At 40.0% G+C, this 288,358-nt stretch overlaps 1 protein-coding gene across 1 annotated transcript; it reads left to right on the forward strand.

Annotated features, from left to right (window-relative positions):
- Window positions 1-48,348: 48,348 nt before the first annotated feature.
- On the forward strand, window positions 48,349-204,762 carry HMGA2 (high mobility group AT-hook 2). Its single transcript, XM_049883787.1, has 5 exons — window positions 48,349-48,467; window positions 51,119-51,205; window positions 66,801-66,851; window positions 190,451-190,483; window positions 204,608-204,762. The coding sequence occupies exons 1-5, from the start codon at window positions 48,357-48,359 to the stop codon at window positions 204,653-204,655; spliced, it is 330 nt and encodes a 109-aa protein (XP_049739744.1). The 5' UTR covers window positions 48,349-48,356; the 3' UTR covers window positions 204,656-204,762.
- Window positions 204,763-288,358: the final 83,596 nt, after the last annotated feature.

Here is a 288,358-nt window from a genome sequence, read left to right on the forward strand (position 1 = left end):
CCACAACAGCTCTATGAGGAGTATTTCCCTAATTCTAAGACTGTGAGGTTCAAAGAAGTTAAGTCACAGAGCTATTAAGTGTGGAGTTGTGAGTTGGCCTTCTTTTTGTGTGTCAGAGGTTCATACCTATAATAGGTGGAGTTCTAAGATGGCCCCCACATACCTACCCCCTCGGTGTGTGTCCTCTATAATCCCCTCCCCCTGAGTCTGGATGGCACTGTGAATATGACGGGCCAGTTGCTCTGGTGATTACAGTATTTAAGGCTCTATCTTGGCAGAAGTCATGGAGATTTTCCCACTGCCATTGAAGAAGTAAGCTGCTATGTTGTGTGAGGGTCAGATGGCTAGGACCTACGGGCAGTCCGTAGGAGATGAGAACAACCCTGGCCAATCACTGGCAAGAAACAGGTACCTCAGTCTTACAACTACAAGTCACTGAATTCTGCCAACAATTTGAATGAGCTTGGAAGAGGACCCCAAGCTCCAGATAAGAACTGCAGCATGGCTGACATCTTCAATTCACCCTTGTGAGCCCCTGAGCATTGAACCCACCAGCTGCTCCTTGGAAATTTGTATTTCTGTCCCAAATTCCTCCCCCTTTCCATCAGGACTCTTCTATATAATCTTTGATCAAAACGTTCATAATGGTAGCTGGGCACCATCCAGTTCTTCTGATCTCGTGGCAAAGGAAGCAGTTGTTCATAGAGGCAATTAACCACGCATTCCATTTCTTCCCCCTATTCCTGATTCTTCTTTCTTTCTCTGCTGGAGCAATTTATTTCTAAAGAGGGGCCATTCATACTGTACTACCTGGCAGAGTGGCTGGGGAGCTTATCTGAAAATATAGGCATGACGTTCCTGTGTGGAATACAAAGTATTATTTAAGGGAGATGTTCAAAATGTCTAGTAACACCAGTTCAGCATAGGTGGCAACAAATCAGAAAAGACACTGGCCATAAGCTTTATGGTCACACAGGTGCAAATCCATTGCCGTCGAGTCGACTCCGACTCACATCGACCCTATAGGACAGAGTAGAACTGCCCCATAGGGTTTCTTAGGAGCAGCTGGTGGATTTGAACTGGAGACATTTTGGTTAGCAGCCAAACACTTAACCACTGTGCCACCAGGGATCCACACCAGTGCATACTTTGGGATATTTCTTGTAAGCCTGATGGAAGAAGTACTGCTAGGTTCAGTGTGTGGTAGCCTGAGGCCAAGTGAGGCAGGAGGGGGTCGAACTCTTAAAGGCGGCACCTTCATTCACCAACTCTCCTTCCCCGGAGGACTCATAGTTTTGCTTCCACATTATTTCCATTGCAGTCTTTCTTATAGTTTCAACAGCCGTCATGTCAACATAGACCTTCTAAAAATTATTGAAAAGAATGTGTTTTCCTTCCCCACACCCCACTTCTGAGAAACAATCAAGACCATTAGCTCTTCGCTGAGTCAGCTCAAGCAAAACAAAATAGATAGATTAGAGATTATTTAATGCTCAAATGTGTACTATTGAATCAGAAATGAGAGGTTGTTTCTTTACAGTGCCATTCACAGTTATTCATTTTGACTGTGTAGTTGCAAATTTTGACCTCCAAGTTCTACCTTTTTCCTGCAGGTACTTTTGAGTTGTTTTATTTAGTTATTATTTTTCCTGTAGGTATTTCATATTGTTTTTCTAGGCTCCAGCTTCCCAAAGTGTTTCAGTCACTTTCATGGCCTAATTGTGCAGTGGCATATTTAAAAGTCATTATATTCATCATCTATTAAATGTAGCCCAGAACAGTTTGAAAAATTGGGTGAGGCATTTTTGCAAAAGCATTTATGATGTAGGCTGCCAAGGAATGTGCAGCTGCAGTAGCTTCTTTCTCTAATCTCAGACTTTTACTTGAAAATATATTAAGGGTGGATACCTGTAAAGAGGAACCAATTTGATCTTTCAAGAATTGCAAGCCTTGGAGAGTGGGGCACACTTTGAATATTCTGAATCTGTTCATCTGGAGAACTGTTGGCACTTGCAAGGCAGCAGCCCTCTTGTACTAACATGAACTGCCTTACCTTGGACTGCACCTGCTACTTTGCTAGTTCTTTACATCTTTGAAGGGCGGATCCTGAGCAGCAGTGATGTATTGGTAAATGTTTAACAATCAGCTGGGGAAGGAGAGGGGTATTAGTTTGTATGATTGCCAATTTCCATGGTGCAAATAATCCCACCGTGACTAATTCAAGTTACCAACGTAAGACCACTGAATGCAGAGTTGGAAATAGATGCCCAGTGGCACACCATTATATAATATTGTCACTGTACAGACACAGTAAGCCAGTTGCTGTCAAGTCAATTCCGATTCATGGTGACAGACACAATATATTCTCTAGAGCAGAGATAATAGTAAAACGAAGCGAAATATTTAGGAAGTGATGATCTCTGAGTATTGATTACTGTTCTTTTTAACATAATTTATTTAATTGTAAGTTTATGTAACTGAACTTTTAATAATGGCTGTGGTCAACAACTGGCTTTGGCATACCACTAAACCAAAGTCAAGAAGATGGTTTGTAACCAAATGGTAAGTTGGGGTTCATTCTGCTTCAGTTTTTGCAGAGACACCAAAGTCCAAGAAAAAGGCAATAGTTTCTAAGTATTCCATACTGAAATATGAGATGCTAGACCACGTATCTAGGAACTGCAAATGGAGTGACCCAAGTTAGCCCTGCCAGCCTTCACTACTCCTCCTCCAGTTGAGCTGGAAGAGATGGGGAGAGACTTTCTTTGAGAAATGATGCTGGATTGCACCTCAAAACAAGTAACAGAGATTTCAAGGGGACCGTTCAGAGAACTTGAAGTGCTTCCCCTGGAGATTGGAAACATAAGAACTGGTGACTGATACCCACTAAGAATGCTAAGTGTAAAGGTTGTGGCTGTGAGCACGTCACTGTGTCTGATGGCAGAGTAAGGAGAGATGCAATGAGAGCAAACAGCACTTGCATTGATGGTGGGGAAAATGAATGTTTTCTGGAGCCCAGATGTGGCTCAGGTAAAAAGGAGCCAGCCTGGGGTTGTCTTAAAATGAGTCCTACTCAAGAGACTAATGACTATATGGGGAGATGATGTGATCCAAACAGAAGAGCAGGCGCCCGTAAGCCTTACAGAGGGGGCGTATTAACCAGACAGCAGACTACATCAATGTGGTGGTAGCTAGAGGTCCCCAGCCAAGAATTGCTGAGGAACTAACAATAGTCCTACCTGGTAGAAAGAATCAGCTCTGTGCATCTACCTTCCCATGGGCTTCCAATGCAAGGTTGCAGCTTTTCCTTTAATCTTCTACGTCCCTTGATTGAACCCTAGAAAGGCCAGGAACAAGAGCTAAAGGGAAGAAAAGGGAAAAAGTAGGTTGAAGTGAAGAACAGGGAGAAAAAGAAAAAGAGTAATGCCCATGGCCCATTAAAAACTGTATGGAAAGCTTGAAATTGAATACAAATTTCCAGTTTTGATTATTACTGTGGATGGACTGGATATAGTAATGAAATCATTAGACCACATAGTTTTTAATGCCAAAATGAAGAGACTACTTGTTATTATCCAAGAGCAATGGAAAAAACTAGAGAAACTGCCTAAAACATTTCATCTGAAGAAGGGGAGGGAAGGGATCCAGAAGTCAAATTTGAAGAGCAATGGGAGAACAAACAAAGCTGGAAGTTTGGTTTCTCCTTATACCCTGTTGATACCATATCATTCCATCAACCAATTACAACTGTGTTTTCCGAGGATTTTCTAAATGCATTAAGTCCTTCAAAACCCTAACCAATTTCTATCTAAAAGAACGATGAAGATAAATCACATTAGTCAGTATGGGGCTGTTTTGAGGGAAAATGACAGTAGAAATATTTGGAGTTAGATATTGAAGTATTCCACAAAGAATCCCATCATTGAGTGCCAAAATTGTCTTTCTCAATTCTAATCCATAAATGTTGATCCTCAAAAGATAACGGGAAAAGATCCGCTGACTTATAAAAGAGTGAATATAATTTCCCACAGGCTGTCTAAACATTAACACAATAAGTAATTAAAAAATGAAAATAAGACTACATCATTATTTTGAATTACAGAGCACTGAACAACTGGTTTCTTCTGGATTGCCTAAGTTACTTTCTCTCTGGAACCGTACAGAGTACGTGGCCATAGAATTCTAGTTAAACACCTTTCGTGCCAAGGGGTACATATAGCCACCATGAACTTTTTCAGTCTCTGGAGTTTATTGGGAAGCTGCTGTACTACTGACAGTGTATGCAGCTGCAAGGCGGGGCCTTTATGACTCTTTGAAACCAAAGAAACTGGTATGCTCCGTAAATTACTGTTTTTACAAGGTATTGTATGAGGTGTCTGAATTTTGGGTAGGAAAAAACACAAATTTTGAGAATTTTTATTTGTTACACATATGTACCAATAGACCCCAGCAGGGACTCTGGTACTTCATATGTACCACTAAACATTTAGGGTAGGCTTGTGGGAGAGGGTAAGAAAAAAATCCATACTACTTACCAAAAATTCAGACACACTCAGTGATTCAGCATGCTTTTATTAATGAAAACACATGGTACCAACAAAAAATTCAAAGCACAGAATAATTGCATCACCAAAGGGTTAAAAGGAATTCCCACTTTACCTACTCAATTTCAGGAATATAAAAGTATCTGTTAAGTAGAGGAGGGTTTTGAGAGGATGGGTTGGGAGCCAGCGTAAAAGCTCCCCAGGTTCCAGGGAACGGCCTTAGATGTGTTCTGCTCATAACTAGGTATTTCATTTGCAATAATGACTAAACCAGGAGACGGTGAGGCTACTGGGCACGCAGGTCACACACTCTCTTCCCAGGAGAAGTATTTTACAAGGCCAAAGTGTTCGCTCAGACCCTGTCATCTAATAAAGGAAGCAGGTTGGTAGCAACAGTCATGCAGTGACAGAAGCAAAAGAGGAAGGAGGAAACCATGATATAACAAGGCTGTGAGGTTTGTGCCAGTTCTCAAATACTGTGCTCTGTGATGGGTATGTAAACTAAAACACCCATGGGGACTAAGAAAATTTAAAACATGAAAGGAAGAAGAGCGGACAGTTATAAGAAAAGACTACAGCACAAAGGTTCTAAGAAATAGCTACTGGCCCTCATGTCGGTATGAGGGGGCAATCAGGAGTGGAAAGGAGCATGGTGAAATGGGGAGGATGCTGTAGTCAGGGCTTGCTGACTGTGCCACTTGAAAAAGTAGATCCAGCCAGCTAAAACATTCATGTTTCACAACATCCTAATTTTTAAGATGTTGCCAATTCATTTCAAAAATTGAAAACACTTTGTTGACCAAATAAAACATGGTTGTTCTTTGATCCATGGTATGTGACCAATTTATTGTTAAGATATATTAATAATAATAATTTATTATTGTTCAGATTCTCTGATAGTGCTTCCTAGTGCCTGGTATGAAGTGCTCTACATGTATTAACTCTTTTAATTTAAACTATTATATAAAAAACAAAAAAAAAACAAACCCATTGCCATCAAGTCAATTCTGACTCATAGTGATCCAACAGGACAGAGTAGAACTGCCCCATAGGATTTCCAAGGAGCACCTGGTGGATTCGAACTGCCAACCTTTTGGTTAGCAGCCATAGCACTTTACCACTACGCCACCGGGATTGCCAAAATTACCAGAACAACGGTCCAATGCAAATTTTATGGTTTTCTGTTTCAAAAGCAAAAATGGTTCACATATAGGTAATTCTAAATAACTGTCTTTGATTATTCTTGATGATATCTTTAACCATTTAAGAAGGCACCTGGAATGCAGACTCAGTCAGCTAGGACTCTGTCTATCCTATAAGATGAGTGCTTAGAAGGTATGAGCACTTAGGGAAATCCGTAACTTGGGAAATCAGACCCGTTTATTAGCTGCCAGAGTATTTTGCCTTTCACTGCCACCTACCACGCACTGTGTTACCTGTAGGCAGCATATAGGGGCCTGAGAAACATACAGTCTGTAATTTCTGAGAATGCTTTCAAAGTACTATTGCTATCATGTTGTCTGAAGCAAAAACTTTAAGGAACCGAATTCAGCCTTTTACATAAAGTCTAGGAAGGCTACTCCACTGAAATAACACAAATTTTCCTCCAGTGGTGACTGCTAGGTTGCCTCAAATTTGTCTGTTTTAAACTCTCTTTTTAAACAACAACAAGTAAATTATCTTTGAAGAGGGTAACGTATCCAATGCCGAATACCATAATATGACCTCATTCTTCTGGACTCTCTGAGATAGTATTGAGAACAATCATATAAAGTTTCTGGAGGCAAGTTAAGTAGAGAAAAGAAAATTTGAAGGGGAGAAAAGGGCAGACAAAAATGAGTTTATCTATTTTACTACTTCAGCTAAGGGCAGCCTTAGCTTTCAGATTTCAAGAATAGAGGTCAATATGGATCACAAAGAAGAAATCCATAGGACCATTATAGTACACGTACATACACACACATGCACACACACAACATAGCTCTGATTTTACAACCCAAGTGACCAACGCAAGGGTGCAGCCAGCTACCCAGTATGTCTATTTCAATTACACATTTGGGCTCTACTGGGTGAGTCCACAGACCCAGTGGTCACCTTGGGAGCCAGACCTGGGCCAGGACTCCATTTGTTATCTAGCCCCGTGTGATCACATGCTAACAGGGGGCTAAGGTGATTCTTCAGATCTCTGGATATCAATGTCCCCTTTCCCTAATAAATGGTCATACGTTTCTTTAGGAAAGAACACGGGGAATCATACAGTGCTCACTTGCTGCAATAATGCAGGGTCCCTCTTGCTGGAGACGTGGTCTTTTCTTCCATCAATGGGCTTCAGGTTCAAAAACTGGCTCAGGTCCAGAAACATTTTATTGGAGTGACTTCTATCAGCTTCCTGATCATCCGTCCTTGATTTCATTTGATTTTATGGAGTCAGTAACACCCTTGCTTGCTGCCCATCTATTTTGCCCTTAGGGACACTGTGTTCTACTACTTTTGGTTAGTAATCCAGCACTTAATCATTTGTGCCACCCAAGGATTCCTCCTAAATAGATAAACTACTTTTTCCAGCCTTATATTCCTTATCAAGCATTTGCAGAATCTAGCTCCTGCTAGATTCCCATCTGGCTCCTGCTTATTCATCCTGACTGAGTCTTGCAGCTCTTTGAGGTCTAGTCTCTTCCCTCCCTTATCAGGCCCAGCATGTCCTCAGCCTGGTTATACTGTGACTTAATCCAAACTATTAGCCTGTCCTACCACCTGTCTGTCCGTTTGTCAAGCTGTGGTGGCTTACACGTTGCTGTGATGCTGGAAGCTATGCTACTAGTGTTTCAAATACCAGCAGAGTCAACCATGGTAGATAAGTTTCAGTGAAGCTTCCAGGCTAAAACAGACTAGGAAGAAAAGTCTGGCAATCTACTTCTAAAAATTAACCATTGAAAACCCTGTGAATCACAACAGAATATTGTTAGATATAGGGCTGAAAGATGAGCTCTCTAGGTTGGAAAAACAAACAAACAAACAAAAAAACCAAACCTGTTCCTGTTGAGTCGATGAGACAGAGTAGAAAGCCCCATAGAGTTTCTAACGAGCCCCTGGCGGATTTGAACTGCTGACTTTTGGTTAGCAGCCATAGCTCTTCACCACTACATCACCAGGGTTTCCAAATACATATTGGTAGCAACAATGGACTTGAGTATTCCAATGATCATGAAGATGGTGCAAGACTTGAAAAAGTTTTGTTCTGTTGTACATGGGATTGCTATGAATTGGAGCCAACTCAACAGCAACAAAAAAACACTAGCCTAGTGGCAAGCAAAGGGAAGTGCTAGCCCTTAATTGGGAGGAGTGGGCCCTTTGTGCAGGTTCAGTGTGTTCAGGGACATCTGGGAATTCATGATTCTTACGTACATTACTCCAGGTGTCCCCATCCATGTACCAGGGTCACAGTTGGGAGCTTAACCTTCTTTTGATCTCTGCTATTGTTATGATTATATTATAATAGCTTCTTATTATTATGATTAAATCCTGGACCTGACCCTCAGCTTTCTCTGCCTTCTCTGCAGGAGATGAGAGCCTTTTATATGCTACCAGGGAGGCTTTCTCTGGCTTTCACACTCAGCTTTTAATTGTCAATTAATTATTCTGAATATTTTGTCATAATTATTTTTCCAGAGTGTCAACTGAGCTTAGCAATAGCCACCCAATTCCATCATCCTAGTTATTCCCACGTATTTTTCAAACTCATACTGTACTGTACCAGTTAGTGCTTTCTCTTCCACCAGCACGTCATCCCAGTTCACCATTGGTGAGTGTTAACAATTGCACTGCCACCTTGTACCACAGGCTACCTGGAAGCCACCTGTCCCGTGGAGGAGCTTCTAACTGCCAGCGAGAGGCAGGTGTTTCAGCTCCAAAATTTCATCCCAGATCTGCTCCCACAGGTCACTCCTGGTACCAATTGTCGCTGGCTGGTTTCTTCAGAAAGCAGACACTGGGGTGGAAATTAAAGTTTGAGAGGTTTATTATGGAGTTTCCTGAAATCACCAGCTACAGAAGAGAAGGGCCAAAGTAGGATCGGGGCAGAGGGACAAGTCTCAACTAATGCTGAAGTGAATTCTACAGGTGTCTCTGAAGCTGGGAGGACCCTTGTGTGTTGCCTTGAGTTGAAGTGAGGGGCTGGCCTTTATCCCCCAATATTGATCAGTCATTGGATACAGGCATTCTGGGAAAGGGGCACGACTTCGGTGAGGTTCCTTTATTCAGTGGATGCAATCCCTGTAGGGGGCTGAGAGCTGAGGGCTTTCTGCTGGCAGCACTCCCAGCACCTGGGAGAGGAAGTCACTGAAGGGGGTTCTGGGTGGCACAGCGCCACATCCATCATGCCCCAGGGGTATCTTAGCCAGATATCCCTGGTTCAGTGAATCATTCTTTGAAAGGTGACTATTAATATTAAACATCTGCAGATACAAGTTAAATAACACTGGTTCTGGATTTTACTTCCCAGGTGTATTAGCTTCATAGGCTGCCATAACAAATACTACAAATTTAGTGGCTTAAAACAACAGAAATTTGTTCTTTCACAGATGTGGAGGCCGGAGGCCTGAAGCAAGGTGTCACAGGGCAGCACTCCCTCTGAAGATTCTCAGGAAGAATCCTTCCTTGCCTCTCCTAGTTTCTGGTGCCTTCCAGTGGAAACCCTGGTGGTGTAGTGGTTAAATGCTACGGCTGCTAACCAAAAGGTCAGCAGCTCATATCCACCAGGCACTCCTTGGAAACTCTACAGGGCAGTTCTACTCTGTCCTACAGGGTCACTATGAGTTGGAATTGACTTGACAGCAGTGGGTTTTGGCCCAGTGTTCCTTGGCTTGTGGCAGCACAACTCCAGTCTCTGATTCTGTCTTCACATGGCCCTCTTCCCTGTATCTCTGTGTCTCAAACCTCCCTCTCCTTTCTCTTAGAGGGAAACCTGTCCTTGGGTTTAAAGCCTACCCTAAATCCAGAATATCTCATTCTGAGATCTTTAACTTAATTACATCTGCAAAGATACTATTTCCAAATAAGTTCACATTCACAGGTACTGGAGGTTAGAACTTGGAATATTAACTATACATATTATTGACTGCCAGAAGAACAAACAAGCCTGTTTTGGAAGAGGCACAGCCAAAATGCTCCTTAGAAGTGAGGATGACGAGACTTCTTCACACATACTTTGGACATATTATCAGGAGGGACAAGTCCCTGGAGAGGGACATAACGCTTGGTAAAGTGGAGGGTCAGCAAAAAAGAGGAAGACCCTCAACGAGATGGATTGACACAGTGGCTGCAACCATGGGCTCAAGCATAACAATGATCATGAGGATGGTGCAGGACTGGGCAATGTTTTGTTCTGTTGTACAACCAGCTCCAGGGCACCTAACAACAACATTCAGGCCACCACACTAGGTAATTAAAATAAGCTTTTCATATTCACCTCCCAGCACTCTCTACCATGTATGGTGCTCGCTATTCACACCAAAACAAACAAACCCATTGTCATTGAGTTGATTCCGATGCATAGCGACCCTATACAACAGAGTAGAACTGTCCCATAGAGTCTCCAAGGCTGTAATCTTTATGGAAGCAGACTGTCACATCTTTCTCCCCCAAGGGCTGATTGGTTCGAACCATCAACATTTCAGTCAATACCTGAGCTCTTAACCACTGCACTACCAGGGCTCCTTTCTATGCACACCAGCATTCTAAACCCACAATTCGAGGACAGGGCTCTGCCTGTGGAAACACTGAGATTGAAATTGCCTTCCCTCTTTCTCCATTTGGCTAACCCCTGGTTATCCTTTAAGACTTGGCTTGAATGTCATCTCCACTCTGACACTTTCTCCACCCCCCTCCAGACCAGAGCTATTTTCAAACTTCTTCGTGTAACTTGAAGCATCTGGTATTATGAAATTACCTGGTCATGGGCATAGTGGTTAAGAGCTAAACTTGGGAGCCAGACTCCCTTGATTTGAATCCTAGCTCTGACATTTACTAGCTGTATAACCTTTAGTAAGTTATTGAACATTTCTCTGCCTCAGTTTAAATCTTTTAGAAATAGTCTTTCTTTTCTTTTTAAATTATTTTACAACTGATTCTTTAAAAAAATACAAAAGCATAGTTATACTATAATCCCTGTTGTTAGGTGCTGGCAAGTGGGTTCTGACTCATAGTGACCCTATGTACAACAGAACAAAATACTGCCCGGTCATGAGCCAACTTCACAATTGTTAAGCCCGAGCTGGTTGTTGCATCCACTGTGTCAATCAGTTTCATTGAGGGTCTTCTTTTTTGCTGACCATCTGCTTTATCAAGCATGATGTCCTTCTCCAGTGACTGATCCCTCCTGATAACATGTACAAAGTATATGAGATGTAGTCTTGCCATCTTTGCTGCTAAGGAGCATTCTGGTTGTACTTCCAAGACAGATTTTTCATTCTTTTGGAATTCCACAGTGTATTCAATATTCTTTGCCAACACCACAATTCAAATGCATGAATTCTTCTTAGGTCTCCCTTATTCATCGTCCAGCTTTCACATGCATATGAGGCAATTGAAAATACCATGGCTTCAGGCACACCTTAGTCTTCAAGGTGACGGTTTTGCTTTTCAACAATTTAAAGAGATCTTTTGCAGCAGATTTGCCCAATGCAATGCGTCATTTATTTCTTGACTGCTGCTGCCAGTGGTGTTGATTGTGAATCCAAGTAAAATGAAATGCTTGACAACTTCAATCTTTTCTCCGTTTGTCTTGATGTTGCTTATTGGTTCAGTTGTAAGGATTTTTGTTTTCTTTATGTTGAGGTGTAATTCATCCTGAAGGCTGTAGTCTTTGATCTTCATCAGTAAGTGCTTCAAGTCCTAGGCTTTCTAAAGATTAGTTTCAACAACTTTGTGCGGCAAAGATGCCTCCTTCTCCTTATAAGAAAAAATTATTTTACTTTCGTTAACCAGAGATTTAGTTAAAATACATCGCAGGTTTTGTTATTTAAGTGCATTTTAATGTTAAAATCAATTTCTATCAGATTCAAATCATGCATTTAACGTTTGAAAAAGAAAAGAATCTCACAATTTCCTAGAACTGATTCTTTCTTCTCCAAAAAATCTTTCCAGCTTAATGGAAAAATTACTATATTAGCTCTTTAGACGATCACTTAAAAACAACAACATTGACACAAAAAACCTAGCACCATACCATTAAATAAATAATAAAACCAATGGTGCAGGATTTGTTTTAGCATATTCAGATCTATGCCTCATCAATATTCAAACACATTAATTGGTATTGTCCTTGGGTAGTTTATCAGAATTTTGGGTTATCCTTAACAAGCTGGCTTTAGAGTTCAATGCAGTTAGTATATTGCATCTGCTTAATTATAGCTTTTTAGACTTTTCAATTTCCTCTACTTAGTTTGCATGGAGAGAAGCCCTTTGAAGCTCAAATGCTTAGCCACCTCCCTACTCTAAGGAAGTTTTGAGAGTGCACAGATTTTCCACTAGTTAAGGGAAAGCAGACATTTTCTACCACTGCAGTGGTTTAAGGAAAGAGCTGGATAGAGAAATGGAGGGGGGACTGAGTATCTTTCTAGACAGTTGAGTCGTGTCTCCTCAATATGTCTTCATCGTTTTCTTTGAAGTGAATATCTAGACCATCAGACACATCGATTTTCAAATGTAAGAACCAAACGCATCCCAAAGCCAAACGTAAAGAATTTTTAGTTTCACGGCTGTTTTACATTAACCTAATCTCTGATCTTCCCAAATAGTTAGAATAATTGAGAAGACTTAAGTGACAGTTAAAGAATACAATTTTCTTATAGTTGGTTAGCTGTATTGAGTTCTTTTTCTTCAGTTTCCTAACCAAAATGTATTTTGATTACTTACGGCTCTGGTCTTCAAAATTGTACTGATTCTAAAATAATACTAATAATAGATAGCAATGAGTTAAATACTGTTTAAGGTCCTTTATAAATATCACCCTTCTTTATCCTGAAAATAGTCTATGAAACAGAAGGTATTTCTAGCTCTATTTTGCAGAAAGGAAACCAAGGCTCAGAGAAGTAACTCGCATCAGAGCTCATAACTAAAAATAGATTTGTCTTGACGTCAAAATCACAAATAACTAGAGGGATCATTATTTTCACCTTGTTATAATATTTTTTGTCTTTTTACATGAAAAAACTGTTTATGGGATGTTATTTAATTGATAGCTTGTTATGTATAACAACAGACTTCATATGAAGACAAAAGGTGCAGTTTATTTAAAAGATCGTATCTACTTTCCTGTTATACCTTTAAGCACGTCAGGTATATCAGCTCTACAATCAACTATGATAATTTGAAAAAAAACAAATGCCCCAGGGGGAGCATTTTCTAGTGATTATATCATAGATACATAATAATGTCTTTATAAGCTAAGCAGGAAAACATTCTCAGAAGCATATTGTTCAGGTCAGTGATTTTAAAAAGAATTCCATAGGATGAATAGCCCCTCTGTCAGAATAAAAGTTGTGGTGCAAATTCCATTATACTTCTCTTTTCTCAGTCACTTGGAACTTTCTCAAAAAGTCTCTTTCCAAGTGAAACTGTCCCTGGTGGCTGCCTCCCAAATGTGATTCTTTTTTTTTTTTAAGTTAAAGGAAAATTTGTTTCTCCATCCAAGAAGGAAATAGTTATTCAACCACTTTTTTTTCAAAGACTTTTAGATAAATACCTCAAAGCTCTAACTTTCAAATACTTAAAATTTTATGTAAAATTAGGTAGCACTCAATTATTGTTCTTTTTGTACCATATGAGACTTAGAAATTAGATTTGTATCGAATTTTACAAAGTTCAATAAACTGTTTCCAAAAACCAAAAAACCAAACCCACTGCCGTCGAGTCTATTCCAACTCATAGCGAGCCTACAGGACAGAGTAGAACTGCCCCATAGAGTTTCTAAGGAGCGCCTGGTGGATTTGAACTGCCAACCTCTTGGTTAGCAACTGTAGTACTTAACCCTAGGCCACCAGGGTTTCCAGTAAACTGTTTACCATATTAAAATTTGGATTGGATTTACAGGTCTACAGTTAGATTGAATTTGCAGTTTGATTCACAGTAGTTCACCTACAAAACCAGTCATGTAATCAAGAGGTCCTTGAGAGTTCAGTGGTAGAATTCTTGCCTTTCATGTGGGACACCCCAGTTCAATTTCCTGCCAATGTACCTCAAAAGCAGCCACCACCAGTCTGTCTGGATGCTTGGAAGTTGCTATGTGGCTGATTCCAAAAATCAGCCAATGAGAACCCTATGAATCACAACGCTCCAATCCACAACCCATCACAGGGATGGCGCAGGACCAGATGCATTCTCTTGTACATGGGGTTGCCATGAGTTGGGGGCTGACTCGATGGCCGCTGTCTTAGTTATCTAGTACTGCTATAGCAGAAATGCCACAAGTAGATGGCTTTAACAAAGAAAAATTTATTCTCTCACGTTCTAGTAGGTTACAAATCCAAATTCAGGGTGTCACCTCCAGGGGAAGGCTTTCTCTCTGTGTTGGCTCTGGAAGAAGGTCCTTGTCCTCAATCTTTCCATGGTTAAGGAGCTTCTCAGTTGTGAGGTCTCCATGTCCAAAGGACAAGCTTTGCTCCTGGTGCTGCTTCCTTGGTGGTACAAGGTCCCCAACTCTCTGCTTGCTTTCCTTTCCTTTTATCTCTTGAGAGATATAAGGTGGTACAAGCCACACCCCAGGAAAACTCCCTTTACCTTGGATCAGGGAGGTGACCTGAGTAAGAGTGGTGTTACGGCCCCACCCTAATCCTTTCAACATAAAATTAAAATCACAAAATGTAGGACAACCACACATGGCCTAATCAAACTGATACACACATTTTTGGGGGATCATAATTCAATCCATGACAGCAGTCAGCAACAACAACAATCAAGATAGAACATCCCAGGCCTCTCTTTTCAAATGCCATTAAGACGGCCAGTAGAAAACTAGGCAGAGCCATCCTTTTAGGTCTAGTGTGATTTGCCTCTGTTGTGGGAGATCTTCCTTAAGGTGAGCTCAGCAGCTGCCTAGGAGCAACAGATGCCCAGCTCTTCTTCCACTTTAAGGTTAACCAACAAAACACTGCTCCATCCCGCCCACCTAACCTGAGAGTGCAGAACACTTGACCTTTTTTCACTGAATTAGTTCCCATGTTGTTCAGAAAGTACAGTTTCAGAAAACTTTATAAGATAGGCACACACATGTATGAACTATGTCAAAGAGCATTTCACCAGCAAGTTCTGTTGAATTAGGCACTGTCAGATATTATTCGGAGCCCTGGTGGCATAGTGGTTAAGAGCTTGGCTGCTAACCAAAAAGGTCGGCAGTTTGAATCCACCAGGCACTCCTCAGAAACCCTATGGGGCAGTTCCACTCTGTCCTATAGGGTTGCTATGAGTCGGAACCAACTTGATGGCACTGGGTTTGGTTTTTTTGGTTTAGATATTATTCAGGCCAAAGAAAAATCATTTTGTACCATATGAAATCTAAAAATTGTAAACCAACAAACAAATTCATAAGCAATCAAAACTCAGCAATGTTCTGATCATCAACCTATTTATACCTCCTAGCCAAACCCTGGTTGTGGAGTGGTTAAGAGCTATGCTGCTAATGAAAAGTTTGGCAGTTCAAATCCATCAGGCGTTTCTTGGAAACCCTAGGGGGCAGTTATCCTCTGTCCCATAAAGTTGCTGTAGTTGGAATCCACAGCAATGGGTTCGTTTGTTTGTTTTAGCCAAGCTCTGAAACTACACTGTGCTAGTCATTGTTGCGGCACTTTATATAAAATAAAGACCAAATGTGATAGTAAATTGTACTGTTTTAGGTAAATGGGTTTGGCTGCAAGGTTTAAAAAAAAAAAGGGGGGGATTAAATAGGCTGGAAATTTTTCTCTCATGTTTAAGAAGTCTGAAGATAGCTACTCCTGATTGAAATAGTATTCCCTAGTGGTGGGGACTTATTTTCTCCCATCTGGTTGCCTTGCTGTGTGAAACCTCCATTTCAAGATCACTTCATGCTCGAATAGTTGCTGAAGCTCCAGCCATCATATCTCCATTTCAGTTTATAAGAGAAAGATGAAATGAAGGGGCATGCGTTAGTTCCTTACTTCCATTTCCATCCCATTGGCCAGAACTTACTCAAATGGCTTACCTTACTCCAAGGAAAGTGAAAAGACGTCATCTTTACTTTGGAAAGCCATGTGTCCAGCTAAAATTTAGAAGTTCTCTTTTTAAGGAATAGTAGATAATTTGAGGAAACTCTAACAATCTCAGCCTTATGAATGAATAAAATAACAAAGTTACAGCAATTATAAAAAATGAGGAAGAATAGGAGAAAACCTGAAAAAACAGAAATAGTTGAATTGGATTAAGCAAAAATATAAAAATCATATAATGTGGAAATACTTCCTTTTATGCCTTACTTCCACAAGATCCTCTCCACTTCTTGAAGGTTACACATCTTGAAAGTTAAGATCTAGTTTAAAGGCTATATCAGCATGTTCCAAAGCAGAATGGATAATTGGCAGTCAATGAGTAAACTCAGATTGTGTAGATAGCAACGTATAGTTTAAAAAAAGATTCCTTGTTGGAAAAAGAATTAGTCTGGTTACCACACTATGGTATGTTTATGCTTAAATATTTATGATCTCTGAGAAAGATCTTATTCCTAAGAAAATATATGTAATGTCATCCTTGCTATTTAGTACTTGGCTCTGGTATACTTAGCTCAAATATTTCAACAATCTAAAGTTCTCATTTTTTCCTACATTTTTACATTTAAACAAGAGAGACAATGATTTCATTTAATTAACTAGAAAAAATAGAATATATAATGTTTAAGAATGCAAGTGATACTAAGACAATACGTATTGAGTGATCTGAGTCATCTTTACAGAGACAATACAATGCTATGGTTAAGCATGTAAATTCCATCATTTACTAGAAATGTGATTTGAGGTAAGTTTAACTTCTCTGAGCTTCAAAGTTGTTTTTTTTTGTTATTGTTGGTCTTAAACTTCAAGATGGGAATAGCATCACACCTACTTCATAGGAGCATTAATGAGTTTATGTAGGTACAATGTTTGCTATGCAGTGAGAAATTAATAAAATGTAAGGATATATTTATATTATAGACCAGTGTTGTCTGTTTCAATCTACTACTCATAATTATATGCTCATTCCTCAGCCTTTTCTACCAAAACTTCCAAAGAAATTGGTTGTTTTGTAGTTTTCAACTGGGCTTGACAAAGTTTCAGTGACAAAGTGGGGCCCTAGTTTATTTAATTTTTAGAATTACATGTTTATAATTTTCTCTTTACTGTCTAGGATGTTTTCTTCAAAGATATTTTAATAGTACATTGAAATTTATCTGGGCCTATATCTGTATCTACATCTACATATTTAATAGGTTTTGCTACTTGATTAGAAATTGTCTCTTAATAACTTATCAGTGATAAAGTAACCTTATTTAGGACAATGAACTACACACAAAGCTTGCTTTAGCTTTCACATTCTAAGCCCAACTCATACCGCCTTTGCTATAAAAGAGTAATATACTACCTTAAAGAGAACTTGGGAAGCACTTTTTTTGGTTGAACTAACAAAATTTTAAAAAATGAATATATTTATATCACAGTGAAAACCTAGAAAATGTGAAACATTGCATCATTTGTTTACATGTCATGTAAATATCAATATTGCTATTTCCAAAGGAAATATGGTACAGTATTAATTCTGATTAAAAAAATAAGTATTGTTAATGAGCCAAGCACCTTAGATATTTGTCTTAAAGCTTTGTTAAATAAAAATCCCCCACTAATAGAAGAATATTATCTTTGCACTATTCTGCCTTTTTTTTTTTAACATGGTAGAACCTCCTCTATTTTCCTAGCGGTATACTTCAATTAGACATCATGAGCATATTTCAATTAAGGTTTATATTTTATATGTATTTTTACATGTGTTAGTGCCTACGTTCATAAATATACCCAAGAGCCACATGGCTGTATAAGAAGGTCCCCTTTTATATTTCTGATAGTGCATATGCCTGTTGCTGTCGAGTTGATTTCAACTCATAGAACTGCTCTATGGTTTTCCAAGGAGCAGCTAGTGGATTTGAACTGACAACCTTTTGGTTAGCAGCCATAGCTCTTAACCACTGCGCCACCGGGGCTTGGATAGTGCATACATGCAACTTCAAATATCTATGTAGCCAGGAGATACAACTGAAAAAATTTTATTGTTGAGCTCTTGTCAATGTAATGCCAAACTACTATATGTACTTGGAAAATTTTTGTCAGTTATTCCAGTCTGAACACTGGGCCACTGCCTCATCTTAAAAGTCACCTTTACATGACCATTACAGTATCAGTCTTAACCATTTCCTGGCTGGTGATTGCGGATTGAAATATCCCTACAGAAAAGTGCTAAGATAAAGTCAACTCTTGATTATCCAGACTGGCTGAAGGACACAGAGGTAAAACCCACTGCCATCAAGTCAATTCCGACTTGTAACAACACTATAGGACAGAGTAGAACTGTCCCCCATAGAGTTTGCAAGGAGTGCCTGGTGGATTTTAACTGCTGACCTTTTGGTTTAGCAGTCAAACTCTTAACCCCTACACCACCAGGGTTTCCTACACCACTGTCATCCAAAGTGCCGATAGTATCAAAAATCACTTCAGTAGCCTGCATTGTTATAGTCATATCTGAATATGGGCTCTAAGAATTAAATTTCAAGTTAAGAGCTATTAATACTACTTGCCCCAGTAACTTGAGGTAGTTATCCAATATCTCCCTCCTTTTTTTTTTTTTTCCATCTCTTCCCCAGAAACTCCTTCCATTTTAAGAGCTAATAGCATCATCTTTCAGGCTGATGACAAATGCGCTCGCTGCACCTTCTTCCCTGAGTATTTACTTTTCAAAGGACTTCTCTGTATACAAAATAAAAAGTTGAGATGTCAAAAAATGTATAGGTAAGCAGATGCAGGTCTTCACCCCAGGAAACTTCAGATGTGTATAGAAATGCCAACAAAATGGGGGAGTATGTGAAGAAAGAATTGTCAGCAATCATAAAGGCGTGCTGGTCTGCTCACAGAAAACTCCAATCTATCAGAACCACTAGCTTATATGTTTTCCCTATCTGAGGCAGGAGTACGGAATAATTATAATTTTAGAAACACGAAAAAGCCACAGTCCATCAGAGGCTTCCCAATGATTAAGTTAAACATACCATTTGATTTTAGTTAAAGGTTCAAACAGTGAAGTTGACAGATCTCTCTTTTCTTTTTCTTCAAACTGACCATTTGCCTTCGGCGTATTAAAATTGCTAAATTGATTTAATCAATACTACCCTCAACTTTCCCCTGGATTGCGTCTCCTGAGAGATCAAGCCTCAGCTAATAGAAGTGCGGTTCTTAACTTCAAGATAATTTTTAGTGAAGCCATCCACATGTTTTTTTCTTTGCAGTCATTTGTAATTTCTTAGTAAAAGCACTTTGGAAGCAACTTAGCAGCATTGTTTTCCTTTGTTGGGTTTCTGAAATGATTGTAAACATGACATGGCTGTTTAAAGAGATCAGTCTTACCAAACTCAGTAAATTATTCGAGAAAAAGAGCTTGTGGGCAAAAAGTGTATGCTATCTCTTTTGTTTAGTGACAAGTCTCAGAATAATCCTAGGGCTCAAGGTTCATTCCCCACTGACTTAAAGACTGATTTGGGTTTATAGTAGCTTCACAGATTTTAATCTTTTTTGTTTTGTTTTGTTTTAAGGTAACAATGCTAAGTTGCCCTTTGTGGCTCTAAGAGCAGTTCTTTTGGCCCAGATGCTGTCAGAATATGTTACTATTGCAACCATATAAGGTAATCAGTGCTTCCAGGGCAGCTACTTTTATCATGGAGATGGACACACACACACACAACATTTGTTTACATCAGTTGGTAGAAGCAGGAGGCTAATATAGAAACCTATGGTTTGTTTGCAAATATCTGTGCAACAGCCTGAATTCTTCTTTGCCTTTCAAAGTACAGATTTCCTTGGCTTCCTATCCAGGAATGCCAACACCACTATCTATAGCTACAAACCTAGCTTCAGGTAAACCCATATGTTTTCTGTGACAGTCTAAATCAGATGTCAACACTTCCCATTTCTTGAAGGCAGCACGTTGTTTCCTGGGCATAATACAATCCTGCTTTTTAATTTCTCTTCATTTACATAATATGAAATGATCTACTGCCCCTCTAACAAAAGAAAGGCAAAAGGGAGAGGGGAGGGAGGGAGAAGGGAAAGAGGGAGGGAAGGAATGGAAAGAAGGAAGGACAGAAGGAAGGGAGGGAAGGGAGGGAGAGAGGGAAGGAGGGAGTGATGATGGAAAGAGAAGGAAAATAGGAAAAAAAGAAGAGCCCCACTGATAATCTAGAACGTGGAATATGTAGCATTAAACATTAAAATAAGAGTGCTCTCTGGACTATGCTCAGATAGGTAAATATTTGAATGTGTTGCTCAATCAAACCTTTCCTTCCTATCTTCTTAGTTGACTACAGAAATACAAACGAATAGGCACAATTGGCCAAAGCAAGACAGCAGAAGCCCTGACGAGGAGATCAGTGGTGAGAATGACCAAACAGCCCAGGCTTTTAAAAGCAGTAAAAGGAACTCTGGAAGGGCAAAGATTAAGAGCTCAACTGCTAATCAAAATGTTGGTGGTTCCAACCCACTCAGATGCTCAGTGGGATAAGGGCCTGGCAATCTGCTCCCATAAAGATTACAGCCTAGAAATCCACTATGAGGGCAGTTCTACTCTGTCACTTGGGGTCACTATGAATAGGAATCCACTCGAGGGTGGCTAACTACAACAACAATAAGTCATACACACTCCAACTCAGATCTGGCCCCGGGTACCAAGGCAGACCAGCCACCCCCATCTGCACTTTAGGCTGGGATTTAGTGCCATCATAAAGCACTTGACTGTTCTGTTCAAATTCATGCTGTCTTTATATGTCATTGTATAGAATAAGTGAACCACCACCAGGAACAACACTAAAAGCTTTTGGTTAATCAGAACTTTTCTTTGTAGTGGCATTTACACTAACATATTTTTCTTTTGTAAAATAGGAGAATTTTCTCTGCCTATTTTCCTCTTCTTCCTCTACACTCCCCTTTTCCTGGTAATCTCATGGGGGACAAGGCAGGGGCCCCCAGGACAGGATATCTGGCTTTATGCCACTGTGTCCTGCAACTGAACAGCCAGCAGATGAGTAGAATGATGGGGTTTAAGAACAAAAAAGGAAAATGCAAATTCTTTAGGCAGTAGATATTTGTAATTTACTCTAGTTTTCTGTTTCAACTTTTAAAAGTATGCAAGCTCTTAGACAATACAGAGTCAAAAATAGGCCAGTTGAAGCATTAAATCTCTTTCAATTAGGTTCATAACAAAAACACTATTTATAAACATATGGTGCAACTTGATGGGATTAAAAGATGGTGGATCCAATTTTCTGTATCCATCCATCATGCCCCAGGAGTGGTGAAAACTCTGCTCATTATACAGCCATCTTAAACATTCTCAGCAGATCTTTCAGGCTCCCTGAATTCCACAGAATTATTATATTTGCATTTGGGATTCAAGCCTCATCTCTTCATTCCTCCTCAGCCTCAATATTTATGCAAAATGTCATTTAGTGACACAGCAATGTTAGTGAAAAGTATATATATTCAAGGAACATCAAATATTTGGCACAACATCATCAACTATAATACCTCTAGTTTGTATCCCCTTCATTTCATTCTACATAATTCTGACAGATTAAAATCCCTAAAATCCAGATTTGGTTCTTCATGTCCCTATAAATAACCTTTGATTGTGTCTTTTTGTCTAACACAAAATACTTAGATTGGCCTTCAAAGCCCTCCGTGGTCTAGCCCTAATCCTGTCTTTAACTTCACTGTTCCCTTTCACACACCTTCACAAATGGAATAATTTCTTAAGTCATTCATAAGCACCATACTTTCCCTCTCTTGCCCTGGAATTAACTATTCCTTTGCTTGACCTGTACTTCCCCTTTTTTCTCCTTCCCCATGCTCCATATCTTTTTATACTTAAATCTTTCAGAGCTTTCATAACACTTTATTTATTCCTTCCTTAGGTTACTTGGAAACCCTGGTGGTGTAGTGGTTAAGAGCTACAGCTGCTAACCAAAAGGTCGGGAGTTCAAATCCACCAGGTGCTCCTTGGAAACTCTATGGGGGCGGTTCTACCCTGTCCTACAGGGTTGCTATGAGTTGGAATCGAATCGATGGCAATGGGTTTGGTGTTTTTGGTTTTAGGTTACTTATTAATTTTTACATTATTTTCTAGCATTACTTGTATATAGGGTCTTGCTCCTAAAAAAAAAAAACTACTCAACTATAAATTCTTTAAGGGAAAGAATTAACTCATTTTTTGTTTGTTTGATGTTTTTTCCTTTTTTTTAATTGTGCTTTAAGTGAAAGTTTGCAAATCAAATCGGTCTCTCGTACAAAAAATTATATACACCTTGTTATGTACTCCTAGTTGCTCTTCCCCTTATAGACAGCACACTCTTCCTCTCCACCCTGTATTCCCTGTGTCCATTCAGCCAGCTCCTGTCCCCCTCTCCCTTCTCATCTTGCCTCCAGACAGGAGCTGCCCACATAGTCTCAAGTGTCTACTTGAGCCAAGAAGCTCACTCCTCACCAGTATTATTTTCTGTCTATAGTTCAGTCCAATCCCTGTCTGAAGAATTGGCTTTGGGAATGGTTCCAGTCTTGAACTAACAGAAGGCCCTGTGACCATTACCTTTGGGGTCCTTCTAGTCTCAGTAAGACCATTAAGTCTGGTCTTTTTATGTTCTCCTGCTCCATCAGGGGTTCTTTGTTGTGTTCCCTGTCAGGGCAGTCATCAGTTGTAGCCGGGCACTGGAACTAACTCATTTTTATCTACCCCCCTTCAACAACAGCACAGTGCTTTATAATAGTAAACACAGTTATTTGTTGACCATATATATGAACAAATAAATGAAAAGTAGTTTAAAAGCCAGAAGAAGAAATATTAAGCAATGAAAACACTGACTTGGGAAGACATAAATAGGAAAAAATTAATTTGAATTGAATGTAGTTAGTGCTTCATGAGAAAAATACTGTCCTTTAAATCATTCTATATTATAAAATATACAATTTTTAATTTTAATTTGCCACTGCACCTTATCCTGGCAGCACAGTGATTAAGAACTCAGCTGCTAACCAAAAGGCCGGCCATTCAAATCTACCAGACGCTCCTTGGAAACCCTATGGGGCAGTTCTACTCTGTCCAATATGGTCGCTATGAGTCAGAATTGACTCGAAGGCAATGGATCTTTTTTTTTTTTAGTATTATAAAATATACCCTGCCTTAAAATTTAAACTGGAATGTTCTCACTTAAAATGTCTGTGCATATTATATGTTCCAAGGGAAATCAGATGAGTAGTAGAGACTTATTTATAAAATAATGTCATATCAATGTTAATGTAATTTTTATGCTGTCTCCTGGTAATGATAAAAAAAAAAAAATGATAGTTTGGAGAAATAGACATTTTAAGGCTAAGCAAGACTGTACTGCAAAACAAATTCTATCCTGAAGTTCTGATGCCAAGCCACTTAAAAATTGCCTATAATATGAAGTCATTCAAACTCCTTGATGGATATTTTATCTTATACTACATGATTGCTCATCTGAATACAAGAGGAATGACTTATACATCATAAATCTTTGATGGAAAGATTATCTGAAATATAAAACACCAAAAGAAGTGTAAAATATTATAAAACATTTGGTCAATGTTAACTCAAAAGGAAGATACATTTTATAATGCCTTTACTTCCTACTAGATGTGTATTATAATGTTAAGTGAGTATGAGAGCTGTGGTATAATTTCACAAACATTGCGATTGCTAAGGAATGATTTTAACTTTTCATTAATTATTTATTAACAACAAAGGTTTTGGATGTCATGACTTTAAGTACCAAGAAGGAAGAGAAATAATTTAGATTGAATACAAGACAAAAAGAGATCTCACTTAAAAAGACTCGGAGTTATTATCATCACCTTTTGAACTTTATCGCATTCCCAACGCTGCATGCTTACATCACTGTAAACTTTGGGAGCGGAGAGAAGATGAAAATAATGAAATTATGGGCAAGAGAACAAGAATATAAGAAAAAAGTGGGATGAGGAAATAGTGGGTGTACACAGGAGTGCTTGGAGTCACAAAGCAGGGGGGAATGGAACAAGAGCTGCTATGAGCATCAGGGATAAACAAGAAAAATGGAAGATATTTGTATCACATAGGATGGACTACACCTACTACTTCTGCCAACAATCTATTGAATACCATGTACCAGGCATGGCTCTAAGCATTTTGCTGTTATTGTCGGGTGCTGCCAAGTCAGTTCCAACTCATACAGACCTTATTTACAACAGAACAAAATACTGCCCAGTCCTGTGCCATCCTCACAATTGCTGTGTTTGAGCCCACTGTTGCAGCCATTATGTCAATCTGTCTCATCAAGGGTCTTCCTCTTTTTTGCTGACCCTCTACTTTACCAAGCATGATGTCCTTCTCCAGAGGCTGGTCCTTCCTGATAACACGTCCTAAGAACATGAAACAAAGTCTCACCATCCTCACTTTTAAGGAGCACTCTGGCTGTATTTCTTCCAAGACAGATTTATTCGTTCTTCTGGCAGTCCATTGTATATTCAGTATTATTCACCTACGCAGTAATTCAAAGGCATCAATTCTTCTTCAGCCTCCCTTATTCATTGTCCAGCTTTCACATGCACATGAGGCAACTGAAAATATCACGGCTTGGGTTAGGTGCACCTTAATCCTCAAAGTGACGTCTTTGCTTTTTATAAGCATTTTGCATATTTTAAATCATTTAACCTCATGAGAAACCTACAGGGTGCAGATAAAAAAGGACATACACAGGGTTATGTAACTGAACAGCCTTTCAGGAAAGTCTTTATCCAGGGTTCAAAAAACGTGTCCTCTGCATTTCTTTGTTCTACTTCTACTATATTGGTTTCAGGCCCCAGCATTCTGTCTCCCCTAGTTCCAAAATAGCTTCCAGTAAATTTAAGGTCAGTTCCGACCCATAGCGAACCTATAGAACAGAGTAGAACTGCCTCATAGAGTTTCCAAGAAGCAGCCTGTGGATTCAAACTGCTGACCTTTTGGTTAGCAATTGTAGGTGGCTTTAATCACTTTTTTAATAACTGTGCCACCAGGGCTCCAAATTTAAGGTAGGTACAGTCAGTCCTCATTATTTGGGGATTTTGTATTTGTGAATTTGTCTACTTTCTAAAATTTATTTCTAACCTCAAAATCAGCACTCATGGCATGTTCACAGATGTGTTAGTTATCTACTGCTGCTATAACAGAAATAACGCAAGTGGATGGCTTTAACAAAGAGAAATTTATTTCTTCACAGTAAAGTAGGCTCAAAGTCCAAATTCAGGGTGTCAACTCCAGGGAAAGCCTTTCTCTCTGTTGGCCTTACCCTGGCCAAGGAGCTTCTCAGACTCAGGGAGCCTGGGCCCAAAGGACACACTCTTCTCCTGGTGCTGCTTTCTTGGTGTTATGAGGTCCCCCTGTCTCTCTGCTTGCTTCTGTCTTTTATATCTCAAGAGATTGCCTCAAGACACAATCCAATCTTGTAGGGTGTGTCCTGTCTCACTAACACAACTACTGCCCATCCTCCCTCATTAACATCTCAGAGGCAGGATTTAGCACATATAGGAAAATCACACAATACCAGGAATCATGGCCCACCCCAACTGATACACACATTTTTAGGGGGACATAATTCAATCCATGACAACAGATATTGACGGACATGGACAGAGTGCTGGCAAATTTGAGTCACCTAATGTGCACAATCCCAGTTGAGGTGGAACAAGGGAACACTCTGCCTTCTTGTTTCAGCACTCGTACTATAAACAAGGGTCCTTTTTCACTGTATATTTAGTGACACTTTTTTTGGTGTGTGTTTGCTTTTGTGGAAAACTTATGGGGCAGTTCTACTCTGTCCTATAGGGTCGCTATGAGTCAGAATTGACTTGATGGCAGTTGGTTTTGTATGCTTTTTGCTGGTGAATTTCCTGCTTAGAATGGCCCCCAAGTGTACCATTAATGAGCTGTCTAGTGTTCCTAAGCACAAGAAGGCTGTGATGTGCCTTACAGAAGAAACAAGTGTGTTAAATAAATTTTTTTCAGGAATGAGATGTAGTGCTGTTGGCCACGAGTGTGATGTTAATAGATCAAAAATGTGTGTCAAGTAAGGTGTCTTTAAACAAAAACACACATAAAACAAGGTTATATATTGATCAGTTGACAAAAATGTTGTGACCAGATGCTCACAGGAATCTAATCCTCTATTGCTGCTAGGCCAAGTAAGGTGAGGACTGAAAATTGACCACTGGATGTAACAACAAGGAGGTCATTGGTGATCAATTATAGCAATTATTATCTCTTTTTTCTCCAAATTATTGTCACCCTAAGATATTATAAGCTCCTTCAGGGTTTAAAATACCAACTCTTATTAATTTTATATCTCCATCACGTAGCACAGTACTGAGTACATAAAAATTGGCCGTAAATATTCAAAGAGTTGAGTAGATCTGAATTAAAACAAACATATAAAATAAATATTGATACATATTGACGTTTAAACCAAAGGAAACTACTATTAATACTATACTTCTATTAATCAAATAGTAACAATACTATTATTAATCAAAAAGTTCCTTAAGTAATATTTAGAAAACCATCACTACGTAAATGTATAAACCCTTTAATACAAACACTTGTTTCTAGATACTCATCTTCCTTCCAGATTATACTCCTAAAAACAAAAACAAAACCATTGCAGCCAAGTTGACTCCAACTCATAGTGACCCTATAGAACAGAGTAGAACTGACCCATAGGGTTTCCAAGGCTGTAATCTTTATGGAAGCTGACTGCCACATCATTCTCCCATGGACTGGTTGGTGATTCAAACTGTGGACCTTTTGGTTAGCAGCCGAGTTTAAGATTATACTCCTACAAATATGCAAAATGCACGTGCAAGAATGCTCATTACAATATTGTTTGAATGGCAAAAGACAAAACAAAAGCTGGAAACAACTCAAATATTCATTAATAATGGAGTGACTGACAAAACTATAGAACATGCTTTCAATGAAATACTATGCACCCATTAAAAAGAATAAGGATTATTTGTCAGTGCCAATATGGAAAGATCTCTAAGGTACGTTCAGTGAAAAAAAAACACAGGGATCAATGTAGAGTATGATACAATTTTTGTTAAAATTATATCTATATTTTCATGTATGTGTGTATATACTGAGTCTATACTGACTTCCAAGTAAGAGAAACCAATCTAGCCTAATTTAAGCAGAAAAGGGATTTATTAAAAGGATTTTGGATGGTGCCAGAATCTTCAGGAAGTTGAGTGTCTTAGGTCAGATCGCCAAGAAGCAAACTCTAGAGGATTTGTGTGCTAGTGACTAACTGAATGATTTCAGGACCAATTGGCAAGGGGTTGGGGAAAGCAGGGAAGGGAAGAAAAAAAAGCCCAGCAAGGGAGTAATCTCAAGCAAAGGTTCAGAGGGCAGTTTCAGCCTGATCCCACAAGGGAAATCTGTAGGGAAAGTTGTTCCACTTGAGAGGCACAGGAGCTGGGCTTTCCTACCCCAACACCTGTAAGTCACTAGTTAAAGGCTACTTCAGGAATGCAAGTTCCCAGGTCTTCTGGCTCTCTATGCATTCTGACAAAAGCTAGTTCCAGGAGCCTGAAACAGCCCTTGGAAAACGATACATGTGCTGGCTTTCGGAAGTGAAAGCACCTCGAGATGGTGGAAAGGGGAACACACGAAGCAGTAAAGAGATATCTAATGGGATCTCTGCAAAGCACAAACACAGTGCACTACATCGGGAGAACAAGCTTCGAACTACACAGCAAATGCCCCAAACCACCCAGCAGAGCTGCTCCAGGAAATCACTGCTGCTACTGGTGCCCTGAGGAGCCCTAGTGGCACAGTGGTTAAGAGCTACCCAAGCTATGGCTGCTAACCAAAAATGTTGTCAGTTCAAATCCACCAGTCGCTCCTTGGAAACCCTGTGGAACAGTTCTACTCTGTCCTACAGAGTTGCTATGAGTTAGAACCAACTCAACAGAACCTAACAACAACTCCAACAACTGGTGCCCTGGCAGTACCACTAGCCCACCACTGCGTCCAACTGCTGACTGCAGCCATTGCCCTTATCCTCACCAGCATGGATTCCCCTTGTTTCCTAGTCTTATAGATTCTAACTTCTAATATCTAGGAGCTAAGAGATGTAGGCTAGGGTGTATTCTTATAATTCCACTGCAAGACAAGCCAGAAAAAGAAATATCTGGCATTTTTAGTTTCTATATTGGGAGGCAAGATCTACCTCTTTAAATTGGAATTCTCAGAACACAGGTTGAGGTAGAGGATGCTGATCTTAGGTGGCCAAAGATATTTTCTATTCATACACTTACAAATGCATAAAACACTTAGAATTAATAAGAAATTGTTAAAGAAATTTAATCCGGAAAGTGAAACTAGGGCTAGAGTTTGGAGAGTAAGTAAGTAGGGGGAGAGTATTACTCATAATTTCATATCTTTCTGTAGTATTTGGTGTCATTTTTTTTTTATTTTGAAGAATCTGTTTACTTTTTTCAAAACCTATCACTTTATTAGAAACTGCTTTTAAGCAGTGAGAATGAACCTTCTCCTTTCAGGGAAGGAGGCCTCTCAAATATCGTGGCTACCATTCATTTTTTCATTCATGTATCAAAGATTTGATTCATATGCAGGTCTTTAGGGATAAATAGATACACTGAATCTGTTCTTAGGGAGGGAATTAATGGTTATGACAAGAAATGGGAAAGAGGTGTGTTTGAAAGTTTAAGGGTTTTGTTTTATTAAATATTAGCCAGGTTTTAGCTTCAGATAATAAGTGCCCTTAACTATAGACGATGCCCCACCCAGCTTATTATTTTTCTCTAAAATGAAATTGAAAACTATGAATTATTTATCTTCACGATGGTTTCCAAGCTAAATGATGTTGGTGTCTTTGAAATGAGTTGCTGTAGACATATCTTAAGCCCCTGAACTTCAGTTTTTAAAAATTTCATTAGAATCAGGTAAGTTCACCTTATGCTTTGTGTTGGATTGCAAAAGAAATTGCTAACTAGATGTAGTCCTTTAGTTTTGATAATATAAGCTTTCTAAAAGCTCATATATCTAAGCCTGTGATTTAACAGAGAACCATAAGTAATAAAGAGGTGTAAAATCTAACATCTGAATTATTCTGTCCTCATGACATCTACTTTTGAATTTAAGAAATATTTGTTGTGGTCAAGCCAAGTGGTAGCTTGAAAGGGGATGCTTTATCCAGCTCCCTGTAAACACTCTTAGCTCCCCAATCACATTAGACATTAGGCTTGTTATGAAATTATAGCAGCAGGATGAATCCAGCCCCTTCTTGCAATCAACCTACTTCCCCTAGAAAATCTAGAGTCACTACTGCTTTAAGAAGTCATCTTTGTTGACAATGGTCCAATTGGTTGACATAAAATAACATACTACCCTGTTAAGTAGCTGAAGCTCTTGATTTGGAATTAATTTGTTATATAAACCATGCTTGAAATCCATCCTTGTGTTCTGAAAAAGTAGCAGTTTCCAATCTGTGCTGTGTGGAACACTAGGCCTCCATGAACATGTTGTTTTGGTCTTTTTCATATGTATTCATTGTTGAACAAGGACATGCTCTTCTCACAGGGCCAGGCAGAATCTCCAGCAGCAAGCAGAAATACTCCATGGCTTGGAACTGGCACATGTCACTCACGCTCTCAAGCCATTGTCCAAAGAAATTCATGTCACCAAGCTCAACTTCAATGGGGCAGGTAAGTGAGTTTTCTCCCAACGGCAAAGAGCATGAGTGTATACTTTTATTAAGGAAGGGAATGAAGATTTGGGAACAATAATCCAATCTTCCTCTCCCGCCACTTCTCTAACTCTAGTTCTATTCTCCCCTATGTGTTTGTCAGTTTCTTGTACTGTGGGGGCTTGAGTGTTGCTGTGATGCTGGAAGCTGTGTCACCAGTATTCAGACACCAGCAGGGTCACCCATAGAGGACAGGTTTCAGCTGAGCTTCCAAACTAAGACAGACTAGGAAGAAGGATCCAGCTGTCTACTTCTGAAAAGAATTAGCCAGTAGAAACCTTATGAAGAGAAGCAGAACATTGTCTGATATAATGCCGGAAGATGAGCCCCCCAGGTTGGAAGGCACTCAAAAGACGACTGGGGAAGAGCTGCCTCCTCAAAGTAGAGTCGACCTTAATGACCTGGATGGAGCCAAGCTTTCAGGACCTTCATTTGCTGATGTGGCACGACTCAAAATGAGATGAAACACCTGCAAACATCTATTAGTAATCAGAACTTGGAATGTATGAAGTATGAATCTAGGAAAATTGGAAAACATCATAAATGAAATGGAACACATAATCATCGATATCCTAGGCATTAGTGAGCTGAAATGGACTGGTATTGACCATGTAGAAATATAGTCTACTATTCCAGGAATGACAACCTGAAGAAAAATAGTGTTGCATTCATCATCAAAGAGACCATTTCAAGATCTATCCTGAAGTACAATGCTGTCAGTGATAGGATAACATCTACATGCCTAAAAGGAAGACCAGGTAATATGACTATTATTCGAATTTATGCACCAACCGCTAAGGGCAAAGACGAAAAAATTGAAGATTTTCATCAGCTTCTGCAGTCTGAAACTGATCAAACGTGCAATCAAGATGCATTGATAATTACTGGAGACTGGAATGTGAAATTGGAAACAAAGAGGAAGGATCGGTAGTTGGAAAATATGGCCTTGGTGATAGAAGCAATGCCAGAGACCGAATGACAGAATTTTGGAAGACCAACAACTTCTTCATTGCAAATACCTTTTTTCACCAACATAAACGGTGACTATACACACGGACCTCACCAGATGGGACACGCAGGAATCAAATAGACCACATCTATGGAAAGAGATGATGGAAAAGCTCAACACCATCAGTCAGAACAAGGCCAGTGGCCAACTGTGGAACAGACCATCAATTGCTCATATGCAAGTTCAAGCTGAAACTGAAGAAGATCAGAGCAAGTCCACGAGAGTCAAAATACAACCTTGAGTATATTCGGACTGAATTTAGAGACCATCTGAAGAATAGATTTGACGAGTTGAACACTAATAACCAAAGACCAGATGAGTGGTGGAATGACATCAAGGACATCATACGTGAAGAAAGCAAGAAGTCACTGAAAAGAAAGACAAGACCAAGATAGATGTCAGAGGAGACTCTGAAATTTGCTCTCGAACATCGAGCAGCTAAAGCAAAAGGAAGAAATGATGAAGTAAAAGAACTGAACAGAAGATTTCAAAGCACGGCTAGAGAAGACAATGTAAAGTATTATAATAATGACATGTGCAAAGAGCTGGATATAGAAAACCAAAAGGGAAGAACATGCTCAGCGTTTCTAAAGCTGAAAGAACTGAAGAAAAAATTCAAGTCTCGAGTTGCAATAGTGAAGAATTCTGTGTGGAAAATATTAAACGACGCAGGAAACATCTAAAGAAGATGGAAGGAATACACAGAGTCATTATCCCAAAAAGAATTAGCCAATATTCAACCATTTCAAGAGTGGCATATGATCAGGAACCGATGATACTGAAGGAAGAAGTCCAAGCTGCTCTGAAGGCATTGACGAAAAACAAGGCTCCAGGAATTGGTGAAAAATATCAATTGAGATGTTTCAACAAACAGGTGCAGCACTGGAAGTGCTCACTCATCTATGCCAAGAAAGATGGAAGACAGCTTCCTGGCCAACTGACTGGAAGAGATCCATAGTTATGCCTATTCCCAAGAAAGGTGATCCAACCAAATGTGGAAATTATAGAACTATATCATTGTTATCGCATGCAAGCAAAATTCTGCTGAAGATCATTCAAAAGTGGCTGCACCAGTATGTCAACAGGGAACTGCCAGAAATTCAGGCTGAATTCAGAAGAGGACATGGAGCCAGGGATATCATTGCTGATGTCAGATGGATCCTGGCTGAAAGCAGAGAATAAATACCGGAAGGATGTTTACCTGTGTTTTATTGACTGTGCAAAGGCATTCGGCTGTGTGGATCATAACAAACTATGGATAACACTGCAAAGAATGGGAATTCCAGAACACTTAATTGTGCTCATGAGGAACCTGTACGTAGATCAAGAGGCAGCCGTTCGGACAGAACAAGGGGATAATGAGTGGTTTAAAGTCAGGAAATGTATGTGTCAGGGTTATATCCTTGCACCATACCTATTCAATCTGTATGCTAAGCAAATAATCCGAGAAGCTAGACTGTACGAAGAAGAAGAGGGCATCAGGATTGGAGGAAGGCTCAGTAATAATCTGCATTATGCAGATGACACAACATTGCTTGCTGCAGCTGAAGAGGACTTGAAGCACTTACTGGTGAATATCCAGCCTTCAGTATGGATTGCACCTCAACATAAAGAAAACAAAAATCCTCACAACTGGACCAATAAGCAACATCATGATAAATGGAGAAAAGTTTGAAGTTGTCAAGGATTTCATTTTGCTCGGATCCACAATCAACAGCCATGGAAGCAGCAGTCAAGAAATCAAAAGACGCATTACATTGGGCAAATCTGTTGCAAAGGAACTCTTTAAAGTGTTCAAAAGCAAAGAAGTCACCTTGAAGACTAAGGTGAGCCTGACCCAAGCCATGGTATTTTCAATCGCATCATATGCATGTGAAAGCTGGACAATGAATAAGGAAGACCGAAGAAGAGTTGACGCCTTTGAATTGTGGTGTTGGCGAAGAATACTGAATAAACCATGGACTGCCAAAAGAAGGAACAAATATGTCTTGAAAGAAGTACAGCAGAATTCTCCTTAGAAGCAAGGATGGCGAGACTGTGTCTTATATACTTTGGACATGTTGTTAGGAGGGATCAGTCCCTGGAGAAAGACATCATGCTCAGTAAAGTACAGAGTCAGTGGGAAAGAGGAAGATCCTCAACAAGATGGATTGACACAGTGGCTGCAACAACGGGCTCAAGCATAACAAGGATTGAAAGGATGGCACAGGATCGGGCAGTGTTTTGTTCTGTTGTGCATAGGGTCGCTATAAGTTGGAACTGACTCGACTGCACCTAACAACAAGAACAACAGTTCTATTCTGTTTTCCACCACACCTTAGCCATTCCTAGGTATGTGTTGTTGTCACTCAAAATTCAGTGCATCTCAAATCTGACACATACAGCCCTCTTCATTCTCTCAAATAATTCTTCTTACTGGGGCATCGTGGCCTCAAATAACTTCTTCATTTGGGCGAACAGCACCCTAATTTTTTTTTTTTTTGTTATTAGGAGCCTGAGTGATTAAGAACTAAGGTGATCTTCTCCCATCAAGCTTTCTGCTCTTTTGTATCAAACACTGATAGTAAAAAAAACTACCCAATATTTATTTTTCCTTCCCTTTCTTTAAAAAAACAAAACAAAACTGATTTTATTCAAGGTAGTAATGCGCTTAAGTTGAAAAAACAAAACAAAACCACATTTCCCAGCCTTGTTCCTCTGCATTGTGGGTGACCCTGAGGGTGAAAATTTGCTGGGGATTTCTGGAAAAGATTGGTTTCCTTGTCATTTTCTTCATACTGTTGTTGCCGACTAGAGCATGGATGTGAGACGAGAGATAGAGTGGCTGTGTTTTAACCACGAGGTGACCTTGCAGACGAACCACACATGCTAAGGATTGGGGCGCAGAACGGCAGGAGCATGGAACACTGATAGTATCATGGAGTCCTGCCCAGCCTGGCCTGCCACTTTCTTGCGAAGTCACCTTTTGCTGGCAAAGCATCAGCACCTGCACATTAACTGTCAAGTAATTTACAAATTTACTGTGGTAATTAAGATGTTCCAAAATCTTCCCTAAACTAGTCTCTTCTGGTAATTCTCAAGTTGGTTATTCTTTGTGCCCTCACCCAATATCTATTCTTTGTCCTTGTCTGCCCTGCTCTGTTTCCTGCTGGAGGCTGATCTTGGTGATCTAAATCACCCAGGATCCCTTGCTTGTTGGCTTCTTGTTGAGTTTGGCTGATAAGATGCACTGGCAGAAGGAAGGGCAAGCAGGAAAAGAGGTCAAGGAAAAGAGATCAAGGTATTTCTTCTCGCCTCCTCCCTGCTTTGGTTCCTCCTCTCTGAAAGTGGTTGCACCCCTCTCTGACCTCAATTTCTACCAGATAGCCCCTCCTCCTGGCCCCAGCTCTCACTGATGTCCTTAACTCTATTTCCACTCCTTGTCCCTTCAGCACCATTTGTTAAAGAGACTATCTTTTCCCCATTTAACGGACACATAGGAGGTTGAACTTACATCTACATTCTCAATTCTGTTCCATTAGTCCATGTATCTGTTGTTGTACCAGTATCAGGCTGTTTTGACTACCGTGGCGGTATAATATGTTCTAACATCAGGTAGTATGAGACCTCCCACTTGATTCTTCCTCTTCAGTAATGCTTAACTTACCTGGGGCCTCTTTCCTTTCCAGATGACGTTGGTGATTTGTTTCTCCATCTCATTGGAATTTGGATCGGGATTGCATTGTATCTGTAGATGGCTTTAGGTAGAATTGACTGTCTTGGTCATCTAGTGCTGCTATAACAGAAATTCCACAAGTGGATGGCTTTAAGAAAGAGAAATTTATTTCTTCACAGTAAAGTAGGCTAAAAGACCAAATTCAGGGCCTCAGCTCCAGAAGCCTTTCTCTCTCTGTCAGTCTTCTCATCATTCTTCCCTTGGACTAGGAGCGTCTCTGTGCAGGGACCCCAGGTCCAAAGGACACACTGCTCCTGGCACTGCTTTCTGGGTGGTGTTAAGTCCCCCCGTCTCTCCACTCCATTCTTTTATATCTCAAAAGATTGCCTCAAGACACAATCCAATCTTGCAGATTGAGTCCTGCCTCACTAACACAACTGCCGCCCATCCTCCCTCATTAACATCATAGAGGCAGGACTTACAACATATAGGAAAATCATACAATACTGGCAACCATGCCCAGCCCAATTAATACACACATTTTTGGGGGGACATCATTAAATCCATGACATTGACATTTTCACAATGTTGAGTCTTCCTATCCATGAGCACCCATGAGTTCCTATTCTATTTTATGCTCTGAAATACTTTTAGCAATAGTGATGTTAACTCTTCTCTGAGAGTCTGGTAGAATTCTCCAGTGAAGCCATCAGAGCCAGGGCTTTTTTGTTGGGAGTTTTAAAATTACCTTTTCAATCTCTTCTTTTGTTATAGGTTTATTTAGTTGTTCTACCTCTTTTTGTTAGTTTAGGTAGGTAGTGTGTTTCTAGAAGTTTGTCCATTTCCTTTAGGTTTTCAAATTTCTTGGAGTACAATTTTTCATAGTATTCTGTTATGATTCTATTAATTTCACTTGGGTCTGTTGTGATATCACCCATTTCATTTCTTGTTTGGGTTATTTGCTTCCTTTCCATTTTTCTATTGTTAGTTTGGCCAATGGTTTATTTTGTTGATCCTTTCAAAGAACCAGATTTTGACCTTGTAAACGCAATTGTTTTTATATTCTCTATTTCATTTAATTCTGCTCTAGTTTTTATTATTTCCTTTCTTCTGGCACCTGAGGGCTCCTTTTGGTGCTCTCTATTTACTTGTTGGAGTTGTAGGGTTAATGTTTTTATTTTGGCCCTTTTTCGTTTTTGGATGTGTGCATTTACTGCTATAAAATGACCTCTGAGCATTACTTTCGCTGTGTTCCAAAGGTTCTGGTAGGGTGTGTTTTCATTCTCATTTGATTCTGTGAACTTTTTAATTCTATCATTAATTTCTTCTATAATCCAGTAGTTTTTGAGCAAGACGGTGTTCAGTTTCCATGTATTTGATTTTTTTTTCCTTGCTTTTCCTATTATTGACTTCTACATTTAGGGCTTTATGGTCAGAAAAGATACTTTGTAATATTTCAATGTTTTGGATTCTGTTAAGGCTTGCTTTGTGGCCTAATATGTGATCTATTCTGGAGAATGTTCCACGTGCATTGGAAAGGAAAGTATATTTGACTACAGTTGGGTTGGAGTGTTCTGTATATGTCTGTGAGATCAAGTTGGTTGATTGTGGAATTTAGATCATCTGTGTCTTTATTGAGCTTCTTTCTGGGTGTTCTGTCCTCCACCAAAGGTGGTGTGTTGAAGTCTCCTACTATTACTGTGGAGCTGTCTATTTCTCTTTTCAGTGCTGTTAGAGCTTGTTTTATGTATTTTGGAGCCCTGCCATTGGGTGCATAAATATTTATTATGGTTGTGTCCTTCTGGTGTATTGACCCTTTAATTATCATATACTGTCCTTCCTTATCCTTTGTGGTGTGATTTTACTTTAAAACCAATTTTGTCAGAGATTAATGTTGCCACTCTTGCTCTTTTTTGATTATTATTTGCTTGGTGGATTTTTTCCCATCCTTTGAGTTTTAGTTTGTGTCTTTAAGTCTAAGGTGTGTCTCTTGTAGGCAGCATATAAAGGGATCATATTTTTTTTATCCATTCCATCTCTTTATTGGTGCATTTAATCCATTTACATTCAGTGTAATTATTGATAAATATGAGTTTAGTGCTGTCATTTTGATGTTTTTTTTGTGTGTTGCTGACAGTGTCTTTGTTCCACTTAATTTTCTCTGCTGAGTTGTTACGTATTTTCTTTTTGTCTTTTTCCTTGTTGTTGATTTTGTATTTGGTGAGTCTTTAAGTTTTTCTTGTTTTTTATTTTGATATGTAGAACTGTTAGTTTGCTTTGTGGTTACCTTAATATTTACAGTATTTTTCTAAGTTTAAACCAATCTTTTATTTCTTTATACTGCCTTGACTTCCTCTCTTTATAAAAGATCTATGACTACATTTTTTAGTCCCTCTTTTTTGTTTTAATGTTGTCACCTTTTACATATTGACATCTTTGTTTCCCTATTTTCAGTGTTTTAGCTTTGACTTGCTTTTGTAACTTCCCTAACTGAGTTGATACCTGTTTGCTCTGTCCAGTGTTCTAGTCTTAGGTCGTTACCTGATATTACTGATTCTCTAACCAGAGGACTCCTTTAGTATAACTGTAATTTTGGTTTGATTTTTACAAATTCCCTAAACTTCTGTTTGTCTGGAAATGCCCTAATTTCACCATCGTATTTGAGAGACAGTTTTGCTGAATATATAATTCTTGGCTGGCAATTTTTTTCCTTTGACACTTTATATATGTCATCCCATTGCCTTCTTGCCTGCATGGTTTCTGCTGAGTAGTCCACTTTTAATCTTATTGACACTCCTTTGTAGGTGGCTTTTCGTTTATCCCTAGCTCCTCTTAAAATTCTCTCTTTATCTTTGGTTTTGGCAAGTTTGATTATGTCTTGGTGACTTTCTTTTGGGATATAACTTGTGTGGGGTTTGATAAGCTTCTTGGATAGATATCTTCCGATCTTTCACAATATCAGGGAAGTTTTCTGCTAACAAATCTTCAGCAATTCTCTCTGTATTTTCTGTTCTTGCTTCCTGTTCTGGTAGTCCAATCATTCATAGGTTATTCCTCCTGATAAAAAAAAAAACTTATAAAGCCCCACATAATTCTTAGGGTTTCTTCATTTTTTTTAATTCTTTTATCTGAGTTTTCCTCAAATAAGTTGGTGTCAAGCACTTTATCTTCAATCTCACTAATTCTGACTTCCATTGCCTCAATTCTGCTCCTATGACTTTCTATTGAGTTGTCTAATTCCAAAATTTTTTGCTAATTTTTTTTGGATTTCTGTTTGCTATCTCTCTGTGGATTCTTGCAGCCTGTTAAATTTGTCATTATGCTCTTGAATAACCTTCTCAAGTTCCTCTATTGCTTTGTTTGTGTGTTCCTTGGCTTGTTCTGCACTTTGCCTGGTCTCCTTCCTGATTTCTGTGTATTAGTCTTTTGAATTCTACCTCTGGTAATTCCAGGAATTTCTCTTCCTCCAGGAGAGGTTTTTTGATTCTTTGTTTTGGTGACTTGCTGAAGCCATCATGGTCTGCCTCTTTATGTGATTTGATATTGACTGCTCTCTCTGAGCTATCAATAAGTTATTATATATATATATAATAATATATATAAGTTATTATATATATGTAATATTTGCTTACTGTGTCCTAGCTTCTTGTTTTTTTTTTTTTTGTTTGTTTGTTTTGGTTTGAAATGCTCAAATAGGTTGGTCGTGTGAGTTAGTTTGATTATTAGCATTTTTGAGGCTCTAATATCCTGTCTCCAGGTGGCTAGAGCTATTATTAGGTATGTGAGCCCAGGAGTCCATTTACTTTTCTTGTGTGGATTCAGCTCAGGTGTCCAGGTCTTCAGTCACCACGTGTATGGTGCAGGCTCTCACCTACAGTCCTAGATGGGCAGGGGTGATTGGAATAGGCACAGGTATCTGGCTGCAGTAGGGGGTCATGCACTGATCAAGGCAGGCAGCTGACCATTGCCCCTGAGTGTCTGGGTGGAAGGCATGTCCCTGTTCCCTATAGAGCATAGGTAAGTGGGTTTTGCAGCCAGACTACAGGCATCCAATGCTGTTGGCTGTAAGGGGTGGGAGTCATCACTTATTCTTGGACCCCTGTTGCAGGTGGCTTGGTGGAACAGGTAGAGCCACCAGTCTTCAGGCCTCTGATGTGGGTAAGTGGGTACCCTGCTTAATGGGCAGGTTGGTGCCAAATGACATGATTCTGCCACTCCCCGTTATAGCAGATACAGATGAATTTAGGCTTCAGGTATATACCCTGGTATACTGTGCCAATTAGGGCCTACGCTGTTGAAATGGGCCCACACAGGTCTACGCAGGGGTGAAAGGCATTCAAAGTCTATGGACCTCTTATGCCTGTGCCTAGGCAAAAGGGCCGTGCCTGCCCTGAGCTCCTGGCTTAGGGGAGCTGGCAGATTATTTTTTTCCTGTTTGTTAATTTGATCTCTCTCCAAAGCCAGGAGAATGGCTCAGGGCACAAGATGGATCCTACTTCCTGCCCAGGGAGCACAGCCATATCTGAAGCCAGACTGGCACTGGAGCAGTGCAGGGAGGGACAGGTAAGTGGGAGAGAGGTATTTCCCAAAAGAAGGGTTTTTTTTTATCCAAACGTTAGGTTAGATGCTTGTACATATCTTTCAGTGATCGAGCGCCATTTCTCATTGCTTCTGGAGGTTTGAGCCAACTGACCGCTGCTTGGTCTCTCCTGATGTGGAAAACACATTCCGAGTATCACTGCTTGCTTCACTGATCCAGCCTGCAGGGTGCCGGTACCGGCCAGTTCAGGTCTGTCAACTCCTCGCTGCTTCTGAACCATCTCTCTCTCCCCTTGCCACTCAGTCCGATTCCTCAACTTTGTCTTTGATGTTCAGGGCTCCTAGATTGTCATATATAATCAATTCACTTGTTTTTCCAGGTCTTTACTGTAAGAGTGACCACAGGAAGCATCTGACTACTCCACCATCTTGGCCCCCCCTCTTAATACAGCTTTTTATTCTATAATAAAGCCAAAAAAACCCCAAACTGTTGCCATTGTGTTGATTCTGACTCATAATGACCCTGTAGCACAGAGTGGAACTGCCCCATAGGGTTTCTAAGGAGCAACTGGTGGATTCAAACCGCCAGCCTTTTGGTTAGCAGCTGTAGCTCTTAACCACTGTGCCACCAGGGCTCCGCTATAATAGACACTACTTGCTAATTTATTACTACACACATTTCACAAAAATTATGAAAATTACAGAACAGGCTTCAAAAATTTTCTTGATGATCCTGTGTTAGTTACATTTAATATATGTAACATTTGCCTATGATACATATATGATAAGGGACTTTATTTTTATTTTTGAAATTTTCAGGTCATAAATCTGTTTTTCTCCCAATATTTTTCTTGGAATCAATGAAAACACAAGAATATATGAGCAAACATTCATCTGTAACTGAGGCTATCTACCATTATGATTTTGGAATTGGAGTTACAGTATTAGTTATCTTCTAATCTGGTACTTTAAAAAGATGCTCTGTGGAATTCAAATCTACCTGATGGCAACTAAAAACAACAGCAACTAGGGAGTTCTAGAGAATCTTTCCAGGAGCGGGAATAGGGTAAGAAGTCTTCAGAAGGATTTTACTTGAACAAAGGGATTTGGTTTTCAAAAACAATGAAAATGACTGATCTAATCTTACCTCTCATGCCAAATATCAACACAATGTCCCTCTGTTCGGTTGCTAAGTCTTTGCCTAGACACTTCCATTGATAGCAAATTCACTCACTATTTGGTAAGATCATACAGTATGTTTTCAAACAACTCTAATTTTTGGAAAGTTCTACCTTATATTTAGCTGAAATATGACTACCTGTCAATCTTTTGTTTGAAGCAACCAAGAATAAGTCTAAATTTGAGTCCTCAAAATGGCAGTTGTTTAAGATGGTGATCACAATGCCACAAGTCTCTCTTTGGGCTGAAACCAGTTACCATCAAGTTGATTCTGACTCATGGCATCCCTACGCGTGTCAGAGTAAAACTGTGCTTCATAGGGTTTTCAAGGACTGATTTTTCAGAAGCAGACCATCAGGCCATTTTTTTGAGGCACCTCTGAGTAGACTCAAATCTCTAACCCCAATAGGTTAACAGTTTGTACCACCCAAGTACTCCCCCTTCGAGCTATGCATCCTGATTTTCTTTAAATGTTTTTCACATGACATGTTTGGAAAACCCACTCTGGTCACATCCCTTTTAAAACATAATGCCTAGAACTGAAAATAATTTTTCTGATGGACTTTGACCAGAGAAATGTATAGTGATATTATAACCTTCTCTATTCTGTGTCTTTAATAGCCTATCACATTAAAACTAATAGCCTATCACATTAAAACTTACACTAAATATGAACTGACTGAATCTTTTATCAATTAAGAATTCCATTAGGTTGAATTTCTTTCTCGTAAATGAAGTATAGAGGTGGGCAGCTCAGGGCTGACATGGTAGCCCAGGGAAGTCATCAGCGACCTAGTCTCCTTCAATCTTTTAGCTCTACCAGCCTTAGAGTGTGACTTCCATTTTCAGGTTTACCTCATGATCCAAGATGGCTCCTGCAGCTTCGGTTTTCGTGTCCATATTGCTGGGGGGGGCGGGGAGGGGAAGGAAGAAGGGTGTAAGCGCAAATTGAAACATCCCCCAGCTGTGTCACTTTTCTTTAAAGAACTTTCCCAAAAGTGTTTCCCAAAGATTTCTGCTTATATTTCATTGACTACCTCAATCTACAGGTAAGGGTGGGAAATGTAGTTTGGGGGCTGGCACATTGCTGTATTCAACACTACAGGTTTCCTTTTATTAAAAGGACAAGATGAATATTGAGTAGAAACCATGTAGTATCTGCTTCTTAAGTTGCAAATGTAATCACGGGTATTGTTTTTAAGTCATCTCTTCCACCCTATATTTATTTAGCTGATTTTTTTCCTTTGAAACTGATCAATACCTTATATTCATCTTTTTGCATTGTTTTATGGTCTTTTGAGATCTTTTTGGATATTGATTCAGGCATTGGTAGAATTAGCTATCCCTTCTACATTCGGGATATTTGAAATTTTGAAAATTATGCCAGGATGCTGATACAAGAGACCACCTTTGAAGCTGACATCAGGACAAAGGAATGCATAACATCCAAACCATATTTCTTCATCTTTCACAAGAATGTCATAAAAATTTCTATCAAATGCTTACTTAATTCCAGGTGTGTGTAATTATGTATATACATATACATATATACACATGCTGGAGAATACAATGGAGACATTAGAAAAACATTGATGTGAAAAAACATTAGCAAAAAATTATTTAGATTAAAAATAGGTTATGAAACAGGATCGCAATATGAACCTATATTTGTTAAAGTCTAGAAGTATTAAAATGGTGCAGGGTTATTTCTGGGTGATAGAATAACTGGTGGCTTTTTTTTCTTTATTGTTCCTATCACCTACATTTTCTACAATGCATTTTGTATTACACGTGTTAAGTCTGGGTGTTAAGAAAAAAGGCCAATAAAAATAATTAATCAAAAAGAAGAAGAAGTAATAGGTTCTTTTAGAAGCAGTGTGGAGAATGGATTTTAAAAACGTAAAGCTGAAGGCTAGGAGCCTGGGGAGGAATGAGAGATAGAGAGACCCCTAACCAAACCAGTGACCGTGGAGGTAGAAAGTAGATTCAAGAAATATTTAGAAGGCAGGACTGGCAGGGCTTGGTAATCATTTGATGTAGAGAGAGAGAGTGGATCTAAGCAATCCCTAGGTTTCTAGCTAAGCTAATTGTTTTTTGAGGTTATTCATTGGGACGAGGTGAGTAGAAAGAGAAACTAGTTTTTTGGGGGGGAAATGATGGGTCAGTTTCTATGGCTGTGCAATAGAAAAAACAATACAGCCTGGCTGAGTTCTGGCTCTCACAGGCATCTCTGTATCTTGATTCACAGATCCCAAGGTGTACTGAGAGAGAGACAGACAGACAGAAAGGACAAGGTGACAGTCGTATTGCCTTTCCTTATCTAGCCCCCGAAGTCAGGCAGCATTACGTCCACTGCATTTTACTTACAAGTTACTAAGGTTGACACATATTCAAGGAAGGAAATTAGACTCCACCTTTTGTGGGAGGGACGCGGAAGAGTCTGTGAACATTTTTTAACACCACAGTAGAGGACAAAAGTAGTTTGGGTAGGTTGAGTTTGAATTTCTGGGTGCCTAGGCCTGGGTCCCTACAAAACAGAGTCTGAGGAAAGGATTAATCCTCATGCTTTGTCTGAGAGGGTCGAAGCCAGAGAATTAAGTGTAAGGAAAAATGGAAGTTAGGCAGGGAGGGATGAAAAGCAATAGAGCACCCATTCATTTGATCACAGTTTCGTCAGTCAGAAGTCAGGTATAGCATGGTTGGGTTCTCTTCCTGGGGTATCAAAAGGCTGAAATCAAGGCGATAGGTTGACTGAGTTCTCACTGGGGGCTCGGGAGAAGAATCCATTTCAAAGCTCATTCTTGTCATTGACTGAATTCAGTTCCTGTAGTTGTGGAACAGAGGTCCCTGTTTCTTTGCTGGCTGCCAGTCTGGTGTGCCCACAGCTCCTAGAGGCCACCCATATTCCTTGCCACATATCCCCCTCCATTTTCAAACCAGTAATGGGAGGTCAAATCTTTCCTGTGCTTCAAATCTCTACCTTCTTCTGTGACCAGCCAGAGGAAACTCTCTGCTTTAAAAAAATACTCATGTGATTAAGGCAGGCCTGCTTGAATTATTTTATGACCAAACATGCCACGTAACATACCCTAATTATGGGAGTAAATTCCATCATATTGTAGTCCTGGGGATTAGCCAGGGTGTATACACCTGTGTGGGCAGGAAATCTTGGTACCCATCTTAGAATTCTGTCTACCACACCTTCCAACTCTAAATTGGTTTTAAAAGCCTACAATCCTTCTGCTATACAAAACTGCTTGAAAGTATATGTAGAACAAGATCATTTGGGGCTGACAGTATGTCAATAGATGAGAGATAGAAATGGAATTATTCCATGTCTGTTCTGCTTTTATGGCTTTTGTCAAAAAGAATGTTCTGTGAGTCTTAGCACATATTAGGTGATCAATAAACATTCATTGAATGAAATATGGACTGGAGAATATAGAATGAACATTTCTAAAGGTAAATTGAAGACTTAACATTATGTCTACAGGTTTTAGAGTGCCTAGTCATTTTAAAACAGATTGTCTCCAGTGTGGGATGAATTATATTCCTGAGTCCTGTGAGAATGGTAGGTGAGATTGCTGCAAACTCAATATGTATTTGTTGAATAAATGTAAATTGGTGAACAAATGCACTGTGTGTGGTGATCCTCTGACTATGAGTCTAGGAAGGCTATCTAAAAAGAAATGAAATAAAATAAAAGAAAGAAAAGAAAAAACGTTAATTTAGCAGCATATATTCTTCTTTGTGACACTGTAGGGAAAATCTTAGCAATCATCTATCCTACATTTCATTAAATACTAAGCATATTTTAATAAAAGACCCAATTTCTAAAATGGTGAGTTTGAGCAGTGCACAATGAACTCCCATTAAAACAAATGAAATATTTTCAACCAAGTTAGACTGCAAGCTCCTAAAGGCAAGGATATGTGCTTACTTTGTATTACACTGAGTTTCTATATGCATAATTATACACACACACACATTGTGGGTTCAATAAAATCACAGTTTTTTGTGACCCATTACAGATTCACTGTTAAAATATCTTGTTATAATTAATCTCTGTTTAATTCCATATGAAATGCACTCATGATTAATTCAGTCAGTTATATTTTGTGAAAATTCTTAGATTATTTTTAAATTTATTGTGTATTTAAGTGTAAACATAATGTGATAAAAGTATAAATATGAGCATCTCAATCTCTTCATTACAGATGCATTTTCTTTTAGTCAAAAGAATTTCAAAGATGTTTCAATGTGTAATGCTTTTCTCATTCTATGGGGTATATTTCGTAAAAGAGCAAATTTATAAAAAGTACCTACCTCTGTCATAGCAATACATTAACAAGTAAGTACCAAAAATTTATTCTGAACTGTGCACTACCTAGACACAACTGGTGCAAAAAAGAAATGTTAGAAATACTGTCTCTAGGGAATATACACAAAATTTATGTATAAACATGACACAATTGGACAACAAGGTATTACATATGTTTTACGCTCTGTTAGAATGGGAAGAACCTTCAGTGATTTACCGATCTTTTATTTTAGAGACAAGAAAACTGAGATACAGGGAGGGGAAATAGTTTACTAAAGGTCACAGAGCTGGTTTAGTAGAATTGCAAAGGAACTCAGGTCTCCTGGCTGTCTAAGTTAGAGGCATTTAAACATGTTTTATCGTAACCTATAGTAAAAAAAAAAAAATTAGAAATCTACCTATCTACTACACTTCACTGATCCAAGGTGTGCCATTATTTTATGTACACTAAAGTAAAAAGTTTCTGCCTAGTAATGCTAAGACACATCTCAAGACACACTCTAAGACACGTCTCGATTTCCAAGATGTTAAAAGGTGAAAAAAATGCATCTTAATATAATTTTCACACTCATATACTACACAATTGAAACAAAACTTTTACATATGATATTTTCTAGTCTTTCCTATTTTTTTTTAAGGCGATGTTCTGGATCCACTAAATTAATTTTACTAATGATCTGATTTGATCTAAACACTCATCTAAATCACGTGTCACAGACAACCAAGGTACTAATTGTTCAATTTGATAATAGGTGCAGAAGAAGAGAAGAAGCAGTTTAATACAGACTGAAACCATCTGGAAAGTTTTCAAACTAGAAATAAGAGCTTAGCCTGGAAAGGTTGGTAAAATATGGTGAGACACAGAAGAGGAAGTTGGGAAACTTAAACTGGGGGGAGGGGGGAGGGAACAAACCCTCAAATGAAAGGTAAAAATTTCCATTTCTTTAAAAATAAAACCTTACCATTTATTCTTTATGAAAAGAATGTCTAAGGGCATCATTTTGGAATGTGGAAGTATGAAGTAATTTCAAAGATGAAAACAAGTTTTAATATCTCCCCTACTGAAAATACACAGAAACTTGAAAAAAAGCAGATATAGCTTTCAAACTACGAAAATATATAAAACTGATGTAGACAAAGCTTAATGATGTTTCGTATTCTTGTTATAAATTCAAATTGTCCGATAAGAAAGTGGCTGTGGCCTGAAAAAATAAATAAAAAAGAAAAGGTTAAACATCTTCTGCCCCCCAATTTTTCTATGCTTCTCTTAGATTCAAGGATTTAATACAAAATAAAATTTTGGAATCAACTTCTTGCGGTCTCTGTGTACATGAAAAAAGAAAAAAAAAAAGATATAACGAAGTACCAAGTATAAACCTGGCTGGCTGAAATTCTCGCCTACATTCACCCTCAGAATTACAATCTCGACTTCTCACAAAAACAGCGAACAAAAACAAAACCAGAAGCCTATTTTGTATATGTATGTAAAATGTGCACATCACAGTGCGAATATGTTGATCACATAAAAAGTGTGTAAACTTGGCAGTTAGGAATGTTACTGCAATCGTTAGTACATGAAATTCCAATCCCTTTGACGAAGACACCATCTTTCAGCCAAACCTTGGCAGAAAACCTTTGGTTCTTATAAGACCTTTCCCTCCCCAGTCAGCTGCTGGGCTCCATCCAGTGGGATGGGGGCTTTTCCTCTCCATCATAGTTAAGAGTTCCCAGACCCAGGAGAAACCCCGGGTTCTTGCACGGTACTCAACGTGCAGGGAAGTGTCCCAGCTCTGCAAAGGGCAGCTGGAAATGGATTTAAAATGGCAACGCGGACCAATCAGCTCTGCCGCGCAGAAGCCGACATTTACACGCGCCTCCTTCAATGCACAGCGGAACCTGGCGGTGCCTAAACCCTCTGCTTAGGGCTGCAAAGTAGGAGTTTTTATTCCACGGTGGTCTGTAACTTTGGGGGGTGAGGGGGAAACTTCCTCGGGTGAAAGCTTTTATTTTGGAATTAATCCAAAATAATTTTGGGTGTGATGTGTGAAAATCTGAACCTAATTTTTTCAGGGTTTTGTGTTATTCAAGGATGAAAAGAAATACATTTTAAATATACTCCACCTTTTTAAACGGACTGTGGCCATTATGGTGTTCACATAACTCAGAAACTGCCCAAGCTATAAAACTAGGACTTGGCAGAAACGGAGTTTTTAGAGAGAAGGTTAAATCGAGGTAAATTGAGGGGGGAATTGGGCAGTGGGCGCAATTGTGTTAGGAAGTTTGGAGGTCCCGGCGTGTGGCTATGCATTTATCCTGGGAGCGTCGGAATCTGGGCGCTTAGAGCCAGCCTGGGGGTAGATTTCGTGTCGCCTCTGGTCTGTCCCGGGGGAAAAAAACTTAATGAAGAAGCTGGCGCGTTCCGCGTACTGTGTGCCCATTGCTCGCACGTATGCATGTGTGAATATAAGTGCGCGTGTGTTTGCCTGTCTGTATGCATTCATGCATCTGTGCGCGCGAATCTGCATGTGTATCTGTGTGCATATAAATGTACATGTGTTTGCACGTGTGCATCAGCGTGCATGTGTGTGTGTGTGCGTGCGCGCGCGCACTCGCCCGCGCACTCTGTGATAAGGGCATTCCGAGGTGGGGGAGGGCTGCTAGGGTCCCGCTTCCATGCCTCTACACTCCCTTCCCATTCACTGAGAAAGTAGAACACTGCCGCCCATGCAACTAGACGTTTCCTGTAAAGTGTTGGATCCGCATCGTCTACGCGCAGGTAAAGGCCGAGTCACGAAACGCAGCTCCGGGACAGTCATGTTCTTGCGTCTTCCTAGCGCAACCGCCCAGGAGCAACCTCCGGCGGCGGGCGGGGCGAGACCGGCGGCGAGCGGGCCCGGGATCCCCGGCCTGTCCCTTTAACCCCGCAGCGGGGCGGGAGCACGTGAGCGGGGCTTCGGGTGGCACAGGGGCGCCGCCGCCGCCGAGGCAGTTGTATTTCGAACACTGCCTCTGGCCGGCGGCCAGGCGCCTTGGCTCGGCGGTTCGCCCGGCCTCCCTCCTCCTCATACTTTTCCTCCTGCGCAGCCCCCTCCCCTTTATCCGCCCACGATTAGAAGTGGGCACTCCCCTCCGCCCCCTCCCCAAACACACACACACACGCGCGCGCGCGCGCGCACACACACACACACACTCATCCCACTTGAATCCTAGGGCAGGAACTTAGAAAACTTCCAGCCCGGGCAGCGCGCGCTTAGTGCAGGACGCAGGAGCTAACAGCCCGTCCCCCTCCGACTCTCCGGTGCCGCCGCCGCCTGCTCCCGCCACCCGAGGAGGCGCAGTGCCACCCACTGCTCCGTCCCCTGCCTGCGCTCAGCCCCCGACCCGATCCTGACGGAATCTCTCCATCCTCCCTTTGCTTTCCGACTGCCTACGGCGCTATTTTCTCTCTCTCTCTCTCTTTCTTGCTTTGGGAGCGTGAAGCGGGGCGGGGGGGTGGGGGGGCGGAAAGGAGGAGGAATTCTTTCCCCGCCTAACGTTTCTAGGGACACTATTCACTCCAAGTCTCTTCCCTTTCCAATCCGCTTCCGAAGTGCTCCCGGTGCCCGCGACTTCTGATCCCAAAAGCAGAGAGGAGTCTCTCCCAACTCCTAACCCTGTTTTCATTTTCCTTCGCTTTCCTCCTCGTTCGCAACCTCCACCTCCTCCACCACCTCTACCTCCGGCACCCACCCACCGCTGCCGCCGCCACCGCCACCGCCACCAGCAGCGCCTTCTTCTCTCCTCCTCCTCCCCTCTTCTCTCTTTTTGGCAGCCGCTGGACGTCCGGTGTTGATGGTGGCAGCAGCGGCAGCATAAGCAGCAGCAGCCCTCGCCGCACGCCAGCTCTTGCCTCACCCTGCCTCATCCTCCAGCCTCTATCACCCAATCTTCCGAAAGGTGCTGGGCAGATTTGGGGCCGCTGAGGCGAAGCGGTTGCAGCGGCGGTAGCGGCGGCGGCGGCGGCGGGAGGCAGGATGAGCGCACGAGGTGAAGGCGCCGGGCAGCCGTCCACTTCAGCCCAGGGACAACCTGCCGCCCCGGCGCCTCAGAAGAGAGGACGCGGCCGACCCAGGAAGCAGCAGCAAGTCAGTACGCGGGCGGGGTGGGGGCACCTGCACACCTCCGCTCCCCCTGTGAGGGACTGGCGCCGGCCTGTAGACGCGCGGCTACCCGAGCGCGGGAGCCTAGCCGCCGCCACACGCTGCCGGCCGGCCTGGGCGGGGGGAGGGGACGGCGGAGTCCCGGGCGCGAATGTGCAGCGGAGCCGCGGGCGCCCGCGCCTCTGCGGGCCGGGAGGTGGGAGTCCCGGCCGGCGGCTTGGCGGGGAGGTGGGATTCAGCGAAGCGCTTCCTCTGACTTTCGCTATTGTGCCCGGCCCTGAGTGGCGCGGTGTCTCCAGGGAACTGGAAGCGGCTAGGATCCAGCAAACCAGGGCTTGCCCGCGCTTTCCGAGCCGCTTTTGAAATTGCAAAGGAGGAAGGAGGTGCCGGGTAGAGGGGCACGCAGGCGGATCTGGACTCGAGGGGCTTGAGTCCTGGGGCCGGAGGCTCTTTCTCCAGCCTCTCTGCGCTTCTTGCGGGCCGGGGCCAGGCGCGCCGCAGCCGCCCCCTTGGCGGCCTCCCCAAACTCCCGGGTGGCCCAAGACTCGCGCCTTCCCGACAAAGAACGCGTGGGGACCGGGCCGCCAGGTCCTCTGAGGGCTCTTTAAATGTGGCGCGGTGGCCGATCCACAGAACAGCCGCTGCCGAGGTGGCCCCGGGAAGGGACTGCAGGGGACCCGGTCCCCGAGCGGTGGGGTTAATTCACTCGGCCAAGAGCGCGTTAGAAGGGGTGTCCAATAGGGTGCACAGTAGCTAGGGTCATTTCCTAGCCAGGCGCTCTGTCCCCTATTCGCCCCTGGATTCCGCGCCTCGGAGCTACAGACATTAAATGTGCTTCTCCAGTGCGAGTGGCTGGGATTGGGAGGGGACGATCGAGGTGCGCCCGAGACCCCGCGGGGTGGAGGGTTTTGTCTGCGGATGCAACCAATTAAGCGTGCAGCCGGCGTTCGCGGAGCTGCGGGCAGCGCCCAGGGCGGGGGTTTTGTTTGCTTCAATTTCCAAGCATCAGCGGACAAGGGTTGGAGCGGGAGGTGTCTACTGAGAACATTTAAACTCCGCTTCCGCGGGCTTTAAAACTTCTCCTTCGTTCCTTCGCCTTAAATTGCTTCCCTCACGGCAAATAGACCGATTAGAAAATAATCCTGAAGAGCCTGAAAGCAGCCCGAGAGCTAAGTGGGGAAATTGAACAATGTTTGTTTGCCAGTGCGTTTTAGAAAAACTGAGAGGGTTGTACCTTTTTGAAATCATCAAAGGAAACAAGCCAATGTAGAGGCCCCTGAGTTTTCCCGCTCTGCCAAGCGACACTTAATATCGCGTTAGGATTCTGTTTTACACCTCCCAGGAAGTTTCTGCCCTCCCCCTCTTGTTTCCCACCCGCCACCCAGCTCTCTCAAACTCTACTAATTGCTCCCCCCCCAAAAAAAAAATTAAAAAGAAAATGCAGTGGGGTCTGGAGGTGATTGGAGGTTTTACCTTTGAGTTAAGGCACAGTTAACAAAGAAAGAAAAATGTGTCTCCGTTGTGTTTGCTCCGGATGTGCCCACTGGCGCTAGTGGTCCCACAGAAGCTCTCAGGGAACCTTTCCCAGATTCTCTAAATGGGATGTGAATTTTCATTGAAGACTTTCAGACGTTTCAAGTTAATTAGTCTCATTTAGTCACCGAATCTGAATGAAATGTGAATTGACAATTCGCTGGATAAATATTTAGAACCTGGTATATTAATCATCACATTCTCTTAACCACTTGAGTATTTACTGCCTGGCATAGGAGCCATTTAAAGGTTTGCTAAGCCTATTGATTTAGTCTCTCCTTCCCATACACTTCATTCCTCCTCACCATTTTCCCCTTTAGTTTTCTCCCGTCCACCCCCATAAGAGATTTGCAAAGGAAAGTTTTGGAGAAAATGTTTATTTTTATCAAAAGATATTTAAATTTAAACTGGAGACCATGCTTGTATCTCCAAAAGGAAGTGGTTGAAGCAATTATCTAGATAATTCAAGCAAAACCTCCCACCACAGATTTACCATAATTATTTGGAGATTTTAGGTGAAATGGAGTTATTTTGAGCTGAAGAACTTGGATAATTGCTCCAATATTTCTCTGAATGTGTCGACTGAGTTGTAATCAACCTAGAATGCAGGTACACAGAGATATTTAAAAATCAGTTTTTCAGTATGGAAGATTGTTGAAATATTTATGATGTTAGCGTCATATTTCTGTTGTTTAAAATGTTAGTACAATGGATAGTGGTATTTGTGTAAAATGCTTATTATTTCTGAGTTTTCAAGTGCATAATCATGCAAACTTTACACCTTAAAAATGCATGACTTTCTTGGTAGAACATGCAAACGGATAGGCCTTTGTTACCTTTTTGGGGTTGAAACAGAATTTGGTTTTCATATGCAAAGTCGAATTTCTTCTGTGAACTCTTGGATTAATAGTATAGCTTTTTCCCCATTTCTGTAAGCCCTGTATCGTCATCATCATCATCATCAACCATTTATGCTTGAACTGAATGTGGTCCAACAGCTCTATGGAGCAGTACATGCAGAAAATATAGCTGGAAAGTCAGGGTCAATTTCTTTCGTACGTTTTGCCACAACAGCGTTTTCTTTTCTTTCCTCTTACAATTAGGAGCCAACTGGTGAGCCCTCTCCTAAGAGACCCAGGGGAAGACCTAAAGGCAGCAAAAACAAGAGTCCTTCTAAAGCAGCTCAAAAGGTGAGATTTTTCAAATTATGCTCTGCTAACATTATCAACTACCATAGGAGCCTCCTATCATTTCCCTATTATAGATCCACGATTAAGAATTTGTCCCGGTTTCTGAACCCGACTCATTACCTACATTAAACAGGAGTTAACCATTTTTCTAAACAGATGCTTAGCATTAAAAGCCCAGGAAGATACTCAGTGTTGTTTTTAAACAAAGGAGGAAAGAAACCATTACCAAATAATAGGAAACTTAAAATGGGGGAGGGGGTGGGAGTGGAAGAAGGGGTAGAAAAGGATGACACAATTAAGATTTATACCAGTTGTGAAATAGTTAAAAAGGATTCAAAATGAAAGATTTTGCCTGGTGGCGGAAGTTTTTGCATTTGCCTCTGAAAAATAATAAAGATTAATTTACGTTGTGCTTATTTACATGACTACTGCAAACCAAATTTCCCTATTACAGTTAAGTTATTTGCCAAATAGATGATAGTTAGATGTAAATACAATTCTGGGATGCTGGAAAAAATTTCATGAATATTTCAGCTTTAAATGTGATGATAAAGCATACTGTTTGTTTTATAATAAACCTGTAATCTGATATTTAAAAATCTCTCAAAAAGCCTTTCACCAAAAGATAGAGAAGTGCTCTAAATTGGACAATGAGAAGTTTTTAACAAATAATTGACTTGTTTAATGTGTAGTGTTGGGCAGGATAGAACCCAGTTAAGTGTAACATTCAATGTCTTTCTCAATAAAATTTAAGTTGCCGCCATTCGATGTCTTTCTTAATAAAATTTAAGTTGCCGCTTAAAATAATTCATACTGGTGTTATTTGAACTAACATAGAGGAAGTATCTTAGGGCCAATGCACGTATAGAGAAGAGAAGATGAATATAAAAGTTAGCCATTTTTTTAGCTGTAAAAATAAATCAGGAATCAAGATTCTGTATTCTACTTGTAGATTTGACTAGTAGTTGAAAACAAAGGTTCAAAAATTAGAAGGAATTTTGGTATATCTTTCAATAGATTTAAGTACAGTATATACAGTATTCATTGAAAAGGACTATCTCCTGATCTAATTGGAATTAATGTTTTGTGTGGCTTTCTATGGAACTGTGGGCACTAACCATCTTACATTAATACTTTTCAGTGTTATAAATTGCCATAGCAACTAGGATGCAGATAAACTTATTTGGGGGGTAACTGCAAGTTCTTGTCTCTTTTATTTTAATAGTTTGAACAGAGTTCAAGAAGAGTTTCAGTTTATTTAAATTTTAATGATTCTTAGAATGTAGATTTATTGCGAATCACATTTAGTCAAGAAACTTTAAAGTACCTCTAAGTTACCTTGTGTTTAAAAGTGACAGTATATAACTTGGTATTCCTAATATGAATGCCTTCTATTTCTTACATTTTACCTGCTCTATTAAATTAACTATAAGGGACTAACTTTACAAAGGAGTTTGTCTGTGTTACATAAGTGTGGGATTTACCTAACTTAATTTTACTCTAATGAGATGGCAAAGGAATATCTTGGTAGGTAGCTAACAAACATTTAAGCTATGATGTAATTACTCTGAAAAGTGCCTTGTTATAGTATCTCCCAGGGGACATCTTTAGATCTCATCATAAATAAATAATTTAACATGTAATATAAAAAAATGGAAAACAAATTATCTTCCAGATTTCATTGGGTTACGTTTTTGAATGAGTGGGAAAAAAGGAGCTCCTATCACCTTCTCATCTTGGAAAGTTCACCATTTACTAACAAAATCTTTATTGACGAAAGAAAAGCTGGGACCCGTGCCTAATTTACCACCTTAAGCACAATGGCAAAAACTTTGATCTATTCCTCAGGAAGGTTTGATTTGTTTTTAGTTACTTCGGTGACAGGCATTTACAAATGGCCCTACACCCTACTAGGTTACTCATCTCCCTGATAATGTTTCATGTGTGTGAGTACATTGTTACAATTTCCAAAATGGAAATAGATTTTCTTTTACCTATAGAAGACCTTCCCTCAAATCTTTTAATTTTACAATGCTTCCAGGCATGATTATTTCATACAATTCTGTTAGAAAGGTCCATCTCTAAATAAAAGTGAACAAACAAATTTGTCCATCATATGGCCATTATTTTCCTTCAGTTTCATAAATTACTTTTCATTTGGAAAAGATAATACTTTGCAAAATAATGAATGATATTGATGAATTGTTCACGACATGTGTAAACTTAAGGTATTTTTCCCTCAAATCTGTATTTACTGAGTTTGCTACTACCCAACGTGAGCATAGTTCTCAAACATATATTTGTTTACCAAACATGTATTTGTATTCTAACAAAACGTGTATTTGTTAAGATTTTTAAATGCAACTATTTTAGAAAAAGTGATATAGCTCATAATGCGTAGGATGAACAGAACTTTGCTAGACTGACCATGGTAGGTAGGAGAAGTCTTATGTGATTAATCAGTTGGATGTTCTCCTGCAAACTGAGCCTCATCACAGTGAAAAATTTATTATAAAAACTGGTAAGTATAAGAGAAAAGAAACCATAAAATTCAAGCACATACAATGTACACTGGGATCTTGATGATGATGTGTGTTTGAAATTTCTTCCTGCTTGGAGTTTTTCACTTGCAAAGTTTGTGTTTGGACTCAGTAACTGGCCTTGGGGCATTTGAAAACAAAACTGCTGGTTAGAAAATTAGCAATCTGAAACTTAACAGTGCATGCAGAAGGCTGCAAGACTGACTGGACTACTACCAAATTAGCAGTCACTTTAATTTAAGGCCACTTTCAATAGAAAATTGATTTGTGTGATATATCAAACAAATAAATTTATGAAAACACAATTTGTTAGGCTTGCGACTTTTGGAAGAGAAGATACTTATTCTTTAATCTACTTATATTCTATTAAAATATATTCCCATGGGTGACCATTATTTGCTAATTCTAGTCATTACCAAGAACACTAATCTGAGCGCTCAAAATTTGTCCCTGCACCAGTTTCATATTATTACCTTAGTAAAAAAAAAAAGGTAATCAGAAGTTCATGTTTTCTTGAATAAACAACGTGTGTGTGTGTGTGTGTGTGTGTGTGTGTGTCCTTACCCTTTTATTTAGGTTTATGTTTTTCTTTATAGTTTGAGATATACCTCTGACCACTTCTCTCGTAATTTCCTTTTTTGGTTTCCTCTCACGTTTGTACTAGATGGGAATACTTTGTATTTTCACAACATTTCCTTTGTTTGGAGAGAAAAAAGATAGAATCTCCTTTATGTTTAATTTAGGGATTTTGTTGTTGCTTTTTAATCATGAGAGAATACTGGAGAGGTTGTCACTAATTCTCTAGTGTTTAAGGTCACAAGTCAAATTCACTTTAAGTCTCAAGCCAATTCTCACTGAAGTGCTTTAAGGAAAACATTTTTCCCCCCTGAAGTTGAATAAAGTTTTCATAGAATGGAATTACGTATTAAAAAAAAAAAAAAGATCTCTGGCATGATAACCTCTACTTCATAATGTCATGCATTTGCTTTAACTTTCTTTTCACTTTAAATATAATAGCCAGACCCAGGGAGCGAAGTGCTGAAAAAAAATTTCTCAAAAAAAAAAAGTATGTATACTTTAATGTGTCGCTGTTGTTAGTTGCCTTTGAGTTGGTTTCAACTCATAGCAACCCCATGTACAAGAGAAGGAAACTGCCCGGTCCTGTACGAACTTCACAATCCTTGTTTGAGCCCGTTGTTGCAGTCACTGTGTCAGTCCATCTCGTTGAGGGTCTTCCTCTTTTTACTGACCCTCTACTTTACCAGCATGATGCCCTTCTCTAGGGACTGGTCCTTCCTGATAACACGTCTGCAGTAAATGATACAAGGTCTTGCCGTCCTTGCTTCTAAGGAACATTCTGGCTGTACTTCTTTCAAGACAGATTGGTTCTTCTGGCAGTCCATGGATTCAATATTCACCATACCATAATTTAAATGTATCACTTCTTTGGTCTTCCTTATTCATTGCCCAGCTTTCCCATGCATATGAGGTGATTGATTAAAAAAAAAAATACCGTGGCTTGGATCAGGCAAACCTTAGTCCTCAAGGTCACATCGTTGCTTTTTAACACTTTAAAAAGGTCTTTTGCATCAGATTTGCCCAGTGCAACACATCGTTTGATATCTTGACTGGTGCTTCCATGGGCATTGATTATGAGTCCAAGTAAAATGAAATCCTTGACAACTTCAGTCTTTTCTCTGTTTATCATGATGTTGCTTATTGGTCCAGTTGTAAGGATTTTTGTTTTCTTTATGTTGAGGTGTAATCCATACTGAAGGCTGTAGTCTTTGATCTTCATCAGTAAGTGTTTCAAGTGCTCTTTACTTTGAGCAAGCAAGGTTGTGTTATCTGCATATTGCAGGTTATTAATGAATCTTCCTCCAGTCCTAATGCTGCATTCTTCATATAGTCCAGCTTAGATTATTTGCTCAGCATACAGGTTCAATAAGTATGGTGAAAGGATACAACCCTGACTTGCACATTTTCTTATTTTAAACCACGTAGTATCCCCTTGTTCTGTTCAATCTCCTGTCTCTTGGTCTATGTACAGGTTCCTCATGAACAAAATTAAATGTTCTGGAATTCCCATTCTCCTAAATGTTGTTCATAATTTGTTACGGTCTATACAGCCGAATGCCTTTGCATAGTCAATAAAACACAGGAAAACATCTTTCTTGTAATCTCTAGTTTCAGCCAAGATTCATCTGACATTAGCAGTGATATTCCTGGTTGCACGTCCTCTTCTGATTCTGGCTTGGATTTCTCACAGTTCCCTGCCAATGTGCTGCTGCAACCGTTTCTGAATTATCTTCAGCAAAATTTTACTAGTGTGTGATATTAATGATATTGTTCGATAATTTCCGCGTTCTGTTGGGTCACTTTTCTTTGGAATGGGCACAAATACGGATCTCTTTCAGTCAGGTGCCCAGGTAGCTGTCTTCCAAATTTCTTTTGAAAATACTTTCAGCGTTGCATCCCTTTGTTGAAATATCTCAATTGATATTCCAACACTTCCTGGAGCCTTGGTTTTTGGCAGTGCAGCTTAAGACTTCTTTCAATACCATCGATTCTTTATCACATGCCACCTCCTGGAATGGCCGAATGTTGACAAATTCTTTTTTGTATGGTGACTGTGTATTCCTTCCATCTTCTTTCAATATTTTACCTAGAGAATCCTTCAATATTGCATCTTGAGACTTGAATTTTCTCTTCAGTTCTATCAACTTGAGAAATGCCCAGCGTGTTCTTCCCTTTTGATTTTCTATCTCCAGCTCTTTGCACATTTCGTTATAATACTTTGTTTTCCTCGAGCCACCCTTTGAAATCTTCTGTCCAGCTCTTTTATTTCATCATTTCTTCCATTTGCTTTAGCTACTCTATGCTCAAGAGCAAGTTTCAGAGTCTCTTCTGACATCCGCTTTGGTCTTCTCTTTCTTTGCTATCTTTTTAATGACCTTTTGCTTTCCTCATTTATGATGTCCTTGATGTCATCCCACAACTCATCTGGTCTTCAGCCATTAATGTTCAATGCATCAAATCTATTCAGCTTCAACTCAGACTTGCATATGAGCAATTCATGGTCTTTTCTGCAGTTGGCCGAGGCTTGTTCTGACTGGTGATATTGAGCTTCTCCATTTTCTCTTTAGACAGATGCAGTCAATTTGAATCCCATCTGGCAAGTCCACATGTATACTCACCATTTATGTTGAAAAAAGATATTTCCAATGAATAATTCATCGGTGTTGCAAAATTCTATCATGCGAGCTCTGGCGTTTCTTTCACCGAGGCCATATTTTCCAACTACTGATCCTTCTTCTTTGTTTCCAGCATTCACATTTCTATCACCAGTAATTATCAGTGCATCTTTGTTGCATGTTTGATTGCAGATGTTGGTAAAAATCTTCAATTTCTTCATCTTTGGCCTTAGTGGTCGGTGCGTAAATTTGAATAATAGTTGTATTAACTGGTCTTTCTTGTAGGTATATGGATATTATTCTATCACTGATGGCATTGTACATCAGGATAGATCTTCATACATTCCACATTCCAATTATTAATGGATGTTTACAGCTGTTTCTTCTCATTTTGAGTCATGCCACATCAGCAAATGAAGGTCCTGAAAGCTCTACTCCATCCATGTCATTAAGGTTGACTCTACTTTGAGGGGGGCCCTGGTGGCGCAGTGGTTAAGTGTTTGGCGGCTAATCAAAAGATCAGTGATTCATAATCCATCAGCCTCTCCTTAGAAACCCTGTGAGGCAGTTCTCCTGTGTCCTGTAGGGTCGCTATGAGTCCGAATCAACTTGATGACCGTGGGTTTGTTCTACTTTGAGGAGGTGGCTCTTCCACAGTTGTGTTTTGAGTACCTTCCAACCTGAGGGGCTCATCTTCTGTTACTATATTAGAGTTCTACTGTTATTCATAAGTTCTCACTGGCCAATTTTTTAGAAGTAGATTCTTGTCTTAGTCTAGAAGCTCTGCTGAAACCTGTCTACCATGGTTGACCTTACTGGTATTTGAAATACTGGTGGCATAGCTTCCAGCAACTTGCGCCACCACAGTACGACAAACTGATAGACAAGTGGTGGATACTTTAATGTGTTGAGGATAAACATTTAATATTTCTCTTCAATTTGCTAGTATAGAGGAAGCCTAATATTAACTGAATACTAAAGGTGGGTTTGTGCTCCTTCTTATCATTTACATTCCCAGAAATGTGGTTGATTTTCATAAATTATTACTAATGCCAGGTACAGATATTTTAGAATGTGGATTTTACTCTCCATCTCAGATAAATTTTAGAGCATAGATGTTAAGTGAGGGATAGGATTTTCTTCAGAATATAGTGTGCCCAATTGGAGAGTTATGTAAGCAAAGGTCTCATAATAAGTCAGTCAGGGAAAGATGGCATTGGGAATTGTCATACAATTCTGGCCCATGGTTATTACAGTTACAAATATGATGTAGTTTGATTCCTGTATTTCTAGGGACAGGTTCCACTGTGGGATCCAGGGTACTATCTGAGTGTACACATGAATTCAGGTGGGTGGAATTAAGTAAAGCCCAACTGATTTCTCTGTTATCTTGACATTTTAGGCCGAATTACTTAGATATTGACTCGTTTTTGCTTCACTTTGCCAGGAAGGACAGAGTCTTAATGTATCAGTAAATTCTGTCTGGCAGTGCCTTTGAGTTACCAAAGATGGTCCAAATATGGGAGATTCAGATCCATTTGAATTTCTGTATTAAGTAACTTTATGTCAAGGGACTCATAGTTCTTATTCTCTGGAAATGATCATCTGAAATCTTTCATTAAAAGCTCCCCAATACTTTGGCTGACCTACATTCTGGGACATTATCTCACGGTCTCAACAGATCATTTTGCTAAGGAGGTAGAATATACCAGATTGGTGTTCTGTTGCATTTCAGTTCTTTCTTGAGGCTAGATGGGCGGTGAGGAGGATTATATGTCAGTTAAGTCATTTAAACCTGTCTTGTCTTGTTAGTTGACTTTCTGTAGTTTCCAGAGCTTACCTGGGAACCACATAGCTTGGCCCAGTGATGGAGCAATGAATATCACAGTCCTAGATTCTGAAGCTTTTTGTTTTAAATCTTTGTTCTGTCAAGCAGGAGAAAAAAGATGAATGGAGAACTGAACCTATTTTGGGCTTTTTATTTATATTGCTGCAATACACTTAATTATTAGTATGGCATCTTCTATTTGGTTTAACCAGGAGTAGTACAGTCATAAGGAGTCCTGGTGGCACAACAGTTAAGCACTTAGTTGATAACCAAAAGGTTGGCAGCAGTGTGAACCCACCAGCTGCTCCACAAGAAGAAAAGACCTGGCGATCTGTTCCCATAAAGATTGCAGCCTGGGAAACCCTATGTATGGAGCAGCTCTACGCTGTCCTATAGGGACACTGTGAGTTGAAATCAACTTGATAGCACACAACAACAGTGTGGTCATGAGACATTGGTGGCTCAGTGGTAGATTACTCGCTTTCCGCGTGCGAGACCTGGGTTTGATTTCCCAGCCAGCGCACTTCATGCACACCTACCACCTGTCAGTGGAGGCTTGCGTGTTGCTGTGATGCTGAGCAGGTTTTAGTAGAGCTTCCAGACTAAGAACAGACTAGGAGGAAAAGCCTAGCAATCTTCCGAAAATCAGCCAGTGAAAACCCTATGGATCACAATGGTCCAATCTGCAACCCATCACGAGGATGGGGCAGGATTGGGCAGTTGTGAGTGGGGCGGCCATGTGTTGGCGTCTGACTCCAGGGCAGCTAACGACAGCAGTGCAGTCGTGCTCTTTCTCCATTCTTTTCTCCAGAATGTTGTTGCTGGGTGCTGCTGAGCCAATCCCAACTCATAGCGACCCCGTTTGCTCAGAAAGTAACCCTGTGGACTCTTGTATCATTGCTATTGATTTTTCTGATTACTAAAGAGGTAAAGAGAAGCTTTAAAGGAGGATAATCTTAAACTTTGAAAATAATAACTGTCCCTGTTATTTTGGCCTTGTTTTTAACAAGTTTGTTTAGATGAAGACGTGTCTGTGCATAATAATGACATGAGAGGTGACAGTAAGGGCTTCCTTGGGTAAAGTGGGCATGAACTACAATGCGTGATGGAATTTTCTTATTTTACCTACTGGAAACTATATTGTGATAGCAAACTTGTGTTTTCAAGACTGAAAATAGTTGCCCTTAAATTTGGAAACCCGCAGAACTGGATTATCAACAAGGTAAAATGAGAATAAAATGAGAATTTACCCAATGCCTAGTCTGATTGATTAGTCCAGTTGATTTTGAGGCCAGTGCCCAGTATTTACACTGTTTGTATTTTAAAAAAGCAACTGGAAAAAAAAAAGCGGCTTTAGATGGACTTTGGATAGTCTGCTTCATACCCTCTTAACTTCGACAGGCCTTAGTCTTAAAAACGATCAAGAGACATGAAAACAAAACAGGGCACCACCACACCAAATTTTTTCTAGCGTTTTGTGTGTGTGTGTGTGTGTGTGTGTGTGTGTGTGCAGATCCACTGATTAGGTTTGGAGAAATTCTGGTTTTCATGCATCATTGAAATACATATAAAATCTGGTGAGATCATTAAGAATAGCAATAAATCAATAGCTATCTAAATTTGATCCGAAAGTCAGAAGTGAATTATTCTCTTGGTTCCCAATTTCAAGCCTTTTCTATGTCTTCATAGGAAACTTGGGAATGTTTTACTTTTAACTACTCATTTGATTTCCACCCCAGAAGCTCTTTTTTTTTTTTTTTTTTGCCCATTGTTATTTTATTTTATACGGGACTGTCTCCCAGAAGAACAGATCCTTTATTGCCTTGAAATCAGATTGGGTCTCATTTCCACCACTTACGAACATGGGCCGGTCGTTTAACCTGCATTTTTGAAACAGAGGAAGTTAATAGCTTGCCTTACTTAAGTAAGATAGAGCTCTGAAAATCCCTTTGGACACTTACAGAATTGTGAGGTATTCATTTTAAGGGTATCATTTTAGAATGTAGAGGGGAGGGAAGAAACTACATTTGAGTAACTACTAAATGTTGTCATTTTTGTCAGGCTCTTTACATGTGTATTTGCTCCTTTAATTCTTAGATCGTTATGGTCTTTGCTTCCCAAATGAGAAAACTCTTGATTAGAGATGTAAACGGACATTTCTCAAGTTAAACATCCACTGAAGGGGAGCACCTGAGTTTGAATCCAGCATTAATTCTAAAGCTTGTACTCTTTCCACTACTATGTGCTGTCAAATCTTTTGTAAAATATTTGCTAAAAGCTAGATTTCTGTTACCTCCAAAAACCTGAAAGGCAGGATAGAAGGTAAGTTTTGAGAAACCTTTGGGGGGCAGCTCTCTACAAGCTTATAAAGGGATTGGAAATACTAGCCCACTGCAACCAATATCCACAGACTGTGGCCCCCCAAATAATCCATAGGGCATGATAGCACATCTAGAAGTTTTCTGATTTGTTAAAGGAAAGACTTAGACTAAAGTCCTACCAAGCTCTAGAATTCTGATGACAAGAGAGAAATAAGACATACACACACGAAACACAAGCAACAGTGTTTCTTTTCTTTTTTTCCTTCCTTCATTCAACAAATACGTATTGAGCACCTGAGTGTCCCAGGCATGATGCTAGGCATTGTTTCCAATTTCAAGAAATGTATCTGCTGGATGAATTAATTTTATTTCTTCATTTTTTGTTATGTGGAGTACATTTAAGAACTGAACTATCAGAACTTCTTACAGAAATAATCACACTTCTGTTTCATACTCCTCCCAACTCTCATGACTTGCTTTGAAAGCATATTATAAAATATACAGTTGTGAATCTGCACTTTTTTTTAAAAAAAAAAGCAAAAGTGTGATTAAAAGAACCAAGGAAGAAATAACAGACTTTTAGACATTGATTTATGATAGTTGCAAACATTAGCATAGTAATGATGGTACTAGTCTGAAATTTCAGTTCTTATCAGGGCTTTGGATTGATTCCTTCCATGTCGAACCCCTGCTGAGAATTTGCATTTCCGCCCCAGATACACTGAATTGGAGTTGACATTTTTACAAGATTCCCAGGTAATTCTTACTTATAATACGTTTTGAGAACCACTGCTCTACTAGGGGTTCTCAGTTGTCAGAATTGTTCCCTAAATGGCAGTATTAACGTCGCCTGGGAACTATCAGAAATGTAAATTATCAGCAGGGGTTTGAACCAGAATGAACCGGTTTGAAGCCCTGGTTCTCACAAGTACAGAATTCTTAACCTCTGCGCCCCGCCCCCACCATAAGGAATAAATACTTAGAACTAGTTATGTCTCCTTTATACATGAGTTTGTAGTATAGAACCAAATTCCACTCTGGCAAAGGAAAACCAAATATACACTTCCACAGTATTGCATATGTTGACATTAAAAACAAAACAAGCCCCTCAAATGTTTTCTTTGTTTTCTATTGAAAAATAATATCCCGAAGAGCATTAAACACAGGAAAAAAACGTGAAAGCCAGTGTTTTCTGATATGTAAAAGTCTTGGATCTCTGCTGGTTTACAAACTAAAACCTTGGTTGTTTTGCAGCCTTTGTGGAGTTTGAATAGAATGATTAAATAATGTGAGTTTTAAAGAACAATGAAAACCTCCCAGATTGCCGCCACACAGCACAGCTAATGTGTTTCTTCTAGATGTCTCAGAAGAGGGTTTCAGTTTACATGAAACACTGGCCTGATCGACCAAGGAGCAAGTTTGCTTTTAACAAGTCCAAGTGATAATCGTGGTATTTTGTCCTTTAGTTAATGGTGCAAATTTTGTTTTCGAGAAGGTTCTCTGTAAATGAGCTGCTCATTTAAAAGGCGTCTTATTTGAAGGGCTTTTTTGAAGGATTTACTTTCTCTGACTTTGAAAGGCAATGAAACCCTTTTAGAAAACAACCCTGTCTCCAGCAGATTCAGATACACCCAGATCACATCATAGCCCCTGAAACCTAACAACGGTGTAGAAAAGGCCTGGTGTAGCACCTTAGCCTTTAGGGTCAATGGCCTCATCTCCTCAAGCTCCCCGCTTTCCACATTTCCATTAAGAAGGATTCTATCTTACATGTTTGTGTAATTTACTACTGGGTAAACTAAACTGCAGTCTTACAGTTGCTCCCAAAGATTAAATCAGGTGCTGCATGTGCACTAGAAAAGTTATGTACTCATATAACTCACCATATACTTTGACTTGACGGCACTTGGGGGTGGGGATACTAGCCAAAGAGTTTCTTAAAAGCTTCATTCTCAAGGTGACTGATGACCGTAATGGAATATTTCTTGGACCGAACCCTCTCTGAGATTGGGTTGATTTGTAGGAAAACATTCCCTTTGAAAATTCTACCTTGTTTAAGGAGGAAGAGAACAATTTATTGAGCACATAATTTACCTCAGCACTCTCACAGGAGTTATCTCCATGTTACAGATGAAGCCAAATTAGCGGACTTGCTCCATCAAGGACTTGCTCAAAGTCATAAAGCTAAGATGGCAGGGTAGGGATTTGAACCTAAGCTTTCCAAAGTAGCATCTGTTTCTTTGAGGACATTTGCCCTCTCTCGCTGAGACAGCACTCTTTCAGAAAGTATGATTCACTTTGGTGCCTGGCTTTTACTTAATTTAATTCATTCCCAATGACTGAAGGTAAGATGATACCACTCAACCCTGACAATAAAGGATTCCTTTGTGGAGTCACTCAAAACTAATAAAACGACTTTCAGCGTACCCAAATCTGACAAATCCATAAAGCTCAGTTGTATCACTGTGGGGTGCAGGAGGTGCAGACCACACCGGGCGACACTGTCAGTAGGGGTGACACCAGAGTAACTGTCTATAAGAATATTCCTGTAGTTATAATAACAAAAACGTTTTTCGTAAGCCCAACTTACACGTATCACTATACCTACAAGGCTAAAATTCTATGCTAATTTACTTTTTGAACCTTCTGATGTGTTGGTGGCGAAGGGGTTAAGAGCTCGGCTGCTAGCCAAAAGGTCAGCAGTTCAAATCCACCAGCCACTCCTTGGAAACGCTGTACTGGTTTTACCTCTCTAGAGAACACAGCCTAACACAGAAACCCTCTGGGGCAGTTTTACTCTCTCCTATAGAGTTGCTATGAGTCAGGATCTCCTGGATGCGCTCCAGTCAGAGCTGTCATTATTACCCAATTACATTGACATGCGTTGTTTTCATTATGGCCAGTGTTTTTATAGTTGCTGATTTTGTCAAATTTTCTGGTGTTTTAGCTGCAATATTGTGGTAATTAGTATTCGTGAACTTCTATCAATAACTTTTTGGAGAATTGAGTAGTAATTAAAGGAAAACCCATCGCCGTTGAGTTGATTCTGATTCATAGTGACCCTATAAGACAGAGTGGAACTGCCCCATAGGGTTTCCAAGAAGTGGCTGGTAGATTCGAACTGCTGACCTTTTGGTTAGCAGTCAGAGCTCTTAACCATTACACCACCAAGGCTCCAATTAAAGGAAAACCAAAAACCAAAACCAAACCTGTTGCTGTGAGTTGATTCTGACTCACAGTGGCTCTGTAAGGAAGGAGTGATATATGGGAATTAAAATTTTTGAGTAACATCAGTAAAAAAAAAAAAAAATTACTAAGGATTCTGTATGATATGGCACAGGAGGAGGCCCGTGGAGGGGAGAGGTGACACCGTGAGTTACCACATTGGGTGACATCAGCCCTAGTGACACCACACTGGTAGAGCTCCTAAAAAGGTTACCAGGTTTCCTTTTGTTCTGGGAAATTAGCAGAATCAGTAACAATTTTGGTTTCCCAGAATATTTTCTTAGGGCAGCAAATATTTATATAAGAGGAAGTGGCATTATTAGGAGGGTAGGGACACAGTCTTTACAGTCAAACAGAACTGTGTTCAAATTCTAGCTCTGCTGTTTACCAGCTTTGTTTATGACCTTGGTGAGTTATTTACCTACCTGAGACTCCATTGCTTATTTACAAGATAAGAGAAATAATAGTCCTTACATTATAGGGAAGGAGCCCTGGTGGTACAGTGGTTAAGTGCCCTGCTGCTAACCCAAAGGTCTGTGGTTCAAACCCACCAGCCGCTCCATGGGAAAAAGATGTGGTAGTCTGCTTCTGTAAAGAATAACCCAGTGCCGTCGGTAAAGAATACAGCCTTGGAAACCCTATGGGGCAGTTCTATTCAGTCCTATAGGGTAGCTATGAGTCAGAATCGACTGGATGACAATGGATTTTTTTTTTAACCTCGTAGGATGGTTGTAAGGATCAAATGTAACAAATGTAAGGTGATTGACTTAGCCCAGTGCCTGGGGCATTTTAAATGCTCAGTAAATGAGAGTTGATGGTTAATGAGCTCGGCTGCTAACTGAAAGGTTAGTGGTTTAAGTCTACCCAAAGGTACCTTGAAAGAAAGGCCTGGCAGTCTACTTCCAAAAAATCAGCCACTGAGAAGCCTGTGGATCACAGTTCTACTCTGACATGCATGGGGTTTCCATGAGTTGGAATCCAGTCAATGGCAACTGGTTACTGGTAATGTTACTATTATAGACAATTTGGGTTAATTCATGTGACTTGTTGAATAATGCCAGATCAGAGAGAGATTACTGGTAAGAAATCTTACAGCTTATTTTATTTATTTCTCTGTCTGTCTATCACCTATATCTATTTTTACCAGGCAGATTGCAGAGAGAAAGAGGAGAGTCTCATTTGGCAGTGTGTAGACTGCCAAATTATATCATGTAATTTTAGTATCAACTACCTACTGGTTGCTAACTCAGGTGACACAAGTAAAACACAAAACAAGTTATCCTATTTTTTTTGTGTGTTGATATAGCCTTTGAATGATTCTTACGCACAGAGCAATATGTACTAAACTTTCTTTATCCTAAAAAATATAAACACATTTTTTAAAATAATTTTTATCGTGCTTTAAGTGAAAGTTTACAAATCAAGTCAGTCTCTCACACAAAAACCCATATACACCTTGCTACACACTCCCAATTACTCTCCCGCTAATGAGACAGCCCGCTCTCTCCCTCCACTCTCTCGTCGTATAAACACATTTTTATAAGTGTATGTGATATGTGTGTGTGTGTTTGGGGTTGGGATAGGGGTCACAAAAACCGAGAAAAGATTAACTATAGACAATGTAAAAATTTGATACAAAAGGGGAAAAACAACTATGATATCAGAAGCATCTGTTCAAGTAAAGGAATGGAACAAACTCTCAAGATAGAAATATATTCATGTCAGGTCTGTGTTTCATGTGGAATTGTAATTCATAATGTACTTTTTAAAAAATTAATTATTATTTTTAGGCACCCATAACTTCCATTCCAGGGAATTGATTTCTGCCAGTTTTTTTTTTTTTTTTCTTTTCTTTTTCTCCCTGCTTTTTGGGTTTAGGTCATTAGGGTCGTCATTTGGTTGGTGAACTTATTGACAGGTGATTGTTTTTGACAAGGCACAGGAAATTAGCCCTGTAGAAGTGACCGAATGTTTGTTATTTTGAATCAGAATGCTTATGTATTTCTAACATTTAGACTTGCTTTGGACAGCAGTGTAGGTGGGAGTGCTTTGTAAATTGTAAAGCAATACATCATTATTAATTTTTGTAACTTTGGTTGAGACATGGAAAGAAAACCTTGATCTTTTAAGAAACTTTAACTTTCTAAAATGCTAATTTGTGTAATTATAGATATGTGGGAATAATGTTTTTTAATCATGGCCAAAAATTAGAGCAAAATAGCTTTCTAAAAGCATTTTCCTGCATTCCAGAAGAGCTCGCCATCTTTAGGGTGAGGGTTTGGGTTTATATCTCTACGTTAAGCAGTTGAAAAATGGGGAAGAACACTCAAAGATGAGCCTTAAGGGAGAAAAAAAAAAAAGGTTGTTAAAACAATCCCTATAGCTCATCTGCAGACCAGAACATTCTTGCTTGAAATGTGTCCCTTGGGGCAGCACATATAAATAATGTCAGGTAGGAGCCATATGACTTCCTTTTTCATTTTGCAGAAAGCAGAAGCCACTGGAGAAAAACGGCCAAGAGGCAGACCTAGGAAATGGGTGAGTAATAAAATATAGCTTCTGTTTTTTGTTCTTTATTTTGTAAAGAGAAATGTCTGGATTTTTGATTTTTGCTTTTTATTTAATGAAAAAAAGTTGCTCCTATTTCACCCATGACAGGAATTTCTAACTTCTTGTTTGATGAATCTTTGAAAGGGTTAAGGCAAGCGACAGATTATCACCACTTCTTACCATTAGACTCCAGGAGTTTACTCAACACTTTTCTTTCCTGGGAGTGACTCCCTTTTCTATCTCTTATCAACATGAAAAGAGTCTCCACTCTTCCTTCAAATAGGGTAACAATGAGATGACTTGTTTGGTGGGTTGAGTAACTAAGGTTAAAGGGTATTATGAAACCTTGGAAGTTGATTACAAATGGTGATAAAATTCAGATGAAATGTGTATGAGATAACTTTTTAACCTTTTTTTTTTTTTTTTTTTCATTTCCTCCGTGGCTTTGCTTTGGACACATCTCATTTTCTAGGTGGTTTGTGTTTTCTTTTTCACATTGGCTTTGTTAGAAAACAAGGATGTTTTTTTTCCCCCAGTTTGTCTTGCTTCCGGCCCTCTGATTTTAGAGACAACTCCATCCTTGCAAATGCACTTGATCCCACAGACACAGGGATCCGGGATCCTTGAGGCCAGAAACTCAGCAATGGATGAGGAGCGATGCTGATTTTACCCCTTGAACTTTGTTTCTTTTCCTGCTACACTCCCCGTGTTTTACTTCTTCTGGTCTGTCTTAACACTGACAGGAGAGAAGACAGTCTTAAAAATGAATGAAACCATTTCTCAGGAAAGGTGGGGATCCTCTATCCCCAGCATCGTCTGTGATGGGTGTTTTGGACTTCCTTTTCCCTCTCCCCAGGCTTAATCTACAGACCCCACCTTTTTGGTTTCTTTCCTGCTATGCTCCTCTGTATTTTCCCGTTTGTTTGCTATTCCTTTCTCCTCGAGGTCTGCATCACTTTCTATTTATACTTTGGTATTGACTTTCATTTAATTTATTCCTCTTGTTTTTTTTTTTTTTTCCTCCCCTCAACACGTGTTGGGATCAGATTTCCTAGCACGAGGAAATGGGGATGATCTTTAGATTAAAAACATCTTAGTGTTACAGAGAACCTTAGAGTAAGGTCATTTCATTGAATAAATTCTCCATTCAATGAATGAATCTCTCCAAACCCACCCTCCAGGTGGTGATCACCCAGCATATGTTTAATTACCTTTAATGTTGAGGAACCCCCTACCGCTTAAGGCTGCCTTTTTCTTCCTAGGAAGCTGTGAACATTAGAAAATTCTTTTGTCTGACTCCCTGTAGCTTCCATTCACTGTCCCTATGTGTGTTGTTGCTAAAACCAAAAAAACTTGTTGCCGTTGAGTCAGTTCTGACTCATAGTGACCCTATAGTGACACTATACCAGTGAAAACCCTGGTGGTGTAGTGAATGAGAGCTATGGCTGCTAACCAAAAGGCCGGCAGTTCAAATCCACCAGGCACTCCTTGGAAACCGTATGGGGCAGTTCTACTCTGTCCTATAGGGTGGCTATGAGTCGTGTTGTTGTTAAATAAGTTGTTGTTAGGTGTCATCAAGTCAATTTTTGACTCGTAGCAACCCCATGTGACAGAGTAGAACTGCCCCATAGGATACTCTCGGCAGTAATCTTTGTGGGAGTAGATCACCAGGTTTTTCTCCGGCTGAGTGGCTGGATGGATTCAAACCACCAACCTTGCGATTAATTGTAACTATTGCGACACCAGGGCTCCATGTCCCTATGCATACCTAATGGGAATATATAAAGGAATTGTTTTCATTTTCACTTGTGATAGCCTTTCAGATATTTGAGGACAATGAACACGTACCCTTTTCTTTGACTGTTCTCTTTTCTGGCTTGAATATCTCCAATCTTTTTAGTTATTTCCTATAAAGGAATATTCTGATTATTCTCTTCCGAGCATGTTTGTTTTTTAATCTTTTGAAATATGTCACCCAGAACTATGTATCATATTCCAGATGTGAGTTTATCACCTCCCTTGTTCCACGTGCAGTTCCAGTTATCTATTGCTGGCTCATAAACCAGAGATTCTTTGGGTCAGGGAGATGGACAGGGCACAGCAGAAAGGCTTGTCTTTCTGCTCCAGGATGTTTGCAGTTTCAGCCGGGAAACTCAGATGACTCTAATGCCAGGATTTTAGAATCTAGGGGCTTCTTTACTGATAGGTCTGGCTCTTTTGCAGGACTGGCTGGAAGCCTGGGCACATCAGGGAGTGTTGACTAGGGAGCCTACACGTTACCTCTCCAGCATGGCAGTCTCAGTGTAGCCTGCCTTCTTGCATGTGCTCAGAGCTTCCAGAGAGCATGTTCTGGCAAACGAGGAGGAAGCTGCATGGCTTTCTTTGACTTAGTCTCAGGAGTCAAAAAGTGCTACTTCCCGTTATACTCTAGTGAGCACATTGTTGACTAAGCTGATACTAGCATGCATGTCAAATATACATCTGCCACTTTCTAAGCATCAGAACTGTGTAAAGGACATTCTATGCCACTGAGTTAAGCAATAAGAGAGACTTATATAAGCTTTCTGCTGGGCAACATAATAGAAAATAGGCATGCTCTTTGAAGTCATGAGAATTGTGTTGCTAAGATGAAATAAAATGAATTATAAGCAAATGCAATGAAAGTCAGCACAAAAAGCTCCATCAAGTGTGGCCCCTTAACTGATCTTTCTACATTTCATCTCTTCTAGGTTTGGGCCACCCTATAATGTTCACCAGTTAATCTGTGTAGGTACCCTACAGTAATGTCACTGCTCTTCTCAGGGACTTTCTATGGCTCCTCAGCTAGCCACTGAATTAATTACAACTTGCCCCTTCTGGCACTTCAAAGTCCCCTCGGTTTATGCTTGCCTCTCTCTGTGGCTTTATAGCCTACCGCTCAGTCTCATACACATGATGTTTCAGCCAAGCTGAAATAAAACACAGTGCAATTAAAGGATATATATGTATGTATTTATTTATTTATTTTTTCTTAATGGATTCTTGCTCATTCTGGGCGATCCGGATTTCAAGCATCTGATGTTTATTTTGCGTAAGAATCCCAGAGGAAACTCTGGTGGCGTAGTGGTTAAGTGCTACGGCTGCTAACCAAGAGGTCGGTAGTTCGAATCCACCAGGCACTCCTTGGAAAATCTATGGTGCAGTTCTACTCTGTCCTGTAGGGTCGCTATGAGTCTATGAGTTGGAATCGACTTGACAGCAGTGGGTTTTTGGCTTAAGAATCCCAGATGAGGCTTCCACCACAGAAACCCTTGTCTATCTGGGAATAGCTGAGCCATCCTCATTGATTCTCATGGGTTCTAATTTTTACTGGCTGTGAGAATGGAAACTATTGTGTGGCGAATTGTTACAAGCCCCTGATTTGGTCCCCAAAGAAGAGTTGCTGTATTTTGAAGAGGAAATAAAAGGAAATTGTATATTTTTTCTAGACAGCGTGTTTCCTCTTTGCTTGTATATCTTCTGTTGGGTAGAGTATGCAGCCAGTCGTCACAAGGCATTCGGTTCAATGGCATTCTTTGCTGGAAAGCTCGTACTAAAGAAATAAATCATTGCATTTTCCATAGGAAATGGGCTTGCACTTTATAGTGAGTTCAGTTGTTTCCAACAGTGTCACTCACTGATTTCCTTGAATTAGAGGTATATTTTTTAACTCATTGGATTTACTAGGCACATAACTTGAAACCTAAGTTATTTCCCTTTTGTTCTTCTGTAATTTCTAAAAGTTCTTTTGTTTTTTAAAATATGTCCTGTGAATCTTATGGTTTCATGCAATAGGTCTGGAAAAAAATTATCTAAAGTATAGCCCTCTCTTCTCATGTGATTGGCATCGGTAGTTAGTAGGTTAATCAAAAGTTGCTTAATCAAAAATGTGTACATGTAGGGAAGTAATTTACATCATTCTTTGTTTCTAGAGGGAATGGAAGGTTGGCTGACCTGGTGATCCAGTGAATATGTTAACTAGATTTTGGTTAACAGAGCTTCTACTGTTTTCTTTATTCTTTACTTTTTTTTCCCCCTAATTCTAATTAGATTTCAGACCTATTATTTTGATGAGTGTCTTAGTCTTCTAGTACTGCTATAACAGAAATACCACAAGTGGATGGCTTTAACAAAGAGAAATTTATTCTCTCACAGTAAAGTAGGCAAGAAGTCTAGATTCAAGGCGTCAGCTCCAGGGGAAGGCTTTCTCCCCCAATTGGCTCTGGAGGAAGGTCCTTGCCCTCCATCTACCCCGGTCGAGGAGCTTCTCAAGCTCAGGGACCCTGGGTCCGAAGGATGCACTCTGCTCCTGGTGCTGCTTTTTTGGTGGTGTGAGGTCCCCAACTCTCTGCTTGCATCCCTTTCTTGAGAGATAAAAGGTGGTACAGGCCTTATCCCAGGGAAACTCCGTTTACCTTGGATCAGGGAGGTGACCTGAGTGAGGGTACTGTTAGAATCGCATCCCCTTTAACATAAAATTACAGTCACAAAATGGAGGATAACCGTACAATACTGGGAATCATGGCCTAACCAAGTTGACACATATTTATGGGGGACACAATTCAATCCATGACAGTGAGGTAATCTGGAATTTCATGTATTTTTTGTGTGGAAAGGGATGAGAGATAAAGGAAAGAGGTATAAGTGGGGACTCACTTTCCTTCTATAATTAGGAGTCCCTGGGTAGTGTAAATGGTTTACCGACTCTGCTGCTAACCAAAATTTGGTAGTTTGAATCCACCCAGATGTGCCTTGGAAGAAAGGCCTAGAGATCTACTTCCAAAATACCAGCCATGAAAAATGCTATGAAGCACGGTTCTGCTCTGGCACACACAGGTTTCCATGGGTGAGAATCAACTCAGCAACTACACTTGGGTTTTGGGTTTTTAATATAGCTAGGAGCTCAGAATCTGGATTCTGATGGCTTGGGTTCAGATCCTAGCCTTCATTTGGTTAACTGTGGAATCTTGAGCAAATTTTATAACCATTTAAAGGTTTGGTTTCCTCATCTGTAAAAAAAAAAAAAAAAAAAGGTGGTAAAGACAGTATATTTCTCAGAGGGTTGTTAGGAGAATTAAGTGAGATAATACATGCAAAGGGCTTAGTAGAGGGTGTGGTGCATGGTAAGTGCACAATAAATGATAGAAATTAAGATTAACATCATTGTACACTTTCATGTCAATATTAGTGGCAACCTAAACTAATGGCACAGTGGTTAAGAGCCTGGCTGCTGATCAAAATGTTGGCATTTGGAATCCACTACCTGCTCCTTGGAAACCCTATGGGGCAGTTCTCCTTGTATTATAGGGTTGCTATAAGTTGGAACGACTCATCAGCGATGGATTTAGTTTATTTATTTATTTATTTATTTAACTCTAATTGCTTAGAGCCACCGGTAGTTACATATGGAGTGAGGTGACTGAGTTGTGTGTCAGACTAACCAAGTGATCATTATGTCACCAGTATATCTATGCTGAATAACATTTAAGAATTACTTATAAATAATATTAAAAAAAAAATCACCTTTGGTTAAGAAGGGAATTTCAGCTTATAAGCCTTTCTTCTAATTGTACTCATTTGTTGTCATGTGTTGTTCATCAACTTGAAAAGTAGCCTTTCTGCTGTTCCCTTCATTGTGCAGGCACAGAGATGTGCGGGTTCTCAGAACTTCTGCAGAATTCTATAAGGAAATCCTCTGTCCAAGTTAGACTTCTACTTTCTGCATTTCTCAAAGTTGTCTAGGAAAAGAGCTCGTCACAATTGATTTAGTAATGGAGAGTGTCTGCAAAGAGCTGTAGAGAGTGGAGAGGCTCAAGAACACAGTAAATAATAAAAACGTCATCCTCATGCATGAAACGCTTCATCCAGATGTCACTTAGTGAAGCAGCTAGTACTTCTGGAGGACAAGAAGCAAGGACCAAATAAAAAAGAAGAAATCAGTGTGAACAAGGGTAGCTTTTAGGTGTTTTGTTTTCAGAATATTTTTATGAGAAAGGAAATTAACAGCAGAAGGAAAATACTCCCCAATATGAATTTATAGTTTTTAAAGAAAAAAAAAAATCATCCTGGAGATACTAACATTGACCTAGAAATTGACCCAAGAACCAGATGCTGAAGCTTAACTTCAGTTGGTCACTAGAAGGTTACTAACAAACCCCAGCTGTTTTCTCAGGCTGCTGATTCTCTTTATTTGATAATGGGGTGTGTGCAGTATGTTGATTTAAAAACATGCATTTCTACTCCATCATTTTGAGGGGACAGTTGCCTTTCTTTTGTTAAAGAGCTTGTGATACACAGGGAAGTGATACAATTTCATTTGTTAGTCAAACGTGAGGGTTCTTGATCGGCAACAAGGGCTTTTTTGTTTTTCCAAGTATGTAGAAATCTAGAAACTTAAGTGGTGATTCGAAGATCAAGTGGGGAAGAAGAAATCAGAATAAAACCTACAACTAGCTTGACAGAAATCCTGTGGACTTCATCTATTGATCTCAAGCTTTAAAGTATTGAGGAACCTGGAAACTTAATTTTGAAATTAAAGCCTTTCATTTCCATTACTTTTTCCCTCCAGATGTTTCTTTCCTTTTTTTTTTTTTTTTTTTTATTTTTAGCCATTTGTGATTAAACCCTCGCCTTGTTTACACTGAAGTATAGCTTCATTGTTTAGGAAAAAGATCCAATAATGCGTATTGCAGATAATTGTAGCTTTGTACTGAAGTCAGGAGGGCAGAAATTACTTTGATATAACATCAACTACTTCTACTGATGGAGTACGTGAAGGTGAAATCATTTTCCCTTAGAAACTTGTCATAGTAACATGTTTTCAAAAACAAGAGAGGCTCCATTTAAGGCATGTAAATTTTTGGTATACACTCCATAAGTAAAATACAAATTTCCTAATGCATATACTACATTCAAAATTGATAAGTAATATTTCTTGAGAGCATGCCCACCTTTGCAATATTTCGTGATAAAAGTAGTATACTTTCCAAACCCAAACAGAACCCTGTGGGGAAAAGTGGCTTACGTTTATTTATTTACTTTTAATAGCTTACTGCAAATGATCATTTAAAATTGGAGGATTAAACATGAAAACACTAATAAATTGTACTTGGAAGTCGAGGATTAGATTTGATCATTAATGAACGATTCAAGCTTAACCTCTTCCTTGTTTATTTGTTTTAATATTGAAGTGCTAGTCTTATTATTGTGTTAAGTGAGGTCTTTAACAAAGAGATTGATGATCTGGGCAGCACATTCATCCAGGTCAGTTTGGCATGGCCACACACTATCAGACATCAACCATTTAAGACTGTAAAGAAAGACCATGGCGTCCACTGCACCAGTGATGTGGCCACAGTGCCACAAAAATCATGTGATCTTTTAAGATTATAATTATGGAAGAACATGCTTTGATCCCACTCATGGTTGAGTGGCAAATTCTAGACAGGTGGTGGTCCCAACTAATGTCCTATTTCTCCACACAATACCCTCAGATCACTAGAACCCTGGCAAAGACGGTTGTCACAATTCTGCTATAATAAGATGACAAGTATCATGGAATTAAATGATCATTTTATATGACAGTAAATGCAAGACTTCCTCTTACACAATAAATTACCCATGCTGTCATGCACATACTTACCTATACTCACCCAAATCTGAGTATTTAAGGATGGTGGTAAATATATTTCTAAAGATTGGAAACCTTCATGTTTTATATAAATAAAATTCCTATGCTGCATAGTTTTGCCTTAGTAAGATAGGTAAAACTATTACTCTATTTTTAAATAGAGCCTTTTGTTGTGTTTTTAAAGGTGAATTTTAAGATTTTTTTTTTTAAATCAAGAAACTCTTGGTTTCAAAGTTTTTAGTATTTGACACAAATATTTAAACATATTCTACAAAATTTCAATCTGGTAGGATTTAATCAAGCCTGCTGCCTCTTTTTTACTGCCTCTATTCTAGACTGAAATTCTACATTTTGATGAGCTGATTACTTATGGGCAGGTCACTTAATTTACCCATGCTTTTTCTCCTTTAAGTACCTGACGTGAACATTTTGTCCATTACTAATGGCAATCAAGCATTTAAGGTTGTAAAACACAAAAACTTTTATGGCTACAACCAGCTCTATTATCCAGGGACTGATTATTGAGTTTGTAGATTATCCAGCCCCTAGCTCTCTTCTTTGCTTTGTTTTCCCAGCTCCCCCCCTGCTGCCTGCCCTTTGGCCATTTCACTGCTCATTAGGGCCTCCACCAGATGGTGGGCAGCGTTGGAACAGGGGGTCAGCACTAGTAAAAGGCCTGGTGGGAAGGAGGCTGGGAGCAATGGCAGACATAAGGTTTTCAGATTATCTGTCCATTTGATGTGTCCAGGCTACCCCGAAACCCTGTCCTCGGGAATAATTAATTGAATGCAGCCATGAAACTGAAGCTTGTTTTTCATTCATTATTTATTGATTTCTTATAATAAATGTGATTTTAGAAGTTAGTTAAAACGTCTCTTTCAGGACACTATACTAAACAAAAGTTTCTTTTTTATATTTCCTCTGTGTTGAGGGAGGAGTGGCTATAGACTGGGCTTGGTTTAGCACGTCTTTCCTCTTCTTCGAATTCAGAAGAATTGCACTAAATCTATTCCTGCTTTAGACTTGGTTTGGAATGATAGTTCTTTAAATTTAGACAAAAGGAGGTTGCTTTACCTTGTCGAAAGGGTCCTATGTGGATGGTAAAATGTCATGTATCTGACCCCAGCTGTATGACTAAGGAAAGCCCATGTTATCACTTTGTGCCTTGGTTTCAAAACATTAACCCAGAAAATGCATGTTGAGTTCCTTACTTAACATAGTGTCATGCAGAAGGCTTATTATGTAAGATAGACAATACTGATGTATACAAAGACTATTTAAACACGTTTTTGTTCATTTGTTTGCTTGTCTCTTGCTTGCGCTCTCCCTGTCAAGTTGATTTGGACTCACAGCGACCCTGTGTTACAGGGTGGAATGCCCCATAGGGTTTACTAGGCTGTAATCTTATGGAAGGAGCCCTGGTGGCACAGTGGTTGAGTGCTCAGCTGCTAACTGAAAGGTTGGCGTTTCAAACCCACCAGCCGCCCTGCACGAGAAAGATGTGGGAGTCTGCTTTTGTAAAGATTATAGCCTTGGAAACCCAATGGGGGCAGCTCTACTGTGTTCTATAGGGTTGTTGTGAGTCAAAACTGACTCAGCAATGGGGTTTTTTTTTTTCATATGATTTATAATTTAGTTGTACAGTGTGTTCCTGGGGTTACTTTCTCTCGTTATTACCACAGCAATATCCAGGCTAACATCAAATGTATACAGGTTTGATTTATGAAAATAATAAGACAAATTTTATCTAGTTCGGATACCAAACCAAAAAAACCCTTTGCCATAGAGTTGATTCCGATTCCTAGCAACCCTATAGGACAGAGTAGAGCAGCCCCATAGGGTTTCCAAGGCTGTAAAGCTTTATGGAAGCAGACTGCCACATCTTTCTCCCACGAAGCAGCTGGTGGGTTCAAACCGCTGACCTTTTGGTTAGCAGCCGAGCCATTAACCACTGTGCCACGAGGGCTCCCTAGTTAAGATAAAAAAAAAACCAAACCCAGCGCCGTCAAGTCAACTCCGACTCATGGCGACCCCATAAGACAGAGTAGAGCTGCCCCATAGAGTTTCCAAGGAGTGCCTGGCAGATTCGAACTGCTGACCTCTATGGTTAGCCGTCATAGTACTTAACCACTATGCCACCAGGGCTCCCCAGTTAAGATAGGCTTGCTATAATCTGTTAAATTGTCAGATGTAGGCTCCAAAAAGAGGGGAAAAAAAGGGATTCAAAAAGGCCATGATAATTCTATTGAGCCACCACCTCAACAAATGTAGACCTTATTTTTTCTCTTTGTTCATGCTGAATATAATTTCTGCTTATCAAATAATTTCAAAATCACTAGGTCTTAAAGCAACTTAATTATATGCTTTAATATTTCTGAATGAGCTCTTTGAGGGTAGAACACATATCATAGTTTTCTTTCTAGCCATGGCACCTAGGACACTGCAGAAGAGAAGTCTGCAGAGTGGTTCAGAGCCCACGCTGCCTAGGTTCAGATATCAGCTTATCAAGGCAAATCGCTCAATGTCAGCGGCCCCAGTTTTCCTGTGCGTAAAACAGGGTAATGATAGTTCTCATCTCGTAGGACTCTTTTGTAAGAATCAAATGAGAAGCCATCAGAGAACTTTATTCAACATGTAGCAAGCACTCAATAGATCATAGTCGTTGATGTTTGTACAGTTCCAGGCCCATCGAAGGGCTTAATAAAGGCTGGGTGAATAGAATGACAGTATTTCTTTATTGTGTATAAAGCATGGTCTTTGAACTTTTTTTTCCCTTAGTGAATGTGGATTGGCACTGCATACCTTGTTTTGTTTTTGTTATTGTTGTTCTCATGTTTTTAGCCGATGATTTGAATTTTCAGAGAGGCTACTCCAGGGTGAAAGGTACAACCTGTAGGCATCAAAACAGTGTTCGTAATAATTTTGAGTTCCAGTTTATGCCTTTCCACTCCAGAAGTAAGCTGCTAGCCACCATCACCCAGGACCAATCCAGACTTTGAACGCTTTGCCTCACAGTAGCATTTCCATTCTCTCACTCTTGGAAAGGGCATTCTGCTTTCCAAAGCACACTCTAGTGCTGTACCTTGAAGACTTTCGGTCACAGCTTTGGATCATCAGAAAAACAGAAGAGAGCTTTGTTGGGAAAAAGCCTCACAAAATCATTTTCGGAGTTAGTTTCTCGCTTTTTTCCACCGAACTTGTTTTAATCCCCTATTTGTGTACCATTTCCTTTACTCCTAAATTTTAGTACTAAAATGAAAATAAAAGAGGAAAATCAGTTAATAAATGTATTTGCTTCTTTGACTTCTTTCAAGGGCATTTTTATGCCCTTAGAGTGACACATTAAGGCAGTGGCCTGTGCAACTAGGGATTTTATTGGAAAAAAATCTTAGTACCCTAGGTTTACTTCCCTGAAGGAATATGTACTCCACAGTTCGAATAACATAGGGAGCAGTGTTGCAAAACTTAGAAACTTAAGTATTAACATCACCAATAAAGGAAGAGCAGAACTTCCAAGTTCCCAGACAATCCAAATATTTTCAGTCTTGAGGGAGCACCCTATTACAGGAAGCACCAGTGTCCAGGAAGGTGAGAGCATAACCCTATGTGGAGGAACATGGAATCATAAGATTATAGCTGATACTGTTCTATAAAATTTGGTTTGTTTCACAGTCTTTCATCAGCCTCTGTTCAAAATGATGCTCATTGCACAGAAGACATATCCCCCCAAGAGGTATCAGGAGCTGATCCTGGGGTATAATTTCCTTATTACAGGATCCCAGTCCCCACATTGTCTTTCCTGCCATTATTCTCTCAGCCCAACTTTAATGTTCCTTAAATTTCCTAGTGGAAAATTGATGCAGCATTTGCAGGCTTGAGCCCACTCTCAGTGGATAGATCTGGGGGTGGGGTGGGATGTATGAACATGTCTTAAGAGATTGACATTCAATAAGCCGTAGTGCTGATGACATTGGATATGCACCTTATGAGCTTAATGGAAAGAATGAAAAGGCATTTATGACAACACTGTCCTCCATCCTATAACATTTTCATTCTCCTGTGCCCTCACTGGAAACCGTGGTGGCGTAGTGGTTAAGAATGGTGGCTGCTAACCAAAAGGTCAGCAGTTCAGATCCGCCAGGCGCTGCTTGGAAACTGTATGGGGGAGTTCTACTCTGTCCTATAGGGTTTCTATGAGTTGGAGTTGAATTGATGGCAACAGATTTTGGGTTTGGTGCTCTCACCAAAGTTTTAATTTCTTTTTTAAAAGTAAGTAGAATGATTTAAAGCTTTCATTCCTCTTTCTTGCCTTTGGACCATATATTTGGACTGTGTTGGGTGAAAATCATCTCATTCCCAACCCTAATTCTCCACCCTTATAATTCCTTTCATAGCAATGGTATAGAGTTGGATGACATTCTGTTTGCAATTGCAATTTACAGAGTGCTCGTTTCCAGATTGTCAAACCAAGACAATGGTTCTAGTAATGGTCTAGTCTAGTAATGTTCTTCTTCTGGTAGTACCCTTTTTTGTGTGTGTGATCGTCAGGATTTTTCAGTGCCTCAGCCAGGCTTAGGATTTTGTGTTTTGCATCTTAAACAATTGATGAGCTGCACAAAACCATGTAAAATCCATAATCTTATAAACAAACTGGTGACTTGTTTACTCTGGTTCTAATCTGCTTTACTGATTATCAATTGCTGGAAATCAACTGGCACCTTTTTCAAAAGTTAACACCTTTGAGAACAAAACTGTTATAACTGTTATCTAACTTGCATTGTTGAAACTTCTTAGGAGTTCTTTAGTATTCACAGGAAACTAATTTGTACTCCACTTAATTGTACCACGCAGTCTCCTGCTAACGATCATAAAGCAGGTGGGTTTATGTACATCACTAGATTAATGGAATGTTCGATAGGTTGCATAACGTGCATGGGCTTGGCCATGTGTGGCCACAGTATGAAGAATTCCCTTGTGACTGGAAGTTTTTGCTAAAAAAGTATTTTTTTGCTTGGGATTATTATAATGTATGTATGCAGCATTACTGTTTGCTGTTCTTTTAGGTAAATACGTTACAATAAAAATTCTGACTCTCATTTGAGAATCTGACGTTTTATACCTATAAGGCAAACAAAAAAAACTCTAAATTTGCAGAAAATTCAGGTGTTTTGTTTTTTATGGAATTTTTGAGTCAGAAAAGATGTTTAGATGAATGCAGTTGCAGTCTTGAAACTATCTTTGGTGGAAGAATCTCCTCAGACATATGAAAATACCATCTAGAAGGGAGATGTCTTCAGCATCCTCGATGATGGGGTATAAGTTTAATCACCCTCCCTGCGACAGGAGGGTCTTAATACATTCAACCTAAATTTCTCCTTATATGGTTTTCAGTCCATTTCCTCTTGTCTTGGTCTTAACGGTGATGGAGAACATCTGGTATGTTCCTCTTCAAAATAAATCTTTCCTACTTGGCATAGTGAGAAGTGCACATACTTTGGGTCCTAACAGATTTGGGTTTGAGGCTGGAACTTATCATTTATTACCCTCTGGGCATTGTTCTCTCTGAGCCTAAATTTCTTTTTTGGTAGAATGAGGCTGGGAATACCTCCTGTAGAGTCCCCGGGTGACACAGCTTTAGCCAAAGTGTTCAGCTCTTACTGGATGCTGTGAATATATTACCTCTTATCATCATTATTAGAACCTGTGAGAATTTATTCAGTCAGCCTTCCCCATTCCATGATAAAATTCTGCTTATGCTCTCTTTTTCTAACCCCGTAATCATGGTTCTGAACGGGACTTTGGATGCTATAGTAGACAGAACACTAAGTTTGCAATGAAAGGCCTATGTGACATGCTTTCTGACTTAATGAATTTCTAGCTATGTGACCTGGGACAAGTCACTTGTCCTTAAGCCTACATTTTCCTTTAAGTAAAATGGGAATAATAATTATCATATCTCCGGTGCCTTCCTCTCTTGCTTGTAATAAGGATAACATAAGAAAGTAATTTGTAAGTCAGAAAGCACTATACAACCATAAGGCAATGTTGTTGTTAGGTGCCGTCGAGTCGGTTCCGACTCATGGAGACCCTATACACAACAGAACGAAACACTGCCTGATCCGGCGCCATCCTTACAATCGTTGTTATGCTTGAGCTCATTGTTGCAGCCACTGTGTCAATCCACCTCATTGAGGGTCTTCCTCTTTTCCGCTGACTCTGCCAAGCATGACGTCCTTCTCCAGGGACTGATCCCTCCTGACAACACGTCCAAAGTATGTAAGATGCAGTCTCGTCATCCTTGCCTCCAAGGAGCATTCTGGCCGCACTTCTTCCAAAACAGATTTGTTTGTTCTTTTGGCAGTCCATGGTATGTTCAATAATCTTCACCAATACCACAATCTGAAGGCGTCAACTCTTCTTCGGTCTTCCTTATTCGTTTTCCAGCTTTCACATGCATATGATGTGATTGAAAATACCATGCTTTGGTTCAGGTGCACCTTAGTCTTCAGGGTGACATCTTTGCTCTTCAACACTTTGAAGAAGTCCTTTGCAGCAGATTTGCCCAATGCAATGCATCCTTTGGTTTCTTGACTGCTGCTTCCGTGGCTGTTGATTGTGGATCCAAGTAAAATGAAATCCTTGACAACTTCAATCTTTTCTCCATTTATCATGATGTTGCTCATTGGTCCAGTTGTGAGGATTTTTGTTTTCTTTATGTTGAGATGTAATCCATACTGAAGGCTGTGGTCTTTGATCTTCATTAGTAAGTGCTTCAAGTCCTCTTGACTTTCAGCAAGCAAGGTTGTGTCATCTGCATAACGCCAGTTGTTAATGAGTCTTCCTCCAATCCTGATGCCCCATTCTTCTTCATATAGTCCAGCTTCTCATATTATCTGTTCAGCATACAGATTAAATAGGTATGGTGAAAGAATACAGCCCCGACACACACCTTTCCTGATTTTAAACCACACAGTAACCCCTTATCTGTCCGAACAACTGCCTCTTGATCTATGTAAAGGTTCCTCATGAGCACAATTAAGTGTTCTGGAATTCCCATTCTTCACGGCGTTATCCATAGTTTGCCATGATCCACACAGTCGAATGCCTTTGCATAGTCAATAAAACACAGGTAAACATCCTTCTGGTATTCTCTGCTTTCAGCCAGGATCCATCTGACATCAGCAATGATATCCTTGGTTCCTCGTCCTCTTCTGAAACCAGCCTGAATTTCTGGCAGTTCCCTGTCGATATACTGCTGCAGCTGTTTTTGAATGATCTTCAGCAAAATTTTGCTTGCATGTGATATTAATGATATTATTCTATAATTTCCACATTTGGTTGGATCACCTTTCTTGGGAATAGGCATAAATATGCATCTTTTCCAGTCAGTTGACCAGGACACTGTCTTCCATATTTCTTGGCTTAGACAAGTGAGCACCTCCAGCGCTGCATCTGTTTGTTGAAACATCTCAATTGATATTCCATCAATTCCTGGAGCCTTGTTTTTCACCAATGCTTTCAGAGCAGCTTGTACTTCTTCCTTCAGCACCATCGGTTCCTGATCATATGCCGCCTCTTGAAATGGTTGAATATCGACTAATTCTTTTTGGTATAATGGCTCTGTGTATTCCTTTCATCTTCTTTTGATGCTTCCTGCGTCGTTTAACATTTTCCCCTTGGAATCCTTCACTATTGCAACTCGAGCCTTGAATTTTTTCTTCAGTTCTCTCAGCTTGAGAAACGCCGAGTGTGTTCTTCCCTCTTGGTTTTCCATCTCCAGCCCTTTGCACATGTCATTATAATACTTTACTTTGTCTTCTCGAGAGGCCCTTTGAAATCTTCTGTTCAGTTCTTTTACTTCATCAATTCTTCCTTTTGCTTTAGCTGCTCGATGCTCAAGAGCAAGTTTCAGAGTCTCCTCTGACATCTGTCTTGGCCTTTTCTTTCTTGTCTTTTCAGTGACCTCTTGTTTTCTTCATGGATGATGTCCTTGGTGTCATTCCAGAACTCGTCTGGTCTTATATTTGACACACTGAACACTAGTGTTCAGTGTGTCAAATATATTCTTCAGATGGTCTCTAAATTCTGATGGGATATACTCAAGGTCATAGTTTGGCTCTCGTGGGCTTGCTCTGATTTTCTTCAGTTTCAGCTTGAACTTGAATATGAGCAATTGATGGTCTGTTCCACAGTCGGCCCCGGCCTTGTTCTGACTGATGATATCGAGCTTTTCCGTCATCTCTTTCCACAGATGTAGTCAATTTGATTTCTGTGTGTTCCATCTGGCGAGGTCCATGTGTATAGTCGCCGTTTATGTTGGTGAAAGAAGGTGTTTGCAATGAAGAAGTCGTTGGTCTTGCAAAATTCTATCATTCGATCTCTGGCATTGTTTCCATTGCCAAGGCCATAGTTTCCAACTACTGATCCTTCTTCTTTTTTCCAGCTTTCTTCTGGGGTGTCTCTGGGTGAACTTGAACCTCCAACCTTTTAGTTAGTAGCTGAGTGCATTTACACTACCCACGGACTTCATACTTTATAATAGGGTGAATGAAATTGGTCTAGTTATTTGTATGACTTTTTTTAAAACTTAGGTCACCATTATCAGCCTCACTCTTGTCTTTGATAGTAATTATTAGGTATTTACTCTTTTGACATTTGTTGTGAAAGTGTTCCAATATGGCCTCTGTCCCTATGGTTGGCAGGTGAAACTGACAACTTTCAGGTGTGTTAGAGACAAATATTTAAACAGTTCCAACATTAAAGGTATTGAGTTTGTGTGCACAAGAAGTTAGTGAATAAGCAAGGTTGAGTGAGGTTAAGAGAGGGCCAGGTGGTTGAAGTAGGAATAAAGAGATGAAGATGACCCAGGAGACATAGATGAAAATGACCCAGGAAGAGTAGATCTCTCTGGTGATGGATATTAAACAGGAAGATTGTAGACCCATGCCTCTTAAGATGAAATCACTGCCAAGTTCCAAATAGAAGAATGGCATGCTCAGGACATGACTGGGCAAGAAGGGAACTTTGAGGGGGCATTGAGGATTGATTAGGATGGAAGTGGCCCTGGAGGTTGCAGTGAGAGGCTGGAGAGGACAATGGCCATGTAGTAGAGGTACATTGAAACGTGTGAGAGCCGGAACTCAACAGGGCTGCCTTGTTTTTCCGGGTCTGTCAGGATTTCTGCCTTTGACAGGTTCTGGCTTTCACAGGTTTTACTCTACACTCTAAAGGGAAAGGTTGGGATGACAGACTAATGTGTGGGTGACTGAGAATGTGCTGTTGGAGAAGACCAGTGGGAAGGCTGTGCATCCAGATATGAGAACTTTGCCGAGAGGCCTGTCCAGAAGCACTGAAATGGGAAAAGATAGAGTAGACATAGTAAGCTTACATGAATATTTATATGTGCTATTGGTTTTATTTTTAAAATCTGTTAAATATAGTTAGAGTTTGTAGAAGCAAGAACATTTTCCCCATATTTTGTATTGTACTAATCTTGTGGTTAAGGAGTCTGATGGTGCAAAGATTAAGTGCTCAGCTGCTAACTGAAAGGTTGGCGGTTAGATCCCACCCATCCAGTAGCTCCGTGGGAGAAAGACCTGGCAATCTGCTCCTATAAAGATTATAGCGTAGGACACTCTATGTGACAGTCCTATCCCTGTCACTTTGGGTTGCTAAGAGTTGGAATCGACTCTACAGCATCTAACAGTCTTTTGGTTTTGTTGAATTGACTCAGTTTGGTTTGGTTTCATGTTTTATAATAGGGCTGAAAACATATCAATTTTTGTAATGGAGCATGGAGTTTGATTAAGTATACCTGCTGATTATGTTACGTGCATCAATATTCTAATTGAACTAGCCACAGTGATCCAGCTTTCCATTTGGGATTTTGCAGATGCTGCTATACAGAGGTTCTCTCCAGTTCTGAAAGTAGCTTTTCAAGAGTTGCTTGTCTCCCAGTGGCTGCTTGTGACCTTAGCCACTGAATCGCTGAATGGTTTTTGGCCTCCTGAGTCAGTGACTCTGAGCCACAGAGGAGTAGTGTGATGTCATGTCTGGGGCATGAGCCTGTATCCTCACTGCACTGGAGCCCCACCCTTCCTGGTCTGGGCAGCTTAATGCACAGTGCTGGCGCATAGTGAGCGCTCAATAAATTTAGTTTCTTTTTCCACCCTTCTCTGGGTCTCAATCTACAGGGAAAGCTGAGACAGATAGGTGGGAATGCAGTTCCAGACTCTTTGGTTAATTGAGGAGAAATGATTGCAGTGGTTTACAGAGAGGTTTTCTGTTCTTACGGATATTAATGTTTTAATGTAAACTTGATAAACTCTGTGTAATATTGTGACATCTGAGAATATTCGTCATGAAAAATAGCTAATGGGGTACATATTCTGAGCTATTTTGTGTTCCACTAACATTGTTTGGATTTTAATTGACCAACCCCAAGTCAAAAAAAAAAAAAAAAGTTCAGAAGGAAGGCCCTACACATTTTCTCCTAATTCTTAGATAAGGAAATATTCAAGCTAGAAATGAACCTTTTGATAGCCTGAAGCATTTCCCCTTGCTCTGCTACAGAGAAAAATTAGACTCCTTTTCTTTCCCCTTCACCTCAAATTTCAGCCAATATATTCTCACCTTTTTTTTTTAATTGAGATAATTGTAGATTCCCTGTACACTTTGCCTTGTTTTCCTCAACGGTAACATTTTGTAAAATTCTAGTACAACGTCTCAGCTAGGATATTGACATTGTTACCATGGACCTATTTTATTCAGATCGCCCCCTTTTTACTTGTATTCATTTGTGTGTGTGCATTAAGTTCTGTATAATCTTATCACCTGTTCAGGTTCATTTATCCATCGTCTAAGGTGTTATCTTTTAAGATTGTAAGTCACGTGAGAGTTTCAGGCACATCCGTGATGACAGACATTAACAAGTGTCTTGTCTTCTAAGTGCACAAGGACTTTGAGTAGCTGTAGGAAGGTGAAGAGAGGAATTCTGACCTGTTATTTCTGTCCGTGGCTATTCAGTTACTCCTTCATATTTTTAAAGGGCTGGTTGGCACAGACAGAATCATAGGTGGGGTTGGCACACAGCTAACTGCTTGCCTGGCATAACTTATGCTCTTTCACTATGTTAGGAGTTCTGCCAATTTCAGAGGCCAGGAAGCAAAGAGTTGGCCTGGGAGTGCAACCACCTGCTTTTCCTGAGGCCACATACAATAGGCCAATTTGAGTACCTGTTTGCCTTCCTGGGATATATTGGAACATGTCTCCAGAGTCCTGCAGTTGTGTATACATTTTTTTTTTTCTTCAGAAATCCTTTGTTTCACATAAATTTTAAATGCTTGTGGGGGCAGGTGTTCCTTTGGGAAATTGGCCTGTTAATTGTGCTTGGCTACCTGATCCGGAACTATATAGTAGAACGTTGTTATCTCTTATCTTGAGACCTTTAGGACATATCCATGTTTGAGAATGCCACCATAGCATTAGGTTTCCCAATTAAAAAAAGAAAAAATTGCAGCTGTTTGTGTGAGACATACACACACACACACACACACGCACACACACACACAGCTGTGCTGAGATGCAAACACTGGGCAGATGGCCAGCTAGTATCTCAGCATCTGAGAAAAACTGAATTTGCAAATAGCTCAAACTGTGAATATAAAAATATGAGAGTGACAAAGGTCTATTGCATTCCACCAATCACTCCTAGAATCTGAGTGTTTGATTAGATAACCCAAACACAGTTTATTATTATTGTTATTTTTATGTCTCAAGCAGTTAGGTTTGGTCATAACAAATGAGAAAAAAGCCATAAACGTGATCACTTACGGGGTCCTTTTAGAGAATAATTTCAGAATATTTGTTGCCAATGCACTGTTGAATCTTAAATCTCAACTATGCCTTGGCACACAAAGGACTCCCCTCTGCCCCCCTCCACTTTGGATAAATGCTTTTCATTTTGGATTTTAAAAATCTATGGGTTGCAAGTGATAATCTTTATTTTTGGCAGTAACTATTGCCTTATCTAAATAAAAGTTTACTTTCAAATCAGCTGGAGACATTTCGAGAATCTTGGAAGTGCAGAAAAACTGTGTTTTAATATCAGCATATGCTGCTACTACAGTGGACTGTTGTTTTTCACAGTAGTTGTGCTTTATAAAGTAGCTGTGAACACTGAATTAGTGAACGTGGAACCGCTGTTCCTAGAGGAAGTAAAGGGTTAGGTTCCTGCAAGCCTCTGGTCACAACATTTTCATCAGCCGAACGGTATATAAACTTGTGTTACATATGTTTCTGTTTAAAGACAACCTATTTAATATATATTGTTGATTCATTAGCATTGAACTCACAGCCAACAGCACCTAAACAAAGCTTATCTAAGCATATATTTTCTTCGTAACACACGTCACAGCCTTCTTGGGCTTGGAAACACTAGACGTTAATTCAGCACTAAGCTTGGGGGCCATTTTAAACAGAAATTATCAAACAAGCACAAAAATGTAGAAAAACATGGCGCTGAATGGACAGCAGAAAGGACGCTTGTGTACAGTAAAAACCCACCCACTGCCGTCAAGTCGATTCGACTCATAGCGACCCTACTACAGGACAGAGTAGAACTGCCTCATAGAGTTTCCAAGGAGTGCGTGGTGGATTCAAGCTGCTGACCTCTTAACCACTACACCACTAGGGTTTCCTTGTGTACAGTGTGAGTCCTGAAACAATAAGGCAGAGCTTCTCCTTGTTCAGCCTCAGCTGGGAACATGTGCGTGGGGCAAGTCGAATGTTTTACTGCTCTGCATATGTCCACGAATGATTGTGAAAGCTCCCAGAGTATTGATTTGGGGGTTACAAATAAGTTTTAGCGAGCAGGTGAATTTGCAAATATGGAATCTGCGAATAATGAGGATTGGCTGTACTTCCATAGCAGTCTGCTTTGGATCTTGCTTAATTCAAACAGATGTGGCCAAACCGCTGGTGTGGCCTTGGCCAGTGACAAATGATAGCCAACAATTCCATGTTCCGTGTCTGCCTGTCTGTCACTGAGGCCTTGTCTAAACAATGTCAGAATAATGTGTTTTGAAAGTATTAAAATGTTTGTCTATTTTGTGCTTGGTTTAGAGGCTTTATAGTCAAATCCTCGAGGAGCCCTGGCAGAGCAACAGTTAAGCGCTCAGCTATTAACCAAAAGGTCAGTGGTTTGAATTCACCCAGCTGCTCCACAGGGGAAAGACCTGGTGATCTGGTCCTGCAAAGATTACAGCCTAAAAAACCCTATGGGGCAGGTCTGCTCTGTCACATGAGGTCGCTAGAGTTGGAATTGACGGCGCTTAACAACAAGTCAAATCCTCTCAAATACAGCAGGTGACAAAATAAGAGCTGAGATTAACTGTCCAGCTCAAGGTCCACTCAACCTGGTTAGCCAGGATGAGAACCCAGGTTTCCAGACTTCTAGTCCATTGCTTCCTATTGTATTGAGCAGCTTCCTTTCACCTCACCAGTCATTCTTCACTTTTCTATTTGTAATGCTGACCACAGTTCTCTTGACGAATGTCTTCCTTCAGGTCTCATTAGCTCCAGACTCATTTATAGAACCAGGCAGGTATTTGTAACACACAATGAGGACCTGCAGTGAATTTTATTAAGTGCAGAAGCACCATATCCAACATTTGTAGTTTGTTACAGTAACACACTAAAAGGCTGTTTTGAGAAAGAAAAAAAAGAAAAGGCTGTTTTGGGTGCAATTCTTGGATTAATTCTCTCCATTGACATCATTTGTTGGGCCTAGCTTACTTAGAGGAGGGAATGAATAGACCCCAAAACTCATAATTTTTTATTTTAGCTTGGGAGTCAGTAGAAGTTTTTTAGAGAACTGAAAACTATGTCACAGAACACTAGAGCTGTAGTTACCATTTTGATCTTCAGTTTTATTAGATGCCTGTTTGCATGTGTTAAGCCTCTATATAACAAAAAAGACCAAATTTTTTTATAGTTACTTTTCTTTGAGGTAATGAAGTCTGGCACAAAAGATTTGTTCTGTAATATGTAATGGTATGTATACAATTTTTAAATAAAAATTAAACCCCATTGCTGTAGAGTTGGTTTCCACTCATAGTGACCCTATAGGACAGGGTAGAACTACCCTACAGGGTTTCTAAGTCTGTAATCTTTATGGAAGCAGACCACCACATTTTTCTCCCATGGAGTAGCTGGTAGGTTTGAACCGCCGACCTTTCAGTTAGCAGCTGAGCACTTAACCACTGTACCACCAGAGCTCCTTCAAATAAAAATTAAAAGGAAAGAAACCCTACTGTCACTACTCTCAGCCGTATGCATTTCCCCACACTTCACTAGTTGAAGATAATAATTTACATTTATAAACCACCTTCCTGACCTCATTCTGTTCATATTATTTGGTCAGTTTGAGAGGAAATGTTAATATTGCCTTCATTTGTACCTTTTAAAAAATGTTTTTAAATGTAGTAGAGGGAATGGGTGCTGTGCCTTTTATTAACTTTTAAATATGTGATTCCAAATCCTCCTTTAAATTAATGTCTTTTACCTTCAATTATACCTCTCCCCATAAGGCTAGTCCCCATTTCCTATAATCTTACAGACCTGGGAGAACAATATTTTGTCCCTTCTGCCGTTTTGATAATTACATTCTCTGTGCTCAGTGGTGGCCTATTAACTAACATGAATACCACGGGCTTGCAATATAGCCTTGAATTTCCATGTATTGGAACTGTGAGAATTTTCTATAATGGTGCTTTAGCAGTAATGATGGAGGTGCAGGCATTTCCTGAGGATTAATGACCAGCTGGGAGGAACCAGTGGCCCTTGGCTCTGCCTCCCAGCCAGCCATTAATTCCAAGGAAATGTCTTTTGCTGAGGTTGTTATTGCTATTACGAGCTTAAAATGGAAAAACATAATAGCCATATGAGTTATTTTTATGGGTTGATGCAGTTTCCAATGGTATGTACTATTTCTAGAAAATGAACGTGTATACATACACTAGTAAGTCAAATTGTTTGACTCATCCCTCAGTATTCCATATGCTCTATGACTGGTTTTGCAATTCACTACCTTTCACATTTAAAAAAAGAAAATTTGATCCAGAAATTCCAACATTGGTTGAAGACTTAAAAGTGTTGTATTCAGTGACATATTTGGAAACACCAGTTTATGTTACCAACTTCAGATAATATTCAGATTTCATGGATGGCCTGAAGTGAAAAAGAGATCACTTCCCACTTTTGTGATAATACGTTCTCCGCTGGAATAAAATGCTGTAAGAAATGGAAAAAAAAAAAACCTTGTAATTATTTTGCCATGCTTTGATTTTTCTCTGCCATTTGTTTAATAGGCAGGCTTATATCTATGCCTTTACATATTGAATTCATGAGAGACTAGTTACTAACTTTCCAGGGATTTTATGCATATTAAATATTGCAATAATGGGGAAGCTTTAACACTAAAAACAAAAAATCTCCTGAAAATGAAGCCAAAATGTTGCCCATTGTGCTCCTTCCTGATTCTCTTAAAAAGCAACCTTGTCGTATTTCTCCTTCCAATCTTAATCAACTGGCTGTTGCATTATTTTTCTCTGGAGTATTAACAAGGCTTTTCTAGAAACATTCGTAAAACCATAAAAGGGAAAATCTTGACAATCCTGGAATAGTGCCATCCTTGACCTTATGGAGAAATCTGGACAAGATGGGAAGGAGATTTACTGCATGGATGTGAACAGTATCACCCAGGCATGATGCCCAGGCCCATTTTAACTGTAGGACGCGGTGGTTAAGAGAGCAGCTGCTAACCAGAAGGTCAGCAGTTTGTCACCAGCTGCTCCTTGGAAATCCTATGGGGCAGTTCTACTCTTTCCTACAGGGTCACTAGGAGTGGGAATCGACTCAATGGCACCAGATTTGGATTTTATTTTTTTGATCTATCGTTAGTGAGTTCATGTTTATCAGTTGTCAAATACGGACCAGGGTCACTGGGGGATTTAAAAAATCTACAGGACACAGGTCTGCACCAAAAGAAGTCAGATCAAGCTAAGAAGTCTTGTGCTAGCCTTCCTGTCCCACTTCTTTCCTTCTTCTACCAAATTCACTTACAGACTCCAAGTAGTTTCTCTTCCATGTCTTCACAATCATGCTTTCTTAAGCGTGTTGCCAAAGGTCTTCAGGTGTCCTCAGCCTGCTTCTCCTTTACCTCAGCATCTGACATTGGTGAAGAGCTTAGATGCTGCTCTGTCTTTCAGACCTACTCCTCTGCTTTCCTTCACTTTGTGTAACGTGCAGTAAGTTCCCTGAGTTCTTCTAGAGCAGAACTGCCCGATAAGACTTTCTGTGATAAAGGAAATACTTTCTATGTGTGCCATCCAGTATGGCAGCCACTAGCCACATGTGGCTATTGAGCACTTAAAATGTGCCTAGTATATCTGAGTAGTTGAACATTTAGTTTTATTTAACTTGAATTTAAATAGCTAGTGACTAAAAGAAACCCTGGTGGCGAGTGGTTAAACACTCCGCTGCTAATTGAAGGGTTGGCGGTTCAAACCCACCAGCTGCTCCTCCGGAGAAAGATGTGTCAGTCTGCTTCTGTAAAGATTACATCCTTGGAAATCTTATGGGACAGTTGTACTTCACCCTATAAAACTACCCAATCCAGTGCCGTCGAATCAATTCCGACTCATAGCGACCCTATAGGATAGGGTAGAACTGTCCAAGGAAACTTCATCCTATCGGGTTGCTATAAGTCAGAATCGACTCAATGGCAATAAGTTTGGTTTGATTTTTTTACTACACTGTACTAGGAAAACAGTCCTGGCAATCTGCTTCTGAAAATCAGCTGATAGAAACCCTATGGATCACAATGATTCCAGTCTGCAACTGGTCATGGGGAGGGCATAGGACTGGGCAGTGTTTCGTTCACTTGTTCATAGGGTGGCCGTGAGTCATGGGCTGACTCAATGGCAGCTAACAACAACAGGGAAAAAAAACAACTGTACTGGGCAACACAGTCGATTGTGGATCCATCATAGCTCTGCCCTTCCTCCTTATCTGTCTTTCTACCTTCACATCCCATGCATTCTAACTGCTGCCCACTCCCTGCAAGAGACCTTAATGCCCTTCCCCTCAAATTTTGTCGTATCCTGCCTTTAGTCTCTTGCCTACTTCAATATAACAAAAATCGAGCAGCTATTATGTGTAAGCCTCTGTGCTTTGGAGGAAGTACAGAGATAAAACATATTCCTTGTTCTCAAGGAGCTTACAGAATAGAAAGAACGAGGGTTTTCTGTGTGACACTGAGAAGCCAATCCATGATAAAGTAATAGCCCCAAGTAAGCTATAGATGGATTGTTCCGAGTTTATAACTTTAACATAGTTTCATTGTTGTTGGTAGTTGCCATCGAGGTGATTCCGACACGTGGCAACCCGGTAATGCAAAAAATAAGTGCTTTTATTTCTAACGCGGTTACTTTCAAACCATTCTTCAATGAGGTACTTTATGCAGCATAACATTATTATCTCTTACAGTTCCAAGCTAGTGGCCCGTAATGACTGTATGCCATGGTTTTTGAAGGACAGTCCCAGTTTATGTCAGCTGTTACAGTGTAGCTATTAATAGCACCCCTTTAGCTCCCCGGGTGGGTAGTTTGGGCGGGTAAATTGTGTGATCACCCCACTTGCAATCTGCCTAAGTTTTCTGTATGCTCATACCCTGTACCTCCCTAACTTGTTATATTTTTGTTCTTAAGCTGCTTTCAGTTTTTTCTCCCAGGCCATTACCTGTCATGTCATTCCTCTGCTCAGAAACTGTCAATAGCTCCTCATTAATAGCTAAAGAAATCACAAAATTTTCAGCTTACATAAACAAAACTATTTTAGCTCTCAGTTTACCATCTTTCTCATATATGTGCAACCAAGTAAATAAGTGTCCTTGTCCATGAATGGGACACACTTTCTTACTTTCCCTTTTACCTGGAATTTCCTTCTTCCACTTTCAACTAGTTAAATCTTTCCTCTTCAAAGTCCAGCTTAGAGACCGCCTGTGAGGTAGTTCCTAACTCCTTTAGTCAGAAGTGAGCTGTCTCACGCCTCAACCATGAACACACGTTGTTAATGCGTTGCTTGTAGCACTTCTCCATTTCTCTTGTAATGATTATTTTTGAACATTTCTTATCTCTGTTTACCAGTTTTGTAAGCTCCATGAGAACAGTACCACGATTTTTCAAGACCTGGGATTCCCTGGATCATACAAATGGTTTAACACACTCATCTGCTAACCAAAAGGTTGGTAGTTGTAGTCAGAGAGGCACTGCCAAAGAAAGGCCTGGCTATCTACTTTAGAAAAATCAGTCATCGAAACCCTATAGAACGCAGTTCTACTCACGTACATGGGGTCACCATGAGTTGGAATTGATTTTTTTTTTTTTCAGGACAGTGGTATACAGTAGTTGCTTAATACATGTTTGTTGAATGAAGGAAAAAAATATATGGCTAGGTTACTTAGATTATTCCCACAAAATGAATTCTTAAAACTGGGTAATTGGCAGTTAGAAAAAACAAAAGAACCATTTCCACAGTATTATGTCATTAATTACTGTACCCCGAGGAGTTACTGCTGCTGCTAATCCCTTGGATCCAATATTTAAAGACATAAATATGAGTGACATTAGCACTGCTACTGCATTCAACGAGATTACAAAATAGAAAGTACATTTAGAACCAGATGTTGGAAAAATGCCTTCAAAGATGCCAAAGTGTAGAAAATTCTGCTAGGATTGGTTCAGGAACACAGTCTAAAATGAAGCTGCCGAGCATGGCAGTTGACAACACAGTGGCCCCCTCTTCTGCAGCATTGGAAAGACATGTGCCTCCTCTGAGGAAATTTCCTCCAAATTAAAAAAGAGGGGAGGAGGTATGTCAAAGGATAGATAATTTGAGCAATCCTTGATTTTCAGTGTTCCTATGATTGATTAAAAAAATAACATTTAAGGAAACAACACTTGCTGATTGGGATGGAAAAAAACAGTTTCATGTAGCAAAACTTGCATGTGAATGTATTTCTTATTTTTTAATCATTTTGCCTTAAACAAGTTCTTTCTATGTATGTGGGTCATTAAGGCACAGTGAGTTCAGAAAATAAATTAGTTTCCTTTTTTACGATATTGCACTGATAGTTTCATCTCTTTTTTTTAGGTTATGTCAACTTTTCTTAAATTGGTAAAAACCTAGATATGCTATATACTTGATGTAACCATCTTGTGGTTCTGTGGTAAACGAACGTACAAAATCTTAAGAGTAAATTCAGTAAAGAATATTGTATCTATTTTCTGAGTAGACTCTACTTTAAAAGTTAATACACCAACCCGTTTTTTTTTTTTTTTAATTGGTTTATGCATAGACATGTTCCTAATCCCACAGTGTGGCCTTAGATTTTGAAGAGTCTTTACAAAAGAATAAGCATCGAACATGTTTGCTCTCTCTTGGAATCATACAACAAACTTGCCAATGTAGGCACACACACACACACAGATTACACACTTCAGACGAAAGAAAATGTCTGTCTCTGCCGACCTCTTCCCCTTCTTCTCCCAGCCAGCACCACCACCCCACTACCACCTATAAATGTCATTATTTTAGGCACTTTTACACTTTTATGTTATACAGGAATTGAAGAAAAACTAAATATTACTGAAAATTTATTTAAAATATGATTTTAGAACAATTAATCTACTTAGGTATATAAATTGAAAGCCAATTATTAATCTCTTGCACTCCAAAAATTTTAAACATGGTGTCAAAGACAACCCTTAGACTAGCAACATGGATGACCTGGTCGATGGGTATGCTACCAACTAAGACAAAAAAACTCAGGAGAAGGAAGGGTGGGTTTAGAATTTCAGGCAGAGCTGAAAGGCTCATATACTTAGTTATGTGTGTGTGAAGGTGAGGAGCCAGAGCTGAGCTGAAGATTAGGATAGAGGAGACTTTGACAGTGGTAACTGAAGCCATGGACATGGGTAGAGATCTCCAGGGAATGTGGGAAAAGAAAAGAGATGATGCAGAAAAAAGGGAAGAAAGGGAATATGGAGTCCCCAGGGTGGCACAGACGGTTGGTTAAGCGCTCGACTACTATCTGAAATGTTGGTGGTTTGAGCCTATCCAGAGGCACCTCAGAAGACAGGCCAGGCCATCTGCTTTGAAAACTGTGAAGTAGTCCTACTTTGCACACATGAGGTCATCAGGAATCCAGTTTGATGGTGACCAACAGCAACAGCACACAAATGTGATAACTGACCAAATAGGTGGTCAGCTGCCAATGGTGTGTGTGGTATGTAGACCAGTGGACATCGCCATGTCCCTCCCCAGCTGTCTCTCTGTTCACAAGAACTTATGTATGTTTCCCTTGCCGCTGACTCACCCATGCTTAACTCATGATAATGAACATGGTTGTTCCTTCCCCATTAGCTCACTGGACTACGCTCACCATTGAGCAGTGAGCCTCAAATCCACATCAGCACTCAAGGAATGGAGAGGAATGAAGCTAGGGATAGCCCCTTGGGCCAGATAATTAACTCATAGCTAGTGACACTTCATTTTCCTCCTGGAAAAGTTAAGGTTCCATTGTGCAATTAAATTAGCTTACAGAATAGAGCATTTCTGTTGGCTTACTGAAACTATTTAGCCAAAGTCTGGCACAGGAGCAAGTCCTGGTCCCAGCAGTTGGCTGCACCTTCCTTTTTGCATACAAAGTAAACATCTGTTAAAAAGAGTGAAACGTCCCCTCGTGTGTTTAAATTGACAGCCTTGTCTTCGAGGATCTTTAGATTTCAAAGACAAAACAACAACCGCAAACAAAAATAAAGTAAACAAAAAAACCACACACACAGTCAAGAAAATATCTTTTGAGTGGATCGGACGATGGGAAATGAGTTGTAATTTGGGATTCATTCACAAGGAAAGGTTTTCACATGAATAAGACCATAAGGGTCAGGAACCCTAGGCTCTGTGCCCAGCTCGGCCTCTCTGACCTCCTGGAGAACTTTGCGTTCAGACTACAGTACTTGAGCAGATAACATGAGATTTTCATACCCTTTTGAAGGGTGTGGTGTTTCTAGGCAAGCTGGCTCGGTACAGGGTTTGCACTTATACCCTATTTTGGCAAAGCAGTTTTAGTAACCCCCCAAAAAAGATCTATTCAGAACGAAACCGTAACTCCTCCAGATGGAAAATGAGGTACGCAAGAACACCGTAGGAAAAAACACATTGTTTCCCACACTGTGGCTCTGCAGTCTTAATTCCCTGAATGTCATGTCTATGCGGCTAAACATTTATGAGACCATATTCAGGTACAAGGAGCATAAGGGATTTTGTGATAGTAGTTGTTGATGAGTACCACAAATAAGAATCACCTGAGGTATCCATAGTAACTAAATAGGGCCCATTTTCTTTGTGCTTATTAGCTTCCAATCTGCTGACCATGCTTAGATTCTGTGGGCTCCAGAATTCCTAATTCGTATAACACCCCAGAGAGGTGGGTAAGTGCTTTTCAGAAAAGGAAGGGATTTTAAGAGATTCGAAGAATGCCACGTAGGAGCCAAGATGATAATTTTTAGCCCAACTGTCAACTTAGTTGAGCAGTGTTATAAAGACAAAATTACACAGCCAGAAACTGACACTTAGGCTTATTAGGAAAACAATAGTGTTTTCTTGCACCTCCTTGAAATCTCCCAGTATGTTACTAGCTCTATGTGCTGTCTATTTTGTAGGTAGCTTACATTAACCTTATGTTTGTTGGGGGACACTTGCTTCACTATTAATGTTCACGATTTTTTTTTTTAATACAGGGAAATGTTTAAAACACTCGGAACAAAAACCATTTAAATTAATGACATTAATATTGTAACGCTAATATTGTTGTTGTTAGATGCCATCTAATTGGTTCCTACTCATAGCAACCCTGTGTACAACAGAAGGAAACACTGCCTGGTCCTGCGCCATCTTCATGATCTTTTTTATGCTTGAGCCCACGGTTGCAGCCACTGTGTCAGTTCATCTCGTTGAGGTTCTTTCTCTTTTTCGCTGACCCTGTAGTTTACCAAGCATGATGTCCTTCTCTGGGATTGGTCCCTTCTGATACCATGTCCAAAGATTATATGCTAATATAATCCTCCTTTTTGTAAGACATACTACAGAATTTCATAATGTTTACACTTCACAAAGTTTTCCTTAGGTTTGCATGTCAAGTGATCATTTGAACATCAATACAGAATTATCTGGAAACGTTGGTGGTATAGTGGTTAAGTGCTACATCTGCTAACCAAAAGGTCGGCAGTTCAAATCCACCAGGCGCTCTTTGGACACTCTGTGGGGCAGTTCTGCTCTGACCTATAGGGTCGCTATGAGTCGGAATCGACTCGACGGCAACGGGTTTTTTGTTATAGAATTATCTGGAGGCATTAGCGGGTTAGTGGTAGAATTCTAACCTTCTGTGCGGGAGACTCGGTTTGAGTCCTGGCCAATGCACTTTATGTGCAGCCACCACCTGTCAGTCAGCGGAGGCTTGTGTGTTGCTATGATGCTAAACAGGTTTCAGTGGAGTTTACAGACCTGACGGATGAAAACCCTGTGGACTGTAGTGGTCCAATCTGCAACCCATCGTGAGGATGGCACAGAGCTTGTAGTGTTGTGTTCATGGGGTCTCCATGAGTTGGGGGCTCACTTGATGGTAGCTGAAAACGACAACGTAGAATTGTCAGTGGCCTGTATTTCGTAGCTTATTTAACTGTGATTAGAAATAATATTGTGGTCCATTTTATTACATTAGCCCTTTGGCACAGTAGTATATTTTTCTTTGATTTCATGAGGGCGAACTTTTTATTCTCGATAGGTAGAAATGAAAATATACTATAATAATTAAATGTACATGCACTGAAAATATTTATAGCTGTTGTTTTAAAATAATTATTATATTAAGTTCAAATTTCAGCTAGTCCTCAGGCTTTTCGGAGTTTTCAAATTTGAACTGGAATGCAAAGTGGAGTGCACTAGAGTGACATTTTCCCCTTTCTCAAGTGTCAAGATGGGAAAGGCACTTGTTCAGAGCATCTGTATCCCCATCTAGTTTTCATAAATATTCAAGCTATCATCACTGACTAAGATAATGGAGAATCAAAATTTGTGAGCTCTAGAAATCATGCCAACTGTACAATTATAATTCCTTGGTGTCCAAAGAGAGTGGACGTCTGGAATGGGAATAAAAATAATTCAGAAACAAAGGAGAAAGAATGGAAACTGAGATGACCCCAAAGGAGACTTCCATCCATTCATTCTGCCAATATATATCAAGTCCCTATCAATACGAGGCTGTGTACTAGATACTGGGGATACATCAGTGAATAGATCAAGGTCCTGGCTTTTATCAATCTTCCTTACATTCTAGAACAGAATTACCAATGATGTTACTTACAAATTGTTACTCAAAAATAAAGATGACAGTTTGAGACAGCGATAAGAGCTATCATGAAAGAATGAGATTAATGTGATGGAAGATATTAGAGTGAGGATGGCTGCTTTAGATGAGATGGTCTGGGTGGGCGTCATGGAGGGGGTGGTAAGTAAGCTTGGAGCCCTGAATGACGAGAAGGAGCCAGCCATGCAGCTGGTACCAACAGATGGGAGGAGTGAGTTATGAGGGGCTCACTGAGCATTCATCTTTAGTTTTTCAACCCCTGGGTTATAAAAAATGAGACTAAGCAGAATACCCAAGGATATGTTACAGGTATTCTGAGAGGCAAGTAAAAGGCAAGATGATTCATTGTATCTGTCCTCTTTGTGACACCTGTATGATTATTTGTAAACTTCAAAGTGAAATAAATATTGCCTCTCTCACTTTAGCTTCCCTCTCTCATTCGTCAGCACAGGAAGAATTTAGGGGGGAAAAAAAAAGTCAAAGCAATCATTAAGAACAGCCATTCTTCCCTTTTAGAAGTGATAAAAAAAAAATCGCTGGCACTTTGCTGCCATGTAGCCTACATGTATCAACACTGGCTGGCACTGTACCCTGTCAGCACATCTGAGTTGAGTTGTTCTCCCTGTAGGGACCCTGTGTGTGTGTGTGTGTGTAGGGATAAAACCAGAAATCCAAACCTATTGCTGTTGTGCTGATTCTGACTCATAGTGACCCTATGGGACAACGTAGAACTGCCCTGTAGGGTTTCCAAGGAGCAGCGGTGGATTCAAACTGCTGACTTTTTGGTTAGCGGCTGAGCTCTTAACCACTAAGCCAGCAGGTCTCCATGTTTTAGGGATACAACCAAAAAACCAAACCCGTTGCTGTTGAGTCAATTCCAACTCATTAAGGATAGAGGAGGAGACATCAGTTCCTAGTTTCTAAACTTCAGAAGAACACGGTAGAGGAAGAAACAGGGAGTTCATGAAGAAAGAGACAGAAAGGTGCTTGGGACTATCTAATTATGGGTTAAACTATTAGCTTATGTAACAATAAAAAATGTTGACGCTAGAAATTGAGGGCCTGTCTTCCTTGTTACTGGTGCTCCTAAACGTAGCTAATGGCACAAACTGTGTAGAAGCAGCCACTTGTCCTGATTTTTGTGATCAAGAGCAGTCTAGCCCAGTGGATTCTTTACTAACTTCCGGCTCTATTGAGAACATCCTTGCTTTGGGCTAAAAAGGCAGCATCAAAAACGAGAAACCCTCTTGGGAGGGGAAACATCTAGGAACTTAATCTGTTGGGGAGAGGGCCAGAAACCAGTGCACTTGGAGTGATATCTGAGGAGGAGGAGTCAGAGTTAGCTGGCCAGTCCTCCCTCAGTGGGTGTTTATTATGTTGAAGCTACAGAACTAATTACTGTACACGGACGTAAAGGAAAGAGAGGACCTAAACCCTATTCTCATGATACTGACAAATCCGTTGGCCTGAGTACACATGAATCAACTAAAGAACACTTCTGCCAAGTTCAAATTGTGTAAAAACAGAGGATATGAGTCTTGTGGGGACACAGGGTTGAGGCGTGAGCGATTAGTCAGTACTGTAAAGCTGCCTACAGGAGAAGAATTTTGGGTGGAGTTTTCAAAGAAGTGAGAAATATATTTCAGGAAATGTACTTTAAGTTTGTCACCTAAACAAGTCTAGAAGCACCTCAAGGACAAGGACATTGGATTCTCTTTCATATATATTTTTTGAAGTCTTTAGTTCCTTGAAGTCTCTGTAGCAGTGTTTACCAAGGGCGTAAATGACTTGGGCACCATATTGCTAAATTGGCTAAAGGCTGGGTTTCCGCTCTGCCACCAACCACAGCACAAAATGGAAACAGACTTCACAGGCACCTTGTCAGCCCTTCCCTTTTGTCCTCTGCTGTCCACTCTCTTTGTGAGCTCTTTCTCCCTCCAACATTGCTCACAAAAGAACCTCCACGTCTGAGAAGGAGCAAAGATCCAGTAACCTTCTGCAACTGGCCTCACTGAAAGATGAGAATCTGTTGAATGCCACTGAAAATGTAAGGATCTCTTGTGACAGTCAGGTCTCTGGAGAAAACTAGTGGTTAAATTGCTAAGTTCCTTTGAGTCTGAAGCTTTTATCACTTGCAGTGCAGATAAGTGCTGATCTTGCAGTATCATATTTCTGACTTCTTTGTTTTGGCTGTGTGTTCCCCCCCCTCCCCGCCAAAAAATGGCATTTTCATTTGTTCTTAGTGTTTAGAACATGTCAAAGGGCTTCTTCGAGCGGTAGGTGGTTTTACAGAGCACACGGAGGATGAAAACTAAATATCATCCTGGAAGCCGTCCATGTGATCGGGGAGGGTTCAGATTACTTTCCAGCCCTGGCTGTGTCTGAATATGAAACAGGAAAGGGAGAACTGAGGCAATGAGCCACCTCATTTGGGCCCCAAACACCATGTACTTTGAATATGTAGAAAAACTGAAGCAGAGTGTTTGTTTTTATAAGTGCTATATAGGTAATTGCTATTTTCTCCATGGTTCTTGTCCATCTCAGTTCACCTCAAATGTTGGTTTCTGGAATGGTGATGTGGCAGGAAAACCCAGATAGTATCAGTCTTGCCTGTTCTCACTTAATTCTCTCGCCTAAATCCTCGCTAGACTAGATAGGAATGCTAACATCAATTTTAATAAGTTGTCAGTTGGGTAATTTGTGTTTTATATTGGTTATTCTTGTTGCAAGAATGGAGTCATAGCATTTTAAAGTTGAACAGGAAATTAACAATTCGTGCCCAAACCCAGAATATAGACCCTGTCATATTATAAACATTAATGCTGCTTCAAACTTCCAACATATCCCCTGTAAGCGAATCTAGTAAATTGCCACTGATTTCCTGAACCATACTTTAAGAGGTTGGCATTGGTAAGCTGCTACACGTCCTTGGTCAATGAGGCAGAAACCTCTTTGCAAAACATTCAGTTGATGGAAAGGTTAGCAAGCGGAATGGGTCCAAAAACAGTTTTCTAAGGATCCTACTCATTCAACTCAATACCAAATAGATTTTGATTCGCTTTTATATAGATTCCCTGGGCCAATTTAGTTTGGGCACACATAATTTTAAGGCGCCCCGGGTAGCTCAATGGTTAAGTGCTCGGCTGCTAACCAAAAGGTCAGAGGTTCAAACCCACAAACCGCTCTGTGGGAGAAAAGACCTGGCAACCCGCTCCTGTAAAGATTATAGCCAGGAAACCCTATGGGGCAGTTCTACTCTGCCAATATGAGTGGGAGCATCTAAACACAGTCCTGGTTAAAAAAAAAAAAAAAATAGTTATAAGCACCACTTATTTGCATTGTTGGAGGCCTGGTGGCGCAGTAGTTAAGCATTTAGCTGCTAACCAAAAGGGTTGGCAGTCCAAATCCATCAGCCTTTCCTTGGAAACCCTATCGGGCAGTTCTGCTCTGTCCTGTAGGGTCACTATGAGTCAGAATTGACTCAGCAGCGATGGATATTTGTGTTGTCAGATGGCACTGGTTCCACTTTGCAAAAAAATTTAGTACTCAATATTCCAATTTAGGAAACATTTATTGTGCACTTAGCATATGCACATGCTGATCATTATTATAGGCTTGTGTGAAGTAAATAAAATATGGTTCTTGGCCTTAAGAGCTTACAGTATAGAGGTAGACAAGCATACATATACATAAATAGGGTGATACAAGGTATGGCATCCTAAAATAGTACTTATAATAATAGCTCCTATTTCTTGAGCTCCAACCATGTGTCAGGGGTTATGCTAGGCAGATTATAAACATTATCTTGTTTTAGTATTTAATCCTTGTAAGAGCCCCATGAGGCAGGTATTTTATAAATATTTTGCCAAAATGTGAATCATAAACAAAGACCTATGAGGTCTTTATTCCAACTAGGAAAAATAAGGAAGGCTTTGCAAAAAGATGAATGGCATTTTAGCTGAACCCTGAAGAATGGGTAGGATTTTAGTGGGACAGCTGGAAAAAGTGCCTGGAAAGGGCCTTCCGCGCTGTGTGAAAAGTAGAAACAGGTCAGTGGAGGCTGAGTATAGGGTGTGTTCCAGTAGAGTGACGGTTTGGTTTGGATGGTGTAAATTTTGGGTCTGGCATGGGGTGAGGGTTGAATGAAGACAATGAGCCTAAACAATAAATGGTAACAGGTCTTGGGAGGCTGTGCATAGCATAGCATGCCTGAGGATATTGGACATTATTCTTTGGTAAATGAGAAGCAGTTCAAGATTTCTGAACAAGAAATGATAGATCAGATCTGATTTGATTTAGAAAAAGTACAGGCTCCTTCAGAAGCCTATATCCCAAGCCATAACTAGTCAGATGGCCAAGGCATTATCATTATTTGCATAATTTTCTTCTTTAGAACATCGGGTTTAAAATATGTATTTGCATTTTTTAAGATGACTTCTCTACTTTCCTAATTCCAGGAAATCAGCACATGCTCTGATTAACTTGAAAGTGAAAAGATTTACTTCCTTCTAGAAATCTGGTCTGAATATTACCAGCCTGTGAACTCTTCTTTGAATTTTATGAATTTACTTTGAAATTGTTTTACAGTTATTTCAATGCATGAGTCTAATTGTCTCAAATAGATGGTAGACTTCTAGAGGATGCGAACCTCATTTTTGTTTTCTTTAATATTACCCACAGCACTGAAGAAACAATCAGTACCCAATGAATACTTGCCGAATGAATGAAGAGTTGAATGTATAGCCCTAGGTTAACTACAGCTGCCATTCTTAGCATCAAAGTGGTGATTAACCCTAAGAAAGACCTCAAAATTTTAGAACCAGGTCTCTCCAGATTGCCAAATATATACATTCCATGGATTGTACAGATCACTGGGTTCTACAGTCAGCGATTCTAATTCATGAAATACGGGCTGATGGAAGAGGTTGAATGGAAGGAGGTTCTTTTAGGGTCAGGGTCAGGCCGCCACCAGTATTGGTATGACCTGCAAGCTAAGAGTGGTTTTTACATTTTTTAAATGGTTTGAAAAAACCATAGAAGGGTAATATTTTGTGCATGTGGAAGAAAATTAGATGAAATTCAGATTTCAGTGTCTGTAAATAAAGTTTTATGGGACACACCCACACCTATTTGTTTATGTGTTGGCTATAGCTACTTTTGTGCTACAGCGGCAGAGTTGAGTAGTTACCGTAGAGATGGTCTGGCCCATAAAGCCTAAAGTATTTACTATCTGGCCTTTTACAGAAAAAGCTTGCTGACCCCTACTCTAGTGTGTCTTTCTGGCCCTCTTAATCTACTTATATGGATTTCTTCTTTTAGTATGTGAATGGGAAATGAATTTAAGTTCCTTAATAGAAGCAAGAAACCTTTAGGTGTGCCCCAAGGTATTATTTTTCCCTTCTCTTGAGAATCTTGAACGTTATATATCTAGGTACTCAAAGCTAGAAAACAATAAGTTAGAATATGTTTTATCCATTACCATATCCCTTTACTATGGGGGTTCTGGAAGCATGGTTTTCCCTGCAGGTTAAAGAACTACATTCTTTTCCTAGGCACACTTCTTTTTCGGTTCACCTCCAGGATGTCTGCTCCACAGAACGATGACAAATGAACCACTCAGAATTGCTTAAAAATCTCTTCCAGTTTGATTTCTGCCTCTATCTCATCCCATCAGTTCTCCTCAGAAGGGCTTAGGAACAGTAGAATAAGCTTTGATTGTGAGCAATATATTCAGTTTTCCTCAGAAGGGCTTAGGAACAGTAGAATAAGCTTTGATTGTGAGCAATATATTCAGTTTTCCTATTTGATGTATTAGTATCAAAATAACCTACTAATTGCTATATGTGTTTTGCAGCTGTGTTTTGGCTTCGCAGCATCACATCTTGGGGTTAGGGGTCTTTGGGCATAGAAAAAGGAGGTGGGGCAACCTATCTTTTGTAGACTGAAGCCATTCTGAATTGGCAGGGAGGCAACAAGATGCAAAGTGAAAAATATTCTTACCTCCTCACATCTTTCATTTGCTCCTGAGAGGAATGTGATATGGCTTCTACCTACTTCATCCACCAGAAAGAACTCTAAGTAAGGTCATCAGTAGCCTTTTAACTGTCCAACCCAAGGGACACTTCTCAGTCCTCATCCTAATGTCTATTCTGAAATATCTGACACATTGACCATGCTTCCCTACTTTAAGCTCTCGCTCCTTGAATCCCAGAACGAAATCTTGTCCTGGTGTTTCTTCTCCTGTCTGAAAGGTCCTTGTGTGTGGTTGGCTCTTCTCTCTCTACCTGCCTTTTACCTGTTGCTGTCTTTGGAATTATAACTGAGATCTTCTTTATTTTTCATTCTGCATGTTCCTTCTGAGTAAGCTCATTAATATCTATGTTTCAGTAACTACCTGCATTTCAACTACTGTAGTCCCTGGGTGGTGCAAGTGATTAACAAGCTTGACTGCTAACAAAAACGTTGGAGTTTTGAGCCCACCCAGAGGTACCTTGGAAGAAAGGCCTGGAGATCTACTGCTGAAAAAATTAGCCATTGAAAACCCTATGGAGCACAGTTCTACTCTGACACACATGGGATTGCCATGAGTCGGAGTCAACTTGACGTTAGCTGTTTTATTTATTTAACTTACTTGAGAGTGCCTTCATTTACCCAGTCATCCTTGACTCCCCTCTTTCTCCATTTTCAACATTCAGAAAGTCCTATCATTTATTGCCCCTAAATATGCCTTGAGCCCTATGTCTTAAGTTTTCTTTTTTTATTCCCACTGCCACTTTGTATAGGCCCTTATCATCCCTCATTTAACTACTTGCACTAGTCCCCTAATAGTTTCTAGTCTTCACTTCTCTCCAACCCACTCCCAGTATTATTGCAAGTGCTGTCTTCAAAACAGAAAACCTTAGCATCCACTCCCTAGTCAAAACCTTTAATGGCTACCATTCACCCAAGGGATAAAGTCCAGACTTCTTACAGTAATGACAGTGTAAGGTCTAGTTTATAATCTTAGCTCCTACCATTTGCCAGTTGTAGTTTTCAGTTCTTTCTCAAGACAAGCAGTTTTCCCAAAACACACGTTGGTTCCTTCACACCTCTGCTCTGATTGGCTTATTCTTTACCTGTATCTCCATCTGGACAAATCTCAACCCACCTCCCAAGGCCCAGTTCAAACATGGTACTCTCCCTCCCAAAATTAGTCACCCTTTCATTGTTGCTACCCCAGGAACTTGCGCACACCTTGGATAGAGCACGTTTCACAATGTGCTATCATTTTTGTATTTACATCTTTTCCATCCATCAGACTATGTCTCATTGATGTTTGTATTCCCAGTGCATAGTTATCTAAGGAATGGGTGTCTACAAACTACTTAAGGAATATATGTGTGCTGCTACACCATGGACCCTTTAGATCCTGTTGCCTGGCAAGTTAGAAATGAATGGTGCCGCGTAAACCTAATAGGGCAACTATCAACAGAAAAGGTTGATTTCTTTCTCCCAATATTTCATTTATATTGAATCCAGGCTAAGTGTAGATAGTTACATATAGTCACTCATGAATTCAGACATATGTGGGGGTGTGAGGATAACAGTGTTTATTTTAATAGAATAGAGTGAAAGAGGAAAGACTTCCAATGTCACTATCAGTGAATCACATACATTAGAGATAAAGTTTAAGTTCCCATATAAATATTAAAACAGCTTGGTAGAAGGTTAGTGTCTTATTAGACATACAAAGTATTTATATATGAAGTATATATATGTATATACATATGTCTTTAAATGTGACTCACAATTATCACTCTATAATGAGTTATGTTTTATGATGTTCATCCTCAGAAAATTATCCCTGTAAGTTCAATAATAAAGACAGGGGGCTGAGGATTTGTTTTCATATCTTGTTTAAGGCATTTGCTCATGCTTGTACAATATATCAGAATCATTTATTGGATGATTTACATGACCAGGGTACCGCTGGGGCTTAAGATACAGTCCCTACTCTTATCCATGGGGAGCACTGGTGGTGCAGTGGTTAAGAGCTTGGCTGCTAACCAAAAGGTCAGCAGTTTGAATCTACCAGCTGCTGCTTGGAAACCCTATGGAGCAGTTCTACTCTGTGCTATAGGGTCATTATGAGTTGGAACTGACTCGACGGCAGTGGGTATGGTTTTTGGTTCTTATGCAGGGGTGGATTAACCAGTCAGCAAGGTACACATGGGCTTACTTGTGTTTACTTAGTAAATCTGTAGTGCATAATTTCACATGGGAAGACGTGGTGGAAAATAGGTGAAATTGTGCACTATAGATTAGTGAGTAAGCATAAGTAAGCCTGTGCGTACCTTGCTTATCGGGTAATCCATCCCTGCTCTTATGTAATTCAAAAATCACACACATAAAAAGATCAGGAACAATATGGGACAGTTTGAAATATGTCAATTAATGGTAAAGAGTACGTGAGAGTCCATTGTGTGTATCTCTATAGCCTATAGCACTTTGCATACACTGGACATTTAATAATGATTGGATGAATTGAAGTAATAATAAAACAGAGGCAAATTTGTAGAATGTTTTAATTGTTCTTTGCCGTATGCATTAGACTGGAGTGGAGTCTTGTGCTATGTTTGACACCAGTTAGTTGTGATTAAGAATTTAAGAATTTATCCTTTATACTTTCATGGTCCATAGTTCTCATCTTTTACCTGTGAAGGCAAAACTAAGTATTATTTTACAGATTTAAAATAAAAATTGAATTATAATATATGTAATATAAAACCCAAAACCCACTGCCGTCAAGTCGATTCCGACTCATAGCGACCCTGTAGGACAAAGTAGAACTGCCCCATAGAGTTTCCAAGGAGCGCCTGGTGGATTCAAACTGCCGACCTTTTGGTTAGCAGCCATAGTGCTTAACCACTCTTCCACCAGGGTTTCCATATGTAATATACATTATATAAATTATATATCATTTAAAGCTATGTCAAGTCTATGACTTTGTCAGTCTTGCTAAGAAACATGGAGTGAAAACATGGATAAAAGTCTCTAATGATGTGTGGCAAACACTCAGGAAATTTTAACCATTTTCTTTGCAGTGGTAACAAATTGCTCTCATACAGCAAAGCCTAGGTTTCCAGGAGTGAGGAAACCATCCGAAGATGTAATACTTTCTAGAAGTTGTTTCAGAAAAAGGCGTAGGATGACCCCAGTTGCCTCTCCAGCTTTTTCGGACCTGGTTACAGGTTGCCTGTAACGTGTGCCCATTGGGCTTGTTTATAATACATGCCAAGAAGCCCCTGCCTGGCACAAACGATTAAGGTTCAAACCCACCCAGAGGTGCCTCAGAAGAGAGTGCTGGCAATCTGCTTCTGAAAGGTCACAGCCTGGAAGACCCTGGGGACACAGTTCTACCCGCACACATGGGGTCACTGTGAGCTACCGTTGACTTTACAGCAACTAACAATAACTGGTTATGGTACATACCAGGCTGCCTCGACTTACCCGCAGAACCTCCTTAAGGCTGGACAATATATCTTTACTTATTATCTTTCTTTTTTCTTAAACAAAAAAAAAATGAAGAATCCTGATTCTAATGCATCTGTTTTTATTTATCTATGTATGAAGGTCAATATTTTCACAGTATGCTTAAAAACAGTAGAAGATTTTAAATAGTCCCAATTCCCTCTTTGCTTCTTCCAGTTTTAAAGCTCTGTCTCAGGAAAATAGAGTCACAGTTTGAAACAGGTGTAGCTCTTTCTACAAGTTTTCCAGTGCAAGAAAACTGGAACCTCACAGATACGTGTGCACTGATTCTACCCTCTCTTCTCCTTCTTTTCAACCAGGAAGTGCCCCCCCCCGACAAGTGATGCTGTTGTAGAATTACTGTGTAGCTCAACACTGTGGCCGTGGTGTGTGTGTGTTTGAATCACGCTTGGATAAAAATAAAAACGAAATGCTGAAGTTAAATGGAGTTAATGCAACAAGTAAATCTTCCAAAACCAAAACCAAACCAAACCCAGTGCCATGGAGTCGATTCCGACTCATAGCGATCCTACAGGACAGAGTAGAACGGCCCCATAGCGTTTTCAAGGAGCACCTGGCAGATTTGAACTGCCGACCCTTTGGTTAGCAGCCATAGCACTCAACTACTACGCCACCAGGGTTTCCTTAGGAAGCCCCAAATTTAACTTTTACTATTTCATTCTTATCCAAGAAGATGACACTGACAGTGTGGCTCAATAAATACTTAGTTGTTTTCCTGGTAGTGATAATGAATGTGTCTTAGTTAACTCTTGGTCTTGAATGAGTAAATGATATTTTTCTAAGTTGATCTGTTTAAATGCACTAGAAAAATGTTAATCTCTAACAACCTTAGTTTGCTGTTTCAAAGACACAGGCTGGGCGGCAAAGAATCCTTTATTTACATTTTCAGATTGTTTTTAACCCGAAGGCTTACATCAGACTTCAGTCAACTTTCTATAATTTTTAACCATCCATTTGGTGGATATTATTTTTTTTTTAATTTGCTTTTTTCTTTTAATTGTTTTTATTATTATCAGAGAATGAGTAAAGCTAGCTAGCAGAGAGTGAGCTCATCTCTGCTACTCCGCTATTTTTAGAAACTGATTTTAAAAAAGTGGTTGGAGGAGAGAAATGGAATTACATTCAAGTAGGCTGGCCCTGGTCCCCAGTAGCACAAGGATTGGTGAGTTTACTCTCTTTGTTGTTGTCTCTAGATTTCAAGAAAACGGTGTCTTTGGAGTTCTTGTTTTTCCGCCTTAAACTTATTGTAGAGGAATATAGTTCCTACAGGTTAATTTATCGTACAAATACGTGTTTATAAATGATTTACTTGACTGTTCTGATTTGTGAGTTAAGTATGTATTTAAGGGACTTCTATAAAAAAGTAGAAGTTCTGTTTTATACTTTCCATGGAATGGATTCTAAGTTGCTGCAAAATTAGTCAATCATTTGCATTTAAATATTTTAAGGAGTTTTTGCATTAAGAATTTACTTTGCACTATCACTCCCAAATCATGGTATAAAGAATATAAATCAGTTAGGTATATAAAAGTAGTGACAGAAAATATATTATTTGATAACTTTATATTTGCCAAATAAGATACTTGGCATAATTTTAGCATGTACACAACTATGCAACCAGTTTTTCTTTCAAGAAAGCCAAATCCTAGGAACTCAGAAAGTTCGGATTCTAGATTGGCAATTCTTGATTTCTCTTAGTATCATTTATACAGCAGGCACAAGTTACTTTCTGGCATCCGATTTATGAGAATCGTAAAATCATTTCACCACTTAAGTCCAAACTTTCTAAATCACATTTTGACCTAAGACCAAATGCGTTTGCCATTTATAAACCCTCAAAATTAAGGTTTCAAATAGAACTTTCCAGATAGCCTTCAACAAAGCCATGTTAACACGCAGCCCTAAAGCACATTAAATGATATAGTTCTCAACCATGTATGCACAGTATCTGCCACAAGAGGAAAAAGAGTTTGTCCTAACCCTTGAGCAACCAGCTTGTTGGCGGAGAGGTGAGGTGAGCATCAGTGAGGGGTGCTGGAGGAAGGCGGGTAGGTGGGGGGCATGCACATCGAAGGTAGAGAGAGGGCAGACTCCAGGACCTGGGTGGCTGTGCTCATTCTTCACAGCCCTGGTTTGTGAAGTGATTTATGGGAGCCACAGCCCATGGGCCATACATCACCTTCCTGGTTGGCTTTGTTGGCACCTTGTCACATTCTTGCGGGCTTGAGGAATTCATTGTTCTTGTTTGAACTGATAAGAAGAAAAAGAAGAAAAAAAAAGGTTTTCTCACTGAGACCTTGGGAAAGGCCAAGGGGGTGGAATGTTGACATGGAGCAGCCCTGCTGCACTTTTCCCAAGCCATGCAGAGTTTGCATCGGCCGCGTTCTTCTGTCACAGGGCAGCCGTGCCTGTAGGTGTGCTGGCTGCAGTTTTCTTGGCCTGGTAGAAGTAGTTTCTGATTGTAAGGTGTTTCTTTTTTACTGGGATGGGACAGTGGAGAGGGGCTCTGGGTGGCAGTAGAAAAGGAGGGGTGTTTTCCTTAGAGAAGCCAGAGGCAGAATGAACAAGAGGAGATTCTAATGGAAGGTAGAATGACCTTGGTCACTGGGGGAATGTAAAACACGCGGTGACTTTTGATGTGAGCCGGTCTCGTCCAAGTTCATCCCATTGCACAGCGTGCTTTTCAGGCATGGTGCCACGCTGACCTCTCCCCTTTGATGTGTAGCACCCCACGCTTCACTGGTATTTTGGCAACCTGAGCGCCCAGGCTGGCATTTGAGCCCAGTGCTTTTGAAGATAGTAAAAAGTTTCAGAAAGGCAGCTCATAGAGCCACTAGTTAAAAGGTTTTGTGATGTATACATAGAGTGCTGCCTCTCACTTCAGTGGAGCACACGATGATCTCCCCGTTTTTAGGTTTCTGCAGAATAATCTCTCTTATATCTTTGGTTAAGATAATAATAATAATAATGGATTCAACTCTTTTATCCAGGGAAAGTAACAGGTCAGATTGTACGTACCACGTCATGTTAATGTAAATGCTCATATTTCTTTTGGTGAAAATAGATTTTTTTTTGAGAGCAGCTTAACACAAACATAAGGGAACATTCCATTCATTAATATCCTCTGTCATCGTGCGATTGTTGATTTGGAAGGTGAACTCATTCACACCCCAGCCAAGGGTGAGGTGTCCTGGGAGATTCGATACTTTTGTGTTACACTGTTATCAGATTCTTGTGGCATGTCATAAATCACCTTACCTGGAAGTGCCATTCACACATCCCCACTATGAACCTCATTTTGACCTGGAGCCATATGAAGCTGTTTTCAGGCTTCTTAAAATGGCCCTCTGCAGCCATGTGTCCCGTACAATACATGTGTATAACTCCTTCTTGTACTTGACCTACCAAGCAATTACTGTATTGCAAACAAGGGCTGCTTGAAGACCTGCCAAGGTAGGTGCCCAGAGGTTGGGATTGAAGAGTTGACATGATGATAATACTATATGCAAATTAAAGTGACCTAATAAACGTACAACAGTACAGTAATTGCACTATTAAAATAAGCCGGTTTTGGAAAGCATGTGTTTTTCCTTTTGTGTCATCTGTCTTGCTATGAAGTGATGTTTTGACTAACATTTAAATAACTAAATAGATGCAATGCTGTCAATATTGGCATCAAACTTTGAATACATACCCATTTCATTTTTAATCTACCAGCTCAGCCTCTCCTTGTTTCTTTGCAACTCTGATGAGCCTGCTAGTTCCGCCTTTGCCTTTTTCTTAGCTTGGAAGCTGCTCTGGTTTCCGAATTAAGTTTACTGACAGTGTTTCACTGCTCTCTGCTGGAGAAGCCCAAAGTGAGGCCAGGCGTCCAGGGCTCCAACCAGTTGCAAGGAATGCAGGTGAGATGGCTCAGCTGATAAACTCCGGCCTCTGAAATGAAACTCAACCCAAGCTCGCTCTGCCATAGACCACAGTTTCAGAGCTGTGTGGTGCAGACCAGAGGCAGGCTTCTCAGAGAGGAGGACGGGTAAGATGAAAATGTGACTCCAATCTCTTACTTCAAATGCTGTCCTGAGTAGAAATAATGATGCACAGGGATTGTATAGTTTCTCATGTCCACTTTTATCCTTCCATTTTTGACCCCTAGATCCATATTGTATTCTGTTATGTTCTTCTGAGACAAGATTCCCCCACCCCCAAGAAGAAAGAAAATAAAGCTATTTTGACCAACTTTTACATATATATATATATTTTTTTTCCCCCTAACCTTCTTTGGAAACCCTGGTGGCATAGTGGTTAAGTGCTACCAGAGGGTCAGCAGTTCGAATCCTCCAGGCGCTCCTTGGAAACTCTGTGGGCAGTTCTACCCTGTCCTATAGGGTCTCTATGAGCCGGAATCGACTCGACGGCACTGGGTTTGGGGTTTTTTGTTTTTTTTTTTTTAACCTTCTTTAGTGTGTGCATGACAGGTGACAAGGAATAAAGAGTATTTATCAAGTAAGCAGGCAGTGAGTTAGGACATTTTTCTCTAGAAGTTTCATAGGTGGGAATAAATATTGATATGCATTTTCATTTGCATGAACAAAAAAGCTCTACCATAATTTTGATGCTCTACTTCTCAAGGATATAAACAAAAACAGCAAATGTTTGAGGTGAGTATTGTTTTAAATATACTGTCTATATTGAGTATGATAGGCACGTGTATTTAATGCACATGTGCATGTATGTGTTTATATGTGTATCATGTGGACGTGTGTGTGCGTAAGCGTACACGTATGGTTTCGGGGGAAGGGGAGTGAGTGAAGATATAAGCATAACACATCTCCAAAGTGTTTTCTGTTCCTTTCACTCTGGCATCTTTTAACTTAAAAACAACTTGATGAATATAAGTCATAACAAGCCAGCTTCGCAACAGCATTAAAGTGCTATTATATTCTCCAGCATTCCAAGTGAATTATTGCTGTGCTGTCAAAGAAAACAAAAACATTTGGGAAGGACTGTTTATTTTACAGTGGTTGACCAAAAGTATGCAAGTGGTTTTAAAAAAATGTAGACAGCTAACGATGGGAGGTGCCACTTGCACATTCTGAAATCCATTCACAAACCTTTGACACCAACGCTCCATCACTGGAGATAAGATTAGAGGCAAAAGCATTTTCCATGGGGGAAATTCTAGCACTTTCAAAGAATTTCAATTCAAAGCAAATAAATAAAACCTTTGTCTCCCATTCTGTACAACTGGCAACCCCTCACTCACAGAGCCTGATAGCATGCGGTTTTTTTTCCTTAGAAGAGCAAAGAAAATTTTGCAAAAATATTTTTTCCCAGAGGTTATCACAACAAGAGATTTTTGTGCTGTGAAGCATGTGTTGCCCTTTGTATTAAAAGATTAAAATAAACTGCCATTGACAATGTTAGATTCTTTCATTGAACAAATATTTCATTTTAGAACTAGGTAGGAAATTAACAGTTGCCGTCGAGTTGATTCCAACTCATGGCGAACCCCCCATGTGTGTAAGAGTGAACTGTGCTCCACAGTGTTTTCAATGGCTGATTTTTCAGGAGTAGATGGCCGGGTTTTTCTTGCAAGGCAACTCTGGGTGGACTTGAACCTCCTACCGTTCAGTTAGCCGTTTGCACCACCCAGGGCTAGAAATGAAATGAAAGATTCCTAACAATCCCTTCACATTAAAGACAACAAAATGTAAACTCAGAGAAGATAGGTGACTTGCGTGAGGTCACATAGTAAGGCAGCGTAGAGGTATATAAGTTAGAAATAGAAGGTCGCTGTGTTGTGGTATGTTTTGTCTAAGGATCAGATAATGTACAGTAGAGACCTCACTGATATCTCCTGTCAAATGCTTGTTTTAATGTTTAGGATTTCTCATTGGTGAAGACGTCCTTGTTTCAGGATACTAGGTCTTGGAGGTTGGGCTTATTCTACCTTTTTTTCTAATTTCACTGATAAATTGGCAGCCATTTAACCTTCTGGTGGCCGAATCACTAGATAGGTTTTTGAGATATGTAAATCATAATAACTGGCTCTATTTGTTCTTATCATGGGGTAAAAGATAGGAAAAACTCCTTGATATGTCTAGCACAATTCTATCGCATAGAACCACTCAGTAAATATCGGTTGATAAAATATTTAGGGAAATGCCTCAGATTTCCTTTCTCTCAGTGCAAGTGTGTTTTCGGAATGATACGTAAATTATAGAAAGGCTCTACATTTTAGTCAAATCTTTGTGGTACAGTGATTGCTAGAAAGTTTGCTACCATTCACTGTGTTAGATGCCGCACACATCTGGCCATTTTAAAGCTTTGCCCCCAGAGCAGAGAGAGTGGAAGAGAGAGAAGGAGATGGGAGCAGAATTACTTGCAACTGTGTCCGGACTTCAGCAGCTCCTCCTTCTTGTCTCTGTGGGTCTCCCGAGTCTGAGAGTTTTGTGTAGTGTTGGCCCAAGAGACAGTTGTCCTTTTGACAGCTCAGCTGTTTGTGTCTCCTGGGCGAAGCAGCCTCAGATTTTTTTCAGATGTAGCATCTGCCTTTCCTCCGTGACATCCAAGGATTAATCGCTTGCTTGCTGGCCAGGATATGTAAATAAAACTTGGCTAAAAAACCCTTAAAGGATTATGAAGCAATCTTGCTTAATGGTAACGAAACAAAACAAAACAAAAAGCCACTCCAACAAATCCTCAAGTTTGCTACTAAGTAGTGGAAAGATCCAGTTATGACTGCAACTGTCCAGGCCCGAGTATTGTCCTAGATCCAGAAAGAGAGCGAGACAGGGAGAGGAGACATTGTGCTGAAGGAGGGCTTGACTCACTGGGCTCCCGGCTCACTGCAGACGAACGGCACACATTCCCTTGCAGCTGTTGCTAATGAGGAGCAGCGTGCTGGTGAAGGAGGCATGCTAATCCCGGGACCAGCCTTTCATGCATGTGCTGGGATGACTGAGTCACTGCTGTTTACACGGCTCCCTGTCCTGGAGCCGCACACCTTCCCCCATGTGCTCAGAGGCCGCCTGAACTCTGGTCTGAGGAAGCCCCCCGGTAGGTCCATCCTGCAGAATGACTTGAGCAATGTCGATTGTGGGGTTCTGAGGTGGCTCTTCCAGGCGATGCCTCCCTCTCTTGTCCCTGGGCGGTCACTTGCGGGGGGTGGGGGGAAGGGGGAGGAGCGTGGAGCATTACCTCCGAGTTGTCTATCACCAAAGCTGTCTACCCTGAATGGAGGGAAATGAGCATGGAAAACCCTGGTGCCTGTGTGTGCCAAAAGCAACCTTAGTCAGTGAGAGAGCTCGGCAGACGGCGAGGTCCTGCGTGCTGGCCTTTCTGCTGCTCCTATTAGAATCATGTGCTGCTATTCCTGTGGCTTCTGCCAGCTGGCCCCTGCCCACCTTTTCTGTTCATACTGAAGCGGCCAGGAACTGAGCGAAAGAGGAAGCCTCGGCTGTACTCTGGGCTGCACTGCCAAGGGCGCGTCTGTAGTAGGTCCAGCAGCAAAAACAAAACAAGGGAGGCCCAGGCGGAGCAGCTGAGCGTGGAAACAAAGAAGCCGGCCTGGGGCAGCCGCAGGCCTAGGAACGTCAGACAGGAAGGGAGCTTCGGGAGTGGCTGTATCCTTGCAAAGATGAGAAACTGAGGCTCAGGGAGTATGTCACATACCTGGGCAGTGGCCAATCCAGGAGCAGAAACAAGGTCTCCGTGAGGGCCGGTCCACACTGCGACATGGTTTTAGTAGCTCTGCCACTAAAGGTGTAACCTTGGACAAGTTGCTTATCCCTGGCCTCAGTTATCTTGTCTGTAAAATGGACATGAGAATAATACCTCTAAAACGTTGTGGTGAGAATTAAATAAGAAAGTGTAAACAAAGCACCGTGCTAGGCACTTACTACCCAAAAAATCAAATCCATTGCCATCCAGTTAATTCCAACTCATAGCAACCCTAAAGGACGAAGTAGAACTGGCCCATAGGGTTTCCGAGGCTGTAAATCATTACGGAAGCAGACTGCCACATCTTTCTCCCACTGAGCGGCTGGGGGATTCAAACCGCCAACCTACCACTGCACCACCAGGCCTCCTTAGGCCCTTAGTAAATGTTGGCTAGTCTTATTTGAATAAGGACTTTACATATAGGTGACACAGGAAGGATAGAGAGTTGTTCATAAATACTTGATGAGTTCGTTCAAACAGAGCTGCTTTTCACAAGGAGGGATAAGCACACCTGAATTAAGATCAGGGTGATTATATGATTCTGTTGTTTCAATGTTGTTGGAATGTTTAGTCAAATGGCAGACTCTCTTCCCCCTTCCAGGAAGAACCCACCTTGAATAACGAGGAAGCTGGTAATATGAGCCATGGAATCGTGCCGTTCTGACTTCCTGAATATACGTTTATACGTTGATTCCCTTTGTGAAAGCACATTCTAAACCTTCCTGACTGAGAGTTTAAAATGTGTAACTTCAAAGTTATATTCTGATGAAAAACACTTCCTAAAAGGCTGAAAAGCTTGTTCTAGGGGTAAGAGAAAAGAGACAGTGAATAAAATACCACGTTTGGGGAAAACGCTAATGTTATAGGATTTTGCCTCTCTGGCCCAGTTATATGGAAGTGATAAAGAGCCCAACTTCTGATATGATAGCAACACTTATGCCGAAAGTGCTTTAAATCCTGTTCTGCCACTAACTGGTTGTGAGACCCTTGAGGTGAATCACTTAATAAAGATAATAACAATAACAATGAGCATTTTTTAGTTCTTAACTGGGTGTCAGGCATTATGCTAAGTGTGGTATGTATGTTTTCTCTCTTAATTTCCATGACAACGTCATGAAATATTTCCCCCTTTTGTGGTGAGGAAAATGAGGCTTAAGAAAGTTAAATAACTTGTCCACAGTTACTCTGCCAGTAAGTGCTCCTATGCTCTTAGTGGAGTCCCTGGGTGTTGCAACCCATTAGAGTGTTTGGTTGCTAACCAAAAGGTTAGAGGTTCGCGTCCACCCAGAGGCGCCTCTAAAGGAAGGCCTGACAGTCTGCTTCAGAAACATCAGTCATTGAAAGCTCAACAGAGCATAGTTCTACTATGACACACATGGGATCACCACGACTTAGAATCGACTCAAAGGTAACTGGTAAAAAAAAAAAAAAAAAAAAATGCTCTAGCCATTGTGCTATGTTCTGCTTCGCCCCTAATGTCAACCTTGATTAGAGTTAATTTAATCTCTCTGGGTCGTTTTTCTTATCTATAAGTTAAGGATTGGACTATACTATTGCCAAGGATCGTTTCTAAAATTCTAAATATTTCCAAAAAGAGGTGCAGCTTATAATAAGCAATCATGCTTCCCAAATAAATTCTGTCCTATTAAGATCAAGGATAGCAACACTTATTCCAAAAGCACTTAAAATCCTGTTCTGCCGCTAACTTGTTGTGAGACCCTTGAGGTGACTCACTTACTGTGAAATGTGCAAAGACCTGGAGTTAGAAAACCAAGAGCGAAGAACACGCTTGGCATTTCTCAAGCCGAAAGAACTGAAGAAAAAATTCAAACCTCAAACAGATGGTATTGAAGGAAGGAGTCCAAGCTGCACTGAAGACACTGGCAAAAAACAAGGCTCCAAGAATTGACAAAATACTAATTGAGTTGTTTCATCAAATGGGTGCAATGCTGGAAGCACTTACTCGTGTATGCCAAGAAATTTGGAAGACAGCTACCTTGCAAACTAACTGGAAGAGATCCATACTTGTGCCCACTCCAAAGAAAGGTGATACAACAGAATGCAGAATGTGGAAATTATTGAACAATATCACTAATATCACACACAAGTAAAATTTTGCTGAAGATCATTCAAAAGCAGTTGCAGCATCGACAATGAATTGCCAGAAATTGAAGCTGGATTCAGAAGAGGATGTGGAACAAGGGATATCATTGCTGATGTCAGATGCATCTTGGCTGAAGGAGAAAATACCAGAAAGATGTTTACCTGAGTTTTATTGACTATGCAAAGGCGTTCAACTGTGTGGATCATAACAAATTATGGATAACATTGCAAGGAATGGGAATTTCAGAAGACTTAATTGTGCTCATTGTACATAGATCAATAGGCAGCCATTTGAACAGAACAAGGCGATACTGCATGGTTTAAAATCAGGAAAGGTGTGCACCAAGGTTGTATCCTTTCACCATACTTACTCAATCTGTATGCTGACCAAATAATATGAGGAGCTGGACTATATGAAGAATGGGGCATCAGGATTGGAGGAAGACTCATTAACAAAGCGATATGCAGATGACACAACCTTGCTTGCTGAAAACGAAGAGGACTTGGAGCACTTAGTGATGAGGTCAATGATTGCAGCCTTCTGTATGGCTTACACCTCAACATAAAGAAAACAAAAATCCTCACAACTGGACTAACAAGCAACATCATGATAAACAGAGAAAATACTTAAGTTGTCAAGGCTTTCATTTTGCTTGGATCCACAATCAACACCCATCAAAGCCGCAGTCAGGAAATCAAATGACATATTGCATTGGGCAAATCTGCTGCAAAAGACGTCTTCAAAGTGTTAAAAAGCAAAGATGTCACCTTGAAGACTAAGGTGTGCCTGATCCAAGGCCATGGTATTTTCAGTAGCTTTTTTTTTTTTTTTCATATGCATGCGAAAGTTGGACATGAGTGAGAAAGACCAAAGAAGAATGAACGCCTTTGAATTTTGGCTTCGGTGAAGAATATTGAATATACCATGGACTGCCAGAAGAATGAACAAATCTGTCTTGGAAGAAGTCCAGCCAGAATGCTCCTTAGTCAAAGATGGTGAGACTTTGTCTCATTTACTTTGGGCATGTTGTCCGGAGGGACCAGTCCCTGGAGAAGGTCATCAAGCTTGGTAGAGGGTCAGCAAAAAAGAGGAAGACCCTGGACAAGATGGATAGCATAGTGGCTGCAACAATGGGCTCAAGCATAGCAACAATTGTGCAGATAGCACATGACCAGGCAGCGTTTCGTTGCTCTGAGTCAGAATTGACTTGACGGCTCCTAACAACAAGACCAAGGAACCAGTTCTCCTTTTCATGTGACAGAGAATTTAGGGAGGGTTCAAAAGTGGGGAAAGGTAATTTCATGTAATCCTTTGATATATGTGTATGCCCAGTTATCCGAGGGGAAAATTAGCACCTTTACCAAATTGTGCCTAGTCAATTGATAATGAATGACTGATCAGCGTTAATGCACAAGTATGTCTCCTTTAGTTGTCAAGGCAAAATTTAAACTACTTGTGCTGGCCTGTGCTCTGTTACTAAGGAAGGTTGTGCATTTATACATAGGATTTGGCATACATTTGGTAAGCCATCCCAATAGTTCAGCTTTATTGCTTTAGTAAGTGAAATTTCTTTGTCAAAGATTTTTTATGTCCCAGTGGAGTGAAGCTTTCTAAATTCTCAGTATTTATTAGTACTGAAAGAAATACTGATAAATTCTCAATATTGAAATTTTTGTGAATTACCCTTATCTAGATAAAAAAAAAATTTTTTTTTTTTTTTTTAGATTAATATGTATTAATAATTACTAGCTCTTTGACCTTGAACGACTTTCGTAATCTCTCTTGGCTTTTGTTGTCTTAGTTACAAAATGAGAATGATACGATGTCATTATATTATAATGGATTGTTGAGATTATTAAATGAATTAGCTATGCAGAGTACTTTAAACTGTGCCAGGCACACAGTAAGTGCTAATATTATTAAAGATCGGTATTTTCCAAACTGAAGTTTTCTTACAATTGTGTCCAATAAGTTTTTAAATCATAGCAAGCCTTCCAGCTGATTCCATTTTTAATTGATATTCAACATTATAAAGTTTGCTGAATACTTCCTCTTGAGTCTATAAATTGCATTTGCATACGAAGTCTTATTTTTTTCTTTGAAGAAACCTTGGTACTTTTCTACTTCATCCTCTCTTGAGCACTGTCAGTAGATGGTTTCTTACTGTTTGTTTATTCTTCAGAATTTTATCTGGAGCAGCTTTTGATTTTAAGCAGTGATATTACTAATTACACTCATTGAATTGATTTAAACTCTGACTTGCAGATTATTTTAGGTCAGATTTGTCCTCAGTGTTTTTTCTCGATGCCTGAGTCTCAGAGAAATATGTTTTCCACTTGGAGAGTAAATAGTGGTAAATAGTGGGTTTTTAAATGACATCATGAGATACATATTTCTCAGATACAAAAGGTTCTTATGTTCTTTTGGCCAGAGGAGACTCTTCTTCCTGGGAAATGTAGCCACAGAATGTTGGGTTTGACTTTTATTAATATCCTTGTAGATTGAAAACAAAATGTTTTCCCTCCCCATTTTTGTTCTTTTCCATTTGGCAAACCCAGTGATTTGCCACATGAGCCAATGTGTATCTCATTTGCTTATTTTCTTGTGCACTCGCATCCCTGGTGATGTCGTCTGGAATGTGTGCAGTCCCTGGGAATAAATAACGTGCTGGGATATAGTTTGCTTTGAGGCCACAGGATCATTCATGCACCTTACAGCACATCTACGTATCTCGAACCAATGTCCTTGTTTAAAAATAATTTCGAGATAGACCACCCCTCTTATATTTTTGGTCAAAATAATAATAATGTCAACAATGATAATAAAAGATTATTATAACTCATGACAATAATTTGAGAATTGCATTTTCAAAATTATTTTAAAAATTTGATCTAATGATATCAAATACTGCTGTATCTATGCCATGAAAATGCCTTACAATTCTCATAAAGCAAATTACTGGGTTAAATGGTGTCAAGAAAAAGATCAGATTTCTTAAACTTCGCTTACTTATATATCTTTGCTGTTTTATTATCATTATTCTTAAACAACATTCTTTGACTAAATGATGCACAGTTTTAAGGTGTCAGGATGCTGATCGGAATTTAGACTGAACTGCTTACAAATTAGAAGTTCTTAGGTGATACAGAAGGTTAAGTGCTCAGTTACTAATCCAAAGATTGGCAGTTTGAACCCACCCAGAGGAACCTTGGAAGAAAAGCCTGGTGATCCACTTATGAAAAGTCACAGCCTTGAAAATCCTATGGAGCAAAGTTCTACTGTGAAACATATGGGGTCACCATGAGTTGGAATCAACTCGCCAGCAACTGGTTTAGTTTGGTTTGGCTCTCAAACTGCCTTCAAGCTGACATTTAACTTAATGTTAAAGACTCTCTAGTATCCTTCATTCTTGTCTCTTCCTAGTGGGGAGCTTATTTTGATCCATCTTTATTGAAGGGGATTACTGAGAAGAACATTGGCTAAAAGACAAAACAGTGCTGTTCAAGGAAGTTGATGTAAATCCATCCAGGATATACCACTGAAGTCAAGAGAAATTTCCATACAAAGCTTGCCAACTGGCCAACCAAGACCGAACTGGCAGCAGTCAGTTTCACTCTCTTCCATATCTTGAACACACTCTTATTTTTTGCAGGCACAGTCCATTGAATTCCCTGTTTCCTGTTTTATTCATTGCCTTCCCCCAGTGCTCTTTAATAAGTAAGCAAGATTCTCTTGAAACATAGGTTGGATTATGAAATTCTTGGAAATTTTAATGACTTTGCGCTCATTTAGAAAGTAATGTGTACTCCCCATGGCCCACAGTTGTGGAAGGCTGATTACCTCACAATATTTATTTGGCAATTTAAGTGATGCCTTTTCTATAAAGAGCTCATTACACAAATGGCCTCCTGTGTGATGGATGCTATTTTAGTGAGGAATTCCAGAGACATAAGAGTTCGATGACTTAGTGTATGGCCAGTTCAATGAAGCCAGTGAAAACCATATCCTAGCCATTGTTTTTAAAATTGACATTCAAGTGGAGTCCCCATGTGGACAAGTAGTAAGAAAACTATTTTATACTTAAAGTCTGTGAAATTTTAAAAAACTTGAGACCGATAGTCAATCACATCTTAACTTCTATCTGACTAAAATAACTGAAGATTAAAATAATTTAAGTTTCTTCAGAGCTTGATCACTATGACTTCTAAAGTGAGATCTATGAAGCCAGTTTGGTTTGCTATAGATAAGCTTTTTTTAATTAAAAAAATTTGTTTAATTCTAATTGGACCTTCTTTTTTGTCTGGACCACAAGGCATTATTATTATTATTATTATTATTATTATTATTATTATTATTATTATTATTATTATTATTATTATTATTATTTTGACAACCCTATCAGGTTTTCTGTTAGAGCATAGGTCACTACTATAGCACTTAAAGCATTATATTATCCCACTGCGCTCAAACTCATAAGGGCAGGGAACGTGTTTCATGTATTTTTTTTGTGTGTGTGTACCTTTGTATATCTAGCCCTTAGTGCTTGGGACATAATAGTTGCATGATACATACTTGTTGAATGAATGATGGACTGAATAAATGGATAAGTCTTGGTTTTAAGTCCTTTCAAAATCCTGCTTAATCTTTTCTGAATGTATTTTTGTGATATGATCAATGCAAAGAAGAGCAAGACTCACCCACTGTTATTTTGAATACTATATGTCTATAACTGAGCCTTGGTTGCATAGTGGTTAAGAGCTTGGCTGCTAACCAAAGGTCAGTGGTTTGAATCCACCAGCTGCTCCTTGGAAACCCGATGGGGCAGTTCTACTCTGTCCTGTAGGGTCTCTATGAGTCGGAATTCACTCGATGGCAATGAGTTTTTTTTTTTTTTTTTTGAATAATGATTCATAAGATGTAAATATGTTTGTTTGTTTTGTAGTCGTATTATACTACTGACTCAAGCCAGCTTCGTGTGCCTGAAAATTAGTCTCCTACCTCCTTTCAAGTAGACCAGGACTCTATGAAGGGCTAAGTCCTTTCTTGGGTTAGGCTAAGACAAGAGGACCACTTTACTGCTGCTTCTGTATCTTCTTGTTTGTCAGTTAAAGCCTTCTTTTCCTTCCTCTACCTCCTCTTTCATATCTTCTTCACAGCCATTGAAACAAGTTGTCTTCTGAGTGTGAAGCCTAGAAACTTCACTCCTAACTCATGTACCAAACAAACCACTAGGGGGGCTGGGATAAACAAGCAGTGTAACTCCAGGGATCTTCCCAGTTTCACCATCCATTTCTGTCTCAGGGGCAAAACAGTGCAGGGCTTCTAGGAGACTGGCATGAACACAGACAAGTCAACTATTCTGTAGTTAAACGTAGAACAGTAAATGGACAAAAAGGAAATGCAGATGTAATCGGGAAAAACATTGAGTGGTTCCATCAGCAGTGATTCATGATGTTGAACTACAATAATATTTCCCTCCAAACTCTCTCCCAGTTCCTGTTGTGACACTGGCGCAGCATTTGGGGATGACTGGTAGGCTTGGGGCCAGACTCTGTGGTCATGGCTTTGAAAGACATGCCCTATGGCTGCTAATCTTGCCAACAAGTGCTTTCATAAACATTTATTGTTGAAAGTGGCATTATGTACCTTTAGGGGACAGTGGTATTTAAGAAGGAGCGCTAGTGGTGCAGTGGTTAAGCACTCAGCTACTAACCAAAAGGTCAGCGGTTCAAACCCACAAGGCGCTCTACAGGAGAAAGATGCGGCAGTCTGCTTCCCTGAAGATTACAGCCTTGGAAATGCTGTGGAGCACTTCTGCTGTGTTCGATAGGGTCGTATGAGTTGGAATCGACTCAGTGGCACACAACAACAACAGGCTTGAACTGCAGAATCAGAAGGCAGAGTAAAGAGGGAAGAGGCAGGGACATGAGCCCGGGTTCTAACCTAAGCTGTGCCACCTGCGCTATGTGACTGCAGCAAGAGACTTTTGCAATCCCTGTGGATTTCGGGCCTCACCCGCATGACCATGATTCGGGAGTATTAAAGGAAATGATGAATTTAAAGAGCCCAACCCCATGCTTGTGCAGGGTCTACACCCCAGAAATGTCAGCCTCTGACTTCTGTGTCTTGTCCTTTTCCTCCAGCCTTTTTATCTCTCAGCTGGCTTTTGTCCCCTCCTGCCTACCTAGTCAGTTCAGTGAATACAGTTTTTACAGTATGGTGCCTCCTTGTTTCCTCGTGGAGAACCTGGGTCGGAGTGCTCTGCCTCTCCACTACTGCTCTCAGTGATGGTCTTGGCTGGGGGACAGAGGCTGCTGGCAGAAGCCTAGGAGGGAACGCACCGTGGTAGCAGCATGAAAGAATTTGGCAAGGAGGTGCTCGCCACATGATTGTGATTCATACTGTACTCTTGAAATGTGGCAGGAGGGCTAGCACACAGAGAGCAGAGACACTCATTTTCAAACATCACATTCTTTTTATAGTACAGGCATGCCTCATAGGGAAAATATTGAACTTGGCCTGCCAGCACCACGAGAGTCGTCCCAACTGGGATTTTATTGCTTGAGTCACTCCCTGAATCAGATACTGGCTGCAAGGAGGAAGTCTTCTATTAGGGATGCTTTGAAATTGTGTTTTTAATTAATTAACACCAACTCAGGGCTGGTTTCTAATTTATTTCTAGCTGCCTCATTTTTTTTTCCTTTCCTTCCTTGAAACTGTTTTTTTTTTTTAGACACTTACTCAGGGTCTCCGTTGTATCATTTTAAATGTCTATTTAAAGAGTCATCTGTGTTGGGTGAACAATGCAAGGGAACTCTTCAAAGTAGAATTCAGCATCTTTGACCGAATCTGATACATGGAAACAGGGTAGTCGGAGAAGGGGGTCTCTAAAAGTCTGGCATAATACTTTTTGATCCCTTCCGCAGCCCTCCATCCATTCATCCTGTTGTTAAAACATAAAACTAGAGCTGGCCAGCTGTTGGGAAAAGTCCTCCGCTTTATTTCAACCAAATGGTGCTGCCTCCTGGGGCTGGAATGGAGCTGACTTCAAGCACAATTATAAATGTGTAGCTCTTTCGAGCTGCGGAAACCTACAAAATGGCCTTGATTCACAGGGCCCCTTTGGCTCAAAGGCTCTCTGCTTCCCGTGTGCCATAAATCTGTATCTCCATCAAAAAGTGTAAAGGCTGCAGTGTATGGAAGTCCCTCTTCCTCTGAGTGTGTCTGTGACAGATTTATACTGATGGCTACACTGCGCCACAGTCACAGACTCCTATTATAGTCATGCCCCACTGACTCAGCCTCCATTTCCTGTTGAAGGTGAGACAGGTCCTGCATGAAGGAGGGGTGAAATTACAGCTCAACTCCCTCTAATTGCTGTGAGTACAGCAGGACCTTAAAGGGCCTTAAACCAAAACCAAACCCATTGCCGTCGAGTCCATTTCTATTCATAGCGACCCTATAGGACAGAGTAGAACTGCCCCACAGGGTTTCCAAGGTTGTAAATCTTTATGGGAGCAGACTACCACATCTTTCTGCCACTTAAGGGCCTTAGCAAGACCTATTCTTTTTTCATAGCAACATCTACTGTCTCTTCGTGGCGGTATTGTTGCCGCTAAAATAGGAGACTCTTTTGTCAGATTTGCCCTGACAAGGCAGTCTGGAGTTCAACATTGTATACAACATTGTGTTCGCAGAGACTGAACACATACATTTGAAGAGAACAAATAGCCTCTTTTTGTTGTTGCTGCAGGTTTTGTGTGATCAGAGCACTTTTTTTTTCTCTCCCAGGGTCCAAGTTTAAAAAATGAAAAAATAAAGTAGCTTTGAGCACACATACAGGTTTTGTGTATAGTGTTTGTAAACGGATGCAGAACTTGTATGTGAAATCACCTCCTTATTTGAGATTTTCATCCTCGGTGGACATTGTAGGGTTTCAGAAGCGGTGATTAGTTACAACCCTCTTCTGCCTCACCTCCACCTTCATGGCTTAGAGCTGGCCTGAGAATCACAGGGAGGTGCGTCCCTAAGGATCAAGAGGTAACTCGGAGCTGCAGAGCCAAGAGTTAAGCAACTAAAGGACAGAAAGTTTAATGGGTGTAATTTGGGGGCATGGGGACCCAAAGGGAAAGATATTAGAATGGTTTGAGTCTTGAAAGAGGAGAAAAAGTAAGACTGATGCTTGACTTTCCCACCCTACTTAGAGTCCAGCTTGTACGGGAAAGCTGTTTCATACCATTGTGTTTGTTTTTGCTCAGAATACCCAGAAATGCCACTAGCCAAAGTGGACTGTGATGGTTAATTTTTAATTCACTTTTCTAAAGAAGGTAGTATTAGAAAGAAATGATAGAGAGGAGAAAGAAGTTACAAAGCTAAAAGTTAGGATTGTGTTTTTGAGTTCACAATTCTTAACTAATTTTTCTTTTCTTCCATTGACCAAGTTAATGTAAGCATGATTGTGCACCTCTGGTGTTTGTATTGTATCCTCTGTGTTTTCTTTGTTTTTAATATCCTAAGGATTCTGATTTAAATAGGAAATCAGATTGTAGTTTGAAAAGTTTAGTTTTTAAACTCTACCATCTACTAGATTTATGAAAGAGGGCCTGGTAAGTGAAAATTGTGGGTGTATGTGTGTGGTTTATGTTATGGGCAGCACATATTTCTTTGATGATCTGTTTTCCTAGCTCATTCTTATCTTTTAGAAGATGTTTCCGGGATTTATGCATTTGGGAGGATTTCAGAGAACTCCATAGTGGTGGAGAGGTACACTCCATTTACAGGGAATCTTGAATTAGGTTCATTCAGAGCATTTCTTTTCTTCTGTGCTTAAATTTATTTCTGCTCTAGACATTTATTCCAAATGGGTCTCCTCTACATTGGCAAAACCAAGCATTTTATTCCTAAGAACTCTAAAAAGAAATTTTTTTTTTTTTGGTCCAGACATTGGAGGTAATTTGCAAAATACATCAGAAAAGTATACCAGTTGTTTTTCAAGCCTTCATGTATGTTGAGAAAATATTGTATTCGTTACTGTTTGCTGAAGTATACATTTAATGATACAGAGGTAAAAATTTGGTGCACAGATGTAGAAACTTTATGGGAGTACGCCCCAAGGTAGAGGCTTATTGGAGTAACTCTTAGAAAGGGCAGAGTTGTTCGTAAACAGTGATGCAATAACCCACAATTATGCATGCTCTATTATTTGGGAGGGAAGTCTGGGAGAAGTGTTTTATATGGTTACAACAGGCAAACAAAATGTGAGTGCGGAGAGGTACAGCCTAAAGATTTGCATTTGTTGTGTATAACCCAAATAGCATCCTAATACAGCTTTATAATGTTAATCCACTGGTACCAGTAAAATGGTATTTAAAACAAGTAGTAAAATGAACAACATTTGCAAAGCAATAAAGATGCCACCTTTGCAGCCACTTTACTGAAGTTTTGAAAAATGTTAGTGAATAACTCACCAAAGATGCAAATAAATAATATTTTATTAGATTTCAGCCCAGGAGACAGGGGAGGAAAACCTTCAACTTAGAATTACATGATTATTACTTTGCTCCTCCCCGCAGCCCAGCAAACATTAAAATGGAACATAAAATAAGTCTATAACAAGATTTATGAGGAAAAGTATTACACTTAGGGGCGCATTGTGCAGTGAAGTCATTAAAATTGTTTGGGCCTTAGGAAGAAGGGGAAAAAACCTCTTTCGAAAAATGAGAAACTCAGATGTACCAAATGACTTGCTGATGACTACCTAAGGTTCAAGGCTTAAAAAGTCACCGTACCTTAAGGTTCTGATTCCTTCTCTATGAGGCCAGCTGCCTCTCACCAAACAAAAACAAAAGATCTTGTTTTCTCTGGAGAAACGTATTTAAAAGGGTAGAGTAGACCTAGAATTCCTGTTGCATGCTCTGCTAGCCCCAGGCTATTGTATGGTAAAAACATTCTAAAGCATGTTATTTTTGCCATACTTCACTAAGGAGGTTTCTGTAAACGTATATGGCTCTTGTGTACAGAAGTAGATGAAGGCAAAACTTACTGATGACTAGGTCCTTATGCCTTGACTTCCCCTCGTCATCTAGTTTTGTCTGCCTAGCAGATTTCCTTTCTGGTTGGTTGTGTGCGTGTTTTGATAATGGTGATAGCTCAGCATATTCTTTATGCTTTGTTCTGGTTTGAGGACGGTTAATGCACTCAATTCAGTATTATATGCCACCCTGTTTCCTTGCCTGATGCATTTATGTTATGCTAAATCTTGGTTTATTTTGTCAGTAAAATTGAGGTGAGTGTGTGTGTATGTATATGTGTGCACGCGTGTGGGTATGTTTTCTTATCTGTAAAGTTTTAACTTTGGCTTACTGTTTAACCAGGAAACTCAGCAGGACAAAGGAGACCTAACTAAAACTATATTTCTCTTGAGAATCTCCAAGATTATGCAATGCTATAAAATTGTGGTTTGGGTAGAAGTTCTCTAGTTCATCTTTATCAGAGTAATACATTTTATTTTTTTTAAAGGAATGTTTCAAGGAAGTCTTTGAAAAACATTTTCTTCAAATGTTCATTGCATCTAAGATCCCATTTTTGTCCCTTTATTTGCTCCAGAATACCGCCAGACTGCCAACAAAGGAGGGCCTGTGCTCCCAGGAATTTTCTGCATTCCTCTCTGGAGTAGGCATTTTTCTCAGCTACAAAGGCCCTTTGGCGAATTCCCTCTAATCATTGGATTTACCCTGGGCTCTGATAGGTGCCATTCATGGACTTGGTCTGCTGTTTGATGGGACTGAGGCATTAATGGGATCTTTTCATGATAAACAAAACTGGGTAACGTTACCAGGGGGATCACAGAGTTGCTGTTGTCAGGAAGTGTAGTGCTTTCTCTTTCCTTCTCTTTCTCCTGTTTTTTCCCTTCTTCCTTTTAGTCTTTTCCTCTCCTTTCTTTTTATGAACCTATGTTTTTTTGTGTGTGTGCAGCATGGCCATTTCTAGAAGCAGATCTTCTGACCTTTGCTGATCCTCTTAAGTCAATGGCCAGTTGAAGGCCTTTGTTGGATGTAAGATGAGTCTATAAACTGATCTACAGTAGCTCCACTGTGGGACGGGCTTGTTTTCCTGACTGATTGCACATTGGAGGAACACTGCATGAAGAATCTAATCTGGAGATCTTTCTTACTTGCTGACATTTGATTACTGAAAATATCTGGCAGTTAGGATGACTGAGCCTGTGGGAACTAACACTTCACAGAGGAATCGCACGCCAAGTGGCTGCTTTCTCTGGTAGCTCTTTAGCTATACTATCAGCATCAGACTTAAGGAAGCATCTTCAGTCACAGTTGTTTATCCTCCTTGCTTCTAAAAAGCATGCAAAATTGGTTACTAAAAACCCGATGCCTGCAATAGCAAAGGAGCGGAAAGTACTTTTCAGAATTATCGTAGTTTATGTAACACTATTTTGCAACGAAAAGAAACTGACATCACAAACCAGAGAACATGCAGTCACGTTATCTGCGTTATGCATTTCAGAGAAAAGTAAAGAGCTACTTCATTTGATGTGGAAAACATTGTGTTGTAATTTGGGAATAGCTAGAGTTTTATGCAACCTCCTAGAGGTTTTCTACGCATTCTCAATGTTTTTTCTTATGGTCTGTCTAAAAGATTGGGGTCAAGGCAAAAGGAGAATGAAGGGAATGATCAGGAAAAGTACACAAAGTGCAGAACAGTGTTTTAACGTTCCACAGGAATGTTAGGGTGAGGGTTGGTGGGTGAGGAGCAATATTCAACATTTCTTCTGGAGAAATGAGAAAGTTAAATGATTCATCAGTAGGAGGAGATAGCACAGTGGTTTCATGTTTCAGTAAGCCATTGATGTTAATTCTTCATGTTAATTCTGATGTGACCTGGTTAATGTGGGCATTGCAGTACTAGCCTCGGCAGCTAATGGGAAACAAACATGACACCAAGTTCTTTCCAGCTAAAGTGTGATGATGCTGTCTAATAGCCCCCAAAGATCCTCACCTCAGTAGGTTTGTAAATATACGTGTGCTATAGGGTAAAAGCAACCAGATGCCATCAAGTTGACAACGACTCATGCTGACCCCATATGTATCAGAGTAGAACTGTGCTCCATAGGGTTCTCAATGCAGATTTTTCAGAATTACATCGCCATTCCTTTATTCCGAGGCACATCTGGGTGGACTCAAACCTCCACCCTTTCAGCTAGCAGCCAGCACATTAGCCATTTGCATAGGGTGAGGCAGTGGTAGTTCAGTGGTAGAATTCTCACCTTCCAGACCTGGGTTGGATCCCTGGCCAATGCACCTCATGTGCGTCTACCGCCCATCTGTCAGGGCGGCTTGTATATTGCTGTGATGCTGAACAGATATCAGCTGAGCTTCCAGACTAAGACGGACTAGGAAGAAAGATCTGAAGACCTACTTCCAAAAATCAGCCGATGAAAACCCTCTGGATCACAACAGTCCAGTCTGCAACTGATCATGGGAGTGGTGCAGGACCAGGCAGCAGTTTGTTATATTGTGCACGGGATGGCCATGAGTTGGAGCCCAATTCCATGGCAGCTAACAATAGATAGGGTGGGGAAAATGTTTTGAAAGGTAGCACAACAGGGTAGAAAATCATTATCTTCGGTAGGGGGAAAAAAAACCCGTTGCCATGGAGTCCATTCCGACTCATAGTGACCGTAAAGGACAGAGTAGAGCTGCCCCATAGGGTTTCCAAGGAACACCTGGTGGATTCAAACTGCCAACCTTTTGGTTAGCAGCCATAGCTCTTAACCACTATGCCACCAGGGCTCCATCTTTGGTACAATGGCATTTTATTATTTATTTATGAATGCTATTTGTTATAATCTGTTCAGATTATAAAAATCATAAACCCAGCCTTCATACCTCTTTGACTTTTACAACTCTCACAAGGTGGAGCTTCCCAATCTCAGTGGACCCCTGCTGTGCTAGTATGTCCTGCTGAGCCCCGTTAAGCCAGTCCCTAAGAGGTGGTAACTAGGCATCATTTTTTTTCCACTAAGAAAACTTAATCATGAGTTTTAAAATACTGATTTTATTTAATACTCAGGTCATTTTATCCGTATAGTAATTGAATAGATTAGAAAGCCTTCAAGGACTTAAATTTCAGTTATTCTACTGTAGTCACAGTATGTATTGGTATCTTTTGAGCACCTACTATATCAAGCACTTGATTCACATCTCTAGTCCTCCTAGCAACCTTGAGGAAATGGGCTCAGAGAGTTTATACTGCTAATGGGTAATGGAGCCAGGATTCCAACTATGTCTGGCCGACTCCAATGACTGTGTTCTTCCTACTCTACCCCCATCGGGTTATAACTCATGCTTCCAAACGGATGGAAACTTAGAAGTTTAGTCAAATATAGAAATGTTTCCAAATATCCTTATATTTCATAGCTTATAGTTCATGACACATTTGGGAGCAAGTCTTTTTCAGTGCTTATTTATTCTCTATAGTACCTACATTTGACTTTTTTCTCCCCAAATGACTTTAGATCCTACCTTCCCCCGCTTTGGAATTCACTCTCTTCATTTACCTTCTTCTTTGTCATTGCAGGATACATACACTTTGGAAAATCTGTCTTATGACGGGATAACCATAGAACATTTACTGAATTTCAGAAGGTTTTTGTAGAGAGGCAGATGAGGGTTTGAATGAAGCTTATCTCTGGATGAGGTGAATTGTGATGTAGGGAATTAAATGGAACCTTTTTGTTCAAGTTTCTTAATGGTGATTAAGGAAAAGCCTAATTCACTGTAGATTACTATCTACATTCTAGACATCAGTCCGTACCCTTTAAATTTTATATTCTGAAAAAGTGATTATTTCCCAGATTATGTTATTTTTGTGATGAGAATTGAAGACCTTTTCATTCTCATTTACAAATATTCCATCGCATCTAGAAAAGCTGAAATTTCTAACTTCAGGGTGAACTGCCTTATCACAGTTCCCCTGCTAACACTTTTGCCATGTAAGTAATTCGTTTCCTGACAGGCTGGTTCTTCTACTCCTTACAGAGTCTTACATGGAGGCAGTTACGTAGGATATTTACATGAATAATAAAATCAAAAGAGGGGAAAACCTTTTGTCTCAGCCATCTGAATACTTAGCGTTTTTCAAAACTCTGACTTGGAGGGTAATTACTTTGTTATTTTAAATCATTCTGTATATATAGTTTAAATTATTTTCTTAATTACTATTAGCAAATTAAGTTATGTTTCTCTGTGGAAAATGAAAACGATTTGTTTGAGTTGAGGTCTCCCTGAATTATCTCAGCCATTGCTACCTCTCAGAACAAGAGGACCCTCATTATCAGTCTCTCTCCATTCTCTAGTAGGGCCTGACTGCGCTCAAATTTTGTATACGCTTAGGCTTTCTTTTGAAAGTACTAGATCTTAAGCCACTGAATGGCTTTGCATTCTCCATACTGCTATACCAATAACTCATTTTTATTCTCACCCAAGAGAAACATGGGCATGATCAGGCTGCTCCCCTCAAGATCCCTTTCCAGGGTGTTAAAGAGGTAGAATCTGTTCCCTGTTCAGGGCATAGCTGAGTGCCAGAGGTCAGAGCTTACCAGACTAGAATCTTGGGCACGATTCAGTAGGAACCAGGCAGGTAGCATTAAGTTTTCCTCTTAGTGCCCACAGTGAGCTCACCATAGCTGCTGGTGAAGGACCAACTGTATGGAAGAAGACTGACCAGCACTGCGGACTATAGCAAATTCACAGAGCAGGGTACAGAAACCACAGCAACTACTTCACTTTTTCCTGTTCTTGAAAAGACAATTAAGAATAAAATTAGCCCAATTTTTTTATAGTAGAAACTATAGTCATTTCTGAACCAGAAAAGCCAGTTGCTATAGAGCCAAGCGCAACTCATGGCAACCCCATGTGTTTCACAGTAGAACTGCACTCCATAGGGTTCTAACTGGCTGATTTTTTGGAAGTAGATTTCCAGGCCTTTCTTCCAGGGGTGGACTCAAACTTCCATCCTTTCAGTTAAAGACTCACTAAATTCACCAGTTTATAGAAAAAGCTAGATAGATTCAAATTGGGAGATTTAGTGGTATGTTGGAACTAGGTCAGAGTCACTTATTAAATATTCAGGAATTTTGTGAGCTGGTTGTTAAACAGAGCCATTATTAAAAAGTAAAGTATATATTTTACTTGTAATTATGTAAATTGTATTCAAACCAAAGGTAATAAATATACAAAAGTCATCATTAACTAATTATTTTACTATTATATATGCCTCTGAGGTTATTTATGTCTACTGTATCTGTATGGAGAAAAATACCTATATAATGGTATGCCACTTGCTTCTCTTCCCAACTCTATATTCAGTGATGACACATTGGTAGCTTGAAATTGATCACCGTGGGAGCATTTACACTACAAATAGACTTTTGATATATTGGTTTGGTGACTACCTAGACTTAACTAAAGTTATTGAGAAAATTTTAATAATGCAGATTAAACTTAAAAGGGTGTTGTGTCTATAGCCTTTTCACTATGAATAGCATAAAAATTTTGAAAATTATTCAAGTATTCGAAAACTAAGTCACTCGCTTTGTTGATGAATGAATGAAGTCCCAACTTCATTGTTTGATTTTTGTCTCATTCCTTCATATAAACAAAAATATCAAACAATGTTCATGTCGGAACTACACTCATTTGTTAATGACATGAGCTATTTCTCTGCTGAACTGAATACTAATCAAGCATTTATTTGAAGTCTGATTTTGAGACACTATTGTTGGTGACAGAATTATAAAAACTGTGAAGTTTGCAAAAAATAGGAAGTCACACTGAAGTTATAGATGTCTGAAATTTACAGTTAAGAATATTGTATACTTTATTTGTAAATTGTTTGCTGTACATTCTTTATATTACCAAAATTTGTGGTGAACTTATGTAAATGTATGTATACACACATTTTTTTTCTCCCAGAGAGCCTGCTGTTAAGCGTTTACTAGATAATGGAAGACGATGGAAGCTTTGTGACCTGAATCCACAAAACCTCCTGGATGTTTTATTGAGTCTTATTTTTAGGTCCCTGTATAGGCCCCAAGGATACCAGCAAAACTTTTCAGACAGAATGAACAACCACACACACACACACACACACACACACACACACACGCCCTTACACCTAAGAAAGAAAAGCCCTCATGACCAACCTCTTCGTCTTTGAAAATCTAATTGAAGTATTTCTGTCTGAAATAATCTGAAGTATATTAGAAAATTAAGCCTTTTATGTAAGACCCATAGAATTGTGAAATTTGGTGGTAAGAAAATTGATGATGTTGATTAATTCAGAATTTTTTAACCTGTTTAGTTTTTGAAAACCAGCCATGTACAAAAATTTGTTCTGGGCTCCACACAGAAATAAGTAAGACTTGATCCCTGTCCTCCAGGTCAAGCTTAAATGGATCATCCCATCTGAAAAAAAAATTTTTTTTATTCCAAATAAATGGCAGAATTACAGAACCTAGCTTAATTTCTTAAGGAGAATTAATATGAAATTTTAAAGACCGATGACAATTAGCTTTCCATAGAACAGTATTAATAAAGCAATATTTAATACCTACTAAAAAAAAAAAAAAACTCTGGTGGGGCAGTTCTACTCTGTCCTATAGGGTCGCTATGAGTCGGAATCGACTCGACGGCACTGGGTTTGGTTTTTTTGTATGAAACTCTGGTGGCTTAGTGGCTAAGAGCTACGGCTGCTAACCAAAAGGTCGGCGTTTCGAATCCACCAGGTGCTCCTTGGAAACCGTATGGGGCAGTTATAGTCTGTCCTATAGGGTCACTGTGAATCGGAATTGACTAAGCGACAATGGGTACAGCCCCTGGTGGTGCAGTGGTTAAGCACTCGGCTGCTAACCGAAGGGTGGTGGTTCGAACCTATTAGCCACTCCACAGGAGAAAGATGTGGCAATCTGCTTCCATAGGGATTTACAACCTTGAAAATCCTATGGGGCAGTTCTAGTCTGTGCTATAGGGCAGGGTCACTAGGAGTCAGAATCGTCTCAATGGCAGTGGGTTTTTTTTTTTTTTTTTAATGTACCACATTTTGTATCAAGCATGTTCCTCAACACTAATCTTTAAAATAACTCTGTGAGCCAGGTTCTAATATTTGCATTTTACACAAAAATGAGACATTTTATGCAAAATTAGTTTGAGATCATACCAGTAATAAATAATGGAGATAGGATTTGAGTTCAGGTCTCTCTGACTCAAAAATTCATTCTTTCCTAAAAAGATTTTTTTACCCCAAGAGTCCTTAAAAAAAAAAAAAAGCAGACAAACAAAATTATATTCCTTTGCATATCATTATGAAGCACACACTGAGCCTGGGGAAATGCTTTTCAACAGCTGTGAGAACAAAACTAAGTGACGTCTGGATGACTAGATCAGTTTCCTGCAGCAGATAACACAGCATGAGAAAATAACTTCCCAGAAATGAGGGAATGGAACAGAAGATAGTGTGTTTTGGTATCTTTGGCATTCAGGAGAAAGTGGAGAACCATATTCTGATCTCGTCGGTCATTTCTGATACCACCAAAGTTTTGACCCACCAATGGCCACCTCTAGTAAGTACAGGATTTGATTATTAAACTCACAGTGTAGCCTAAGGTCATTCCAACTTCCTCACTCTCCTCTTGTTGCATACAAAATAGCAATATGCTACTTACCAGTATTAATTCAAAAATCTTATATCTAAATTTGGTGCTCATATATGCCAGGTAGTGTGCTCAGAAAGAAAATAAAGCAAGCTGAGGTATAATAGAAAAGAGAAGGGAGAATACACAAGGCGTCATGGAAATACCATTTCTTTTTAGGTGGTATGTATTTTATCATATATTGATGTAGAATTTATATATTTTCCAGAGAACACACAATATAGAACCAGTGGTTTCGCTGATTTAAGACTGAAATTTGGGTCTCTTCACTACAGCAAACCCGAAGAAACCTGTTGCCATCAAGTTCATTCCTACTCATAGTAACCCTTCAGGATGGAGTAGAACTGCCCCATAGGATTTTTACAGAAGCAGACCACCACATCTTTCTACCTCAGAGGGGCTGTTGGATTTGAACCACCAACCTTTTAGATGGCCGCCCAGCCCTTAACCAGTGCACCACCAGGGCATCTTTTCACTACAGCCAAAACCAAAAACCTGTTGCTGGCAAGTCGATTCTGACTCATAGCAACCCTATAGGGCAGAGGAGAACTGCTCCGTAGAGTTTCCAAGGAGCAGCTGGTGGATCCAGACTGCCGACCTTTTGGTTAGCAGCCATAGCTTGCCATACCTCTTACTCACTGCGCCACCAGGGCTCCTTTTCACTACAGCAGTACCTGAAAAATCATGCCATAAAGTTAAATGTATGAATTGTGTCCTTTCAATGCACACTGTAGAAAATGAAAGGAAATGTAGGCTTCTTAATAATTTAAGTCAGTTTGAGGCAACAAATTGTGGACGATTAGGAAACTTTGGAGAAATGCAGAAACACAGTAAAATGATCTGAGTGGAGAAAAAAAATATCTTCTCAGGAAAGCCTAAAAGCCCATAGTCACAAGAGCCAGCTGAACGTACTGAGACATCCTAGGGTGGAAAGAGCAGAGCAAGGGTCCCTGGTTAATGGGAGCCACTCTAAGAAGGATGGACTGTAAAAGGCTTGAGGTGCCACAGTGAATGTTTATTTAGGTCAAATGTTAGGAAAATGTTTCTGACAGGCCTGTCAAATGCTGTATTGGTGAACTCACAGTGGCTGTGTTCCCAGCGGCAGGGCTGCTTCATCTGGAGAATGAGTATGGATTGAATCACAGAATATTTGAACCCATAGTTACCTGGAGTCTTCTGGCTTCTTGATTCATGAGGTACAGGCGTTTGTGGATAATTAGGAGATAACAGAAAAAGTTCATTTTTTGTTGCTAGAATTAAATCGGGGCCAGTACTGACAGAAGTACTTTCTTGATAACTGCCCAGGCCAGCTGGATTTCCTAATGGGAATGAAGGGGAAATGTTTTATTTGGGGGAGGTAGAGTTATATTTCTGTGGTGGTAGTAAATAACAAAGCCAGGCACATCACGTGGTAAAATACCGTGAATAGTAATTATAATATCTTCCATTTGTAAAGTAATTTGCAAAGGACCACTTAATCAAAGAGTGATGTCATTAGCTTCATATTCTAGAGGACCCTGGGCTAGAAAAATTTAGGAAATTTGGCCAGGGTCATAGAACTCCTGGGCCGAGAGGCTGTGGGACTAGGATCTGGATTTACTGCTTCCAAACCTAGAAATGGCTCAGGCAGTCTGCTGAGTGATCCAAGCATTGAAGTCCTTCTACATTATAACCTCGTCTAGCACATGCAAGTGGCAGAGCGACTCATTTTAAAACTATTTCTAACATCAAGCACTATACAATTATCAGGTAATCTCAGCATATAAACGAACAACAACAACAACAAAAAACAAACCCATTGCCACTGAGTCAATTCTGACTCATAACGACCCTATAGGACAGGGTAGAACTGCCCCATAGAATTTCCAAGGAGCACCTGGTGGAGTTGAACTGCCGATGCTTTGGTTAGCAGCCGTGGCATTTAGCCACTATGCCACCAGGGTTTCCTTTCAACATATAATAATTGTGGCATGTCCTATTTTTCCGTGGTAGAAAGCATCCAGAATCAAGATAACAGCACTAGCCACCCCCTGTTCCTTAGCAATTGTTCTTTAACTGACTTTTTTTTTTTTTTTTGCAACCTTATAGCTGAAGTATTGTTATTTTAAAAGTGGATAAAATAAAATGCACAGAATGGGTTTGATATGCCCAGCTGGTTTGTCTGGTAATTCTGTGTGATTCAATCTACTGATTGAGTCAAACAATTAGCTTGATATTTAGGAGATTAAGTTTTCTGCTCATTTGATTTTATTAACTATTTATTTAAAAGCCCTTAAACATCTCGTATATGTTTAAGTCTACGGTCAGCTTTTAATTAGGCGAATTGAGGAGGGAAACAGTATTAAAAATTTTTGTTACATTTCAGATAAACTAAAAGTCATTTGTATCATACATTGAAATGCACGTCCTAGTTTTTGTTTTTTCCTTTGAGGTTTGGCTTTCCAATTATTTTGCACATAGACGATAATAAATTGACTTTATCACTTAATACATGTACCATATTTTTATGCAAATAACACACACCTTCTACATTTGTTTGCAACCTTGCCCTCCCTGCATGAGGTGTTTTATAAGTGCACCCTGTGCTAATTTTTTACAGCAGCATGTGAAAAAAATTGGCATAGTGGTGCTTATGAAAATACCTCTTGGGGGGAGGGAGCAGTTGACAAACATAGAAAGCTCACATTATTTGAGTAAAAATACGGTATAAACCAAACCTGTTGTTGTCGAGTTGATTCTGTTAGCAATCCTATAGGACAGAGTAGAACTGCCTCATAGGGTTTCCAAATCTATAATCTTTACAGAAGCAGACTTCTACATCTTTCTCCCAAAGAGCTGCTGCTGAGTTGGACCCTCCAGTCTTTTGGTTAGCAGTCAATTGCTTTAACCAAGGTGCCACCAGGGCTCCTTAAAAATACAGTCTGTATTATATAAAATATGGCATAGTGGTTAAGAGCTCAGCTGCTAACCAAAAAGGTTGGCAGTTTGAATCCACCGGCTACTCCTTGGAAACCCTATGGTGCAGTTTTACTCTGTCATATAGGGTCACTATGAGTTGGAATCAACTTGATGGCAACTGGTAATAATATTACATGATCTATATAATAAAATATAAAAAAACATTTATATACTATGTGTATGTGCATATATGTATGTATGTATATATGACAGGAGAGTATGGATAAATACTCAAATGGGCATTCAGTTACATATAGTGAGCAATACTGATACATTTTGTTAAACCAAATAAAATTGCTGTTTTGGTAAGTTTTAAAAAAAAAAAAAAAGGTTGAATATTGTCTATGTCTTATGCTTCAGCCTACCTGACTTTGTTTAAAACTTTATCAAGCTCCTTCAAAGACATTCCACTATATTTTGAAACCGATTCCTCTTCCAGAAAAAAAAAAAATAGAGAGAAAAAAAATCTTACTAGTATTCTAATACTTTGCTTGTTCATTATTACAGTGTTCTAGGTTGAGGAATAGAAAGAAAAACAAACTTAAATGTCAAAACCCGTGTGTCAACACTGCATATTTTGCAAAGGCATATTAGCCCTCAACTATGCTTACTCTGGAAACCCTGGTGGCGTAGTGGTTAAGAGGTATGGCTGCTAACCAAAGGGTCGGCAGTTTGAATCCACCAGGTGCTCCTTGGAAACTCTATGGGGCAGTTCTACTCTGTCCTGTAGGGTGACTATGAGTCGGAATTGATTTGACAGCAACGGGTGCGGTTTACGTGTTCTAAGAACACCCACACGGTGCCAATGGTGTGCATTTAAATCCTGGTCTATTTTTGTACAGAGCTTTTTTGCATACTTCTACTCATATAAGGAACATTTTTCTTGAAAAATTTATTTCCCTTAAAAACACATATATTGTTTTTCTGATGATTAGAGCATAATACATTCACTGCAGAAATCTGGGATAATTAAAAGTACAAGGACTAAAATAAAATTACTTCCTTAATCCTACTACTCAAAGGAAGTCAGAGTTAATATTTTGCTATAATTCTTCATATAGGAAGTAGAGAATTTTTTTTAATCTAAATATAACAGGGCCTATCTTATTTAGAAATTTTTATTGCACTTTACATGTAATTTTGTATGCGGCTTTTGACAATTAACATGATATTGTGAGTATTTCCCATGCCATTAGATACTCTTCTAAGAGTATATTAACAATAGTTCACTTAAAACAGTGAACAAGCTGCATTAAAAACCAGCCAGAGCCTTACCAAAGAGCTGATGCCGTGAATACCAATCATAGCTTAGCTGCTGCTGCATATGTTAATTTAATTTGACAGAGTAAGAGTCTTTGAAGTCCTAATTCTCCACTGCATCCGATAAACCAGTTTTTATAGTGCTTGAACTTTCAGACATCAGCCTGCAGCTAAAGTCAGGTCGGGAAGTTGCCATGAGGCCACATGGAACAATAGTTGCAGGGGGAGTTCCTCCGGAAGTCTTGTGAGAGAGGTGAGGGGAACTGCCATAGGGTCACTCAGGGGGTCAGTGCCTCCGGTGATAGCATCATATAGGCATACAGATCTGTTGCCATTTTATATGAACCCTCGAAGGCTGATTCCTACAGAAGTGGGTCCGCAGGAGCCCAGCAACATTCATTAATAACTGTTTATATACATCTTTGTGTTAATTAGTGGGCTCTGTGGCTTTAGAAGGGAAAGGGTAAGCAGAAGCCTCTCGCAGGTGTGTGGTTTTGCTTCCTATACTTCAGAGGGAAAGCAACTGTATAGAGTTCCCCGCCATCAACACTTAGAATCCAGGCTGAGAGTTTATTCGAGCCACACAATGGTTTGGGGGGGTATTCTTGTTCTACACTGATTAGAGTTGGGTGGTGCTGCTTAGAGTGGCGGAGGAAAAATAGGGCAGGGGCATTAGACAGGAAGATAAAAATGAAAGAGATTAAAAACAAATTATGCTGAACATTAAGTTCCACAGAGTAAGAATTTTCAATTTTCTTTTATTATTCTTTGTTTAGATTATAAGTTCTTTGAGGACAATTAAACCTTACTTACAAAGTATTGGAAACCCTGGTGGCGTATTGGTCAAGAGCTATGGCTGCTAACCAAAAGGTTGGCAGTTTGAATCCACCAGGAGCTCCTTAGAAACTCTATGGGGCAGTTCTACTCTGTCCTGTAGGGTCGCTTTGAGTCGGAATTGACTTGACAGCAATGGGTTTTTCTGTTTTTATAAGGCAACAAGTTTCTTGGTTTTTATAAAGTATTAGAAGCACAGGAGCTGATTCTGAGCCTCTAATAATTATTCTGCTGACTCCCAAACCAGTTGCTGCAGAGTTGGTTCTGACTCATGGCGACCCCCCACCACCCCCGTTTGTCAGAGTAGAATTGTGCTCCATAGGGTTTTTAATGGGTGATTTTTCAGAAGTAGATCTTCTGGTGCCTCTGGGTGGACTCAAACTACGAACCTTTCATTGAGCAACCAAGCAGGTTAATCGTTTGCACCATCCAGGGACTCCTCCACTGCTCAGTATCACATGCAGTGCCATAATGGATGCATACATTATCAAGGCCTTACAAAGCTCGGTTTTGTTCAAAAGTACTGATCATCTTCAATGTGCCAGGACCTGTGCAGGATAAACACCTTGCTTCGAAGATGCATGGGAAGTCCCTGTAGCTCAAGATAGTGGAAACTAAGCATGTGAACTGTTAGCTTCAACCAAAAGGGGTAAGTGCTCTGGTGGAGTCATGCACTGAGTGCTGGGCCTCACAGCGTTTGTCCAAAGTCAGGAGATCACTCAACAGTTAATGAGTGTGAGGAAAAAATGATGGAAAAATTAAAAGAGAAGTCTGTGCCCCTCTTTGGAAGCACCTGGAAGGCCTTTTCTTTGGGGAGTTCTTCATTCATGACAGAGATTTGGGAATAAGGAGCAGAAAGATGGAGTGGCCACATAGGAAGCACAGAAGCCAACATTTAGGGGAACTGGTCATTAACGAGAAGTTATTGGACAAGTGCTTAACTTTTCCAGTAAGGATGTTTCTAGGTAACAATCCTGCTGTGGCCTAGTAGTTCTGGGAAGTGGCAGACATGGGATTAAGCAGCTGCATTGGATAGTAATGATGTAATTGGGTTTCCAACATAATTTCCAGTCCTTCTACTGCTTCTGGGTGGTATCAGCTACTGCTGTGAACCAAGTTCCATTTCAGCAGTCCATCTCAGCTTCCACCACTGCTTTTCAATCTTTGCAAAGGTAGCTTGACTACCTCTTTACACTAACTTGCAGAATTTTTACTCTTTTAAGTAAAAGCGACACCATAGGTGTGGTGTCTGCCAATCAAGCAATTAGGGGAAATTAAATGCTCTACTTGGTGGAGGAACAAAGCCAAATTAGACAATCACATGGACCAGGCATTTGCCTAGGATTTAGTATAATTTTGTAGGAGACTACCTTATTTTTATGGTATGCTATAAAAGGCCTTCTTTGGATTACCAGTTCTTGACTTTGAAAGGTCAATTACATGCAAATGGCAGCCTATGTACAACCTGCACTTCCCCCTTCCCCTGGGGAACAAGCCCAGGGAACTGTTGGCATGAGCCTTTCCACCCAACTTGAGGTATCTCACCCACATTATAGTTCTTCTGTTTGTCTGTTCGATCCTATGCATTTTCTTACCCATACATTCCAGCATCATCTCTAGACTTTTCCTCATTTCTTTTAATGTGTTGCTCACTTGTCTTCTCCATATTTCCCTTCTCCACATCCCTTCTTCTTTTCTTTCCTCTGTCTTCCTCCTTATTCTTTCCCTCTTTGCATTCTCAATGTACAGAAGTTAAATCTGGCCCCAACTAAGAACCAGAATTAGATGTTCCTTTCTCCTTGCATCCATGGCATCTCTTTTATAGCACATGGGACACCGTTGTCATTATTTGGGTATGTATCTGTCTCTGCACTGAAGGAAGTTCTGTTTTTTAGCAACTTACCTGGCACCTAATAGGGACTTAATAAGTGCTTCAGTTTTTAATCACCATAATTTCAATAAGGAAGTTTACTTTGTTTTCCAGATAGTCCAATTTACAAACAGACTTTTGGAACCCGACTCCCATGTAGGTTGAGAACTTCCTGTGACGTGGTCAAACTACAGCCAAAGGCTTTTTGTTATAGAACTGTAATCTTGATGTACCCTAGCCCCACCTGAATTCCACTGTAATTGCGTTTACAACATATATCCTGCCGTCATCTTAAAAAGGTTTAGTTCTGAACACATCCGCTGGCAGAGGATTTGTTTTGCTTTCTTTTCTAGGAAACTGTAGCTTAGCAAACTATTAGATTTTCTGACTTTTTCTTTCTTTTTAACTCTCAATCTAATTAAAAAAAAAAAAAAGTAAATAGGTGTGCTGTATGTAGTTTGTATATTATTCTCAATAATCATGTTAGCAATTTTAATAATTTTAATAGCAGCAAATACATCTAAACCTTCTACTGCTTGCTTGTACATAAACCCGTACCTGGGAGCCACAATACTCTTAGAAGTGCATATCAAAGTGATTGTTTAGCCTGGCACCAGTACAGATTTCTACTGGGACCTGTCCCATTTAATATAAATTATATTACCTGTGGTAGCATGCCCTGCAGGCAGGAAATTTAAACTGTGGATTGCTTTTTTTTTTTTTAAACTCTAGTTTGTTCCTATAATATGGGATAGTTAGTTAGCATCCCTAATTTCTGTTTAATCTTTTTACAGGCATATTTTGAGTTTTGCATTCATATGAAAGACAAGTTCAAAAATCCTGTTATTCTCACAGCTAACTGGAGAATCAAAAATATCTAAAGCTAGTAGTATCAAGGCTATTCCAAACCATAGTGCAGTGGGAAAAAGATGCCATTATCTGAGTGAGTCACACAGCAGACAATTTCTAAATAGACCAAAAATAAAAGGAATGGTGAGGAAAAATAGGGGGCTTTGACCTAATATAACCAAATTGTCATGCCTCAAGCCTGATGTCATGGCTGTTTTGCTGTATAGACATGAACGTAGCAGTCGAACATCCATGGACAGAAATATGCAGACATTAACCTCATCATTTTAAGTCCACTGACACAGCCTATATCCTGCTTATAGCACTAACATGTTAGTCTTTAAACCTGTGGCAGGAACATGTGCCATCCCAGCCATCCAGAGGGAGACCTTCCACCTGCATTCATGCCTTGGAGACTCAGTTCTCCCGAGTATGTCCCTGGTGCCCTGTGGTCAGCCCACGTGGCCCTCTGATATGAGATGGTTGCATACATGTCATCTTGAGTGTTGAATGTCTAGGACACTTTAAGACGAAGAGAGTGGCAAGTAAAGTTAATAGTACAAAGGAGGATCTATTGAAAAGTGGAGAGGAAGGAGGGGGAGAGAGAGTGCTAGAGAAGGAGACTGGAGAGGCTAAGACCAATGCAATAAAACCGAGACTTCTGCCACCACCCCTCTTTCTGCTCCAAATGAATTTTACACTCAGTCACGCTCAGCCATCCAGACTACACTGCAGCTGAAAAAATGCTCCTTTCCCTACTCCCAGCGGGAGGAAGGGGTCTCTGCTCAGTCTCGTAAGACAGATTCCCTTTACCAGCAACAGATACTTTCTCCAAGTTTTTTTTTTTTTTTTGGTGGGGGCGTGGTTCCGGTAATCCAAATATTCTTTCAAAGGCTAAGATTACAATCACAAATGATAGTTATCACTTACCGAGGCATTGTGTTAAATCTTTCGTATCTTACTTTAAAATCTTTACATCTTACTCAGTCCTCTCAGAAAAACCTGTAAGATAGATACCGTTGCCCTAACTTTACCGAATTTTGTGTAAGACGTTGTATAAGCTTATATCTTCAGCCATGAATATAAACATACGTAGTTGACATTTCTCCATAAGCCCTGGATGCTTTTCCATTTGCTCCTGGATGCTTTTCTGTCTGTCGACCTTCTGTGGTCTCTGCTTTCCCATGGATATCTTCAGATAGGAACTTTGGGTACTCAATTCTGGGCCATTTTTTTCCAGTTTCCGTCTTCCCTTTCTTTTTAACACAGCTCCCTATTAGTTCTTGGAGTGCTGTCCAACTTAAACTGAAGGTCACACCTCCATAGTTTTCTTTTGGTTTCTTACATGTTTCCTTTTGTCTTAAAAAAGGCTAAATACCCTTTGATCTAAGGGCTGACTGAATTCCAAGGCCCAAATTCAACTCTTAAATTTTAAACTGTATAGACCAAGAAATAGCACTTCGTAGCCACTGAATGTCAGTATTTGAGAGACCTGTTTTCTACCTTCTGTCACACTCAACCCCTACTCCTCCATCCACATTTATTTCTTTCAATACTGGAGCCCCCACAGACTCTGTAGCAATGAGCAAGATCCTCGTGAGTAATAGCAAGAAGAAATGAAACTTGAGAATTATGTAGGACATTCTGTAGCCCTATAAACTGATACATATCAAATCTCTCTTTATTTCAAGCAAGACCCGGTGTATCCAAATCACTTGGAATATTTCGATGACTTCTATTAATAGTAGAGGTACAAGCAAGTTTAGAAGATACCACTGGGCTCAAGTGTTGGGTACAGGGAGGAGCTGGTTTTTGTTACTAGACGTGTGTGTATTCAAAGGTTTGGGATACCAGACGCGCCATCTCTATCACTTGACTTTAAAGTTAGTTTTAGATAAAAGGATAGCTTAATAGTGGGGCTGGTTCTTGGAGGATCAGGCTTCTAAAAACCTTAATATGCTTCCAGCCTTCTCAGGAAGCAGGTGACAGTGTAGGTAGCATTCACATCCTCTGCTCAAGAGAGCAGCTTCTCTGCTGGCACATTGTTTCACAGAGCTCCAAGGAAAGCTGTGTGGTGACAGCTAGATTAGGATGCAGGAAGTAGGGCTGGGTCATATGCTCTAAGTTATCTATTTCTGCTATTCCTTAGCATGGTGATTCCACTAACATAGTTTATTCCTGAAGCCAAACCTCCTAATGTGCATTTGGTCATTTGAATTCCCAGCAATACCAAACACAATTTCACTTTGCGACCCCTCTCTTGGTCTTTCTTGTCATGCTTGTGATGATGGAATGCCTTACACTGTAACTTTGCCCTCCCCACCCCCCCGCTGCCAGACCCAAGGCATCTGTATAAAAATAATAATACATCATGGTGCATGGTGAAGGTTCAATATTGTTTAATCTCCAAGACTTAGGATTCACCACATTTAGCTGTATGTTTATCAATAATTTCATGCTTGAAATTGGTTTATAATCATGACCAAACAGGAATAAGGGTGTTATGGTGACGCCTCTATACTAAATTCTACTCTCTATGGATCTGGGCATATCTACACTTATCAATAATATACTTTATGGAGGCCCTAGTGTCCAAATCAGAGCTTCAGATGGGCAATTCCTGATTTAAAAAAAAAAAAAAAACTACTCTCTATGGATCTGGGCATATCTACACTTATCAATAATATACTTTATGGAGGCCCTAGTGTCCAAATCAGAGCTTCAGATGGGCAATTCCTGATTTAGACACTATAAAAAAGCCACATGCCATCCAGTTGACTCTGACTCATGGCGACCCTATGTCTGTCAGAGCACAACTGTGCTTGATAAGGTTTAGGTTTTCAGTGACCGATTTTTTCAGAAGTAGGTCAACAGGCCTTTCTTCTGAGGTGTCTGTGGATGAACTCAAACTTCTAACCTTTCGATTAGCAGCTGAGCGTGTTAACTATTTGCCCCACCGAGGAACTCATAAGATAAACTGCTATAAAAAAAACCCAGTGTGCTATAGCTTCCTTAAAATTTATTGTCTGTTACTGTACTTTCTTTCCTTTAGTCTTTCTGTTTATGTTCTGTTTCCAATCCACAAACACCCAATAGTTACAGTCCTTACCATGCTTCATAGAATGATTCTTAAATGATACTTATTTTTTAAAAATTTCTTTGATTAATGGATATTATTTTGGTAAGTCAATCAGTTTAAAATAGTGAACATAATATCTTTTTAATAGTCTGACATTTATTTCGTGTAGGGTACACTATAAAATTTTCAGCATTGCAAAAATAGTCAAGAATTGTGACCTCATCTATTTCAAATTTGTGTAAATAAATGAACTAATAAATGAAGGAAAGAATGTTTCCTGGGTACAGTCTTCATAGTGGGTTTTAGCAAAAAAAGAACAAGAGCTTTTGGACATTGCTTCCCGCTGGCTAGAACTGTAATGACACTTGTCTCATCATTGTGTCTCTAGAGTGGCTTGAGTATCCTAGATACTTGGGTCCTATTTATTGTTCTGTCACTCTGAACTATCAGTTGTCTTTAGCAATTCTTCTGCCACCACATAAGCAGGCTCTAGAGTCTGCAACAAGTGATGCACATTAAAGTTTAGGAAACAACCTGAGGAGGCATGCTTGTGAAAGATAAGCAACCACCAGAATGGTTTTGAAAATACAAGTTAAGATTCTGGAAGGGATCCTGGATTTGGAGTCAGTTAAAGGCCTAATGTCAAGGAAGAAGCTTCCACAATGTCCCTAGCTCTGTTCACTATTTAACTGGGTAAGTCCTTTAGCCTCTCTGGGCCACAATTTCAGCAACTCTAAAATGTAGATTGTCCTAGGATGATAATACTTCATATATAGAAGAATATGAGAATTAAATGAGGCATTATATTTTTAAAAATAAAGTATGAAATCTATATAAATATAAAGTTAAAAATGAGATGTTTTAAGATTACAAAAACCCCTAAGGTGTTCATTTAGCACCTACACGTATTCCTGCTCTGAGTGAGGACCACACAAATTCTTTCATTCAGATAAAAATCTATATTGCTTAAAATACCTTCAGAGAACAAGCTGCTGCAGGGTTTGGCTCCATAAAGATAGTTACACTAGGCATTATTAAACAAAAGGGTTTTCATTAATTGTTTATAATCACGAGTCTCTGAACTGTTTTGTATTTCCCCATCCACCATTTCGTCTTTTCCTCCAGGCCGTCTACCATTCTGTGCTTTTTTGTACCATCCCATTCTGTAGCAGTTTTCTTCCTCCTCCTTCTATCTTCCTTCCCACTCTTTTTGTAGTTTCCTTCATTTTAAACGAAACTCCATTTTTCCTCTCCTCTCCGGTGTCGGTAATCTTGATTCCTCTGCGGGAGAAGAAGATTCGACAGTGTCCCTCAGCCACCAGCTCTAGTGGATGCAACCATTCTGGTAAAGAAACTTAGCTTCATGTAGCAGTTGAAACCCGTTTCCTATTCTTACTTCTTCAGAACGAGTTTCAAAACAGCTGGTCACCATCCTTTAGGTTAGTCCTTCCTGACAGTACTTCAAAAACATTGTATCATTTTTCAGTCTTTTTTGTCAGGCATGAGTTATAGAACTTCCTTTAAGTTTTTCCCGTAGGGTGAATTATTCAGCCTTTTAATAAGCAACATAAGGTAATTGAAAGAATGTGGGCTTTGTAGTTAGGCCTGGGTTTGAATCTGGGCTACGTTACTCACTAGCTGTTTGGCCCAATCAGGGCATCTGACGTCTCTGAACTTCAGTTTCCCTGCCTGTCGGATGGAGTTAATGGGACCTATCTCATATTACATGTGTCTCAATTGTCAGAACTGAGACACATGTACTGTTGCTGGAGTATAATCAATGCTCTAATAAATGGTACTTCCTTTCCCCCTCTCGCTCAGTTTGTGAGGTCACTGCCTTAGACCACTCATTTCCTACTATTTTTGAGTTTAGGATTGAACACTGGGCTGAGAATCTGAACTAATTCTATTTACCCATCCTCAAAATTTGCACCCCCCCGCATTATAGTGTTCTATCACTAGACCATCTCTGAGATATTCATGCCATTTCCACATGTCCCCTGTTGTTACATCTAGGGACAAGCTACAACCGAGGACTAGTTCTGAGAAGAGACCCTCTAGAAGCAAGAGTATCCTAAGAAGACATGTAATTGGTATTGAAAGAGTCCAGTATAGCTTTTGATCTCATTTTCACCTTGAGGCAATTTCCCAAGTTTCTCTATGTGACCTATTTGTGGCTCTTGCCAATGTAGAGACCCTTCAGGTGTCCTTGAGACTGTTTCAAAATAATGAGTTGCTTATTCTTCTCAGATTTGGATGAATCCCTGGCTGCAGTTTCACTACCAGCCCATACGGCACCCTTGCGCAAATTAGAAAAAGGCACGCGCTCTCAGCCAGCATAATGGCAACATAGCTTGGGAGTAAAGGGTGAGCTGAACTTCAGGCCCTCTTGTACAAGATTAACCTTTTTGCAGAAATCACAGTGTTGGCTTTGGTGTGGTTTAATATCATAAGACAAATGCTCAAAAAGTACTCATTACCCCGTCTATGTGTCATCGACTATCAGCCTGCCTTTCTCATTCCTAACATTTCATTCTCTGCCTCAGATTTTCTCCAGTTATTTCTACTGGCCCTACCTGTTTTCTTTATGTGCACCTTGGAAGGTCTGTCCTGACTTACCTTTTTTGCGGAGCTACTCTTTGTGCTTAAACTTGAATAAGTTAGAGAGCTTTAAATGGAATTTGAATACGTTTATTTTAGAGGAAGTGAAAAGCCATCCAGGTTTTTGAACAGAGAGTTGTGGCAGATTTTAGGGTGCTCACTAAAATCCATGTCCTCTTCTGGGCCTACAGCTAGGCTATAATTCTCAGCTTCCCTTGAGGTGAGATGTAGAATGTGACTGAGTTCTACGCAATGAAATATAAGTGGAAATGACATGTGCCACTTTGAGTTTGGAGACTTTGGAAGCCCTGTGTTTAAGGTAGCAGATTTTCTGTCAGCCTGGATCCCTAAATGAATGATCCCCCTCCCGCCCCCGAGTTCCCCATACCCTGACCTGGAACTGTTCAAGACTGTTACCCGATGAAGAAATAAACTTGTATTATGCTTAAGAAAAAGAAGGAAGGGAGGGAGGGAGAGCTATTTTCCTCAACGGGGAAGAAGGATATTCTATGCTAAATTCACTGCTTTGGGTAAGTCCCACATAGCACAAAGGTGTTCAATGAACAATTACATTTTCCAGGGCTCAGCCAACTATATTCTGGTAATCAGTGAGGGTACAAGTCTCAACCAGCTTGTTCTCACATCCAGTAATTGGTAACCAAAAATCAGTTGCAATCCAGTGGATCCCAACTCATGACAACCCCATGTGTTTCAGAGTAGAACTGCTCGTCATAGGATTTTCAATGACTGTGATCTTTCAGAAGTAGATTTCCAGACCTTTCTTCAGGAGTGCATGTGGGTAGATTTGGACCATCAACCTTTTGGTTAGTAACTGAGTGATTAACCCTTTGCACCACGCAGGAACTCCCCATTAGTTGAAAGGTATTCTTAAATTCATCTCAAAGAGGTAGAAGGATAATTTAATGCAGAAAGGTGTAAAAGGGGTTAAAAAAGAAATTAGATAGAAGTGCAGAGGCAAGGCGAGGAGGGTTAGATGGGGGCATTGGCCCTTGGATGCAAGTCTAAGGGGGGCATCAGACAAGGATAGCTGGCAAATCATAGCCCCCTTTAACAAGGCCTGTGGGGGTGGGCCCCCGCAAACTTAGTGATTACCCCTGGATGCTCCTTACCCTAGGTATGCCTCTGTGGAGGTGGTGGTTGTCCAACAGCATGAATGTGCTAAATGCCACTGAATTATTCACTTTAAAATGGTTACTTTTACATTATATGATTTTCACGTCAATAAATTATTTTTTTAAAGGAATGGGAACCGTGATGATAAACCAGAGGCAAAATTTCCTGATGGTATGATATATTGGACTGTAGATAAGCGTTTTGACAAATACGCTAGGAATGCCATTATTAAATTTACCGCGTCTCCGTTTTTCTTCATCTGTTTCTAATGTAAGGAGCACTGGTGGCACAGTGGTTAAGTGCTCAACAGCTAACAGAAAGGTCCGTGGTTCAGACCCACCAGCCAGTCCCCGGGAGAAAGATGTTGCAGCCCACTTCCGTAAAGATTATAGCCTTGGACACCCTATGGGGCAGTTCTGCTCTGTCCTGTAGGGTCACTACAAGCCAGAAATGACTCCACAGGAACTGTTTGTTTTGTTTTTTTCTTTTTGGTTTATTTCTAATGTGTCTGTTAGGCGAGAGCTTCCCTGGGGATATAACAGTAAAACTACGATTCAGTTAAGTAAACAGACAAACTTAACAAATATTCATATAACTCCAGCTTGAAGCATTTCTTCTTTGCTCTCTAAATCACTAGAAAACTTGTGATAGGACACATTTCTGATCCGTCTCAGGATGTGCTGGATACCCCGAGGTAGATTTCCTGCTTACTACTTGAGTGTATTAATTTTTTTTTTTCTTTCTTTGAGATGGTTAATATCTGGAAGAACTCTTTGGCTGTGAAAATAATGGCAAAAGGCTGGGTCTAAGGACATAATACAGAGAAAGAGTTAGTGGGGATTAGTGGAAGACTTGGGGGAAGGGTGGAGAGAATGGAAAGAGGAGGCCAGTGGAAGGCAGAAGATCGACTCGGGGAAATGAAGACACTGGTGTTTGTGCGCAGTTATGGGGAGGTTGCCAGCGGAGGTGGCTTTGGGGGAAGTGATAATAAAACCTGGTTTTGACATGTTTGTTTTAGGTGACAGTGAAATATCTTGTAGACATTGAGAAATACAGGCCTGAAGAGGGTGAAAGATTGGGGCTGGAGATAGGGATCTGGGGCTCATCTGAGTGTAAGTGCTAGTTGAATCCATGTTGGCGCTCCAAGGGCCTGAGTGAAGAAGACCAAGGAGCCCCAGGCTGAATCCTGGGGGCACTGAGTGTTAATGTGCAGAGGGAAGAGAGAGAAGTGGAAGAAAAAAGCAGGTGGAAATATTTGAGGAGTCCCAGGGTGTACAGACTCTGCCACTGAGGCCATGAGGCTGTTGAGAAGCCCACTGCAGTGCAGAAGGCAGCACACTCCTTAGAACAGGGATACCACTAAGGAGTTCAAGGAAAGAGCCACGTTGTTTGATGGTGCTCATAAAAGCAAAGAACAGAAGCCAGGACTGCAGGCAAAACTGGGGCAGAATCTGGATCTGATTATCTTGTTCCCTCCATGTTTTCTGGCACAGTGCTTCTTAAGAGAACATTTATTTAATGAATGAATAAATGAGTGAGTAGTGAATGAATGAATGAATCAGGCAAATAAGCAGATTTAGGTAATCTTGTTCATAAATGAGAAGATAGTAGCATGGTACTGAACAGCCTCTATGGCCATTGTGGTTCAGTGGTAGAATTCTTAACTTTCATGCCAGAGACTCTGATTTGATTCTGGCCAATGCACGTCATATGCACTCACCACCTATCTGTGCTTGTGAGTTGCCATGATGCTGAACATGTTTCAGCAGAGCTCCCAAACTAAGGCTGAGTAGGAAGAAAGGCCTGGTGATCTAATTCTGAAAATCAGCCAGTGAACACCCTATGGATCACAACGGTCTGATCCTCAGCCAATCATGGGGATGGCATAGAAAAAGGCAGTGTTTCATTCCATTGTACATGGGGTCGCCATGAGTCAAGGCTGACTAACAACAACAAAAGAGTGCCTGTAAATATCATAGACAAACCTCAAGTGTAAGACAGGCAGGAGGGAGAAAAGGAGAGAGGCGGCACAGAAGAAAACAGAGAGAGAGAGGAGAGGAGCAGGAAGTAAAGAGTGCCAAGGGTTTTCCGGAGTGTCCAGTCATAGAGGTAAATGACTTCAATTTATGGGTTTAGCTTTTCATTTGTTTGTATCTTTAGTTGCTTCTTAGACATTCATCTTGTCTCCCCGATGGAACTTTGAGCTTCTTAGCAAAGACAAGAACGACTTTAGTGTATCTCTTTAGCATCTAATACAGTTCTATAGCTATTTGTTGTCATTGTTGCCAGCGAGTTGATTCCAACTCATGGCAACACCATATGTGCAGAGTAGAGCTGCTCCGTACAGTTTCCAAGGTGGTGACCTTTCAGAAGCAAATCGCCAGGCTTGTCTTCCAAGTGACCTCTGGGTGGGTTCAAACTGCCAACCATTTGGCTAGTAGTTGAGTGCTTGACCATTCGTGCCACCTAGGGACTCTGATAAATACATTTAATGGCTGGTTGAACAAAAGAAAGGCAAGTTTTCAATAATTTTTAAAAGTGAATAATTATCCAGAAATTCAGTCAGGGAAAACACCCAGTTTTGATAAATCAAACTGAAAAATCCTTTCTTCAGTTAGTTGTTGTTGTTGTTAGGTGCCGTCAAGTCTGCTCCAACTCGTAGTGACCGTATATACAACAGAAAAAAAAACTTCCTGGACCTGTGCCATTCTTGCAATCGTTGTTATGCTTGAATCCATTATTGCAGCCACTGTGTCAATCCATCTTATTGAGGTTTTTCTTCTTTTTCATTGACCCCTCTGTCTTACCAAGCATGATATCCTTCTCCAGGGACTGGTCCCTCCTAATAACATGTCCAAAGTATGTGAAATGAAGTCTTGCCATTCTCACTTCTAAGGAGCATTCTGGCTGTACTTCTTCCAAGACAGATTTGTTCATTCTTCTGGCAATCGATGGTATATTCAGTATTCTTCACCATCACCGCAATTTAAAGATACCAGTTCTTCAGTCTTGCTTATGCATCGTCCAGCTTTCACATGGGGAGGCTTTTAAACATGGATTTTTAAAATAATTTACTCAAATTCCTACTTCTAAAAGAGTGTCAGGACACATTGCTTGTGAAATGTCTTTCCAAGCCCGCTATACAGTCAGGCTTCCCAGTCTTAGCGAAAGGAAGAATTGGGCCTAAAAGATTTGAAATTTGCTCCTCTCTCTTCCTTTATTCTGCAGTTGTTCAGTTTTCATAAGCATCCCTGTATGTAGTTGTAGATGAATTAAAGATGTTGTTGTTCTCGAGGGAAATACTGATGTCTTTTTGGGTTTGTGACATGAAGGGTTATAAAGAGAGGTAAAATTTGGCTGGTAAGGTAGAATGCACGTGTGTAAACATAAGCAGGTCTGGTGAGAAGATGTGATGGAGGTAGCAAATTAATTCTGTACTTTGACAATGCCTCAATAGTTAGTCTACAAGATCTCCTTTAAAAAATTCTAGCCACTTGGGAAACTTCAACTTTTTATTTTCAACTGATTTATATGCAGTAATGATATGAATAAGAAAAATGCCTCTGAAAGCATTACAAAGGTAATTTTTCACTCTCCTATAATTGAAAAACATCTGAAGACATTTTTCTCAAATTTTTAAGAACGGAAACAAAAACTTTTGGTGGAGATCAAGATGAAAGTATTGACATTTTTCAGGAGACTGTCGGTACTGTTGTGTGCCGTCCAGTTGATTCCGACTCACAGTGACCCTGTATGACAGAGTACAACTGCCCCCATAGGGGTTCCTAGGCTGGAATCTTTATGGGAGCAGATGACCAGGTCTTTCGTCTTGTGGAGCCACTGGTGGGTTGGAACCACTGACCTTTTAGTTAGCAGCTGAGCGCTTAACCGTTGTGCTACCAGGGCTCCTCTTCAGGAGGCTGGAAGCTCTGAAACTAGAATGGCATGTGTATGTAACTTTATAATGTTCTACCACAAAACCTCTTAAAAGGGCAATGGAGGCACAGTTGGAAAAGGTAACAATGTTACTTATTTTATTAAATACACAGGGCTGTTTGCTTCCATTTCCTGGCCGTAACTTCTGTTTTTAGGAGCGATGCTGATGATACTCTAGATCAAGAGACACCAGTGTATTGACCACAACTTTCAGAGCAGCGCTCGATGCAAAAAAAAAAATATTTTGGCAGCAGGGAAGTGGTACCGCTCTGGTAAATCCTCGGTAGGATGAAAACATAAAGGGAGGTCTAGGCAGTCTTACTTCACGTGATAGAATTTTTCCCACAGAAAATAGATGAATATCTGATAAGAACGTTTGTCAGACCTCACAGATCTTACAGCCACACTTGGGAATATTATGCAGCCTAGACTTGCTAAGCCCCCGAAATGGAAGACCTAAAAATATAGTCTAAAAATATAGACTGGTGCCCTGAGTTCAACAATAGCCAAAAACCAATTGCCACCTAGTCAATTCTGACTCATGGCGACCCCACGTATACAGAGTAAAACTGCTCCGTAGTAGTTTCCAAGGCCGTGACCTTTCAGAAGCAGATCGCCAGGGTTGTCTTCCAAGGCACCTCGGGGTGGGTTTGAACTGCCAACGTTTTGGCTAGGAGTCGAGTGCTTAACCTTGTGCATTACCCGTGTGCTCTGAGTAGAACAATGATTCCTAAACCTGTTGACTTGGAGTCTCTGACTCAGAGTAACCCTATAGGACAGAGTAGAACTGCCCCATAGGATTTCCAAGGAGTGGCTGGTGGATTGGAACTTGGGACCTTTTGGTTAGCAGCTGAGCTCTTCACCACTGTGCCACCAGCGCTCTGGGTAAACAAAGGCAGTATTTATTACTCACCTTAATATATACTTTAGACCTCTTGATTATGTGTTTTTAATTATACATAACACAGTATCACTAACGAAAACCAGCGATGACTCTTGAGCTCCTGGTTCAAAAGAAAGCAAGGTACAAATTAAGCAAGATATCTGATAAAAATATGGTAGATGACCTAATGGAAAACCAAATATATTCTGATGCACTTTCCTATTTCTTCTTTTGTCTCATTTCATAAGAATGGGTGACTGCACAGGAGCCTTGAACATGATTGCAGGAGGCAAGTACCTGTAGTCAATTAATCCCAAATTTTGAACACAGAAGTAGTTAAGTTGGCAACCTGTTGTTGCTGTTGTTAGGTGCCGTTGAGTCAGTTCCAACTCATAACAGCCCTATGCACAACAGAACGAAACACTGCCCGGACCTGCGCCATCCTTACAATCGTTGTTATGCTTGAGCTCATTGTTGCAGCCACTGTGTTAATCCACCTCGCTGAGGATCTTCCTCTTTTCCTCTGACCCTGTACTCTGCCAAGCATGATGTCCTTCTCCAAGGACTGATCCCTCCTGACAACATGTCCAAAATATGTAAGACACAGTCTCGCCATCCTTGCCTCCAAGGAGCATTCTGGCTGGACTTCCTCCAAGACAGATTTGTTTGTTCTTTTGCCAGTCCATGGTATATTCAATATTCTTCGCCAGCACCACAATTCAAAGGCATCAACACTTCTTCGGTATTCCTTATTCATTGTCCAGCTTTCATATGCATATGATGTGATTGAAAATACCAGGGCTTGGGTCAGCCGCACCTTAGTCTTCAGGGTGACATCTTTGCTCTTCAACACTTTGAAGAGGTCTTTTGCAGCAGATTTGCCCAATGCAATTCATCTTTTGATTTCTTGACTGCTGCTTCCATGGCTGTTGATTGTGGATCTAAGTAAAATGAAATCCTCCACAGCTTCAATCTTTTCTCCGTTTATCATGATGTTGCTCATTGGTCCAGTTGTGAGGATTTTTGTTTTCTTTATGTTGAGGTGTAATCCATACTGAAGGCTGTGGTCTTTGATCTTCATCAGTAAGTGCTTCAAGTACTCTTGACTTTCAGCAAGCAAGGTTGTGTCATCTGCATAACGCCGGTTGTTAATGAGTCTTCCTCCAATCCTGATGCCCCATTCTTCTTCATATGGTCCAGCTTCTCGTGTTATTTTGTTCAGCATACAGATTAAATAGGTACGGTGAAAGAATACAACCCTGATGCACATCTTTCCTGACTTTAGACCAATCAGTATCCCCTTGTTCTGTCCCAACAACTGCCTCTTGACCTATGTAAAGGTTCCTCATGAGCACAATTAAGTGTTCTGGAATTCCCATTCTTCGCAGTGTTATCCATAGTTTGTTATGATCCACACAGTCAAATGCCTTTGCATAGTCAATAAAACACAGGTAAACATCCTTCTGGTATTCTCTGCTTTCAGCCAGGATCCATCTGACATCAGCAATGATATCCCTGGTTCCACGTCCTCTTCTGAAACCAGCCTGAATTTCTGGCAGTTCCCTGTCGATATACTGCTGCAGCCATTTTTTGAATGATCTTCAGCGAAATTTTGCTTGTGTGTGATATTAATGATATTGTTCTATAAATTCCACATTTGGTTGGATAACTTTTCTTGGGAATAGGCATAAATATGGATCCTTCCAGTCAGTTGGCCAGGAAGCTGTCTTCCATATTTCTTGGCATAGGCGAGCACCTCCAGCGCTGCATCTGTTTGTTGAAACATCTCAATTGATATTCCATCAATTCCTGGAAGCTTGTTTTTTGCCAATGCCTTCAGAGCAGCTTGGACTTCTTCCTTCAGTACCATTGATTCCTGATCATATGCCACCTCTTGAAATGGCTGCATATCGACTAATTCTTTTTGGTATAATGACTCTGTGTATTCCTTCCATCTTCTTTTGATGCTTCGTGTGTCATTTAATATTTTCCCCATGGAATCCTTCACTGTTGCAACTCGAGGCTTGAATTTTTTCTTCAGTTCTTTCAGCTTGAGAAATGCTGAGTGTGTTCTTCCCTTTTGGTTTTCCATCTCCAGCTCTTTGCACATGTCATTACAATACTTTACTTTGTTTTCTTGAGAGTCCCTTTGAAATCTTCTGTTCAGTTCTTTTACTTCATCAATTCTTCCTTTTGTTTTAGCTACTCGATGCTCAAGAGCAAGTTTCAGAGTCTCCTCTGACATCCATCCTGGTCTTTTCTTCCTTTCCTGTCTTTTCAGTGACCTCTTGCTTTCTTCATGGATGATGTCCTTGATGTCATTCCACAACTCATCTGGCCTTCGGTCACTGGTGTTCAATGCGTCACATCTATTCTTCAGATGGTCTCCAAATTCAGGTGGGATATACTCAAGGTCGTATTTTGGCTCTCGTGGACTTGCTCTGATTTTCTTCAGTTTCAGCTTGAACTTGAATATGAGCAATTGATGGTCTGTTCCACAGTCGGCCCCTGGCCTTGTTCTGAGTGATGATATTGAGCTTTTCCATCGTCGCTTTCCACAGATGTAGTCAATTTGATTTCTGTGTGTTCCATCTGGCGAGGTCCATGTGTATAGTCACCGTTTATGTTGGTGAAAGAAGATATTTGCAATGAAGAAGTCGTTGGTCTTGCAAAATTCTATCATTTGATCTCCAGCATTGTTTCTATCACCAAGGCCATATTTTCCAACTACTGATCCTTCTTCTTTGTTTCCAACTTTCACATTCCAGTCGCCAGTAATTATCAATGCATCTTGATTGCATGTTCGATCAATTTCAGACTGCAACAGCTGATAAAAATCTTCTGTTTCTTCATCTTTGGCCCTAGTGGTTGGTGCGTAAATTTGAATAATAGTCGTATTAACTGGTCTTCCTTGTAGGCGTATGGGTATTATCCTATCACTGACAGCGTTGTACTTCAGGATAGATCTCGAAACGTTGTTTTTGATGATGGATGCAACACGATTCCTCTCCGAGTGGTCATTCCCAGCATAGTAAACTATATGATTGTCTGATTCAAAATGGTCAATACCAGTCCATTTCAGCTCACTAATGCCTAGGATATTGATGTTTATGTGTTCCATTTCATTTTTGACGATTTCCAATTTTCCTAGATTCATACTTCGTACATTCCAGGTTCCGATTATTAATGGATGTTTGCAGCTGTTTCTTCTCATTTTGAGTTGTGTCGCATCAGCACATGAAGGTCCCGAAAGCTTTACTCCATCCACGTCATTAAGGTTGACTCCACGTGTCTGTCAGTTTGTCGTACTGTGGGGGCTTCTGTGTTGCTGTGATGCTGGAAGCTATGCCACCGGTATTCAGATACCAGCAGGGTCACCCATGGAGGATAGGTTTCAGCTGAGCTTCCAGACTAAGACAGACTAGGAAGAAGGACCCGGCAGTCTACTTGTGAAAAGCATTAGCCAGTGAAAACCTTAGAAAGCAGCGGAACATTATCTGATACAGTGCTGGAAGATGAGCCCCCCAGGTTGGAAGACACTCAAAAGATGACTGGGGAAGAGCTGCCTCCTCAAAGTGGAGTCGACCTTAATGATGTGGATGGAAGTTGGCAACCTAGAAGATGCATAATTAAAGAGGATAGGTATTCCCAGGACATATGTTTGCAGAGAGGTCCCTGGGTGGTACAAATGGTTTGTGCTCGGCTGATAAGCTAAAGGTGGTTGGTTCCAACCCACCCAGCTATGCCTCAGAAGAATGGCCTGACAGTCTGCTTCTATGACGATTAGAACTCTGTGGAGCAGTTCTACTCTGTAATATGTGAGGTTGCCATGAGTTGGAATTAACTCCATGATAACAGGGTTTGGTTTTGGTTTGGATTTTCACAGGTGAAATGGCACTTAAGAAAAATGAAACACTATTTCAAAGACTAATGCAATAATTCCTGAGAATTCGTGTAAATCTCTTATTTTCCCAACTCTGGAGGGAGGATAGCAAGAGACAACATGGAAAGGTGAGGTGCATCCCATTACTTGCCATTTAATTGATGAGAGTTAAGATGGCTTAAATCCATTGACACCACTGAAATACATGCCATAGAATCAAGTAGGTGGTAGAACAGGTATGTAAATGGCAAAATATAATAAAATATCCTCACCAGATGGTGTCTAGATCTGCTGACTGTTAATGTGCGCCTTATTTAATCTTATCTTGCTCTATCTCCATCCACAAAGGGTTCAAGGCATCTTACAAAGAACACAACAAACCTCAGGCAACTAGTTTTCAATGACCAAAGATGGGCCCAGAGGTCCGTGACATCTAGTAATTTGTTTGTTTGTTTTTCCGTTTTTTTCTCAGGCACAAAGTTGAATTCTGGCTTCTGGAAGCTGATGTTTGGGAGAGAATAATTTAGTTTGTGGATGAAATGAGCCTGTGTTCCAAGAGCCACATCCCAATGTGACTTGGTTGTTTCCTAATTTAAGTTTACATAGTAATACTCTTAAAGAGACTAACCTTTTTTGTTTTGTTTCTTTGTGAAAAGAGCCATCAAGTAAGAGATGAAAGCTTGGTAAAAGTTGGAAGAGGAGTTAACTTATGAATGAGGATATGTACAGGAAGTGGTGGCCTCTAGACAGTAATATAGTTTCAGGGAAAATCTCTAAACCTGGGCAAAATATTTCCTGGACTCCCAAATTTAGAGACTATGAACTTGGAGACTTTCCAAGTCCTCAAAAACATCAAAGGAGTACTAAAATATAATAGAAAACTATAGTGAAAAGAGAAAGATAAAGAAAATATAAAAGTTTGTTTAAAATGAATATTTTCGATCCAGATCTCATACTACTGACCCTGGGAAAGTTATTTGTATGAGCATTTCCTTGGTTTCTCCAATCAGAAACGAGGTCAAACATCTCATGCGTCCAACTGGTGTGTCCCATAGAAGGGGAGCTTGCCCTCTTGCTCATTTAATTGGTAAGCATGGGCCCAGTCAAGTAAAAGAGAAACAATCTCCACTCTTAAAGAACACTCCTTGGGGAATAAGAGGACAAGGGTTTGCGTCCTTTCCCACTCCCAAACAGGAGCAGCTTTGTATTTATCATTTATATAAATTGATGTTTTGAAGATTGTGTGTGTCGGAGGGAGAGGGAGTAGAACAATTCTTTGATGAAGGGACACTCATCACCCTTCATGAGCATCTCTGTATTGGAGCCCTGGTGGCACAGTGGTTAAGAGCTTGGCAGCTAACCAAAACGTTGGCAGTTCGAATCCACCAGCCACTCCTCGGAAACCCTATAGGGCAGCTCTACTGTGTCCTATTGGGTCGTTAAGACACGACGGCAATGTGTATATTGCAGGTCACCGTCAATTTCAGAGAATGAGCTGGGACAGTAGTGGCCTCCTCTTGTCAGCTACAGCACTCGACTAGTCAAAGCAAATTTATTAGGGTGCTGAAGATCAGTTTCCTGCCTTCCTTAGTAAGTAACTTAAGCTCTTACATGTTTCTGTACCCAGTGGAGCTCCAGAATCATATGTTAGGACAACAGTATAAGTGCCATATTATTCTTAAAATGGGAACACTAGAGTTGGTCTCATCAGAGATGCCAGACTTTTACACCCCTAAGAAAGCCATTCTCCAACCTCAGCCCTTGGCCGTGGGACGACTCTACTTAATGCTAACTTAAGTCCTTCTTGCTATGGTCTTAGCCTTTTCAGGGGAGTGGAAGTTTTACCAACTTTCTACTCCCTTCATGTTACCAAAGCTGATTTTTAAATGAACAGTTTTCAAGTTAAAGTATAAATTTATTTCTGTATTTCTTCATATGACCTGTTTTCCAATTCCATTGTTCTTTTTGCTGTATCTGAGGGTAGTCTCCAACTTCTACAGTATGTTAACTTATGAGCTCCGAATTGGAGATGGGGCAGGCACTTAAATTTTGTAAATGCCCTGTGGTTACAAATCACCAGCTGCCCTCTGTCTTGCCCCACCCTGCCACAACACACATTCATACGTGCACACACACACCTGCAGCTGCCCTAGATATTTGGCAGAGGGCACTACTGCTGTGGACTAGCATAGAGCACTGTGTGGCTCAGAGAGACTTCTTGACCTTTACACCCCCTGAAGATTATGTTCTCACATATATTTTCATACATTAGAAAAAAAGAAGTTGCAGTTGAGTAGATTTCAACTCATGGTGACCCCATGTGTTGCAGAGTAGACCTTGCTCCAAAGGGTTTTCAATGACTGTGATCTTTCAGAGGACTCGAGCTGCCAACCTTTCGGGTAGTAGCCAAACTCTTAACTCTTTGTGCCACCTTTTTCGTGCATTCGCTTTTCCCTTTTCATACATACGCTCATCTAATTTATTCCCCCTTTACTTTCACTTCCCTTCTCTCTTCCAGCTCTTTGCAGTTCTTTCAGAATACGTCTTCTCATTTTTTTTTTTTTTCCAGGCCTTTTCTACCACTTTGTCATATTGTTAGAGTGGGCCTGGCAATACACACACAAGAGAAGAGAGATAACATATGTTTTGCGGTAAAATTTAGTAAAGAAAGAATACCATTAATCTTCAGCCCTTCAAAGTGCTCAGAATCTCCCATTCATACTTCCCCTAAAAGTTTCCATCCACTGTCTTATATTAACCTTGGTATTCCTCAGAAGTCAAATTCTAAGATGAATTAATAAAATATTTCTTATAAACCTTGGGTTACCTCTTTCGATTAGTTATGAATAGCTCAACAATATTTTTTCCATAATTTTAGATTACAGGCTTTTGTCATCCAGTCTGAGAATCTAACCACCACCATTTATACCTTTTTTCATCCAAAGGGGAAATATGTTCCAGTTTTGAAAAAAAAAGTTAAATACAAATCATCTTTTGGGCTGCTTTTATTCTAATAAGGATTTGGCTGGTCCTGAGTAGGAGGAAATGTTCTCTAGCTTGAGAGATATGGCTAAGGAAAACGTCTTAGTTACAGCAAGAAGGCTCATTTCCGAGCCCTTGGAAAATAACCTGGCTTGCAGCCTAGGTGTGTGATTAGGATTGAGAACCAGCTGTTTGGTCTCCAGAGTTCTGATCCTGCTCCTGATGCCATGATTATCTCCGGGGAAGTATTCTGCTTACTGCTCATTCCTACTCCTCACTCTCTTCTATTTGTCTTTGTGTCTAACACAGTGCTTCAGACATAGCAGGCACTTAGTAATTGTTCCCTGATCTAAACTGAATTTAACCCAAGGCTAATTAATAATCCTTTACCATCATATTGGAGTGAAGCTGAAATTAAATGAAAAGCATTATGAAGTTAAATCGTGTTGAGTAATGACGGAATGCTCCGAGAGGGTAAGGACACAGATCTGGGGGCATTTTCACTAGTGTGCGCTGAGATGTGAATGTGTGCGCATCCACACATAGGTTCTTACATAGTGGAAGGAAGGAAGTTGTGAAAGGGGAGAAAATAGAGCTATTGACTGAAAGCCATAAAGCTGTTTTTAGAATGACTGCTTCTGTTGTATTGGGGAATGCTTCGTTTGAGAAGCGCTATACTATGCATCCTCTTTCCATGAGGTCTATTTTGGGAAGAAATTACAGAAGATAATATATTACCAACTCCTTGGGATCTCTTATCAACACAGCCTCTATTCTCATTACACAAGTGCTTGGAGCAAAATAAATTAAACTGTCTGTTCTCAGGAATACCAACCCAAGACAATCAAAATCTCCACTAAGTCACTCTTACTTATTAGGGAAGCACCAATGTTTGGGAAGTTTTTTTAATGTTTGAGAAGTGTTACTCCCGCCTCTACAAGCAGTAAGTAAGAGCCATCAGCAGTAGTATGGGTGGTGTCATCATTCAGTCAGTTCCAACAGTGGCAAAGTCTAGGAGAAGTCTAGTCAAGAGTGTGGGGCTTTCTGCTCAGGGTGAATATTTATCTGCATTTGGCAGCTACTCTAACCCTGGTGGCGTAGTGGTTAAGAGCTTATGGCTGCTAACCAAAAGGTCGGCAGTTCGAATCCGCCAGGTGCTCCTTGGAAACTCTACGGGGCAGTTCTACCCTGTCCCCTAGGGCCGCTGTGAGTCGGAATCGACTTGGCGGCACTGGGTTTGGTTTTGGTTTTTTTGTGGAGGTTTACTTCTCAGTAGTTTAACAAATTACGTGTTTAACTTTGTCTCTATAAAATTCATTCCTGGGAGGTGGGATGCAGGGTAGGAGGAGGAGGCTTTCAAGGCTAGTTTACACATTTGAGGACTTAAAATTATAATCCTCTTATAGTTGAAGTTTTTAAAGCGACAGTAGCAATTTTCCTCCTAAGCATAACAGTGTGGTGAGGTTATGTTTAAACCTAAATGCAGTTTGTATCCTGCTTGTATACTGATTTAAACATTAAAAAAAAAAAAAAAAAGAGCTTAAATGTTTAGCAATAAAAAGCTGTTTAATCATTAAACAACAACGGTTTTTTCTTTTGCACTTTAAACCTGCATTCAGTCAGCTTGGATGTTGGTTTACAGTCTCGTTAACTGCCCAGATCACAAAGGAAAGGTTAGCAAGATCACCACCAGCAGCATGAAGCTCTGAAACACCCTTATCGTCACATGAAACATTCAGCTAGACGTTCCTTCATCTCTGTCCCAACACACACCCAGCTCAGAGGGAGGTAGGTGGTGAGAAAAATGCAACCTCTAATTCCAGAAGCAGCCCCCTGTCCATTTAAGGAAAGGAAAGAAAAAAAAAAAGTGTTCTTGCATTTAATTTTCTAGTTGGCCATGCTGATCATTGTAAACTGTGAAATAAAGCGGCCCTTCTTGCTTTGTGAGTGTAACTGGGGAAGGCATGTCATTTCAGACTCAGGTAAAAGATCTGGATGTTTCTTTTTTGTAAAGGGAGGCGTTGCAGCATTTTATGGCCTTGTTTCAACACATGGGGGTTTTATCGCTCATTTTAAAAGCACAACTTAGCACTATTTTCAAAGCAGCCCAAGTTCCAGCCTCTGGATTGTTTCTACAAAATGGCTCCTTTCTCCTCAGAGCAGGATGGTCACAGGTGCCTGTTAATTGCTATACTTGTAAGAACTGAATTTATTCCCTTTATGGCAGGAAAAACCAAGAGTATTTTCTGAAATTTAATTCTATGAGCTACAATTTGTGGCCACCTGCCAAGCCAGGCTCTAGGAAAGGATCACAGCTTTCTTTACCACAGGCTGTTTGCCTTTTGATTCCTTATTCTACCTCTGTTAGGTGTTCATTTTTGCTGCCAAGTATATAAACCACGCTGGAAAAGACCATCCTTCATTTTTAAGTGGCTAGGGTATAAAAAAAAAAAAATTTTTTTTTTTTTTTTTAAGGGTATATAGGCAAAATTGGTAGTTATTTCAGTTTTGAAGATGATAGGGACAAACAGTCCTCTATGCTTTACAGAGTTGTGAATTTTGACAGTGATCTCCATCAGAGATGAAGCAATGGAAACCTAGAAAGTTCCAGAGACTTGCCCAAGATCTCATACATAGCTAGTTAGAAGCAGAAAATATGTTAAAGGCCAGAATCTTAACTTAAGATTCACTGTGCTGTGGGCTATCCCAGTGCCTTACTGGGTTACTACAAATGTCAGCTGACATACTCTCATTGAAGGTGAAGGTTGGCTGTTGGTTTCCGTTCTTCTGTAACAGTAATTTTCTAAGACAGGTATTAAGTCACCAGCATTCTTATCTTCTCCAAACTAAACAGTCCAATTCCTTTTAATTTTCTTTGGGATTTTCATTTTCTAGTCATTTTACCATTTTTAACTTGGCCTGTACATAGCCACCTTTTAGACTCTGAAACAAAATATGTAGATAATTGGCCAGGTTTTCATATAGGTATACCAATACTGTGTAGCCAGGTTCTATTTTTCTATACTCTCGTATCTGCTTCCTAGATTACAGATCTGAATACTAGGTGGTGTTCTCTGGCTCAAGTTTTTGAAATATTTCTCTGAAACAGCAAAACTACATTATGTTTTCCATCCTCTGTCTATATTTCAGTTTAGGTCCTTAGACATGTTTGATTTTTAGATAGTTTTTGGTTTTGATTCATTATCGTGCATCATGAACAATATTTAAAGAACTTTCATCTTTGAAGATGGAAGGAAGATACTGCTAATTTTAAAGACCTATATGAACTCACCCTTGCTTAAACTTTTTTAGAAAAAACTCTCAACTTGGTCTATAGGTATACCAAGAAATGCATGTTTGAGTAGCTAATATACACAGGGAGGAGATAACAGAATGAACCTCATTGTGAAATGAGCACCTCAGTGAATACCCGTTTCTACTCAATTCTACGCTAAATTCAACTGAAAGTATCTATATACTTTAAAAAAGATATTCTCTCAACTCTGGGGGGAGGGGGGCAGTGAGGGGAATTGCTTAAACTGGTTGCTTGCCCTTACCCAGATAAAACCACTGGTTAGTTTAATTTTTCTAATGTGTCAGGACATAGGTGACTATAGCTACCATACCCGTGAAGTACAGGTTGTGTGACAGAGAATGGCAGGTAGTTCTTCTATAATAACCAGAACTGTGGAGGGAGGGAAGCTATGAAAGATGGAAAAGGATGAGAAGAGAGAGGAGAGAGATGATGCCCTCAGGAAAAGTTGAATCAACAGAGACTATTTTCAGAGCAAGATGCATTGAAAACTTCAATATAGTAGAATGCTTATAAGAAAACAAGCTTTCAGCAAATCCTTTTGTTTCTTTTTTTTTTTAATAGACAATGTTTTAAAGCAGTTTTAGGTTTATAGAAAAATTGTATAGAAAGTATAGAGAGTTCTCATCTAGCCCTCTTCCCACCTGCACAGCTTCTCCTATTGTTAACATTTTGCTTCATGTGGGACATTTATTACAATTGGAGAACCAATATTGATACATTGGCTAATGTCCATAGTTCGCATTAGGATTCACTCTTTGGGTTTTGATGAATGCGGAACGTCCTGTGTCCACCCTTCAGTATCAAACAGAATAGTTTCATTGCCCTAAAAATGCCCTGTGCTCCACCTATTCATCCTTCTTCCTGAGCTCCTGAACCCCTGGCAACCTCTAATCTTTACTGTCTCTATAGTTTTGCCTTTTCCAGAATGTCATATAGTATGTAGCTTTTTGAGACTGGCTGCTTTCACTTGGCAAAATGCATCTTTTTGTAGCTTTCCTTTTATTTCTTAATGTATATACTATACCTGAGCTAAATGCTTCTTTCCTGTGAGCTGGACAGTAGGAAGTAATCTGTCTTCAACCTTGTTTGATTTGTAAATAGAAACGGACAAGGGGTCTGTTTAACTTTGGAACGGCAGTCTCCATGAGCTCTCTCTCCCTCAGTCTTTGTAGCAGATTCAAGGGCACGGCCATGACCACCACCTTAATCCTTCAGGGATTGCTTACAAAAGATTGAAAAATGTGCCCCACGGCCCATACCTGCTCTCTGTGAAGCTAGCCCAACTCAAGTTGGCAGGCAAGGGAAGCTGGCTTTAACAAAAACAGAAGCGAGAACTTGGGGTAAGCCTGATAACTTGCAACACAGGCTATTTGCCTTCTTCTACTGAGTTTTTAATTTCCATGAAATGTCAGTAGGAAAGTGGACACTGCCTTTTTTGCCTTCTGTCTGCCACATTACAGCTATTGGGATTCCATGCTTTGGGATAATGAAATAGGCTGTCATTTCCTCCCCCAAATAATACATTACAAAGTGGAAATGCAAATTTCCTGTGGAAGCTCTGAATAGCAGGTGGTATTTCCTAATATATTGTTTTTGACCTTTGGGGAAATTGGTATTATGAGCTGACTTTGGAAAATTAAAATAGCATGAAGATCTTACATTTTAAGTAACACAATCAATAATGTCTTAACTTAAAAAAATTAGGCTAGAGTGTTGCACGAGGAAGAGACATACATATTTAGCTTTCATGTGCTATTTTAAAAGTTTGTAATTTATGGAGAACAAGAAGAGAGATATGGCACAGCAGAAATTTTCTAATTCATTGAGAGAGTTTTAAAAATGAATTATATATATATATATGAGAGAGATACACACACGTGTTTTAAGTTTTACTTTAAATCTTTGCTGTTAAATCATGCTTTGTACATTAAGTCATACAAAGAGTTAAGCAGGGGCTGTTCCGATGGTAAATCTGAGCTGAGCTGAAGTTAAAGACATCTGTATTTTTCATTCATTTGCTCGCGCAGCACTAAATTTCAAGCTTGTTTTTTGTTCGACATCAAAGAAGAAGTTGTTTTATGGTTATTGGATTTTTTTTTTAACTCACACATTTCATGAAAGATACTCAAGTCACTGGGTCTTTATGTTCTCCTTAATTATTTTTCTGCCCAACAGCCCTTCTGCATGCCACCTTGTTGAATAGGGAAAACATAATTTTATTCTTTTTCTTTAACTTTGAAGAAAAAATTTAAGAGGTTTAAATACCATTCACATTTTGGAATTTCCTTCTTTGCTCCCTCCCAAAACCATCATTTCACAACCACGTAAAGCAATTCAATGTTGAAAGACTTAAGAGATTCTCACTCCTGTAAATACCCTTCATATGATTCTAAATCCTCTGCTTACCAAGGGCAACACGAAATGAACCCAGATCTAACAAAGTTTATAGATATATGTATATGTATGCATACGTGTGTGTGCATCTATATCCAAAGTTTTATGTGCCTGTACACAATATTTATAGCATACAAATTGCTGATTAGGCATCTGTATCCCCTTTTACTCTAAAAATTCTCTGAGAATGTGGACCTATTAGTTGCCAGGGGCCAGATTGCCACAGCCAATGGAGAACTGAAATATTTGCCAAATCTGAGAAATTGTGGTTTGTTCAAATATGTTAAATAATTATTCTTACCCTTTAGATGTTCGGTAGCACAAATTTGGCTTCGAGGTCCAGATTTTCCAGCACAAGAAATTTACATTTTCATCTTAAGAAGTATAAGGCAAGATACATACATGTCATTTAAGGTTCACGTTAATTGTCCTTTCAACTCTCCTTCCCAGAAGAAAGAGGCAGTGATGAGAGCTGGGGCAAAACCTGGCACTGTAAATGCTCACTTATTCTTGGACCCTCAGAGAATTTGACTGTTCCAGATAGTTGAGTGTTAACACCTTTTAGTTTTAACTTTAAATTTTGTCAGTGTTGTGATGTATGAAAATCTAGCTAATGTATATGGTACATGTGTCTCTGACTACACTTCTAAACACACCAAATGCAATTTTACATGTTTGTTGATAATGTTTGGTCATTAGTCTGAACATGACTAGACTTGTCAAGGGTCAAAGATCATACTATTTCATCCTTTTTTCCCCTCCTCCTTCATTGAGTGCTTACTGTATGCCAGGCACTATGTGTCCATCAGGGTCCTTGGTGCATCGGATGCACTCAGTGAATGTATGTTGAAGAAATGAACAAATAAACAGGCTCAGTGGGTAGGTATGAGTGTAACTTCAATTCAGCAAACTTTGTTTCGGGTACAGGGCTAGACACAGTAAGAGCTGGGACTGCAGATAGAGCAGTGCAGCTTTAACCAGCTGCTGCTGAGTCAACTCCAGCTCATGGTGACCCCCCGTGTATCACAGTAAAACTGTGCTCCACAGGGTCTTCAATGGCTGATTTTTCAGAAGTAGATTGTCAAGTCTTTCTTTCGAGGCACCTCTGGGTAGATTCAAACCTCCAACCTTTTGGTTAATAGCCAAGCCCATTAATCCAGGACTTCACGGGGGGTAATGGAGGTTAAGTGGTAGAATTTTCATCTTCTATGGGAGACCAGAGTTTGAGTCCTGGCCAATGCACCTCATACACAGCCACCATCTGTAAATGGAGGCTTGCAAGTTTTTACGATATTGAAAAGATTCCAGTGGAGCTTCCAGACTAAGACAGTCTAGGAAGAAAGGCCTACTTCTGAAAAATACAAAAAAAAAAAAAAAAACCAAACCCAGTGCCGTTGAGTCGATTCTGACTCATAGCAACCCTATAGGACAGAGTAGAACTGCCCTGTAGAGTTTCCAAGGAGCACCTGGTGGATTTGAACTGCCGACCCTTTGGTTAGCAACTGTAGCACTTAACCACTATGCCACCAGGATTTCCTCTGAAAAATCAGCCAATGAAAATTGTATGGATCACAATAGTCCAATCTGCAACCAATCATGGGAATGGCACAGGACCAGGCACCATTGTACATGGGGTCGCCATGAGTCAGGGGCAAAATATAGTGATAGGTGGTGTGGAATAGAGGGATGACTGTGTTCACCAGTGGTGCCCTGTGCTTCCTTGAAAAGTGTTCCAGACATTGGAGAGCTTTTTTTTTTTATCATTTATAATTTTTTCTTTAACCTCGAGGAAACCTGTACATCTATAGGACTCTCTGAGCATTGTGACAGGGCTCCTTGTCTGCAAAATTCACATTCAAGTCAACACGGAAAGTAACTATTTCCCAAGAGAGTTTCCTCACTTTTTTTAAAAAACAACCATTGTAACAACTGCAGTCAATGAACTGTTCCTTGCCAGTGGCATGCGCAACATCAGTGATTTGGGATGTTTTGTGTACACTACAGATTTGTTCACCGTGTCTCCATCCCCACACGCAAAGTTTGTTCTTGGGCTGTGGCAAAGGAGCATTCCTCACCACTTTGAGAATTTGGACTACGGTATCTCGGGGGATGGATTGCATTCTTACAAATTCTTTATTGTCATTACACTCTGATTCAGTGCAATGTGGAAGGACAGCATGGCCCTTGGAATTAGGCAAGCATAGGCTCGAATGCCTGCTTCATCCTCCATCCGCTGATTGGGTACCTCAGGGAGTGTCAGTGCCTCTGTCTGTCCTCATAAACAAGGTGATGTATCGAAAGAGCTTTGCAGAACTCCATGAAAGTTTGTTATGTTTATTACTGTCTCCTTTATCAGAAGATTATATACACCTGAGTAGATACAATATCAGGCTAGACATCTGTTTGCTTGCTTGCTTGCTTGTTTTTAAATTCTCCTTAATATTTGTTCCCACCTACCTGTCTGTCAGTTTGTTGTACTGTGGTGGCTTGTGTGTTGGTGTGATGCTGGAAGCTATGCCACCAGTATTTCAAATACCAGCACAGTCACTTATAGTGGATAGGTTTCAGCTTCCAGACTAAGACAGACTAGGAAGAAAGGCCTGGCGATCTACTTCCAAAAATCAGCCAATGCAAACCTTATGGATGCTTGCAGAACCTTGTCTGACTCACTTGCTTTGGACACATCGTCAGGAGGATTAATCATTAGAGGAGGACATCATGTGTGGTGAAGTAGAGGGCCAACATGGGCATGAAACTCGGTGAGACAGGTTGGCACAATAGCCACAACGATAGACTCGAACATGCTGGCAATCATGAGGATGACGCAGGACCAGGCAACATTTTGTTCTGTTGTACATAAGGGTACCATGAGTCAGAGCAGACTTGATGGCATGTGAGACTTTGTCTCAAATACTTTGGACATGTTATTAAGAGGGACCAGCCCCTGGAGAAGGACATCATGCTCGGTAAGGTAGAGGGTCATCGAAAAAGAGGAAGACCCTCCACGAGATGGATTGACACAGTGGCTGCAACAATGGGCTCAAACATAGCAATGATTGTGAGGATGGTGAGGACCGAACAGTGTTTTGTTCTGTTGTACATAGGGTCACTATGAGTCAGAATCAACTCAGCAGCTCCTGACAACAAAAACAACATAGAGATTATTTAGACAATAAATTAAAGAACTTTACAATACCTCTTATGCATAAAGAACAAATGTTGTTCTTAGCTGCCTGGCCCTGCACCATCCCATGATCGGTTGTGGATCTGACCATTGCGATCCACTGGGTTTTCATTGGCTGGTTTTCGGAGGTGGATAGCCAGGGCTTTCTTCCTAGTCTGTCTTAGTCTGGAATCCCACTGAAACCTGTTCCAAACCCAAAAAAACCAAACCCAGTGCTGTCGAGTCGATTCTGACTCAAAAAAAAAAAATAGCGACCCTATAATCATAGCAATACATAAGCCTCCATTAACAGATGAGTGGCAGCTGCACATAAGGTTCATTAGCCAGGAATCGAACCCAGGTCTCCTGCATGGAAGATGAGAATTCAAGCACCGAACCACCAATGCCTCAATGCCAATATAGACCCATTTTATCATCATCATCAGATTGTTCTGCAAATACAGTCTGCCAGAAATGAGTTCTCAGAAGACTCCACGAAGGTCTTCTGTAACTCCTGTCACATCCAGTTCTTAGCTCCTTTCCTGTCTCACTTTGCAACAGCCTGGTCTCTCTTTTGAAAGATAAGTAAGTCTCTGTCAACTCTTTAAATTACTCAAAATATGTTGACATGTGTTTGTATGTTCCCTAGACAGTAGCCCCTCAGAGACAAGGGCATGCTCACATCTTCTTAAAGAGAGTCACCTAAATAGAATATATTCTGCATGCTCTAATTTAGATTTAAATGGGGACATTGTGAAATATGATTCCTTCCAGTTTTAATAAACCAGAATTTACAAAGCTTTGCAACAGTGGCACTTCCTAAGTGTGGATAAAATACAGGACTGATAAGCCAGTATCACATGGCTCCGATGACGTTATCCTGTGCTCACTTGTTGCAGTTGTATAAACCAAACCAAGCCAAACCCGTTGCCGTCGAGTTGATTCTGACTAATAACGACCCTAAAGGGCAGAGTAGAACTGCCCCATAGAGTTTCCAAGGAATGCCTGGTGGATTTGAACTGCTGACCTTTTGGTTAGCAGCCATAGCTCTTAACCACAGTGCCACCAGGGTGCAGTTGTATAGTAATGACCATATTCTCTAATTACATTAGAATCTCTTTATGCTTTGAACTTTTGCGATTCATTAGCAAAACACTGGAATTCATGATGTAAAATGGCTTCTTGTAAACCCCAGACCGCTTGTGCATTTTCATACCTATGATTTTACTACCTAATGTGCTATGCTAGGACTGGAGTATAGAAGATTGTCTTTCATGAGAGCCTCAGCCTCTAGGTTTCCTTCCAAATTAGGGCTCATCACACTTCCATTTTCTCTGTAAAAGTCATCAGAGCACCCACAGATACCCTGGTGGCGCAATGGTTAAGCTCTCAGGTGATAACCGAAAGGTGGAACCATCAGCCGCTCCGTGGGAGAAAAGACCTGGTCATCTCCTCCAGTAAAGATTTATAGCCTTGGAAACCCTATGGGGCAGATCTATTCTGTCCTGTAGGGTTGCTTTGAGTCGGAATTAACTCTATGGCACACAGCAACAACAGTGATGGTCAGAACTAAACAGCTTTTTGTTCTGAAGCTTACCTTTGTTCATCTGAATGAAAATTCGTGAGTTGAAAGTGATCTGCACAGAGGTTGAGAAACCGGGAATGTAAAAACTCAGTTCGGAGGCTGGCATTCTTCACACTATTGTGTCTTGGTTTTCTCAACTTCTTCCTGAAGGGCCTGCCTGAGTGGTGACCATACACAAAGGTGTCAGGAGACTCTGACTTGGCCCCCTCTTGGCAGCCAAGCCCCTGTAGGACTTGGAGGGATCTTGAGAGCAAAGAAAGGAAGGAGTAGCTCCCTTCACAAGTGGTGAGAGAAGAATGCAGAGAAGCAAGTAACAGGCTCAAGCAGTGATGGAAAGGTGACTTCTGAATGGAATAGCAACCAAACATGTCTCTTCCTTCCTTGGCTTTTGTGCTGCTATCACTGCAGGTCTAAGTGGTGCCTTTATTGCCTCCCAGTAGAAGGAAACCTACTAAGTGGGTATGGCTTAACATCCAAAAGGTACTGTAGTTGTTGAATCTCTTAGGGAAATATCAGGAACATTAAATGTTCTATTAGGTGGGCTATTCAAGTTCTCTCACATTAGCCCAGTATTCTATTTGATATCAAACAATAGGTTGAAAAATTAATTTTAAGATTATATTAAAGATAAGGGAATATTATCAATTTTTAGGACTACTGTGTCAGTTGCTAATCAGTAAACGCAGTTGAATGTGATTTATTAGATGGGTGCTATCAGTTGTTCAAGAATAGTCTGTGAGTCATCTTCGCACAAAGTAGCTACTCGGAAATTTGTTGAATAAATGAAATCTCCTTAACAGAAATAACTGCAGTGTGCTATACATCTTCGTTATTACCTAAGGGCATCTGTTTGAGGTTTTGTTGTTTTTTTTGTCTGTGTAACACACATGCAAACATACAGTGTGAATACTTAACTGCCGTTATACAGAAAAGCGTCTCTCTTGACTCTTTCAGCAACCTGAGCATACCAGTGGTATTTTATAGACAACACATAACTTCGAACACATAACTTTAAACAGAAGGAAAATTAAGTTTGCTTTTATTGAAATTCTAATTTGTAACTTGCTGAAAGTCATTTTTAGAGAGTGGTGATTTTTGAAGAAAATAAGAGTTTTTTCTTTTTTTTTTTAATTCTGAAATCGAGCTGGTAGTCATTAATTAAATTTAATAAAATATAGCTTTCTTTCAAAAGAAATCCCTGACAATAGTACATTTTAAAGCCCAGTTCTGTTTCCCAGCAGCCCAGGGTATTTTGAAGATAGAACAAGGGAAGTACTTTCAGTTGTAAAGTCTTGCTGGGTTGCAGTTAAGTGCTTTAGGCACTGCATTCTTGTTGCGGCGTCATGTTACAGTAATATTATTAAAAAAAGCTACAGGGAATTCTCATACATGCCTAACACATCTAGCTTTAATGTTCACATAGCTGGATCCATTCAACAAATGGGATCTGTGGGTCAGATGCAGTTTGCAAGCCACTCTTATGAAGCTGTTTTACTTTTACTATTAAGTAAAGGTTCCTTGTTAATATTATGAATGCATGTGTTCTTTGCTTTCTCTGTAAATCTTTTGTTCCATTCATTTTTTTTTTTTTTTGGCCTTACAAGAATGTGGGGGGAGGACATCCCTATCCACAAATCAAGTGCTTTAAATAGCCAGGCCAGAGCTGAATGAAGGAAATCAGTCTAGATAACATCTTTGTGAAATGGATGCTTGTGAACCCTGCACCACACAATACAAAGGAAATTGCCATTGTCCCGTGCAAGTTAGGTGAACAAAGCACGTTAAAAAATCCTGTTCTGGTCGCCAGGCGTATTCCCGTGCAGCTGAAACCAGAACCTTGAGGGCCACAGAAATGGCAGGGATTAAGCTGAAGTGACAAACTGGCAAATCGAAGAGTGTGAATTTTAAACTTAGAGTGCAGAGACCTGGTAGTCAGTCATTCACTGGAGTGATACCAAGTATCTTTGATACGGAGCGATGCAAGCCATCAGTAGTGAGGATTGCTGCTGCAGCTACCACTGCGTCCATCACCGCTACCCCCTGTATGCAACGGAATCATGTTTATTACCTGCTTACAGTCAGCAATTGTGCTATATACTTTAGCTGCAGTAATCATATTTAATCATCCCAACAACCCAGTGACATGTCCATATAATACAAATCAAGGAATTGAGGTTTAAATAGCTACAGGGTCACGTTACCTGTACATAGTTGGGCCCAACCTGATCTTAGAAGTCTTTCTGGCTCCAGAGCCCTGTTCTTCACTTCTATCTTACATTTCCTTTCCCTCTATGCAAAGGGAATGGAATTCTTTTTTGTTGTTGTTGTGCTTTAAGTGAAAGTTTACAAATCAAGTCAGTCTCTCATACAAAAATTTATATACACCTTGCTATATGCCCCTAGTTGTGTTCCCTCTAATGAGACAGCCCCTTCCTTCCCTCCGCTCTCTATTTTCATGTTCATTCGGCCGGCTTCTGACCCCCTCTGCCCTCTCATCTCCCCTCCAGACAGGAGCTGCCCACATAGTCTCATATGTCTACTTGATCCAAGAAGCTCACTCCTCACCAGAATCATTTTCTATCCCATAGTCCAGTCCAATCCTTGTCCGAAGAGTTGGCTGTAGGAATGGTTACTGTCTTGGGCTAACAGAAGGTCCAGGGACCAGGACTTCCCAGGGTCCTTCTTGTTGGGAATGGAATTCTTTAGGTTCTACTCGATGGCAGTGAGTTTTGTTTTGTTTTATTTTATTTTTTTGCTAACCCTCACATGAGTTGGAATAGACTCAATGGCAACAGGTTTTTTTGTTTGTTTGTCTTCTTTTAAACTCTCACAAAGTAAATTGAGTTCCTTAGGGGAAAATTTTTCCAAGGCCAAAGGCTGCCTCTGTAATACTCCAAAGCAGCTTCTGTATCCTGGAAACAGCAACTATAGTCAAAGATAGCACCTTATAAACATCCTTCCTTTATTAAAAAATAAGTAAATAAAAAGAAAATGACTACTACCACCAACAGTTGCTTCCAGCCCCCAAGATTAGAGATACCTACACAAATCTGGCAGTAAGCCCAGACATACCAAAACATATACTGTCTAGAGCCAAAGATTCGAATACCACTGCATTTACAGAGAGAAAGCATCCTGTTTCAATAGACAACTGGTTCATAGAGTAGGGACACTCCCCTGCTGAACTGACATGGAATCAAAAGAGCAGCATCAAACATTCCTGGCAGCAGAAGGCTCCAGCACACCCGCAGGTCCTGCTCTTCCTCAGTCTAACTGAGCAGAACTCCAGTTGACTCCCATTAAAAGTCAGTAGACATTTGGTCAGCTTGCAGAATGTGGGCAGAAGCTCATGTTAGTTATTTACTACCTATCTCTGGCATTCCTTGTGGACATGACCAATGAGTTACAGCTGGTTTTTAGGCAGTGTGGTACACTCATTAACTAGCTGTCAGAAACAGCTACACTGTTCAGTCCACAACAAAATGAACTCCAATCTGGATTTTCCAGAACAAAATTCCAAACAGACCAGGACATTCTGAAACATGTGCATTCTACAAAGGGGGCTGTTCTTGCTCCTTTGGAAACAGCTTGACAAGGGCACAAGTTTTATGCACTAGTCCAGAAAAATCATGTGTAGCCAGCCCTCAGAGACGAAACTAGCAAGAGGAATCATACAATGTGCCAAGCCAAACCGTGGTTGCTACTCTATATGCATTCCACATCTTCCTTTGTTCCCAGAAAGCTACCCTTTCCTTGACCCGGGGTAAATCTGATTTACCTGAGCCAATCTTGGTGGTCCCTTGTCGGGCATGTCAGGCCTGTTGAGGAGGGAAGGGAAACCTGCTTGGACTGTAGAAAGAGACCATCTCTCCTGCTGGACATTGTCATGTCGGGAACTGCCACGAGGAACACATCCTGTGATGCTGGGAACATAGACTAAGAACAAATCTAAGATGGCAGAGCAGGAGGATGAAAAGAATCTGAAGCCCCAGTGATGATACTGGCCCACTGAATTAACCAACTCTGGAGGTGCGTCATTTCCAGGCTTCTTGTTATGTTAGATAGGTAATATCCTTCAGTCATTTTGAGTTGGGGTTACCTATTGTACCCAAAAGCATACAAGAGGGATTTTCTTTGGTAGGATCCTTGAGATTCATCAGAATTGTCTACGTTCTTATAAATCGGTTTAATTTCCACTTAACCAGTAAGCAGTTGCCATCAAGTCAGCTCTGACTCATGGTTTGTCAGACTAGAACTGTGCTCCACAGGGTTTTCAATGGCCAATTTTTCAGAAATAGGTCACCAGGCTTTTCTCCCGAGGTACCTCTGAGTCAATGCAAACCTCCATCCAGCCTTTCAATTGGCAGCTGAAGGTGTTCATCTTTTGCATCACCCAGGATCCCCTCCCCAATACACTGATCTACAGGAAATATAGGCAAGTAAAATCATATTTAATATGTCTCACCATGTTGTAAAAATACATTAATTTTCCTTTTCCCACTTTTACATCACTGAAAAAGTAGCACTCTCTTGTTGACGACTGCCTTGTCGGAGGGAAGAATCAACATGTGAGCATTCAGTTCTCAAGGCAATATTTCTCAGAATACGACCTGGGGATACCACTTGCTTATTTTAAAATTTACCTAAAATTCTGAATCAGAATCTCTAGTGGAGTCCAGGAATCTGCCATTCTAACAGTGCCCTAAGGAGCCCTGGTGGTGCAATGGCTAAGCACTCGACTGCTAACTGAAAGGTTTATAGTTCAAACCCACCCAGGGGCTCTGCTGGAGAATGACCTAGTGATCTGCTCCTGTAAAGATAACCTAGAAAACCCTGGGGCGGCTCTACTCTGTCATGTGGGGTGGCTCTGAGTTGAAACCAAATCTACAGCACAGGACAACAATAGCACCTTTTGATGAGATCTATGAAAAGTATCACTTACTACTTGGAGGAAGAGGGGGACTTCTTCCAGGCAGCGAGGGGGGTTAGAAATGAGTCAGAAACATTTCTTGAATATTTACTCTGTGCAGAAGACAGAGGTGTTTTAGGGGGTGAGGCAGGTGGGTGGGCAGTTTCTCTGTTTGTGAAGGATCTCCCTGGGAATTTTCCATTGGTGTTTTGGTCTGCTCAGGGTTTGTGAACATAGCTTCTCTGAGGTTGGAGCATGAAATGGCCAGCGCTGATAACTTTGACTCATAATTATGTCTTAATGTAAATATATATAAATATTATACATATATATGCAGGCTTTAAATGGAGTGTTTTAAATGACTTGCTCTGTATGGGAATGTGTATTTATATATATATGTGTGTGTATATATATATATATATATATATATATATATATCATGGGTAAAAAGTAAGTATCATGGGTGGTCACATTCCGAAGAAATGAACACACACACAATGGCACCAGCGTGCAGTGGCCAAAGAGGAAAAGGGATTAAAGGCAAGAGAAGTGCAGATTCCTAGAGCACAAAGCCCAGAGAAGAGGAGGAGAGGTGTCTGATGACATAGGTGGGCCCACCATATCACAACTGGTCTCGTGTTACGTGGAAAGCAAGCGTCTTTATTCTTCCTCACATTTTGATCACAAACAATAACATATCATATATGAGATTATAAACCCCATAGGGACTATGCCCATATATTTCCAATGTTATAGATGCCATGGAATTTATAGCTAACATTTGTAACTTAATCAGATATTAGAGCCAGTGATAGACAAAGGGGAAACAAACAAAACAAAACACAAAAATAATTCATTAGCATTTATCACAGAAATTTTTGTAGCTGTCACTGATTTTTTTCATAGAGTTTTCCGAGGGAATGAAAAAAAAAAATTGGAAGTATTATGGATAGTGTATATAGAGAGAAGAATGGCATGATGGGATTGTTACTTTTATAGAAATCTAACAAGCAAGATGCTATTTATACTTCTAAGATAGCTTGAGCTTCTTGACAGGGAAATTTTTTTCAGAGCAAAGCTATTATTGTAAAAATAGTTTTCTAATGCTGATTTGTCCTTTAAATACATTAGAAGCATTTTTAAACTAAGATCTTTAAAATTGTTACCTTCAAATGCAGTTTTTCTTCTTATTTGGTCATTTTTCTTAGTGAAATCGTAGTATCAGCAAAGTGGATTTTTATTATAAAAAAATGCTATTTTTATAGATGAGAGAGGATGGTTGGACATAGCACTGATTTTTCATAAGAAAAAACGCAGAATAAGTTGACTCATTCCCCAAATTTCTCTTCTGGAGCAGTGTGGTGGAATGAAAAGGACAGAAGATGTGGAGCCATACAACTTGGGTTGAAGTTATGACTTCATTCTAAACTGGCTTTGTAACATTTTCCAAGTCATTCACCCTCTTTAGGATTCAGGTTTTTCTTGTGCAAATCTGAACAGCAATACTTCCTTCAGATGGTTGTTGTGAGGGCTAAGTAAGACAGGGCACATTAAATCACTTGGTAAAGTCTATATTGCTGTATTATCATCTGATCAATACAAAATATAAAACTAAGAGTCATATGGTCTCGTTCTTCATTGTGATTAAAGAAATGTTTGATTCGGTGGAACGTGATCATGAAGCCAAGTTCAGAGAGACATTTCTGAAATATTATAAACAAAGATAAGTCGTTTTATAGATAACAGGACACCAATTGTAGGATCATCAATTTTAGAAAAATTGAACTGAGTTTGGCAGTTTAAGGGTTGCCTGAGGCTCACTTGAATTAGAAGCAGAGTAGATTTTGGAGATAACCCCAATGAAATATTTGGTTTTCTGAAAAGGAATGGAGATACTTTAATTTACAGACTATGAAGAAACGGACATTAGTCCAGAGAAAACCTAGAGGGAGGCTCTAGGAAGAAGGTTTCATCTGGAAAGACTGGGGTTGTGGGAGCACTCTGGAGCTGTGAGAATGTGGAGGAAAGAAAACTCATCTCCACAACTGTTTAAAAAGTTTAAGGATATAAACTAATGTTCAGGAATAGTTAACTTTTCTCAGATTGAGTATTAAACTTCCTCCAAGGAAAACAACCCAACTGCTAAAGTCAGCCCTAAACTAGTGCCAAGAAAATATTGCTAAATTAGGGTACTAGCAGAGATATGACTCAGTTAAGTATCATAGTGCTCTCAACCCATAAACTATCCCTTTGTAGTCCTTGAGAACATGAGAGATTACAAATAAATTTACTGACTCTTTCCTTAAGGAGAGGAAATGCCGAAAATCATGATTCAGCTTTTAAAATTCAGTTTCCTCACTATTATAGCTGCTGGGAAATACTGGGTACTCATCATTTTGGAAAACTATTTTTAAATGTTTGAGTCGAAGGCCAAGGACATATGTTCTTAGAAACAAGGTAATTTTCTAAGTATTGATTCTAAATCTCTTTAGTTAAAATGAAAATAATTAGAACTATTAAAAATCACATTATTTCTATCATAAGCGTATGGGCATGCACACAAGGAAAGGTATACATATTATGTACGAAATTGTGTGTGTTACATTTAAGCCCAAACCCAATTTAACATAACTGCTATCTGAATAACAGGTCAAATGTTAACAAGATGCATCACCAACAAATTTACCATCTTAGTTATTGCTGATCTCCAATAGTATCTGATTTAATTTCTATTATATCATAGATGTTTATTTTTCATCTAATGTTGAACAGTAGATTTGTATCTGGCCAAAGCTGACATTAGCTGAAGTTTGAACCTAGGCCACAGATTTTAAATCTATGTATTTCATTTGTTTATTCATTTTCCTTTGGTGCTATTAATCACTTGTGTACATGCAAAGTGACCTATATTTGTGAATGGTTATATGTAGAGAAAAAAATATGTAAAGAGAATATGTAAACAAATTTGAATGTTTAAAAAATATATAGTGTTTCTTTTCGAAAACTTGTAGGATAAGGAAATAGGACTGAAACAGACTATCCTTTTTCTATGAAATAACATTAATCTCACAAATTTTCAGTTGGTTTCTTTACGTAAGGGTGAATTTTTTGCCCCCAAATCTCAGAGAATCATAAAAATTGGGATGAAAAGTCAGCTCACGAGACTTTATAGACCTTACTCCCACCTGTGTGTGACTCTGTACCCCTGAATGCTTTATGTTCCCCAAAGCGCAGCCATCTTCCATAAAATAAAAACGCATGTTACACTGCTGTACCTCAGGAGAACACCAAAATACCATTTTAAAACTAATGATTGCTTTGACATCACTACCCCCAGAACTGCATCCTTTTGTTGTCATTTCTTTCTGAAACTGTAAAGCTTAATTATAATATTTAACCTTCCAAAATGAAGAGAAAGAAAATTTCCTTCCTACCTGTATTTCTTTGTTATGGGGAAGAAGCGGTGTTTTTCCTCTACATCTGTCTAGCCTTAAGATTTCTTCTTCTACAAACTTATCTCTATTTTGTTATTTGTCCCCTTATAGGCAGTCATCGCTTCCTTTTTTCCTACAATTATTTTTGTCTATAATTTGATGACTCTGCCTCTATAATATACTTAAGATTACATTGTAGAATTAATCTAAAATTGCACATTGTACTCTAATAGCTATTTCCTGACTTGTTTCTCTTTCTGGAGACCAGGAAACATTTCTTATTTTGTGAACCCAGTCCCTGCCTGACATATAAGTCATCAGATATCAATTGGTATTTGATAAACCAATGAGTAACTTCATCAGGTCAGATTACAGAAGGATGGATTTTGAAATTAATCAGTACAATCTGATTTTTTTTTTTAAAGGATTCCCCATTGATCTTTTCCTTTGATTAAGGCACCAAAGGGAAGACAGAGACAGAATATCCCCAAATCTGCCCTTGTGAAAGAGTCACCTCGACCTCAATGGGTGGCTAGTTGCCACATATATTTGGGTTGATGTCAATAAACACAGATTGAGGAGCCCTGTGGCCCAGTGGTTCTGCACTTGGCTGCTAAACAAAAAGATCATTGGTTTGAATCCACCAACCACATCTTGAGAGAAAGATCTGGCGATCTGCTCATGTAAAGATTACAGCCTAGAAAACCCTATGGAGGAGTTCTCCTCTGTCACATGTTTCAAAAATTGATAGCACCTAACAACAACCACAAAGCAAATTATGGCTATTCTCTCATCCTTTAACAGATGAAACGAGGCCAGCAGCACTTTGGGGACACTTTGGTGTAATAATCCAGTAAATACTTTTAGAATGATGCTTACTTTAGTCTTTTGTGTTAAATTCTAAGAGTAAAAACCAAGTAGAGTAGAAAATAAAGAACACCTCCCCTTCTCCCCAATACCAAGCAGAAATTCTAGAGATTTTGCCAAAACTCCCCATAGATTTATCACTTCTTATGAGACTTTGTACGGAGAACTACAAAATCTCCTTTGCACTATAAGGGCCAGATGTTACTGTCAAATTGTAACCATCCGTGGCTACGTGTGTGCACATTTCACACAGTCATCTCTTAAGTGCACACAGGAGGCACAGGGATGGGAGTTATGACTCAACCCAGGCTTCACTAAGCTCAAGGAAAATTGCCACTAGTTTAGTCATGGTAGGGGAGTTCCTCGGTGGTGCAAACGCTTAATGCACTCAGCTGTTAACCGAAAGGTTGGAAGTTCGAGTCCACCCAGAGGAGCCTGGGAAGAAAAGCCTTGTGATCTACTCTGACACATTTAGGGATGCCACAAGTCATAATCGACTCAACAACAACTAGTAATTATGGTAGATGGTTGCTCATCTTTACTGAGGTCTCCACCACTAGAGGGCAGAGTTAATCTCAACTGAACACCAAAAAAAAGAAAAACCAAACCCATAGCTGTCCAGTCGATTCCAACTGGTAGCAACCTGATACAGGGTCGCTATGAGTCGGAATCGACTCGACGGCAACAGGTTGGTTGGGTTGGTTATAGGACAGAGTAGAACTGCCCCACAGAGTTTCAAGGAGCGCCTGGTGAATTCGAACTGCTGACCTTTTGGTTAACAGCTGAAGCACTTAACCACTCACTACACCAGCAGGGTTTCCAGTGAGGAAGCCACTAAAACAGGAAGACATCCAGCCCAAGAAGAATGGCACACACAATAGGAACATGATTGTATAACTCTAAAAACAACCTAGTTGCTGTTTAGCCAATTCCGACTCATGGTGACTCCCTGTGTGTAGGAGTAGAACTGTGCTCCATAGGGCTTTCAGTGGCTGATTTTTCAGAAGCAGATTGCCAGTCCTTTCTTCCAAGGTGCCTCTGGGTAGACTTGAACCTCCAAACTTTTGGTTAGCAGCTCAGCATGTAAATGTTTGTACCACTCAGCTGAGCCATATTCTCAGATGGTAGCATCAACATTTCATCTGAAATAAATTCTTCAAACTTCAGGAACACCATATTCATATCTAATTACCAAAAATGCATTCTGTAGGTAAACTGAATAATTTTTGACCATCTGCTGTTACAGAATCCTCAGAACTCAGCTCCTCTATATTGGTGTCAGTAACTGAAAATTGGCCATTATTTTAAATTTAATAAGAAATTGTTTATGTAAAAATTATTTCAGCTATCCAGTTTCAATGCAGAGGTAGAGTTCAGAAGGGTTTGGAGTGTGTCTGAGAAGTTAGCTGGGTGATCACAAAGGCAGCATGGTGCTCTGGATGAAAAGCTGCAGAATAAGCAAAAACACTGGGAGCATCATACCTGGTACAGGCAAACCTCCTTTCACCACAGAGTTAGGCAGTCTTTGGGAAAGTCTAAGGATCAGGAGCCAGAGTAGAGAGTAGTAAGCAGGAAAATTGAGCGAGTAGAAACATCTGCTGACTAACACAGCCTTATGACAAATCACAAAAATTATATAGCTAAATTAGAGAGAATGGCCACCTTACCTTGATTCTTTTAGGGGGTGGCTGTTGTTGCTGTTAGGTGCCATCATGTTGGTTCTAACTCACAGTGCTGTTACATATAACAGAAGGAAATGTTACCTGGTCCTGTGCCATCCTCACAGTTACTGCTATGTTTAAGCTCACTGTTGCAGGCACTCTGTCAGTCCATCTCATTGAGGGTCTTCTTTTTCATTGACCCTCCACTTTCCCAAACTCAATGTCCTTCTCCAGTGATCAGTTCCTCCTGATAACATGTCCAAAGTAAGCAAGACAGTCTCGCCATCCTAGCTTCTAAGGAGCATCCTGACTGTACTTCCTCCAAAACAGATTTGTTTGTTATTTTGGTAGTCCATGATATATTCAATATTCTTCACCAACACCACAATTTGAACACATCAGTTCTGCTTTAGCTTTTCTTTCTCTTTGTCTAACTTTTGTTTTTAGGCTAAATTGTAAGAAATTGCTGATATTTGACTGGTTTTGACCTACAAAAATATAAATTCATGGGTTCATCCTGTTAGTATGTCACACCAACAGAAGGCACTGAGAACCCTCTGCTTCCACCTATCCTGGTAATCCAGGTCTGTTGGAGAGTTTACATCTAGAGATTAGAGATTTTTACTTGACCTTCACTGGAGCTCTGGTATTCCATTGAGGGGGCTCTGGGGCCTCCTAGGGGCATGGCGGGGGTGGAGCAGAGGCGTTGGGGAGGAGGCCATTTGAAAGGATTGCAGAACCCTCCATCAGCAGGTTGATCAGATCAGTACCATTTTGTCTGCTTCCTACTGTAGGATTCCGCATAAGATCTGATTTGTAAAAGGAGAGGGAGAAATTCTTAGACTTTAAAAAAAAAAAAAGATTCAAAACCTTTAGAGCATGAAGTTCATGATTTAAAAGTGACCCAAAATATAAACCTGGACATTCTGGAATAGTGACATTTTGAAACCTGTAAATCCAGAGGACCATGAACAAGCGTGCTGATTACCTCATTTCATGAAAGGCAGGAAAGAATTTTCATTCTTGACAATGGTAATCCTTCTCCAGTTGGGTTAATGTCATATTCAAAGAAAATGTATTCAGAACAGCACTGTGAAATTTCAGGGGATGAAAATCATATTTGTCAGGACACAACGAAAGTGAATCTTGCTGAATGGTTATATACAGAGAGAAAGGTCATCTTGTGAACCTTTAAACTACTTGGACAAAGGGTGAAAAAGGATATTGTTCAAACCACAAGTCAGAAAGATCCCATCAATATGTACATCACACAATGCAAAGCTGTTGCTGGCCTCAGTGGTTCGCGGGCATGTCTGGTGAATTTACATAGAGACTGTACAATTGCTTGTCTAGAACCTGAGCTGTGTCTACTTATTCAATTTATTTGATACTCTTTACTAAAGATAGCCAATCAGTTTAGTCCAAAAAATAGTTAAGATAATTGAGCAATTGTTGTTGTTAGGCGCTATCCAGTCGATTTCGACTCATAGTGAAAAAGTGAAACTGTGACAAAGTATAACTGAATAGGTCAGTTTATTATTTGAAATTTTGTCAAAATGGTGGCAGGGATAAATTCACTGGTCCGTTCAGGCTGAAGATGAAGCTGGCTGCACTGGAGTGGATACAAACATAATCATAATCCCTACTACTTCAATGAGTCGATTTAGGCATGAAGAACTGCTTTTGAAGTTTGAAAACAAATATCATTATAGCAAATAATGTTTGTATGGTGCCATATTTAATTTAAAATCTTAAATTAACTGAGCTTATCCTGTGAGATGTTTTGTATTTTAGTGAATAGCTTGGAAATCTGTCTTATCCTATAATGCTATGAGATGAGAATTGCTCTACATTAAAAAAAAAAAAAATTGTGCTAGGGAACAGAAGCACTTATTGATTGAACAATGGTCATATGATTTTGAAAACAAAGTGGGCAAAACCGCCTACTACTGGCTGACAAAAAACAAAGGAAATTCTGCCGTTTCCGTAAAACCCAAAGGTCTATCTGCACAGAGATCCAACTGAAGGGCTGTTTTCTTTCAAAGGGCAATTTAAGACTCTTTGTGGTAATTATCACCCTATACATTACACCTCATTTAAAAAAAAAAATTAAGTTGGTACACCTAATTCTAGCTTCTTTTCATATGATGCTTAGACTAGCGCTAAAATGAACTGCTAATGTCTAGGACTTTCGTCGGGAAGGATTTTCTTTCAATGCCTACTAGAAGGGTGGCTTAGCTGTCTAAGTATCAGCTTTAAAATTCCGAGACTCCCTGGAACCACAGATTGAATTCTCAGGAGGGCTGGGGAACCCCTTAATTATTCTAAAATAAATGGAGTGGCAGACCATTTCCTACACAAGAGTTTCTACAGAATCTTAAACAGCAAAATACTATGTGGACCTTAAGAATTCCGTAATGTTTTCCCTTCCACTGGGAGAAATGCTGCTTCGCTGTCTGATCTCAGAAATTAAAAAATGTGTTCTTCCCCTCTTCGTATGCTTTGCAGTTCTATGAGTCAGAATCATCTCTACAGCAATGGGTTTGTTTCTTTAGGGGGGCAGTTCTTAGCATGCTGTATCCTAAGCTATTTACATGGAATTTAACGATAATATTTACTTGCTTAAGTATTTTACTTTCAGTTTGGATGCTCCGGTCCAATATAAGGGCTGACCTGCAGAGAACTATACGTTGAAACCCATGTGGTTAGAGACAGCCCGTCTTAATCTTTGCATGATACGTTCGATTGGTGGGTTCTTTATGTTCTCCTCCCAGCTTTAATTTAACGTTACCTTGATCCAAAGCATTTCTTCAAAACCTGTTGTTGCTGTTGGTTGTTGTAGCCCTTTTGTTCCGGAAGGAAGCTACCTTTTACCCATTGTATTTTAAAAGTTTAAATGCCACAGTAGAATGAGAGAATTTTTATTACAGACTTTTTGGAAGGTTTGGCAGTCTCTTAACATAACGAACTCAGAATCTCAGCGCACTGAGAAATTTAAACGCCAAGCCCCCAAAGCGACTAATCTGTACACTCACAATGTGTACAGCCTTATTAGAAACGGAACCATCGGAATTGTCTAAATAAGCAACTGAGAAGGCTTTGGAGTGAGAAGTCAATATGAAATCCACACTTTTCAAAGGGACTAGCCCGGACCCTCCAGAGCTGATAATGAAGGAAGAATCTCCAGGTGGGGCGGGGCAGCTGGACCTTGTGGGCCTGACTGTTGTCTCCTGGGATTCACTTTTTCGCAAACAAACTAGGAGGATCTGAGCCAGCCCTGCTGAGGAAGCCACGGCTTCCCCTCTCTGTTCAGGCCGTGCAGAGTCCTGAGAGGTCCCAAAGAGGAAGGCAACTCAGGAGGTGGAAATTAAGGCCATGAACTGCAGCTTCTTCTCTGGAATTGGATCTGGATTTGATTTTTTTTTTAAGGAAGAGAAGGGGTTTCCTCAGGGTATTATGCAGGTGATTGAGAGAACTAGAAGACGGGGTTGTTTTAGCTTTAGAAATGATTTGGGGGAGGTTGTTTCAGTGCTCTGTGCCTTCATGAGAAAATGGAAATAATAAGGCCTGTTCCCTTCCAGCCACAAAGGGGTAGATTTTATAATAAATAATAAAGGATTTTCATTGGCAAATCTGCTACAAAAGACCTATTTGAAGTATTCTAAAGCCAAGATGTCACCTTGAAGACTAAGGTGCACCTGACCCAAGCCATCGTATTTTCAATTGCATCATATGCATGTGAAAGCTGGACAATGCCTGTACAAAATATGACTTGCTGCTTAAGGTGTGTGAAAATATACTGTTTACCACATTAAAGATTAATATACATAATTGATATTATTCAGTTCTTCTTTTGAAAATTATAGTGTCCAACCATATCTTTGTGACAGGAACTCTTAGGAGTTCCTAGGTTTCCAGGGATCAACACTTAGCTCTAAGCTCTAGGAGGATATGAGATATTCCTCAAGGAGGTTAAGAGATTTGCAGTTTGTCCAGTGTCCAAAAAGATCTCTCTAGACAGCAGCTTTGTTTTTTTTGTTTTGTTTTGTTTCTGCCCCTCTTCCCTTTTTATGAATGGCTATAGTATTATGCTTCAGTCTGCATTTTTTACCAAAGCCATTCATAAAAATAAAAACAAAATAACAACAACAACAAAAAAAAACTTTCTCGGCACAGTCTGGAACCATTGGGTGCCAGAAGCTGGGAAAACATCCTGGCAGCCCTAACCCCAACCAGCATTGAAAGCATTCAAGGGTCTGTTTGTTTGGTGGTCTGAGAAGTATGAAGTGCTGTGTGGAAGGGCAGCTGGTAGAAGTTCTGTGACACAGACTAGGCCGCGAGCCAGGGCTGGCAGCATTTCAGACATTGTCTTTCCCCTCATTGAAGTGTCAGGACCTAATTCATGGAAAATTGGGTGAGCTGGCAGCCCTTTCAGAGGATTTCATTGAGCCGCAGCGTGCAGCGGTCACATGAATGCAGCATCCCCGGCCAAAAAAGGAGGGGGTTTCTGAGCAGTAGGAACCAGTCAGCCTGCAAGAATGTTTGTAGATTTGAAACAGTTTGGGAGTAAACATGTGTACAGGTGTAATCTGCAGAAAGAAAGAGGAGGAAGAAACGTGGTCTCTTCTTACAAATGACCTTTTTGAAATGGATACTCCCTCAGCACATACTCTTGAGTCCTAAGAGGCAAGCAGTCCTAATTGTCCTTGGTTTGATTCCACCTGGAGAAAACATCATCTCACAGCCTGGGCTTTTATGATGTCATCTCTACTGTGATTTAAAGTCAAAAGGAAGAGCATTGTTTTTTTCCCAGTCCACAAAAGACTCTTGCTGTTTCTTTTATTTTTATCTAGTTCATGTATTAAAAAAAAAAAAAAAGCAGCTTCAATGATTTTTAATACTCCAGCAATAAAACAGAGAAATTCTGAGGAAAGAAAAATGAATAGGCGCTCCATCCTCGCATGATGGAATGAATTTACCCTAACCTCAGCTCTTTGGGAGAACTGTAGCAATTTTATTTCTTTCATTTATACATGAAAGCATGTCACTATCAACATCAAAGTGGGTCATGTGTACTCACATGTATCAGTGATGTGCAGTAGATAGAATAAGTAAGGCTTATATTCAAACTTGAGAGTTTTGGAGAGGAAGTCATCCATCAAATAACTTGGGCTTCAAATCCACCTTTTACAATATTAAAGAAGAACTTCAATGTTTTTCTAATACTCTAAAGTTACTGGAAAATAAATTAATCTGGGTTAAAAAAAAGTTATTTTAGATGTTTCACTAAAAAGAGGAGAGTTTTCCTCAACAGTATAATTGGAGATACGTATATAAAAATATTCTGCATATAAAACCACCAAGAAAGTGAAAAAACTACCCCCAGAATGCGAGAAATATTAGAAAATGATACATCTAATAAGGAACTTGTATTCAGAATATATAAAGAACTCTTACAACTCAGTAGTAAAAATACAAATAATCCAGTTTTTTCAATGGGCAAAGAAAGGATTTTAATATGCACTTTTCCAAAGAAGATATGCAAATGACCAGTAAGCATATGAAAAAATGCTTAACATCATTAGTCATTAAACCAAAAACCAAACCAGTTACCATTGAGTCCATTTCAACTCATGGTGACCACATGTGTTGCAGAGTAGAACTGCACTCCATAGAGTGACCTCCAGGTCTTTTTTTCCCCAGTGTCTCTAAAAAAAAAAAAAAAAAGATGGGTTCAAATCACCAACATTTTGGTTAGTAGTCGAGCGCCTACCCATTTGTATCACCCAAAAACTCTTCATTAGTTGTTAGGGAAATGCAAATTGGAACCACAGTGACATACTATTTCACACCCATGAGGATGGCAGTAAACAAAAACACAATAACAAGCATTGGCACGTATGTGGAGAAATTGGAATCTTCGTATGTTGCTGGTGGGAATGTAAAATGGTACAGCTGCTTTGCAGAACAGTCTGGCAGTTCTTTAAAAAGTTAAACATAGAGCACCATATGATCCAGCAATTCCAATACTTGGTATATACCAAAGGGAAATGAAAACATATGTTCACACTAAAACTTGTGTGTGACGGTTCATAACAGCATTGTTCATAATGGCCAAGAGGTGAAAACAACATAAAAGTCCATCAGCTGGTGAATGGATAGATAAAATGTGGTGTATTCACACAATGGAATATTATTGGCTATAAAAAGAAATGAGGTACAGATACATGCTAAAATGAATGACCCTGGAAAACATGGTAAGTGAAAAAAGTGAACCACAAAAGCTTACATATTATATGATTCTATTAACATGAAATATCAAGAATAGGCAAATCTGTAGAGACAGCTTTCAGTATGGATTGCACCTCAACATAAAGAAGACAAAAATCCTCACTAGACCAATAAGCAACATCATGATAAATGGAGAATGTATTGAAGTTGTCAAGGATTTCATTTTACTTGGATCCACAATCAGTGCACATGGGAGCAGCAACCGACAAATCAAACGATGTATTTCATTGGGCAAATTTACTGCAAAAGACCTCTTTAAAGTGCTCAAAAGTAAAGATGTCACTTTGAGGACTAAGGTGTGCCTGATGCAAGCCATGGTATCTTCAGTTGCCTCATATGAATGCAAAAGCTGGACAGTGAAGAAGAAAGACACCTTTGAATTATGGTGTTGGTGAAAAATATTGAATATACCATGGACTGCCGCAAGAATGGAAACCCTGGTGGCGTAGTGGTGAAGTGCTATGGCTGCTAACCAAAAGGTCGGCAGTTCAAATCCACCAGGCACTCCTTGGAAACTCTATGAGACAGTTCTGCTCTGTCCTGTAGGGTCGCTATGAGTCAGAATTGACTTGAGGGCAATGGGTTTGGTTTTTCTTGGCTGGGAGAATGAACAAATCTCTCTTGAAGTACAGGCAGAATGTTCCTTAGAAGCAAGGATGGCAGACTTAGTCTCACTTACTTTAGGCATGTTATCAGGAGGGACCAGTCCCTGGAGAAGGATATCATGCTTGGTAAAGTAGAGGGTCAGCGAAAGAGAGGAAGACCCTCAGTAAGATGGGTTGATACAGTGGCTTTAACAATGGGCTCAAACATGGCAACGATTGTGAGGATGGCACAGGACCGGGCAGTGTTTCATCCTGTTGTACATGGGGTCGCTAAGAGTTGGAATCAACTTGACGGCACCTAACAATAGAGACAGAAAGTAGATTAGTGGTCGGTTAGGGCTGAGGAGACTGAAGAGTGGGGAGGGGTGGACGAAACGAGAGCCAATGCTAATGGGTTCCTTTTAGGGTGGATAAAATTGTTCTAAAATTAGATTATGGTGATAGTTGCACAACCCTCTGAATATACTAAAAAAATTTGAATCATAGACTTCAAATGGGTAAATTGTGTGGTATGTAAATTATATCTCAATAAGCAGTTTAAAAAATGTTAACAAATTAGGCACATTCACTCCTCAAGTTTTATGAAACACTGGCTAAAAACAAAGTGAATCAAATAGCAAATTTAATTTCCTATGGCTGGTATGTATGCCAGACTTTAATTGGGAATTGTTTTAATCTACATATCCTGCATTGTATTTCCTTAACATATAGAGGTCATGAACAAGCACGCTTTAACCTTGGGTAAACCATTTGAACGTTGAAATTTTCTTCTTTACTTTGAAGACAATTGTGTACATTTATGACATATATATTTAATTTTTTCATTATGTATATTTCCTTTTCGAATGTAACATTTCTTCTTTTTTCTTCTTTAGCCACAGCAAGTGGTTCAAAAGAAGCCTGCTCAGGTAAGAGATGGTCATTATGATTTTTTTTTCTCCCAATTAATGTAAGAAGTAAAGTAAAAATATACAGGAAAAAAAATATGTGCTCAAATTAAAGTTTTATGTAGTATGTTTCTAGTTTTGAAAATGTCAGCATTGCAGTATTCTTGAAAATTTGTTGTATTCTTTAGAAAAAAAAAAACTATAGACAAAGTCAGGAATATATAGTTCTGGTATTGTGTCTTTAAAAACCCTAAAAGAAAAAGGTCTTAAGTATGCAAAGTAAATATAAGTACTTTAAAAAAAATAAAACTATTTTATTGTAGTGCCTCATATGTAAAAGAGAAATACTTAATCTCATGGCATGTTTTACTAATTCTTAAACATCAAATTTTGTCCTCTTCACCTGACTATCCATATTCCATTGACTTGATACAGCATTTATTAGCTGCAAAATAGCCCATGATTCATATCTGGAAACAGTTCTATTCATTGAATCATTGCATAACATTTGATGAACCCCAAGGAATCCAAAAGAAGCTGGGAAAGTAGGAAATTCAGTTATACCAATTTTGCAGATTGGCAACACTCAAGTTTGCTTAAACAATTAAATCACAGTTTTTGAAAGCTTGGGCAACATCAAAATTAAGAACCAGCTTTACTTCCTTTGTTCCATATACCTGGAGTTCCTTGTCCTAACTACAATCTGTACATATTACTACTACTGCTCATTCCCATCGAGTCGATTCTGACTCATAGTGGTCCAGTAGGACAGAGTAGAACTGCCTCATAGAGTTTCCAAGGCTATAATCTTTATAGGAGCAGATCGCCTATAAAGTCTTTCTCCTGTGGAGTGACTGGTGGTTAGAACCGCCGACCTTTTGGTTAGCAGCTGAGTGTTTAATCACTGTTCCACTGTGGCTCTACAATATGTACATTACAACACAGAAATCCTATTTATTGTTAAAGCATGTCTCAAAGACAACTGAAGAAAAATTAAATCACGGTTGTTAAGTATGTGAGCTGTTAATATGGTTTAAGAATGACCTGCTGTTCTCCTTTTCTGAGCTTAAATGGACACTCAGAAAATCTAGGAATCATGCAGAACCTGCTAACGTGAGTTCTTAATAAGTAACATGAGTTAATCAAATTCTTTATAGAGCTCTTTCACGTTAAAACTTTTTAATAATTTAAAATATCCTTGGAATCATTTTCTCTGGAAGTCTTTTAAAATGTTTCCCACACCCTGTTAAGACAATATTGCTTTGCCAAGGGAAGACCCTCCTAGCAGATTTTATGTCTAGTTAAAAATGTTGCTTGGAAGAGAACTGAAGTTTTTATATATACATGTTAGGACCCGGGAGAAATGTATTAAAATAATTACATTTGCACTTTAAGTGGAATAAATTCTGAACTACCATTACAAAAAAAAAAAAACATTCTCATTGCTGACCCATTCCCAAAAGCCAGGAGTGGGAGGGAGGGGCACTAAAAGTAAATACTCAGAGTTTGTAAGCAATATTAAACAAAACAAAAACTTGGGACTTTATGGAGACCCCAGATAGATTTATTCTCTCATCCTTCATCTATCAAGAGAAAGTGAATTTGTAATTGTGTACATTTGTGTCTAATGAAATTGCAGTATCACTGTAGCATCATAGCTTGTGAACTGTACATTAACAACCTGATGTAGTCTGTTAAGAACATTGATTTTGTCCCTGATCTTGGTGTTGGAGAAAAGACGAGTAGAACAAAAACATAGTCACTGCCTTTGAGAAGTGTGTGATCTCGTTCAGAAGCTTTTAATCTTGGCTGTATATTAAAATCACCTGGAGAAATACATACAAACACACACACAGACACACACACACACACATACATGCCTGGACCTCACCTAGTAGTGTGCTACAGCCAGCCCTTGCGAGCCAATTTTGAGTATGTCTTCCCAATTCAACGCTCCATGATGACAAGTAGCATGAAATAACTTATGTTTATACCATGGAAATCAGCAAACACTACAAATCAGCGCCTTTTTTCCCTAGAGAGCAAGTTGTTAAACATTTACCTATACACCACTGACCTCAACTTCCAGAGATTCTGATTATTTGGTCTGGAGTAGAGGCCCAAGCATCTTTTTTTTTTTTTTTTTTTTTTAATATAAGCTCTCTAAGTGATTCCAGTGTGCAGCCAGAGGTGAAGGTACTCAATTTACACACATGAGACTTTTGAACATTTGCCAAGCAAATGATCACTAAATATCAGTGTATATGTGGCACATAAGGGATATATGAATGAGTGCAAAGCCATGGATTATTGAGGAGCTCTTTCCTGAGTTTTGATTTTGTTGTTGTTGTTGTTTAGTTGCCAAAGGGAAAATGGAGACATAAAGGAAAGAAAGGAAGGCATTATAGATGAAATGAGTGGCATAAACAAAAGGAGAGAGGGAGGAACAAATAAATCATAGGCGGAGGTTATGCATGTGGCAGGAACAGATTGAAAATTGGGCAGAAATGATAACAAGTACAATCTTAGGCACACATTTTTTTCCCAAGAGAATTGGGACTACCATAGAAGGAGCAAGTGAGATGGGACGATCTTCACTGATGGGTCTGGCTGTCTTAGAGTACCTGTCCGAGATTTACCCTTTAAAGGAGAGGAGTTCAGACTCCAAATTAGCAACAAGAGTGTGAGCTCATTGGGCTTCCTAATCTGTATTGTCTAAGGACATAGTGATGAATTATATCAACATGGGCTACGTGGAAGCTCATTGAGGATAATGTCAATTTTATACTACATTCGGAAGAATCTCATTCTTATCCATCTGTTTCTTTAAAAATACCCTCCCAGATGGCTTTTCCAGGTGGCAGTCTGGGTTAACTCAGGCTCATATCCTTTCTTCATCAACAGTACTTTGAGGGGTTACATTCGGACCCTGTTTTGAAGCTAAGATTTTAGCACAATTAAGTATTTTGTATCTAAAGCAAAGGGCTCAGCAGTGGGTTAAGAGACCCAAGTTTTGCATTCTGGCCCCACTGATGGGCTAACTAATCTCCCTGTGGCCCTGTTTATCCATCTATGATATGGGATAACAATGCCTCTCCCTTTACTCCCAAAAACATTATGAGAGATTCATAATTACATAAATTCCAGGGAGTATTATTGTGTTCTGGTTTATTTTTGGCTGTTAAGTTTTCCATTTCCAGATATTTATATTTTGGAGAAAATTCTAGAAGTTTAATTAGTTCAAGCCTGCTACGTTTTTTACCTCAAATGTTTTCATTGTACGTTTTCAAAGTACTTTAACGAAGGAGGAAATGTTATAGTAATTGCTACATTCTATTATTGGGACTAAGGCAGTCAGAATCACCTTCCTTGTATGTATGTCACATGGATATAGAATTATAAAGACTCTGTTGTCAAGTATCCTGATGCCATCACCTTCTAAACCCTCGTCAGAGCTTCAAATATGTCCCTTCTTGAAATGGGATGCAAAGCAGCAACGTTCATTCTGAGAAGACAAATTCAGAAACATGATAAATCGCAAAATCTAGATATGTGCTTGTGTTTGTACATGTAAGTACATGTGTTTAGAGAGGAATAAAAACTTACGGGAACCCCCACACTGAGGAGTTGTGTTTGGAAAATTCACCAGGTACCTTTAGCTGCAAGCCTCAAGTGAGTCCCATAATTCCAATGGGAAGGTTAATAGTCTCTTAAGAATCTAAGGGGGAAAATCTGCAGTATCCACATTAACTTTTTAAAAAATTTGAACACAAAGTTTCCTGGGGAACTCTGCTCTATTTTCATTTAAAGTGATAAGACAAGCAATAAATAGAAATTAGCTAATTTCCTAGTTTTTCAGCAATTTGAAGCAGTTTAATTCTCAGCCATGTGGATTACATTCCTAATGTTAGTAGGAAATCATGGTAGGTTGTTTTTTTTTTTAATAAAAGAAGCATCAGTTATTATTGATAGAGGAAGCTTTGTTTCTCGAGTTTTTATTTGGACAAGAATAAATCCCTCCATCTGAAAAGGTCTTGCTGGTTTATCAGGTATCTCATTGTTTCTTGGTACCCCTCCCTACCCGCCCCCCCACCCCCTTTTAAGGCTTTAAGCTGAGATTAGAAGCACCTCATTCTGTATAATTCAAACGTTTTTTCTCGCCTCGGCCCTACCCAAAGGGAAAACAGGTTTTTAAAACCTTAACAGTTCTCCTTCCTTTCAACCTACTCTTCTGATTGTTGTGCAACCCCGGCAAGCTAGACCTCTAGCAATTAAGGCAGGTATAAACCTGCTCCTCTTCAGTTTCCTAGTGAGAGAATTGGAAAGTTTTCAGCTTCGAAGAGACTAGAAACAATGCTTTCTGTTTTGAAATAGAGTTCTTAACCTGCAAGTAAGATCTTCTGTGGGTGGCGTGCACCATGGCAGAGGAATCTCAGTAAGCCTTGGTTATCAGGGGATTTTTTTTTTTTTTTTTCCTTCCCTTTAAAAAAAAAAAGTTGAATGTTTTTACAGAGACTTCAAGGGCAGTTGTGAGGATGTTTATATTTCAGACAACCTAAACATTGTTTGGAGCAAAATGAGAGATTTCATTTTAGGACAAGCAAGTTGATGAATTGCAGTCAGCATCTAGTTCTCAAAGAAGGCATTTTTACTGGGGGCTGTTAGTCTAGACGTACAAAGGAGAAAGAGGGGAGAGCATTCGCACTCTAACACTCGTCTTTTACATGGTACCTTGGCCAACGCAATAAATAGTTCACAATAAATCAGACTTGCAAATGGTCATTCGTCTACTCACTCGGGGAGCAAAGTGATTTATATCGCCCAAGTCATAAAGAATACCGATTTATTTATTTTCCTACTTAGGCTCTTTCAAGCTGGTAAAACATTTTGTGGGCCAGTAAATGTTTGGTACCAACTGGCAAAACATCAAGAGGCATATCAAATCTGACCCTGAATGACGCTGTTTTGTTGTATAGGAAATACTTTTTGACTTAACCCCTGACCTCTGACATTGCAAAGGTTAAAGAATAAGGAGAAAGCCAAGTAGAAACCAATGTTTAACCCTGCAATGAAGTAACTCAAGGATATCACAGCACAGGAATATAATAGAGGAGGAACCATAAAAGAGTTTGGGGGAAGGGTAAAATTGCAGGACAGAAGAAGCATATCAAAAGGGTTATTAGCTGTAAACAGGTGAAGTAATTAGCTTAGCTAACAGTTATAATAAGAGAATATGGACAAGATGAAGTCAGCTGTTTCTTGGCAAGGAATGTCTCCTAGAGACGATCTAACTTCTAACAAGTAAGAGAACATCACTCAATTTAGGGCAATTTATAAAATCGAAAAAGGCAAAATTTAGTGTATCTGCATGTGACAGATTTGCTCTAGGAGTTTTTTAAAAAGTATGATTGTTTTTAACTGTGGGGAATTCTGTGGATTAGGCTAAATATGAAATGGCAGTGTCTACCTGTTTTTTCTCTTCATATTGCATAAAGTTTTTTCTATCCATTTTGATGCGAACCAGCTAAAAACCAATTATTTATTCAATATATAAACGTTCTTCCTACTATCCAAACTTGCTGACTTAAATTAATATGGAACAAATAGAAATGGGCTTTAAAACCTGGTCTTGCTAAGAAAATCCTTACTGTTTGACCGGAAATATGTTGCTTTGTCTAAGATACTTCCTTTCCATTTAGGCAATCTTTGATGGCCACTCAAATGTCTGTTGAGTCATTTTTTATTGACTGCTATTATTATTGATGTTTTCATAAGGTTTATTCAAAAGTCATATTTCAGGATAATGAAAAACGTTTAGTACAATTGTGATTAAGATCCAGAAATGGTCTGTCTGTTCCTTGACCACAGATGCAACCGTTTTGTACCATTTTCTACTTGTGGAAAACAATAGGAAAAGGTTTCTCCTTATGCCATACATAAGCACATCTGGAATATAATCATTAAGCAGCCTTTAACCTAATCCTAATTGTCTTTAAAAACTGCTTTGCATGAAAATAAGAACAGTTTTGGAAATATCAAAATAAATTTCCTTCTTCCGGGTGCTTTCTTCACGCAAATATACGTCTGCTACATGTTTAGCTGTTTTTAAACGTGGGGCTCCTTCAGTCACCATTTACTGTTGCACAATTGGAGCTTGCATGGAAAATTAATCAAACCCGTGACCCTCAGACATCATGACTTAGGGGATCCTGGAACTTGCATTGTTAGTTCTTCATAGAATGATTTCTCTGTCTTGAAAGTGTAACTCCCATCTCAAGGTTTTTTTTTTTTTAATTAGCCCTTAAAGAGAAATATGTAGTTTTCCGGGGACCAGTGTTAACCTTCGTTGCGATATTTTCAGTGACAGAACTCTGATCGAGGGCTCAAATGAGACAAACAGGAGTACATTTTAGGAATCTAAATGTCACGTTAATGTCTTTTGGAGACTCTGTTTAGTAATAAGTCCCTGCATGGCGCAAACAGTTAAGCACTCAACTCCTAACCAAAATTTTGGTGATTTGAACCCACCCCGAGGTGCCTCGGAAGAAAGGCCTCACAGTCTGCTTCCCAAAGGTCACAGCCTTAAAAACCCTATAGAGCAGTTCTACTCTGACACGCATGGGGCCACCATGAGTCAGAATCAACTCTACGGCAACTGGTTTTAGTTTAATAGTAGATTTTTTTTCTTTCTCAAGAATCCTAAAGAGAGAAACACAAAATGAGTAACTGTAATTAATAATCACAGTTCTGCACTATAGTCATGCAGGATTTTTACTCTTTTTCAAAGTTTTCCCATCTGGTTGTCACATTTTTTTCTCACACAATCCTGCAGTGCCTATAAACCAAAAATGGAAATAAGGCCCAGGTGGTTAAGAGCTACTATGGCTGCTAACCAAAAAGTCGGCAGTTCAAATCCACTCGGCGCTCCTTGGAAACCCTATGGGGCAGCTCTCCTCTGTCCTATAGGGCAGTTCCACTCTGTCCTATAGAATCGCTTTGAGTCGGAATTGACTTGTCGGCCACAGGTGTGGTTTGGTTTGGTTATATAACCAGTGAGGACCAGGGTTGGGACCGGAGGTCAGTGACAGCTACAATCAACTTTCTTTACATTACCCGTGCCCCAAAAGACCTCAAAACTGCCTTCAAAATTAAGTTCATGGTAACACACGCAAAGAAACCCTGGTGGCGTAGTGGTGAAGAGCTACGACCGCTAACCAGAAGGTCGGCAGTTCGAATCCACTAGGCACTCCTTGCAAACTCAATGGGGCAGTTCTGCTCTGTTCTGTAGGGTTGCTATGAGTTGGAATCAACTCAAAGGCGGTGGGTTAACACATGCAAAGTAATTCCGATGCTTTTATATGCATAAAGGCCCGATCCCATTGGGCATGGGATCATCATGAGTTGGGGCCTACTCGATGGCAACTAACAACAACCATCACCACCACAAAGCTAAAGTAAAGAAAACATGGGCACAAATGCTATAAATATCCTAACTTCTTAGACTCCTTTTGAAAAACATGTTTCAATTCCGGCATTTCCACCAGAAATCCTTGTATTTGTCAGATTATGTGGTTTATATATATTTCATTTACCATGTTAAAAAAAATCTGCTATAAAATTTTCCTATTTGGAGGAAATAATCACTTTCCATTAAGTTAAACAGCACCAATCCATTTTAAATTAAATATCTCACAGAGAAATATAAAAACTGTTTTCTGCTCTTGTGGGTTGCTAAGATGGAACTTGAAAAATTGGTTCCTGGTCCTTGCTGCTAAGGAGAGTTCCATTCAGACAGAACTGGCTCAAGATATTTGTGAATTTGAAACACTCTTAAGTCCTTAAGGAGTTGAACATGTTAAGATGATAGAAAGAGTGTATCATTCATTAAACTGTGACTATCCTTTCTAGATTACCAGGTATTTGTAGGTTTATTGGTAAGATGGCTTGAATTACAAGTATATTTTCAGCTTACAGCATTATGTAATAAAAGAGTTGCAGAATTTTTTGCAGTTGAAAAAAAAAATCTGTACTCAATAAAACTGACACGAACTTCTGTGATTATGTATTCCTTTCAAAAGGAGCCCTGATGGCACAATGGTTAAGCACTCAGCTGTTAACCCTAAGGTCCGAGGTTCAAACCCACCAGCCGACCTGGTGATCTACTCCTGTAAAGACTACAGCTTAGGATACCTTATGGGGCAATTCTGCTCTATCCTGTAGGGTCAATATGAGTCAGAATCGACTCAACGGCACACAGCAACAACTACACACAAAGTAGGGCATCATGGTGACACATCCCCTAACATTTGCAGGGAGAGCGTTTCCACTTCCCAGTTCCATTTCAGAATCACGGCTTCCCTTCCACTGCAGCCCTGCTGTTTTGTCTGCAACTGAAAATTAAACCCAGAACTTCAGCCCTGGGCTTTAAATTCCGAACCTTCCTCCAGCACACACCCTCACCAGTGTTTGTGTGGTACAGTCAGTGGTAAACTCTGAAGACATTTTAAAAGTCCATCAAGCATTAGGGATTAAGATTGGCTATTGGGCTCTTTTCTTCCTCCTTTTTAATCACTTAGCTATAGTTTACACTGGGTGACCAAAAGCCAAAAACCAAACCCAGTGCCGTCGAGTCGATTCCGACTCATACCGATCCTATAGGACAGAGTAGAACTGCCCCATAGAGTTTCCGAGGAGCACCTGGCAGATTTGAACTGCCGACCCTTTGGTTAGCAGCCATAGCACTTAACCACTACGCCACCAGGGTTTCTGCACTGGGTGAAGCAAACTGTTAAGCACTAGACTATTAACCAAGAGGTTGTTGGTCCAAAGCCACCCCCAGGCACCTTGGAAGAAAGGCCTGACGATCTGCTTCCAAAAGGTCACAGACATGAAAACTCTGTGGAGCAGTTCTGCTCTGAAACACATGGGGTTACCATGAATCCGAATCAACTCCATCACAACTGCTATATGGTTTAGCGGTAGTGTACCCCAAGGTATATACCACATGGGTTGTTTTGAACCAAATATAAAGAATGGTGATATGTGCAGACTAAGCTCTGGGTTTTAGTGGGGTTTTTTTCATGCTTAGTCAAAGCAATGGAAGCAATCCATATAATTGAACTGTATTCAATTCCTTTTTTTAATTTTTTATGAATGGAAGAAAAACTAAGGCAAGATGAGTACGATTTTCCAACAATCATGATAAAAATATAGTTTACAAACTCTGTCCACTCCCCTTCCTTCTCACCAGCTTTCCACCAAAGAACTTACATGTCCTGCCTCATATGGCGCAGCCTCAGTTGACTTGGTAAAGTAGTGGTGCGAATGGCTGGGAGCTGTTCGCTGTTTAAGGGCCGTAGTTGCTGGTGCTCATAAAAATGTCTCTGTGCACTCCCACTTTGAAAAGTTCTTTTATGGTGCAGTCCTGAAGCCCCATTCCAATGGGTAAATTTCCATGACCAGAGAACTACTATTTGCTCACTAGCCCTGTTGAGGTGTGTGCAACTCTTGCCTACAGTATTTCATCCTCCTTAGTCCTTGAAAAGAGTCCCTGGGTGGTGCAAACCAAAAGGTTAGAGGTTCGAGTCCACCCAGAGGTGCCTCCGAAGAAAGTCTCGGTAATCAACTTCTAAAAAATTGACCATTGAAAACCCTGTGGAGCACAGTTCTACTCTGCCACATAGGGGGTCACCATGAGTTGCAATCGACTCACCGGCAACTGTGGTTTAGTTCATTATTTGAAACTTATTCTTGGCGCTACACAAGCTCAAAGTTCTTTTGGTCATACATTGCAAATGTGAAATAATTTTTAAAAACATCTCAGGGTGTAAGCTAATGTGTACAATGAGTGCCAGTGTCTTCTAAGTCCCTGAAGAAAACTGAAATTAGGGGTCTACTCTGCTTCAGAAATAAGATTCTTTGGGAATGTCAAAGCCAGTCATTTACTTCCCTCCTCACCTGCTTCTTTTCCCTCTTTCCACTGCACAAGGGCCCTGTGTCAAGTCTGGCCAGACCCTGACACTTGGAGTGGGTTTTCCAACTTATCTTCCTTCTTAGCAGGGAGGTTCTTTCTTCTCTTAATGACACCACACTTTCGTCACAGTAACAACACAAGTAGCAAAAGCCCATATATCACGGGGAAGGTGTGCAGCGGTAAGCAGTGCCACGCGCCAGCCAACGTCTTCTGCTTGGCATTCATACCCTGGTGGCGTAGTGCTAACCAAAAGGTCAGTAGTTGGACTCCACCAGGTGCTCCTTGGAAACTCTATGGGGTAGTTCTACTCTGTCCCATAGGGTCGGAATCGACTCAAGGGTAACAGGTTTGGGTTTTTTTGTTTGTTTTTTGTAGGGTAGCCATGCAGGGCTATGCCAAGAAGAGAGAGCTCTCTGTTAACTAGACATTTGAGAGAACTCTCGTTCTGAGCACTTGAGAGCCACGTTATCTCCAAAAATTAAATGGAGTGAGACTCCCACCTCTGACATCCTAGCACTATTGTTGTTAGCTGCTGTCAAGTTGGCCCCCAACTCGTGGCAACCCCATGCACGATAGTACAGAATGCTGCCCGGTCCTGCACCATCCCCATGATCGGTTGCAGATCAGAACCATTGTGATCCATAGGATTTTCATCGGGTGATTTTTCAGAAACAGTCAGGCCTTTCTTCTTAGCCTATAAGCCCTGCCTGAAACCTGTTCAACATTATAGCAACACACAAGCCTCCATTGACAGATGGGTGGTGGCTCCTCATGGGTCGCATTGGCCGGAAATTGAAGCCGGGTTTCCTGAATGGAAGGTGAGAGTTCTACCACTGAACCACCAATGTCTCACTCTAGCGCTATAAAAAAATCCAATACTTATTGACAGCTACTGGTACAAGACTTTTCCAGTCAGCAGAAAGGATACACTAAGAAAACACTTATTTGTGTTATATTAAGAACTGTTAGGAGCTCCGGTGGCACTATGGTTAAGCACTTGGCTGCTAACAAAAGGTCAGAGGTTCAAACTCACTAGCGGCTCCATGGGAGAAAAGACCTGGCAATCTGCTCTCAGAGAGATTACTTCCTAGGAAACCCAATGGGGCAGTTCTAGTCCATCCTGTAGGATCACTTTGAACTGGAATTGACTCCACAGCATACAACAGCAACACAAAGAACTGTTAATAAAGAAAGTAATACCAGAGCCTGTCGCTTTCAGCTGAGTTGTGTCTGAGGGATTTGCGTAAACCACTTAAATATCAGGAGCTTCACCAACTCAAACCAAGCAAAGTTTCTGGGAACGTTTTGAAAGGCTGATCATATTCCATCTAGTACAAGGTCTCTGTAAGTTCATGGCCTTAGGATTCTGTTTCTTTCAGGATTTGGAAGTACTTTGGTTTCCAGATTGAATAGAAAATTGAAGTAATTAGAAATAGCATAATCACTGCTAGATCCAGGAGAATTTCCAGCTTGACCGAGTTCTATTAATGTTTTAACTGTGAGGAGGAATAAAATATACCTGCTGGCTTTTATTCTGTGGTCTGCATCCGGGTAGTAAGCCAGGTCCACACTTCATCCCATAATGATAAGTGAGTCGTTTGTGGATGGATGAAAATTGTCTCTAACAGCTTAGTGACATTCTGGAACTTAGATTTTAAGTGAAAAGACAAGGTCATACGGTCGCTGAACCTTGACTTGTCTCTCTTTCGTCTGTCCTTGGCTTTGATCATGCTACATCCTCCTTTGTGGCTGAGACTCCAGAGAGAGTCTCAGGGTCATGGCCCGTTGCCTAGTCAAGAGGTATAAACCTGCTGCTTAAATATGTAAAGCCTGCAGTTTGGGGGTTGAGAATAGAGGGGAGGTAGCTTCATACGTTCCACATTTCCCACATAACCCAAAGCAGACTAAACAAAACCAGTGTGAAATCTCAGGACTTGATTCTGCTCTGGTTATATTTTTGAAGCTGTAATCCATTCATTTGTATGTGTGTTTATTCCCAGGATTTACAACTCTCTTCGTCTTTTGGGGGAAGAGAACGTTTGAACCCCTTTGCAGAGGGTTTGCAGAAAGCAGCGGGCTGTGATTAAAGCCCAGGATACAGTGTATGTGTCTGTGTGTGTGTGTCTGTGTATGTCTGTGTGTGTGTGTGTGTTCTCGTGTGAGTTTGTGAGTGCCCATTCATGGGGGCTTTTTTTCCTCCCTTTTGCTGTTCTTGTTCACAAGCGTCACACATGGTAGCATTTAGGAGCTCTTCACAGCTGAAGTGTTTCAAACACTAATGAATGGAAGTTTGGTCATATAATGCAGACAAGCTTTAAGGCATGCTTTACTGAATGGTGTACTGTAGTGACCTGGGAAAGGAAGAGAGGTATAAATCGTGTCAGTTAGCCACCCAGACAAAATGAAGCCATGTGGAAAATCAAATCTATTAAGGTATGAGGACTGTTATAAGCTGTTTTCAGCTGGCCATTCTTAAAGGGGCTTCGTTTGCTGCACAAGTAAATGTTTACCTATTCTCCTAGATCTTTTTCTGCAGTCCCAGGAGACAATGTACAGCGTTTGATAAAAATCATCCTCTCACTAACGACGCTTTTATCGGAAATGTTTATTGTCTCCGCTTTACCACCCATGTCCTGAAAGGTACTGCACATTTGTTAAATAAGCAAAAGGAAAGAGGGCTGCACAGCTCAAGCAGGCTTGCAGAAACCCCAACAAATTCCAGAGCCATAAGGAGTCAGAAAAAAAGGAAAAGGGAAGGAGTAGTTAGATTTATATGAAGAGGAGGCCCTGCAAAAACATATATATTAGATTTTCTCTGCCTGGCCAGCCCACCATTCAATGTTTGGTCAATGTGGATTTAGTGTTGAGATCGAGCAGTTACGCCAAACTTGGTCATCATCTTAAAATGTGCTTTAATAAATACAAGAACCAGGAAATAGATTTGCAAAGGAAGCTAATAGCCCACTCCTGCAGCTCTTTCGCAGACTCTGACTTGCTACCACGTTGTCTTGGCTCTGTGGCACAGGGGTTATACACAGGCCCTACTCTGTGTCTTTGGCCATGTTGCTGTTGTTAGGTGCTATCGACTCATAGCGACCTCATGTGTGTGATACAGTAGAACGGCCACATAGAGCTTTCTAGGCCATAATCTTTACAGAGCAGATCTCCAGGTCTTTGTCCGCAGAGCCACTGGCTGGGTGGGTTTGAACCATCAGCCTTTCAGTTACCAGCCAAACACTTTTGCACCACCAGGGCTCCTTTTTTGGGCCTGTCACTTGTCTGTTTCTCGGTTTTCTCAGCTGTAAAATGGAAATAATAACAGACAGTTCCTAAAACCACTTAGAACTGGGCTCCATAGGGTTTTCATGGCTGTGACCTTTCAGAAGCAGATTGCCAACCTTGGGGGGCAGGGGCTGGAAGCACCAGCTTTTTGGCTAATAGCTGAGCGCTTAACCATTTGCATCACCCAGGGACTTCTTTAAAGCCATCTTGTAAGCACTATAAGGCATCCCTAGGCGGTGCAAGCAGTTTATGCACTTGGCTGCTAACCGAAATGTTGGCAATTCAAGTCCACCCAGAGATGCCTCCAAGAAAGCCCTGGCGATTGGCTTCTGAAATATTAGCCATCGAAAACCTGATGGAGTGCAGTTCAGCTCTGACAAACATGGGGTTGCCTTGAGTCAGAGCTCTATGGCAACTGGGTTTTTTAAAACACTATAAAAGTATTAACTATTATTACCAATATCTGGAGGAGGGGTTTATTTATGCCTTAAGAAAGGATCCTTTAACTGTATTTTTTTCTTACTTATATGCTGGTTCCTGGAGCTGATGACTGGCATGCTGTCAGGGAAAAATCTCTTCATTTCTTTTTTACTCTAGTTGGTGAGTAAGCTTACATTGGGCTGACATTCTCTGCATGGGAAAACAATTGAATTTGCTGATCAGCCGCCATGATGTTAAGCCTTAAGTCAACAGTGGCTAATGACTGCTCTGGGAAAAAACAACACCTTGATTCCTCAATTACAGTTTAAGAAGCCCTGGGAGTGAGGTGCTTGCCAACCCTCCTCATCCCCTTTTGAAGCGAGCATAATGTGCTGTGGAAACAGGTCACCTCTGAGCTATTTGCTAGAACAGCCCACACAATAATGGTTGTTGTACTCTGTGTTTTCCAGGAGGAGACTGAGGAGACTTCCTCGCAAGAGTCTGCGGAAGAGGATTAGGGGACGCCAACCTTCGATTTCTACCTCAGCAGCAGTTGGATCTTTTGAAGGGAGAAGACACTGCAGTGACCACTTATTCTCTATCGCCATGGTCTTTCCACTTTCATCTGGGGTGGGGTAGGGTGGGCGGGGGAGGGGCGGGGGAGGGGGGGAGAAATCACATAACCTTAAAAAGGACTATATTAATCACCTTCTTTGTAATCCTTTCACAGTCCCAGGTTTAGTGAAAAACTGCTGTAACACAGGGGACACAGTTTAACAATGCAACTTTTAATTACTGTTTTCTTTTTCTTAACCTACTAATAGTTTGTTGATCTGATAAGCAAGAGTGGGTGGGTGAGAGAAACGTCGAATCGGGTTTACTCAATCACTGCACTGCATAAACAAGGCACGAGTCACTCTCGTGACATTGGGCATTCATGTAGGAAAGGTGCGATGTGTAACACCGTGGACACCTCAAACACCACCCCGACCCACTCGCCGCCGTAGTGAATCCCGTTAGAACACCAAAGATAAGGAATAGATACTACTCTCTTTTTCGTATAATCTTGTAGACATTTACTTGATGATTTTTAACTTTTCTTTCTAAACGAGACGAAATGCTGATGTATCCTTTCATTCAGCTAACAAAACCAGAAAAGGTGATGTTCATTTTTCAAAAAGGGAAGTAAGCAAACAAATATTGCCGACTCCTATATTTATGGCTGCCACACATATCAGCAGGAGTAATAAATTTACTCATAGCTCTCATTTTCAGGAAAACACCCATCTGGGTAGAATCTGCTTCCTATGGAGCCAGATGCTATTTAGCAATAAATAACACTTGTCAGCCTCAAAGCCTTTCAGGAATCCAGACAAGTAAACTTATCCTCTGTGTAATTTAATGAAAAGGTACAACAGAATAATACATGATGACCTCACCTGAATTATGAGGTGGGAGGAGTGAAATCTAAATTTCTTTTCTATAGTTCTCCTACAGTTGAAAGAAAGAAAGAAAAAGGCAGTCTCTCTTTTCATCATGTATCAGTTTCCGTGAAAGACCTGAATACCACTTACCTCAAATCAAGCTTATGTGTTACCTCCAGTAACACGTTTGACATAGGATGGTTGACCGAGGTGCCTTACTTCCGCTTCAGTTCACCATCTCTTCATTCAAACTGCACTTTTAGCCAGAGATGCAATATACCCCACTACTCAATACTACCTCTGAATGTTACAATTTACAGTCTAGTACTTATTACATGCTGCTATATCCAAGCAATGCAAGAAAAAAAAAACTTACTGGGTAGGTGATTCTTATCATCTACGTTTCTTTTTGTACACTTAATTACAGTTAAAGAATCAATCTCCTTACTGTGTTTCAGCATGGCTATGTATTTTTCTTTGTTTTTGTTTTTGTTTTAATTAAATTTTTACCCATACTTGTTTCAGCTTCTCTGCTAGATTTCTACATTAACTTGAATATTTTTTTAACCAAGTCGCTCCTAGGTTCTTAAGGATAATTTTCCTCCATCACACTACACATCACACTAAAATTGACTGTAATGTTTAAATATGACCCTCCAAGTTTGTACCTCAAATGAATTTTTTAAGGAAGTGGACTAATTGACTTGCAAAGACCTACCTCCAGACTTCAAAAGGAATGAACTTGTTACTTGCAGCATTCATTTATTTTTCATTGTTTGAAATAGTTCAAATGCAGCTATCCCTAATCAAAACTATTTTTGTAAAAGAAATTTGATAGAAAGGAACACATTTTTAAATACTTTTGCAAAATAAAATAAAATAAAGGCAGCCTTCAAAGAAACTTGAAGCTTTGTAGGTAATAATGCAACAAGCTCAGCTTTGGCATGAAGCAATCAAGAATATGTGTTTTTAAGATTAGTAGAATATAAGGAAATGCTTGACAAATATTTTCATGTATTTTACACAAATGTGATTTTTTTGTAATATGTCTTGACCAGATTTATTTTAAACGCTTCTTATGCAGAGTTTTTATTCTTTTCTCTCCTTGTGAGTGTGCCGACTTTTTAACATGGTATTATCAACTGGGCCAGGAGGTAGTTTCTTGTGGTGGCTTGTGTCAGTGTGGCTTTTAATAGTGAAGCCAAATGAAACTCAAAATCATCTCTCTTCCAGCCGCTTCAGGGAGGCAGTTTCAGAAGCTACATGCCTCCCTGAGACTGGCAGATTGCTCACTGTTATGAATCACCAAAGGAGCTATGGAGAGAATTAAACCTCAACGTTACTGGTCACTGTGCATTAAATAAGCAAATAAACAGTGGTTTGTAAAAATAAAAATTCCCTTCCATATCTTTGGTTGGGCCTTTTTAGAAACCTCATTGGCCAGCTCCTAGAACTGAAGCCGTTGCTCATGTTGGCCAAACTCGGACTGCCGAGCAATTTCCATCTCTGATGAAGTTACTCTTTTATTTCCTATACATTGTACAATCAAAACACACAACTACCTCTTAAGTCCCAGTATACCTCATTTTTCATACTGAAAAGCAAAAAAAAATGCTTGTGGCCAATGGAACAGCAAGAACATCATAAAATTTATATATATATAGTTTATTTTTGTGGGAGATAAATTTTATAGGACTGTTCTATGTTGTTGTTGGTTGCAGCAAAGTTAAGACTGGACATTTAACTTTTCTACCATTTCTGCAAGTTAGGTATGTTTGCAGGAGAAAAGTACCAAGATGTTTAACTGCAGTTGACTTTCTCCCTGTTCCTTTGAGTGTCTTCTAACTTTATTCTTTGTTCTTCATGTAGAGTTGCTGTCTATGATTGTACTTTGAATCGCTTGCTTGTTGAAATATTTCTTTAGTGGATTATCACTGTCTGTTCTGCACAATAAACATAACAGCCTCTGTGATCCCCGTGTGTTTTAATTCCTACTCTTCGTCACAACTCCATTGAGTCATAAGGAAGGGGAGTTCACAAGTGGTTTTGTTGCACCCACACCATTGGGCACACAAAAATACTGACATGAAGTGTGTCTTTAAGCATGATACCTCTTACAGCAACTGCCCTTAACTCACCTTTGGTAGTCTGATTTTTAATTCTATGAAGGCAATCTTAGAAGAAATGTAAAATGTAGTGAAAACTACAAAATCTGTACTTTAGGCTGCATCTACAAAGTTTGTAAAACACATAATCTACATACCAGTCATCTTTGAAGTAGCATTTGGAGAGAGATCCAAACATTTGGTGAAAAGAGCAAGAAACAAAAGCCACAAACATTTTATGAAACAGCAGTTTTTTTTTTTTTTACTGTGGTAAGAATATCTGTAACAAAACATTTTGCCAACTCAACAATTTTTATCTGTATAATTCTGTGACACTGGTTACATTCATCATGTTATGTAATCGTCATCACTATCCTTTTCCACATTATTTAGCTAGGAAACATTTATCCTATATATAACCATTAACACAGTCAGAATTATTCTACCACGTTTCAGGTGATCTTTACACCTCGTTTACTGGTTATGAATAAATCCAGGATTTTTAACAAGCTAAATCCTTTGGTTTGTCCTGCCACCATTGACACTCAGACTCTTTCTTCACTTATTATTTCATTCATGTATTCTGACAACTAATCATTTGTGAGTGCCTGCTGTGTGCGAGGCCCCAGACCCAGACCATGATGTCTGCCCTTCAGAAGACCCTCTCACTGGATGAAATAATGAAGGTGTAGACATAACAATACAGACAATGTGTGAAAGGCACTAAATAAATTGTCTAGACAACAAGTTGCAAGAACTCAGAGGAGAGAAAACCATTTCTGCTGGGGTTGATCACTTAACTACATCATTAGTTCAGCCCAATAATAGACAAGCCAAACATTTAATATAACCCATACTTCATTTTTATTAATATAGACAAGTACGTAAGCAATTGCTTGTTGAATATTAACCAAAAGGGAATTTTAGGCTCGAAAAAGAATAAAAGGATATATTATGTCCACGATGAGATAAGTAGATGTATAGGATAAAATATACACCCTGCTTTGGAGTTGATTTCTCACTGAATGATCTCTGAATCAGGTTATTTTAGAAAAATTAAAATACCACTTTCCCGCAATGGGTTGTTCACTTATGAAGGTTATTATGTGAAGAATTCTTATGAGTTTAAATCTAGATTGAAAGAGGGTGTCCAAAAAAAAAAAAAAAAAAAAAAATTCAGCTAATACCTTCAAATAAGTGTGGAGCTTCTAGTATATACTGGATACTGTCCGGGGCAACAAAGGCAAATAAGACTTTGTTTCTGTCCACAAAGAGACAACACCTTTGCCAAAGGAGCTGTACCCAAAGAGATCTGTGTGAGTAGAGCCTTGGTGAGGCACCCTGAACTCCCTGCCAACACCGAGGAGGAATTCCAGGCCCCCCCACAAAAGGACTTTAGTATCACTAAAGTGGGATCCTGCAGGTACGTGGACATCAAGTCTCAGCCAATGTAGCATTTCATATGGGGGAATGAATGAGTGCTTTTCAACAGGGCTAAGGGTGCTTAGGAGTCCCTGGGTGGTACAAACGGTTAACATGCTTAGCTACTAACCAAAAGTTCAGAGGTTCAAATCTACCCAGAGGCGCCTTGGAAGAAAGGCCTGTTGATCCACTTCTCAAAAATCAGCCACTGAAAACCCTATGGAGCACAGCTCTATATGACATACATGGGGTCACCGTAAATCAGAGTTGACTCAATGGCAACCGGTTTTTTAAGGGTACTCATCTCTTTGGCAAATTCAGTATGGTAAATCGTTTAGGAATATAGGAAAAAAAAAAAAAAGGAAAACAAAAGAATGACTAATAGTCTAGTCCACGGGGCATGATGCAACATCAGTTGATAGTGAACGGAAGCTTCAGAGGAATGAAATGAGAAGCTTGTGGATGGAGAAGAGGGCAGAATGGATGTACTTCTTAACAAGTTTTATTTACACAAGATGGTGTTTTATTGAACAATGCTAATAGGTAAGGTCATCCTTGAGATCTAGGAAATCTAGCTTAAAAGGGGAAGAGAAGTTGAAAAGAATCAAAGAGAATTACTTTTGAAATATGTAATACAGGTGGATAACAACAAGAGAGTCTAAAAGGCAATTGTGGCGGTCTACACGTGTAGTCTGAGTTCAGCCATCTGTAAAACTTGGCAATTTGCTCTCTTCCTGAAGTAAATGGGAAATGGTTGTGGATATGACCATCTTCCTGGCTTTCTGCTCCTCCATCTACATCTTCTGCACCCAGGGCCCCACCCATGCTAAGCCAGCCATGCCTCAGTCTTACCCTCATACCAAGTCCCAGCTAGAATCAATGGGATTCTGCCTCATGTTGGTGAGCAATACCCCGCTTCGCATCCAGTTTACAATAGTTGGGTTTCTCTCCTGCCTTTGAGCCTAACTCACCACCTTGATGACCTGGTCGCCACTCCATCTAAGATCGGGCCCCTGCCTTACTCATGCTTGCCTTCCCAGTGCCCTAAGTCCTTCCCTATATTCTCAGCAGCCCTGTGGCTGACCCCTTGCAACGTGTTATTCCCATTTCCCCTCTCATCTGATTACCTATTTCTCACTCTTGGACTTGGCCTGTCCTATGGCTGCTCTGGGCCCCTGGGTCACACAGTTATGTGCTTGGCTACTAACCGAAAGATTGGCAGTTCCAGTACATCCAGAGGCACCTCAGAAAAAAGGCCTGTGGATGTACTTCTGATAAATCAGTCATAGAAAACCTTATGGAGGCCAGTTCTACTTCAACACGCATGGGGTAAGCATGAGTCAGAATCCACTCCATGACAACTGGTTGGGTTTTTTTTTTTTTTTTTTTGATGACCACTCTAGTCCAAGATTAAGCATACATTCTTGGGAACATGGGATAACGATATTTGGGAATACTGCAGAAAGTTACTTTTTTTTTTTTCAATATAGCCAAGAAGATCTTGGACTATCTTGGAACCCAAGACTGATCATTCCCGGGGGAGGAAATCATTGATTGGCCAGATGTGGGTCACATGTCTGTCCCCGGAGCAGGGCCGGGAGGGGGCTCTGTAGGGAGAGGAGAAGAGGACCAGCCCCGTAAAATGTGTGATGCCCCAAAGAAAAATCAAAGTGCATTTCCAGAAGAAGGGAAAATGGACCCAGGGGAAGGGTTGCACAATGACTGCCCATTATTATGGCATGGCTGTAGGGACTAAGTGAATAGTGGAATGTGGGGTGCAAGAAATGCAAGCAAATCTCCATAAGAGCCATGTACTTACCATCAACATGACTGGAGGACAAATGCCCTAAGTATTGCCTGGTCCTGCTGTGGACTTCTCAGGGACAAGAAAGAAACTTTTGAAGGCACTGAGTTTTGAGGCACTGGTATGCTGTTGTTTCTTAGAACAGAATAACTTGGTCTATCTTAACTGGAACAAATAGTGACAACTCGTTTTCTGCTTACAAAGCATAGTTTCACAAATTTCGTCTTCAGCACCACATTGGGTGATACAGCAAGTATTACTATTATTATCATCACTATCATTATATTTTTCATACAGATGGGTTAACTGAGAGTGTAAGTGACTTGCTTGAGGAGACAGAGCTAGTAAATGGCAGAGCCTCCCTGACTCTAATTCCACACTCTCTCCTCTAGACTAATGAACTCCCATAGAGTAACTTCGGCAAATGCTGCTCCGTATCAGTCTTATCGTGGGTGCACATCCCTAATATTTAATCCTAGCTTCCCAGGCTTAAGTTAGATTTTGCAAAGCTAGTTTTCCAGGTGACCAGCGTGATACCAGCCCACTCAATCTCAGATTCTTCTTCCCCCATCAACTGGAATTCTTCCGTCGCATTGCATAGCATCTGAACCTGGCTATTGATCCCATTTATCGATCCAAGACTACACTTCAGGCAAATAAGAGCTCTCACAGATTTAAGGAATGATCTAATCTGCAGCAAGCAGGCTGACTATAGGACCCAGAACATTCCACAAGACCACCAAAGCTTAAGGTCCAATTCCTTTATCTTTAGTCTCCAAATCTGTAGGCTCGGCAACTTTCCTTGTGGCCTTGTATACTTAACTCAGGAACTAGGCAGCCTGATATATGGTTATTTTTTATTACAGTGGGATACATTTAGCTATAAAACAATTATGTTTATCCTATTACCCAGTCAATTTAATTCTGTCATGAAAAATAAAACCTGCAATTCAACCAGCTAATGAAAACATGAAACTTATATAAATCCATAAGATATATTGTACTGCCTTTCTAACTATTGCAGAAAAAGTCAGCTTCACAAAACTAAGATTTTCAAATACCTCTTGAATTTGTCTGCTTTGTCTCCATCTCCGTTGCCGCCACTACAATCCAAGCCACCGTTACCTCTTATATGCTCTATGTAGTCCCAGAGTCCCTGGTTGGTGCAAACGGTTAATTGTCCAGCTGCTAACCAAAAGGTTAAAAGTTCAAGACTACTCACAGGCACCTCCAAAGAAAGGCCTGGCAATCTACATCACAAAAAACCAGTATTGACAACCCTATGGAGCACAGTTCTACTCTGACACGCATTGGGTTGCCATGAGTTGGAATCAACTTGACAACAACTGGTTGTTATTTTGTTGTTGTTGAGGGTTATAGGGTCGCTATGAGTTGGACTCGACAGCAGAGGGTTTTGGTTGTTTTTGTTGTTGTTGTTTTATGTAGTCTCACCCCACTTCAATTCTTTGTCTACCCAAAGCAAATGTGATGTTTCTAAAAACACAGATCTGATTTTAAAAAATCAAATGCTCTCAGGTAAGATTCATAATTCTTCCTGTGACCTAAATGGCCCAACATGGCTTGGCTCCTGGTTTCTTTTCCAGCCTCAGCTCTTACCAGTCTTCCTCAGCGTGATCTCTCTCACCTTACTGGCCATCATACAAGGTTTTGGAATGGATCATTCTCTTTCCTATAACCTCAGGCCCATCTCACAGGCTCCAGTATGCCCTGCCTGGAATTTTTCCCTTTTCCTGACCCCTCTTACACCATAGCAAATCCCTTTCTTATGATTCAACTCTTAGTTTAAGTGTTTCTCTCTGCGAGGTAACGTCTCTGCTTTTCTCACTCCCTACACCCCCACCTAAACAGATCCTCCTAGAGTATAATACCTTGTACTTCTCCTTAGAAGCAATTATCACAATTGTCATCAACCAGTTGTGTGATTTGTCCCCACTGGATCATGACAGCAAATCTGTCTTGTCACGTTTGTATACCTAGTACCTAGCACAGTAGCTGACCACAGTTGTTGTTGTTAGCGGCCGTCAAGTTCACTCCAGATCATAGTGGCCTTCGGTACAACAGAACAAAATGCACCATCCTCACAATCACCAGCATGTTCAAGTCCATTGCTGTGGCTATTATGCCAGTCCATTTCACTGAGAGTCTCCCTTGCCCTCAAGGATGCTCTACTTCGCCAAACATGATGTCTTCCTCCAGCAATTGATCCCTCCCGATGACAGGTCCAAAGAAAGTGATTCAGACAATATTCCATTGTGATCCATAAGGTTTTCCTTGATTAATTTTCAGAAGCAGGTAGCCAGGCCTTTCTTCCTAGTTTGTCTTAGTCTGGGAGCGTCACTGAAACCTGTTCACCATGGGTGACCCTGCTGGTATTTGAAATACCAGGGGCATAGCTTCCAGCATTATACCAAAAAAAAAAAAAAAAAACACCCCAAACCCGTTGCCATCTAGTCGATTCTGACTCATAGCGACCCTATAGGACAGGGTAGAACTGCCCCATAGAGTTTTCAAGGAGAACCTGGTAGATTTGAACTGCCGACCCTTTGGTTAGCAGCCATAGCACTTAACCACTGTGCCACCAGGGTTTCCTCCAACATTATAGCAACACGCTAATGACCACAGTAGCCACTCCAAAACTGCTTAAATGAATGAACAAACCATGCCCGCTTGCCATTGTACTGAGCAAATAGACTCCCAGGCAACCCTTTCCCTGATCTCTCCTATCCTCTGACAGGTGGATAGAGCCTCCTTGCCCCCGCTCAGGCTTCTCTTTCCCTCCCCCACCCATGGCTCTGCACCCCAAACCTCTCTCTATAGCCTTCACTTCGCCCTCAACACACCCAATAAAATCTCTCCTCTCCACCATTCCTATATTTTCAACTTTCTGCCAGCATGTTCATTCCGAAAAACCATCTGATAAACGAATCAGTAACAGGTGCTACATAGACAAACACCTGTCCCAGTGTCTCAGATGTAGCACTGCACTTGAAGCAGACAATAGTTGTTTTGAAAGGCTCAGGATCTCTTCTACCTTCTCCTGGTAACAGTACTACAGCTTTCCTCTGAAGAAAGTCCTCTCTCTTGCTCTCATGAGATTCGATTGAGGATGACAGCTACTCCTTGGCCGCAGGGGAGGCTTTTTGATTTAGGCCAGGCCAGTGGATATACTTCGATCCTCTGATTGTCTCAAGTATAGGCACATTACTCAAGGAAAGTCCATGAAATTCAATGTAATCACTTTTCGGGGACTACCAGGAAAGTGAGTTGTGCTCACTCCAGTAGAATTGAAGCTAGTAGGATGCATGCCTGTAACTTCCGAGGGAAGGGTGGCAAAAAGGAAGGCGCGTTGCAATAGCATGGAATAAGCTAGCAGGAGAATGAAGCCAGCACAAGCAAAGCAGAGATAAGATCTGGAGACAAACCAAGCATTGAAGACATTATTTTGAGCCACCAGACCCTATTGTGCCTAAAGGTTTTCGGTTACATAAGCAAATAAAGTTCCCTTTTTTTTTTTTTTTAAGTTTGTCAGAGTTGGGTTTCTCTCAGTTTCATCCAGAAGAATTCTGACTATGGCATAAGTTAATAAATGAATGGAAAGACCGCAGAACTGACCTTCAGAAGGCTTTAATTCTAGTCTTTGTTCTACAACTCAGCATGAGACCTTGGACAAAGCTCTTTCCTTATCTACAGAACAGGCACAGTGGTTGGATCAGATCTTTAATACCCCTTCTAAGTTTAAACTTCTAGTAGTTTCTGATATACCAAGATGACTACAAAGACCACAAAGGAACTAGTTCCTACTGGTGAGAATTTGAAAGAAAAGCCTGTAAAGGAAATAGTACTGGATGGGGGACCTGTTCTGGGTCAGCATATCTCACGTGTGTGCATCTTCCTATTCTACTTGCAGGTTAGAGAAACAAGGACCTTCCTGGACTGATCATAGAACCTACCGGAGTTTGAAACCAACAAATAGCAACTCCATAGGAGGCAGTGGAATTTCATGAGAGAGCATGTATATTTCTCAGTCACAGGTAGTATATAATAGATTCCGACTCATGGTGACCACAACTGTGTCAAAGTAGAACTGTGCTTCACAGAATTTTCAATGGCTGATTTTCTCAGAAGTAAATTGCCAGGCCCTTCTTCTGAAACATCTCTGGGTGGACTCCTACCTTTGACCTTTTGGTTAGCAGCAACGCAAGTTAATAGTTTGCACCACCTAGGAACTCCAACATATATATATATATATATAAATACACACACGTAATTTTAAGATTTTAAGTTAAATATCCTTATGCAAAATATACTACTTCCTTGAATTTAAACTTATATAAAAATACAATCATTCATGTTATTGTTGTTATTAGTTTTTGTCAATTTGGCTCCAACTCATGAAGACCTTGTGTATAACAGAACAAAATGCTGTCCAGTCCTGTGCCATCTTCGTGATCTTTGGTATGTTTGAGTCCGTTTGTTGCTGTTATTGTGACAGCCCATCTCACCGAGGGTTTCCTTTTTCGCTGACCCTCTACTTTACCAAACACGGTGTCCTTTTCTAATGATTGGTCTTTCCCAATTACCTGTCCAAAGTAAGCAAACTGAAGTCTCGTTATCCTTGCTTCTAAGTAGTGTAAATAATAATAATAACAATTATAATTAAACAATTATAATTACAATTCTAGCCAGAGTCTATTAAGCTAGTAAAGAAAGCAAATGAAACATTACATACCCTTGCACATTTCGGATCATGGATAAATGTAAGATAATGTGGCTATTTTTCTAGTCATAGGGGATAACATGCCACAGATTTGTGACCAAGACTATTTCAACTTTTAAGTAAATATGTCTCTGATTCACCATTTGAATCAAAGATACATTCTGCTTAAAAGAAGTGTTTTTCTTATAAAAGGAACAACTGCGGCATAGAAATAGACATTGAGCCAGAGTCTAATCCTACGTAAGTCAATGAAAATCCTCCTGGAATTATTATTAATGGTATCCTGATTCATCTTTTGTTTTTCCTCAGAGGTACATAAACTGAAAATCTAGCTTCACACATAAAAAACCCTAAACTATCAAAACAGATTAATTCCCTGTTTCTTATTATTATTCATTTGTTTGTCCACGAAACTGTTCCAAGGAATTTTTTCCTCTTTGATTTGTTTTTCCTTAGCCTGTCGTATATCTTGAACTAAAAACTGAAATCTAGTCCAATTTGCTAATAGACACAGAATGACCACACCTCCTTAAACAATCACCTTTCACTAACTTTGGATTAAAACTTTTAAACCACCTTTAAAGTTTTCTTTCAAGTTTTTCATATCATTTGTGAGGGCATTCTGTGAATATTAGCTCTGGTCCAATGAAGAGCAATAGAAAAAGCATGAAGTAACTATGATGCTTCTGCAGCATCCTGTGCCCCAGCTGGGGAGAAGGGGTGGGAGAAGGGACTGTATTGAAAACATTTTTGCTTCACATAATCCAGAACCTGATCTCATGAGTGATAAAGCAAGTGAAGTTTTCAATGTGGTCTTTGTTAAAATTTTCAAAGGCTCTGAAGAAATAGGAAAACTTTCCCTCACCTATTTGTCACCCTTGAATAAGAAGCTAGGTTACAGTATGTGGCACAACCCATTTTGAAAGCATTTTATTTTCTTCTTTCATGGGGTCCTAAAATTACATGAAGCATTCTCAGTTTACTTTGGAAATTACTGGAGGAAGAGATTAGGAAAAATTTATTTCCTATGGAACACATGAAATATTCACAGCTTTCTACCTCTTTTCCCTTAACTTCTGGATTTAGAGCAATATATATATGTGTATTAATTGTGTTTTAGGTGGAAGTTTAAGGAGTAAATTAGTTTCTCATTAAGTGATTAATACACATTTTTGTTTGTTTTGTGACTTTGGTTGCCAACACTGAGATGCGTCAACACACTCCCTTTCTTGATCTCTGCCTCCCCATTTCCATTTTTCCAGCTTTTCTGTCCCTTCCTGCCTGCTTGTCTTCACTTTTGGGCTGCTGTGCCCATTGAGGCTCCTATACCTGGTTGAATTATGTGTGTTCTTGTTTGTGTGATAGGCTTGTCTAACCTTTTGCTGAAGGGTGGACATCAGGAGTGACTTCATTGCTGACTTAAAAGGGTATCTGGGGGCCGTACTCTTGGGGTTTCTCCACTATCTGTCAGACCAGTGAGTGTGGTCTTTTTTTTATGAGTTTGAATTTTGTTCTATAGTTTTCTTCTGCTCTGTCTGGGACCCTCTATTGTGATCCCTGTCAGGGCAAATTTTTGCTCTTGATTGTTTCCCACATAGCTCTTAGGTGTTCTTCATTCTTGTCTCTGATTTTTCCTCAAACAAAGTGGTATCCAAGGATTTGTCTTCAATTTCACTGGTCGTGTCTTCTATTGTGGAAACCCTGGGGGTGTAGTGGTTAAGTGCTACAGCTGTTAACCAAAAAGGTCGACCGTTCAAATCCACCAGGTGCTCCTTGGAGACACTACAGGGCAGGTCTACTCTGTCCTATAGGGTCACTATAAGTCAGAATCAACTCGACAGCAGTGGATTTGTGGGTTTGGTCTTCCATTGTTTCCAATTTGCTCCTAAAATCTTCTATTGCTTTGTCCATTTCTGAAATCTTGTTGTTTATCTTTCAGATTTCTAATTGCTGTTTTTGTATGATTTCTAATTGTTTATTTATTTTGATGTTTTGTTCTTGTATTGTTTTCCTAAATTCTTCCATTGCTTGGTCTGTTTTCCTTGATTTTGTCTGTATTTTCCTGATTTTGTCTATTTTTTCCTTGGTTTTGTCCATCTTTTCCTTGATCTCTTTCTTAATCTCTTGGACAGCCCTGAATTTTAGACTTCTGAATTCCTTATCACGTAATTCCAGTGCCTTTTCATCTACTGGAAGGTCATGTAGTGTTTTATTTTGGTTGCTTACTGGAGTCATCCCGTCCCTTTTTTTTTTTAACATGTTTTGATATTGTCTGCTGTCTCTGAGACATTCAGGAATTGTTTTCTTAGTGTATTGATTGTAGGTTTGTTTGTATCATCCTGCTTTTTTGTTTTATCTCGTTATGCCTTGGCGGGCAAGGCAGGCATGTTTTGTTGCTTGCTTGTCTGTGGGCATGATAGTTCTCACCACCTTGTCCAGGTGGGCCGGGCTGGTCATTCAGATATGGTGCAGCAGGGCTAGTCCAGTGGGGGCAGGAAGGGGAAGGGATTGGTCATTTGTGGCATGAACTGGCACCAGCGGGGTGCGTCTGGGGGCAGCACTGGCTCCAGGGGCCCAGAAGTCTGCACTGGTCCTGCTTGTGAGCACAGCACTCAGTGGGGTGGGGCTGGGGGCAGCACGGGGTGAGGTCCGTGTGTCTGTACCAGTGCTTCTTGGGGGCAAGGTGCTTGGTGGGACAGGGTCAGGGGGCAGCACGGGGCAGGGTCTGGGAGCCTGGGGGTCTGCACTAGTGCCACTCAGGGGCACAGTGTTTGGTGGGGCTGGAGCAGGGGGCAGTGCAGGGCAGTGACTGGGGATCTGAGGGTCTGTGCCAGTGATGCTCAGGGGCACAGCTCTTGGCGAGGCAGGACCGGGGGGGGGGTGCAAGGTGGGCTCTGGGGCTCCATGCAGGTGCCACTTGAGGATGTGGTGCTAAGTGGGTTGGTGCCATGGGGCAGATTGGGTTAGGGTCCAGACGTCCACACAGGTGCTGCTCAGGGGCATGGCACTCAGCAGACAGTGCAGAGAGGCAGGAGGGAAGGGAGAGGATGTGGTGTGCAAAGCTAGGTGGGAGAGAGAAAGAAGAGAAGAAAGAGAGAAACAAAAGGAAAGAAATCAAAAGAAAAAAATGATGACACAGCAGGAACCAGCAGGTAGGAGCAGGGCAGACCCAGGGAGCGCATGTGCTGGTGGCTCTCTAGTTGTGCAGCAGGGCTTGGCTGATTTGTTTTTAGAGGCAGTGCACAGGGCTAGTTGGGCAGGGGAAAGAGAGAGATAAAACCAAACAAAAATATGGTGCTGAAGGGACCAGCCATTGCTGGTGGGGGAGAATGGGGGTGGAAGCAAGCTGGTGTCTCTCTCACTGGGCAATACAGAACTGCTAGTCAGAAAGGGGCAGGCAGCACAGGACCTAGGTGGGAGGGAGAAGAAAAAGGGAGAAAGGGATAGAGAAAAAAAAAAATATATATATATATAGTACTGAGGGAGCTGGCTGGTGGGACCTGGGTAGACCTGGCATGGTGGTGAGCCAGTGTCTCTCTGGCAGGGTGACCATAGTCATTGGAAAGCAGCAGAGGGAGCATACAGGGCAGAAGTGTGAGGGATGGGAAAGCGTGTATCTCTGGCTATCCTTTTGACAGCTCCGTGAAGTTGCCTTTCTGTACTCCCTGTTTGGGGTCATTGGTAGCTAGGCTCCAAGATGGCAAAGCCATGCTGCGTTAGATGGCAGGGGACCTCTACTCTGTAGTTCTCCTCATTCTCTGTTCTCTGTCAGTTTCTTCTTCCATTTGATGCTTGATATAATTCTTTATCTTTTCATCAGTTGTTTAGAGTTCCAAGTTGATGTTTGTATCTGTTTTACTTAGTTTTTCAAGTCTTTGCTGCAGAGGGACAGCATGGGGCTTCTGTCTACAGAGCCGTGTTGGCTGTGCCTCTAGAGCAATAATTTTTTAACTCACTAGCCTTTGACTTAGTAATTGTTCAGCACAGCTGTGTGATTGTTTCAGTTGTTATTTTTTACACGTATTCAGTACATGCAAACTGAAGTGGAACCAGTGACAGTGGCTTTCATTCATTCATTAATTCATTCATTTAACAAATGTTTATTGCATACCTACTATGTACCATCAGCTGTCACTTGTCTGTCAGTAGAGGCTTGCATGTTGCTATGATGATGAATAGGTTTCAGCAGAACTTCTAGACTAAGACAAACTAGAAACAAAAGCCTGATGATCTACTTCCAAAATTCAGCCAATAAAATAAAAACCCCATGGATCACAATGGTTCAGAACTGTTGTGCGTGGTGTTGCCATGAGTCAGGGGCCAGCTTAACGGCAGTTAACAACAACAACACTATGTACCAGGCACTATGCTGTGTGCTGGAGCTACTAAGACAAATAGTTCAGTCTCTGCACCCATGGAGCAGAACGCCCAGCAGGGGGACTGAAGGTAAATGGCAGAAAGTAAAACGTCAGAGGGATGCTTAAGGAGCTGCAGAGGTGCTGGACCCTAATTTTGGTGGTGTCATGGTAGAAAAAGTCTTCTCCAAGGAGGACACATCTAAACTGAAGCCTGAGGGTAGGAAGGAGTTCAGCCAAGCCAGAAGGAAAAAGAGAAGTGGAGAGTGCATCCAACAGATCCATACCAAAAAAAAAAAAAAAGCCATTGCCATAGAGTTGATTCTGACTCATAGTAACCCCATGTATTCAGAGTAGAGTTGCTCCATAGGGTTTTCTAGGCCATAATCTTTTACAGAAGCAGTTTGCCAGGCCTTTTTTCCAGGGAGCAGCTGGGTGGGTTCCAACCTCCAGCCATAGCACAGTCAAAACACAAGAAGCTTCCAAACAAAAGAAATGTCCTAAAAGAATTTTTTTTTTTTCAAACAACGATCAACACTGAAATCACACCACTGTAACGACTGAAGAATAATTTTCAGTAGTAACTGGTTTGGTGTGTTTCTGAACGACTGGTAGGTGACTTTGCAGCAGAAAATCCCAGGGACACACAGGATGAAGCGTATCAGACCTGAGGCTCAAAAATGATCTGTCAGGAGTCATTTCATGTTGTGAAAATCTCATAAATTTCCTGAAACAAAGGTCATTTATACTCCAGATGAACAGGCTGAAAGAGAAATGTGGAAAGAAGAGTGGAGGGAAAGCAAGCAGATGACCCCAACAGATGTTTCCAAAAGAGCTTATACACTATTTTTTTCTTCACTTTCTACAGTTCCTGCTGCAACAAATCCTGTTGACAAGTGCTTTTGCAGTTCTACAAGGATTTCCTAGTAAACAAAAACTTTACTTAAAAAATTACTGTACAAAGCTTTCCCCTTGCATTTCAAGAGCATGAGTAGGCATATCAAATTCTTGTCTTTGTTATGAGAACTGATAAGCAGAATTTATTCGACCAAGTTTACGTTACTAAATATTTATATTTTCGAATGAGTTTTTTTCTATTTTTTAGGTAAAATACAGATGTTTTCGATCTATGCAAAATGACAACAGATATGTAATACATTCTTCAATAATCCATATAAATGCTTAGCACAATGCCTGGCATGTAATAAGTGCTCAATAAATGTTAGGTATTATTATTGTTGTTGATATGACATATTTACAGTAAATAAATAAAAAATGTTTTCTAAGACATATATACTCTTTTTAAATCAACAATATAAGCACATGCTGACAAATGTAAACAGATTTAAAAAAAAAAAAGCATAATGAAAATCAACAGTGCCTTGCTTCAGATGCAACTGTCTTTAACTCTTTTTGCTGTTCGTTTTCAGGTTGTTTTCTTTGTGTTTCTAAAGTGTAGGTATCATGGATTGAATTATGTCCCCCCCAAAATGTGTGTATCAGTTGGGTTGGGCCCTGATTCCTGGTATTGTGTGATTTGCCTGTATGTTGTAAACTCTGCCTCTATGATGTTAATACAGCTGCTAACCAAAGGGTCAGCAGTTCAAATCCACCAGGCGCTCCTTGGAAACTCTATGGGGCAGTTCCACCCTGTCCTACAGGGTCTCTATGAGTCGGAATCCACTGGACAGCACTGGGTTTTGTTTTTTTTTCTGGGTCTTTATGATGTTAATGAGGGAGGATGGGTGGCAATTGTGTTAGTGAGGCAGGACTCAACCTACATGATTGGATTGTATCTTGAGGCAATCTCTTGAGATATAAAAGGTAGAAGCAAGCAGAGAGTGGAGGACTTCATACCAACAAGAAAGCAGTGCCAGGAGCAGACCGTGTCCTTTGGACCCAGGGTTCCTGAGCAAAGAAGCTCCTAGTTTGGGGGATGATTGATGAGAAGGCCAACAGAGAGAGAAAGCCATCACCTGGAGCTGACACCCTGAATTTGGACTTTTAGCCTGCTTTACTGTGAGGAAATAAATTTCTCTTTGTTAAAGCCATCCACTTGTATTTCTGTTATAGCTGTGCTAAATGACTAAGACAAAATAGTCTCACGTTTCTTTTTATTGACTAACCAGTTTGAGGCATTATCAATTGACTTCTTTTCACGGCAGATGAGGATGTAGATCTCTTGCATCATTGACTTGCTCATTCTCTTCATTCACTCAGCAAGTAATTATTGAATACCTACTGTGTGCCGAGCACTGAGGATTCCACAGTGGACAAAAATTTTGCCTGTAGGGAGCTTACCTGCTAGTGGGGTAGACAGCCGTTGAACAAACAAGTAAAGTACATAGTATACAGTTATCCATAAGTTCAACAGGAAAAATTAAGTAGAGAAGGAAGACTAGGAGTCTTAGGAGAAGGGAGCGTAATTTTAAATAGATTGGTCAGGGAAGGTCTCGCTGAGGAGTACATATTTGAACACACTCTAACCTTGAGAAAATTTCTTGTATTTCTTCTTTGATAATTTGTTCACTCCATTTTCTCTCTGTTGAGCCTGCTAGTTTAATCCTCTATGCTGTTTGAATTTCCTTATGTGTACATTTTGTTGTCTTTGTCTTTTTGTTCTAAGCTCTGGGAGAGTTTCTGGGTTTTAACTTTTTAACTCTGCATACAGCAGATATATGGAGATCTTTTTTCTGTGACTCCTTCAGTCTCCTGGGAAGTCACCTCTGATTTCTAAGCTGGGGACAGAAACCAGGATGCTGACATTTCACGCCCAAAGAAATGGATGGTAGTCAATTGACCCTTCTCACCTCCCTGTTTTCAGCCCTAAATCTAAATCCCACCTACTACTGTACCTGGCATTTCAGAATCTTAGGTCTTTCTGGGGTTCTGTTGGGCAGATCTGATTATATCTTCTCCCTCTGTGTGCAGCCTACGTGGCAGCTTCTTCTCCTAATTCTACTAAATCTGTCCTCCAGAGATGCGTGGATATCTCCTGTCTGCTATCGACCCTATTCCATTCTTTTTGTCCTCATGCGTCTGTACCTTTTAAATACCTTTATTATGACTCTAATGACATTTAGGGAAGAAAAGAAAATGAATGTATTGGTTCATCTGTCATCTATAATTGGAAATCCACGTACGATTTTAAAAGCATGTATTGTTTATCATAACTTCCCTCAGATATGTACATACATATTTGCACATTTCCCATATACTTACCCCGAATGTATATCACATACATGTGTGTACATACATATATGTAAATACATGTATTTATGTGTATGCGTACATAATATATGGAAACCCTGGTGGCATAGTGGTTAAGAGCTAGAGCTGCCAACCAAAAGGTTGGCAGTTCGAACCCAGCAGGCGCTCCTTGGAAACCCTATGGGACAGTTCTACTCTGTCCTATAGGGTCGCTATGAGTCAAAATCGACTCGACAGCAACGGGTTTTGTTTTGATTTTCTATGTAATATATATAATCTCTTTCCCATCATTACACTCTTTTGGAGCTAAGATATGTAAACTCAAGAAATATCATTAATCTCAAAGACATAAAGCCCTGCACTCTATGTTCCAAAGTGCAAGGGCATAGCATTACGCAGGACCTGAAAGAACATCTACAGGAAAATGATTAGAGAAGGCTCTGGAGAGGAAAAAAAGCAGCCAGATCCTGAAAGGTCTTATGATCCACGTTGTTGTTGTTGCTATAAGGTGCCATCGAGTTGATTTTGACTCATAGTGACCCTATGTACAACAGAGGGAAACACTGCTTGGTCCTGTGCCATCCTCACAATCCTTGCTATGTTTGAGCTCATTGTTGCAGCCACTATATCAGTTCGCCTCAAAAAGCGCCTTCCTCTTTTTCCCTGATTCTCTATGTTACCAAGCATGATGTCCTTCTCCAGGGACTGGTCCTCCTAATAACATGTCCAAAGTATGTGAGACAAAGTTTTGCCATTCTTGCTTCTAAGGAGCACTCTGGCTGTACTCTTCCAAGACAGAATTTTTCCTTCTGGCAATCCATTGTATGTTCAATATTCTTCACCAACACCGTAATTCAGAGGCATCAGTTCTTCTTCTGTCTTCTTATTCATTGTCCAGCTTTTGCATGCATATGAAGCAATTGAAAACATGGCTTGGATCGGGCACGCTTTAGCCCTCAATGTGACTTCTTTGCTTTTAAAACTTTAAAGAGGTCTTTTGCAGCAAATTTGCCCAATGCAATCCATCATTTGATTTCTTGACTGCTGCTTCCAGGGGCATTGATCATGGATCCAAGTAGTATAAAACCCTTGATAACGTCAGTATTTTCTCTGTTTATCATGGTGCTGCTTATTGGTCCAGCTGTGAGGATTTTAGTTTTCTAATAAAAAAAAAAAAAAAAATTTATTTTTTTTTTATATGCTGAGGTGTAATCCACACTGGAGGCTGTGGTCTTTGATCCTCATCAGTGTTTCAAGTCCTCTTCCCTTTCAGCAAGCAAGGTTGTGTCACCTGCATATTGCAGATTGTTAATGAATCTTCATCCAATCCTGATGCCACATTCTTCTTCATATAGTCCAGCTCCTCGGATTATTCGCTCAGCATACAGATGGAATAAGTATAGTGAAACAATACAACACTGACACACACTGCCTTTCCTGATTTTAAACTACTCAGTATCCCCTTGTTCTGTCCGAACAACTGCCTCTTGATCTATGTACAAGTCCCTCATGAGCACAATTAAGTGTGCTGGGATTCCCATTCTTCCCAATGTTATCCATAATCTGTTATGATCCACACAGCCTGATGACTTTGCATAGTCAGTACGACACAGGTAAACATCTTTCTGTTATTCTCTACTTTCAGCTAAGGTCCATCTGAATGAGCAATGATATCCCTGGCTCCATGTCCTCTTCTGAATCTGGCTTGAATTTCTGCCAGCTCCCTGTCGATGTACTGCTGCAACCATTTTTTAATTATCTTCAGCAAAAATTTACTCACGTATGATATTAGTGATATCGTTTGATAATTTCTGCATTCTGTTGGCTCACCTTTCTTTGGAGTGGGTGCAAATATGGAGCTCTTCCAGTTGGTTGGCCAGGTAGCTATCACATTAAGTTTAAAATTTATCTGAAAATCTTTAGAGAACCACCATGTGAGTTGAACAGGTTTATATATAATCAGATTTATATTTTAGAAAAATTCTGGCTACAGCAGAAAGAATTTAGAAGGGGATAAAACTAGAAAAAAGGATTGGTTGGCAGGCTAAAGCAATGATCCAAGCAAGAGATAAAGGTGGCTTAAATGGAGACAATGGCAGTAAGAAATGGACCAATGTAGAAAAATTTGAGAAGTACAGTTGATGAGTCATGGTGTTTGTTAGAAATGGGGAAGGGAATAGAAAGAGGAGGCCAGGGTAATGCCTGGTGTTCTGTTCTAGGCAAGTGGGTGCTGGTGGCATTCACTAAGACAGAAGGCATAGGAAACAGCAGTTTAGGAAGAAGATGATTAGAAGAGGCCAGAAGCCAATTACACTCACCGAGGCAGGCCACCACCAACTACAGCTGAGTAATGGAGGAGGGAGGAGCATACCAATTGAATGTAGATTGAGACACTGATTGGCACCTGCTGGAGGACACCGACTAGAAATGACGATTTGGGAGAGAAGTAAGAGTCATTATTGCCGTTAGGTGCTGTGGAATTGGGTCCAACTCATCGCGACACTATAGGTCAGTGTAGAACTGCCCCATAGGGTTTCCAAGGAGCAATTGGAGGATTTGAACTGCTGACCTTTTGGTTAGCAGACAAGCTTTTAACCACTATGCCGCCAGGGCTCCAGAAATAAGAGCAGGACTGTCTATTCCTTAAGGGTTCACAGAAAAGACACCATATTTTCCATAATTTGCATCCACAGATAGGGAAAGTTTACTCCCACTGAAAAAAAAAAATTAAGCTACATTTTCATTGTAGGCCATGCATCATGGATTAATACACTAATTACAGATATATAAAACTCCGTACTCTCTCAAAATTGAAAACATGCATTCTACTGAAGCACACGTGAAACGTTTATCAACTGACTAGACGCCAGGTCACAAAGGACAGCTCAAAAATTTTCAAAGATATGATGTCATAGAAATTATTATTATTATTATTTTTACCACAATATCACTAAATTGGATATAAACAATAAAAATACAGAATGGGAGATCACGTTTTGTTTAAATGCATCTCCAATCACTTCATGCATTAAAAAGAAAAGCACAATGGAAATTATAAAATATTTATACCTGAACAACTATAAAAGTACTACGTATCAGAACATATGTGGTACAACTAAAACAGTTCTAAGATAAAAATTTATAGCTTCAAATATATGTTTAAAAGAGTACTGAAAATGAATAAGCATTTACTTCAACAAAGTGCATTAAGTCACTCGAAAGTTAGATACCAAAATAAGATTTTTTTTTTAATAAAAAACATTATAAGGTAAATAACAAACCCCTACATGCCTTGAGTAAAATTTAATATCAGTCAAGTAATAAAAATGCTAATTTCATTCACTCTGCCCTCTTTATCTTTTTTACATCTGTATTGATCAAAAACTTCAGTGGGTTGGATGATATTTGGCTCTCTCATATACATTGTGTGTATATATTATCTGTCTGTATATGTAATATGATTCTCTGTATGTATAGATTATACTGCAATTGGAAAAATTTTCTCTAAATAAAAAACAGCTCCAAGAGAAGCAAGAATGGAGAAGTGAACGAGACCAGGGGCCCAGGAATCAGATAGCACCGAATTCTGTCTCCCCTTTACCTCATTTTTGAGTCCCTGGGTAGTGCAAACAATTAACACACTTGGCTACTAACTGAAAGGTTGAAGGTTCAAGCCTACCCAAAGGTACCTCAAAAGAAAGGCCTGGCGACCTGCTTCTGAAAAATCAGCCACTGAATACCCTGTGGAGCGTAATTCTACTCTAACACACATGGGGTCACCATGAGCCTGACTCAAGTCTGTAGGAACTGTTTTTTTGTTTAGGGTTTTTTTGTTTTTTTTTTAAAATCTCATTTTAGCTGTGTGACTTTGGGTACATTTATATAATCTCTGTAGACTTCAAATTCTTTCTCTGTCAAATAGAGTGCTGTAACAACGGTTGTTGCCGTCATTGTGTTCCGTTGAGTCGATTTCAACTTAGAGTGACATGTAGGTCAGAGTAGGACTGTACCGCAGGGTTTCCAGTGCTGTAATCTTTACGCAGGCAGATTGCCACGTCTTTCTTCCACAGAGCGGGTGGTGTGTTGGAACCACTGACTGTGTGGTTAGCAGCTGAGTACTTAACAACTATGCCTCCAGGACTCTGTAACGATGGTACCAGCCACAAATTATTGTTGCAATGATTACAAGTTATTCATATGCAGTGCTTAATTTGCTGCCCAGCAAAGTCAACAATTATTAAACGGTAAGTTATTAGTATATGAGTCGGAATCGACTCGACAGCACTGGGTTTTTGTGTTTTTTTTTATGTTGAAAGGAGATTTTTAACTTTGACAATCATTCAAACACACTTTCTTTTTCACTTTTGATATTCTTAACACTCCACGAAGCTCCATGAAGTTTTGACAGGTAGGTCGCAGAGAACGTAAGCAATTCGCCTAAAATGACAAAACCGGTTAGTGTCTCTGTGGTATTGGAACCCTGATTACCTGACTCACTGGTTCATTGGTCTCCTTGTAATTTGTTTTAACAGAGCAGATCTCTCATAAAGGATCTTGACTTTATTAGCTTTAGTAGGTGTCTTAGTCATCTAGTGCTGCTATAACAGAAATACCACAAGTGGATTGCTTTAACACAGAGAAATTTATTTCTTCACAGTAAAGTAGGGTAAAAGTCCAAATTCAGGGCGTCAGATCCAGGGGAAAGTTTTCTCTCTCTGTCAGCCTTCTCATCTATCTTCCTCCGGACTAGGAGCTTCTCCACGCAGGGGCCCTGGGTCCAAAGGACACGCTCTGCTCCTGAAACTGCTTTCTTGGTGGTATGAGGTCCCCAACTCTCTACTTGCTTCCCTTTCCTTTTATCTCTTGAGACATAAAAGGCGGTGCAGGTCACACCCAAGGAAACTCCCTTTACATTGGATCAGGGATGTGACCTGGTAAGGGTGTAACAATCCCACCCTCATCCTCTTTAACATAGAACTACAATCACAAAATGGAGGATAACCACAGACTACTGGGAATCATGGCCTAACCAAGTTAATTCACACATTTTTGGGGGACATGATTTAATCCATGACAGTGGGACATAGGTTCATTTAACTGTCTCTTAAGATAATGAAGAATGTTACCAGGGTGGGCAGGATAGAGAAAGGGGAGTCTCAGCTTAGGGGGCACTGAATTTCTGTTAATGGTGGTGGGAAAATGTGGACACAGCGGTGAGAGTGGCACAACGTGATGAAAGTAACCAACGTCACTGAACTATATGTAAAGAATGTTGAACTGGCAAATGTTTTGTGTTATATATATTTTTACCACAAAAAGGCAATTAAAAAAAAAGATAATAGAAGAATTAATACTCTACAAAAATATTTCCCTAGGATGAGACCTGTCTTGGAACAAAAGGACCTGAAGAATTTTTATGCACCTGTAAAATTAAGTACATTATTTTTTTAAATTAATATAAAATTTACAAAAAAACCAAACCCATTGCCGTCGATTTGATTCTGACTCAGAGTGACCCTATTGGACAGAGTAGAGCTGCCCTGTAGGATTTCCAAGGAGCAACTGGTGACTTCAAACTGCTGACCTTTTTGTTAGCAGCCGAGCTCTTAACCACTGTACCACCGGGGCTCCATAAAATTTCTATGTAGTAAAAATTCATCCTTTCTAGTGCACAGTTTTATGAGTTTTGATAAACACATATAGACTTGTCACCATCATCACGGTCAAGATATAAAACTGTTCCATTACCACAGAAAAGGCCCTTAAGCCACTACATAGTCAACTCTTCCCCAAGCTCCCAGCCCTCAGCAACCACTGATTTATTCTCTGTCCAACAATTTTGACTTTTCCAGGATGTCACAGAATGGCATGCAGTATGTAGCCTTTTGAATCTGGTTTCTTTCTCTTGGCGCAGTGGATTTGAAATTCGTCATTATTGTTTTTATCCGTAGTTTGTTCTTTTTTTGAATTGCTAAGTAGTGTTCCGTTGTATGGCTATACCACCTTTTGTTATTTCCCAGTTTAAGACTATTTGGGTTGTTACCACTTTTTCTGTGATTACAAATAAAACCACTGGAAACATTTGCATACAAGTTTTTATGTGAACATGAGTTTTCATTTCTTTTGGGTAAATACCTAAAAGTAGGATTGCTCTCTGTATAACCTTTTGAGGAACTCTCAGGTGCTTTAGTTAATATATCTGTGGATGATTCACAAGTTTGTATGTTTCACTTGGACTTCCTTTCAGAGCTCCATTCCAGAATATTTAAGTGCCTACTTGACTGAAGTACAGCTAGAATTCTCCTTAGAAGCAAGGATGGTAAGACTTCATCTCACGTACTTTGGCCATGTTATCAGGAAGGACTAGTCCCTGGAGAAGAATGTCATGCTTGGTAAGGTAGAGGGGTCAGCAAAAAAGAGAAAGACTCTCAACAAGATGGACTGACACAGTGGCTGCAACAATGGGCTCAAGCATAACAACGATTGTGAGGATGGGGCAGGACCAGGCAGTGTTTCCTTTGGTTGTACATAGGGTTGCTATGAGTTGGAATTGACTCAATGGCACCTGATAACAACAACTCGATATCTCTATTTAGATATCTCACAGGGATCTCAAATTTATTGTGTCTAAATTTGAACTCTCGATTGTCTGCTTCCCACTGTCAACCCCATAATACCCCCAACCTACCTTTCCCCGGTCTTACCCAGTTGCTCGTCATAGAAACTAGTCAAAAAGCATTTTAACACCTTTTCCTCAACATCCAATTACCAAATCTGGTCAAGTCAATGTTCAAATACATCTTTAATCTATCCAGTTCTTTCCATCTCTCTTGTCACTGCCATAGTCTAAGCGACCATCATCTCTTCCCTAAACTCCTACAACAGCCTCCTAAATAATAGCTCTGTTTCCACCAATACTCTGCTCCAGTTCATTCTCCACACTGCTTCAAGAGTGATCTTCTAAAACATAAATCGAATGATGTCATTTTTCTCCTTAATCACTTTAATGGATTCCCATTGCTCATACTACGATAAAATCCAAACTCTTGAGCATGGCTTACATGGTCCTGTATAATCCTCCCCATCTCTGCAAAAACATGCCACTCTACCCTCACATTGACCTTCTTTTAAGAATTCCTTGAACATTCCAACCTCCTTCTTATCTCAGGGACTTCATACAACCATTCCCCTTGCCTGGAACACATTTCTCCCACCTTTCCACATAGCTCTTCATCCTTCAGGTTTCACCTTATCAGAGAGATCTCCCATGACTTAAAATAGTTTTCATAGCATCCAATTATTTTCTTTCAAAGTTCTTATCACAATCTGTAATTATATATGTACCTATCTGTTCATATAGGCCCCTGGATTGTGCAAACAGTGTGTGCTTGTCTACTAACCTAAACATTGGCTGTCCTAACCCACCTAGTCCCACCGTGGAAGAAAGGTCTTTACTTCTGTAAAGATTATAGCCAAGAAAACTCCATGGAGCAGTTCTACTTTAACACATGGGGTCACAGACTTTTTTGTTTTATTTTTAATCTGTTCATTTGTTTAACTGCTGTAAACTTACTGATGTGTAAGCACCCTGGGGCAGAGACCACGTATTGTGCTCATCTTTGTATAGCTAGCTCAAAACACAGTGCCTGTAACGTAGCACTCAATAACATTTGATGAAGAAGTGCATTAATAAATGAGTGATGATGAATTTGGATAAAGTTAACTGATTTTTTTTTTTTTAAGATCTCCTATCCTATCCTCTTGCGGAGGTTGTTTCTTCCCCTGGCCCCTACCAGACTGCCTTTAATTGCCACCTACTCCTGCCTTCCCTAGGCAATGCCATTGCTTTGAAACCTTTCTGCAGAATCAAAATTCAACATTCTGTCACTTTCCCACAGGGACCCTGCCCTCTTCTGGCCAATCTGGGAACCGAGTCCATTTTCATAGACGCTTAAGGGCTAATTTATTTTCCTCCCCAGGCAACGTTTTTCTCTTACTCAGCAATTTCTGGGAAAAAAAGAGCTTAACCCAAAATTAAGACCTTTAAACTCATTTCTGTTTAATAATATATATAAATCAAGTCCATTATCAAACCCATGAGTAATGAATCCATATGCATAATCCTGACAGTTTTCTTTCACTTGTGAATTTAACACTTATTTATTGACTACCTACTCTTGCTGAGGAACATGGCTAGGGTTTTTCAAGGAGGCCCAGATCTAGTAGGAGATAAAGATATTGTAACTAGAAGAATGAAAATTTTCCCTCTGTAAGCAACTCTCCTTCTTATCTGTTCCAGGCCAGATTAATAGGGAAGAGGGCAACTTCTGACTAAAAATTTAATCAGCCCTTACCATACACATTACGGCCTACTATTAAAACCTTTTCATTAACCTCCATGCTTGAGAGAGTATCCTTTATGTTGAAGGTTGGAGGTGGTTTCAAGAAAAAGACCTAATACCACTCTGCCTATTTCCAAGGGTATGCTTAGTAAAACATTTTTTTTCTTATGGGTTTAGATGACATTGTCTTTGAGAGTTGTTAGTGCTGGTATGTGCATGCTTCAACAGTTATTTGCCGGAACAAGGAAACACTTCCTAGACGGTCCTCTTCAACTGACCCTGGTAGAAGGGGTCTGCTTTGGAATGCCCATGTCCCCCTGGGGCTGGTCTGGGGCACTTCGAATGTCAGAGGCCACCTCAGATTATCCTGTTGGAGCCACCTTCCACCACCGCTTCCCATCACCGCACTGTCTGGATACTATTATAGGCTGAATAACTCAGGCTTGAGGAAATGTAATGCTGGGAAGATTGGTGAATCCAGGAATAAAAACAAATCATGCGTTGTTGTGCCATCGAGTTGATATCAGCTCATAGCAATCCCATTTCAGGGTAGACTTGCTCCCTAAGGTTTACTTCACTGTAATCTTTAGAGAAGCAGGCTTTTCTGCTGCCGTGCTGCTGGGCTGCTTTGAACGACAAACCATTTGCGCCACCAGAGCTTCCAAAAGGTGGATGGAGTTTCTCCCACAGGAGTTTAGAAGAAAAAAACACATGTTTAGAGATGCACATACCTGAAGACAGGGCTGTGAATTAGGGTATGGAACGGCCATGAGGAAACACTGAAAATTTCTCAATTTCTTGGATTATTTTTCCTGAGACTCTAGGAAATGTCATATTTTGTATACAGTTTTAGATGATTTTGCTGTCTGTCTGGCAATTCTCTTTGGATGCACCAAGCCTTCAGTAAAATCTGATTTACCCATACAGCCTTGTATGGCAATGTTGTGCCAAGTATAGAAGTGATACAGTGTGTGATTATATCCTTCAGAATCTTTTGGTTGCCACAAATCAAACTGACTTTTGTGAAAAAAGTGAATTTATTGGATTATTTAACTGAAAATCCAGATGCTCAAACTATGTAATCAGGAATCTCTTTTTCCCTGTCTTAGATATATTTTCCTCCGTTTTGTCTTCATTTTCAGGCAGTCTCTCCCATAGTTCACTCACTGGAATGGCCAACAGTAGCTCCAAGCTTAGCAGCGCCAAGAAAAACACAGCTTTTATTTCCAAAATGTTTCAGTTACAGTGCTAGACTGATACTTATTTGCTTCACTTTTCCAACCCCAAATCAATCACTGTGGCCAGGGATGATCAAGCCTGGGTAAAATACCCTTTTCTGGAGCCAGCGGATGGGTCAGGCCCTAGAACTAATACAGACCAAAACTGAGAGGGAGATGACAGATACATGGCTTTAAAAGACAGACATGTGATATTATATCAGGTAGTGACAGGTGTTCTAAATAAAAATACAGGAAAGTAAAAGAATAGAAGAGAACAAAATTTTCTGTTTAGAGAGGAACAGCTTCAAATGAGGTCAGGGAATAAGCCACTGACTTTTGAGATAGAGTGCTCCAGGTATCCAAAGTTCTGAGGCTGGAGTGTGCTTGCAGTATTTGATAGTAAAATGGCACAATTCAAAATGAGAAGAAACAGCTGCAAATATCCATTAATAATCAGAAACTGGAATATACGAAGTATGAATCTAGGAAAATTGGAAATCATCAAAAATGAAATGGAACACATAAAAATCATTATCCTAGGCATTAGTGAGCTGAAATTGACTGGTATTGGCCATTTTGAATCGGACAATCATGTAGTCTACTATGCTGGGAATGACAACTTGAAGAGGAATGGTGTTGCATTCATCATCAAAAAGAACATTTCAAGATCTATCCTGAAGCACAACACTGTCAGTGATAGGATAAAATCCATATGCTTACAAGGAAGACCAGTTATAACAACTATTATTCAAATTTACACACCAACCACTAAGGCCAATGATGAAAAAATTGAAGATTTTTATAAGCTTCTGCAGTCTGAAATTGATCGAACATGCAATCAGGATACATTGATAATTACAGGTGATTGCAATGTGAAGGTTGGAAACAAAGAAGAAGGATCGGTAGTTGGAAAATACGGCCTTGGCGATAGAAAAAATCCCGGAGATCTAATGATAGAATTTTGCAAGACCAACGATTTCTTCATTGCAAATACCATTTTTCACCAACATAAATGGCAACTATACAAATGGACATCACCAGATGGAACACACAGGAATCAAATCGACTACATCTATGGAAAGAGACGATGAAAAAGCTCAATACCATCAGTCAGAACAAGGCCAGTGGCTGACTGTGGAACAGACCATCAATTGTTCCTATGTAAGTTCAAGCTGAAAATGAAGAAAATCAGAGCAAGTCCACGAGAGCCAAAATATGACCTTGAGTATATCCCACCTGAATTTAGAGACCATCTCAAGAATAGATTTGACATGTTGAACAGTAATGACCGAAGACAAGACGAGTTGGGGAATGACATCAAGGATATCACACATGAAGAAAGCAAGAGGTCATTGAAAGACAGGAAAGAAAGAAAAGACCAAGATGGATGTCAGAGGAGACTCTGAAACTTGCTTTCAAATGTCAAGCAGCTAAAGCAAAAGGAAGAAATGATGAAGTAAAAGAACTGAACAGAAGATTTCAAAGGGAAGCTCCAGAAGACAAAGCAAGGTATTACAATGACATGTGCAAAGAACTGGAGATAGAAAACCAAAAGGGGAGAACACACTTGGCATTTCTCAAGCTGAAAGAACTGAAGAAAAAATTTAAGCCTCCGGTTGCAATAGTGACGATCCTATGGGGAAAATATTAAACAACACAGGAAGCATGAAAAGAAGATGGAAGGAATACACAGAGTCATTATACCAAAAAGAATTCGTTGATGTTCAACCATTTCAAGAGATAGCGTATGATCAGGAACCAATGGTACTGAAGGAAGAAGTCCAAGATTCTCTGAAGGCATTGGCAAAAAACAAGGCCCAGGAATTGACGAAATAGCAATTGAAATGTTTCAACAAATGGATGCCACGCTGGAAGTGCTCACTCATCTATGCCAAGAAATATGGAACACAGCTTCCTGGCCAACTGACTGGAAGAGATCCATATGTATGCCTATTCCAAGAAAGGTGATCCAACCGATTGCAGAAATTATCAAACAATATCATTAATATCACACACAAGCAAAATTTTGCTGAAAATCGTTCAAAAGCAGCTGCAGCAGTATATCGACAGGAACTGCCAGAAATTCAAGATGGATTCAGAAGAGGATGTGGTACCAGGGATATCACTGCTGAAGTCAGATGGATCCTGGTTGAAAGCAGAAAATACCAAAAGGATGTTTACCTGTGTTTTATTGACTATGCAAAGGTATGCGACTGTGTGGATCATAACAAATTATGGATAATATTGCAAAGAATGGGAATTCCAGAACTCTTAATTGTGCTCATGAGGAACCTGTACATAGATCACAAGGCAGTTATTTGGACAGAACAACAGGCTACTGAGTGGTTTAAAGTCAGGAAAGATGTGCATCAGGGTTGTATCCTTTCATCAGACCTATTCAATCTGTATGCTGAGCAAATAATACGAGAAGCTGGACTATATGAATAAGAACAGGGCATCGGATTCGGAGGAAGACTCATTAATGATCTACGTTATGTAGTCGACACAACCTCATTTGCTGAAAGTAAAGAGGACTTGAAACGCTTGCTAATAAAGATCCAGCCTTTGGTATGGATTACACCTCGACATAAAGAAAACAAAAATCCTCACAACTGGACCAATAAGTAACATCGTGATAAACAGGGAAAAGATTGAAGTTGTCAAGGATTTCATTTTACTTGGATCCACAATCAAAAGCCATGGAAACAGCAGTCAAGAAATCAAAAGATGCATTGCATTGGGCAAATCTGCTGCAAAAGACCTCTTTAATGTGTTAAAAAGCAAAGATGTCACCTTGAAGACTAAGGTGTGCCCGACCCAAGCCGTGGTGTTTTCGATCACCTCATATGCATGTGAAAGCTGGACAATGAATAAGGAAGACCGAAGAATTGATGCCTTTGAATTGTGGTGTTGGTGAAGAATACTGAATATCCCAAGGACTGCTAAAAGGACGAACAAATCTGTCTTGGAAGAAGTACGAGAATGTTTCTTAGAAGCAAGGATGGTGAGGCTGCGTCTTACATGTTTTGGACATGTTGTCAGGAGGGATGGGTCCCCGGAGAAGAACATCATGCTCAGTAAGGTACAGGATCAGTGGAAAAGAGGAAGACCCTCAAAAGGTGGATTGACACACTGGCTGAAACGGTGTACTCAAACATGGTAATGATGGTGAGCATGACGCAGGACCGTGCAGTGTTCCATTGTGTTGTGCATGGGGTCACTATAAGTCAGAACTGACCCGACGGCACCTAACAGCAACAAACCACAATGTCCCCTGTGGCTGGTATACAGTGGGCAAGGAGAGGCAGACAGGAGGCAAACCAGGGATGGCCTTGTGGGCCATGGCAAAGATTGTAGATTTTATTCTAAAGTGACAGAAAGCCACTGAAGGGATTTGAGCACAATATTGATATGATGTTACTTGTATTTTATGATAACTGTCTAATATTAGGAAACCCTGGTGGCCTAGTGGTTAAATGCTACTGCTACTAACCAAAACGTCGGCAGTTCAAATCAATCAGGCACTCTTTGGAAACTCTATGGGGCAGTTCTACTCTGTCCTGTAGGGTCACTGTGAGTCAGAATCTGCTCGATGGCAACAGTTTTGGGTTTTTTTGGGGGGGGGGTCTAATGTAAGACCTTGGGGATGGGCGTTGTGGAGGAAGAAGAGAGGGAACAGGGAAACCTCTTAGGAGGCACGATGCAGCAACAGAGATGAAAGACAGTAGCTCCTTGGGCTATGATGGTGGTAGTTTAGGCTGGATACATAGTCAGATTTAATCCTTACCAGCAATGGGATTAGGAGATGGATTTGATACAGAAAGTGGGAGAAAGGAAGGAGTAGAAGATGATTCCAAGGTTTCATCCTAGAGGAAGAAGGGGAGAGCGCCATTTGGATAACAATATGTAAAGAATAATGTCGCATTATATTAAAGAACTCACCAACTCCTTACTCAAGATCTGGCACACAGTACCTACAGGTATTATACCAGTAGTCCTAAATGTCTGCTTTCAGACTAACATCCTTCAGGGCCCCAGGGAAAGACTTCGCCATATCTCTTACCATGTGTCCTTGAACTAATTGTTGTCTTTCATGAAGGTATATCTTGCTGCCATGAAGGTGTGTAGAAGCAAGGATGCCAGAGGTGGATACTGCTTGGGGTAAGAAGAGGATTTGAGCGATGGAAGCACTTATGTAAGAGGAAAACACAAATTCATTTGTCACTTCTCTCCTCTTGCATAAATAGCATCATTTACCAAAAGTACTAAGCACCCATTTCCTTGCTTCTCTGGGCATTCCAATTTCTGATCTGGCAGATATTCACTAATCAGCTCAGTATTCAAAACTATTGCATAGGGCTTCTGAAGAAAACAATTGCAACATTAAAAAAGAAATTCAGATTATACTTAATTACATACTTAGACTGGGTGTCCTATGCATGCAATGTAATGCTGATTTTTTACATTGGTAATGAGATGAACATTGGACTTTATATTTGTGAATGGTTTTATTTTTATAAAAATATTTAATAAGATTTGATAAACTTAAAAAAATTAAAATGAGAAGGTAGGGACTCAGAGCCTGCTAAAGAAAGCCTTGAACTGTAGCTCTGTAAAGTGACAAGTTGCATTTCTTTATTGATGGGGAGACAACCCACAATGGGCACCCAGCACCCATCCATTAGGGTGAAATTTTTTTAGAGAAAGACCAGTTTTATTTAAGTAATTTTTGATTTAAAAATTTGATATGCATTATCATTTGTATTGTGCCTTTTAATTTTGTAGAACACTTTAAATATTTAGAAGAAATAACTTTCTTGAAAACACACAAAAATAATTCTAATTTTTTTATTTTTATATTTGCCTTGACATACATTTCTTTGAGATATATTCAATTTCCCATTCGTTAAGTAAAATTACATGTTATTGTTTAGTCCTTTAGATGATTACTGTCAATGTAAAACAAATTAAACAAAAATCTTTATTATAAAATAGTTAATGATTTGGTTGGACTGAAGTCAATAAAAATCTATTTTATGGAGTAACTATACAAAGTGAATATGATATGTAATAATGTATGAATTGCATATAGTCTTACTTTGTTACTCATCCAAATACTTCCAGCCTATAAATTAAATAATAAAAAAAAAACTTAATGATTATTAGATTAAATTCAGCCACCTATGATATCTCGCCAATTTTCAGTCTTAAAAAATCAATGAGTTTGTTCAATTTTTTTTATTCTATTAATATAAATGTATATATGACAAAGGAGGAGGGTAGAATAAATTCTATTCAACCACTGGTGAGCTTGAGGAAAATGTCCCTGCGATACACACACACACACACACACACACACACACGTGTGTGTGTGCATATGTGCGTGTATATGCAGAGCAGATGGTCCTTTTCAAATAGTCCAAAGGACAATGATATCCTTCAAAGTGCACCGCTTTGTGGTTTTTGCCTCTCCTGGTGATTTTACAAGATTTGGACAACAGCCACATCTATATGATAAACAGAATGTGGATTCTTTCCAAATCTGGCCTATCTCTAAAACTTGCTCATCTCAATGGATTAACTGGAGATTTTGTGGTGGGTTAAGAGAGTCTCAACCAATAAGGAAATACAGTTGTTCACTTGATAAAGCTGAAGGACAGGAGTTTTAGTTTGCAGGATTCTGGGCTTTTGTTTCCTGAGCCCTGTTGGTGAGAGTCTTGTTTACTCTATCATGAATCAGTTGAAAGACGTCTCTTTTTTTTTTCTTTTTTTACAAATTAGAAGCATTTGCTCCTATATGAAATGTTTAGAAAAATATAAATATTATGAGAAGAGAGTTACCTCTCAAGATACAAAAGTTTGATGAAGAGATTTCATCACAGGTGAATTTTAGTCACTGGGAGTCAATAGATGGTGGGAGAGTTTGCTGAAGACAGATGGTGGAGCTGGGCCACCACGTATGGTTGTTCACTCCATAAGGGTATCCTGTGGCAAGTGAGACCAAAATCCAGCCCACACTCTGCTTGCCAAGTTATATAGATTCCCCATAAGTACTAGTGGCAGTCCTGTCGTAGCATCCCTCCACTTTAAAGGTGCAGTCATGTATCTTTATCCCCACTCTTTCAAATCTCCCCTGCAATTTGGAGCATTGGAGAGGCTGTACGGAGTACTGGAGGCTAACCCTGTGCTAGCCAAGACAGTAACCTCTACCCACATATGGCTTTTGAACACTTGTAATGAGGCTAGTATAAATGAGATATGCTCTAAATGTAAAATACACCTCATATTGAAGACTTAGTATGAAAAAATGATGTAAAATATCTCATTAATACTTTTTATATTGATAACATGTTTAAATGATTACATTTTAGTATATTGGATTGCTGTTCTTGTTAGTTGCCATGGAGTAGATTCCAACTCATGATGACCCTGTGTGTTACAGAGTAGACCAGTTCCATAGGTTTTTCTTGGCTATAATCTTATGAAAGCAGATTACCAGGCCTTGCCTTCTGTGGTACCACTGGATGGGTTTGAACTGCCAACCTTTAGGTTAGCAGTTGAGTACAAACCATTTGGTGCCACCTAGGGACCTAATATACTGGGTTAGATAAAATTAAAATTAATTGTACTTACTTCTTTTCATTTTTTTTTAAACTGTGGCTACTCTTGAAATTAGATAAGTGGCTCACATCATATTTCTCTTGGATGGACAACACTGAGCCAGACTCAGGCAGAGATGATTTAAACCCCCCAGCCATCCATTTAATCACTAGCTCTGCTTCACTGGGCAAGCTCTTTAATCTGTTCTTTTCTGCCAAATGAGGTTATAACCTCATGGAGTTGCTGTGAAGATTAAATGAGGTAATACATGTTAAGTTCCTAACACTGTGTCTGACACATATATACTTATTATTGTAGTTTCCTGGCCATGTGGCTCATAGGGAGGGGCAGAAACAGTCAATGGATATTCCCAAGGTCCAATACACAGATTGGGTGACAGAACCCAAGCCATGGGCCAGAGGAAGAGACCTTGCAAAGGGATTTGCCTCTGGGCATTGTTTTCCCTTTTCAAAAACCCTGAGTTTGTTTCCTAGAAGCTTGTGTACTCCAAGGAGCCATTCCTTCTGCCCACACTCCATCGTACCATGGGTACTTGGATGACGAGGCCCTCAGGCCCAAGACATAGATCTCTTCTCTTCACCAAGATCTCCTTTGGGACTCACTTCTAGGTTACATTTTCCCATCAGTACTATTCTTCGTCTGTAACCATAAACATACTGCCCCTTCCCCCTTTTATGAGACTAAAAATGAACACAAGCAAAAATAACATAACCAACCAAACAAAAAACCCAACAAGGTATTCCACAATCATAGTATTCACTGTTACGCTTATATCCAGCTTTTTCCTAGCCAGGTGAAGGTAAGAGTGAATGTTCATATTTTTCATTTTTGAAAAAGCCTCACAGATGTTTATAAATTCTTAGTCCAGACATGTTTCTCTGTGGGTACATTTACAATATTTTTATTCATAAATTAAGAAGCTAGGACACATGTTAATGTGAACACTCAACTTCAGAACAAGACTGAGTGCTCATTAGTCTACGCGTTTCACATTTCAGAAGGGTTGACATTCAATTTCCAGGAGCCAACAAGTTGTAACTTGAGTCAATTGCCTGTGTTACAAATATCTTTTTCTCTCAACCCCAGCCTCAGGCACCTCATAATCATTTGTTTCATTCACTTTCCCACTAAGGATTGTCCCTGAAATGCCACAACTGCCGAGTTTCCCACTGTAAGGAAGGCTTTGACTAATAGATAAACTCAAGAATAATTGATAAAGATAACTGCAATTAAAAAAGGGGGTAGATCACTGTCTGCTGATGGAATCAAATTTCAATATTGAATCTACATTCAAAGAGACATGCACCTTTTTGAGTTTTTAAATTTTCCAGCTGAGAAGCAGAGAAGAGAGTGTTAAACTGTGTGTTGAAGGCTTTGGGGAAAAAAGAGGTGGATCAGAATAAAAGACAGGTGATGAATATCACTTACCTCAAGAAATCTGGACTTGAGGAGGGGCCAAGATGATGGAATAGCCAGACACTTCCTGTGATCCCTCTTACAACAAAGACCAAATAAAACAATTATATTTATGACAAGCTAGAAGCCCTGAACATCAAAGGCAAAGTTAGAAAACAGACTGAGCGGCAGGGAGGAGGGAGAGACGGCTCAGAAGCAGAGAGGAGTTACTGGACCTGAAATGCTAGGATCCCTCAGGCACCATTCCCGGGAGTGACTGCGGCAGGCTGGTGGTACTGTTTAGTTGCAGTTTCCTCAGGGAGAAGCAGCCAGCCGCACGGCTTACTCACACCTCCAGAACCAGAGAAGAACAGTGCTCTCGTCAAAAGCTAAGTACTTGGCTATATTTTACCGTGCCCCCAGCCCCCAAGTAAGCTTCAGTGGCTGTGGATTTCCCTGGGCCTGAGATAGCCATGTTGAGCGCTCTGAGCCATCATCCTGGCCTTGGAGTAGGAATAAATTCACAATTGGGGGAAAAGATAATTTGCCAGCTCCACTAACTGGGGGAGCTCAGAACAGAAGCGGCTCCTGTCCAGGCATAAACAGTCCATGGACTTTGAATACCTTTTCCTGCTGTGTGGACCTGTGTGAGCCTATTTCAGGAGAATAGACCCTTGATGGCAGACTGCAACCATTTCAGCCAGGCAGTGAAGAGGTGGGTGTTTGATATTTGACACTACTTTGCCTATTAAATAGGGTCCTCACCTACCCACATCAGGGGCCTAAGGACTGGTGGCTCCACTCAGGCCACCCAGCCACCTGCGAAAGGGGTCCAAGGATAACTGGTACCTCCCAGACCTTACAACCAAAAACGTTGGGTGCCCATGGTCCATCTGCAGAACCCACCCACCTGCACATTCTCTAGAAGAGGCCACATATTAGGTCATAAAGCAAGCCTTAGCAGAATCCAAAACATTGAAATATTACAAAGCATCTTCTCTGGCCCTAAGGACATAAAAGTAGAAATGAATAACAGAAAAATCAGGGAAAAAAAATCAAACACTTGGAAACTGAACAATACCCCGCTCAAAAAAGACTGGATCATAGAAGACATTAAAGATGGAATAAAGAAATTCGTAGACTCCAATGTGAATGAAAACACTTCCTATCAGAACCTTTGGGACACAGCGAAAGAAATGCTCAGAGGTCAATTTATATCAATAAATGCACAAATACAAAAAGAACAAAGTGCCAAAATCAAAGAATTATCCTTACAACTTGAACAGATAGAAGGAAAGCAACAAAAGAAACCCTCAGTCACCAGAAGAAAGCAAATAACAAAAATTAGAGCAGAATTAAATGAAATACAAAACAGAAAAACAATTGAAAGAGTTAACAAGACCAAAAGCTGGTTCTTTGAAAAAATCGACAAAATTGATAAACCACTGGCCAAACTTACAAAAGAAAAACATGTGAGGAAGCAAATAACCTGAATATGAAATGAGATAGGTGATATTACAACAGACCCGACTGAAATTAAAAGACTCCTATCAGATTACTACAAAAAATTGTACTCTAACAAATTTGAAAACCTAGAAGAAATGAATGAATTCCTAGAAACATACTACCTACCTAAACTAACACAAACAGAGGTAGAACAAATAAATAGGCCCATAACAAAAGAAGAGATTGAAAAGGTAGTCAAAAACTCCCAACAAAATAAAGCCCTGGCCCGGACGGCTTCACTGCAGAGTTCTATCAAACTTTCAGAGAAGAGTTAACACCACTACTACTAAAAGTATTTCAGAGCATAGAAAAGGATAGAATACTCCCAAACTCATTCTATGAAGCCAGCATAACGCTGATACCAAAACCAGGTAAAGACTCTCCAAAAAAAGAATATTACATACATCCCTCATGAACTTAGATACAAAAATCCTCAAAAAAATTCTAGCCAATAGAACTGAACAACATATGAAAAAAATAATTCACCATGACCAAGTAGGATTCATACCAGGTATGCAAGGATAGTTCAACTTTAGAAAAACAATTAATGTAATCCATCATATAAATAAAACAAAAGACAAAAACCACATGATCTTATCAATGATGAAGAAAACGCATTTGACAAAGTTCAACACCCATTCCTGATAAAAACTCCCAGCAAAATAGGAATAGAAGGAAAATTCCTCAATATAATAAAGGGCATTTATACAAAGCCAATAGCCAACATCATCCTAAATGGAGAGAGTCTAAAAACATTCCCCCTTGAGATCGGAAACAAGACAAGGATGCCCTTTAATACCACTCTCATTTAACATTGTGCTGGAGGTCCTAGCCAGAGCTATTAGGCTAGGTAAAGAAATAAAGGGCATCCAAATTGGCAAAGAAGAAGTAAAAGTATCTCTGTTTGCAGATGACATGATCTTATACACAGAAAACCCTAAAGAATCCTCAAGAAAACTACTGAAACTAATAGAAGAGTTCAGCAGAGTATTGGGATACAAGATAAACATACAAAAATCAGTTGGATTCCTCTACACCAACAAAAAGAACATCAGGGAGGAAATCACCAAATCAGTACTATTTACACTAGCCTCCAAGAAGATAAAATACTTAGGAATAAATTTTACTGAGACGTAAAAGACGTATACAAAGAAAACTACAAGACACTACTGCAGGAAACCAAAAGAGACCTACATCAGTGGAAAAACATACCTTGCTCATAGATAAAAATATGAAGACTTAACGTTGTAAAAATGTCTATTCTACCAAAAGCAATCTGTAGATACAATGCAATTCTGATTCATATTCCAACAACATTTCTTAATGAGATGTAGAAACAAATCACCAACTTCATATGGAAGGGAAAGAGGTAAAGCATTGCTGAAAAAGAACAAAGTGGAAGGCCTCATTCTACCTGATTTTAGAACCTGTTATACTGCCACAGTAGTCAAAACAGCCTGGTACTTGTACAACGACAGATACATAGACCAGTGCAACAGAATTGAGAATCCAGACATAAATCTATCCACTTATGATATTTGACAAAGGCCCCCAGTCAGTTAATGGGGAAAAGACAGTCTCTCTAACAAATGGTGCTGGCGGAACTGGATATCCATCTGAAAAAAAGTGAAATAAGACCCATGCCTTCCATGATGCACAAAAATGAACTCAAAATGGATCAAAGACCTAGATATAAAATCTAAAACGATAAAGATCATGGAAGAAAAAATAGGGACAACGCTAGAAGCCCTAACACATGGCATAAACAGTATACAAAACATTACAATGCAGAAGAGAAACTAGATAACTGGGAGTTTCTAAAAATCAAAAACCTATGCTCATCCAAAGACTTCACCAAAAGAGTAAAAAGATTACCTACAGACCGAGAAAAAGTTTTTAGTTATGACATTTCCGATCAGCAGCTGCTGTCTAAAATCTACATGATACGGCAAAAACTCAACTACAAAAAGACAAATAACCCAATTAAAAAATGGACAAGGGATATGAACAGGCACTTCACTAAAGAAGACTTTCAGATAGCTAACAGATACATGAGGAATGCTCACGATCATTAGCCGTTAGAGAAATGCAAATCAAAACTACAATAAGATCCCATCTTACTCCAACAAGGCTGGCATTAATCCAAAAAACACAAAACAATAAATGTTGGAGAGGCTGTGGAAAGACTGGAACACTTCTACACTGCTGGTGGGAACGTAAAATGGCACAGCCACTTTGGAAACTAGAAACTAGAAATAGAATTATCACACAATCCAGCAACCCTACTCCTTGGAATATATCTTAGAGGATTAAGAGCCTTTGCATGAACAGAAATATGTACACCCATGTTCATTGCAGCACTGTTTACAATAGCAAAAAGCTGGAAGCAACCAAGGTGCCCAGCAATGGATGAATGGATAGATTATGGTATATTCACACAATGGATACTATGCATCCATAAAAAACAATGATGAATCTGTGAAACATTTCATAACATGGAGGAATCTGGAAGGCATTATGCTGAGTGAAATTAGTCAGTTGTGTAAGGACAAATATCGTAAAAGACCAATGTTATAATAACTGGAGAAATAGTTTAAACAGAGAAGAAAATATTCTTTGATGGTTATAAGATGGGGGAGGGAGGGAGGGAGGGAGGGAGGGAGAGGGGTTTTCACTAATTTGATAGTAGATAAGAATTATTTTAGGTGAAGGGAAAGACAACACAATACAGCTGAGGTCAGCACAACTGGACTAAACTAAAAGCAAAGAAGTTTCCTGAATAAATGGAACTCTTAAAAAGCCAGTGTAGCAGGGGCGGGGGTTTGGGGACCATGGTTTAAGGGGACATCTAAGTCAACTGGCATAATAAAATCGATTAAGAAAACGTTCTGCATCCCACTTTGGAGAGTGGCGCCTGGGGTCTTAAATGCTAACAAGCGACCTTCTAAGATGCATCAATTGGTCTCAGTCCACCTGGATCAAAGGAGAATGAAGAACACCAAAGACACAAGGTAATTATGAGCCCAAGAGACAGAAAGGGCCACATAAACCAGAGACTACATCAGCCTGAGACCAGAAGAACTAGATGGTGCCCAGTTACAACCGATGACTGCCCTGACGGGGAACACAATAGAGAACCCCTGAGAGAGCAGGAGAGCAGTGGGATACAGACCTCAAATTCTTGTAAAAAGACCAGACTTAATGATCTGACTGAGACTAGAAGGACCCCGGAGGTCATGGTCCCCAGACCTTCTGTTAGCCCAAGACAGGAACCATTCCCAAAGCCAACTCTTCAGACAGGGATTGGACAGGGCTGTGGGATAGAAAATGATACTGGTGAAGAGTGAGCTTCTTGGATCGGGTAGACACATGAGACTATGTTGGTATCTCCTGTCTGAAGGGGAGATGAGAGGGCAGAGGGGGTCAGAAGCTGGCCAAATGGACACGAAAATAGACAGTAGAGGGAAGGAGTATGCTGTTTCATTAGGGGGAGAGCAATTAGGAGTATATAGCAAGGTGTATATAAATTTTTGTATGAGAGACTGACTCATTTTATAAACTTTCACTTAAAGCACAATAAAAACTACAAATTAATCTGGACTCAATTGACCCTCATCATCTCTGAGAGTTCTGGATTTGCCTAACACAGGGCCCAGCACACCATATTTAGTCAAAAGGATTCCTCCCTGCTTCTCTCCCTCCCATCTGGTATCATCCTATTCTAGTTCCAATATTCTCTTAGCTGAAAACTATTTTATTATTGAGTTCTGAAAAATAGGGAGGCATGGTCCTAAGCAATAGGTTTTTTCCCCCCCAGTAGAGAAAATGTTTAATGAATATTTAGTAGGTCTAAGACACTGGAAGTTATGCCATAAGTATTTTAAATACCAGTAGAGTCACTCATGACAGGTTTCAACAGAGCTTCCAGAATAAGATAGGCTATGAAGAAAGTCCTGGCCTTTCAAAAATTAGTCTATACTCTTATTCAACATTGTGCTAGAGGTCCTGGCCAGAGCTAGACAAAGAAATAAAGGGCATCCGGATTGGCAAGGAGGAAATAAAATTATCTCTATTTGCAGATGACATGATCTTATACACAGAAAACCCTAAGGAATCCTCAAGAAAACTACTGAAACTAATAGAAGAGTTTGGCAGAGTCTCAGGTTATAAGATAAACATACAAAAATCACTTGGATTCCTCTACATCAACAAAAAGAACATCGAAGAGGAAACAACCAAGTGAATACCATTCACAGTAGCCCCCAAGAACATAAAATACTTAGGAATAAATCTTACCAACGACGTAAAAGACCTATACAAAGAAAACTACAAAGTACTGCTACAAGAAACTAAAAAGGACCTACTTAACTGGAAAAACATACCTTGCTCATGGATAGGAAGACTTAACATAGTAAAAATGTCCATTCTACCAAAAGCCATCTATACATACAAAGCACTTCCGATCCAAATTCCAATGTCATTTTTTAATGTGATGGAGAAACAAATCACCAGCTTCATATGGAAGGGAAAGAAGCCTCGGATAAGTAAAGTATTACTGAAAAAGAAGAAGAAAGTGGGAGGCCTCACTCTACCTGATTTCAGAACCTATTATACAGCCACAGTAGTCAAAACAGCCTGGAACTGGTACAACAGGCACATAGACCAATGGAACAGAATTGAGAACCCAGATATAAATCCATCCATATATCAGCAGCTGATATTTGACAAAGGCCCAGTGTCAGTTAATTGGGGAAAAGATAGTCTTTTTAACAAATGGTGCTGGCATAACTGGATATCCATTTGCAAAAAAATGAAACAGGACCCATACCTTACACCATGCACAAAAACTAACTCCAAGTGGATCAAAGACCTAAACATAAAGACTAAAACGATAAAGACCATGGAAGAAAAAATAGGGACAACGTCAGGAGCCCTAATACAAGGCATGAACAGAATACAAAACATTACCAAAAATGACGAAGAGAAACCAGATAACTGGGAGCTCCTAAAAATCAAACACCTATGCTCATCTAAAGACTTCACCAAAAGAGTAAAAAGACCACTTACAGACTGGGAAAGAATTTTCAGCTATGACATCTCCGACCAGCGCCTGATCTCTAAAATCTATATGATTCTGTTAAAACTCAACCACAAAAAGACAAACAACCCAATCAAGAAGTGGGCAAAGGATATGAACACACACTTCACTAAAGAAGATATTCAGGCAGCTAACAGATACATGAGAAAATGCTCTCGATCATTAGCCATTAGAGAAATGCAAATTAAAACTACGATGAGATTCCATCTCACTCCAACAAGGCTGGCATTAATCCAAAAAACACAAAATAATAAATGTTGGAGTGGCTGCGGAGAGATTGGAACTCTTATACACTGCTGGTGGGAATGTAAAATGGTACAACCACTTTGGAAATCTAGCTGGCGTTATCTTAAACAGTTAGAAATAGAACTACCATACAACCCAGAAGTCCCACTCCTCGGAATATACCCTAGAGAAATAAGAGCCTTCACACAAACAGATATATGCACACCCATGTTTATTGCAGCTCTGTTTACAATAGCAAAAAGCTGGAAGCAACCAAGGTGTCCATCAACGGATGAATGGTTAAATAAATTGTGGTATATTCACACAATGGAATACTACGCATCGATAAAGAACAGTGACGAATCTGTGAAACATTTCATAACATGGAGGAACCTGGAAGGCATTATGCTGAGCGAAATTAGTCAGAGGCAAAAGGACAAATATTGTATAAGACCACTATTATAAGATCTTGAGAAATAGTATAAACTGAGAAGAACACATACTTTTGTGGTTACGAGAGGGGGAGGGAGGGAGGGTGGGAGAGGGTTTTTTACTGATTCGTTAGTAGATAAGAACTACTTTAGGTAAAGGGAAGGACAATACTCAATACACGGAAGGTCAGCTCAACTGGACTGGACCAAAAGCAAAGAAGTTTCCCAGATAAACTGAATGCTTCAAAGGTCAGCGGAGCAAGGGCGGGGGTTTGGGGACTATGGTTTAAGGGGACTTCTAAGTCAATTGGCAAAATAATTCTATTATGAAAACATTCGGCATCCCTCTTTGAAATGTGGCGTCTGGGGTCTTAAATGCTAACAAGCAGCCATCTAAGATGCATCAATTGGTCTCAACCCACCTGGAGCAAAGGAGAATGAAGAACACCAAGGTCACACGATAACTATGAGCCCAAGAGACAGAAAGGGCCACATGAACCAGAGACTTACATCATCCTGAGACCAGAAGAACTAGTTGGTGCCCGGCCACAAACGATGACTGCCCTGACAGGGAGCACAACAGAGAACCCCCGAGGGAGCAGGAGATCAGTGGGATGCAGACCCCAAATTCTCACAAAAAGACCAGACTTAATGGTCTGACTGAGACTAGAGGAATCCTGGCGGTTATGGTCCCCAAAACTTCTGTTGGCCCAGGACAGGAACCATTCCCGAAGACAACTCATCAGACATGGAAGGGACAGGACAGTGGGTAGGAGAGAGATACTGATGAAGAGTGAGCTATTTGTATCAGGTGGACACTTGAGACTGTGTTGGCATCTCCTGTCCGGAGGGGGTTGGGAGGGTAGAGAGGGTTGGAAGCTGGCAAAATTGTCACGAAAGGAGAGACTGGAAGGGCTGACTCATTAGGGGGAAAGCAAGTGGAAGTATGGAGTAAGGTGTGTATAAACTTATATGTGACAGACTGACTTGATTTGTAAACGTTCACTTGAAGCTCAGTAAAAAAAAAAAGTGGAAAAAAAATTAGTCTATAAAATCCTATGGATCACAGAATTTTGTTTGAGACCAATTTCTGGTGAAGGATATCAATGTTTGGGAAAGTGCAGGACCAGTGAAGACATGGGAAACCCTCAGTGAGATGGATTGACACAGTGAGTGCAACGATAGACTCAGACATGCCAATGATCATGAAGAAGGCACCAGATAACGTTTCATTCTGTTATACAAGGAGTTACCATGAATTTGGAGTTGACTCATTGGTGACTAACAATAAGTCACTGTACAGAAATCAAAGGAGATACAAAGATAAATGAGCGTCAAGTGTGCCCTCAAGGAATTTCAGTCTAGAGGAAGAGCTAAGACTCATGTTCAGTCACCCAAAAATGTTTATTAAGTGTCTACTACATGCCAAGCATGTTCTAAGAGTCAGGAAAACAGCAGGCAACAAAGTAAAGTCTTTGCTATCATGCAGCTCATGTTCTGAAGGAGGGAGATAGGCAATAAACGAATAATCATGTGTCTGGTATAGTACCAACATAACACTCTTCACTAAATATTGTTGACTCTCCCTCTTCTGGGAACATGGTAATATCACACTTCTCTACCCCTTTTGAAGCTAGGCATGGTCATGTGTCAGCAATTATGTGTCATTTACAGGCAGAAGCTTTAAGAGCCGGGGCACAAACCACCACATTCCCCTCCCAGTGCTGCAGTAATTGTGGAAGCAAAAGTTCAATGATGCTATGAGCAGTGCCCCTTGTTGACCTGCATTAAACACATTACATGAGCAAGATAGGAGCTTCTGCTCTGTTTACCAGCTAACATTTGAAGACTTTCAGTTAACACAGCATAATTAGACCTTTTGTGATAATAGGATGGCTAAGTACTCTGTAGAAAAATCGAGTAGGGTTATGGGTATAAAAACATGACATGGGGTGGGGGAAGACTGGTTTCTATTTCCAATAGGGTGGTTAGGCAAGTTCTCTCTGATTAGTTGCTATTTGGGCAGAGACCTGAGAGAAACCAGGGTGCCAGCCACTAGGGTATCCAGGTAAAGACAGTCACAGGCGAAGGGAACAGCAAGTGCAAAGGCCATGAGTATGCTTGGAATGTTTGATGAGACCAGTATGGCCAAAGCACACTGAGCAAGGGAGAGAATGGTAGGAAATGAGTATGGAAGGGTTGATGGGGTTTTGCAGGTAATGAGGGCTTACTGGCCAATGCGCATTATAAATAGAGGTCAAGTGCAATGGGAAGTCAGAGGCATGAGAGATGACAGCCAGATGGCATGAATGGCATTTGGGCTACTCATCTTTGACTCTTATCTCTACTTCATATCTCTAACTCATCACCAAATTTTAATTATATCTTGGATCTGTCCCTGCATACTCCTTCCTCAATCTCCCTGCCACCAGTTTGCTTCAAGCCTTTTTTAGCCCTCACTTGAACTATTGAAAAGGGGCCCTGGTGGCACAGTCGGTAAAGTGCTCAGCTGCTAACCAATAGGTCAGCAGTTTGAAACCACCAATGGCTCAGCAGGAGAAAGATGTGGCAATCTGCTTCCGAAAGATTTACGGTCTTGGAAACCCTATGGGGACGTTGTCCCCTGTCCTATAGATAGGGTCGCTAGGATTTGGAATTGACTCGACAGCCGTGAGTTTTTTTCTTTCTTTTTTTTTTGAACCGTTGCAGTAACTTTCTAACTGGCCAAATTTTTACATTCTTGTAGCCCTCTGGCTGCTAACCAAAGGGTCAGCAGTCCAAATCCACCAGGTGCTCCTTGGAAGCTCTATGGGGCAGTTCTACTCTGTCCTGTAGGGTTGCTAGGAGTCGGAATCGACTCGACGGCAGTGGGTTGGGTTTGTAGCCCTCCAGGAATCTTCTGTGCTACATCCACTTCCTCTGTGAATTGATCCTTTGAGAGCTCAAACTGATCAAGTCACCTTGCCCTCGTAATAAAATATCAGTTTGCCCATCACTCCCAAGGAAAAACAAGACAAAACAAACTCAGCTCCTTAGCATGGAATATGTGGTCCTCTGTCATTATACCAGCCCAGGTTTCTTCCTCTCCTGTTTGACTCTCACCCTCACTATTTGTTCCTGCCCTCCAGAATGATCCCACGCCAGTGGCTCAGTACAAGTCATGCTGCTTCACACCCCCATGTCTTTGCACATGACATTCTCTTGGCCTTTCCCACATCCTGTCTGCCTTCATCACTCAAAACCTTCTTGTTCAATCATGGCACACTCTATAAAACTTTTCATGGCACTACCCCCAAAACAGACCCAATGAGCCTCCTTTCTCTCTTTTTATTATTGTGCTTAAGATGAAGGTTTACAGAACAAATTAATTTCTTATTAAACAATTAATACACATATTGTTTTGTGACTTTGGTTGCCAACCCTGTGACATGTAAGCACTCTCACCTTCTCAAACTTGGGTTCCCCATTTCCATTCGTCCAGCTTTCCTGTCCTCTCCTGCCTTCTTGTCCTTGCTCCTGGGCTGGTGTACCCATTTAGTCTCATATACGTGGTTGAGCTACGTGTGGTATTGTTTAATGGGCCTGTCTATTCTTTGGCTGAAGGGTGAACCTCAGGAGTGACTTCAGTACTGAATTAAAAGCGTGTCCAAGGGGCCATTCTCTCAGAGTTTCTCTAGTTGCTTCCTTTCTCTTTCACTTTAGCATTTTAGAGATTATATTTATGAGCTAGTATATGTTTATCTGTTTATATGGCTCTCTAGTCTTCCAATGTGTGCATTCTTTGAGGACGAAGCCTTGAGACTCACCTCTCTGACCTGGGCTGAGTCAGCTACAGTTCAACCTCCACCAGGGAACATTGTAGAGTCTATTTCAAAGGCTCCCGATACTCTGCTGTCTCAGGGATTTTTCCAAGCCTGGTCTATAAAATCTGTTCCAGGTCCAGTTGCCCACTCTTTGCTTTCAAGTCTTGGTTTCACTTGCTGGCACTGGTTTTGGGCTTGATGTTTTAAACCCATCCGTGTATTCAACCCTAAATGTTGCTTTGGACACCCATAACTTAACCTCTGGGACCCACTTTGATCAATCCTGGCACCTAGACAACTTCCAAACCCAGGGTCCTGTTCCCTAGTTCACCCGCAACATAGGTTGGGCATTGCTCACCTCTGTACACAGAGGGTTGAAGAACCAGACTGACCTCACCTTGCAGAAGGGAGCTATACCTTCTCTCTCATTCACTATGAGCTTATTTAGGGAAATTGAGGGTATTTCTCCAATTGCCTTCTAACTCCACCCCAACGTGACATATTTCAAAAAGTGTGTAAGGTAGATGGCAACCGCTCTCTACAGCAGGTTGGGTGGCTCAGGTGCCCCTGCCCCAGGCTCATGTTATCATCCTTTTACTTCCTCCCCGTGTCATTTCTCCCTCAAGTTGCTGGAAATGCCTTTGGAGCCATTGCTTAGCAATAGAATTAACAGAATTTGTCCAAGCCTGTCTGAAATAGGGGTACAAAAACCACAAGAATTAAGTTGTGTGTATTTTTTTTTTTTTTAGTACTTGGCAGTTCTTCTCAAATATGCATCCTGATATGGGTGAGGAGTCAGCATGAGCTGCACATCTTGTCAGACTCTATTATGTTAGCATGAATCTCTTCCTGGGGCCATTTTGCCTCAAAAGAGGAAGAGTGTGTTTTGAATTTTCTCTGTCTTGAAAAAACCCACAGGAGCTGTGAGTAAGGATGGTGCCATGCAAAGGCCTGGGTGTGGGCTGGAACAGCTCTTGTCTGCCAGGTCCAGAGTTTCTGGGAAAGCAGCATAATTGTGGTAGGAAGAATTTCTTGACAACACTGATTTCAGGGAATAAAGATAAAAGTGAAGAGAAAATAGAGCGCAAAAATAAAAACAAAGGGTCTAGTGATCTTCCTTGTCTCTAGTTTGATTAACCCCATTACATCGTGGTTGAGGGAAAGAAGATCCAAAGTAGGAATTTTAAACTTGTACTGCCCAGGGTAGAGAGCATTGGTAGTTCAGAATATAGTAATTTATCACCTTCTATGAGGGCAACCCAAGTTTGATTCCTGGCCAATGTACATCATGCACAGCTTCGTGCACACTCAGTGGAGTTGGGCATGTTGCTATGGTGCTGAACGGGTTTCAGTGGATCTTCTAGACTCAGACAGACTAGAGATCACAAGGGTCTGATTCATAACTGATCATGGTGATGGTGCAGGATCAGGCAGCATTTTGTTCCTTTGTGCATGGGGTCTCCATGAGTGGGTGGTTGGCTCCACAGCAGCTAACAACAACACTGTGTATGGTGGCTTTGCATCTAGAGAGTTAAAGGAGATCTCATGTTCCCAACTAGATGAAAAGGCACCGAGGCAGTTTGGAGACCTCACAAAGGGGACCAAAGGATTCGCCATTCCCATGAAGACCTCTTATGTTAGAAACACTCATGGCATAAAACCATCTACCAGAATTCTTCAAATGGTGGGTGACGGGGTGCTTGACGTCTTCTCTACTATCTTATTTGGGCATGGATTAACAGCTTGTGATATTGTTTGATGGTGTTTTATTAGAACCAGAACTAACTTCTGTTGAACTTCAGTTTTGAGTGGGGTTTATTATGAAGCCATTGAGAGTGGGTAGGATTCAACTAAAAAGGTGTGAAACTTTATTTTCACATAAAGCCCATGGCTCTCAATGTTTGTAATGAGGTCTTAAACACAGAGTTGGATGATTTGCAGGTCACCCCAGCAAACATTAGAGAGAGACGGGAGAAGCCAAAGAGAGAGCTCCTCTGAGATCAGTCAGGAGACAAGGCCTGTGTTTCTCAGCCCTGGCTGTACACTGAGGTCACTGGAGAGTTAAAATTCCCAGAGAAGGAAGACAAACTCAAGAGGCTTTTGAATGGAGACCTACAACAATTACCTGAGTAACTATAATAGAGTTGCTGCCTCAACTGTCAGAGAAGAGGTGAATATTAAAAGTATTAGATCAGATATACCTCACCACCACCCAAGGGAATCTCCATGTTGCCTAGTCATCTTTATTTATATTTAAAGTTCTTCTCCACTGCCTGAAAGGCAAAGTCCAAAGCATCTCTCAGGACCTGGCCCCTTTCTCCCATCCCAGCCTCTTCTCCTAGCACACATTCCCTACACTACTGCAATCTCAATTTTTTCTAAGTATCTAGGTCCCTAAGTAGTCCTGGTGGCACAATGGTTAAGGGCTGAGTTGCTAACCAGAAGGTGGACAGTTCAAACTCACCAGCCACTCCAAGGGAGAAAGATATGGTAGTCTGCTTTTGTAAAGATTACTGCCTTGGAAACCCTATGGGGCAGTTCTACTCTGTCCTATAGGGTCTCTTTAAGTCAGAATCAACTTGAGTGCAGTGGGTTTTGGGTTTTTTTTTTTTTACGTCCCTGGGTGCTGCAAACAACTTGTCTTGGACTATGAGCCCACCCACTAGTGCCGTGAAAGGAAGGTCTGGTGGTCGGTTTTCATAAATATTGCAGCCAAGAAAACTCTATGAAGCCGTTCTACTCCGTAACACATAAGGTGGCCAGGAGTCAGCAATGATCTTCACAGCTTGTAAGCAACAGCCCTGTTCTCCAGCCTGCCAATCTTGGGTTTGCCAGCCCCTCTGGCTACATGAGTCAGGGGAAGCCTGCAACAGCCCTACTATCCATCCTGCTGACCTGGGGTTTGCCAGCCCCTGCAGCTATGTGAAACAGGAGAAGCCTCTTTCTTTCCCCATTGACTTGGGACGTAACAACCTCTAAAAACCACATGAGCCATTTCCTTGATATAAATTTCTCTGTATATATGTACTTACATGCTTTACTGGTTTTGCTTCTCCAGAGAACCCAGCCTAAGACGCTTCACTGGTTTTGCTTCTATAGAGAACTCAGCTTAAGATTTACATATACAACATAGACAAATCCTATAGATATAATATTGACTTTTTTAAAATTACAAAAGAATACATATTGTAGATCAAACTGAGATAAATTTATTATGTAAAACTAACATGTTATCTGTGAATATGTACATACATACCCAGTTACCAGTTCCATCAAGTTGATTCCTATTCATAGTAACTGCATGTGTGTCAGAGCAGAACTGTGCTCCATAGTGTTTTCGATGGCTGAGTTTTTATAAGTAAATTGACAGGTCTTTCTTCTGAGGAGCCTCTGGGTGGATTCAAACCTCCAACCTTTAGGTTCACAGCCAAGTGTGCTGTTTGCACCACTCAGAGACTCTATGTACGTATGTAATAAGCATAAAAATATGATGAGGAAGTATGCTTTTAGGGAAAAAAAGGATCCCTGGGTGGCGCAAATGGTTAAGCACTGTACTATTAGCCAGAAGGTTGGCGGTTCAGACCCAATCAGAGGTGCCTCAGAAGATAGTCCTGGAGATCTGCCCTCCAAAGATCAAAGCCTTGGAAAACCTATGGGGCATTTCTACTCTGCACACATGCGGTCGCCGTGAGTTGGAATGGGCTTGACGGCAACTAAGAACAACAAAGAAGTATACTTAGTAATGGGGGAGGAAAGAGAATGGGTAGAGCGTATCTTCAACTTTGACATTTTGTTTCTAAAGAAATCAATCTGAAACAAATATGATGACATTGACTTCGCTACCTAGCCTACTTATTTATAAGCATGAACAGAAGCCATAATCCTGACACATCACATTCATAGCAACTGGCCACCATAATCCTGAGATAAGAATCCCACCTAGGCTGCTGATCACTTCCAGGCAAGCCAGTGCTTACCTACTGCCAGCCTGCCAGCTGCACTCTTAATAAGGGGAGAGACAGTTCCAGGTCTTTCGACTTTCACAGACCTGACCCATTCCACTTCCCCTGAACTTCGTCCTCCAGAGCCTAGACTCTGTCATAGATTATGTTTCCTATTGCGTAGTAAAACTTTTCCTCTCACTGCTTCTTTGGACTCTTAGTCTTTATCTTTCTTTAATAATGGCGAAACGTTAGTATGTTTAACGCATTTAACATATTGTTGTGTGCCATCGAGTTGATTCCGACTCATAGTGACCCTATATGACAGAGTAGAACTGCCCCCATAGGTTTCCAAGTTTATAACCTTTACAGGTGCTGATTTCCAGGTCTGTCCTCCCATGGAGCCAATAGTGGTTTCAAATTGCCAACCTTTTGGTTAGCACTGGAGCAGCTAACCATTGCACCATTTCAAAGTTTTTTTTAAAAAATAAAAGGCCAGCTGGGCTGGGCTTAGTGAATGATGGAGCCCTGGTAGTGCAGTGGTTAAGAGCTTGGCTGCTAACCGAAAGGTTGGCGATTTGAAACCACCAACTGCTCTGCAGGATAAAGATGTGGCAGCCTATTTCTGTGCAGATTACAATCTAGGAAACCCTATGGGGCAGTTCTACTCTGACCTGTAGGGTTGCTATGAGTTGGAATAGACTCAAAGGCAGTGAGTTTGGTTATGGTTTTTTAGTGAATTATAGGGAGAATGAAGAGGCAGGCAGGTAGAAGCCTGGTCATGAAGAGGTGATAGGTAAAAGTAGTAAATTTTAATTTTATGGAGAACCAGAATAAGTAACTAATACAGGCAAAAGATTTTCCAAGATTATGCATTCTCTTCTTCTTCATCCCTTTTTGCCCCACTCCTGGCAACTTTACCACCCAGCTTTCAGAGGCTCAAATAGCTGGAGCATCATGTTCAGCAGGACTCCCCAAGGATGTGTATTTCTAGGTATCTTACTGTAATAAGAATTATGGCTCTATTTTTTGATGTTTGACTGATGACAACTTTTAAGCCTCACCCTCCTTCTTTCCCTCTGTCCCACACCAGGGCAAGCTGATAAGAAAGTCTGGGTGCTTTTTTTTTTTTTTAGTGTCAGCAGGAGATTCAAATTACACAAACCCTCACCATGCACAGGAACCCTCAGCCTGGGTCTACCTCCTAAAAAAAACCGAGCCAGTCTCCTTTCCTTGCTCTCTCAAGCCATTTTGGGCCTTCTTGAGAATCCTGCCCTGCTTGACCCAGAAAAGTCTCAATTACGTAAGTAAGAAATCTTTTCATACTTTCTTGGTGTGTGTGTGGCATCATCAGTCTTGACATTTGAACCAAATTTTTGATAGGAGTCCATCCTGTCTCTGAAGAATGACTCTAACATTTGCAATATAGAAAGACAATTCAAGGATTAAGAAGGAACTAATATGATCCTGGGGAAGTAAGTACATTGAGAGATTAATAAGACTAAATATAAATTTTAGGAAAACCAAAACAACGTCTTTGGTGACTGATGTCCAAACAAGGGCGATTTGTTTGCAGGTCATTGCAATTTAATCCGAGCACTGTCTTATTCTTATGCTATGACATAAGACACCTATTTAGGGGTCTTTCTAGATTTATCTAAACTATTCATTACTTGTCTAGGTTATTATTTTCCCTATTCATTGCAGAGCCCCATGACACCATTTTCTGAAGAGCTCTCTCACTTTCATTACACCACTTTGGACTCTTCCTCTGTACATCATAGCTATGGCTCACCTGGAACAGAGAGAAATTTAAAACCCTCTCCATTAATGGGAGAGTCTTAAATTGCCTTTTCTGCCATAAAACCCTATGCCTTACTATTACATAAGAGGAGGTCAACTGGGGCCTAAAATGCTGCATGTGAGCCGGGAAAGTCTTACCTATATTTCTTCTAAGTGTAAAGTGCATCTGTAAGACAAGGCCTATAATTAGAAAAGCCCATCAAGTAAATGTATTACAACAATTATAATACATCACCTAAATATATTATAAATATTGGTGGAATAATTGTTGTTGTTGTTAGGTGCCTTTGTATCGGTTCCGACTCAAAGTGACCCTATGTACAACAGAATGAATCACTGCCTGGTCCTGCACCATCCTCACAATCATTGTAATGCTTGAACCCATTGTTGCAGCCACTGTGTCAATCCATCTCATTGAGGGTCTTCTTTTTTGCTGACCCTCTACTTTACCAAGGATGATGCCCTTCTCGAGGGAATGATCTCTCCTAAAATAACATGTCCAAAGTAGGTGAGACGTAGTCTTGCCATCCTTACTTCTAAGACACATTCCAGCTGTACTTTTCCCAAGACAACTTTGTTCCTTCTTTGGCAGTCCATGGTATATTCAACATTCTTCGTCAACAGTATGATTCTAAGACATGAAATCTTCGTCACTCTTCCTTATTCACTGTCCAGCTTTCGCATGCGTATGAGGCGATTGAAAATGCCATGGCTTAGATCACACACACTTTAGTCTTCAAGGTGACACTTCGCTTTTTAACAATTTAAAGAGGTTTTTTGCAGCAGATTTGCCCAATGTAATGCATCATTTAATTTCTTGACTGCTGTCTCCGTGGATGTTGATTGTGGATCCAAGTAAAATGAAATCCTTGATAACTTCATTCTTTCTCCCTTTATCATCATGTTGCTTATGCTCCAGTTGTGAGGATTTTTGTTTTATGTTGTGGTGTAATCTCTACTGAAGGCTGTGGTCTTTGATCTTCATCAGTAAGTTCTTCAAGTCCTCTTCACTTTCAGTGAGCAAGGTTGTGTCATCTGCATAATGCAGGTTGTTAATGAGTCTTCCTCCAAACCCAATACCCCATTCTTCTTTATATAGTCCAGCTTCTCAGGTTATTTGCTTAGCATACAGATTGAGTAAGTATGGTGAAAGATATAACCCTGACACACACCCTTCCTTACTTTAAACCATGCAGTATCCCCTTGTCCTGTTCAAACAGCTGTCTCTTGATCTATGTACAGGCTCCTCATGAGCACAGTTAAGTGTTCTGGGATTCCTATTCTTCCCAATGTTATCCATAGTTTGATATGATCCACACAGTCAAATGCCTTTGCATAGTCAATAAAACACAGGTAAACATCTTTCTGGCATTCTCTTCATTCAGCCAGGAGCCATCTGACATCAGCAATGATATCTCTGATTCCATGTCCTCTTTTGAATCCAGCTTGAATTTCTGGCAGTTCCCTGTTGATGTACTTCTGCAGCCACTTTTGAATGATCTTCAGCAAAATTTTACCTGTGTGTGATATTAATGATATTGTTTGATAATTTCTGCATTCCTTTGGATCATCTTTCCTTGGAATAGGCATAAATACAGATCTCTTCCAGTCGATTGGCTGGGTCTAAACTTCTTGGCATAGACAAGTGAGCATTTCCAGCTTTGCATCTGTTTGTTGAAACATCTCAATGCTATTCCATCAATTCCTGGAGCCTTGCTTTTTGCCAATGCCTTCGGTGCAGCCTGGACCTCTTCCTTCAGTACCATCGGTTCCTGATCATACGCTACCTATTGAAATGGTTGAACATCCACCAATTCTTTTTGGTATGCTGACTGTGTGTATTCCTTCTATCTTCTTTTGATGATTCCTGAATCGTTTAATACTTTCCCAGCAGAGTACTTCGATATTGCAACTCAAGGCAAATCTTCTGTTCAGCTCTCTTATTTCATCATTTCTTCATTTTGCTTTAGCTACTCAATGTTCAAGAGCAAGTTTCAGTCTCTTCTGACATCCATTTTGGTCTTTTCTTTCTTTCTTCTCTTTTTAATGACCTCTTGCTTTCTTCATATATGATGCCCCTGATGTCATTCAGATTGTTGTATTTTTTCTTCAGTTCTTTCTGTGTGAGAAATGCAGAGTGTGTTCTTTCGTTTTGGTTTTCTAACTCCAGGTCTTTCCACATGTCATTATAGTCTTTACTTTGTCTTCTTGAGCTGCCCTTTGAAATTTTCTGTTCAGCTCTTTTACTTCATCATTTCTTCCATTCTCTTTAGCTACTGAATATTCAAGAGCATGCTCGACATTCAAGACATTCAGTCTCCTCTGACATTCATTTTGGTCTTTTCTTTCTTTCCTGCCTTTTAAATGACCTCTTGCTTTCTTCACAACTTGTCACCACAGCTTGTCTGTCTTCTATCATTAGTGTTCAACACATCAAATTTATTCTTGAGATGGTCTCTAAATTCAGGTGGGATATACTCCAGGTTGTACTTTGGCTCTCATGGACTTCTTCTAATTTTCTTCAGCTTTGACTTGAACTTGCATATGAGTAATTGGTGGTCTGTTCCACGGTCAGACCCTGGCCTTGTTCTGACTGATGGTATCGACCTTTTCCATCATCTTTTCCACAGATATAGTCAGTTTGATTCCTGTGTATTCCATCTGGTGAGGTTCACACATATAGTCACCATTTATGTTGTTGAAAAAAAGTATCTGCAATGGAGCAGTCATTGGTCTTGCAAAATTCTATCATGGGATCTCCAGCATCATAACCATCACCGAGGCCATAGTTTTCAACTACCAATCCTCTTTCTTTGTTTCCAGCTTTCACATTCCAGTCACCAGGAACTATCAGTGCATTCTGACTGCACGTTCGATCAATTACAGACTACAGAAGTTGGTAAAAATCTTCAATTTCTTCATCTTTGGCCTTAGTGGTTGGTGCATAAATCTGAATAATAGTCAAATTAACTGGTCTTTCTTTTAGGGATATGGATATTATCCTATCACTGACAGCATTGTACTTCAGGATAGATCTTGAAATGATCTTTTTTACCATGAATGCAACGCCATTCCTCTTCAAGCTGTCATTCCAGGCATAGTAGACCATATGATTGTCTGATTAAAACTGGCCAAAAACAGTACATTTCAGCTTATTAATGCCTAGGATATCGATGGTTATATGTTCCATTTCACTTTGGATGATTTCCAATTTTCCTGGATTCATACTTAATACATTCCATGTTCCAATTATTAATGGATGTTTGCAGGTGTTTCTTCTCATTTTGAGTCTTGCCACCTCAGCAAATGAAGGTCCAAAAAGCTTGATCCCATCCACGTCATTAAGGTTGACTCAACTTTGAGGAGGCAGTCCTTCCCCAGTCATATTTTTAGTGTCTTTCAACCTGAAGGGCTCATCTTCTGGCACTATATCAGAGAATTCTCTACCACTATTCATAAGGTTTTCACTGGCTAATTCTTTTCATAAGTAGACTGCCAATTCCTTCTTCCTAGTTTATCTTAGTCTGGAAGCTCAGCTGAAATCTGTCCACCATGGGTGACCCTGCTGATATTTGAATACTAATGGCATACCTTCCAGCATCACAACAACATGCTAGCCGCCATGGTACAACAATTTGAATGACATCAAGGGCGTCATACATGAAGAAAGCAAGAGGTCATTAAAAAGACAGGAAAGAAAGAAAAGACCAAAATGGATATCGGAAGAAACTGAAACTTGCTCTTGAACATTGAGTAGCTAAAGCAAAATGAAGAAATGATGAAGTAAAAGAGCTGAACAGAAGATTTCCAAGGGCGGCTCAAGCAGACAAAGTAAAGAATTATAATGACATGTACAAAGATCTGGAGATAGAAAACCAAAAGGAAAGAACATGTTCGGCATATCTCAAGCTACAAGAACTGAAGAAAAAACTCAAGCCTCAAGTTGCAATAATGAAGGATTCTATAGGAAAAATATTAAACAATGTTGGGAGCATCAAAAGAAGATGGAAGGAATACACACATTCAGCATACCAAAAATAATTGGTCGACATTCAACTATTTCAGCATATGAACAGAAACCAACGGTACTGAAGGAAGAAGTCCAAGCTTCACTGAAGGCATTGGTGAAAAACAAGGCTCAAGGAATTGACGGAATAGCAATTGAGATGTTTCAACAAACGAATGCAGCACTGGAAGTGTTCACTTGTCTATGCCAAGAAATTTGGAAGACAGCTACCAGGCCAATGGACTGGAAGAGATCTAGATTTATGCCTATTCCAAAAGAGCTGATCCAACAAAATGAGGAAATTATTGAGCAATACCATTAATATCACACACAAGTAAAATTTTGCTGAAGATCATCCAAAAGTGGCTGCAGCAGTATATCAACAGGGAACTGCCAGAAATGCAAGCTGGATTCAAAAGAGGACGTGGAACCAGGAATATCATTGCTAATGTCAGATGGCTCCTGGCTGAAAGCAGAGAATACAAGAAAGATATTTACATGCGTTTTATTGACTCTGCAAAGGCATCTGACTGTGTGGCTCGTAATAAACTATGGATAATGTTGGGAAGTATGGGAATTCCAGAACACTTAATTGTGCTCATGAGGAACCTATACATAGATCAAGAGGCAGCCGTTTGACCAGAACAAAAGGATACTGCATGGTTTCAAGTCAGGAAAGTTGTGCATCACAGTTGTATCCTTTTACTACACTTATTCAATCTGTATGCTGAGAAAATAACTCAAGAAGCTGGACTACATGAAGAAGAATGGGGCATCAGGATTAGAGAAAGACATATTAACAACATGTGATATGCAGATGACACAACCTTGCTTGCTGAAAGTGAAGAGGACTTGAAGAACTTATTGATGAAAATCAAAGGGCACAGCCTTCAGCATGGATTACACCTCAACATAAGAAAACAAAAATCCTCACAACTGGACCAATAAGCAACATGATGATAAAGGGAGAAAAGATTGAAGTTATCAAGGATTTCATTTTACTTGGATCCACAATCAACCCCCATGGAAGCAGCAGTCAAGAAATCAAAAGACGCATTGCATTGGGCAAACTGGCTACAGGAGATCTCTTTAAAGTATTAAAAAGCAAAGATGTCATCTTGAGGTCTAAGGTGTGCCTGATCCAAGTCATGGTGTTTTCCAGTCACCTCATGCATGCGAAAGCTGGACAATGAATAAGAAAGATGGAAGAAAAATGGACACCTTTGAATTGTAGTGTTGGTGAAGAATATTGAATATACCATGATTGCCAAAGAATGAACAAATCTGTCTCGGGAGAAGTACAAACAGAATGCTCCTTAACAGCAATGATGGCAAGACTACATCTCACATACTTTGGACATGTTTTCAGGAGGGATCAATCTCCGGAAAAGGACATAATGTTTGGTAAAATAGAGGGTCAGCAAAAAAGAGGAAGACCCTCAACAAGGTGGACTGACACAGTTGCTGCAACAATGGGCTCAAGCATAAAAACAATTGTGAGGATGGCACAAGATTGGACAGTGTTTCATTCTGTTGTACCTAGGGTAGTTATGAGTTGGAACCGACCCAAGGGCACCTAACAACAACAACACACAGTGAAATACTACACAGTCATAAAGAATAATGATGAGTCCTCGAAACATAATGTGGATGAATTAGGAGGATATTACACTAAGTGAAATAAGTCAACCACGAAAGGACAAATATTGTATGATTGCACTTTTATAAGACATATATATAAAGAGAGAGAGAGAGACCAGCACTCATTGGTGGTTAACAGGCATGGTTGTAGGGGAGAGGGAAAGCACTGTCTAGATAGTAGACACTTGTTATTTCTGGTGATGGGAAAGGGAGCATCAAATGTGGATGAAGTTCAAACAGCTTGACCAAGGTAAATGATGTCACTAAGAAATGCACAAGAGAAAAGGGCATTTTTGGAAAAGATATGACAAAATACAACTTTGCAGCAACATCAACAACGAAGAAATATGTGTGTGGTTACACAAATATGTGTGCGGCTATAAATATGTGGGCACATATGTGTGCATAGATAGATGCACACACAGATATGTGTGTGCATGCATGTATATTTATAATAAACCACACTGAAATAAATGAACAATTTTTTTATAAGGATAAGCACAAAGCTGGTTCCTATGAGGCAGAGATTAAAGATGTCCCAAATGTCCAACTTTTCCAGGCTTTTGTACTACTCCATCATCTCTAACATTAACTACTCCCTCTCCCTTCATTACTCTCCCTCCTGTCTTTGGATTCCTTAACTCTCTGCAATGTCTCACAGAACTCACAGACTGTATAAAGGAAATGCCTCATGCAGCTGTGGAGGCTGGCTAGTCCCAAATTCGTGGGTCAGGCGTAGGATTCTCCCTGGCCCTCAGTCTCCACCCAAAGGCACTCAGCTTTCTTGCTCCATGGGCCAGGAATCCCACTGTGCCGTTTCCTGCAGGTCTCTCCTTCTGGTGTCCCCTTGCTTAGTGGTGGTGGGCTCTTCTCTTTCCTGCTCATGAGGTGGTTCATTTCAAGCCCAGCAGGATGGCAAAACTGACCAATCTCCTCGGTGAGCCACCATTACCATATCACACAGTCCTGACCAATCACTTGGGTGGGAGTTACAAGACCATAGCTAGACAGGCCACACAAAATACATTCCATTACACCACAGGGACACAGGTACGGATACTTTTTAAACATAACCAAACACCTTGCAAGAGTAGTTTTCTGGATTTGAAAGCTTAGGACCATAATCTCATAGGACAACCCGGTTAACTGGCATAGAACAGTTTATAAAGTGTATGTCTTACATCCCAATGTGGTGAGTAGTGTCTGGGATCTCAAAAGCTTGTGAGCAGCCATGTAAGATACAACTAATTGGTCTCTACTTTTTTTTTTTTTTTTTAGTCCAGAACAAAAGAGAAACAAGGAAACAAAGTCTCATAGAAGATTCTAGTCTACAGGGCTAATAGCCTACACTAACCACAGTCTCATCTACCCTGAGACCAGAAAAACGAGATGGGGCCTGGCTACCACTACCTACCATTCTGCTCAGGGCCACAATAGATTGATCCTAATGGAATGGGAGGAAAATGTATAACAAAACTCAAATTCTTACAGAGATCAGACTTTCTGAACCAGTTGAGACTAGAGGGTTCTGCCTCGAGATACTCTTTAAACCTTAAACCAAAACTATTCCCTGAGGTCACCTTTTAGCTAAATAGCAGACTGGCTCATAAAATAAAGAATATCACCTGTGAGTAATGAACTCCTTAAAATAATTATCTATATGAGGCCAAATAGCCAAAAATTACTCTAAAGCAAAGATGAGAAGGTAAGGGGGCAGGGAAACTAGAGTACTGGAAATGGTACAACCAGAACAGAATGAATAAGAATGATGGCACATTGTGAAAAATGTAACCATTATCACTGAATAACCCAAATAGAAATTATTAAATGAGAACTTAATTCACTGTGTAAACTTTTACCTTAAACACAATAAACTACTATTCAATGGAAAAAAAAAAAAAAGAGAGAACATATTAGTCATGACGTGTATACTCAGCTTGAGAATTTTTTAACAGTTAAAATTAATAGTTGGCTAAATGCAATCTGGTATCCTAGATTGTAGCCTGAAACAGAAAACAGATATTAATGGAAAAACTGGTGAAATCTGAATAAAGACTGAAGTTTGCTTAATAGTAATATACAATGTTGGTTTCTTAATTTTGACAAATGCCGCTTGGTAATGCAAGATGTTAATAATGGAGGAAACAGGTGGAGGGAATACAGGAATCTCTTGACTATTTTGCAACTTTTCTATAAAACTAAAATAATTCCATAATAAAAATATATCCCCATTTAGATAGATAGATATAGGTAGATAGGTAGGAAGGTAGGTAAGGAGGTAGGTAGATAGAGATAGATAAAGACAGAGAGAGAGATAGACAGAGATTAGAGAGAGAGATAGATACAGAGATAGAGAGATAGAGAGATGATAGAGAGATAGGGAGATAGAGAGAGAGATAGAGAGAGAGGTAAGTATAGGTAGATAGGTAGAATAGATAGATGATAGATAGATAGATAGATAGACAGATGATAGAGAGAGAGAGAGATAGACAGACAGACAGATAGATTATCCACCTTGTACTTGCTAAAGTTCAAAGGGCCAGAATTTGAACCTACATACATTGACTCCTAAGCTTGTCCTCTTTCTGCCTTGTGGATTCTGCCAGGCACCATTACTCTTAACTCACTTTACAATCATTCTCCACGTTTTTCTTTGCTAATAAAATCCTAATTTTGTCCAACGATCAGTTGACATGTGCTTGAAAGGAATTTGTTCCCTTCCCAGCCTAGGAGTGAATCTTGATTAGGTTAAATGAAGTATAGTACTTCCGTTCCTTTTCTAACGACTGACTGAGCGATGGGCATGTGGTGTAATCCAGCCTAATAAGGCCTGCAGAAAGTCTGTGGGGAGACTTCTTGGAATATTTTTGTTTCTCTTAAAAAACAAATGGTACAAAAGTCCATTAATTTTATTTATGTTTTGGGGGTTTTGTTTGTTACTTTGTCTCCGGGTATGTTTGTCTGAATATGATGTACAGAACTTTGGTAGCCATCCTGGGACATTAGGGGAAGTTAGCCTAATAGAACACAACAATACCCTGAGAATAGCAGAATGGAAAAGCAGAAAGAATCTAGGCCTCTAACATAATTATTGGCCTGACTTAACTAAACTTCATACTTTTCTCTTCAAATGAAATAATAAGTAACTTTTTTTTTTTTTTGAGTTGGGTTTTCTGTTATTTGAGGTCCAGAATGACCTGCCACTTAGCCTATAAAATAAGATACATCTCTAGATGTTTTAAACACATAGAAATAAATTTTCCTAAAAGTAAATAAATAGTATTTCTAGTATCTGCTTTGGAAAACAGAAAAAAAAATCATCCACACTTACAACACCCAACCCCACCCCCGCCCCCCCAAAAAAACACCAGATGATTTGCAAACTCACAACTTTTTTTAATTCATCACACATCGGTGATCACAAAGAATCAACTAACTCGAAATCTGAAAAAAGGCACACGCTTCCAAGGAGAGCACTTTCTTTAAAATCCGAATCAAATGCCAAATGCTAAACAAGTCAGTAAGAAAAAATTGGCTAAAATTTTAACAAATTGTAAAACTAAGAAAACTAGGAATAAAAGGGAATGTTCTCAAACTGATAAAAGGGCATCTATTAAATGGTAAGAAACTGGGTGCTTTCCCCTATAAGACTGGAAACACGGCAAAGACGTCGCTTCTTACTGCTCCTCTTTAACATTGTACTAGAAGTCTCAGCCACTGTAATATGGCAAAAAAAAAAAAAAAAAAGAAGTAAAATGCGTACAGATTAGAAAGGAAGAAATAAATTGTCAAGAACTACAAAAGATCTGAAATTTTACCCTAGTTACAAGCTAACATGCTAGCATGTTCCAGTTTCATGGATGCTAGCAGAAGACACAAGACTCCTGGGTCAGAGGCAAAAGACTTTATTACTCACAGCAATAGCAGTTGCCAGAGAATTGGTATTTTCTTGCGCTAATTCTCCAACCCCAATTCTCACAGGGCAACGTGGAGAGAGCCAGATGGTATCTGCACATGGTTAGGGGATCCAAGTATTGGTTGTCATTGGTTGCCAAAGGCTGGAGATGAGAGGAGGGTTTGACTACAAAGTAAGTGGCACCGATAATTTTTTGTCCTAAATTTTGATTATGGTGGTAGTTACATGACTGTATGCATTTGACACAACTCATAGATGCATATACTAAGAAGGGTAAATTTTGCCATATCTAATTTATACTTAAAATTCTTTTTTTTCTTTTTTAAATTTTTATTGTGCTTTAACTGAAAGTTTATGAATCAAGTCAGCCTCTCATACAAAACCTTGTATACACTTTGCTATATATACTCCTAGTTGCTCTCCACCTCATAAGGCAGCACACGTCTCTCCACCCTGTATTTCCGTTCAGCTAGCTTTTGTCCCCCTCAGCCTTCACATCTCCCCTCCAGACAGGAGCTGCACGCATAGTCTCGTGTATCTACTTGATCCAAGAAGCTCACTCCTCACCTGTATCATTTTCTCTCTTATAGTCCAGTCCAATCCCTTTCTGAAGAGTTGGCTTTGGGAATGGTTCCTGCCTTGGGCTAACAGAAGGTCTGGGGACCATGACCTCTGGGGTCCTTCTAGTCTCAGACCATTAAGTCTGGTCTTTTTATAAGAACTTGAGGTCTGCATCCCACTGCTCTCCTGCTCCTTCAGGGATTCTCTGTTGTGTCCCCATCAGGGCAGTCATCTGTTGTAGCCAGGCACCATCTAGTTCTTCTGGTCTCAGGCTGATGTAGTCTCTGATTTCAGTGTGGCCTACTCTGACTTTTGAGCTCATACTTACCTTCTGTCTTTGTTGTTCTTCATTCTCCTTTGCTCCACGTGGGTTGAGACCAATTGATGCATCTTAGATGTCTGCTTGCTAGCGTTTAAGACCCCAGATACCACTCTCCAAAATGAGATGCAGGATGTTTTCTTAATAGATTTAATTATGCCAATTGACCTAGATGTCCCCTGAAACCATGGTCCCCAAACTCCCTCCACCCCCTGATGCTGGCCTTTGAAGTGCTTGATTTATTCAGGAAACTTCTTTGCCTTTGGTTTAGTTCAGTTGTGCTGACCTCTTCTGTATTGTGTGGTGTTCTTCCCTTCACCTAAATTAGTTCTTGTCTACTATCTAATTAGTGAATCCCCCTATACTTCCTTCCCTCTCTCCCCTCTCTCATAACCATCAAAGAATATTTTCTTCTCTTTTTAAACTATTTCTTGAGTTCTTATAATAGTGGTCTCATACAATATTTGTCCTTTTGCAACTGACTAGTTTCACTCAGCATAATGCCTTCCAGATTCCTCCATGTTACGAAATGTTTCACAGATTCATTGTTGTTCTTTATTGATGCATAGTATTCCATTGTGTGAAAGCACCATTATTTATTTATCCATTCATCCATTGATAGGTACCTTGGTTGCTTCCATTTTTTGCTATTGTAAACAGTGCTGCAATGAACATGGGTGTACATACATCTGTTCATATAAAGACTCTTATTTCTCTAGGACATATTCCAAGGAGTGGGATTGTTGGTTCGTATGGTAGTTATATTTCTAGCTTTTTAAGGAAATGCCAAATAGATTTCCAAAGTGGTTGTACCATTTTACATTCCCACCAGCAGTGTATAAGTGTTCCAATCTCTCCACAGCCTCTCTAACATTTATTGTTTTTTGGATTAATGCCAGCCTTGTTGGAGTGAGATGTATTATTGTAGTTTTGAGTTGCATTTCTCTAATGGCTAATGATCGTGAGCATTTCCTTATGTATCTGTTAACTACCTGAATGTCTTCTTTAGTGAAGTGCCTGTTCATATCCTTTGCCCATTTTTAATTGGGTTGTCTTTTTGTTGTTGAGTTTTTGCAGTAACAGGTAGATTTTAGAGATTGGCTGCTGATTGGAAATGTCATAGCTAAAAACTTTTTCCCAATCTGTAGGTAATCTTTTTACTCTTTTTGTGAAGTCTTTGGATGAGCATAGGTGTTTGACTTTCAGGAGCTCCCAGTCATCTAATTTCTCTTCTGGTGTTTGTACAGTTCTAGTAATATTTTGTATACTGTTTATGCCATGTATTAGGGCTCCTAGCATTGTACCTATTTTTTCTTCCATGATCTTTATCGTTTTAGATTTAGGTCTTTGATCTATTTTGAGTTAGTTTTTGTGCATGTTGTGAGGTATGGGTCTTGTTTCATTTTTTTGCAGATGGATATCCAGTTCTGCCAGCATCATTTGTTAAAGAGACTGTCTTTTCCCCATTTAACTGACTGTGGGCCTTTGTCAAATATCAGCTGCTCATATGTGGATGGATTTATGTCTGGATTCTCAATTCTGTTCCACTGGTCTATGTATCTGTTGTTGTACCAGTACCAGGCTGTTTTGACTACTGTGGCTGTATAATACGTTCTAAAATCAGGTAGTGTGAGGCCTCCCACTTCGTTCTTCTTTTTCAGTAATGCTTTACTTATCCAGGGCCTCTTTCTCTTCCACATGAAGTTGTTGATTTGTTTCTCCATCTCATTAAAAAATGTCACTGGTATTTGGATCAGGATTGTATTGTATCTATAGATCGCTTCGGGCAGAATAGGCATTTTTACAATGCTGAGTCTTCCTATCCATGAGCAAGGTATGTTTTTCCACTTATGTAGGTATCTTTTGGTTTCTTGCAGTAGTGTCTTATAGTTTTCTTTGTATAGGTCTTTTACGTCTCTGTTTAGATTTATTCCTAAGTATTTTATCTTCTCAGGGGCTGTTGTAAATGGTATTGATTCAGTGATTTCCTCTTCAATGCTCTCTTTGTTGGTGTAGAGGAATCCAACTGATTTTTGTATCTCGTATCCTGATACTCTGCTAAACTCTTCTATTAGTTTCAGTAGTTTTCTTGAGGATTATTTAGGGTTTTCTGTGTATAAGATCATGTCATCTGCAAACAGAGATACTTTTACTCTTCTTTGCCAATTTGGATGCCCTTTATTTCTTTATCTGGCCTAATAGCTCTGGCTAGGAACTCCAGCACAATGTTGAATAAGAGTGATGACAAAGTGCATCCTTGTCTGGTTCCTGTTCTCAAGGGGAATGCTTTCAGTCTCTCTCTGTTTATGATTATGGTGGCCTTTGGCTTTGTATAAATGCCCTTTATAATATTTAGGGATTTTCCTTCTATTTCTACTTTGCTGAGAGTTTTTATCATGAATAGGTGTTGGACTTTGTCAAATGCCTTTTCTGCATCAATTGATAAGATCATGTGGTTCTTGTCTTTTGTTTTATTTATGTGATGGATTATATTGATTGTTTTTCTAATGTTGAACCATCCCTGCATACCTGGTGTGAATCCCACTTGGTTCAGGTGAATTATTTTTTGGATAATTTGTTGAATTCTATTGGCTAGAATTTTGTTGAGGATTTTTGCTTCTAAGTTCATGAGGGATATTGGTCTGTAATTTTCCTTTTTTGTGGAGTCTTTACCTGGTTTTGGTATCAGCATTATGCTGGCTTCATAGAATGAGTTTGGGAGTATTCTGTCCTTTTCTACGCTCTGAAATTCCTTTACTAGCAGTGGTGCTACCTCTTCTCTGATAGTTTGGTAGAATTCTCCAGTGAAGCCATTAGGGCCAGAGCTTTTCTTTGTTGGGAGCTTTTTGATTACTTTTTCAATCTCTTCTTTCGTTACGGGTCTATTGAGTTGTTCTAGCTCTGTGTTCATTTAGGTAGGTAGTGTGTTTCTAAAAACTTGTTCATTTCCTCTATGTTTTCAAATTTGTTAGAGTACAACTTTTCATAGTACTCTGTTATGATTCTTTTAATTTCAGTTGGGTCTGTTGTGATGTCGCCCATCTCATTTCTTATTTGTGTTATTTGCTTCATCTCCTGTTTTTCTTTTGTCAGTCTGGCCAATGGTTTGTCGATCTTGTTAATCTTTTCAAAGAACCAGCTTCTGATCTTGTTACCTCTTTCAATTCTCTAATTCTTATTATTTGCATTCTTCTGGTGCCTGAATGTTTCTTTTGTTGCTCTCTTTGTATTTGTTCAAGTTGTAGGGATAATTCTTTGATTTCGGCCCTTTCTTCTTTTTGTATGCATGCATTTATTGATATAACTTGACCTCTAAGCACTACTTTCACTGTGCCCCAAAGGTTCTTATAGGAAGTGATTTCATTCTCCTTGGAGTCTATGAATTTCTTTATTCCATCCTTAATTTGATCTATAATCTAATTGTTTTGGAGCAAAGTGTTGTTCAGTTTCCATGTGTTTGATTTCTTTTCCCTGGTTTTTCTTTTATTGACTTCTAGTTTTACGGCTTTATGGCCAGAGAAGATGCTTTGTAATATTTCGATGTTTTAGATTCTGTTAAGGCTTGCTTTATGGCCTAATATGTGGTCTATTCTAGAGAATGTTCCATGTGTGTTGGAAGAGAAAGTATACTTGGATGCTGTTGGATGCTGTTGGTTGGAATGTTCTGTATATGTCTATGAGTCAGGTTGGTGAATTGTGGCATTTAGCTCTTCCATGTCTTTATTGAGCTTCTTTCTGGATGTTCTCTTCTTCACTGAAAGTGGTGTTTTGAAATCTCCTACTATAATTGTGGAGCTATCTCTCTTTTCAGTGCCGTTGGAGTTTGTTTTATGTATCTTGAAGCCCTGTTGTTGGCTGCATATCTAATATGGTAATATCCTCCTGGTATATTGTCCCTTTAATCATTATATAGTGTTTTCCTTATCCTTTGTGGTAGATTTAAGTTTGAAGTCTGTTTTGTCAGGAATTAGTATAGCCACTCCTGCTCTTTTTTGATTGTTGTTTGCTTGATTTTTTTTTTTCCATCCTTTGAGTTTTAGTTTGTTTCTGTCTTTAAGTCTAAGGTGTGTCTCTTGTAAGTAGCATATAGACAGATTGTGTTTTTTTATCCATTCTGCAACTCTCTCTTTACTGGTGCATTTCGTCTCTTTACATTCAGCATGATTACAGATAGGTATGAGTTTAGTGAGTTGTGTGTTGTTAACAGTTTCGTGAGAAGTTTCCTTTGTAAATTTTGTGTTCCTCTTTTTCATTGTAGTTGAATTTGTTTTTGCTGAGTCTTTATTTTTCTTGTTTTTTATTTTGAAGTATAGGATTGTTAGTCTTCTTTGTGTTTACCTTAATATTACCCCTATTTTTCTAAGTTTAAACCTAACTTGTATCACCCTATATTGTCCTGATTTCCTCTCCATATGGAAGATCTATGCCTACTTTATTTAGTCCCTTTTTGTTAATTCAATGTTGTCATCTTTTATATAATGACATCACTGATTCCCTGTTTTCAGCATTTTTTTATCCTGATTTATTTTTGTGATTTCTCTATCTGGGTTGATATCTAGTTGCTCTGTCCTGTGTTCTACTATTAGGCTGATATCTGATATTATTGATTTTCTAACCAGAGAATTCCCTTTAATATTTCTTATAGTTTTGATTTGATTTTTGCAAATTCCCTAAGCTCCTGTATATCTGTAAATGTCTTAATTTTGCTTTCATATCTGAGAGACAGTTTTGCTGGATATGTGATTCTTGGCTGGCAATTTTCCTCCTTCAATGCTTTATATAAGTCATCCCATTGATTTCTTGCCCACATGGTCTCTGTCGAGTAGTCCAAACTTATTCTTATTGATTCTCCTTTGTAGGTGACTTTTCACTTATCCCTGGCTGCTCTTAAAATTTTCTCTTTATCTTTGGTTGTTTGATTATAATATGTCTTGGTGACTTTATTTTAGGATCTCCCTTGTATGGGGTTCGATGAGCATCTTGTATAGATATCCCTTAATCTTTCATGATGTCAGGGAAGTTTTCTGCCAACAAATCTTCAGCAATTCTCTCTGTATTTTCAGTTATCCCTCCCTGTTCTGGTACTCTATTCACTCACAAGTTGTTCTTCTTGATAGAGACCCACATGATCCTTAGGGTTTCTTCATTTTTAAAAAATTCTTTTATCTGATTTTTCTTCAAATATATTGTTGTCAAGTGTTTTATCATCAGTCTCACTAATTCTGCCTTCCACTTCCTCATTTCTGCTCCTCTGACTTTCTTTTGAGTTGTCTAATTCTGTAATTTTATTGTTAATCTTCTGAGTTTCTGATTGTTGTCTCTCTATGGGTTCTTGCAACTTATTAAATTTTTCATTATGTTCTTTAATAATTCTTTTTAATTTCTTCAACTGCTTTATCTGTGTGTTCCTTGGTTTTTTGTGGTTTTGGCCTGATCTTGTTCCTGATGTCATTCCTGATGTCCTGAAGAGTACTGTACATTAATCTTTTGTATTCTACATCTGGTAATTCCAGAAATATATCTTCATCCAGGAGATGTATTTGTTTTGAGAATTTGTTGACACAATCATGGTCTGCTTCTTTATGTGATTTGATATAGACTGCTTGTCTCCAAACCATCTATAAGTTATTGTACTAATTTATTTCATGTTTGCTCACTGAGTCCTAGTTTCTTGCTTTGTTTTGCTTTGATATACCCAAACAGGCTACTAGAGTGAGCTAACTTGATTATTGGAGCCTTTGAAGCGCTGATATCCTGTTACCAGATGGCTAGAGCTGTTACCATGTATATGAGCCTAAGAGTCCATTCACTATCCTTGTATAGATTCAGCTCAGGTGTCCTGATAGTCACCTAGTGTGTGGTATAGGCTCTCACCTACTATCTTAAAGGAGCAGTGGTGATGGGTGTATGTACAGGTTTCTGGTAGCAGCAGGGGGTCTCACTCTGAAGAAGGCAGGGGGCTAACAGCCTTCCCCCAAGTGTCAGTGGGGAAGGAGAATCCCTGTTCTCTAGAGCACACTGGTGGGTGGGCTCTGCAGCTGTACCATAGTAACCCAGTGCTTATACCTGTAAGGACTGGTAGGCACCACTATTCTTGGACCACTTTTGCAGGTGGCTAGGTAGTGTGGTTGGAGCCTCCAGTCCTCAGGCACCTGCTTTGGGTAGGTGAAGGCCTTGTTTAATAGGCAGAGTGGTATCAAACCTCCAAAACCTGCCTCTCCACTGCACAGCTGAAACAGTTGCATTCAGGCCTCAAACAGATTCACCCTTGCAGTACAATAGCCAGGTCCTATCTGGTGTAGTGGAGCCACCTGGATCCATGCAGGGGTTGAAAGACAAAGTCTGTGGATTGCTTGTGCCTGGTCTGGAGCTACTTCTGCTCTGAGCTTCCAGATTAGGGGAGTTGGTAGAGTATCTTTCCCCCATTTGTTAATTTGTTCCTTCTCCAAGGCCAGGAGAATAGCTCAGAGAGTGCAGCAGGACCTATCTCAGGCCCAGGGAAATGAACTGTTAATGAAGCCAGCTGGGGCAGAGGGAGGAGGGATGAGATAGATAGGAGAGAGCTTTTTCAAAAGAAGGAGCTATTAGATCTGAGCGGTATATTAGACAAAATCATTTATCTTAAGCCAAAAGTGGTGTTTTATCTCAGATTCCAGAGGCATGTGTAGCCTGTGTGTGCTGGCTGGGTCTCCGCCGAGATTGCCCCAGGGGGTTAGGGCTATGTCCCGTGCTTGCCTTCTTTTGCTGAACCAGCCGTGTTCTAAAATCCACCGCCAGTCTTGCAGGCATCACACTGGAGGATCACAGGTGCCAGCACTTCTGTTGCCTTCTTTTGCTGAAGCAGCTGCTTCCTAAATGCCATGGCCAGCCCTGCTGCAGACATGCTACAGGGTTAGGGATGCACCACCCCACTTGCCTTCTTTCACTGAAGTTGTCGTGTCTCAGAATAGTACCATCAGCCCTGCCACAGTAGCACCAAGGAATAGGAGTTGAGGCACTGCCATGGGTTTGGCAACTCCTTGCTGCTTCTGCACTGTCTCTCCCTCCCCTGACACTCTGTCTTATTTCTTAATTTTGCCTTTGATGCTCAGGATTCCTAGCTTGTCATATATATAATCGATTCACTTTTGGGGGAGGGTTGTTGTAATAGGGACCACAGGAAGTGTCTACTTTGCCATCTTTGCCCTGCCTCCCATCTATACTTCAAATTCTTAATGAAAAAAAAAAAAATGGAGATGGATCCAGAAGAAGTGTTATTCTGAAAAAAAAAAAAAAAAGAAGAATGGATCCCAGTTCCAAAAGTTGTTCAATTATTTTAACTTGTTGTTATTGTTGTTAGGTGTGGTCGAGTCGGTCGCCACTCATAGTGACCCTATGTACAACCAAACAAAACACTACCCAGTCCTGCGCCATCCTCACAATTGTTGCTGTGCTTGAGCCCATCGTTGCAGCCACTGTGTCAATCCATCTCATTGAGGGTCTTCCTATTTTTCACTGACCCTCTACTTTACCAAGCATGACATCTTTCTCCAGGGACTGATCCCTCCTGACAACGTGTCCAAAGTATGTGAGACAGTCTCGCCATCCTTGCTTCCAAGAAGCATTCTGGTTGTACTTCATCCAAGACATTGGCAGTCCATAATATATTTAACACCACAATTCAAAGGTGTCAATTCTTCTCCAGTCTTCCTTATTCATTGTCCAGCTTTCACATTCATATGAGGTGAATGAAAACACCATGGCTTCAGTCAGGTGCACCTTATTCCTCAAGGTGACATCTTTGCTTTTTAACACCTTAAAGAGTTCTCTTGCAGCCAATTTGCCCAATACAATGCATCTTTCGATTTCTTGACTGCTGCTTCCGTGGGTTTTGATTGTGAATCCAAGTAAAATGAAATCCTTGACAACCTCCATCTTTTCTGTTTATCATGATGTGGCTTATTGGTCCAGTTGTGAGGATTTTTGTTTGCTTTATGTTGAGGTGTAATCCATACTGAAGGCTGTGGTCTTTAATCTCCATCAGTAAGTCCTTCAAGTTCTCATCATTTGCAGCAAGCAACAATGTGTCATCTGTATGACACAGGTTGTTAATGAGTTTTCCTTGAATCCTGATACCCCATTTTTTTTCACATAGTTCAGCTTCTCAGATTATTTGCTCAGCATACAGATTGAATAAAAAAGAAAAAATAGGTATGGTTAAAGTACACAACCTTGATGCTTACCTTTCCTGACTTTAAACCATGCAGTATCCCCTTGTTCTGTTCAAACGACTGCCTCTTGATCCATGTACAGATTCCTCATGAGCACAAGTAAGTGTTCTGGAATTCCCATTCTTCATAATGTTATCCATAATTTGTTATGATCCACACACATAGTCAAATGCCTTTGCATAGTCAATAAAGCACAGGTAAACATCTTTATGGTATTCTCTGCTTTCAGCCAGGATTCATCTGACATTAGCAATGAGATCCCCAGTTCCATGTCCTCTTCTAAATCCAGCTTGAACTTCTAGCAGTTCCCTATTGATATACTGCTACATCCACTTTTGAATGATCTTCAGCAAAATTTTGCTTGCATGTCATATTAATGATATCATTTGATAGTTTCTGCATTCGGTTGAATCACCCTTCTTGGGAATAGGCATAAATATGGATCTCTTCCAGTCAGTTGGCCAGGTAGCTGTCTTCCACATTTCTTGGCATAGACAAGTGAGCACTTCCAGTGCTGAATCCATGTCAAAGCATCTCAATTGGTATTCCGTCAATTCTCAGAGCCTTGTTTATCGCCAATGCCTGCAGTGCAGCTTGGACTTCTTCCTTCAATACCATCAGGTCTTGATCATATGTTACTTCCTGAAATGACTGAACATCGACCAATTCTTATTGATATAGTGGCCGTGTGTATTCCTTCCATCTTCTTTTGATGGTTCCTGTGTCGTTTAGTATTTTCCTGTAGAATCCTTCACTATTGAAACTCAAGGCTTGAATTTTTCTTCAGTTCTTTCAGCTTGAGAAATGCTGAGTGTGTTCCTCCCTTTTGGTTTTCTACCTCCATCTCTTTGCACATGTCATCATAATACTTTGTCTTCTGGAGCCACCCTTTGAAATCTTCTGTTCAGTTCTTTTACCTCATTATTTCTTCCTTTTCCTTTAGCTACTTGACGTTGAAGAGCAAGTTTCAGAGTCTCTTCTGACATCCATTTTGGTCTTTTCTTTCTTTCCTGTCTTTTTAATGACCTCTTGATTTCTTCGTAAATATTGCCCTTGATGTCATTCCACAACATGTCTGATCTTCAGTCATTAGAGTTCAGCACGTCAGATCTATTCTTGAGATGGTCTCTAAATTCAGATGGGATATACTCAAGGTTGTGCTTTGGCTCTCTTTGACTTATTCTAATTTTCTTCAGTTTCAACTTGAACTTGCATATGAGTAATTGATGGTCTGATCTGCAGGCCACCCCTGGCCTTGTTCTGACTGATGATATTGAGCTTTTCCATCGTCTGTTTCCACAAATGTAGTCGATTTGATTTCTGTGTATTCCATCTGGCGAGGTCCATGTGTATAGTCACCATTTATATTGGTGAAAAAAGTAACTTGCAATGAAGAAGTCATTGGTCTTGCAAAATTCAATCATGCGATCTCCTGGATCGTTTTTTATCACCAAGCCCATATTTTCCAACTACCAATTCTTCGTTTCCAACTTTTGCATTCCAATCACCAGTAATTATCAGTGCATCATGATTGCATGTTCGATCAATTTCAGACTGCAAAAGTTCATCTGTGGCCTTGTTGTTGATGCATAAATTTGAATGATAGTTGTATTAACTGATCTTCTTTGTAGGCATGTGGATATTATTCTATCACTGACAGCACTGTACTTTGGGATAGATCTTTTAATGTTTTTTTTCATGATGAATGCAATGTCATTCCTCTTCAAGTCATCATTCCTAGCATAGTAGACGATATGATTGTTTGATTCAAAATGGCCAATACCAGTCCATTTCAGTTCATAATGCCTAGGATATAGATCTTTACATATTCCATTTCATTTTTGATGATTTACAGTTTTCCTAGATTCATACTTTGTACATTCCAGGTTCTGATTATTAATGGATGTTTGTAGCTGTTTCATATTTTGAGTCACGCCACATCAGCAAATGAAGGTCCCAATGACCTTAATGTTCATAATTTTCTACATTTGTTTCACTTTTGGGTTTCTTCATTCTGGGTTTCATGATTACTTAATTTTTATGTGTGGAGATTGTTTTTGTGTTATGTTTCTATAATTCTTTTGACAATTATTTTTAGATATAACTTAATCAAAATTTAGTTTAAAAATGGCATTTTTGAGGTAGAGCCAAGATGGCAGCTTTGTCACATGCACAATAGCATCCCCCTGCATCAAAGACCTAAAAAACCAAGAGAAACAGAAGCAGACAACAATCCAGGAGCCCTGAACATCAAGAAAGAATGTCTAAGAACTGAACCAAACACTGAACTGGAAGGGAAAAGTGAGTGAATGCAGCGAATGAGGAATAACACGGAATGGAGAAGCTCAGCCAGCTGTCCTAGCCCTACAAAGCCACCTTAGAATGAAGCCAGCAGCAACCCTGGGTGAAACCACAGGAAGAGAAATTCACAATTTTCTCAAAACAGACGGGGACACCCTATAGACACACGAAATGACAAGCAGGAGGGAGGGAGCCAGGATCCAAAACTGGAGCTACTCAGGAGTGGTAGCCCCTGACCTTAGGGGTTAGTAGTGTGCATGTGGCAGTGGATTCATGGAGTGCTGGCAGGAGGTCTCCCACCCAACCTCTGGGTGGCCCCCTCCTTGCACTTGAATGGGAAAAGGTCCCTCTTGCTGGCTGCCGCAGAAGTAAAGTATCCCAGAATCCACATATCCTAGCCAAAGGGACTCACTCCCCCACACCCCATCTTCCTGATTGGAGGCGGCTGAAGGTCCAATACCCCGACTGCCTCATCTGACCAGGAAACCACAGAGCAAGTTTCTCCTCTTCCCCCCATACCAGGCAATCCCATCCACTGCTCCTCCTTGCCCACCCAATGAGCAGGACTAGAATTGCCCCTGTGCAAACGCCCACCTTCCATGTACACCCCCCAATGGCCTGGTGGGGGCAGCAGCGGAGAGACAGCGAGAGAGTTTCCTCCTCTGTCCCTTTGCGTGGTGAAAGGCAGAAGAGATATGACTGTGTGTACAGTTGCCCACCATGCCTTCCTCCCTCCCCCCACCAACGTGAGGAGGAGGCACTGTGACACTGTATACATCTGCCCAACATGTCTCTCTCCTTCACCCCACCCAGCATGAGGTGGAAGCAGTGTGACTACACCTGTATCCATCTGTCACACCTTCCTTCCACTCCACTCCTGGCACAAGGCAGAAGTGGTACAAGTCTGCATGCATCTGACACTGCACCTTCCTCCCTCTTCCCACGCATCAATCGGCAGATGTGGCAAACTGATCCTGCATCTGACACCATTCCTTCCTCCCTCCCACAAACCAGGAAGAAACAGAGGTAGCATGACTGCCTGTACATTGGCCCACCACCCTCCTCTACCACCCACACCTCCCAGCAAGAGGTGATGACCACACTTCCATTTGCCTACCACTCCAGCCACTCTACCTGCATAGAGAGCACCACTCACTGGTCCTGCACCACTGAGCTGAAGATAGTAAGAAGCCAAAGCCCAATCAACTCACCCTTAGCCGCTCTGCAAAACCAATAAATGGAGATCTGAGGTCTGACACCTACCCATGCCCCACTTGTACAGAGACAGGTAGGGAAAGCTCCAACATGACCACTCCAGCAACCAGAGCACCACACCAGCCACACCTTCCAGAAATCATCAAAACAAAAAAACACAATCCAGAAAACAATTATACAATTAAAAAATAAATACAAGGCGGAGCCAAGATGGCGGACTAGGCAGACTCTACCTTGGATCCCTCTTACAACAAAGACTCGGAAAAACAAGTGAATCGATCACATACATAACAATCTACGAACCCTGAACAACAAACACAGATTTAGAGACAGAGAACCAACTAATACGGGGAAGCAGCGATTGTTTCCAGAGCCTGGAGCCAGCGTACCAGTCAGGTACGGCACAAGCACAGAGAGCTGCTCCACCCCCCTGAACTAACCCCGGGAGGGGGACCAGCCGGTTCCACAGGCGGCGTGGGACGCAGTCAGTAGGAGAAGTCCCCGGGAGGCAGTGACTGGTCTTGGAGCAGAAAGAGCAGCGTCCGAGCCGGGGAACCGTCCCACAGGGATTTGGACTGGATGCAGCGGATTTTCTGGAAAAACTAGTTTCCCAGTGATGGCTCAGAGACAACAATCCATATCAAACCACTTAAAGAAGCAGACCATGACAGCTTCTCCAACCCCCCAAACAAAAGAATCAAAATCTTTCCCAAATGAAGATACAATCTTGGAATTATCAGATACAGAATATAAAAAACTAATTTACAGAATGCTTAATGATATCACAAATGAAATTAGGATAACTGCAGAAAAAGCCAAGGAACACGCTGATAAAACTGTTGAAGAACTCAAAAAGATTATTCAAGAACATAGTGGAAAAATTAATAAGTTGCAAGAATCCATAGAGAGACAACATGTAGAAATCCAAAAGATTAACAATAAAATAACAGAATTAGACAACGCAATAGGAAGTCAGAGGAGCAGACTCGAGCAATTAGAATGTAGACTGGGACATCTGGAGGACCAGGGAATCAACACCAACATAGCTGAAAAAAAATCATATAAAAGAATTTAAAAAAATGAAGAAACCCTAAGAATTATGTGGGACTCTATCAAGAAGGATAACCTGCGGGTGATTGGAGTCCCAGAACAGGGAGGGGGGACAGAAAACACAGAGAAAATAGTTGAAGAACTCCTGACACAAAACTTCCCTGACATCATGAAAGACGAAAGGATATCTATCCAAGATGCTCATAGAACCCCAATTAAGATTGATCCAAAAAGAAAAACACCAAGACATATTATCATCAAACTCACCAAAACCAAAGATAAACAGAAAATTTTAAAAGCAGCCAGGGAGAAAAGAAAGGTTTCCTTCAAGGGAGAATCAATAAGAATATGTTCTGACTACTCAGCAGAAACCATGCAGGCAAGAAGGGAATGGGACGACATATACAGAACACTGAAGGAGAAAAACTGCCAGCCAAGGATCATATATCCAGCAAAACTCTCTCTGAAATATGAAGGCGAAATTAAGATATTTACAGACAAACACAAGTTTAGAGAATTTGCAAAAACCAAACCAAAGCTACAAGAAATACTAAAGGATATTGTTTGGTCAGAAAACCAATAATATCAGATATCAGCACAACACAAGGTCACAAAACAGAACGTCCTGATATCAACTCAAATAGGGAAATCACAAAAACAAACAAATTAAGATTAATTAAAAAAAAATACACATAACAGGGAATCATGGAAGTCAATAGGTAAAAGATCACAATAATCAAAAAGAGGGACTAAATACAGGAGGCATTGAACTGCCATATGCAGAGTGATACAAGGCGATATAGAACAATACAAGTTAGGTTTTTACTTAGAAAAATAGGGGTAAATAATAAGGTAACCACAAAAAGTTACAACAACTCTATAACTCAAGATAAAAACCAAGAAAACGTAACAACTCAACTAACATAAAGTCAAGCACTATGAAAATGGGGATCTCACAATTTACTAAGAAAAACGTCTCAGCACAAAAAAGTATGTGGAAAAATGAAATTGTCAACAACACACACAAAAAGGCATCAAAATGACAGCACTAAAAACTTATTTATCTATAATTACGCTGAATGTAAATGGACTAAATGCACCAATAAAGAGACAGAGAGTCACAGACTGGATAAAGAAACACGATCCATCTATATGCTGCCTACAAGAGACACACCTTAGACTTAGAGACACAAACAAACTAAAACTCAAAGGATGGAAAAAAGTACATCAAGCAAACAATAAGCAAAAAAGAAGAGGAGTAGCAATATTAATTTCTGACAAAATAGACTTTAGACTTAAATCCACCACAAAGGATAAAGAAGGACACTATATAATGATAAAAGGGACAATTGATCAGGAAGACATAACCATATTAAATATTTATGCACCCAATGACAGGGCTGCAAGATACATAAATCAAATTTTAACAGAATTGAAAAGCGAGATAGATACCTCCACAATTATAGTAGGAGACTTCAACACACCACTTTCGGAGAAGGACAGGACATCCAGTAAGAAGCTCAATAGAGACACGGAAGATCTAATTACAACAATCAACCAACTTGACCTCATTGACTTATACAGAACTCTCCACCCAACTGCTGCAAAATATACTTTTTTTTCTAGCACACATGGAACATTCTCTAGAATAGACCCCATATTAGGTCATAAAACAAACCTTTGCAGAGTCCAAAACATCGAAATATTACAAAGCATCTTCTCAGACCACAAGGCAATAAAACTAGAGATCAATAACAGAAAAACTAGGGAAAAGAAATCAAATACTTGGAAAATGAACAATACCCTCCTGAAAAAAGACTGGGTTATAGAAGACATCAAGGAGGGAATAAGGAAATTCTTAGAAAGCAACGAGAATGAAAATACTTCCTATCAAAACCTCTGGGACACAGCAAAAGCAGTGCTCAGAGGCCAATTTATATCAATAAATGCACACATACAAAAAGAAGAAAGAGCCAAAATCAGAGAACTGTCCCTACAACTTGAACAAATAGAAAGTGAGCAACAAAAGAATCCATCAGGCACCAGAAGAAAACAAATAATAAAAATTAGAGCTGAACTAAATGAATTAGAGAACAGAAAAACAATTGAAAGAATTAACAAAGCCAAAAGCTGGTTCTTTGAAAAAATTAACAAAATTGATAAACCATTGGCTAGACTGACTAAAGAAAAACAGGAAAGGAAACAAATAACCCGAATAAGAAACGAGAAGGACCACATCACAACAGAACCAAATGAAATTAAAAGAATCATTTCAGATTATTATGAAAAATTGTACTCTAACAAATTTGAAAACCTAGAAGAAATGGATGAATTCCTGGAAAAACACTACCTACCTAAACTAACACATTCAGAAGTAGAACAACTAAATAGACCCATAACAAAAAAAGAGATTGAAACGGTAATCAAAAAACTCCCAACAAAAAAAAGCCCTGGCCCGGACGGCTTCACTGCAGAGTTCTACCAAACTTTCGGAGAAGAGTTAACACCACTACTACTAAAGGTATTCCAAAGCATAGAAAATGACGGAATACTACCCAACTCATTCTATGAAGCCACCATCTCCCTGATACCAAAACCAGGTAAAGGCATTACAAAAAAAGAAAATTATAGACCTATATCCCTCATGAACATAGATGCAAAAATCCTCAACAAAATTCTAGCCAATAAAATCCAACAACACATCAAAAAAATAATTCACCCTGATCAAGTGGGATTTATACCAGGTATGCAAGGCTGGTTTAATATCAGAAAAACCATTAATGTAATCCATCACATAAATAAAACAAAAGATAAAAACCACATGATCTTATCAATAGATGCAGAAAAGGCATATGACAAAGTCCAACACCCGTTCATGATAAAAACTCTTACCAAAATAGGAATTGAAGGTAAATTCCTCAACATAATAAAGGGCATCTTTGCAAAGCCAACAGCCAATATCACTCTAAATGGAGAGAACCTGAAAGCATTTCCCTTGAGAACGGGAACCAGGCAAGGATGCCCTTTATCACCACTCTTATTCAACATTGTGCTAGAAGTCCTAGCCAGGACAATTAGGCTAGACAAAGAAATAAACGGTATCCGGATTGGCAAGGAAGAAGTAAAGTTATCACTATTTGCAGATGACATGATTATATACACAGAAAACCCTAAGGAATCCTCAAGAAAACTACTGAAACTAATAGAAGAGTTTGGCAGAGTCTCAGGTTATAAAATAAACATACAAAAATCACTTGGATTCCTCTACATCAACAAAAAGAACACCGAAGAGGAAATAACCAAATCAATACCATTCACAGTAGCCCCCAAGAAGATAAGATACTTAGGAATAAATCTTACCAAGGATGTAAAAGACCTATACAAAGAAAACTACAAAGCTCTACTACAAGAAATTCAAAAGGACATACTTAAGTGGAAAAACATACCCTGCTCATGGATAGGAAGACTTAACATAGTAAAAATGTCTATTCTACCAAAAGCCATCTATACATTTAATGCACTTCCGATCCAAATTCCAATGTCATATTTGAAGGGGATAGAGAAACAAATCACCAATTTCATATGGAAGGGAAAGAAGCCCCGGATAAACAAAGCACTACTGAAAAAGAAGAAGAAAGTGGGAGGCCTCACCTTACCTGACTTCAGAACCTACTATACAGCCACAGTAGTCAAAACAGCCTGGTATTGGTACAACAACAGACACATAGACCAATGGAACAGAATTGAGAACCCAGACATAGATCCATCCACGTATGAGCAGCTGATATTTGACAAAGGACCAGTGTCAATTAACTGGGGAAAAGATAGCCTTTTTAACAAATGGTGCTGGCATAACTGGATATCCATTTGCAAAAAAATGAAACAGGACCCATACCTCACACCATGCACAAAAACTAACTCCAAGTGGATCAAAGACCTAAACATAAAGACAAACGATAAGGATCAGGGAAGAAAAAATTGGGACAACCCTAGGAGCCCTAATACAAGGTATGAACAGAATACAAAACATTACCAAAAATGATGAAGAGAAACCTGATAACTGGGAGCTCCTAAAAATCAAACACCTATGCTCATCTAAAGACTTCTCCAAAAGAGTAAAAAGACCACCTACAGACTGGGAAAGAATTTTCAGCTATGACATCTCCGACCAGCGCCTGATCTCTAAAATCTACATGATTCTGTCAAAACTCAACCACAAAAAGACAAACAACCCAATCAAGAAGTGGGCAAAGGACATGAACACACATTTCACTAAAGAAGATATTCAGGCAGCCAACAGATAATGAGAAAATGCTCTCGATCATTAGCCATTAGAGAAATGCAAATTAAAACTACGATGAGATTCCATCTCACACCAGCAAGGCTGGCATTAATCCAAAAAACACAAAATAATAAATGTTGGAGAGGCTGCGGAGAGATTGGAACTCTCATACACTGCTGGTGGGATTGTAAAATGGTACAACCACTTTGGAAATCCATCTGGCGTTATCTTAAACAGTTAGAAATAGAACTACCATACAACCCAGAAATCCCACTCCTCGGAATATACCCTAGAGATACAAGAGCCTTCATACAAACAGATATATGCACACCCATGTTTATTGCAGCTCTGTTTACAATAGCAAAAAGTTGGAAGCAACCAAGGTGTCCATCTACGGATGAATGGTTAAATAAATTGTGGTATATTCACACAATGGAATACTACGCATCGATAAAGAACAGTGACGAATCTCTGAAACATTTCATAACATGGAGGAACCTGGAAGGCATTATGCTGAGTGAAATTAGTCAGAGGCAAAAGGACAAATATTGTATAAGACCGCTATTATAATATCATGAGAAATAGTAAACCTGAGAAGAACACATACTTTTGTGGTTACGAGGGGGGGAGGGAGGGAGGGTGGGAGAGGGTTTTTATTGATTAATCAGTAGATAAGAACTGCTTTAGGTGAAGGGAAAGACAACACTCAATACATGGAAGGTCAGCTCAATTGGACTGGACCAAAAGCAAAGAAGTTTCCGGGATAAAATGAATGCTTCAAAGGTCAGCGGAGCAAGGGCGGGGGTCTGGGGAACATGGTTTGCGGGGACTTCTAAGTCAATTGGCAAAATAATTCTATTATGAAATCATTCTGCATCCCACTTTGAAATGTGGTGTCTGGGGTCTTAAATGCTAACAAGCGGCCATCTAAGATGCAGCAATTGGTCTCAACACACCTGGAGCAAAGGCAAAGGAAGAACACCAAGGCCACACGACAACTAAGAGCCCAAGAGACAGAAAGGGCCACATGAACCAGAGACCTACATCATCCTGAGACCAGAAGAACTAGTTGGTGCCCGGCCACAATCGATGACTGCCCTGACAGGGAGCACAGCAGAGGACCCCTGAGGGAGCAGGAGATCAGTGGGATACAGACCCCAAATTCTCATAAAAAGACCAAACTTAATGGTCTGACTGAGACTGGAGGAATCCCGGCGGCCATGCTCCCCAGACCTTCAGTTGACACAGGACAGGAACCATCCCCGAAGACAACTCATCAGAAATGAAAGGGACTGGTTAGCGGGTGGGAGAGAGACGCTGATGAAGAGTGAGCTAATGATATCAGGTGGACACTCGAGATTGTGTTGGCAACTCTTGTCTGGAGGGGGATGGGAGGATAGAGAGAGAGGGAAGCCGCCAAAATTGTCAAGAAAGGAGAGACTGAAAGGGCTGACTCAAGAAGGGGAGAGCAAGTGGGAGTAGGGAGTGAGATGTATGTAAACTTATATGTGACAGACTGATTGGATTTGTAAACGTTCACTTGAAGCTTAATAAAAGTTGTTAAAAAAATGATAATAAAATAAATACAATAACTCCTTAAAATCTCAGAGACAACAGATAATAGCAAAATCACCTAAAGGAGCTAGGCAAGGTGGCCCCAGCAAGTGACCAAAATAAAGAACTAGAAACCCACCTGAGGAAGAAAAGGTAATTGTGGTACCTGATAAAGAATGCAAAAGACTTATGAATAGGGTCCTCAAAGGAATCAAAGAAAACACCAACACAACTAAAGAAAACACAGACAAAACCAAGGAAAGCACAGATAAAATGCTAGAAAAATTCAAGGAAAGAATACAAGAACAAAGTAACAACAACAACAATAAAAAACAGGCAATTGGAAACCATACAAAAACAGCAACTAGAAACTCAGAAGCTTAACATTAAAATTTCAGACATAGACAAATCAATGGAAAGACATAGGAGTAGAATTGAAACAATGGAAGAAAGGATCAGCAGAATAGAAGACAAATACTTTGACACTAAAGTGTTCAAGGAACAATTTAAAAAAAAAGAAAAGAATGAAGAAAGCCTAAGAGTTACATGGGATACTATCAAGAGGAATAACTTACACATGATCAAATCCCAGAAGGGGAGGAGACAACCAAAAGCACAGAGACAATTCTTGAAGATTTGCTGACAGAAAACTTCCCTAATATCATGAAAGACAAGAAGATAACCATCCAAGAAGCACAACGAACCCTATACAGGATAGATTCCAAAAAAAGAACATGGAAACATATCATAATCAAACTTTCCAAAACCAAAGACAAAGAAAGAATCCCGAAAGCAGCCCAGGAAAAATGAAACATCACCTACGAAGTAGCATTGATAAAGCCAAGCTCTGATTACTTGGTAGAAACTATGCAGGCAAGGAGGGAACAGAATGACATATATAAAACCCTGAAAGAAAAAAAAAAAAAAAACTGCCAACCAAGAATTATATATCCAGTAAAATTATCCCTCAAATATGATGGTGAAATTAGGACAATTCCAGGTAAAAGAAATCACAGGAATTTGTAAAAACCAGACCAACTTTATAAGAAATGCTAAAAGGAGTCCTTCAGACAGAAAACCAACAACAGCAGGCAATAGTCTGAGATTAAAACATGTGACGTCAGCTGGATATCAACCCAGATAAAGAATTATCAAAAACAAAGCTAAAAGATGGAAAACAGGAACCAGAGGCATCAATCTGCAGCTGACAACCACTTCAAAACATAAAGGGAGAACAGGTATAGGTTTAGAAATTTCATAAGGAGAGGAAGTCAAGACAATATCAAGAAATAAGTGACTGCTTTAAACTTAGGAAGATAAAGGTAAATTTCAAGGTAACCACAAAGAAAATTAACAAATTCTACTCATCAAAATATAAAAGAAGAAAATCATAAAGACTCAGTACACACAAAACCAACAATAAAGAAGGAAATGAAAAGAAAATATACAATCAAAAAGATCTCAGTACAGGAAATTAAGTGAAAGGAAGGAGCCATCAACACCATAAAAAGAAAAAAAAAGCAAAACAAAATGACAGCAATAAACTCATATCTATCAATAATCACGCTGAATATAAATGGCCTAAATGCACCAGTGAAGAGATGGAGAGTAGCAGAATGGATAAAAAAAAAACCAAAAAAACATGACCCACCGATATGCTGTCTTCAAGAGACACAACTTAGACATAAAGATATAAGTAAGCTAAAACTTAAAGGATTCAAAA

Source organism: Elephas maximus, chromosome 4, assembly GCF_024166365.1.
Source record: "Elephas maximus indicus isolate mEleMax1 chromosome 4, mEleMax1 primary haplotype, whole genome shotgun sequence".
Classification (NCBI taxonomy): Eukaryota; Metazoa; Chordata; class Mammalia; order Proboscidea; family Elephantidae; genus Elephas; species Elephas maximus.

What these genes read in the sequence shown, in the direction of transcription:
- HMGA2 (XM_049883787.1), top strand. Translation starts at nt 48,357, where the DNA reads ATGAGCGCACGAGGTGAAGGCGCCGGGCAGCCGTCCACTTCAGCCCAG. An exon ending in GACCCAGGAAGCAGCAGCAA is followed by an intron (nt 48,468 to 51,118) that starts GTCAGTACGCGG and finishes TCTTACAATTAG; the next exon opens with GAGCCAACTGGTGAGCCCTC. An exon ending in TTCAAAAGAAGCCTGCTCAG is followed by an intron (nt 190,484 to 204,607) that starts GTAAGAGATGGT and finishes TGTGTTTTCCAG; the next exon opens with GAGGAGACTGAGGAGACTTC.